Raw genomic sequence first — 265,772 nt, forward strand, 5'->3', positions numbered from 1 at the left:
CTTAGGTACCGTTAGTTCTTATGGTCCGTCCAGACCAGGAAAGGCTGCTCAGCTCCCTCCAACCAATGTCTCCATTCCTCCAGGGCGACCTTAACTGCGAGTAATTCACGATTGCCCACATCGTAATTTCCTTTGGCTGGAGACAACTTACGGGAGAGGAATGCGCAGACAACAAAACCACTATACTGAGCTGCGAGTTTTAATCAGTCTAATCACCTGTCTAATTTTTCAGATTTTGAGACATACTACTATATACAACAGAACGCATTTAGAGACTATCTGTCAAGATGTGGTTAAAAAAAAAAAAAAGGGGAACTGGACCCAATTGCAGATTAACAAAAGATTTATTCAACAAAAAGTCATAACAACATAATACATAATAATCCAGACAGGAAGCCAAGAGGAAACACAGAAAACAAACGGGCATCCAACACTGACAAACAACAGAGGGGAAGGAACACAGAGACTAAATACACCTGGTAAACAAACACAGGTGAGATAAATGAGACACAGGTGAGGACAATCAGGGTAATCAAGGAAGAAGGGAAACACGCAGAAGCAGGAATCAAGATAACACGCACACCATGAACTACAAAATAAAACAGGAAACACTAAACTTAAGACTGAACTAAGAACCATACAAGGGAAACGCCATGACAAAATAAAACAGGCAATACTTAAAACCAAACTAAGGAACATTAATATGCAACAAGCAATACTGGGGATGAATAAGAACTAAAACAACAACTCAAAACAAGGACTTAAGTGTGTTTGCTTCTAAAACCTTGCACAGATTTTCTGTAAACTTGGTTTGGAAGATTTGCAAAACCTACGTATCCCTCCAGGTTTGCCTGTTGAGCCATTATGCAGGAGTTCCCATCTTCCGCCAGCAGTCGTCACAAGTAGACCAAACAATCTGGTGATAAATGACTAAAGAACTGTGGTATATAAATGCAATGCAGGCTGATGACTTGGTGAGAGACAGGTGAGCTGCTGCAGCAATTAGGAGGTAGAGCAGGTGAGGAGAGCTGAGGATGGCCAAGCATTAAGGGAACAAGGGGGAGGGGGACACTGTAACACAAGGGAAAAAAAGGTTAAACTTGTGGACTTGATTATTGGAAAAGACAAGTGTTCATCAAGAGAAACAAATCATTATAAGTTGGGCTACATGAGTTTTGTATTTGAAAATCTCTGCAGCCATGGCCTCATTCAGTTCCAAGCAGAGACGCAGCAGCTTTTAATATACCCACAAAACTGTTTAAAGAGGATTCCGACTGCCTGTTAGACGATGTCTCTCTGTCTTTTGGAATCTTCCCCAGGGGTCCAAAAAGAAGCTTTTATTACACCACAACTGAAAAAGAATTCACTCGCTCTTGAACAAAACAAGGACTTAAGTGTTCGCTTCAATCCAGGGTAAAAAATTAAACGGCTAAACATATTTATCACCAACCAAAATAGTACACATCTGTTACAGTACATTTGATGGATTCGTGACACTGAAATGTGTCACAATTTGACTTTTTCGTAAATTTCACACTGGCTGTGTGGAGCACTTATCTGTTGAGTTTCTATTTCAGCAAACATATCGTCAGATCTAAACCCTCACAGTGACGTGGGAACAGTACGTCTCACGTTTGTGCCATGGAAATGGTGAAGATTTTTTTTTTTCTTATCATTAAACAATTGCTTTTATTTTTTTAACAAGTATATTGAACAACTTGACCAAACAGAAACATTTAACCCCTACCAACGCCAACCCCAGCAGCAGTAGAATTAGTTATCTATCATAGCCATTAGTAGGTCATTACAAGGAACATATATATATATATATATATATATATATATATATATATTGTGGCGAGCAGCGTGTAAGAATCACTCGAAGGCGAGCTTTGGTCTCAGCCAATGCACACTACCCTAAGCAGGTACTTTTATTTAGACAGAACATGAACAACAACAACAACAACAACACACTACACTGCCAACAGCAGGAGGTCATTCACATCAATACCCCAAACAGTCATGGTTCACACCAAAGTCCCAAACACCCATAATGCTTTGCAGCATCCAGCCCCTGCGATTGGCTGATCGCTACAATATATATATATATATATATGTATGTATATGTATGTATATATGTATATATAATATACAAACACATTTAATACATATTCACACAGCATTCATTGCTGGCAGAGTTGTATGGTAACATTTGCATTTAAATAGACATGATGGGTTTGTGATCTAACAGATGCAAGAAGACAATATTTCTGTTTCCTTGTCTAAGATGTTTATCTCATTAGGGTGGTTGCCTGAAAGGCAAACCCAGTGGATGTGGACTGTAGCTGTTTCCGTTCTACGTTCGTGAAGCTTTTTTACGGCCCTCATGGGCGCTGTCATCTTGGAATTTTGATGTCATTTGCAACCAGAGTCTGCGCAGTAGGGTCCGGCGGGAGGAGCCCTGGCAACACGCCCCGCCAACTTTGTGTATCGCTCTGATAGCTTACGCAGCCCAGCTTCGCCAAGAACTTAAGAATCTTTAATGAGAGAAATTCATCTACCGACCATAGAGGTGAGTACAAAACCACCATATATTTCAAGTCAAATATCTAAACGTAATTCATTCAGAAATTAAGAAAATCACACTTTTTATATTAATTATTGAATTTAAACGTTTTTTCGTTGCTACTATACTGCTACTGGATGCCTTGAATTTCCCTCGGGATCTATCGATCAACCTATCTATCTATCTGTCTATCTATCGATCTTCTTTAACTGTGTGGGTTATTAAACCTTTTTATTTATAGCAAAAAACTAACTAAAACTATTTTTAGCTAAGTTAGCAACATAAGCTGTGTACAGATCTAACATATGCTGGTGAAAATATGTTATATGATAGAAAGTAGTGGTGCACATAGTACTAAAGTTATATCTGCTGTCAGTAGTTACTTCAGTTCTATGTACATTTACACAAATTGAGTATATGTGAGAGTATATGTGTTTCTGTGCATTACTGTGGAGTTGGTAAATGAATCTGTTTCATGAAGGTTTCTGTTTGTATGGACCTTTTCTCTGGTTCTTTTCCTTGTCTAAGATGTTTATCTCATTGTTTTTCATTATCCTCATTTTAGACACAAGGAAGTAGAAAGATGGCTGATACAGATACCCCTGCCAGCTCACCTGATGGTCTCCCTTACTTTGTTCTCCTCTCGGTGAACACCTTTGGACTGTGGAAGGAAGAGAGCATGCAAACTCCTCACAGAGACTCCTGTCAGACAGGGATTCAAACCAGTAACCTCCTCACTTTTATAACTGAATCACCGTTCAGCCAATGTGTTATAAATCAAATAAAGTATTCATTGATTTAAACCTTTTCTCTCCTGTTTTAAGCTGTAAAAACATAGAATGTCTCATGTTCTTGTAGGGCAATGACAGAAGTCACAGCTGGGAAACAAATAGCTTTAAAAGTACTTCAACACTCGAGTGCTTAACATTTAATGCAGGTTAGTGTTAAAGACAGCATGCACATAAAGACAGTAGAGTGGTATGATACAGACACGACTGAGAAAGCAATTACCGTAAATTCCGGACTATTGAGCGCACCTGGATATAAGCCGCACCGGCTAAAAATAAGTAAAAAAAAATATTTGTACATATATAAGCCGCACTTGATTATAAGCCGCAGGTGTCCACGTTATAACAGAGCTACTTGCACAGAAAGACGTGACATAAAAACATTTGTTTAACTTTTAATTAAATGCGTACTGTTACGGTTCATGTGTTCATAATTCCGATTATGTGGAGAGTCAGTGAATGCACCAGCGAGAACGTGTTGAGCGGCTGTATGAGAGAACGCTGGGTGAGAGAGTTGGATTGTTGCGGCAAGTTCTGTGTGTTGTTCTCTGCTGTAAACGGCGTGGTCACGGCCGACAGTGACCAGGTTATTAAAAGCTGTTATTTGAACACTCGTCGTCCTTTAACGTCCGGACGGACGCTACAGTACTACCGGTAACATCCGCAAATACGAAGCCTAGTGGAAATCCTTTATCAAACAGTGTCTGTAACACGGCTGAAGAAAAAGATTACCGTAATACATTTCACAAGAAAAAGTCCATCCATTCACTGCCTCAGAATGACTTCATTACTCACTTCCTCAGTGTCTTTTTCGTTGTCGCTGTCAGTGTCAACTTTACGTGCAGCAGCTCTGTTAGCTTCTTTGACAGCCAGCTCGATCGCCTTTAACTTGAAAGCTGCATCATATGTATTTCTCCGTGTGTTTTCCATGATGAGGGTGCGTGCATGAAGCGCAAAATGACTGATATTAAGATCCGACGTGACGAGGACAAATGTTTTTGCGGCATAAGCTCATTGTCCCCCAAGAAAAATCCATAAATAAGCCGCACCGAAGTAGAAGCCGCAGTGCTCGAAGTGTGAGATAAAAGTAGCGGCTTATAGTCCGGAATTTACGGTACATTATTATATTTTATTCAATCACATGAAATGTAACACTAGTCTTGTAACTTTAACAAATACAGATTGTGCTTAAAAACATAGTGTGGTATTTTAAGCTACTTTCTTTCACTTGATTGTTCAGTTAGATGGAGGTAATATTTCAGGTTTTTGTGGGTTATACAGGTTTGAAAGAGGCAAATGAGTGCACAGTATTTTAAAGTTATGGAAGATTAATCTAAATATAACAAAAAGAAAATGTGGCTTATAAGAAAAACCTCGTATTAAACAGCCTCTCTTTTCTTCCATTCATCTTTTGAATGAATTGTCAAACATTGCTCAGGAGATGCGAGCTGCGTCCTCTGTGGCTCAGGCGCGACACTCGGCCCACTGTTTCACATCAGACCGCCGTCCAGTGTAAGATCAGATAAACACCCTGGTAAGAGAAGCAGTGGTCAGGTCCTCCAATCCTCTGAGGAGGAGAGAGAGAGAGAGAAAAAATCCTCAGTTTAATGTATGTTGGTGAAAACAGGGAAATACCTATTAAAAGACATAAAATCTTCATTAATGATTATAGATGCAAAATAAAAAACATTAATATATAATTTTGTGAGAAACGTGATCTTTATGCCTTCTTTTATTGAGCCTGTCTCTGTCTCCTCCTAACCACCATAACAAGCAGCCTGTTTTTGTAGTCTGTGTCACGTTTTGTCAAGTTATAACACAATTTATTAATAAGCGTCATTAAATGTACAACATGATCAACTTGTGATTGTTGGATTGGTAATGTGTGTGTGTAAACTCATGCTGAATATTTGGCAGGTTTAAGCAGCATGCTGTTCGGTTAATATTATATTACACCACCGCTGATTGTTTGTGTTCACGTTTCTGTCATTCTCTTAAATCAGACAGAAGTTATATTAGATCAGAGCTTACTTTAGTTTTATCCTGATATCTAGAGAAATATTCTCCCTCATTATACAGTATTATAAATATCAGGCTGCATGGTGACATGTTACTCTCTGTATAACACACTCTTTACACAGACTGTAAACATGTACACATCAGTAATTACACATAAGTAAGTATTTAGCTTTGTTTTTGTTCTTGATACTTTTTTAAAAACCTTCCCAGACCTATTATTTATTTACTGAAACATAACTTTACAGTCAATGAACGGCATCTATGAGCTGATTTTAATTACCATGTTTTCGTTTTAAATACAATTCCACAAAAAATCACAAAAATAATATAACATTATCAAGAAACACAACATGTGAGTTATTAGGTTTGCTCATATTAAAAAGTAAAATAAAAAGATAAATCATGCCTGATAAGTAAACTAGCTTAGACTGCTAATATGTTAGCTCGCTCATAGCACTTAAAGCTATGACACATAAATCACACTTTATTACTTACCGTAAAAACTGCAAAGCTCCCTTAGAGTCCACAGGTCCGTGACATTATTTTAATGCAGAAAAAACAGCTTTCACCAGCTCAAAAAAGACGAAAAAGCTGAACAGAAAAGCTCCATGGCGTCTCGGCTCCACTTCACGACGTAACTGCTTATTTACCAAAAGCTCTACGCAAGATCCGCGGCTGTCAATCATCGCCATGTATGACGTCAAATCCCGTTTTTTAACCTCAAATAACTTATTTAAAACAAACTTCACAGAAAAATGAGCACTTGAACACCATGTAGGGTGATAATATCTAATGATCACAGCAGAGTTTAGGTCTGGAAAAAAATTATGTGACAAGTATTTTAACTTAACAGTTTGACCCAAGTCCCGTCTGTTATCATTGAGGAGGCGGGGTTTATGACCTATACTGCAGCCAGTCAGTAGGGGGAGCTCTAAAAATAAAAGCTTCACTCCACAAGGGACCTTGTCCCGTCCATTATTTTTACAGTCTATGGGCAAACCACACTACTACTATTGTCGATATTATTATTATTCTTCGCCTTATTTTATCCTCACAACGGGCTCTGCAACTCCTCCCACAGCCTTTGCGCCACACACAAGAAAGGTATCAAAACGACCGGCTCGGCCCCAAAAAGTGTGCTATTACTTTGTGGAAACCTCGGGCACACGGTTTGGACACAAATCGAGTTTAAGGGACAAAAATTTGGCCAAAATGTGCCCCATTCAAAGTAGATGGCAAAATTTCAAATCCTAGAGTGTAACGGCCAAAAACTTGAGTTTTGGAAACATATTTGTGAATCACCATCCTGAAGTCACTGTTGCTCGCATATATAAACAAAATACATCAAAAGAAAGCTCGGAGGGTCCTCTCACTCATAATGCCAAAAATAAAAACATAAAATGTTTCAGTCACCCAGGGGAGGCATTTGTTTGACAGTCACGCACCACATACACACACATTGGGCTCTCACTCTAACTGATGTCCAGAATTTCACAGTTTTTACTCATGTTTTAAAATTGCCACTTTGGTCCCAGTCTGAATGCTCGATGACAATAAAATACATCGAAAAGTGCGCCTATTTGTGCTGTCGCTCACAGTCCAAACGGATTGGTGATACCATGTTTAGTTTTTAAGATATTTGAGGTTTTGCGAGCAGTGGTAAGCCCATTCAAATACATTGATGGAATGATCTGGCAGTTTGGCAGATAAAAGGCAAAACTGAATGTCAATCAATCAGTCAGCAGCAGCTGTTCAAAGTTACAGCGATGACATCATAATTTCAGTGTCAAGGACTTCTGACATACTTTCAAATTCTCCCAAATTGCTCTCCTGATCACAATTTTCATCCCACATAAATAAATTTACCCTCAAAACGGAGGAAAACATTTCTTCTCTCTCACGTTACCTTTAACATTACTAAAAGACCATCGGTTTTGACACTGTGAGCTTCAAAGCGGCAGGTGGTCCAAATAACTCTCCATCTGCTGTAATGTTAATCTACACAAGATCTTTAATGACCAACGCGCTTTGGACTAAGTATTTATATCGCTGTGGTTTCCACATTTCTTGGATCCCAGACATAAAAATCACATCAATACGTTTAGCTACATGTCCTTTTTCTTATAAAATAATTATTCAGCCACCAACTCTTAATTTTACCCCTTAAAATTAACACATTTATATCGCAGCTATTGGCTAGTTATTTGTCTCAGCAACCGACTATGTCACTTAGCAACAGTGTTCAGCCAATCACAGACGCCATTTGCCCTGACACAGGCTTTAAGGCATCTCTCTCAATACAGAAATTTATCACAAGGAGGAAAGGAGCAAAGGTAAAGGGTCAATTTTATAAATGTAGCATCACCCTTAGCATTGAAATGTTAGCCTACTATACAAAATGTATATTCTTTTATATTTATTGGTAAAAATATAAGGTAGCAATAAACAATAATATAGCATTACACATACTGTAATGATTACATTATCGAGAGAAAAAATTAAGAAGATGCACATTGAACTTGTAGTTTTGTGTCAATGATTTAATAATTATCAGGATTTTAACCCTTTAAATACTTGCCACTCTTGAGTTGAGCTTTCATAATCTTTATTCTTCTATATCAATTGCAATTTTTTTATTGATCATATCTCATATAACAGTGAGCATTTTATCGAGAAAAATTGATAAAACTAATTAGCTCTCATAAGCTAAATGCCAGTAGGCTACTTTTGAGATTGTGTGTGCGTGCATGTGTGGGTGTGTTTGCTGTTTCATGTGTCAGTGTGTGTGCGTGCATGTGCATGGGACCACAGTCGCAATTTCCGGCGTTGGGAGCAGCTCTTGCCGCTTCTCCTCTCCAAGCAGGCCGCAGGCCTGCCTGACCCGGATGTAATGATAATTCACCTTGGAGGGTACAGCTTCGGGCAAGGTCACAATCGGGTTAGCCTAATGCGTCGTATGAAGGCAAACATCAGGGAAATCCACTACCTTTTTCCCTACACCAAATTGATGTTTTCGGACATCCTCCCTCGCTGGAACTGGAGGGGCCAGACCACTCGAAGTGGATACGGCCTTGAAAGATGCCGGCGATGGCTAAATGGGGTTATGTCTGGCTTCATATTGTGTCACACACACATATAGCTAATCCTCCAACCTAAAGATGGCATGGTCATCTCTCTTTACTGTCCAAAACCCAGCTGACACTTTGTGAAATAGGGATTCAATCAATGATTTTTTTCCTATTGTTTCTAGTTCTCATTTGCTGAAGGCTTAAGTGTGACACGTTAATAGAATAGTCTGCTGCGTCTGACCTCTGACTCTTGCTCTGTGTTTTTTTAGGACACATTAAGGGAATGTCCTCCACATTCCACTGCCTGCCGTGGGTCTCCCCGTTATATTTCGTGAGCTTTGTCATCATGGCCCAGTTCGTGCTGGTTAACCTGGTGGTGGCATCCATTATGATGGCGCTTGAAGAAAGCAACCAGGTACTACACACCAAGGGAAACACAAACTTAAAGCCAACTTCTTTGACAAGAAGTGAGAACACTCTCAAACTCCTAACATATATCATGGCAGAGGAATTGTTTGTCCCTGTCTTATGAATAGGATATTGAGCTGAAACATCCAAGTCAGACCGCAATAGAGCCCTTGACCCCTTTTTTAAATATGAAATTTTAGAACGACATCAAAGTGTAACAGAATAATATTTTGGCATTTCAGAGAAAACTTACCAATTTCTTTCTCCCCCTGAAGGAGGAATCAAACCAGCAACCAGAGCTGGAGTCAAAGTTTACGGGGTATGAATGTATGGGCATGCCTGTTCAATTTTTGTCAATAAACACCACTCCAAAAACACAAAAAACCCTTCTGCTTGCATTTCACCTTTGATAAAAAATTGCAACCAATTGCACATTTTCTTCAGCTTCAGTTTTAACTTGTGTATATTTCTTGCCACCAGGAGGCCAGCACCAGCCAGGAGGCGAACTGCCTGGGGGCGGATGACGTGCCAGGGAAGCCAGGGTGGCTTCATTTACTCCTGGAGACTGGGGAAATGCCCCTCATTTCAGAGGAGAAATGGGGGGGATTTGTTGCCGAAAATGAAATCTGTCCCTTTCCCGGTGTATATTTTCCCGGTGCAGGAAGTAGTTCCAGTAGGGAAAGAAGGAGAGGAAGAGGGGAAGACGGAGGGAGAGGAGGAAGAAGAGGGGAAGCAGGGGCAGCTAGAGGAAGAAGAGATGGAGGGGGAAGAATGAGAAAAATAAGGTAATAATGTATATATGTTTTTTTATTGATCAATGTTTTTAATTTTTATGTTGAAAGTTGTTGTTCATTTGTTTTAAATAATTAAAAAAATGTGTTCATCAGTGTTTGTTTAATTTTCATGTTGTTCAAAATAAATTGTTTACTTGGACAAAGTGACTGATTGATTGACAGTATCAAATAGTATTTTTCCACTGCAAGACACTGACACTCACAGAGGCAGTGGTAATGTGCACATTGTAATAAATGTTTTTTTTTTTTTGTTTTTTTTAAATGGTATGAATGTATGGGCATGCCTGTTAAATTTTTGTCAATAAACACCACTCCAAAAACACAAAAAACCCTTCTGCTTGACTTTTTATTATAAGCCATGAATACATGATCTGTTATGGTAAGTTGTATCCAGTTTGTGTTTTAGAAAAGGCCTTTAAAAAAAAAATACACAAACAACTGTAGAAGTAGAGCCTGGGTTATGACATTCATCCGACCGACTACTGTCTTTGATTTAAAGGCAGAATGTGTGACATGTACTGTCGACAATGAGTAAGAAGTGTGAGTCAGCCAGCTGCGTTGTCAGAACTGTGTTTACATATGTTTACATGGCCTTGCATAAAAAGCTGTTTTAGTAATAAAGCCTAGCACCTTATAACCTAGCTCTCTCTGCTTATTTGTATTTCATGTAACTGTCTTTAGATCACAATCATTCTGTGTCAATTTATGTGCAAATGAAGCAGTTAGCCAAAGTGCACTAACGTTAGCCTGCTAACACATGAATGCAGACCCCAGGTAATTAAAGCTGAAACCAAGTACAATTTTGTCCACTGCTTGCGTTTAACGGTGCTGAATCATAGTTGCTTCCTAATTCATAAATCCTTTGTGCAAACTTGAGTGAAGAGGGGTTGAAGGTGGAGGAGAGCAGAAGGGAGGCCAAACTTTAATTTTTATTTTCCTAGTGCAGGCACAATTCAACTAGTTCATCAATTAAAAATAATACACACTGGCTGATTGATTTCTCTGAGGTTGCAGAATGTCCCTTTAAATCTCCACCACAATGCTGCACGAGGACCCTTGGATGAGCTTCACTCTAGAAATGATGTTTAGGATCCAGCTGTTAGCAGCTGCTGTGAGCTTCAAGATCCTGAACAGATGAGTCGCTAAAGGCTTCAGAGTTAAGTACTAATGGTGAAAATCTTATTTATGAGCATTTAAAAAGCACAAAACCAAACCAAAAGAGATTAATCTTAAAGAGCATATTGCAGGTTAAAGACAAAACTTAACTAATCATAGGAAAATACGTTAACAATACTGTTTTTAAATAAATTCAGAAATTAATAACCCACAGGGTCTCCTGGAGACGTTTTAGTAGGTTTTCGCACGTCTTTGCTTTTTACTTCCGCATTCGGCTGTGACGTAACATAAGGGAGTCCCGCTGAATCCCCGTCTGTTTAACATAGAAAATCATGGATCCGAGTGTCACTCCCGTCAATAAAGAGGATGAAAATATGTATTCCTTTACATATAATGGTCCGCTGGCTTATTATTCAGAACCTGTTAGATGTGATAGAGAGCAGAAACGGGCAGGATTAGAGGAATAACGGCCTCGGGAGAGAAGTCAAGTTGAGGAGCAGGCGTCCTGCTGAGTGACAGGTGTCAGCTCGCCATATTTGGACTAGTGCTGTGTTCACATCAGCATATGTAAAGTTTGTAATCACATTCAATCAATTAAAAAACAATGCAAGTAGAAGGTGCAAGTGCCGATCATTCACCTTTACATTGTATGGGAGTTGCTTGTAAAAACGGCAAATCTGTACAACGTATTACAGTGCCGCGCTGTGCGCGAGAGAGAGAGAGAGAGAGACATAGAACCCGATTACACGGCCTGTGCAAATGCAGCACTTTGTCTTTATTGTTTATTCCTGATGCAGCCCAGTGCTCACGTTGTTATAGAAAATGCTGTGTATGGTGCAGGATTCTCCTGACGTGAGTTCACAGCGCACGTCCACTGAACGTAATCCACACAAACATGCACAACAGCGCGCACACTCCACAGTTTAATACGTGCACATATATTAGGCTACTACAAAAAGTTTAAAGTTTTAATGGGATAGAGGACCGACAGACGTAAAGCTTGTGTTTCGGTTTGTTTCCAAACTGCGTGTTCCGTCTTTCCCCACTGCGCACACACACGCGCGCACACACACGCGCGCACACACACACACACACTCACGCTCTCTTGCAACAGAGTTGGATTTATAATAAATGGTATGACTACATATTAATACAGACTGTCCGGTGTCTACTACGTGCAAACTAGAGAATATAACAGAGGATTCCAGCAGATCAAATCATTAAACGCTTGTCTGCGTATATAATATTTTATGTTTAACACCCACAGTTTTAAATCATTAATAAGGAAACGCTTTTACGCCTGATGCCGAAATATTCAACGTGTCTGTTCGATCGTTTCTGAGGTTTTGGGAATAATTCACCAAAAAACACTATGAATAATCAAGCCACTTACACTATGCACCCGAATGTGCGCCAAGCAAATTACAAACTATTGCAGTGAAGAGTGTGTGCTGCAGGGAGGCATCTGTTCTCACTCACTACCACGTATCATTACACCTCTTTAATCATGTGATGTTTTAGCGTGTTTTTGTGCGTTAATTCTTTTGTGCTGCCTTCTAAATGTTTGTTTGAAAAGTGTTTCATGCTCTCGGTGCAAGACAAGTTCCCCCAGGGGCAATAAAGGCTTCATTCATTCATTCATACACGTACGCATAAAGCCGATCAAAGCAGAGTAACAGAATGCGACTCCCTTATGTTACGTCATATGACGCGTTGTTGAAAAAAAGCAGGTTCTAAACAGCTAGCTAAAAACAGCCACTTTCTCCTCTAAATTAGAGCACTTATGTGTTGAAGAACATACAGAAAATGTATGTACGTATTCTACAGCCCTTATCAGACAACATGACGTGTTAATATATATATTTTTTTTTTAAGATTTATTTTTGGCCTTTTTGCCTTTATTGATAGAGTCAGAGGACAGTGGATAGAGTCGGAAAGGGGGAGAGAGTGGGGAGAGACATGCAGGAAGGTGGCCACAGGTCGGACGCGAACCCGGGCCGCCCGCGCGAGGAGCAAAGCCTCGCAACGTGGTACGCGCGCGCACGCTGCCGCTGCGCTATCGGCGCCCCATGGCGTGTTAATTTAAACTTTTTTTAACCTGCAATATACTCTTTAAGCGTTCCATCTTGTGTTTTACTTTGATACTCATTTCAGGTCTGTTGACTGCATGCCCTTCCCCCAGTGTTTCCCACTCTGCTGATTACTTGATGTGTCTCACCTGTGTCTTGTTAACTCCACCCCCTGTTCAGTATATAGTGTAAGTACAGAAAATTGATGTACTTATTCTCCAGCCCTTATCAGACAACATTAAGTGTTAATTTACACTTTTTTTAAACCTGCAATATGCTCTTTAAATGAACAATTTAGTTATTTCAGTTCAAATTGTACAAATTCATACCAACAAAGATCAGAGTTTCAGGATGTAACGCAATAATAAAAAGTGTTCTTTCACACTAATCTCGAGGAACCACTTCATACTCAGTGATGTTGATGTTTTATTCAGTCGTATGAATCTTCAGCTCAGCAGGTCTAATGTCCTCCTACATCAATGTCCCGAAACCTCCAGCCATCCATACCACACACCAGACTCAACGCTACTCTCTGAAACATTCTTACTGCTGTCCCACACATGCACGCACACACAGACACTCACACACACACGGCAGCCACCCTCACAATTTCTGCAGGAATTGTCTAGTTATTATTATTATTATTATTACTATTACATTGATTGATTGACATGGGTCGACCCGTGCGGCGGGGGAGGGTGACAAAAAATGTAATTAATAAATAAACACTGCAAGATATCCACCCGGGTCAAAATGACCCGGAGGACAGCACGAGGGTCTAACAGGACCCATCTGGGTGCCCTGATGAATAATTATGTATGCCTACCTTATCAAGGTTATCCACTTCTCCTTTGCATCTGTTGTCATCTTGGATGATTGCTGGCTTTTTCTTGATATCGTTGCTGACATCAGGAGACCGGTGTGTTGTACTGAGGAGGAGCACGTTTTCCTCGTTGTGCGGCGTACGACACCAATGTGCAGTTCTTTGAGAATACATTTTGCCCAAACAAACATCTTCCTCTGAAAGGGACCAACTGTTCGTTGACGCATGTCGACATTCGGGCTGAAAAGCATTGGTAGCCGATATGTCCACATCTCCCAAACCCTCCTGAAAGCTGCCAGCTTGTCAGCCCTGCTCTGGGATCTGAAGAGTTTGTCGTCAAAGTGCAGTGCTCTGCTGATCTGGTTAAAACGCTTGACGGACATGGTTGCCCGTAAAATACTTCTTCCTAATTTCTCACTCCACAGGCTGACGGTGGACCCATTTATTGATTTGTAGACTCCGGCCAAAACAGGCAGCCACACATATGCCTGCACTTCCATTGTGTTGACATCTCTCTACTCTGGGATGGACTGTCGCCTATGAAAATTTGTCATTGCCTCAATGTGCTCTAAGCTTTCCTGTGTCAGCAGTTGACAAAAACTGGACACTGGGTCTTTGATTCTGGCAGCAGCAAAGTGTGTCAGTCCTGGGGCTATCCCACTGGCCACTAGGATGAGGTGAAGAGTCTCGTTGTTGGTAGGAGATCAAATCCTTCCATTTTTGGAAGTAAAGCCTGTTTATGCTTCCTCCTCGCTCTTATCTTTAGATGAGACCTCAGGTGAGCTGGAGTCCAAATCTTCAGTTTGAAGTTTTGACTCTGTGTTAGCCTCAGAGAAAGACAAGGAGTCAGACTACATTAGCTGATCAAGCACCTTCTATGTGGTGAAATGTCTTGCCGTCCTTGCCAAATGACTGCTGTCGCACGATAACACTTATAACCATGGTTGAAATGCATCTGCAATAAACATTTTAAAACTCATTTAATCGTTATGTAATGTAAATTTAACCTATTACATAACGATTAAAGGAGTTTCAAAATGACAAAAAGAAATTATTTTATTAATTGTTTATTAATTAATAATATTAATTGTTACTGTTTATATGAAAAGCCCATTTTCTTATTCCCAAGAGACTAATCACCACAGCTCAAATATTAAATGTCCTGTCTCACCCAGGACTTAACAGCAATTACTATCACAATGGCAACCTTTGATTACAGTTGGGAACGCACAGATGTTAGCCAATTAATGCAGCTTGACTTGCATCCAAACATGCACAGAAAGGGCATTTTTAGACTTTATCACAAAAAATAAGTGTAGCGTTAGAGACAGTGTGTTTGAGGGAGAGAGAAAAAGGGGATACTAATGAGGTATTTTTGTAAGTCAACTCAAGAGTTTGCATTGCCATGGGTTTTTATGAAAAAAAAAAGGTTTTTTGCTTCAGATTTTGGATCATTGCAGTAAATAAGTTCTGTGGCAAACACTTTTATTATGCTATTTGTTTCAGAAAGGTAATCTTCACAATGAACACCACTTTCATGATGTTTGAAGCGTCAACGTAATCCCTATAAGTAAAAGGCCAACTATATGCTACACGCATATATCACCAGAGTCCCATGGATTCAGCGTCACCCCCACTCAGGATGTCTCTGGCAAGCTAACTAGCAGTTCTGACTAGCTAGCAAAATTGAAGTTGGTTATTAACCTATCCTTTGCCTTCACCCAAATATGTCTATTCCCAAGTTCTTTATTCTTTTCTTATGTTGTCTTTATTTATTACATTTTTTTAATTGGACTCTTGACATCATTGTTAATGAGGGCCTGCCCTCAATGATTCCTCAAGAATAAATGTTTCCCTGTGTTCTCTGCTCCCTGGATTTACATCTTTCTTCACAAACTCTGGAATCTTGTCTTTCTTGCACTGAAAATGAACTTAGACAAAATCGGCTAACATGATAAGATGGCTTTTAGAAATTAGGCGATTTGGAAGAGATACGAGCAGGAGTGAGGGAAGGGAGTAAAGTTATATTCTTTGTTAGTTTCTTGATGTTACGATTCAGAATGGTTTGGACCCAGGCGCACGACTCAGAGACAAACTGGTTAACAATCAACACATTTATTACAAACAAGCTAGTGACAAACGGTGAAATAAAGTGCAACAGTAAATATGACTCTAAATGTATTCCCAATTCCAACACACGTGAAGATGAGCCCGATTAGGACGAACAAACGACGGGGAGACGGAGTTGCAGGTAGGGCTGGAGTTGGGAGCTGACGAGAGGAAAAACACGAGGGGGTAAAAATCACAGGAGACAAAAACAAACATCCAAAAATTCACTAGAGATTTGAGAGCTGACACAAGGAGTACAAACCCAAGGAGCATGAACAATAATCTGGCTGCGATTAAAGGGGAAGACCAGGTTTATATACAGCGCTGATTGGATTGAGAACACCTGTGGACACACCTGACTCCACTACTGATTACGGGGAAGGGAAACATAGGTGAAGCAGACAGGGAAAACAAACACACACACGTGGAAAAGCATAATAAACCCCAGAACATGACACTTGATCCGTTTACAATCAACTTTTGTTGAAGCAGAAACAGCCTCTCGCATATTTTTCAAAGAGGTGATATGACAGAATCCATGGATGAAAGGCCCATGACAGTTGTTGAAAAAAGGGTGGCTGTATTGATCACTAATTATTTTTGAAAGGCAAAACACGTTTTTTAATTGTTTGTATAATCTAAAAAAAAAAAAAAAGCAAGTTGAGAATATTTTTGTAACTGACTTGCCTAATAATTGTGCACATTTATATCCCTCTGATAGAGGAAAAAAAAATCACTTTGCTTCGTCAAACATTTAAATTTAAGGTCCAATTACATTTTGGAAAGACTGTAAGCATGAATCCTGAGGAATACAATCTAATATCTGTGCATACCTAAGCAGAAGATGGATTACATTGCTGTGTAGCGCAGGGACAAATACAGAGCATCATTTTCCTTGTATGACTGAACAACATGGTAAGGATGGTGATTGAGGATGTGTTTGACGTCAAGAGACTGAACAACGTAGACAGGCATTACACTGGAGGCGAAGTGATGTCTGCTGAAGCCTTTGATGTGCCACATCTGAACAACCAGGTTGTAAGGGATGTTGAGAAAATTAACTCTATCTAAGACAGTAGCAATAAAAGCAACTCCCAATGGGCATTGTGTTCATAAACTAAGTCCCCAAGCATCAGAGGAAGATATCACAACAGACACCACATTTGGGATGCTGTCTGACTTATAACTCTTGCTTTGAAATTGTTGATGGTTTGTTGTGGGAGTCAGAAAATCCATAATCAAAGCTTGAGCAGCAACTGTTCAATTGATCCAAAGTGATGAGTTTATATTCAATGAGGGAATTTAGGACCAGTTTTGTTCACATATTCCGCCACCCCCTCTAAAAGCTCATGCATAATGTCCGGTGCAACATTTTGCTCCACATGATAGGAACAGAGCCTATCCAGGACACTCTCCCTTTTCAAACCGGTGGCAAAAGGATTCTGGATGGCCAGGTCAATCTGATAGTTGTCCAGGTTTTGTAGTAATATTGGATCTTCCTCAGTTTGTCTTTGCAAGGCAACTTTATGTATACGGCACCATCTGCATACACTGTGAGCTGAGAAACTCTTATTGTATCCCAGAATAGCGAGGCACAAGTTGTCACCACAAACTTCAATTCTGTTAACTTCCATATTCTTTAGCTCTTCAACTATGGGTGTCAGAACTGCGTCAATTCCATAGGTCTTCACATAATCTGACTTGTAAACACTTGCCAAAAACACTGCATTCAAACTTGAAAGGAGATCCAGAGGAAGACATTTGAGAGTGAAGTAGATTAATCCACGTTCATGAATCCCTATCTTGGATCTCAGTGGAACTACTTAGGAAGTAGTTCTTTATGGTCGTCGACGTGTATTCTTTGTCGTACAAATGACATGCGAAGCTGTAGAGGGAAAAGATGTGAGAAATAGCATTTGTTGGATGTCTGTGTGTGTCAGAGGATGGGGTAAGGGGGTGTTAGGATTTACACCCAGAACCGTGATCCAAACTGGCAGCAAATAGCACTTCAGAACTGTGATCCAAATGGCGTTTCTGGGTGAAAATCCTAACAACCCTTAGCCCATCCTCTGACTCAAAGACGCGGGAGCGACACATCGGGCAAATGCATGATAGGGTCGCAACATACCTCTTCAGGTTCTCGACATTTGCCAGGTATTTGAACTTTTTGGTCGGGCTGCCGGACGCCGACATCCGCCCCATGAAATGGACGAATCTTGTGCACGTTGTGTGTGCCATCTTTGCATTGTCCTTCTTGGTAGGCCGGGCTGCCCGCCTGGCCTACCATGGCCTGAAGGTACTGAGGATTTTTCCTGCAGAGATTGTAGAGAGTCAAAAATACAATAATGTCACCTACTGTATCATAAATTCTTCTTCTGAGGTAACTTCAGTGTAACATACCCATCTTTGAGTTTTCGTTCAACGGAGTGACAGGGGCACGTCTTTTCTGCCTCGTTTTTAACTCTGTGTGCTTTCTTCAGATGCTGTGGAATGTTGGAAAATGATTTCAGGCACAGGGGGGGACACTGGAGAAAAATTTGCAATTAGGGAAAAACAGTTGGGGTTAGGGTAAGCAACCAGACACAGGATTGGATCCAAAATGGCGTTGGATCATACTTCAGAAGTGCTGCAGAAATTCTTTTGTAACCTTGGCCAGATCTATGCCTTACCACAATTCTGTCTCTGAGCTCCTTGGGCAGTTTCCTCGACCTATTCTCATTTGCTCTGACATGCACTGTGAGATGTAAGGTCTTATATACAGTAGACAGGTGTGTTCCTTTCCTAACCAAGTCCAATCAGTTTAATTACACACAGCTGGAAGATCAGAAGAAATGGACAGCATATGAGTTAAATATGAGTGTCACAGCAAAGGGTCTGAATACTTATGACCATGTGATATTTAATTTTTTATTTTTTAAATTAATTTGTCAAAATGAGTTGGCCAACTTACTAAATGTTACCATTGGGTTACAGTTATTTGCTATAACTCAACTATATTATTCTGGCTTCCTTGTAGGGTGTTTTCACCTTTCTCCCAATCAAATCCTATCTTAAAGAGTTAATTGGTCCTTTACCTGCTTTTGTAGTGTCTCGAGATAACGCCTGTTATGAATTGACGCTATATAAATAAAGATTCATTGATGATTGATTGATTGAAATATAAGCTACATTTTAAATAGATACCTAAAAAATAAATTGCAGAAAGGAAGGAAAACATTTGGGATTTTTCAAAGATTATTACTTTCCAGGTATCAGAGATCATTTTGACCAAAATGAGTAGTAAATATCGTGATGTGTCACAGTCAGCAGTATCCAAACTGGCTTTGTGCTGGGCTTTAACAAAACCCAAAGCTGTGTCTCACTTTGAGACTGTATGTGCATACACCCAGATTAAATGGGACAATAACACGGTGTTCTAAAACTGAGAAAGTGTGGTATTGATTTCAAACAGCAGGAGGCAGTATAGAGTCTCCAGCAGAATGCTCAAAGCCACACGAAGAAGACATTTTAGACGATTGTATTATACCCTGAGTATAGCCTCGCAGGAAACACTATCACTGGATATCTTACGCTGTAACATGTCTTTGCTTAGATTAACTCCCTCACAGTAACATAAATGGCCCTGTGTCTTACCTTTATATTAATTTAATTGCCTGGCTGTATTGATAAACTTTTCTCCACGGAGCGTTCCATTTGCCTGACAGCCAGAATTGAGGGCATAATCACCACGCCTATTTTTGACTCATGTTTTTGGTGCTGTCCGGTGTTGTCAGACGGACTGACGGAGGAGAAAACGTGGACAGATCATTTTACATTTCTTCCCCAATGTTTGATTTAACCTCCGTGACAGTTTGACAGACAATCGGCGCTCATCATAAAAAAAAAACAATCGTTTGAAAGATAAAGACATACAATGACGGAACAGTCCTCGCTATTACTACGTAAACAATTAGCAGGTGAGTTGGCTAACTGTTGCTACATGATCTTCTCTTATCGAATAATTAGTGTAGGCTACCCATAAACTAAGAGCAGCTCCAGATTGTTTGGCGTATTTGTTGTTTGGTTTATTTACGTGTTACGTACGTATACGGCTCGTGACGATACATTTGAAGTACACGTGCATACTTAGAAGAACACAGCTGTGAGGAAATGACTAAGTCTGGCTGCTGTTGCTCAATAACTACTCTAGACATTTCCAGATCACCACACACTTACAAGAGGATGTGATTGGTGATTTTGTAACTGGTTTAGGATTCAAACAGTCTGAAAGAGATTAGGGTCATCTCATGTCACTGTAAATAAAGTACATTTAAGTACAACAACTGTTTTCATGAACTTACTCCCCATTTCTACTTATCTTACTCTACATTTGACACATTTTGAACAGCTTTGTACGGGTGTTTTTCCAACTTAATTTCCAGAGCTTAACAAGAACCCAGTGGAGGGCTTCTCTGCCGGCCTTGTAGACGACGATGACATCTATCAGTGGGAGGTGGTCGTCATTGGACCCCAAGACACATTATTGTGAGTGTAACTATCCCTCCACTTAAAGCCAATCACCCTGTAGCTCACAATTTACGATGTATCTGTTACCCGTAAACCCTAAAGGTCATCTTAACCATGTTCTTTGTCATTTGTAGTGAAGGAGGTTTCTTCAAAGCTACTCTAACCTTCCCACGTGACTATCCTCTGAGGCCACCAAAGATGAAGTTTGTCACAGAATTATGGCATCCAAATGGTAAGCACCGTCTTCCCATGAAGTTTTAAATAATTGGTAAATTTGAATAATAGTGGTTTTGCATACACTGGAAATTCAACCTAACTTCATAGTTTAAATCTTAGCTTATTGCTTCATTTCGAACCCACCAAAAGCTATGTATTAAGCTATTAAAATTTTAGTAATATGTAGTGGAATTAAAACCAAGTAATAACACTTATTAACTAATACTCAGTCTTGATGTCTGTCTGCCCGTCCTCTTGTTTAAAATGTCTACGTTTGCAATTTTTATCTTAATTTTTTTTTTTTTTTTTCACCACTAAATTTAAACATGAAAGCTAACCCCCTCCTGACTGAATCACAGTTGTGTGAGGACACAGCCATTATACTCAGGTCTCCTTCCAGTCAGTGAAATATAGACATTCTGAGTTAGAAAGCATTAATTGGCTTGACTTTTTTTTCTTATTCATTACTGTAAATTCAGTTATTTTAGGCTGTGTTTGGTGCAAATGCTCATATCAGAATAATCATCACATTGCACTTAATTTTTGCAACCCTAGCTGGCTAACAACTATTAGTATTACTTAAATTCTTATTTTAAAAAAAAGAGTTACTGTATAGTACCCGGTCATCTGGTTTTGGGAAAAACATGACGTGTTCTGTGTTCTTTCTTTTTTTTGTGGCCTTTTGTCAGTGGCAAAAAATGGCGATGTCTGCATCTCCATCCTGCATGAACCTGGAGAGGACAAGTATGGCTATGAGAAGCCTGAGGAGCGCTGGCTGCCAATCCACACAGTGGAGACCATCATGATCAGTGTCATCTCCATGTTGGCAGACCCTAATGGAGACTCTCCTGCAAATGTGGATGCTGCTGTAAGTGTACACGGTATCATTTGGGAACATAAGGGTTTACCAGGGACTTACTGTGTATGTTCTGAACTCAATATTAATCAGAATATTTATACGAAAACAACATATAATTGAATCACAACTAGAGCTGAAACGATTCCTCGAATAATTCGATTACAAAAATTCAAGGAATTTTCGCTGCCTCGAGGCCTCGTTTAGTTGTTTTTTTTTGTTTTGGTTTTTTTGCGTCATCAAAACTATGCTGTGAGTATAAAACACGTTTAATGTAGCTGCAGCTACCTGTTCCTCTCTCTGCTGCACTCTGACTCTTACACACAGACACTTCAGCGCTAACACACTTTTACCTTTTAGTCAGCACACAGTTGATCCGTGATCCATACGACCCAGTCGGGAACACGTGATCCGGTCAAACGGTCGGCTTTTCTCCGTTCACTCTCTCCGTGTTTGCAGCTAACATAACGATAGCAACGTCCTCTCACAGTCTCTGTCATAGACAGAGTCTCTGTAGTCTCAGTCTGTGAGCGTGCTGAATGCATGCGCTGCAGGAGCTGACAGAGATACGCACACTTAAAATAATAAACAGGCTGATTATATTAAATGTCTAATGTTGTCAAAGCTAAATCAAGACAGAACTTGTTTGTGGAATAATAATTTAGCAAATATATAGTTAAAGTTTCTCAATTTCCTGATCTGACAAAATGATTGATTCTGTGATTGATTCAACATAACATGCTTTCTCAATTAAATGTAGTAACAGTAACAGATGTGTAGGCTACACAAAACACTGTTTGTTATTTTAGCCATTACAACATGTTTGGCCTGTATTTTTAATTTATCTGCCACCTTGACCAGTGAATCAGAAAGTTTATTTGGGACCCTGTTAGAAATATGGTGAGCATCAGCAGCTGTAGAGTAGAGGTGGTTGGTTGTAACTATGGTTGTAACAAGCAGGCGTTGCCATGGTAGCTTCAAAGAAGCAGTTTTGTAGGGACAACCTGAGACAAGTTAAACCTTAATAAAGCAAAAGTATGATTTATTCGATTACTCGATTAATCGATCAGGATATTCGATAGAATACTCGATTACTAAAATATTCGATAGCTGCAGCTCTAATCACAACTTATGTGTTATTCTGAGTATATATCTTGGCATTTAGAATTTAGATGTGTCCTGAAATTAATGTTGAATCTATCATAGTGTGGAATGAGTGCAGTGGGTTCCTGTGGAGGAAACATTTAAAGGTCACATATTCTGCTCCTGTTCAGCAAGTTAAATTAACTTTCAGAGCTCCCAAAAACATGTCTGTGAAGTTTCTTGTCATAAATCTACTCTGATCTTGTATGTTAGCGTGCCTTAAAAGCCCTCTGTTAGCCCTGATCAGAAAAGGCTGTTTCTGTGTCTGTAGCTTTAAATTTAAATAAGCTGTGTATGACCATGCCCCTCTCGGGAAGGGCTTGGGTGGCTCAGGCTTTTTCCTGCATCAGGCCCAGTTGTTTTAAGTGAGAAGGCAGACTCAGAGGGCAGAACAAACACCTAGCTGTGGGAGTGTAACCCATCTGGGGGAGGGGCTACTTCCTTTTGTGATGTCACAAAGGGAAAATCTCCAAACAACCTGTTTGAGCACATTTTCTGAAAAGTGGAGCAGGTCAAAGACAGAGAATGGACTTCTCACATAATTGGGCGGGTTTTGTAGAGACTAGAGAAACAAATCAGTGTTAGAGAAGCATGGTGAAGTGTATTTTGCATCATATGTGACCTTTAAAGTCAATTCATGAATTATTTTACAGATAATTCTTTCTTTACAGATGCCCACTTGTGACACCCCCCCCCCAAAAAAAACAAAAAAAAACAGAAGCTCCAATATTAAAAATCTACTTAATTTTGTGATAAATGTGTGGCTGCAGCAGATTGAAAGAAAACTTGAGAGGAGGAAAGGGTTGCACTATTCACATTGTTTATGTTTGTGTGTTTGTTTAACATCATGCAGAAAGAGTGGCGGGAAGATCCAACCGGAGTTTTTAAGAAAAAGGTTGCACGCTGTGTGCGGAGGAGTCAAGAGATGGCGTTTGATTAAGGAATCACAACACAGTAGGTTCAATCACCCTTACAGGATTCAGTATGTTATTTTTGTTTTGTTTTTTACACAGGGCAAGGCCACCTGTGGCAGGAGGGTCCCTCCAAATTTAAAGCAACAATGAGCAACTGTATAATAATGTCATAGTTTACACCTAAGTACTCACAATTACCTCTTAAAGCAACAGAAACTTACATTATATTTATTAAGATGTACCTCTTCTTAAGGTGATACGGATACTGAGCTACTGTTAGCTAGGATGCTAGCACTAACACAACTGATTGTATGTGTATCATGTTGGTTTACATTGAGACCACACACTGGGCCTTTAAGGGAGGACATTTATTTTGCATTTGTAAAGAAATGTCAAATTGACTTCTGGTAACGTTGTTGATCTCCTTTTGTAATACAGTGTAAGTACAGTGCTGTAGATTTACTGAAGGTTAACTAATGGTGGGAGAAAAAAAAACAAGACTGAAATGCTCCCTTTTTTTGTCTTAGATTGAAAATCTGCGCAGGGATATGACAACTGGCAACACGAGAGTGGTCTTGACGAACATGGGGCTCGACTTTATGGACATCAGCTGCCACCCAAATGGAAAAGACTAAACCTCTATTTCCCTTATTTGTATCTTGCAGTGTGATAATGGTTTTTGACAAGCCATTTCTATAATTGGATGGTATGGCAGTATTCATTCTGCCAAAGTTTCTGTTTTAATTTACAACACCCATCAGGTAATTTCCGGCCCAGGACGACGAATAATACACCTAATTATCTGCACACTCATCAGATTTAAGGAGCAAACTATTCCCTCTGATAAAAGATAAAAAACATATTCTTAGTTTGTTTTGTTTATTTATTAAGAGTGTGACTATTTAAAGATGCATGTCGTCTGCTTTGGAGGATTTCTTTTGTTTATTTTTTATTTTATTTTTTTCAACCTGCCACACTGAGCCAACCTTACAGTTATTAAATCAAGTATGCAATTTAGTTTGGAGTGTTTGCCACCACAAACAAACGCTCTGCTTTTGCTCTCCCTACACGCTGTTAGCATCCAGCAGAGAAAAGTGTTCCTTGTTTCCCTGAGAGGGGAAACTTCTCACACCAGCACTGCCTTAACTTAAATGACCAGCAAAGGAAACCAACCTTCAGAAAGATTGCAACAGACTGCTTATTTTACAACCTGAAAAAAAAAAAACAACTTTGGTTGTGTGCAAATCAAGTAATATTCCAATAAATGTGTTTTTACTGAACATGCCTCCTTTTATTTACCTCGTCACATGTCCTTGTTTGGTCTGTTGAACACATCTGTGCAGGGATACAGCTGTTCTCTAGATACTTTGGAGAGGTGGCGTATTGACTGTATAATCTATGCTAGCACTTCAAATAGATTTTTTTTTGCACTTTCCACTCTCTGTTGGAGAGGTAGAGGAGTTTGAGTCCGGAGTATATGAGAGGCACCATTCCAATCCAAACAAAGATTCACTGTTTAGCCTCTAACAGCTTCCTCCTACAACATATGGGCAATATGTATATTTAATGATAACTGTTAATGCTATTATCAAAATGAATTATACAGGAGAACAGAACAAATCCTGTACACTTCTCGTGCTAAACACCAATTTATTAAAAATGTGGCCAAACCTGTCAAACGTTCTATTTTTCTGAGAAATTGGTGATTCTGAGCGTGAGTAGTGTGCAGGAGTTTTTCTTTGAAGTGACTTTGTTTTCCCACTTCAGGAAATAGGATGTGCAAACATCTTCAAAATGATGCAGGAGAGCCCTTTATTTCCAAAGTCACGTTACATTAAATAAACCCGCCTAGTGGCCATTCTAACCTCGATGTTCAAATGCTTGATCTTTTAATCACAACTCTCAGAACACATGAAGTGTAATGACAAAAAAAATAAACTGTTTTTTCCAATCCCTTTGAGTGCTTTATTGAATTAAGCGCCAGCTCAATATTGTCAACAGTCAGACAGGAGAATACATATATTTAAATTGAAAGAGTATAAAATCATCTTGGCAACACAAAAGCGAAACCCCTCCCACCCCGACGAAGAGAAACCCCTCCATCCCTCCATGTTGCAGGTGTAGAATAGAAACTTTGGGTCCTGAGTTGATCACTGTCCTGGAGCTGACAGGCTTTTGTTCATGAACTGTTTCTTGACGAAGCACATCCACCACTGAAACAAACATCAGATGTTTAGAGAGCTGCCACAAGCTTCCAAACTCAGACTTGTTTGGTTAGAAACAAACAAAAAAAAATCCCATCACCACAAGACAACGGAGTAAACAAAGTGAATGCAGAAAAAAAGATCTAAACAGACTTGTGTGGAAACAGCTACACCTCGTTTTTTTCTCGGACGTTCTGATCTATGTTAAAAAGCTTTGAGTGCACACAAATGAGTAATTCAAGGTTAACCATAAGTATTTCAAAAAACGGGAATAGGACTGACCCGATTAAAAAGTTCATCACACCTGATCGAGACGACTTGATGTAAAAGTTTATTGGGAGGCGTTGGGGCTCACCTTGCTGGGTTTGTCTGTCTGGGGGTCGAACACGCGCTCACATAGTCTCAAACCGGTCTCCTGGCGGATCTGCTGCAGGTACGCCCTCATGGTGTCTGGAAAAGGTCAAAGCAGCAGTATTTTGAACGTGCTGCCATCATGAAATGCTGTTTGACTTGACATCTGATCTTTACACAGACTATTATACAATCTGTGTGGGGGAAAAAATGGACGGCAGAACTTGCTTTGACAGTTTTCATTTCACTTCTATATCTCCTGACTAACTTCATCAAAAACAGTCCACAAAGTACATTTTTTAAGGAACACTTGACCCCACGCATGCCCTGATCAGCATTTCATACTTCAGGGCGACTGAGCCCAACAAGTCATCATCGCTATTTTTAGCTTGATATCACTTCAGCCAAGAAAAAGGATGAAATATAAGAAGGGAACAAGGAAACTGGCCATAGTTCAGAACACAGACTAAAGAAAGGCTCACTACTAAAAATCGGAAAAACTTTTGGATAATATCCAGAGCGAGACTTTTGTGTTGTCGTCTCTTTTATTCGTGCTAAACCTCATTAGACTGAGGCTGCACTATAGCTGTTATTTCAGGTGGCTCAGCACGCGTCACATCGATTACATTCTCATTATATAAAATCGATGAGTGTACACCGACGTCCTCATCTGATCACTTTTTTCCAGAACCCATGGAAACAGTGAAGTTGGATTCCTGAATGGGATTAAAGAAATGTTGCACTTGTCAACAGAGTGAGTGCAGGTTTCTTACCATCCTCCTGTTTGTTCGCTGGTTTAATGTACATGGCGTTAAGAGGAAAGCCTGGTTCTCCAGGAATGGGAAAGTTAGAAATGCCAAGAGTGTACATCTCTTTTTCTCCCTGGTTCCGGGAGCTGCACTGTAAGGGGAGAAGACATACCAATTAGAAGCTTCTAGCAGCTGATTTGTTCTTTCTTAGGAACACTATTAACAATCCATCTGTAATGTGATGAATCCCTCTGAATCACTGGTAAGTCTTTTGATGGTCCTTACTCGATTATTGGCGCTACCTTGGCGTAAGGCCTACAAGTTGTTTCTGTAAATACCATTTGAATGATCATGCCAGTGTGTTCTCTGCAGCATACCTTCTGTAGCTTCTTTAGGCATTCAGAGATGTACAGCGTGACATAAATCAGCGTCCTGTCTGCCTCATTCTAGAAGGAACAAAAGCACACAGAGCCGTGTTGTCAGATTGAAACAAATGTTTTTTGGTTTTTTTTCTCACAAATACAAGACAGTCTTTAGAGGAAGTTCAATTCCAGCCTGTTTCATGGTTAAATTTCTGAGCGAGGGGAAGAGGAGAAAAACAAGCTGGGACATGTGGAAGGACAAAACTGAGCTGCTTCAAGGCACAGAGGGAGGGAGAGAAAGCACCGATAGGAACGAGCACACTGCAGAGATTGTACATCCCCCCCCCCCCTCTTTCTTTTTCTGTGCTTGAATTAAGGGTTTATGTAACCATAAAAAAACGACGGTTGATTTCTCACCTTGATTTCATAGTTCTTAAAGAAAACATTGGCCTTGAAGTAGTAGATAGCCTCATCAATGATGTCCGAGTCAATGCCTGAAATTAAGAATAGCAACTATAAACATAGCCCCCGACTTGTCTGACAAAAATTGTAAGTAGCATGGATGTTGCAGAGAGTCACTTCCTGTTTTCATGTTTAGAGGCAAGATCCTTTTATTCATTCGATAAACAAAGACGAACATTTACTGAAGTCTGATACCACAATGCAACACTGCATCCGATCTTCTGTTTGATAAACTATGACATGCACAGTGTGATGTTCTTTTAAATCTAAATGATAAGACACCGGGGGAAGTTGTAAACAGCGTTTCAACAAACAGACATGAATGAAGAAGTTAAAGCTTAGTGTGCACGATCAACACCATATATGGAAGTAAGACGTGCATCAAGAAATGACCAACGTGTCATAACAAGGTATGGACTCTGCACAAAGTGTCCAAAGAAAGGGATTAAAACACTTTTAAACCAATTCAACTGAACAGTTTGTGGTTTTGTTTGTGGTGAAACAGGCGTTTGCTTCTCCACACAGGCTTACCGTCTCCTCTGGCTGGCCCCTTGAACTGAGTTTTTAGGGGAAGCAATGCCATATTCCCCACTAGCCTGGTTTCAGGGACCATTAGGCTTGAGTGATAGGCCTTGGAAAGAGAGAAAACAAGTTGCTGTCATGTACATTTACTCAAGCTGAACTAGCCGTGCACAGTTCCGTCTGTTAGCATCAATGGCAGACCTGCTACCGTCCCCTCTGCTGCAACGCTTTTAGTATCTAAACACCCTAAATGTAAACACTGTACATTTTAAATGAACACCAACAATAGTGACAGAAACCTAAATTGTTGTTCAGCTGTATTGCTGAATTGTGAAAAAAAAATGCTACTAAAGCTAGCCAACGATGCTAGCGACTCATCATTAAAGCTCGCGTTACCTCGAAGGCCCTTGTGTCACTCAGAGGTTTTATGCAGGCTTTAACCTCTTAGATGTCTTAGCTTATGTTATTCAGTGTTTAAGTAGGACATACTCACCGGCATGTTGAGTGATAAATATCAGTCCTACTGCTCAGCCGGAGAAAAATATGAACACCGTGGGACTCAGCTTCCGCCTGTCCCACCCTTCAGTTTTACAGGAAGTGGCTACATGTTGTGTAACGTTGCTGCCACAGGAGGGCGCCAATACACAATTTTTCTTCACACAAGCTGAAAAAGTTGAATATTTTGGGTGTTTTATTTTAAAAATATAGCGTTAATAAATCTGTTCAACTTCAATGGTTGAAATTACATTTTTTGAGTCTGCAAAATGGTTAACATAAATAAAAACTTCTGAACACAATACAATACAGTCATGATCTTCAGGGTCTGTTTTTTTTTTTTTTGCTCCCCACACACAACCCACTCTTGTGTCCTTAAGAGTCATGTTGGTGTGTTTTTTCCTGTTTCTTGTTTTTGAAAGTCACTTTTTATGCAGAATTCCTGGGGTCGTTTTATTCTCAGCCGTCCCCGCTGTCTTGAAAAGCCTCATCATAGTTAAGGTTGCCCGGCTCTGCATCGACCTCCTGCAGAATAATAAAAGATATGTTACAACAAAACAATATTAACAACAAGCATGCAAACTTTGCATGCATATCTTGAGATATTTGACTGCGTTTCTGTTAATGTTCACTTTTCTTCACCTTTGGCTCCTTGAACTCCAGGTCCTCTCCATACTGTATGGAGAAGTCAATATGTTGCAGGACTATGTTAACACCCTCCTCATCTGAGCGATCAAAAGGCAAGAATCTCACCATACTGTAGTCATCAATCTGGATAAAGTGGAGAGAGAGAGAGAGGCTTATTAAATCTGTACTGAATATAAGCTAAACTAAACCCAATTTGAATTTTTACAGGCTTTACTTACAAGTTCACAGATGGCTTTAGTCAGCTTCTTGAACTTCGTGCTTCGAATGTTATCAGAGTTGTCGTCCATCATGGAGTACATGTCTGGGTCCAAGTACCTGGGGAAAGAGAAAGCAAAACCTCACTCATCAGGAAAAAATGTAACGGATTTTCAGGCTTTGCAGAACTGTAAAAATAAATAAAAATCTCTCTGATTTACCATTGAAGTGTTTTTATAAATAAAAAAATGGAAGTTCAGACTATGCAAGAAGAACTCTCCGTGTTTTGAAAGGTTACTATACATACTCAGACATCTGTCAGACAATACACAATACACAAACAATCTTACTTTTCTATTTCCTTCTTAGCTTTGGGACTAAGCAGGTCCATTTTTGTCATGATGTTTACTTGGGGAATCTCTAATGACACCATGGCACTCAGGGCAGCCATGACTCCTGAAATGAACTGCAGTCAAGAGAGGAATAAATATGTGATATATACATTACATTTAGTGCATTTCAAGCCAGACTTGAGGTGTTCTCAAAACCTAGTTGTATATTACCTTAAATGACTCCACCATGAACTGGGAGTCCACCAGAAAGACCCCACAGACTCGAAACTCCCACTGCTGGAGCTGCTCCACCAGCTGCCTCATCACGGGGAGGTGTGTGTAGAGCTCAATCTGACCTGAATAAATAAGGCCCGCGTCAAAACTGTGATACACTCTAAGCATGGCCTGAAATCTGGTTTACAATAATGCTGTTGTAAATAGAACTGACACGCTTATTCAAAAGAGAACAGGGGCCTAAAAAGATGTGACATTACATTTCTTACAGTGTTGAAAATGTGCGTGACCAGAATAGATGTTGTGCTATGTAATCATCATTCATTGCATTTGTATCAATGCATTTACCTGGACAGTCAAACAGTATGTAGTCATCCTCTACATGCCCCAGGCTTTCCTCCAGCCAGTCAAAGTTGTTGGCAAAGTACTCCATGCAGAAGACCAGGCCTCCGTTAGGGCCAAATCGGAGCGATGGATCCTCCATAACATCATCAACCTGGATCAGCTCACGGATATCTGACAGAAATAAATATAAGGGTTGCCTTATTAAACAAAGTAAAAGCTAAGATTAAATTATTAAATACAAGGGAATGATTCACAATACTCATTTCACTTGCACATCTCTTTCCATCATCAGCCCCTTTGGCTTAAAGGGGACATATTATGACAAATCCACCTTTAAAGTGTTTTTGGGTAACCTGAGTGTTCATCTACCCACAAAATCTGAAATAAATCCATCCAGTCCTTTGTTTGTGGTCTGCCTTAGTCTTACCAAACAGAGAAAAATACATGAAGGCTAACTGCATTTAAAGAGCGACGCATACCAAAATGGAGTGTTGGGAGAGAGCTGGTTTCTACAGGGTCACAAACGTCTTCTGCTGCTTGACTCATATATATTATATTATATTTGGACCAAAGCAGAGCACAGATGTTTCCTTTAGACAACAGTGGACTGTTTGAAGAGGTGAAAAAAGGATACAATATGTCCCCTTTGAGACAGACTTGCATAAAGAATCTGTTACTTTAATAACACAACGTACACACCCCTTGTGTTGCTCTGCTGTGTGTAATTGACACTGTTGTCATATAAACAGTGTCCAAATGTAGTCTGTTATTATCCTTCTTTCTATCATAATAAATCTGTTTCTCACTGCTTTGGTAATTACACTATCTTGAATTATGATTGGACCTAAAAACCATTTAAACCAATTTGTATGAATTTCATAGGTTGAGTATGTATGGAATTCTTGTCTTTCCTTGGCGTAACTTAACCTGCTTTATGAGTGCATCTCTAGTTCTGTATTATAGATAAACACTATTTAATCATTACCTGCCATGACCGGATAGTCAAAGTGCTCAGCTGCTGGGTCCAGGTTGACCACCTGAACAGACCGGTGTAGACTCTCTGAATGCTGGACCATGGTGGAGCAGTAGGTACTCTGAATGGGGGGAAAACGGCAACTCCAACAATAAACAAATTAGGCAGCCATAACTTGAACAGTGTCCATGTGGAAACACAAGCCAACCTCATACATGAGCATACAACACGTGTGCCTGAATGACTGATAGCTGACCTTCCCGCTGCCCGCCGGGCCCATCACGAGCTGTGCAAAGCGAGGCATGTTGCCCCCAACTCCAAAACGTGTTGTGTTGAATTCACACAGGCGGTTGTTAAAGGCTGATGATGCCAGCAAAGCTTTATTTACTGACGCTCAGTACTTCTTCGTGTACATACCGCCAAGAACTAAGTATCGGTACTGCCACCTAGTGATAGGAGTGCGAAATCAACCCAAACAGGTAGACTTGCAGCGTCTTAATTCGCCTATACAGAAGAAAGGAAGACGTTTTGTCATTGTTTCTCGTTCTTCATGTGTACTTTACTTAGCATTAATGTTTTAAATACCAGTTGAAATTTTAAAAATGTTTTCTTTTAAAAAGTATACTCCAGTACAGTAGGTGGCAGTATACATCACTAAAAGTGATGACCAACACAAGCCGCCATAATATACAAAATGGAGAAAAAATAAAAAAAGAAGAGGAAAGGGGCAACAAACCGAAACAGTAATAAACAGGGAATAACAAACCAAATTAAGCCGAAGAAAAAACACGAGATGAAAACGATGCTACGGGTCTTTAAAATCACGCCGAGTCTCGTGACAGTGAATGGAGTTGACAAGTGAAGCCTTTAGAAACAGGTGGAGCTGTGCAGGTGAGCTCATTCGTCTCTCTTTCTACAGTGTGAGGCAGAGTCTATGCAAAGGTACTTTGACTCGAATAGCTCGGTGTTTATTCCTCCTGTGTCACACTGTGACTCCTCCAAAGCTGAACGCACAATATCTAAATGTCTTTATGAATTAGCTAAAAGCGCTTATAGCCCAGCTGAAGTCGGATTTAGGAGAGCGGCTGTGTGTCGCCTGTAACTCTTATCTTATGTTGACTGGTTTCTTACAGAGGATCTTATCGACACAGTGACGGCTTACAGCGTTAGCACCTTTGGTTAGCAGCTTTAAGATTAAGTGTTAATTTTACAGCAAAGTCAACACATAGTTAGCAGTATGGTGCTAACGATAACAATGCTGCAGGATAGTTACTGCTTACTAAGATCCTAGCTTTATGTCAATAACTTATACATCTGCTTATGTTGTGAATAGAAATGCTGATTACTTTTTGATCTAGATTTATATTTAATAATTAAATTACATTTTTTTATTTTAGCTTCCATCATGATTTTTTACATCAATTAGATAAAGTAAATTGTGTACACTCTCAATGAGTCAGTGAATTAGCCCTTTGGACTTTTTTTAGATTTCTTATATCAAGTTAAATATCTTTACATAATAACTTGATTGTCAAAAGTTTGATCATATTTAAAAAAAGGTAGCACAATCCACAAAGAAATATTCATGTAACCTGCAGCAGTCACTTGGAGCTTTCTTGTGGTTTATACACAATGAAAATGAATTTTGACCATTATATTTCTTTCAACATGTATCTCATCCGTAATACTTGTTTGTCTTCGGCTCCTAATGACAGAGCAACGTCCTGTGAAATGCTCACTCTTCTCCCCGTCTGTCTTCTAGTGTTGTAAGGCTATGAGTGTGGGTGATGGAGGACGGTCAGTGTGGAGACTTCCTGGTCCAAGATGAGGACACCATCATCGAGGGTGTCAGCAACCAGGTCTTGTTTGTTGTTGTCCTCAGCATCACCTTCCTCGCAGGCCTCCTCACTCTGCTCTGCAGGTAAGCGGCAAATGTCAGGATTAAAACTCCCCCCGATTGCAAAGTGGTGGACACAAACTTCAGTGTATTTTCACGGACACATTCTTCAAGACACTGCATGAGAGGAGGAATTGTTTTCAGTAAAATGTGATTCACGCAGCTGTGGTATGACAAGCCCAGGAAATATGTTGTATCAAGCAACAACACTAGCGCTTTGCCATTCTCAAACAATGCAACCTAACCAAAGTCGCATAATATGATGCCTGTGTGTGAAGCCTACCTTTGCACCTTTGCGTTTCCTCTTTTCTTCTAGCCTATCATTCTAATAGCAGCTTTAAATGACACTGTGGACTTGTGAAACTGAATTTGCTGTTTTGTAGTTACGTTCCAAATAATTTGCAGATGCATGAGCAATGTGGAAAAATACTTATTTTTCTCCCCAGGTTGAATAGTTGTATGTGCTGAAACATTAAACTCTACAATGTTTTAATTGCAACCGTCTTCATTTGTCCTTGCAGGCAAGAGGAGCAGAACATTCATCCTGAGAATCAGGAGCACGTTCGAGCCGTCCGCCAACAGCTCCAGACAGAGCAGGTACGCTGGAAACTCCAGAAGCACCCATCCACTTTGTTTCAGTTCTCATCCCAAACATACATATCTACAGATATGGATACTGACTGTTATTTTTATGATCATAAATAAGAGTGTTATGGTTGTTGTCATTATTATGTGTGAGGCTACACAAAGCTGTAGAAAGATTATAGATTATATTTAATTCTGCTGGCTTCACATACAAACAGGAAGCAGAAACAACAACTGTACGGTTTTCATGAAATCTGTTGAATAATTAAAACTCTTTGAAGCCTTTCATCTATACTTGTACCTGGCTAAACGTTGGCTTAATTTTTTAAGGCCATATAAACATTTAGGTTAACAAGTAGTAGTAATCTAGGAAGTAAGATGCAGGAAGTGGCTTGAAATAGAGTTTCCTGAAATACTGTGAACTTAAAAAAAAAAAAAAAAAGGGTTCATTTTCTCAACCAGTCTTATTTAGATGATAGGGTAGGAAAGAAGGTAGCATGCTGTATTATTCTTCAGGACTGACGCCTAGTTTAAAAGTTTTGGGGCTTTTTTTTTGCCTATATTCAATAGGACAGTGGATAGAGAAGGAAACAGGAGAGAGAGAGAGAGAGAGAGAGAGGGGGGAATGACATGTGGGAAAGAAGCCACAGGCTGGACTCGAACCTGGGCCGCCCACTTTAAGGAACTACAGCCTCTTAAATGGAGCGTAACCTAACCACTAGGCCATCTACGCCCCAAAAGTTGATGCTTTTTTTTTTTTTTTTTTTAATCGGGAGATGCATTGAAAATCTCCTGTGGCGACTTCGTTTTAACGTCGTCCGTGTGTTTTGGTTATGTTTGCTCTGCAACAGGATGAAAACAGCCAGGCCGAGGACAGGCAGCAGTATTACACAGACATGTCCTGTCCAGTGTGTTTGCAGCAGGCGGTCCTGCCGGTGGAAACGAACTGTGGACACCTTTTCTGCGGTAAGACTGCGTCGAGATTTCCACACGAAGCGAAGCTCTAACTACTGTCGAACTTCAGAGAACACTTAGAGTTGCTGGAGGACGTTCTTATGTTGGAGTGATGGATGTTTGTGTTGCTGTCTTCTCCTGTATAGGCCCCTGCATCATAGCATACTGGAGGTATGGCACCTGGCTGGGTGCTATTCATTGCCCCATCTGCCGACAAATGGTGAGACACGTAGCTGTCAGAATTTCTTTTCTTTTGCATGCACCCGAGATACAAAAAAAAACAACACCAAAACAATACATGTTTATATATTTAGATTAGTTACTGTAAGGTCATGCCTAAATCACTATAGCACACAGGTGTCAAACTCCAGTCCTGGAGGGCCGGCTTCCTCAGACTTTTAGATGTCTCCCTGCTCTAACACACCTGCTTTAAATCAATGTGCTGTCATCAAGCTCTGCAGAAGAATGATAACGAGTCACTCATTGGATTCAGCTGCGTCCGAGCAGGGAGACATCTAACAGTCTGAGGAAGCCGGCCCTCCAGGACTGGAGTTTGACACCCCTGCGTATAGCAGGACAAATACCATTTGTGTAAATGACAGAATCATGAGTCCAACAGAGATGTCTGTTTTTCTTTGACAGAAAAACTGTATACTCCTTTCAGTCTTCAGGAAGACTGAAAGGAGCGATATGAATTAAATAGTACAAGGACCTTACTGTATGATCCCACATTTGAGAAACATGCTATGTTGAAGTGCTGGCAGTCTTTGACAACAACGCAGCCGCCAGCTCGTCCTCCTTCTTAGTTTCCATTCCAGTGCGGGATGGTCTTGTATTTGTTTATGACCAGAGAAGGTCGGCGGTTTAAAGGCCACACACGCACACACACACACACACACACACACACACACACACACACTATCGTCTGTGTATATCGTTTTGGACTCCCCTCGGTTTGCCAGGCCTAACAGAAAAAACCGACAGACGTTGCAGCGATGGAAGCTGACTAACACCGACTTATAAAGCCTCTGCGTTTTTCTAATAAGCTCCACCACCAGGAATGTGGCCAAACATTAAATATTAGACATGAAGTATGAAGATGGAACGGTTTTTAGAGCGATGCAGAGCTGCTACAGATTCTGTGCATCGACTCTCGGGAGGAGAGGGCTAATCAACATTACACTACACCAACACGACACATCAAGAGCTCCATAATGCTCCGTTAATGAGCGTCGATGTGTGGACGCATTTCTGTTCTGCATTTGTATTTGTTTATTTTTTTCCTCCCTTGCCTAGGTTACTCTGCTTTTCCCGCTGTTCCACGAGAACGCCAATCCTCAGAGGGTCCAGGATGGCGAGGCAGAACCTCTGCTGATTCTAAGAGACATTAACGACTACAACCGCAGGTTCTCCGGCCAACCAAGATCTGTGAGTCAAAACAGACACAAGCACATTTCGGCTGCACCATTTACACATTTATTGGACTTACTTTATCCAATGTTGTAACACATGCACATATATGTAACAGCAACAATTCTTGATATAGAAACCAGCGGGAGATGCTATTAGAAACATTTCTGCTATGCGTGTAAATATGTTAGCGCTGATTTTTATGTGCACTCCTGTGTGTCACCAGTTTATGGACCGGCTGCGAGATGTGCCCACCCTGCTTCGTCATGCCTTCAGGGAGATGTTCTCCGTGGGGGGTCTCTTCTGGATGTTCAGGATTCGAATCCTTCTCTGCCTGGTCGGAGCTCTCACCTACCTGGTCTCACCGCTGGACATTCTCCCAGAGGCACTTTTCGGTCTCCTGGGATTCATGGACGACTTCTTTGTCATCCTGCTTCTCTTTGTGTACATCTCCATCATGTACAGGGAGGTGGTTACGCAGAGACTGAACGGCTAGGTTGCTCGCTTATTAACAAGGCCTTGGCTTTTTTTTTTTTTTTTGTTCAGGAACCCAGCATGTGAGATGGATGTAGAAAAATAAGACTCGCAAAGAGAGGAAAAAATGCACTTAAGGACAGGCGCTCGACAACCCTGGTCTTCTCAGAGAGGCTTATCTTGAAACCAGAAACCAGGGGTGTTTCTTCATCACTGGAGAGTGACCTCTGCAATGACTCTATATAAGGAATTCAATCTTCCATCGATGGCTTAATAAATGTTCTGTCAAAGCAGGCAACAACACAGTAAACAAATGTGATGTTGTTTATATCTACTTTGAACTACTTTGTGTATCCAGGGAACTCTTTTTCATGACCTGAATGATTTAAATTTTTTTGCCGCCATTTCGATGGCACCGTTTCCTGAATTTGGACGGTGTGTGCATATCAACATGATAAAGACCACAGTAATGTAACGTAACGTGAACTTGAACTTACTGTATCGATGGCAGTGTCTTGATTACGTGCATTTTAAACTCGGCTGTGTTCTGCTGTTAATACCAGCTTTTGTGTTCAATTCAAGTGATCCTGCACCTGTGTCAGCGACACATTTAAAAAGATTCATAATGACCTGACAAACACAGATTATAATCTTTTGTAGCATTTTTAATTCCATTGAAATTCAAAAGTATTCTGAAACTGTAACACAGAGCATGCATGCAGGCAGGACAACGTGAATATATATCAATAAAAGACCAAAGCAAAGGTGTGAAAGATGAAGAAATGAAACCTGAGCCCTGTTTACACCGAGCCATTTGGTTTAATTTGGTGTTACACCCTCATCCTGCTTGTTTTGTCACAGCCATCCGTTCCCTTACACATCATTACATCACAACAGCGGGATGTATAGTGTAGGTGTTTGTGACCAAATAATTCAACCAAGAAGAAGAAGAAGAAGAACGCGACAGTAAACAAAGGTCAGTGTTTCCATGGAAGGTCTGCATCAGATAAAAAAGCCTTTTAAATGACTCACAAAATCTATAGGCTATTACAATGTAGTGCGTTTTGTCTTTGTCTTTTATCACCGCTGTCCCATGCAATTGGATTATTTCAACCAATCAACGGACTGCAGAGCATCTTATGCTAGCCTTCGGATAGGTTCACTTTGACACTCAACAGAATGGCACCAAAAAAGTAGAATGGGACAGATCAGAGATTTTGGTACCATTCTCTTCTTGTGACAGTTGAAACGCCAACAGAACGTGTACCGCTATGTATGGAATCAAACTGAACCAGACCGCTTGGTGGAAACGGGGCATAAGATGTGATACTAGTAAAAATCAAACACTGTCATTCCCCTTTTTCAATACCATGGCAACACATTTTAATTTACTATAAAGTAGCATAAGCTAATGCCTGAAGAACTGTCTACATTGTACAAATACATTTACAACGTTTTGGTGCCAAATCACTGCCAATGTATTTTTGCAATCTAAACTGTTCTTTCTCTTTCTGTGCCCCAGCAGCTTTTGATTAAATACATGACAAAAGAACTGTAGATTTTCTTGAACTGTCAGTGTTTTTTTTTTTTATTATTCTATTCAAATCTGTGATGATATCATTTTAAAACATGTATCCATAATATCATTTTTGATGACCTTGTGCTGCCAAGAGATTCAGACACGGCAGGGTCAGTTGGTGGGCTTGTCATATTTCTATCCTTCCGTTTTTTGAAAAACACCCAGTCGACCTCTTTTTGATCAGTCATTTATTTATTTATTTTTTTAGGCCTTTCGCCTTTATTGTAAAGGAAAATGAGGGGAGAAATGAAATTATGTAAAGAGAGAGTGGGGGGAGGACATGCAGCAAAGGGCCGAGGTCAGATTCGAACCCGCAGCTTGATGTAAAATGGTGTTGATGTGATCTCCTGTCGTGTTGCATGGTAGTAGTAGCAGTCCTTGTTTTCAACATGTTTTATGTGTGCCCCTTTACATTAGACACATGTCACAGCTTGTATCAAACAGTCCTTAAAAATCAAGATATTTGTTTTCAAGATTTACTTGGCACCCTAAAGTTACTAGAATCCCTGAGGTCACTGACCTTCACACTGAAGATGGCTGCACCAGATCACTAACTGATACTCTATCCAGACCACTCGTTTTCTCGGGGCTCTCTCTGCTGAGCAGGCGTCAGCCCTCATGTTCATGAACCATAAGGGGGGTTGAGGCTTTAGTGTCGGGTTAACAGTCAACTGTAAAATCCATTCTGTATATTTGACAGCTAATATGAACCATCAGTTCCCTCTTGGAATGTTGTATTTTAAGGCGTGGCCGAGCTGTGTCATACCTTTTCACTGTCTCTGAGTGTCTCCTCAGGTTAGTCTCCGGGGTGTTTGACGCAACCTCCACCCTTTTTGTTTCTGATTGCCCAACTGAAGCAAATGAGACAGCAGCATGTGTTGTAAATGTTTCAGCAGTTCAACAGCTGAGAACTGGTTAGGTGAGAGTCTCATGTAGGTGGGAGAATACTACAGCTGCTGGGAGAGATTTTAATGAACACCCACACCTGTCATGCACAATCTATTTTGTCTTCTATATTTTCAATGTTTTTTTCCATTAAAAAAAAGGCCCAAGTTTCAAAACAAACGGTATCTTAAATGGATTCCAAAACATCATGTCAGTCAGGATATTGTCACCATTTAATGAGTTTGGATGTGTCTGTGCTCTGGTGATGCAAGAAAATCTGTTCAAGCATGATACATGCCCCCATGCCAGTGTGGTTCAGCTCAGCCGGACCGTTTTCCATTCTTGGATTTGTCACTGTTCAATGAGGGGGATGCAGAGTGAGATTTTCTGGCACAATTTCAACTACCAAAGTGCATGAACAGTGAAAGGCTTAAAGACCTTAAAATGCTCCATCAACAATTGTAATAAGATCAAACGTGTTCATAGAACTGTTCAATGGGGGACAGATTATCTTTTACATACCTGAAAACAATAACTTGCCCTGACCATCGCTGTACAACAAGTATTCATTGAGTCCCACAATGGTTATTATTGTGTTATTCATGTCTTGGAAGGAAATCTGTGTTTTTAGATTAGAAATTAAAAAGACATTAGTTGTCCCTTCAAGGAAGAATTTGTGACATCAGTTGAGTCTAATCGTTTTGTTTGTATTGCTCCCCTTGCTTGAGAGAGCTTTGTGTCCAGATAACACTATCCAATAAGTGTTGTCATAATTTTATTTAATTTATGTAGCTAAATATAATAATTGGCAATGAGAGCAGACAGAACCAAATGATTAAAATGACACAGTGGCTACTTGTGTCACAATTGTATAAACAATGAAAATGTAAGGTGGGCAAAGCAATACATCACACAACCTGTGAGCAAACGCTGCTTGCAATTACATTTTTCATTTAGACCATGTGCTGCCTCTTAAGAACCCCCGCCTCATGGGGGAAAGTATCCCACTGTGACATGCATTAAGTGAACCCAAGTCAAAGGTTTTACAGGCAGGTTGTCCTGAAGTTTTATAGATTTTTTCAGAAGCTTATGTAAGCACAGCATCACAGGTTTAATGGTGATGGTGGTGGGGGCACACCCATTTTTTTGCATTTGGTCCCTGAAGCGGGTAAATCCAGCCCTGCACTCGTCAATGTTTTTTCCTTGAGTTTATACCTCTCTCAAAGTCTTGTTTTTGTTTGCAATTTTAAAAGTTGTGTTTGTTTTTTGTCACGAATATGATTCCATAGTGTGGCTGAGAAAAAGATCCCAAAACTCGTGTTTTGTGTCATTCTTGTCCCAGAGGACGAACACTCTCTTTAGGGAGTTTTCCTCTGTAATTGTGGGAGTCTTTTTTGAACGTGGACTGTAGACTCCGCCCACCCCAGCCCTCCTCAGACTGACGCCAGAGAGGCAAAGCAGCGAACCCGACACAGACTGAGAGGGACCTCGGGAGTACATGAAGCCGACTGACAACCTCAGGCTCTGTTCACCACATAAAGTCGGTCTGCGTTAGTTAACAATGAGTACATCAGAGTCACTGGATCGAATGGAACTCTGTGAAAGCCTCCTGACATGGGTAAGTGACCAAATGTGAAGTTTTTGTTGGCTTCTTCTCAACAGATAGACAGTAACAGTCCGGCGCCGGTGATGCTAGCTAGCATAAAGGCTAATGCTAGCTTTGGGAGCTAGCTCGGGTAACGGTAACGGACACGGGCTCACGTCGGTTACGTATGCAGGCCAGCTGTTTGCTACTTTAGCTGCTGATGTGTTGCTTACTAAACCCGTACAGTCATCAACACTGCCATGTCGTAAACAGTTGTTTGTCATGTAATATAAAGCCAGCTGAACTTTCTTAACGTGTGTGTGGTGTAATGATGGGATCAGAGATGTTGGCCTTGTTATGAGAGAGAGAGAGAGAGAGGATATAACGTTACAGCTCAGTGTCTGCTCTGTGTCATTGTTTTCCAGTCTATCATTATTTCCTATTTTCCTCCACGTTCCCATCTTTAAATAAAAGTGTCGCATAGATTTCCAGTCAAAGCCTAAAAGCAGATGTTTAAGTTATACAAAAAAATAATATACTGTAGCATCATATGCTAACGGCGGCTGTATGTTTACAATGTGTTAAGTGTCTTGACCTGAGATGATACACAGCAGGCTGAAGCTCAGTAGACGAGAACTGTCTTTGTTGTGATGTGATGCAGTTTGTTTCAGTCTGAAGAGCTGTGTATGTGTTTAAGAAAAAAAGGTTGATGGGATTTAAACATCTCGGCACTGTCCATGTTATATCTCAATGGACTGGTGTGTGTGTGTGTGTGTGTGTGTGGGGGGGGGGGGGGGGGGGGGGTGTGTGACAATGAATGGAAACTCTTTGTTTTCACTATAAACCAGTGTCACACACACACATGTCAAAGTGTGGAGTGGAAACCAGCTTGTGATGCTGGTTGTGGCAGAGCTTAGTGCAAACAAGCGTCTGTGCTTCTCCGTGGTCACGTGATCATTACAGTTCAAGTCATGGAATCCAATACATGTGCACTTTTGATTTTATGAAAATACTTTAGCCCATTCAAATGCAACCGTAATCACAAAGGCTTTCATCGAGAGTGAAAAGGTAAAGGCAGAGAAAAGTATAAATGTCACTCAGTAACAACAATAATAATAATAACACCTTCAGTACGCCGCGTGTTGTATCTGTCAGTGCATCATCTCTTCTCGTCATAGTTTGTCTTATCGGCAGCCTGTCGTCATGTTCCCTGTGAAGACGGAGCTTCAAACATTCCTCACATACTTGTCGACTGCACAGAGTGTGACCGCTTGTTACTGAAACACGTGAGACTTTCCTTCTTCTGAAATAGCCGTGACGATGTTAAGCAGTGCTTTTCCAATACGTCTCGAACTGGCGATCAATAAAGAACATCCATCCAAGTGATTATTCATGAAATAAACAGTATCAAGGGATGCAATCAAGCAAGCATACCTGTGAAACAGGAAATATCTGTGGTGCCAGTGTGTGTGTTTTTGTTTTTTTTTAGCAGATATCGCTCCAATTCCATTTATCTTTGTCACGTCTATCTGAGGTCAGCTACTGCGTTTGTCTTGCAGTTCTTTTCCTGTTGTGTAAGCCAGTTTGTCTAACAAGATGATGAGATACAAGTGATACAGTTCTATGTCATGACAGTGCGCTTACTGCACAGTCGCTATTGTTAGCCACATAGACATCTCTGTGCACACAAGAGTAAATTGCCATTCTATAAAACTGCCGCTTTCAGCTGCCGTTATAATTTTACCTTTAAATCCCTCCGCGTGGAATGATTGTTTTCTACAACAGGTTATACATTGAAGGCTGACAGAGAGCTGACGTCTACACTGGCACTTTAAGACTCCTTTCTAACATCCATGTGTATTGTGCACCTGTGCACTCACTGGAAGGAAAACACAGTTCGACTTCAACCTTTCCCAAATGTTTTCCCACAAACTCATAGGCGGGGATTTCCTTTCATTTATTTATTTATTTATTTTTTAACCTCGGTTTACCCCATCCATTAAGTTTACACCCATGTTTTCTCAGTGTGTTTGAGTCTGTATTGTATGCTTTGTATTCCTTACGTGTCCAAGCGTTCCTAAAATGACCCCGCTCTTCATATAGATGAGAAATTGCGAAAAAAAATCACTTTTTTTGTGAAACGTTTTTTCTATCCTAAGCTGCCATTGTTCAGACTTTTCTCACTGATATCAGATCAATACAGATGTGACTGGATCCCACTGTAAGATGGTCTCTCTTTAAGCTTCTTTTAAGTTAATCTACACTGGACTCAGTCGTCTGCCCTGTTAGCAGATAACTGAACACAGTTTGTCTTTACTCAAAGAAAACTGATTGCGTCCCAGCGAGGCGGTGACACATGAGCTATCAACAAATACTTGTGCTCTGTTATTTTATGGTCCTCTCTTCTCAGATCAAACCTCACAATGCAGCTCACAGCCTCACACAAACACTTGGCACTTACGCTGCCTGAGTTGATATTCATCTCACAGGATGTTCTGTGGTGGACAAAGAACAGCTGAAGAGTGGTCAAAAAAAGCCACACACACACACAAAAAAAAAAAAAAATTGTGACGCTGAGCTGTCGAGGAGGAATAATCCATCAAATCATAATTTTTGTGTCGCGGCAATTCACTAACAAGTGTTAACCTGGAGACACTTGACAAAAGACCAAACTCATTGTGAAGAAACATGGGATAAGAAATCAAGAACTGAAAACTGAAGGTCACAGAGCTCGAGGGACCACACACACACACACACACACACACACACACACGTAGGGACCAGCCATTAATGTATTTCTTTATACAGCATTGAAGACACAAACTGAAAATATTATAGCAATAGATGCACTCCTGTTGTTGTCCTCAATACTTGCTCAATGCTTCTACGGTTCAGCGATTTATATTAATCATACAAACTGGTTTAGGGGAGCCTGGTTTGACCCGGAGCTTTCTCTGAAGAGTTCTGACGTAATAACTGAAATCAACCACTTGTGGATTCCCCCCCCCCCCCCCCCCCCAATTGTTTTCTTCTACTTGTTCCAGCTGATGGAGCTTTTAACACAGGTCAGAAACAACAGCTCGGAGGCTTAGCACACGGACTAAACTTTGCACCGTTTCCAAATAAAAACATTATTTTTAGCTGGATGGAGTTGATCAGCTTACTTTATTGCCTATAAAAAAAAAAGTCTGCAAAAAGGAAAGTTATTCTTAGAAATGTAAACATGATTATCCTCAAAATATTCTTATGTTTTGGTGGAAGCCAACCTAGTTTGGTGCTGAGAAAATCTGCTGTCAGTAACAGGTCTGATGTTTGGACCTTTGACTCCAAATGATGCACACATTACCTGGAGCTGAAAAAAAAAGTCAGGCTTCACTCACTGGGGCCGGGCGCGTTCTCATTGTTCTTCGCAGCATAAAGAGGTTCGCCTGTTTTGACTCTGCTGGGGTTTTTGTTTTTTTCACGAGGCATCACATGGACACACTCTGTGTTAAAGGCATTGTCATACAGTGGCATGTGGTACTGCATGTGGAGCCTTTGTAGCAAATGGGAACACGTCGCTGTTTGGGAACAGTACAACATGCAGAGTGAAAGAATCGCTCCAGAGGCCGAGTTGAGATGATGGAAGTGACGAGGTTGTTCCAGGAGCCGTGAGAGTGAAGGTGACGGTCACTTCCTGTAGAGATGGCAGTGCACTGGCTGTCCTGTTTGGGAACATGTGTCAGAGCCTCTGCGGCTTGTTTTTTGCATTTGAGCGAGCGACGCCGTGTTTTATTAATCCTCTCGCCGTTTCCCCGCTAAAGGAAACGACGTCGGCCAAACGTTGCTGCGATGCACGGCCAATCACAATCAAGTTTCCTAACAGGTGTGATTGCCACCGTTTCTATAGTGACACACAACAACCAATTAATTTAAAGGTCCAGGATGTAGAATTGGATGCTAATGTTTACATTAAAATGGACTAAACCCGCGTGTATATATTTTTTCACTTGTGTACTTACGTAACCTCAAATGTTTGCCAGAGAAGTCTGTAATTGTATAGTTGTAGGCGGTCACCATGATAGACACGAAATGTGGATCGTTGTCAAGGAAACGCCGGATGTTACGTCAAAGATAGCGGCATAAGCTAGCGAAAGCTGCTGTTCTCTTGCCGTAAGCGCTGCTGTGACAAAAGACGTTGTTTAAATGATTCCTGGATACATCGTCGGTACACACACTGTCTTTGAGTTTGTCTTATCTCCCATAATACCCCGCAAACCCTCAACCTCCTCCTCTGTGTTTGTTTTTCTTGAGAGCCTCCGAACTGTACGTTCCAACACAGTGACACACTACAGGACTACACTTATTGTCTCCCGTTTCCTTCATTCCCTCCATGTGCACTTCTGCTCTTCCAACATTATAACTATTTAATAACTGTTGTTTTCAACCTGACAATGAAAGGATTTAACCTTATATTTGTCAACAACTCTTTCAACACTTATGTCCTTGCTTGTTTGTATGAAATCAAAGCCGTCTCTCTTCATTGGGTCCTAAAGGTTTCTTCACACAGGAAGTGGGTGCGTGATATGAAAGAGTAAAATCTGGACTGTGCTGCTGAATGTGAATTCTGCTCATCCGGTGGAAGCAGAGGGAATGCTGTGTGGCTGACTCAAGTAGGGAAAAGTCCTCTCTCCCTGCGAGTCACTGTTATGTAATCAGGCGTATTGTTGAGGTTCCTACATGTGCTGGCTGCGGGCCGGTGTTTAGCTTCAGCTGCATGACGTACACTCAAGAGACACCGAACTGACTAGACTGGAGGTTAGCTAGCAGCACGTAAAGGAGGGATTGTGGACGGTCATGCTAGAAGTGGACGCTAACGTTGCTAAATGGTTTTGAACTTGATCTGTTTCAGACAAACTCCAGGGAAGAGAGCAGAAGAGCGTCCTTCTAGAAAACCCTTCAAACACTGAAGTAACGCTTGTTTCATCATCCAGTGATGATGTGTTGATGTTATTTTGAGTGTGATGTCACGAGGAGGGTGTCCTTCACTGTGTGCAGTGTCCGATGTCTTCTTGTTTATGTCAGTAAGTGAAAGTGCAGACCTCTCTCTGAGCTGTCTGTGGCTGAATGCTGCTTCAAGAATCACAAGAGCACATTATTCTTTATTGAAAAAAAAAAAAAAAAAAATGACTGAACTGGTGCTCACTTTTAAAGCTCTGTGTGCTCAAACACCCGGGGTACATTGCCGATCTTTTCCACCCGTATGTCCCCAATCCAGCTCTTAGGTCTGGCCAACTTCAACTTCTTGCCGAATCAAAGTCAAATTTCAAAACCCGTGGTGATCTCACATTTCAAGTTCTCGCACCGAAGCTGTGGAATGCGCTTCCTCTAAACCTGAGATCGGTAGACTCCTGTGAAACTTTAATGAGGCCGTTAAAAACACTTTTATTCAGACAGGCTTTTGGTTGACCAGTAGCTGGTTTATTCTACTTTTTTTTCAAATCTATTTGACCTATTTTACGTTTGTTTTTGCTGTTTCTGTTTTAACTGTAAATCGCGTTTTATTGTTGTAAAGCACTTTGTGATCTTTATCTGTGAAAGGTGCTCGATAGATAAACGTTACTTACTTACTTACTTAACAATATTTGTCATATTTGGTCGTTCTTAGTTGCAGAAAGAGTCGTCACCGTGTATGGTTTTTAAACAAGCTGCGGTCCTTTCGAAGGCTACACTTGAAGATGCTTTTACTTTGAAGGGGGATTTTTGTTAGTAGCAGTACAAAGCTGCAAAATACGAGTGAAGAAATGAAAGCCTCTCAGCTCTTTTCATTTCAACACGGTTACCTCATGTTGATCCGGGCTTTACCCTTCATCAGGGATTGAAACTTGGCCCTAATTGTTTTACCATCGCAGAACTCTCGGCCCAACGCTCTCTGCAGCGAAGAGCGTGACAGCTGACTGTTTCGCCACGTAATGAAAAAAGTGTGAGCGGCATAAAGAATCTCAACCCTCGTCCTTTTCTTCCTGTCACAAATCCAACATTCCTCCTCTCAACTTCTTCCTCGGTTTCCCTTTTTTTTTTTTTTTTTTTTTTTTGCTCGTGGTCTGTTGGCGTGCAGACTGAAAGATATTCACGTGTGTCTGTACGTGTGTGTGTGCAACAGCAGACAGAGTAAAAGGCAGTCCAGAATAAAAAGAAGGATAGAGAAAAAAAAAAGTCTTTCCAAGTAAGAAATAATCTGAGCGAGGTGACGTAAGAGTCGAGGGAAACTGCGGGGACGACTTGTGAATCTGTTTTGAGAATCGTGCTGCAGCGTGAGCTTCATTAAAGAGCAGTGAAGATACTCCTAGATTAATTCAACCAAAATAAGTCTCCGCTGAGTTTTTTCCTGCTTCCCATTCACAAAGTGTTTAAGCTGATCATCACATGACGCTGAGTTTTAAAGCTCAGACACCTTGAGAAAGAGGCTCTTTTGTCTGTAACAGTGTTTTTTTTAATTTATGTTCTGATGACATTCCGTCTGTTTGTTGTCGTTCAGATCCAGACCTTCGGGGTGGAGGCTCCGTGCAAGACAGTGGAAGACCTGACGAGCGGTATCGTCATGGCCCAAGCTCTGCAGAAAATGTAAGCTCTCAGTGTTCATCATCAGCCCGCGTCTTTAAATGAAGCTAATCTAAAACCCGACTCTCTTGTGTGTCTGAACCTTCTAGAGACATCGTTTATTTTAGTGACGCCTGGATAAGTCGAATCAAGCCCGAGGTCGGTGACAACTGGAGGTTAAAGGTCAGTACCTTTTTTTTGTTTTTTTTGTTAAAGGTCTTTTTTTTTCATCTTTTATGAAACCACATCCTTGATTTCCAATAACACAGGAAACCTCTCCAAATTCAAATAAATGACATCTGTTTCTAGAAATTCTCATAAAAGTTTTCTCCTTTTTTTTTTGTTCATGTTGACACAGTCGACCCCACTCATCACTTGTCACATTAAAAAAAAAAAACTAAGATTCCTTTAAGTCCCGTCATCTCTCTCACTATCTGTACCTTCAGTAGAGCTTGTGTAAGTCTCTGTCGTTGTCTTTCTCGTTTCAGGTCAGCAATCTGAAGAAAATCTTAAAAGGAATGCTCGACTATAATCAGGAGGTAAGAAACATCTGCTGCTCTCGTCATAAGACTTGATCAGGATGCACAGCCCCGATTACATAAAGGAGGAAGATTTTTTTGCTCCAGAGAAAATGTGACCGTCTCCTCCACCCTTTAATCTGGTTAACTCAACACACGACACCACCGCTGATGATGTCGTTACATACAGTACAGTGAAATCTCTTTATTGCTTTTTTTCAATGAAGTTTCCACGCCTGTTGTTTGTGTCTAGATTCTGGGCCAGCACATCAACGACTTCACGCTCCCAGATGTGAACCTTATCGGAGAACACTCGGACCCGGCAGAACTCGGGAGGATGCTTCAGCTTCTGCTGGGCTGTGCTGTCAACTGTGAACAGAAACAAGGTGTGTGTGTGTGTGCGTGTGTGTGTGTGTGTGATGTGCAGGCTTGTATTTTTAAATGCTGTGTTTGCACATTGCATTCAAAACAAACTCAGAAGCTTGCGTTGACTCTTTCCTTATCTGCGCTCTGCAGAATACATCCAGACCATAATGATGATGGAGGAGTCGGTGCAGCACGTCGTCATGACAGCCATCCAAGAGGTGAACCATCACGTGTTTCAGACCTTTAATAATGAGTTGTAGGCGACGAATGATCGGCTATGACCACGGTTTGGTCACATAGTTTTATTTTTAGATAGATATCGGATGTATGATTGACGAAGTCCTGCTTCTGATTCTCACGTTTAACCTCTCCGAACTTCTCTCCGTGTTTCCATAGCTGATGAGTAAAGAGACTCCAGTGGCGGGAGGAAGTGACTCGTATGTGGATCTAGACCGACAGGTATGAAGACACAGGAGCCCGCAAATCATTTCTGTTTTCCGTTGGTACCTCAAATAAGGTCGCGACACTCATATTTTTGTCAGTCCTTTTTATAAGAAGTACTAAGCTAACGTGAAAATGAGCGACTCTTCGGTCGAGCTCCAGGAAAGTGGAATCAAATTCAGCGAAGTTTTTGCATCACTCGTTACTTTCTGTTCTCAGCTCAAGAAGACGGCAGAGGAGCTGAACGATGCTTTGGCCACCAAGGAAGAGATCGCCCAGAGGTGTCGGGAGCTGGACATGCAGGTTTGTTTTTGGCAGCTGTGAAGTCACACAAGTGTTCAGCAATATAGCGAAAAAGTTCAATAAAGCAGAGAACAATGGCATGCTCTGAATACATACTCCCTCTTCCACCCGATTTTGAAAGTTTCTTCTTTTCATTTCTCTTGTAGTTTGTTACTCTTTTTATGATCAAACTGATGACATCATCTATAGCTGTTTCTAAGAACACTTTAAAGCCAGCTCCATTTTTTTCTATCAAACAAGATTCTCAGTTATGTTTTTGTTAAATGTAAACAGTGATAGAAGCATTGTCTTAGGCCCCGTGTCCCCCTAGCGTTTTTAGTTTTTTTTCCCCCTGAGCTCAAAGGCGTCAAGCTTCACATCGCTACTCTGAAAAATGAGTCGCAGAAATACGGTGAGCGTCAGCAGCTGTAGAGCAGAGGCTGGTTGGCTGCAAACAAGCAGCAGGCGTTACCGTGGCAACTCCGGAGGCCAAACCACCCTAACAAGCAGGTTTGTAGCCCCGCTCGCCCAAACAAGAACCAAAAAGATGAAGCGGTGCGTTCATGGGGGAAAAAAAGGAAGGAATCTTTTTTTTTTTTTTTTGTCATAATTTGTCCCCAGTTTCATTTTGTAAAATAAATCGTAAAAGATTGTGAAAGAATCGTGAATAAAATAACTTGTGAAAGAATCGTATCGTGAATCGTATTTGCGAGTTGAGTGATTTCGTTACATTCCTAGGAGAGAACGATCTCAGCAGCAGGCGGCCAAACCAGAGAAAAAGCACAACGGCAAACGTCTTTTGAATATTTTTTTTTTTTTGCGGCCACTCACCTCTCTTTCACCTTTTCAGAAAGGCCCCTGTGACATCACCGGCACACTTTTCCAGGTATAAGATATTCCCTGGCAGTGTCGGTCATACAGCGGCTGTTTGTAAACATATTGTCGTCATAGAAACAGGACGGACGTGTAGCACAGACGGACTTCTCAGCACAGAAAGGCTTCATACGAGCGCAGCCAGCACGTTTCTACCCGGCGAAAAAACACTAAGTGGACACGATCCTGAAAGTTACCATGAACATGCGCTAATGACTGATTCAGCAGAAAAATGGAGCTGGGGTTTAAAGGGTTCCATGCTCTCTCCTGTTCTGTGTCCTTGCATTTCCTCACTCTTTCAATACTGTGTGCCTTGCTTTAAAGGCCCTCCATGTCCGAGAGGAGCGTGATAGGCTGAGGTTAGAGTATAATGAGCTAGAAGAGAGGGTAAATCCAAACTTTCTTTTCTTCCTGTCTCTCTTTTTTTTTTTAATCATGGTGTGTGGTGTGTCTAAACAGTCCTGGGATTTGTCTTTTCGGTCTGCTTGCACCAGCATCCCATTTTGGAATCCAGCCTGCCCCCACCCCCCCCCCCTTCCTAATTATGTGTGCATGTGTGTGTGTACACAGTTGTGCACAATTGTTTGTGCACATGTGTACACGTGGTCCTCTTGGGGGGGGGCACACCAGCCACAGCCGCAGTTTTTGTCGTGGGCGTGTCAGTTGTCACCCCTCCACTAAATCTCCTCTGCCCTTTTGTACCTCGCCGTGTTTCGTGCTCGACCAGAACGACAGCAGACAGTAAAGGGGGGAACTCTGTGGGGCTCAGGGACCAATCATTTTCATGGCACAGCTGTTAAACATCTGTTAAATATTCACACATAAATGTGTATTATTTATTATTCATGTAGGATGCTTTTTTTTTTTTTTTGTTTAATGGGAGGGGTCAGAATGTGAACATCTGTCACACCCCTGCATACAATGTTAGCCCGTACTCTGAGGGGGCCGAGTGTGTCTTCATGAAACTACATTCAGGTTTTATCTTTACAAAGCGGCTTAAATAGTGTAAACACAGTGACAACAATTCCCACGCCCCCGTTTTCCAGCCGTTTGAACGAGACACTTTTTACACAACGATGTGTCGAAACGGACAAAGCTGGTACCATTGTAAACATAAAAATACACAAACTAAAACACTTAAACATGTCAGTTTTTAAGAAATGGAAAGTTTCTGGAAATTTAGCAAAACAAAAAAAACATCTCTACCCCTTTGCAAACCTAATAGGAAATTTAAAAAAAATTATGTGATTATGCCATTTTCACATTGACACATTTTAGAGGGAAATAAAACAGCTAAATCACTGAAGCACAATTTATAACTTCTTAACAAGATATCAAAGTGATTTCTTTAAAGGGATACTTCACCCATTTACATGAAACTGTGTATCATTAGAAACATGGTAGCAGTGTTGAATGGTTGTGAGTCCAACCCTCATTTTGCCCTGAGACGAGAAAAATATGTTTTTCTTTGCCTGGAAGTTTGACGCTTTTTGCATCACATGAAGAAAACTTTCAAGCAAAGAAAAACTAATTTTTCTCGTCTCAGGGCAAAATGAGGGCTGGATTCACGACCATTCAACACTGCTACCATGTTTCTAATGATACACAGCTTCATGTAAATGGGTGAAGTATCCCTTTTATATATATATATATATTTTTATATATATATATATATATTTATTTTTTGCTCCAAGATTCATTCCTTTTAAACAAACAGCTTCCGCTTTGCTGCTCAATCCCACTGAGAAGGCCGACATCAAACCAGCCCTCTTTGCCATGTTGGAGTGTTTTTGGTTTCGCCTTGTCGAGGCGTGCGTTTGGTGTGTGCTTGTTTTATTGCCAGACTGGATGCAGTGATTGAAGAGAATAAACTGAATGTGTTTCACGTGTACTTTCTAAACTTGTGTCCCTTTTCTCTTCCTCTCTTTTCTCCCATCTTAACATCCTTTCCTCTCGTGCTATTCTCCCACTCTTTTTAAAATTCCTCCCATTCTCCCTTCTCACCTGATCCTACCACTGGACCATTTCTTCTTCTTTCTTTTTTTTTCTTTTTTTTCTGTTTCCTCTCTGCCTTCTGGCCCACAGGTCGCTGCACTTCAAGAGGAGAAAAGCAGTTTGCTGGCAGAAAACCAGGTCCTGATGGAGAGACTTAACCAGTCGGACTCTATAGAGGACATTAACAGCCCTGCTGGACGCAGACACCTCCAGCTGCAGACACAACTGGAGCAACTACAGGAGGAGACTTTCAGGTAGGAGGATGTTTCTCCACATCAAAAGAGAGAGAGAGAGAGAGGCAGACTGATGTGGACGTCAGAAATCTCTTTCAAACAAGAACTGCTTTTTCTTTGTAGGTTGGAGGCATCGAAAGACGACTACCGGATCCGCTGCGAGGAGCTGGATAAAGAACTCTTGGATGTCAAATCACAGAACGAAGAGCTCACGTCGCTGGCTGATGAGGCCCAGTCTCTCAAGGATGAAATGGATGTGCTCAGGTGAGACAGGGAAGCAGGAATTGGCCGTCAGCACACTGAGATTGCTTTTTTTTTTTTTTTTTTTTTTTTTTTACACTGATGAGTTTGTGGGACTTCATAAAAGTTTATATCCGGAGGGCTCAGAAAAACTTTAATGTTATTCTGAAGATTTTGGAGGTTTAAAAAGAAGTGCCTTTTTTTTTTTTTTTTAAAGATCATTCGAAGCTTCAACACTCAGATGATAAAACAGATGTATGACTTTTTAAAAACAGGATTAATGCTCAATGAGGAGCAGATAAAAAAATGTTTTGCACAAAAAGCCTGATTGGACGGGAAGCTGAGTTTTATTCTCGTATCCTGTTTCATCACACTTTTGTTGTCTCAGGTGGGTCGCTTGAGAAAAGCAAGCCTTTGTTAATAACCCCCTCTCCCCAACCTTCCTTTTCCTTTATAAATGTTACCTCGCCAAATGAAAGCGCCCGTTGTTTCCCTCTCAGGCATTCATCAGACAGAGTGTCAAAGCTGGAGGCCACAGTGGAACACTACAAGAAGAAACTGGAGGACATGGGCCTTCTCAGGAGACAGGTACTCAGTCACACACGCAGAGAAGACACAGGATGTGTGCTTTCCCATTCCCCCCCTGCGAAACATTGTGATGTCCAATCTGAACTGCAATCATGTCGCCTCAATCAATCGATTTGTTTCCATCTGTGTTTCCAGAACAAGCTGCTGGAAGAGAAAAACACTGTGTTCATGCAGACTAACGTGGGTTTGGAGGAAGAGCTCCGCAAGGCCAACGCCACCAAGGGCCAGCTGGAGACGTACAAGAGACAGGTATCAGCTCACATCGCCTTCCGTCCGTCTCCGTCTCCTCCGGCGTGCTACTCGCCTGCCGCCTCGTTATTTTTTTTAACCGCCGCCTCCTCTGTGCGCAGGTCGTCGAGCTTCAGAACCGACTGTCAGAGGAGTCGAAAAAGGCCGACAAGATGGAGTTTGAGTACAAGCGGGTCAAAGAGAAAGTGGACTCCTTGCAAAAAGAAAAAGATGTAGGTGCCACTCGTTGGTCTGCTCCAAGTACATCCAAACAATGGTTTCATTTCCCTCTCCACCAAGATGAATACACAAGTTGATACAGTCGTGAAATCACATGCATTGAAAAGCAAAAGAGTGTGTCTAGTTTGTGTTGCAGCTTCTTCTTTAATAAGTAAAAAGGAAATCAAGCCCTGAACATCAGACGCTGGCTCTTGCAATTTGCAATTTGAGGCTCCTGCAGACTGCACACCATTTCTCTCCGTCTGCTTCTTCTTCTTCTTCTTCTTCTTCTTCTTCTTCTTTTTTTAATGTCTCCACTCGTCGTTCTCTCCCTCTGTAGCGCATGAGAACGGAGAGAGACTCCCTAAAGGAGACGATTGAGGAGCTGCATTGTGTCCAAGCCCAGGAGGGACAGCTTACGTCAGGTAAAAGTCCAACCCAAGTCAAAGGTTTGCTAAGCATGTCGACCGAGCTTTTTTTTGTGTTTTTTTTTAAGTCAAATTTGGTCTCCTTCAACCTCGAACACACGTCGTCATCCTCTTCTAACGCAGGTGTCGGTTTGTTTCAGGTTTGTTCCCGTTGGCGAGCAACGACGGCTCTGATTCTTTGGCTGCTGAGATCACCACTCCAGAGATCAGGTTAGGACTTTTCAACGCTCGATTTGTTTTCCTGAGGAATGAAATGGAGCCCAGTGTTAGTGAGGTAAAATAAGGTCAACGTCACGCTTCACAAAGAGAGGTAAAAAAAAAAAAAAAAAAAAATCCCATCAAACAACTTCCTGTATCAAGTTCAGTCAGCACGATTATGAGCTTGTGTGTGGAAGAGGAAAGTCAGCCATATTTTTCAGAACGGCGTTTGATTTCAAAACGATACGATTGGCCCTCTTTCGCGCCGCAAACGCCGCCGTCAGGAGAGGACCCAGAATGGAAGAGAGTGTTTGTGTGTGTCAGACGGTTTTGTCCGCCTGCAGCTGTTTGTGATCTTGTCCTGGTGTGTTTGCGTGCGCGGTGTACGTGTCACGCTCCTGTTCAGCCTGTAAAGGCTGTCCCCTCTTCCTCTCACTGCAGCTGCGAGCGAGACGAGTTTGGCCTGTCTGAAAGCGAGTTATGCAATCGCTTGTGTGTGTGAGTTACATCAGCCTTACTGCTGTGTTCCGTGCCCGCTTCTCAAGAGAACCAAGAATTTACCTTGTAATCCTAATCCACTGAAAACGTCTAATAAGACAAAAATATGAACCGAGTTCACCCAGTGCAGGACGGCTATTTGTCACACTCGTGATGTCACTTCCTGTGAGCTTGTGAGATGATGCAATGTGAGATATGTAAAGAGAAGAAAACAGTTTGGGACGTATAAAAGTATGAACTGTTAGCGTCAGTTCAGCCTTCAACACCGAGTTTGCAAGATTGACCCTTTTTATAGCTGCATCTGGGATTGATTTGTCAGGTCTGTCTCCTGGCCATAAAACAGGAAGTCCAGCCTTGGCTGGAAATGTAATCTCTCTCTCCCCCCCCCCAAAAAAAACAACCAAACAAAAAAAAAAAAACCGAGCAGCAGAATCAGGCCTCTACTAGAATAAATCCACTCGTCTTATTTCTAAAAATAACTCGACGAGTTAAATAAGACGCGTATTTCAACGAGTCCTCCTCTGCCTTTCCCTCGCCGGCCCTTTTCCTGGTTAGCAGCTGAGAGTTCATCTGGCAACATTTAGCCAGTTCCTCCTTTGGAAAAGAGTCAGCAACCGCACCCTTTAAAAAAAACATGACACGTGAAATATCCAAGCTGATCTGTTCAGTACACTCATCAGTCTGAAAGAATCTCTAACAAACGTTTAAATTAAACTTAAATAGTCCTGCTACACATTCTTTTTTTTTTTTTTTTTTTTTTTTTTGGCTGTTGTTGCCTTTTATTGTAGAGATCATGAAGTCAATAGATTCAGAAATCAAGGAGAGAGAGAGAGTGTGTGTGTGCGGGATGACATGCGGGAAAGGAGCCACAGGTCGGATTCAAACCCGGAGCTCCCGCCCGGAGGAGCACAGCCTCAGTACATGGGGCGTGCAACAAACCGCTAGGCTACCGGCGGCCTCTCCTACACACACCTACACTCAAGTTGAACAAAGGGTTCTTTTTGGTCGTACAGTGCGATGAGTTCTTCGCTGCATGTTGACTGAGTAAACACAGATTAGAGCAACAATCCACAGAGAAATCAGAAAATAACACATCCTGCGTGTGTGGCTCTGTTTTTATTTTCAGCCTGAATATCAAATCGGAGCACGTTTCATTTGAGAAAAATATTTGTCAAGGTTTCCATTTACATCAATGAACACCAAAACATTTGCTGTCGCCCGCTGTGTGGTTACAGGGAGCATTTGATCCGCCTTCAACATGAGAACAAGATGCTGAAGCTGTCCCAGGAGGGATCAGACAACGAGAAGATCGCACTGCTGCAGAGTCTACTGGAGGACGCCAACAGGAGAAAAAATGAACTGGAGACGGAGAACAGGTCAGTGAAGAGCGCAGAGATGTGCAGCGTTGGCAGCCGTTCCACATATTCGGCGTGAGCTGCTTCCCCGTGTTCGCAAAAAAAAACGATCGATCTCCCACTTTTTTTCCCCACCCACAAAACGTTTCTTTGTCCGTTCTGGAATTTCACTCCACGACCTTCTGTTTGGAAGCCAGCCACCCTGAATGTTTGAGCTGCTGCTGTATCACTCTGTTTGCTCAATCTGGTTGTTCTGTATCTAGGTTAATAAATCAGCGCCTGATGGAGGAGCAGAGTCAGGTAGAGGAGCTACAGAAGAGTCTCCAAGAAGAAGGTTCTAAAGCAGACGATGTGAGTGACTCAATCTTGTTTCAGTGTTTAAAATCAAAGGCCATACTATTACCACACGCCCTCTACAGAGAAATGGACCACATAACTGGACCACATAAAATCTTGATCTGCCCTTTGGGGGGGAACAACTCCTTTGTCACCTGGTCAGTTCATACACACAACCAACAAATCAACAGTCCAATCACAGAACACAACGAGCATCAGCTCTAAAAGGACACATCTAGGATTTCAGTTCGGACTTTTGCATCCCGGCAGCGACACAAAGAGTCTTTCTTTTACCTCAGTATCTCAGTATTTTCTACATGAACACATAGGAAACAACACACACACGTTGGGTAAACGCACCGTTGTGTTTATACGAGAGTTTCGATAGAAAACTTTCGAATGCTCGGAACCGCTTTAGACGTCTAGTAGGGGAAAACTTCTGACAGAAAACACACACAGGACACGACCATCCCTGTGGCCTGTTTGTGATTCTAAACACGAGTAAAGTTCTCTTGATTTTCTTTTTTAAATTACGCTTCAACTCTCAGACTATAGTAAGTACTTCTTTTACAATTCCCTTTGGTAGAGTGTTTGTTTGGTTTCCTGTCCACCAACACGTGTGTAACATCTCAGAATGAAGTCACTCTGCACACAAAAAAGGGTCCTTAAAATAAAACAAGTTCAAGAATATAGAAATATATCAAACTGCCAATTCTGAAATAATCCTATAAGGACAACACTTTTTTTCCCCCAATCCTTACAATTTCACATGATGTGTCGTTCACGCTGTTCAAGCACAACCTTTTTAAAGAGGGTAACAATAAATGGTTGGACTCGGATCATTGAATTTGAACCTTGATTACACTGAGATGCTACACACATGTAAGGAGACTTTATCTCCCTCTTAGCTAGGATCCTTGAGTTCCTCTTCACCTGTTAGACAAACGGGGGCGTCTTCAGTCAACCCTTCCTTATTAGAGTGATCTCTCCCGTAGATTCACGACTTCCCCTCTGCCTCAACGATGTGAGATAAAGAAGCTTCCACGTTGTTTGGCTTGCACACATGAAAAGTAAAACAAGAGCGTTCTTTTTTTTTTTTTTTTTTTTTTGCCTGTAAACATTGTTTACGGTTACCTAACCTGACCAAAATGAAGTGCAACGTCACAACGATACCCTCTTCACAACCTGTTTGTTCTTCGCCACCCTCTGCTGGAGGAAAAAAGGAGACTATTCAGGACCTCTTGTGTGTCGTGGCCCATTCATCTCTAACTTCTGACAAATCAAAGAGTACTCTTTTCTTCTGTTTTTGTAATGTGAAAAGGCATTGCTCTAAAGTATTGTGCATACATATGACCAGTGAAGTGGAGCTGGAGAGTGTAAGGGCACACCTGATGTCTCTTATGTACACTAGTATCATGTTATTAAATCCACTCTTCATCCATTTCTTTTTTTTTTTTTTTTTTTTTTTTTTTTTTTTTAGTCTTCCATCCTGAAGAAGAAATATGAGGAGCACATGTAAGTCTACGTGATAAGAGTTACATAAAAAAAAAGGTCTTTATTCTGACAGTCCTGCAGCAGCATTTTAAACCCCTTTCCTCTGTTCACGTCATCAGGGAGAAACTTCGAGAGCTGAACAACGAGTTACTGAAAAAGAACTCCTTCATCGACGAGATGGAGCCCAAATACAACGCCAGCTGTGAGTTTGGACCCCGCTGAGTCGGAATGCTTGAAGTGCTATGAAAATTTTTTTGTTCTGGTTTTAAATGACTTCAGACTTCACTGTCTCAGAAGCACACAAATGATGTCAAAGATTTGTTTTGTCCTCCGTCAGCTCAACGCGTGGAGGAGCTGGAAGATGCACTAAAGAAGAAAGATGACGACATGAAGCAGATGGAGGAGAGATATAAGAAATACCTGGAAAAAGCCAAAAGTGTGAGTATTTCTTTCAGTCACCAACAACCATTGAACTCCCTGCAACACAGCGATGCGGTCCGTTGGTGTGTGAAATGATCGGATGTGTCCTCTTCAGGTCATTCGGACCCTGGATCCCAAGCAGAACCAGGGTTCAGGTCCGGAAGTTCAAGCCCTGAAGAACCAGCTCCAGGAGAAGGAGAGGATGCTTCACTCTTTGGAGGTAGAGGGACTAGATCTCTGCAGAAGACAGCCTGTTGAATTGTGTGAAATGAGAGTCTTCCATTGCTCACATGGCGTGGTTTTATGTTTCATCTTAACAGAAGGAGATGGACAAGACGAAGGGCCAGAGAGAATACGAGGAGAAACTGATCGTGTCAGCCTGGTACAACATGGTAAGAAGGATTAGAAGGATGGATTAATTGAGAATACATTTGTTTGTTTTCTAATGAAAACGATCTCAAGTTGAAGGCAAAGTTCCAAAATAATTGACTCACACAGTTAAAGAGGACATATTATAGCCCTTTTCCACCCTTTCAAACAGTCCCCTGTTGTCTAAATGAAACGTGCTGTGTTTTGGTCATAACATAACTCTCAGAACGCTCCATTTTGGTGTGCGTCTCTTTAAATCCAGTGACATCCCCCCTCAGTTTAACTGGTAGACACCACTTCTCTGTCGTGAGAATAAAAATGGCGGACCTGCGCAAAAGTCTTGCTTGAGGATGGAGGTGTAGGACAGGGGTGGAGATATCAGGGGAGGGGAGGGTATTTTCTTAGAATCCAACTTGTGATGTCACAAACTATGAACATTTGAAACTGAGCATTTTTCTCTGTATGGTAAGACTTATGCAGACCTCAAACAAAGGACTGGATGGATTTATTTCATTTTTTGTGGGTAGATAGACACTCAAATAAATGTTCCAAAACACTGTCAAAGTGGATTTTTCATAACATGTCCCCTTTAATAACACTTAATTTCTTGTAATTTCACTAGTCAAAGTGCTTTCACACTGCAGCTGACACCTACCCATTGACACTGATGGAAGCTGCCAGTCATCAAAAAGTAGTGACAAACACTGACACACGTCGACATTATAGGAAGAGTTTTGTCCAGTAGTTTTCATTCCCTCTCTGATTGACTGAACATTACTCCTTTTTAATGTGTTACACATTCTATTTCACATGTTTCTGTGTTAAGATTGAGACATTTTAGAAACAGCTCTATTTACCTTTTTTCTTTTCTTTTTTTTTCTTTTTTTTTTTTTTAAATGTTACATAATACAAGGTTAATTCTTCATTTCAGCCTTTTAACCACCAGAGGGCAGCACTCGTACATGCATGTATTTCTTTTAAGCTTAACAACGTGACGTTTTGTCCGCATTCCTCTTGTGTTGCAGCTCATTTTCTTTCTCAGGCACACAGTGCACTGATAGTGTCTGGGATTTTTGCTTTTCCATTTGGCCCTTGTGTATTTTGCGTCTTTATTCTTAATCCACCTTCTTCTTGATGTGTCTCCAGGGTATGTCTTTGCAGAAGAAGGCGGCTGAAGACAGACTTGCCAGCACAGGTTCTGGTCAGTCCTTCTTGGCCCGGCAGAGACAAGCCACCAGCACACGCCGCTCCTATCCAGGCCACGTCCAGCCAGCTACCGCCAGGTAGATGGAAGCAGGGCAGCAAATAAACAGACGAGCGACCTTACAGATCCACCTTGAACGTACATGCAGTAGACGTGCCTTTTTTGAGGCACACTGTTTCCATTTCATTTCTAACGGACGTTCTTATTTCCCTGCATTCTGCCTATTGATTTTCTGTTTTTCTTCTTGATCAGATCCATGAGGTAGAGATGCCAGACAAGGCTGCCCATATCTGACACCACTTTTTACCCCCTGACTTAAGATCCCCCCCCCCCCCCCCCCCCCCCCTCCTTGGGATGTCAGGCTCCTCCCCCTTTTGCACAACCCAGCATATTTAACAGGGTCTGACTTGTCGCCCTCTCTCTCTCTTTTTTTTTTTTTTTTTTTATATTACCCCTCAACCACTGGCCATCCTCAGTCTGTATTCTGTGGCAACCTTTTTTTCCCCCAGACAGGTCGTGTTGAATCTAAGACAGAGAAGAATCACAAGTATTTTGGTTCAAAGAATCGCTGTACGTGTCCATGCAGTATTTATGCACATCTCTACCTGTGATGACATTTGAGGTTCACCTTGTTTTTCGACTGTTTTAACTATAAAGATGTAGCTTCAAGCAGGTGACATCACTTTTCATTTCCACATGTCCATGTTGGACCTGTAATGTTCAACATGGACAACATGTTGTTGTTTTTTTGCCGTTTCTTGATGTTTTCATCTTTTAAAGTTGGATCAATATCCACCAAACAAATACAGGGAGGCAAAGGAAGAAGTCATCACATATTCTTGTTGCTAATTTGTCTCCATAGTGTTCATTTTGGGAGAAAAACAAACAGGGCACACTGATAGCGACAGTGGCATTTTTCCCTGATTAAAAAAAAAAAGTCAAAATAACTTGTTCAGCCACGTTTCATGTGGTGCAGTCTGCAGCCGGGAGAGATTGTAAAAGAGTATTTAGTTACGTTAGCGGCTAAAAATCCTAAAGAGCCAGTGTGGAGCAAAGTGAGAAATGGCATCCGTTCACTCGTTTTTAAATTTTACCAGCATCACCAGGTCGTCCCAGACAAGACCCCATGTGCCATACACTTCAATTTAAACGCAGGTACCAAGCTACTGAGGGAGAAAAGTCTAGAAAGCTGCTGAGGCTTAGACGTTCTGACTGTTGGGTTGAAAGGGATTCATCGTCCATCGCCACTAATGCCTGCAAGGTGTTGATTCATTGTAGCTCATTGCAGCAGACTTACTTTTTATGTCATTTTAATATCTGTATCTATCATCGTCAGAAGGCTTTAACCTGTGTTTCTAAAAGCGGTGCGCATTATTGTCCGTGTCTCTTCAGATTGGTTTAAAATAGGCATCTTGTTGCAGCTGTTCTATCCTTTCATCAGCTTGTTTTCTTTCTTCCCTTCTGTTGACATTGTCATCGTTTTCGAGGCACATTATGAATGGACTAACTTGAGGCTCCTTCCAAAAGCCTCATTAACCCTGATCATTTTGTTCACCTGTTTTGTTTTTTTTCTACACGGCGGAAACCTCTGACTTTTTCGTCCACACCGTCCACACTGACCATTATCTCTCTCTCTCTCTCTCTCTCCTCCCTCAACAGCAATGTCACTGCATGACTGGCTCACCACTGACCCCGGCCTGTCTTTTGACCCACGCTGGTCTAGGCTCAAGCACAGGATGCATGAACTACCTGCCTGCCTACTGTTTGCATGACTTTGCATTGTCTTGAGCCTGCAAAATAACCAGCAGGAGCATGAGCACTAACAACACTCTGCAGAGTCATGCGTTGTAACCTTCAGACAAAGCCTGAGGAGGCACGTGTGTGGGGAAAAAAAAAACAAACCCTCATCCCCTCTTAAATTAAACTCCCATTTCACCTTCTCCAGCCCCCACACTCCTCCTCATTGTCTCCTGCTCTTCGTTATCCTGCCTGCTGCTCTTCTCTCGCCCCTCCCTCGCTCCTCACAGACGTACCTGCTTGTGCTTTCTGACGGCGTCAAGTCTGTTACCATTCAAAGGTCTGTTACAACCATCGAAGACAGCAGCAACCTAAAGTCTGTCAGTCCTGCAGTTGGACAGATGGAAATACCTCAATGATATATATTTTCACATATCTGTTTTTATTGACATGGTTTGAGGAGGGTTGGCATTAGTGCGAGTGAAATGTTTGAGAGGTGCAAAAAAAACAGTCGGCCTCATTTTGAAAGATGTAGGTTTTTAAATCTTCTTGGTTCTGCTCGGCCTCTCCTCAACATGTGACATGATGACATGTTAGACGTGGATTTACCTCAAGTTTTAGCAAGTTCAATAACGTTTAGGCTAAAGGAAGAGCTGATGGGGCATTAAGGAGATGCCCTGCTGGCTCTTAGACCGTCTGCAGTACAAGCATAAGATGTGCAAAAAAAAACAAAAAAAACAACAGTGTTTTTAAATGAATAAAAAGGTTCCAAATATGCTTTTATACAGGGTAAAAGCTCCCGTTAAGCCCACTCACGTGCTTTCTTTAGAATGGATTTAATGTCAGTGTAGCATTGTTTGCTTGTTATGTTATGGTGGCTAAACTGTAGTCATTCTTTAGTCTTACTGCAGGCTTTAATGAGACATAAGCCAGAAACTTATACAAAACACTTTTTTTTATAATCATAGCTTGGAGAAAGAAAACTGTAAACTGCACATTAGCTCGAGCAAGCTAATGTGCAGTAGATTGTTTATTTGAAAAGAAAGGGCTAACTGTTTTAAACATGGGGAAAGAGAGAAAAATCTCATTAGATTCTAATAATAAATATAAACATAATACGTAGAAAACTTCTTGTTCAAAGTTGTTTACATTTCTATTTAAATGTAATTCCAGGGCGTTACTTAAAGATATAAAGACATTCTCTAATTGTAGTGCCTTTATATGGGGGGGGACAAACCAAGCATGAATGACACGTTTTTTTGGGGGATTTTTTAAACCAGCTTTTTTGAGTTATCTGAAAACAGGCATAAAAAAACAGTCTAAGGTGAACTTTGAAACTACACGACATACAGCTTCATTAAAAGTGTAATGTGTGCACAGAGTGGGCTTCATAGAGGCTTTTCCCCTCTATTTTTTTTAACCCATTTTACTCCCTAATTGTTATATTGTGTAACCTTATTATAATTCATGCTGTGCATTTTTATCTGAATGGCTTATTTATTCTGTTGCCGCCTGTACAGCAGTGTTCCATTTTTGTTGATGCTACTAGTATTATTATAACATCGCTTGTACTGTTACAGTGGATGTGTAGTTACCCGAGTACATCTCTATACTGTTCAATACTTTGTCTTATGCAACAGAGAGCGCGAGAGAGAAGAGGTTCATGTCCATCTCACATAAAGACACACACTTTGTGTTTTTTTACCGGTGTCCGTTCAGATGAGGGAACATTTACCTCTGAACTCTTCAACGAAACCTTCTAGCAAGTTACCATGCTAAGAAACATTTAAAACTATTCAATTAAGGAAGAAGGAAAAAAAAGCACATTTAACACTTTAAACTGATTTGTGATCGCTTTGACCCAAATGTTGCGATTGTTTGCTGACAGAAATAAAGACCGGGGCCACGTTGGAAAGATATGCAAGTGTTATGGTATAACAAAGAAGCTGGCAGACGTGTTTAATGACACTGAATTGGATTTCACGAAAGTGAGCATCGAAAATGTTCCATAAGTGAGACGGTAAAACAGTAGTTTGAAACTGTGCAATATAATGCTATGTAAATTCAGTTGCGGATTTGGGAGGTGACACAGGTCCACTTGTCATTAAGATCAGCAATGTGAACTGTTCAGAAATAGTGCACAAATCTCTTCAACCGTCCATCATCCCTTAGTCATTGCTTTGGTAGGAAATGTGTATATAATGGAACACATCCACATTTTGGTTGAGCTGTTTAAATCTTTATCAGGGATGTTGTTGAAACGTAGTTTTTCTTATTTAATAAGTATCTCTCCAAACAAAGGAATATTTTGTTGCCCTAAGATGACGTGAGCTTCACAGTTTGTTGTATAGTGCTGTGAAAGCTCCAACCACAAATCTTTTCCGAATTAATTTTTATAATTGAGAACAAAATACTTGATGAGTATTTGTCACAGTTTGGGTGTTTTACTAACATACCTCGGCTTGAGAGTAATACCCAGTGTTCCTGTTACTTGGCTGCTAATTGCACTGTGGGCCAGTTAAAGCGTATTAAAAGAGATCAATCAAACAAGCTGTCGACAGGTCAGAATCCATCACTTCATGTGTGGTGTTGTCTGTTTTATTTCTATTTTGTACTCATAGGCAAACCTTTCTCTACATATTTGAAGTAGCAAATAACCTTCCATTTGCCAAGTTTTATATCGCTTGTATACAAACACACTATGTACATACTTTATGTGACAGTGGTAGAGGAGGTGTGTGGCCATTAAGAATGAGAGAATAAAACTCATGTCTAGATAGATGGATTTCATATATAGTGTCTGTCCAATGAGAACCAATTGATGAAAATGTGCTTCCTACACTGTAAAACTTGGAAATGACATTGTAAATAAAGCTTGTATAAAAGAGCATGCCTATTTATTTTGTCTATTAAAATTGCTTGATCCAAAGTCAACTGGACTGTTTGAAGATCTTGATGGCGTTGGATTTGGTCGAGATGTCTGATCTTCAACAAGTCCAGTTGCATTTGGAATAGTCTTAAAATTACATGGATGATTAAGAACTTACACAACATTTTTTGTTTGTTTCTTTGTCACAAATAGGTTGACCTTAACCAAATGTTTCAGTCCTTACACAGAAGAAAAAACATTGCTATAATGTTCAAACGACTGAAAACGGCTGGCCGAGAAAAAAGAGGGACGCCAAAGTGGGTGAAAACCCACAAATAACAACTATAATGAACCAAACTGGCTTATTCAGCCGTAACAAACCCCTAAAAGTTGTCCCCGTCTCCCTTAGATCATTTACATCAATCTGGAGCCAGTCCACATGGAAGAATACAACTAATAAACCTAGGAGTCATTGGCACCTCTTATCCAGCAGGGGGGAGTGTGCAACACCAAACCCCTGAACAATGTACTGTATGGTGAACGAAAACTACTGTTTTGTCAGCAGTCACATCACCCAGACATACTACCTGCGTGTATGTGTGTGAGGACCTCAGAGAAGACGGGGAGGAAAAAAACGTCTTGTCTGTTTGTCCCCTGACAAACTATATGAATTGAATCTATAATGAAAAGTCAAAGGAGCACAAAAGCCTTTAATTTGATCCAAAGCCATCAGTGCTAATGACTTCTTTACAGTGTTTATGTATAACATTTCTATATAAAGTGTCCTTAGGAAGTGAGAATTTTGGTGTGTGTACATATATATATATATATATATACGTATATATATATATATATATATATATATATATATATAAATAAATGTGTGTGTGTTTCCATTCACTTCCTCCCTTTACCGACTGCACCTCCTGAGTGGACACTTCCTGGTTTCTCCCTTTCCCCTCACCCTTGATTGGTTAAGGTTTGCTCTGTGTCATTGATTAGTTAGATTGAATCCACCTGTGCACTAGTCACTTAAAACAGCACCCCTCACACTCCATTTGGATCTACACATGGGGTGGTAACGCGGCATGGATGTTCAAACAGCTCGTGTTATTTCTGTTACCCTTGTTGCTTCCAAATCAGATAAAATAAACCATTTTCTTAAGAACCCTTCAAAACAGCCAGACAAATCTGCTCCACATCATCCTGTTTTGAATGAGAGCCCCCTAGCAGCTGATTTGATATAGTGTGTGTTTAAATGTGAATATTGCAATTCACTACTACTGGCTGGTCTAAAACATTGCAAACCCCTGCAGATGATCCCAAACGCAGCTGCGCGGCTGATTTTTCAGTGACCCGAGAGAGCACATGTCACTGCGTTGTTTATCTTCCTACACTAGCTCCCAGTTACTCCTTGCTTAAAATGTGAAACCCTGCTGCTTCATCAGTTAAAAAAAGAAAAAGAGAGACTTCTCCTGACCTAAACTTTCTCATCCAGGTCTCAATTTCATCCTGCTCACTAAACTCTGCCAGTAAAAGGTGTTTAATCCAACCTTCACAAAACATCCCTAAATTTCTAACTAGATTTGACTCCTCTGTCGCCGCCCAGTGGTGGAATGTATTTCCAAACATATTGATCCACAGAGTCCCTTTGTACCTTTAAGAGAAAGCTAAAGACCCAGCTCATACATGAACACCTACACGTTTAATGATGATAATGATGGTTTTGTTTGATAATGAAGATCTTAGGATGATTTTGATACTGATTAGAGCTCTCAAGAACAGCTGGGCGAGTGTTGTACTTACTCTCTGATGTACGTCACTTTTGATAAATGCGTCTGCTTAAGGAACTTAAGGAAATTGTAGAATATTACAATACCTGCATCACAATTTTGGCAGTAACTTTATGTGTGTCTAGTTCCAGTCTGCTCCACTGAGTCATCTGGATTAAGACTCCAAAGCAATAGAGAACACCAATTAGGTCAGGGAAAGTCAATGAGTAAATAACATAACACGACAGTGAGTCATAAACTTGTGAACATAGACAACCAGAAACACTGACACAATTCTACTAGTGTGGTCCAGACAAAGTTCACAAACTCCTATACTACTATTTGGAAATGTATTAGGGTTAATAACCTTTAAAAACGTCTGTAGGCAATATAAATAATATTTTATCATTGTGCAAAATCTGAAAACATAATCCTAGATCAACTATCGAAACAATCTTTTATGTAGCATTTATGTATTCTTACATAAATACACCATGAAAAAGAAATTGGCAACAGTGGCAAGAAAAAAAACTTCCTATTAACTGGCAGAAGCCTCAAGCAGAACCAGACTCATCAGTGAAAAGCCATCAACCAGATAAGTACGAATATCCAAACATGAAGTCTGTCACATATCCATCGTCGATCATCACTCTCAACTCCTCCTTGTGTCTGTCTCCAGCTCCTTTGTTAAGCTGATCGTGAGAATTTCAAGTATTAAACCAACCACATTCTGCCACAAACTCAATCAACCAATCACCCCGTTGTTGTCAAACTTGAAATCTGTGCTTCTCTCTTCTATTTGTCAGTTTTTGTTATTTCAGTATCATCATTGCTACTCAACTTATTCCCCTTCAATCCATCTTATCTTTGTGCTGGATGAGTTCTGCAGACGTCCAGCCTAACATATATTATTATTTTCAATATCTGTCAAACAATTAAGTGTTTAATTGTAATGAAGTCCCCGCTAGCTCGACATGTGTATCAATTGAGACGTACTGTTAAAAATGTGAAGGTTTAGAATGTTTGAGAACTTCCTATCTCATTTTCTTACATATAAAACTGAATATGTGACAAAAATAATGTTGAATAAAACAACAAGAAATACAGACATTTTGGTGACTTTGGCAGCAAAACAAAAATGTTACCCAACCGGAAAACACTGTCAGGATAAGTATATTGTTTTTAATCTACAAAGAAAATGTTGTCATTGATCCCAGATCCCCCCCCCACCCCCCTTTGGGTTTCTCAGTATTGAAGTAATTACAGGATCATTCCAACAGGCAGAAAAATCATAGCTAACAAGTTCTGTCATTTCGCCTAATGAAAGAGCCCGTTATTATTCCTTCATAAGTTAGCGTGTGGCTGACAATACGGACTTTATGACACTTTCAATTTCCATTTCAATCCGGCTGGTGGGGGGGCAATGGCAGCGGCCTGATAACACAAGGCTCTCATTGATGCACACACGCACACACACAGATCAGGTGGTGTTTCAGTGCTTTGGTGAGGAACCTGACGGATACCTGACCTGAGATGTTAACATGCACACACGCACACCAAACACATTGGGCCAACACACAGGAAACCTCTCGTGATCATTTTTGGCGTTACTTCAATGAGACCCAGGTGAGAAGTGCACGGAGGAAACCCAAACCACGTGCTCAGCTTGTTGACACAGTCAGAGAGCGAATCAAGACGAACGAGTGGCTCCTTGGATTGTTTTGACCCTCGTATAATCACAGAGGACTGATGGGAGCAGTGTACAAGAAGCTGTGGTTTATAAAAGGCAGAACGTGAAGACGACGCCAAAGCAGGGGATGTGATTTTTTTTTTGGGGTACATAAATCACTTTCAATTCACATTAATATTTATTTATGCCTGACAGTACTTGGCTTACTCTCAGGCTTGTTACGCTGTTAAAAAAAAACAACGTATTTAAGGGATGGGTTAGAGAGATCGCTAGAGGAACACATCTGATTTCTATCTGACATAAAAACTGACTTTTTGGGCCAGATTCTGAGGAGGACTGCTTCAGGAAATGACTTTTGATTCAACACAATCAAAGACTTTGGAATGAAGTTCAACAATTTCTTGATCCATGATTTAACATTTAACCGCTCAGCCTTGTAGCCCATCTTAATATCACTATAAGCAAAGATAATAATAACTTTAAAAAGCTCATTCTGGTTGAATGTTACGGTTGTAAAGGTGTGTGAAGGAACTGAGTGACATCTACAAATTCAGTTCACTTGATCATAATTGCTGGACACTGATTTGATTGTAAATTAAATGGTAAGTGGACTTGAGCTTGTATTCTGCTTTTCAAAGTTCTTTTACTCCTAAAGCGCAACTCACACCTAATCACACACTGATGGCAGTAGTAGCTATAGTGAGACCATCAGAAGTAACTCATTCACATTCAAAAGCCACCGATGAAGCAGCGGGAGCAGTTTGGGGTTAAGTGTCTTGCCCAAGGACACATTAGAAATTCGCTGCAGGAGCTGCGTATTGAACCCTCGACTTTCCTTTGGAGAGACGATAACTTCACCAACTGAGCCAGTTGTGCATAATATGTTCATGCAAAACAATGAAATGCAATACCAGGTTTTCGACAGTATTACTATCTTGAGAGCCAAATTGGGAGTGCATTATTACCACTCGGAATTGTATTTACTCGGAATTTGTAGTTTATGTTGCTATTTTATTCGATTTTTGACTCTTTTTGATTCTGCTCTGCTGCTGTAACGCCCGAATTTCCCCATTGGGGATCAATAAAGTTATATCCTATCCTATTTGTTGTGATAAACTAGAAAATGATGATCTACAGGTGGAAGTAATATGCAACAAAAAAATGCTCTCAGTAAAAGAATATTACTTGCAGGTCAATAAATGGGTGTGATAATGTCCCACATTAGCAAATTCAATCCTACTGTCTCTTTAGGCATTCTGTTTTTTTCTGCTACTTTTAATCAGGATGCTAGACCATGACGTGAGCATGATGTATACGTACATAATGCATGGAAAACATGTATACAATATGAATGAGTAAACCTTATAAACACTATTTATGGATATTTTTGATCTCTGTTTTTTTAGCCCCACATTACCAGGGGGGTTCATCTGTATTTAACAAGCTTCTGAGAGCATGTGGCCATTTAATTTACCATATGTACAAGTCATCAGGTTCAGGTGCAGCGGATACTGTGCGTATTTAAACTCACTCTCTCCCTTTAAAACTCACACAGAAACACACTCAGACACACACACACACACACACACACACACACACACACACACACACACACACACACACACACACACACACACACACACACAAAGAGGCCGAAAGGAGAGCAGGAAAACTGCCTGGACCAGAGGGATGAACGTCTGAGTGATCTCCACGCTGTTTGAGCCAGAGTGAGTCACATCGGGCGCCGTGACCACTAAATCAAAGAGCTGTTTGAACAGCTGCATTCCTTCACACCCCTTCATCCTCTCTCTCTTGCTGTGCAGTAATACTAATACTTCTTTTGCTGCAAGTTAACCCCCTCCCCCTCCCTAATAGTGTTCTGGTTTGATGAAGATGTAGCGTGATGGAAAAAGAGTGAAGAAGTGAGGTAAGCCATCGTCTGACTGTGGACAGGTGTCTGTTAGAGGATGGGCACGATGATGAGACAGAGAAACTCTGTGAGGCTTCATAGCAGCCACTGTGGCTTGATTTATGGACCCATGACAGCCTGAGTGAGTCATTATGGAGCTTTCATTACTTTTCACACATACAGCTGCCCTCCTGCACGGTCAAGTACTCAGGGCCCATTAGTTTTAGTGGCAGGCACAGTAATTGAATTTGTACGGACAAAGCCAGTACTGAAACATTTCTTTGAATTTATCTTCTTTGAGGTTTTGCTGACTTTATTTACAAAAAGACAGGAAGCATCATGGCTGCTTACTGAATAACAATAAGGTTAATCTACCGTGTATCTTTGAAGTGCGTCTTAGCAAAGGGACAGGACTTCAGAAACTCAAACCTAAACAAGAGCATTTCACACGTATCTCAGGACACCTACTTGAAGCCACGTTCACCTGACAACTTTTTATAACACTTTTAATTAAGATCACAATACTCTAAATTAACTCTTTGCTTATAAACATGCTAATTAGTACCACACTGGCTGCTTATAAGTACCTCATGAGTTTACCCTGATTGCTTTCCTAATGACTGCTTATTGATAGGAAGTAAGGAAGCTGTTGTATAATTTATTAGCTTAATCTGCTCACTTGGTATGACCCTTATAAAGTAGACGTAAACAAAGCTAAGATCATATTTCATGTTCAACAACTTCCTGAGAAGTGTATTGAGGTCAAACTCTTAGTTAATGCCCCATTACCTATAAATTAGGATCGTATAGATTAGGTACGAATAAGCATTTGAAAATGGATAATAAACAACCAGTATGCTTATAATTAGCATGCTAATAAACCTGAATTTCCCTCGGGATCAATAAAGTATCTATCTATCTATCTATCTATCTATCTATCTATCTATCTATCTATCTATCTATCTATCTATCTATCTATCTATCTATCTATCTATCTATCTATCTATCTATCTATCTATCTATCTATCTATCTATCTATCTATCTATCTAATAAGCACCTAGTTAATTTAAAGTTATTACAATCTTATTTCTAATATGAAAGCCACAAACAAGCCTGCATTGCTTGTGATAGGTTAAAAAGAATATTTGTTTGCAAATTTGTTCGTATAACTAATGACGAGCTGCTCGACAAGTGTCTTATCTGTCTTGTCTCACCTTATTTGTATGGGCTAAGTTCATTCTAAAACCCTGACATCTTGCCCTGATGAAGATTAAGTGGTCGTCATGGAAAACATGTTGGCGATGAAGGCTGTTGCGTTTCCTTTGGCTGATATGTTTCATAGGATTCATGGCAGAAATGAAGCATGACAGTGTCTCCATTAAAAAGTCATCTTTCAGCTCATCTTTTACTGCATATAGGTAGGAAGAATGTCAAAAAGAAAGATGAGCTTTTAATGAGTGAAGATGTTTTCTTGGCTGATACAGCTGGAATCAAAAAGCAGGTAAAATAAAAGAGAGCCAGGACTACTTCTAGGGGTATATCTGTATGTAATAACCCATATGTCACCATTATTAAACATCTGGTTTCAGTTGTTCAAAAGGTTTTAACTGGATAAGAATCCAGATTTAGGAAATCCACTGTTTTTCTTTACAGGACCCAATCATACATCTTATTTTTATCCCAACTTTTTTAAGAGACATTAAATAGGATCAGTCTCATCCAGGCACTGATTTTTTAAGGCTTACCAAATCAGGATAACAAGGGCTCCATATCGGACTTCATGCCACAATCTTTGTCAACAGGGGGCGCTCAATCCACCACTAACTGAAATATCCTGACAGATGCTTTCGCTTCAATATTTGGCGTATTAAATAACTTGTATTATAAGCAGCTTTTTGGTGCCTTTTGGTGTGGACAAAACAAAAATAACTTACTAACACTTGCTTTTGATAAATCGATTGTTTGGAGATTAGATTTTATCCACTTTAATAATACGTTTTTTTTTTCTCTGAACAACCAGACATTGAGATCCTGGGCCCAAAATATAAGTGGCTATGATCCCATTAATCATTGCTTAGTTACAATTATAAATTCAGCCGTGTGTGCAGTTGTTTCTAAAACGACGCCCTTATGATCTAGACCAGAGGTTCCCAAACTTTTTCAAAGAGCATCAAAATAAGAGTGTCAGAGACTGTGGGGACCCCCAATTATATCTCAAGCTGGTTATGTAACATAATAGACACAAACTAATGGGCCTGTCCAAACACTGGAAACACAACAGAATAACACAAACGAATACAGCCTTAAAACCATACAATTATTTTATACAGAAATGTACTGTTAGAAAGGCGAGAAGCAGACTGGGACTCTTTTCATGTATAGACTTTGATCAATTAATCTTTATCTGTTTAATGCCAATTCATTCATAAAGCCTGTAAAAGCCCTTACTCTTTGTCATATTATCTACAAAGACGACAACATTAGTCCACATTAGCTCTAAGCAACATTTAGCAAAGTCACCGTGGCAAGGAAAAAACGTGTTTTAAGAGGCAGAAACCTTGGATAAAACCAGACTCATGTTGAACAACAATCATCTAATGAAATGTGCATTGAATGAAAAATGGAAAAGAGCACCAAGTGAACAGACCAAAGACACACAGGTGTGTGTATCTTTATGTGGAAACAGCAGTATACACATTCAGTTCTGCTCTCATGGGCAAAGTTACATTTCAACTATTCCCTACATTTGTTTTCTCTATAAATTTCACTTAATGATATGGTTGTAATTAGAATCCAGTGACTAATGATATAATATCGGTATAATAGCTTCTTTTTTTTTTCTCTCCAGGATTTCACCATGCATAATGTGCTAGATGGATAACAACAAGTAATAGTGTTTGATAACTGTAATTGAGGGATAGATACAAAAATGATATATTGGACAACATATCAGAAACCAGATTTTTCTCCCTAATATCAACATTGGTATTGCCCCCAAACTCCCATGTCAGTTGGGTCCTTGTTTATTTTAAATTGAACTACTTTTTGAACATTTTAAATGTGAATATATCATTTAAAATAATTTTAAACTGTTGTTATTAATTTTTTGGAAGGCATCACACAACCCCCCCTCTTGGGGGACTTTGGGAATCACTGATCTTTACAATGCTGACTCAGAACAGTTGATAAGTGCATGATTGAGGCAGCTTTTTGACCCTTGTGTTACTAAACTGTTCATTGGCCTTAAACACACTCACTTAATAAAAGCAAAGATATTGTGGTTTTAAGTATTTTAAGATAAATAACAGAGAAAGTCAGACAAGCTTGGAAACACAAGGTAACAGCCAGGGATCAAATACAAGGATAGTAGAGGGAGAAAGAAATGTGTGTGTCCTCTGGCAGTGACAGATAACTGACACCTCCGTTTAAGCTCATCACCATGAAAACTAATGGTCTGAATACACATGCTCACTGCACATCAGAGAGACAAAAAGAGACGGAGCCAGTTTCCTCAGAAATGGGCTGGAAGTCAAGGGAGGAGTTGGAATGATAATAATAGGAAATATAATTATTATTTTTTTCTTACCTAACACTGGCTCTGAGCAATACACAACTCCCCATCATCTTTTGACCTAAGGCAGAGAAAATCCTTTGGAAAAATGAAACAGGACACATTTAAAAATGAACTCAAATTGTAACAGGAAATGTTGAACACTTTGAGGTCATATTGTCGTTTGTGAAGAACTGCCAGCATCAAATTAATGGCAATTATTTAAGGTTGTTTTGTCCAGCACAATTTTAATCTCAATGAGTTTTTCCTTACTGGGTAAACAAAGGTTAAATAAAAAATAATAATAAAATGTATATTGCGCATAATTGAGTGAGTGAGTAGGTGTATAATATACTTATTCTGTTTGTCAATTTAATTTTGCACTTTGACAAAAATATCTATAAAAGTGTTTGTATGACATTTAAACTAAGAGTTAACATTAAACCACTGTGTTTGTCATTCTTTGGTTAAGTATAATATTGGACTTAAATACGAACAAATTCTTAAATAAATTGCTGATAAATTATGAATCATGATCTGGAATTCACTTGGATAGAGATGAATACAATTTGAAAATATGCTTCCTAATAAAAAGAGACAAAACAGGAGAGTGGTGGTCGGGGTTGGTAATAAAAGTCCTTTGGATCAAGTATCCGTCTGCCCACAGAGCTGCCGGGACACCCCGGATTCCAGTAAATGCTTTTTACCATGAACACCATTTTTGCTTTGATGCCGTGACTAAGAGCTCAGTCACACAACCACTTCCATCGGCACTAAACCAGGCAGTCGTGCCTTTCCTGCTCAGTGTGTCAATTGATGTAAAAATCACGTTTGTTTTTCCAAATCAGAAACGATTCATGTTTACAAGAAGCAGATAATTGAACGTGTTGTGAATATCAAAAACAGCATTCATGTGGTTTGTATCCCCGCTCAAGCTAAGAGGTCAGCATGCGTAAAAGTCAGGGAAGTTGAGTAATCTGAAGGTTTTGTTTTCTTATGTTGGGAATCACATGTTGGGATTGCTTTAAACAGCCAATGAAAAAAAAACCCACTTACATCACAACTGTATTCAGGTTGGATTACGATTGAACATAAAGGAAATCTATGTGGCTTATTTTATTCTTCTTTCTAAAACCAGAGAAGACAAAACATCTTGCTTGTTCTTTGTTGATTTTCTGGAGTGATGCTGCTAGAATAACAGTTGGAAAAGTAGTTTATAACCACAACAATGTCTCCGTCTCCTCGCTCCAAAAACAGGATATTTGAGGTTACTGTTTACTGCAATTACACAGTCTTGATTTGTCCACAACACGGCAGTTTAAAACAATAAAAACATAAAGGTCACTGCTTCGATTGTGAGACTTTAACAAAACTTCTCTCAGCAAAGAACGACTTGATAAAAAACCTTTATCATGAGACATACAACGCTGACTTTGTGTTAGATTGGCCTCAGAGCCTTTTGTTTGCATTGTCAATAAGCTTTTTGAAAAGCATGTACAAAACATTACAAAGTCCAGCAGAGAGTCCTTTTTAATCAGTTGACTTAATTATCAATGAAGCAGTCAATGTGTCTAGTCAGGAATGTGACTTAAAGCAACAGCTTCAATCTGCTAAACGCCTTCCTCTGTGTCTGCCTCTACAACCTGGATTAACATGTGTACAAAGATGGGGCAACGTAATCAATGCAGCCATACTGATGTTAGTCTCAGTTCATATTTTCTTTTGGTTTTCAAGTTCCGGAAGAATTTCTGTGTTCACCAACATGAATGATTTTTTTGTAAAAATACAGCATGGCATGTCAATAGTCTTGCTATGCTAGGTTATGCTATGCTGAGTCTTACATTTATTGACTGTTTAAATGGATTGGACAGAATCAGTTGTACTGTGTGTGGACTGTCCTGTAAACTAATGGATGACATTGCGATTGAGGACTTTTTTTTTTTTTTCGGGCATGAAGTGAAAAATGTTGAGGGCAATGGGATAAATAAGTGTTGGTGTGGCAACAGCTTGTCAGTCACAACGCAGGCATACCCTTTAGTAGGCTACACCCTGTTTATAATATACGTACCGTAAATTACTTTAAAAAAAATCTTGCTTTATTAAAGAAGAGCTGAAAATAGCTATCATGATCATAAACTCATCAGGACACTGTTTACTGAATTGAAGAATCATGGGATGGAAATAAGTTGTTTTTTTTAACATTAAATTATTTACAATACACGTTTTTTTCTAACCAACTGAGTTGCCCCCTGTTGTTCATTAAGCAGGTTTAATCTATTTCAGCACTGGCTTTACTTTCAGACTCAGGCTACATCAACATCTACAGTCTAAGCTTATATGAAGCTATCATGTAAGTTCAGTCAGGAAGACTATACTGTATAATTGCCTCACTGATTGGGTCCTTTAATTTTATCCCTTTTTGCACATTCACTCACGTTTCCGTTGTCACTCTCAAGCTGTCATTTCTGGGGCTGTCGTTGGATAATCGATACTCATCTAACGAATTGCATGGGCTTCCCCTCTCATTTTCAACCTTTCATCGTTCTGCTCCTCTTTTAAATATGATTCTCTCTCCGCCTAAATTTCTTCATCCTGATGTTTTGTGAGCTCCACCACTGCCAATCGTTGCAGAATCGTCATCCATCAATTCTTTTCCCCATCTGGTCTCATCAATTCATCAGCTTCAGTGTCCGGACTCCATGAGGGGGGGATTTACTCTGTTGCTTCTCAGAACTGACAATCTACAGACACATCAACCACCCCATAGAGAACAAGTGCCAAGTGCCATTTCTGTCAAGTCACATTTCCATGTAGTTCATTGTAATAAATAATTTTCTTATTTGACTCGTCTCTCCTGATTGAAATGAGAACACCAGTGCATTCTGAGGCTGTAGACAGCACACAGTTCGCTCTGTTTGTGTAAAAATATGATAATATGACTCAATATGGGGGACTACACAAGTCCAGCAAAACCACTAACTAGGAACTTTGTCCACACGCACAAATGGAATTTGTGTGCAACTTTTGACAATCTCCTGATTTCATAATGCAGTTTTCTTTCATCTGCCTCATATTTTTCAAAAATTTGAAGACATGCTAGTATGCAGGCAGTCAATCTCCGAATACAGTAAGGCAACACACACTCGCACACACACACACACACACACATACAGACACACACACACACACACACATACAGACACACAGGCACTAAATGCTGCAGATCCCACTGCCAGGTCTTTAAAATCTGAGTTTAATGTGCTGTGAAGGAAGTGGACCATGGTTGATATGACTGACCATCTGTAAATGGACTGAGTCACATGAATTGAAACTGTTCCTGGAAGACTTACACAGCTTCTCCTCTCTCTCTCTCTCTTTCCCTTCCATCATCTCTTCTTCTTCTTCTTTAGTCTTCATTTTTCATTCTTTTCTTCTCTAATCATGTCTAAAATGAGTGGACACATCTGGCCAGCAGATTCTTTTTTTTTTTTTTTTTTTTTTTTTACTGAAAGTTATGTCTTCTCTGGTATTTATTCTGGATTATAAAAACACCAGAAAATGTGTAAACGCAGTGTGCACACATACAAATCCTGTAGAGTATCACAAGCAATCTGGAAGCACTTGCAAACCTACATACAAACAAAGGTCCTTTTGTTTATAGGAATTCGTGTTTTTCCAACTTTACTTTCGGATTATACAATCGGAAACAGAGATTATGTTTGTACTTACTTAAAAGATCTGGATTTTCTGTTGAACAAATAAATATTAGTCATTATATTCTCATTTGAGGAGTCCATAATAAACACAATACCTGCTAGGATCAAACAGATCCACCCTCCCCAGTCTATATAAAATGAAACATATGTTCTCATTTCCATATTGTGAAATCCGTTTGAAGACTTTGTCTAAAGACGGAGAATCAGAGCTTTTACCCGGGAACCCTCAGAAGAGCGCAGCGCTGTTTGATCCTCACAAACAGAGCCACTTTAAAGTGGAAATGTACAGATGTGCCATAGTATCAGTATTGACAGGAGGTCACTGAAGTCCAGGACCGGCTTCAAACAGATTCCCTTTCATAAAATGAAAGAGCAGCATAAAAATGTTGCATGATTTGTCTCGTTTAAAGCCTTGTTTCACGACAGCGTGAAGGCGATTGAGGTAAAGTAAAAGTAAATCATCAATCTTTTTGCACAGTTTAATGTACAACTATGGACCTTTATTTCTGAACCAAATCATTCATTTGGATTTATCAACTCGACAAAAGCTACATCAAAGACAGAATGAATATTTTAGAGGCCTAAAGCGATATCTTGTGAGAGGGAATGATGTTTACCTGAATTTCAGTAAGGCTGTGAATTACTCATAGGCAAGGAACAATCCAAAGTTTTCAGTGTAACACTTCTGCTTCGAGTGTTTGATACTTTTATACAAAGCATATAAATATACAAGTTTCAAGGCACAATGGATTTTGCTAGCCTCTTCATTCAAGTGGCTCCTTCAACAAAAGTAGTTACAGAACATGACTGGACCTGGGCTCACGCTTTTAAACATAGACAATCCTGCAATCTTGTAACTCTGTGTATTGACATAAGACTGTTGAAGGTTGTATTGATTGATCAATAAAGACAGTGTAAGAGGTACGTATAGTTTAAACTCCCAGTGATGTTGTAATCTGTATAAGCTCTCACTGAAGTGTCTCATTAAAAATGCTTTGCTGTTGAATAAAAGTTGTTATCAGACCTTAATGTCCTCGTGAACACGTCATATTTGCGTACAATATGGGTTGAACTCATTAAAACATTTTGCTCTGCCATGTGACTCGTTAATGTTGCAGTTAGTAGAGTCCTTGCCCAGACTTATGACCCCGAAACTTCCTCCCGATTACCCCATTCAGTTTTCCTTAACAGCAAAAATATGTGGTTTTGAAACCCAGCAGCAACAAACAGGTCTTACCTCCAACATATGTGATGCTACACAGAGCTGAAAAGGATGACGTATGTCAGATGAGTATTTATGTAAAAGATCCTCTGTGGGCTAAGTGGGGAGATAATGGAAATAAAAAACAGGTGTGTGTGTGTGTGTGTGTGTGTGTGTGTGTGTGTCTCTGTGCACACACTTCCCCGACCTTTTCAAACATTAAAGTGGAAGCTGCTGCAGGTGTCCTTTTTACATTTCTACAGATGCACAACATAAACAGTGATCAGCATACAAACACGTGCACATCTAAGTCCCCCTTCATCCAATCCCATCAGGCCATATTTTTTATACCTCTTCTATTGTGAGCTGTCAACAGCTTGAATCAATTAGAGAGAGAGAGAGAGAGAGAGAGAGAGAGAGAGAGAGAGAGAGAGAGAGAGAGAGAGAGAGAGAGAAATGCCATTTTAAACAGGTTGCATATGAATGATTGACATTTTCTTTAAATCTTATACAACAATATGCCAAATGCAGGCTATATATGTCTAGGGTTTTTGCTGCTCTCTCACACATTACTCTACATATAAACAGAGAATATGTCGGTCCAGGTGGAATTTCTTTTTCCGCTCTCAGAATAAAAATAGTGTGAACAGAGAAGACACTTATGGAAACATGTTTCTAACGCCACTAGAAAAAAAAGAGAAGAGAGGCAGAACAGCCTGATCCCATCATGTCTTCAGATCAATGAATGTTGGAGCAACATCAAGCAGTCTTCGCAAAGTCTGTATCTGTTACTGTTTGTCTCTCTCAGATGCCTCTTGTCTTGTGTTTTTCCTTTCTTGTCTGTGTTTTGGCTTCCATCCTTACCCCCATCCGGTATAAGAAAAAACGTTGAATGGCAGGATTTAGGCCTTGTGTGAAGTTGTTTAAGCCTGGACTGGTTACAGCAGAGTTGGAAAAAAAAAGTCAAAACTGAGACGAGACATTTAAAGCTGGTAATAATAACTTTCTCCACTAGGAGGAGTTTTGGCAGAGTCACATCATTGGTCCAAAATAACACACAGATGGACAGCGCTATAGGATTGGTCCATAAGTTTATTGGGCCTACTAACTGTCGCTATGCATTTCCAAGTGTTATGGCACGTTTTATATTGACTTGCGCAAAGTATACATTACTAACCTTTATTTACCTTTTACCTCTATTTCTAATTGGCTATTTGTCGCAGTCAATGTGTTTCTGCAGCTATGACGTCTTTAGCGTAGCCTACACTTGTTGTTCCCTTCATTTATTTGACTGCAAATATCAGCAATCTACAGAAAAGCCACCCCAAGTCATTCCTGGTGACGACAACCCATTTTGTATTTACTCAGACGTCTGACAACGCCAACATGTGTCCGCTGCCCCCGTGTGAACCAGCACTTTGACGGCAGGATTCACAGTATAGAATAGGAACGCATAGATTGGTCTACAGCGTGATTTCTATCCATTCATTCAATATCTTACCTCAGATTCTTCTTTTTTTTTTTTTTTGACAAGGGAATGAGTTAAAGATTTGCTTAAAATTATTTATGATATTGGTCTTTGGGGTTTTAAAGTTTCAAATGATCTACTTTTATACGTTTGTGTAGCTGTTTTGTACTCGTAAATGTAGTGTCTTGCAAAAGTGTCTCGTTATTGGCATAGACTTTGTCACAAAATGTAAAACTTTACGGAAAAAAAGACAGTGTAGTGATGCTACGAGACCACTTTCATTGTGTGAATGCCATTTATGGATAGGCATATTGTCTATTTGTCTTTACTTGAAATGGATCTAACATTTATGTCCTCTGCAAGGGCACTGCAGACTTGAGTGGTTTGTCCTGTGTTTCGTTGCCAGTGTGCTTTGTGGTAAATTGAGTTGTAATTAGTTAAAAAAAAAATAATAATAATAATAATTTAAAAAAAAAAAAAAAAAAAAAAAAAAAAAATATATATATATATATATATATATATATATATATATATATATATATATATATATATATATATATATATATACATAGGCCCATAGAATGTGATGCAAGCAGAATCATAGCTTAGGCTACTAAACAGTTAGAAATTTGTTTTCTTTATGTGTTAGAGGTTGCTGTAAAAATACCGTATGCTTAATCCTCAAAAGCTCATTGTTTATTTTGTTATAATAAACGGCCTGTGGCACTAAAAGCAAACAGCGACCTTATCTAATGAGAGTTTTATGTTGCAGGTCTATGGTATCCATGTCTGTGCTCGGATATTACTCAGAGCAAATTGGTGTTATTGCGGGTTTTCTTGTGCTAATGCAGCCAGTTTGTGAGCCATTATCTGACCAAGGCGTAATCTACTCACGGGATCTCTCCTGGCACCTAGATTACCAATAAAGCGGCCTAAGAGGTCTGTAGGCTACACACCTTGTTTATTGACATTGCTGATGTGAATGGAGACATTACATGTTGCAGGCGGGGGGATGTTTAGTCAGATTACTGCTGTGTGTGTGTGTGTGTGTGTGTGTGTGTCTGTGTGTGATTGTAGGTGGGGGAGAGAGGGGGAGGTGGGGTCGGCCCGGGAGGGTGGGGTATGCAGACGACCCAGGGGGTAGGTAGTTGCCGGACGGAGATGCTCGCACACACGCCGGAGAGAGAGAGTTGCTGAAGCGCACTCGGCAGGCAGGCTGAGCGGTGTATGCACAGAGAGAGAGAGAGCCTTTCGTTGCGGGGCTGTGAACAGCACATTTTCGGTGCAATTTACCCATTCTCACACATTAATATTCAGCAACCAAACGACAAGTAGTCTCATCAAGAATTTTGACTTCAGGTGCGTTTGCGCTGCGCGGATTCTTTTTTTTTTGGCCACAAACCCCTTAAACTTTTGTAGAAACTCACGCAAACTTTTTTTTGGGGGGAGGCAATGCAAGTGGAGGAAATGTGAGGAAAGCGGGGTGATGTGACCCTGTGTAAACTCTAATGACCACCCCTCTCTCTCCCAAACACACGTGAAACAGCAGCAGTGCGTCCATGTCCAGGCTCGAGCCAGCATGACTCTGTCCGGCGGTTCGTCGGATACTTGTCAGCTCGTTTCACGCGACCGCATGTATCCGGAGCTGTGGATGTAACTGAACTTCACTCATGCTTTCACGGTAATAGGAGCTACAACACGTTGGAAACAAAGCAAAAAGCCACCACGCACGCATTTGGAGAGAGGGAGCTACGATGCGGGGCACTTTAGGCGCTTTCATTCACTCTTGTGTGTTCCTCCTGGTCCGAGCAGACCAGTGGAGGTTAAAGGACTCCGGCAACTGCGAGCTTAACATGAAAGTAAGTCAAGAGAAAGTCAAAATAATGAAGTCCGTACTCTGCTTTACTTGTAGCAATAGCTAATTCTTAACCTGACTGTTTATTTTGTACCAAATGTCAACAGATACCTCAACAATGCCTTATTTTTTCCTCTTTCATGCTTCTTTACAAACTTTTCTCCATCATGCCTTTTTTGGCATTTAATAGTCTGAACTTTCTTAAAATAGTTTTGGAATAGTTATTATGAAGGCAACAGTTAACTCTAAAATCTATTAAATGTAAAATAAAATAAAAAAAAGTCAATTAAAAGTTGATATGATATTGAAGTTTTGAAGGATATTTTGTCTTTTACTAATAAAGTACAAACATTAACAAATTCAAAGTACTTAAACACCTTTTTTTGAGCATTGTATTTGTGTAACAGGTAGGTTGATATTGATGTTCATACAGTTGTCCTTTTGCAACAAAACACCCCCCCATAATTTCACGTTATACTCACTGCATTTTATAACTTAGAAGGAGTAATATTAAGAATAGCTTGATTTATAAAGCACCTTTAAAAAACACAGGTTTACAAAGGGCTTTGACATACAAGGTAACAATCAAACAAACCCAATAGAACCAAAACAGCAACCCCTATTTGTTGACAACCGTTCAGTGACTCATTAAACGTTTCAGATATGTTCTTTACACTCGGACAAAGAACTGTTGGCCTGATCCACAAGACACAGGATGCAAAAACATTCAGCACGCTGTCTGACAATCACTGACATGTGTATTGTTGGTTTGGCACTTGGGTTCTAAGTGGCCTGTTAATAAGTCATTATCAGTCTGTTAGGAAGTCGGTCTAATAAAACAGCCGCTCGTAGACAATGTGGTGGATTTGCTGCTTGGTGCCAGACATGCTCAGTGTTTATAATGAAATAGTTAAGAACGGCATTATGTTAATTTCATATGAAAAACCCCAGCTTTTTTTGTCTGGCTGTATTTTGATTATGTCTTCTCTGGTATGTGTTTTTCATCTGACTGGCTGATACTTTTTTCTGAAATGTTACATCAGAACTTTTAACATTGTTATAATCATCAATATTTACTTTACACTGATGCTGCAATGTGAGGAGTTTTACATCAACAAAAGTCTTCTGAAATTTGATCTTATAAGTGTTAATTACAAAAACAACCATTTAAAAAGCTGTTTTCTACTTTTAAAAAAACAGATCAATATATACTTTAAATATTCTAATGTTAATCTTCTTTTATCTTCTCTTCAGCAAACAGACCTTAACTCCTTCCTATGGACTATCAAACGGGACCCTCCCTCCTATTTCTACGGTACCATCCATGTTCCCTACACGCGTGTTTGGGACTTCATCCCTGAAAACTCCAAGCAGGCCTTCCAGGAGAGCAACATCGTCTACTTTGAACTGGACCTGACAGACCCTTACACTATCTCAGCCCTGACCAGCTGCCAGCTGCTTCCTCAGGGCGAGAACCTGCAGGACGTCTTGCCCAGGGATATCTATCGGAGACTGAAAAGACACCTGGAGTATGTCAAGCTTATGATGCCCTCGTGGATGACCCCGGATCAGAGAGGAAAAGGACTCTACGCGGACTACCTCTTCAATGCCATCGCTGGAAACTGGGAAAGGAAACGGCCCGTGTGGGTGATGCTGATGGTGAATTCGCTAACGGAGGCTGATATAAAGACACGAGGGGTGCCGGTGCTCGACTTGTACCTGGCCCAGGAAGCGGAAAGGATGAGGAAGAGGACGGGGGCTGTCGAGAAGGTGGAGGAACAGTGTCATCCGCTCAACGGGCTCAACTTCTCCCAAGTAAGTTTGAAAGTGTACTGAATGAACTTGGTGAAGGTTAGTCGGATAGCAGCCAACTTTTAAATGGTGTGAGCAGAGATTTTTGCGATCTTTGAGAAGCCCCTTTTAAAGGTGAACAAAATATTGTGTATCATGGCTGTGCTGGGAATAAAATGAAGAGCTGGCATGTCGCAACGTTTTCTCCTATTTCTCTTTTATTTTTTTTAAAGATTTATTTGGGGGCTTTTGTCTTTATTTGGACAGAACAGTGGATTGAAAATGATACGTGTTCTGTCGAAAGCGTGCATCCACTTTTTGGCTTATAACTGAGGGATCGCACGTGATGTAGCTGGTGTTGTTATCCCTCAACAGAGGCCTTTAGTTTTATCGTATTTCCTCTATTCCCAGGGCTTTTCCAAGTCGAGGAAGGTGTGCTGTTAATAATCAGCTGTGCAAACATTCAGCCGTGCTCCACCGTGCTCTTTGTTATTAAAGAAAAATGGATCCTAATGACTCAAATCTGAAATCGCCAGAAAAAAAAAGGGACCTTGTTCCTCAAACCTGCACACTTAAGTCCCCCTGTCTGCCTACCCGTCTGTCCGTCTGTGCCCTTCAGTGACCTTTTAGCATTACAAACATCTCTCAAAGGCAGCAGTCACTATGAAATCATGTTGCCTATTATTGAGGAATTTTCTGCTAATGCTGGTCAGGAGCTAAGGGGATTACACTTGACCATTTACCTTAACACCCAGAAGCTCAAAGTGTTGTTATTTTAAAGCAGGCCTACCCGGCCCCTCAGACTTTAGGTCTCAGAAGGCACCCAGCAGCACTTTTATTAGCATTCTCTTAAGCCATAGAAGAAGAAAGGGGGAAGTTTAAAAGGAACCGTTTTACCATTACAACATTGACATGTTGATATACAGAGAGTGTGATTAAGAGCTGAGAGATACACAAATGGCAGAGGTGAGGTGATTGACTTCAGCTTTTCACTCATGAAGTTATTGTTTCTCACATCCTCGTTCATCTTATCGTTGGCAGATCAAACCTAAAAAATGTAATGTGTGGTTTTAAATAAGACAAGGCTGTTGTCACCATGCCACAAAAGCGTTTTAAATATTGGACTTACACCTCTGATTCTTAAATTCTTAACAACCAGAAAGAACAACACTGCGCCTGACCACACCTCCTTTTAAAACCGACATGCAGACAGCGTGGAGACAAGTACGACTACTAATGTACGTGCATTGCATGAATGAACACTGCATTTTCTTTTTTTTTTGCAAATAAAGTTTGTTATGTGACGTCTGCCAGAGTTAGGATTACACCCGCTGATGTTCGTTTTGTCGCTGCGGATTATGAACACTGAGCCAGCAGAAGGTTTGTAGTGGTGATATTTCTAGTTTTATCTTCTAAATGTTGCCGTTGGTATCAACAGTAAAGCATAAGAAACTCAAAGTATAGGAAACAAGGAACCAATTTTGGTTGTTGTTCAACAGTTTGAAAATTTTTTTTATATAAGGTACCTCTAAGTTTATTCACATAGCCACCAAAGGCATTGGATGGCCACTTAATCTACTGTAGAAGTACAAATCACACCATACCATATCAATTTCGAAACATCATACAATTGTTTTTGGCAGAAATCGGCTTATTGAATGACTGTGCTGTTTATATATGGCTACTTCTTGTTTTGAAAGACAGTGGGTGGCTGAAGCTGCATTTGTCAACAGGGCTATAAAGAAAGAAAACCTCCCATCATCACAGCTTTCATTGAATTAGGTCCACAAAACCTCCATAAAACTCAACAATGGCTCCTAGTGTCCTAGAAACCACCCCTACCCTGACACTGCACACAGCTTGGCACTCTGTAATTTCCACACTCAGTTTCATTCTAATCAACAGCAGCTCGATGGACGCCTTCACCCTGCTGGCTTGTGGCAGCCCGTTTGATATTTCTGTAAACATTTCCTTCACAGTTTAGCAGCGTAGTTGAAAAGGGCAATTCCATTTAAAGCCTTTTAGCTCAACTCAACTGTAAGACGTCGAGATAGAGCGTGATGAGTGAGATAAACTCTTGGTGAAACAATACCGCCGCCTCAGCCTGCCATTGATGACTGAGAGTTCTGTTTAATCAGGCTACAGTTAGACAACCATATTTATTTATAGTCCTTAATAGTCTTTGTAATGTTTTTACTGGCTATTTACATCTGGCATAAAACTAGACATGTAGGAAAGGGAAATAGAAATAGAAGCTAAAACATTGCTTTTATTGAAGTTATACACATTTCCCAATGCCTTTTATTGAAGGAGTAATATTGTACCTGCCTGCTTGTTTTGAATTGTCGAGGCACATTTTCACCAGATTTCTGACCAAAGTAGATGTAGACACAAACACCGAGATGCTTTGTTACACAGAAATTAAAAGGCAAAGTTGATCAGCATGAAGGGTAAAACAAAGCCATTGCGATGCAAGTCAAACGTCTTAATTCGTACGTTTGAGCCAACTTCACTTTGACTTCTTTTGGAGGCCGCGTGCAATCTGTAGTGATCAAACCATCTCCATCTTTATTTTGTGTTTCGAGAAAACTCGCGCAACTGAATCAACTGCAGCGCTGACCTTTGCAGTGGTTGTTCTGCTTGATTTTTGTTTTTCTCCTGTCTGAGTTTCAGTATATGACTGATGATAGGGCTGTTTTCTCCTTAATTTTAAGAACTGATATGTTTTTTCCCCCCACACTTTGATAATTGATACTAACAAAAACAACCCATGAGCCCTCTTGAGACTTCTCAATATAAATGTCGCTAAGTTCTGAGCCAGATGGAAGAACAGCAACGTGTGTGTGCATGTCTGAGTGTGTGGTGTATGCGGAGCTTCCGCTTGCTTTTGCAATGCTATAACGCAATGAGAGATCTCAGACCCGGAAACAAAATTACACCAATACAGAATCAATATGAAAGATGTACGATGCACAACGATGTAATGGCAGGTAAGACTGGGTGATAAATCAATTAAATCAATCCTATTAAATAAAACCAGGTTTTTCAAAAATGTAAATCAATATTATGTCTTAAACCTTCTCTGCCCCTTCCCTAGAACTCCTGATGTGTACCTCCTTCCCTCTCATTTACTCATTTCCTCTACTTAGTGGCCCCAGGTATGTCCAACCAAGCCATAAGTATTCTCCTGATGTTGCTCTGTCTCATCTGTACTTTTGCAGTACCCTAAAACTCCAAAGTGCACTTTTAAAGAAAAGTTTACAGCCTGCACTTAACCCGTAAAGAGAAATTGAGGATACTTATTTATAGTTTAATAAAACATCAGTTTCCCACAGCTGTGATTAAATGCTTAATATTTGTTAAATAACTCAACTTAAAATAAGACGGCTCTTTCAAATGTCTTCTTACAAACGATGGTCCCATATTTGAGTTTGCCTGCCACTTTAAATGAAGCCCATTGAGCTCATTATTTTCAAAGCACAATGAATAATTCTTTCTTTACTCAGATCTCTAATCTGTCTAAGCATGACTGCTCTTATTCTAGCGCAGTGCCCCTCATCTTTTGAAGAGCGAGCTCAGCCTTGCCCATTACACTAAGTGAGCTTGTTGAGGACAACAATGGCCGCATGAAGGCCGGCTTTCACTGTCACTGTTGTTGGAAACCCGCGGGACATTCCACACCTCAGTGGAGCAGACCTGCTTATGAAAGTGTTGTTTCTTTCCTGCCATCACTGGGAGTAATGGTGCGTGGAGATGTGATGAATGCAAGTCTCAGTGAACGTCTATGAGAACGGGGACAGAATGTTTGAAGCCCATTTTTTGGTTCATTCATGGCAAGGAGGGAGTGGGACAAGGAGAGCGGAGATGCAGACTGAGATCAGTAGAGGAGCCATTAAGGAAGGAAGGCGTGACTCCGACTCCATTAAAGGTATCATGACGTTACCTCTGTTTGACAACCTTGTGCCTTCAGATGTGGTGTTTTCGTTTTCACTTGAACTGACGGGGTTACAGGGCTCAGGATCTGCTGCGTTCCACTCGGCAAGGTCAGATGAAATCCAAACAAAAGACACTTTTATAACCTGAAAGAAATACAGACGCTTTCTATTCCATCAGGGCAGTTTGCTTCTGGTTTTTTTTTGTTTTTTTTAATTTTCATATATTCCCTCTCCCATCTATCTTTTCCCTGGAGAAACACAAGATATGGACAGCTATTACCTACCAGAACCAGACAAAAATGCTTTGGAACATAGCATGATCCAGACTCAATTTGAGAAAAATGCTCCTTTTATTTGGGCTGTAACAAGTATATCACTCCCACATGCAACTTTTACACCTCATATTTCCTTAATAATACATCAATTCACATCTTTATACCTTACAACATGTTTAAATGGGTGAAACAGATCCTTTTTGTTAAGATCCTTTTCTCAAGGTTGTCTTAAAATAAAGCAAACATACAGTTTGTCCTTGAACCAGAAGAAGGGAAAATGTCTTGCATTATGAAACAGTTCTGAGAGGGCATATGACAACAGATGGCTCACTCCGCACCAAATTTTAGTGGCAGGGATAGATGCTGTCACAAAGTGTGAGCATCTCAAAGCTCCCACACCCACAATGTTGTCCCGATGGTTATAACCACTAAGTGTGTTTGATTTGTTGATATTATGAGAAGTGAAGGTCCACATCCTGGACAGTACAATGACCGTCCTTATTTTTCAGCTTGGCATGGGCAGCGTCATGGAAAAGCTGTCTCTGAGTTTGCCCTCAGAGGAAAATCTGTTTGAGACCGGGCAGTAATGAGATTAGTCGGCAAAACGAGAATATTGATGATAATAGCCGTATGAGAGGGAGGGAGTCCTCGGCAAACCTATCTTTTGATGCTGGTTTTGATTCTTGGTGTCCTGATTTGGCTCATTTTTGCTCATGTCTGATTCTTCAGTGAATATATAAAAAAGTTGCAAAATGTTCCGACTCTTGCTCCCGTATGAAACATGGACTGTTCTTCGGCTTGGGCTTCCCATGCTCACCGCATCCAGCTGGGTAGCACCCCACTTCCCCACCTCAAGACAACCAAAAATCTTTAATATTTTTATAAAAATGTTTTTTAACTGTGCAAAAACTAGATATAATCTTCCCATTAGACGGATTTAAAAAGGGTATTAGCTATGATCAAACTAAAACCCTTCATTGAGTCTCCAAAGACAATGTCAGATTTATAAAAACACATCATAATAACAGACTCCTTATCTAATTCTAAGAGTAACAGCACATACATGCTTTCTCCAAAATCCCCTCGGAAGGGTGAAGTAGTTCCAGCCACAGCTTCTACCCGGGGTATGTATGTGTTTGTGTGTCTAAGGAAAAAAAGAGAGCACATGCTGGCATGATGACAGTGGAACACACTAATACAAAGGCAGCAAATCTGATTAAATCTCATTTGTCAGACTGAAAAAAAGCCCATATACTCTCCGGTCTTAAATCACTGATCCTCCGAGCCGACTGGCTTGAAGTTCTGAAATGTATACAAATAGCTCGATACAGCCAGACTAATGACGGCAGTAATGCATCTTAACCTGCCCCTTAATTTATTAAGCTCATCAAGGTATTCCAAGAGAGACTTTCAAACTCTGCCAGATGATGTCTTTGATTAAAGAATGTTTTATCTTTATTTAGAGAAATGATGAAACCTGAACCAATGGTGACATTATTCCAAGTAAATGTCCTCATATGAGATATTAACAGGAAACACGTAATTTAATATTTCAAACAGAACACATGCACGCAGATTAAAGAGAGATATGTTGCATTTGCAGTCCTTCTGTTTGATACATCAATCTGATATGTTGCTCACATTTGGCAACCAAGTGCCGCATTTATTCTCTAATCTTGGAGAAATGTTTTTTTCTGTACTGACTGTGCACGATGATTAATAATCTTAACATACTATGGGCGGTTTCACATTAGGACCCTGTTCCAAGTACGCTTGACCTTAAAGTCCGGTTCATTTGATCAGTGTGAACACAAACGTGATTTATTGAGACTCAGCTAGAAGAGGCTGTCTTAAACGTGTTTCATGTGTACAATCACGCGAGAGCTGTGAATGCAACTTTGCTCAATCAGGGAAGTGCACTGTTATATGTTCTGTATATGTTATTTAAAACTGCTCCTATCGCTTCAAAAACCTGTTTCATCCTCTGAGCTGCACGCTAGATGTGGGAGAGGGTCGTTGGCGTCTCAGGAATAACAAAACATCCACAGCAGTTAGCAGGATGGACTCTGTCCACAAGTGGTTGCTGTGGTTTCCTTCTTATTCTTTCTGCTTCTTGACGGACTCGAAAGCCAACTACATGCTTACTGCCACCTGCTGTATCAGACTGTACATATGCAAGCGTACTCGGCACGGACCAATGTTGCTAATGTGAACGCACACCGGTGGGTGGAGCAAGCGTGCAAAACAACTTTCCCGAAAAAATTCCTTTAAAGAGTGTTAGTATTTTTTTTCCCCTAAAAAGTTTCTTATTTGCAACAAAACTTTGATGAAACAAGTTCAACATAAACCTCTGTATTTATCTGGTTTGTATTTGTCTGCGTTATTGCTTGAATCTATTTATTAGTGGTTTTGTCTGTGCATGTATAAAGGTCTCCATGAGCTTTTCTGTGCAGCCTTTCAAAAAACATGTTTGTGTATAAATGAGCGCGTGTGTATGTATGTTTGTGTTTCTGTGTTTATACAGTTCTATACTCGAATATCCAACGTGTCCTCACGTCTCCCCTAAAGTCCCTGGGTTCATGTGGCGCTGAGGTGCTTGATTTCCTCTTTGCTGTTGACCAAACAGTTCCATATTAGATGTCGGATGTTTCCTCAGACATTATCTGCCCATCTGTCGGGATACGTGACACCATAGACAAAGATTCTGAGCTTCTCTTGTTTACAAACCCCAACTTGTTCTGCCTCCAAAACCACCAACGTCTTCAAACAATGCATGAAGAAAACAAGCTCCTAAAAAAGAAGCCCCAGCAGTAATCACTGACCTCAATTGCTGTATAGTAAATGCTGTGTTGGTAGTGGTTATAATTAGGGATTTATCGCCCAATATTAAAAGTTAATTGTGATTGATTGCATTTCTAATCACGTGTTTTAAATTCTGTTATTTTTGCCTTTCAAACCAGTTTTGGATGTGCTTATTCGCAGGAGGTGTGGTGTTGTTCTTTTCCATCACTATGACTACAGGGAGACGCTGCGGTGGCTCACCTGCAGTGCATCTAAAAGGACAAAATAGCATTAGCCCTGGCCCTGCATTAAATTGGTTCTTCCTTGCATCCCAATTAATGCTTTAACGCTGACAGGCCTACTTGTAGGATTTTGATCCGATATTTGAGCGCTTTGTTTTTTTAAATTATAAGTTATTCTTTGTTTATGTAACATCTTTATATCTTTTTTACTTTTTGAAATGGTTGAATAGTTGCGCTCAAAACTTGTCCTTTAAGAATTTTAGTCTGACCTTTGAGCAAATTCCTCTCCGCTGCTGCGATATCAAGGTAGATCGAGTGGATGAATTTGATTTTCCATTCGCGTGAAAGTCCATCCATTTGTCAGCGTTTTGTTTTTCCTAGTGCCTTTGACTGAAAGCGGATCGCATGCAGCTGGATGGTGCCAACTTTATGCCAAGAAAGAGCTTAGATCCTTGAAAGTCTACAGTTATACACTCCAGAGGAGACCCTGACTTCTGGTGATTGCCGCAGGCTTCTCCTGGTTGTGTAACTCACAGCTTCTGCAGCTCAAAAAAAAGGATTTAATAGCTTGTCTCTGTGACTTAACACCAGGTCATGAAAACTCCTGCAGCCTATGGAGAAATGAGACGTGGTCACTACTCTGCACGCCTGTGCTCACGTTTGACACCACAAATAATGTGTTGGCCCTTTAACTTGATACTCATTGCCTTTATTTACCCATACTTTGGATCCACAGGACTCATTTATTTATTCAGTTAAATGTCCCATGTATTATGATAGATGGATTTTGATAAGGCGACATACTTGTAGTAATGATTCAAATAAAAAGGCATCTCAGGGGCGTTATCACACTGAAGTTGAACTTCAGAATTCACAATACACTAACTCGATCCACACCAAAGATTAATGGCTAATAACTTCAATCAAACAAGTAAAAATAACGCTGAATGTAATTATAGTTGAAACAACATACATCTCTGCCACGTTTTTGTTTGAGCAGGCATTTTTCCATTCGCTGTTCCAGCTTGTGATTGTGAAAACCTGGAGAGTGCAAACAGCCCGTATAGAGAAACTTGGCAACACCATTTGTGATTCTGCCGCCTCGCTGTGTGCCTCCAACTTCATTTAAGTAAGAAAAGCTCAGCATCTACAAATGTACTTAACACTCATTAACAGTGGCCTTCCCATATTTAAAGCTAAAGTTTTGCGTAAGAGCAATTAGAGTCATTACGATGCTAATTGGAATTTGTTTGGCGCCCATCATTCCGTCTGTTGTTGTGTAAATTAGGATTTTTGCAATGAGACTCCTGGGTCATTGTCACTATACTATGACTAATCAAATTAGCATGTGACTGATAGAAATTAAGGAATGCTGTGTGCTCTTTTAGTGGTAAGAAGTATCCAAATATATATAAGAAAAAACACTTTAGAGAATAATGAAGACTAAGGGGTGTTTGCAAAAATGAAAGTCGATCAGTTTGAACGACCTTTTTGTTTGAGGTTTGAAGAAGAGTCTTGATACATCTTCACCCGAAGATTTCATTTTTCCTTTCATCAGACACACTCAAAAAACACCACATGCTGTATTAGGCTTCCATCGTTTTGACATGCCTCGGCTCAAAAGGCTCCGAGAGGAGTCTGATGTGAGAATGTATATTATGTCTTTGTGTGGAGGTGGTGGTCTACCATCACTTGATAACTAACTTGCTTAAGATGGTACACTATATATATTTTCTTCACTAAAAGTGATTGGTAGTTTGTTTGACAAAGGTCAGTTTGGGCACATATTGTTGCCCCTCATGCACTTTTATTTCTAAGTTAAAATAGTAAATGGAGTTCTACTTATATAGTCCAAGTTGCACTTACCTATTCTGCTTAGCTTCAAGATCGGGCGTGTTTAGGATGGTATAGCCGTAAGCATGTAATGGTTTTGATGGGAAAGTATAATTTTTATTCATATGGTAGGGTTAGGGTTAGGCAACATTTCTACACAGTGTTACAGGCAAAAAGGAATACTTCAGACTTTTATTTTCCTGATGTTTGTGTATTGATGTTTACTTTGGATTAAAGAAATATTAATGTGTTGCTTGAGGTGTACTGATTAAAGGTTGAGCAAGCCCTCTTACGCCGCCAAAATGCGAAGGCTACAACTGTGTTAAACCTCGCAGTTATGCAACATCACAATAACCAATCACAATAACCAAGCTTCTCTGTCATTATGTCTTTGTACATTTATTTAGATTCCACAAATGTCCCAGTCTTTGAATTCACATTGTGTTAGATCAGGTCACTTTTCTCACCATTGGGCCAACATTTATTTTGAAGGCGAGGCGTCTCAGGAGCGTTATCACGCTTTTTGTAGTCTGTATAGGTAATATAGGTATATAATGTTAATGTCATGGAGAGTAAATGATGGGGCCAAATTGTTTGGTAGCTGAACCTGTAGTAACAGGGGCAAATTAATTGTGTTTGTATGTAAAGCTTGTTTGTTTCAATGTTACACCTAATTTACTGCAATGCCACACTCCAATCCAACAATGAAAAAACCAAGATTGCTCAGTTATAGGATTTAATGTGTACAGTAAATTCAGAGGCAAATGGTTGTTTTTAGGACAATATATAAGAAACCTATGAGCACTGGTTTAAATATGTATTTCAATAACGATTTGATTTAAAATGAAAGCTTGTGCAATCAGAGTCTTTCAGTTTACCACTAATAAACAGCTAAACTCAAGTTAAATGCACATACATTAAGGATATTTTACTATTGTTAGATTAAGTTCTCAATTGACCTGTCACAGTTTGAGAAAAACTCTTAAAAAAAAATTAGCATACCACTGGTATTCATGTACTTTCTCTGTGCTGGCCAGAGCTGTGAATGTTCTGGAATAAATCAAACATCTCCACCCGGTAGTAGAAGTGAGCCAAACCTGGCTGGTTTTCAGCCAAGCAATATGAGGCTAAAGCTGTCCACACGTTCCAACACAGAGGATTAATAGTTCCTGCATTCTCAGTGAGTGTCACTGGGAAACTTGTAAAAAGATTTATTTGCAACTAAGACAAGTTATTTGGGATTCCTGCATATATTTTATATTTAACTGCAAACACACTCAAACGTTTTACCAAAAACATAACCTTCTGTTAGTTTCCAGTCTGCATGTACGTACTTCCCTAATTGCCATCATAATGTTTTGTAACAAATGCATTGTCAAAAAGATGTGGTTTCCACTGATGGTGATGAAATATAACTACACCTATTTAGATCTGTGTAACAGTTGAAAGGACCATTGATTTTTAGCGTAACGCCTCATAAATCCACTTGTGTCTTTCTGGCTCCTGTTCACATTTTTCGTGGCTTCTGTGGAATCTCACAGGTGAATACGACACTTGAGGGTTTTGTGCGACTGAGTTCTCCACAGGTGTTTGTCCAGACTTGGACTCAGACAGGCAAATATCTTGGCGCTGCTTGATATTTTCGCACATACTGGCAGTAAAAGGACTCACTTTAAACATCAACAGGAATTTCTTTTAGGTCGGGGAATTTTTGAACCAACAAAGTTGTTTACTTCATGTTATTGCTTGGCGATGTGCTACTTTTATGTTTATAATGGCTGAAGCAGAAGTCCCATTGTCGACTGCCTTGGTATCACCGCAAGCCAAAGGGAGGTCTGATTTCATTTGTACCAAAAGTGAATGGCAGAGTATGAAATAAACATACAGAGCTGTGAAGTTCATCGTGATTATTATTATTATTATTATTATTATTATAAGGTTAATGACTTAACTGTGTTCATACTGAATGTGGATGGCTTCGGATCCTATCCATTGCACGTGGACCAGCTTGGAGTCACCAGGTTTTTGGTATTTCTAACGTGTTTAGCTGATAAATATTCAGCGACTGAGGTGACTCAGAACCATTCCCAAGGTTTTTAAAGTATTTTTATTTATCTTAAAATCGTGACCAAGAACAGAAATGATTCCTTCCAAGAGTTTGTATTTGTGGCTACCCTGCAGATCAGCTGTATTTTGATATGTCATGGTCTATTTGCAGCTTTTATCCAACATGTAAAACACAGTGTGCTGCCAACTCTAACATTGTGTAGTTCATAGATAAAATCCTTTTAGTGGAACAAATCTTGATTAATAGTAGTTGCTTCTTGCATGACTGACAGATATCGGTATGAACACTACAAATGTGATGGTCTGATGCTCAGACTTGTTTTGCATCTGTTAAATAAGTGGAGAGATGTTTTATAAACATCCATGTCTGTCCATCTCTCTGGCACAGTTTGTCCGGTTTGTGTGTTTGTATCTATGAAGTTTGTATATTTGAAGATTTCGATGAAGCGTGTAGCAAAGAAGCAAAACATGTCTCCATGTGTAGCATTACCGTAAAGTAAAGGTGCTTTGATCAGGATTTTCAATAACTAAAGCGATGACCACATCTGTGATGCATTCTTTCTGTCTCTCAAATTTAGGCAAAGACACAAGAGCAGGCAGACACTGAGACAGACAAAAGAGAAAACACAGACGCTACAGACTGCACAAACGACGTGCGTTTTGCTCTCCACTTGGTGTTCCGCAAGGCCTTAGTGCACTCTGAATTGATAAACTGAGACACCAGTATTATGTGGTTGCACTCAGAACAAAGGCGTAATGATGGTGACGCTGTTACTGAACGACAGTCTGTAAGCAGCGTTGTTGTCCATCTCCTTGTCTGTATCTCTCATTCACTCACTCTTACTCCAGCAGCTAGACTCGCCACTTTTAAAAGATATAATATATGTTTTTTCCGCTAAATGTCCACTCAGCTGGGATGATGATATCATGTGGAAGAGATATTCCTAGTTACCAGAGGATGTAACCAAATAATTGAAGCAACATGTTTTATCTTGTGCCACCTGAGAGGCAAACTTTTTCTCCATCGTGAAATATCTCATATTTGGCAAATTTCTTTTCATGACAGTAATGACGTGGCCAAATCGCACATCAGTAAAGATCATGACTGGCCTTAATTTAAAATCCAGAGTCATCCCAGTCTGAGACAAGACAGAGTAAAAATGCTCTTACACCCTAGACGAGACCAAGACCTTCAAAAAAATGAGTGATTTCAGGATCAACTGTCAGGGCCCGAACTCTATGTTCAAGTGCCATTTAGCAAAAGTTAGTGTCCTCAAAAATTAAACTTAGATGGTGAACATTTCATTAACTTTTTTCACAATTAAATGATTTATCATTTAATTCATGCAGCCCTTCTGTTATAAATTGTTGAAAGTGTATAAGAAACCTTCGAAGACTGCAGCTGAATCCCCAACATTTGTGGTCCAATTCAGATGCAAACCACTCTCTGTCCTGTTTCTCTTCCCACAGAACTTCTTCTGCTGCTCTAAAGTTAGTGGGGATCTATCTTTAGTATATCTTGAGTTGTTTGTGTAGCTTTGTCAGTTGTTATTTTGGTCATAATCTCCTTATTCCAAACGAAAATGTGCGTATGATCATAGTGAATGAGAAGAGACACTTTTCTGAAAACGTAACTCCCAACACATTTAAGATGCTCGGATGTTTGGCATATTTTGTTGGTGTTTATAACGCTGAGGTTTTGAGGTCTTGCTCTTGGCGGGCATCTGCAAAACAAGAAGTAAACCACTTCTCTCTTCCCTCTGTCTCACTTTCCCTCATTCTTTCATCTGTTCACCTTTTTCTTTGATCCATCGTTTTTTTCCTGCCCTTCAGACCGTTGTTCTCACTTCCTCACGTTGTTTATATCATCCAATCCCTTTGTCTCCTTATTGGTCAATCTTTCACCACAAGAAACAAACAAAGCTTGCTCAGATAAATCAGATGCAAGGTTTGATTTTTGATTTTTTTTTCTCCGTGACACAGACTCATTCTGTATGCAAAGTGTTTTTGAGGGCTTGGACTGGTAATGGTGTTCAAGGTTGAGGTTAAGCATAATGTTCTTTGGGTCAAGGATTTGTTTTGAACCAAGGAATTAATGCAAAGTGAACAAAACTATTCACATGCATATTAATATGAACATTGGCTATGTGTGGTAGAGTGTGTGTGTGATTATGTAGCCTTTCCAGCCAGCAGTGCTTTTGTTCTGACTCTGAGCCAGTGGTTTCAGGAAAAGGCAGATATGCTCGTAAATAGCGCCGTGTGGGTTTTTTGATTCCTACTGTCCCTCTTTATCTGACTGTTGCAGAGTCAAAGTTAGAGATTTAATTCCGGCACTGCTGTCTGCTGTTCTCATTGTCCAGTTTTAAAAACATGTTGTCTGGACAAAATTACACCCATCATCCCATGCAGGAGGACATTTGCTGTCTTTAACTCCACTGAGCAGACTTCTGTAAAGGAAGGACATATATCAATTCACATCAGGGCTTTGGGACTTCTTCTTCCTCAACCGCAGATTGAGCTGGGAAAAAAGGGAATAAACGTAAAACACATTGTTGATTCTTATAATTCAAGACCATCCAAAATGTTATTACTTGGGAAAACAAGCATCCTCAATGACAGCTTTACTTAGAGATACCCCCCGCCCCCCAAAAAATTAAAATAAAATAAATAAATAAAATAAATAAATAAAAGGAAAAAAAGGCTCACTGATTGAAATAATAAAAGGATTTAAAGGATTTATTATGTAGAACAAAACATTATTGCTTCTAAAAATACTCTTTTCATGCTTTATTTAAGATAAGATAAGATATGACAACATAAGATATTTATTGATCCCCAGTGGGGAAATTTGGGTGTTGCAGCAGCAGCAGTAATACAGAAAAAAAGTTGCCTGAACAAAAAGTCCAGTAGCTCGCTGTCTCAGTACAAACGATTAAACAGATTAGTCAACATGAGCTCCTTATTAACATTTATCTAAAGATATGAATATGACTAGAAAAGCTACAGGATGATGAGGTCATGGTAGGAAATCCTGTAAATGGTAAATAGACTTGCTCATGGACACTTTGACATGTAGGTAGGAGCGTCCAACCCTTCTGTTGACAGACAGCTGACGACCGTTGAGCCAGAGGAGGTGGAGGGGTTAAACTGTGTAACCTCAGAAGCTGGTGTGTATTTGTGCTTTGCCCACAACCAGAACCTTAAACCGAATCTCTTTTTTGTGCCTGTAAGTGTGCGTGCTCTAAAGTTATGTGAAATGAACATGACTAATGTCAGAGCGATGCAGAACACTCTCAAAATGAATCTAACAGTAGTTGTGAATTTATTTTTGCACAACTGTTCGACATCTTGATTTTATTTATCCGTGTTTGCAAAACACCCATTGTGAAAACTGGGACAGTCAGTGTGTATCCATAATAAGTGCTCGCAGCTGTATTGGTTTGAATATTGACATGAAACAGCTCTGTCGTGTTATTCTTGACTCCCGCTGTCCTGAAGAGTAACATTGTTCCTTCACTCAACAGACAAGTGGTAGAGATTGATGGCTGTTTTTCCTTGTGGCTCGCTGTGTTTTCAGGGCCCTGGTGTTGTCTCGTAGCAGACTGATGGACTGAGTGGCTGCCTGCTTCGCTCTTTCGGGTTATCTACGTGTGTGTGTCTTTGTCACAATATGTTAATTAGATGTTGTTATAAAGCTTACAGTAGCTTAGTTACTTTTTGACGTCCTCCTTTATAAATTGTAATCAATATTTATACTGACAAAACTTTGAACATTGAATAAGGTGTTAATTACGATCGTATTCTCTGGCTTCTGTAAACAATAATACTTGGTCAAACTATAACTTCTTTCCAATCAGTCTTTTTACAATTTTTGGTTTCTCTGGGATGTCCATTTAGCAAGGATTTAACACGTCAAAAACACGTTAAAGTATTTTAAACCAACAGATTCTTGTCATTTCATGTTGACGATTTATAGATGATCAGACTCGCCATTAGAGGCTGAAGGCCAGCGGTGAGATTACACCACATATATACATATATCTGACCCATGTGGCTCCTTTACCGCATGTCATTCCACTTTTTCTCTACCCCATGTCCCACAAAGTGTAGGACTGTCCTTTCTCAATAAGGACAAAACTGTCTGCTGATGGCTGATTGGCTTACCAATTACTAATTATTGATTTTATTATTTCAACCATTTTAACAGAGAGACAAACGTTAAAGACGCTAAAACCCATATTGCTTTAATCTTGATCTCCTTGTACAACAGGAACGTAACTATGATATGACATCATGTTAAAATCTAAATTTGATTTCTGTATACATCCTTCCCCTTCATACAAATAACTGAATGGTTTTAAAACAACCACATTCCACGTGTTTTTGTTTTTTTGTTCTTGTTCAAAGAAAACAACAATGAACCAACTTACTGTAAACATGATGGTGAAACAGAATACGCTTAGATTTTAGCACAACACATGGATACTTTAAACACACAATGAAGTGAAAAAAATAATAATGTGTGATAAAGTATTACAAGAAATAATTGTATTGCATTTGGATTTTAATTTCCTGTTTGGTTAACTCTTAAATCTGTTTTTAATGTAACATGCAAACAATTCAATGGTTTAAATTTCATGTTGAGTCTATTTTATTTTTTCGATTTAACCCTAATACATCCTGTCCAGAGTAAAGTCATAATAATCAAAAACATAAAAAAAACAAAACTTTTCTGCATTGACCTCGACTGTCTGGCTCTGTTAAAATGGTCATAATGATAATATAATTTTTTTTGATGCACCTTCCATATGTAACAAATCACAAAGTGCTACAGAATGAAGAAGACATGTCATTTCATCACTCAGTGATCAAACAGATTGAGAAACAAAGCAATAGGTTCAATTCAATTCTCAAATCAATTATGGTGGAAAAAACGTTTCCTCTCAGAAAAATAGGGCTGGAACATTATTACTCAAAAACACAAGCGCAGAGATTTTTTTAATTTTTTTTTTACCTGCGTGGCTTGGCAGAGAAACCCTCATCTTGTTAACTTATCCCTCTTTTTTCTCGTCTACATAGGAAATCTACTTTCTATTTTTCCTTTCATTTGTCGCATATTGGAAAATTAATAAAGCTTCAAAGGTCCGCTGTGAGCGCTGCAGAGGCTGCGGTAATCCATGATGATAAAGCGTTTAAACACACACTCGCATGCACACATGCTCATGTATACATGTACATTCAAACACACGGAGAACAGAACTAATCTTGTACAGGTGTATGCACGTGCTCATGAATGCACACACAAACACACGCGCACACACATGCATAGATACACGCAGAGACGCAGGGAGGCGGTCATGAGTGACCTGAGGAATGCCAGGGTCAATTCTTTAAAGACCTGGCTGATAGAGGGGATGTATAGGATCAAAGCAGAAAGGGAGAAAGGGAGAGAGAGATGGATGGAAGGATCAGAGGGAGGGAGGGTAATGTACAGGATCAAAGGGGAGAGGAAGGGATGACTGAAATGATGGGGGGGAAGAATGGAGGAGTGAGATTTAAGGGGGAGGCAAGTGAAAGAAATGGGTTTGTGGGAGTTGGACGGAAAAAAAGGGTAGATGGGAGGAAAAAAAGAGAGAGAGAGACACACTATAAAAACAATATAGATAATTCAAACTGACAGGTGGGTGTGTGTGCGCATGCTGTGTATGTGTCTGTCTGAATGGCAGGTTTTCTGACAGAAAAAAATGTTTTCCACTTCCCAAGCTCACTTGCTGAGAGGTGAAAGATGTATACTGTAAATGTAAAGGTGTGTGTGTAGGTGTAGGTGTGTGTGCGTGTGCGTGTGCATGTGTGTGAATACCTCCTGAGTTACCCTTTGTTTCACAAGTTTGAATTATAAAGAAATAGATCAAATCTATCTTCAGACCACTAATTTGTCTTACTTTGTCCATACTGACCTGTCCCACTGTGGGAGGAGAGAGGGAGACATCCATTATTATACTTTAGATTAACAAACTAATGCACCTTTAATAGACCTTATTTATTAAAACATGCGACAACACCAGTTAAAAGGACGGGGCCTTTAAATGGGTCGGGCTTTGATTTGAAGTTTAGGGTTTCAAGAAGATAATAAAACACATTGAGAGACACAAAGGGCACACAACACATTTTTTATTTACTAAAGTGTGTCCAAAACAGAGATTCATGCAAACTATCAATAAGCAAACATTGAATCCCAGGATGGATAGAATATTTTTTAACTTTTAGCGCCACTGTATCGAAGGAAGAATATTTGTGTAAATTGATTCAGTGTAAATGTTGTGTGCCAAACAACAGCCTTGTTCAACAATACATCTTGATGTTACTCTTCTGTCCCGCCGTTAAAACTGTGACGCCTTATTATAAGTGGTGATGATGAATGAATCTGCTTTCACCTCTTGCCTTTTGTCCAGACATTGTCTTGCCCTTTTGGCCTCATCATTGTATAGGATCAAATTCTAATTCAAATCTCCCTTTACGGAATCAATAAGTACATCTTCCCACGTTTTTTAATTACAACTCCCAATACATTTTTTTTATAAGAAATGAATAAATCCCAGAGAGACTGTGAGATAAAGTATAGATTTATTAAATCATCATCACTCACAAATGACACGAGTAGTCTGTGACTCATCGTAATTTATGCCCCTGGATACAGGGAGTGCTTTAATGTAATCCTGGAAACATCAATGTACACACTGATCTGATCGCAATGCATCTTGGGTATGTTCACGCCTTTAGCTAATATTTAACATAATATGAACGTAAATATCAGGGGCATCAGGAACACTGCACAGTCAAACCCGTCTGTGCTTCCGGGCTCCTGCTGGGTCTTGTTTTAAGGCTGACTGCTCTTACTTACATTTCTCTGATAACATCGGTCATAAGTGATGCAGAATCGCTTTTCTGTCTGTTTTAGTCGGCCTTCATTTCCGGCTGTGCTTTCCTCCTCTGAGATTTCACTGAAAACACGAGCCATTTGTCTTTCTATAGCGCTCCCTTCTCCCCATTGGTTCAATGTTTCTTTCACCTCTGATGTGTGGTAGATAATGTAGATGTGAGTGTGTGTGGTGTGTGTGTGTGTGTGTGTGTTTCAGAGAAGGATGGCGTTGTTTAAACTCTGATAACATCAGGGACTCTGAAGGAAACAGAAGAGCTGTTGGAAGTCTACATTCGTACTTGGGAGTTGGCCAGAGCTAAGTGAATTGGCTGCAAGTGCTGTGTGTGTGTGTGTGTGTGTGTGTGTGTGTGTGTGTGTGTGTGTGTGTGTGTGTGTGTGTGTGTGTGTGTGTGTGTGTGTGTGTGTGTAGGTGTGTGTGTGTAGGTGTGTGTGAGCGTATTTTATAGCACACCGTTTGTGTAACTGCATAATTTTGAAATCTTGTTTCAAACCAGACTTGGATTGCTCTACTTACACAAAGCAGGGACACAAGAAGAAAAAAAAACAACAACAGGGAAAAGGCAGTGGCAGCATGCAGGCGCACACATGCTTGTCTTTAGTATCTTATTGAAACAGATTTGGAAATGAAATTACTGAAACACTCTCTGACTCCAGTACCAGCACTTACAGTCAGGATAACATCACTGAGTCAAAGGCTTAACCACACAAATTTTATCTTGGTGTTTCGAAGCTGCTGACATTGCAGCAGATTCATATGGTGACAGGACCTCACACGCAGTTCACGTTCATCATACATGTGTATACGGACAAAGACGAGCTGACATGTTGTTGATGAGATTAAATTCCTCCCGTTATCTGGACATGTTTGGGGCGAATAAAGGCGGCAGTGTTGTGGTTTTTAAAAAACGGAAGTGCCGTGTTTTTGGACTTTGATAACTTGTCAGGCTTTAGTGTCCTGCTGTTAAAAGCCACCTCTGCTCAGTGCGGCTGCCAGTGTTAGAATCAAAAAACAAATCAAAATGTTTTTCTGGCAGTGTTTAGAGTTTTATTTCGTCCATGTTTATTTATTTATTTATTTTATTTGGAACATGCCTTGCATCATGTAATTTGACTTTAAAGGCCTGGACTGCCTTGGCCAAAAAATTGCACTTGAACACACCGTAAAAGACTGGAGTCGACCGCCCAACGCCATATACAGATACGTGAGAGGAAATAACTCTCCATGTCAGCAGTCGGCGGTAGTTCGTTGTTGCGATACGAGAAGACCATTTTCACACCACTTGTCGGTTCCCACTTATATTATAAGTAGCCTGCTAATCCAAAGTAATGTCTGATTTAAAGTTGAACATCACACTGGTGTTGTCAACCCTTGGTTTTTTTAGTGGAAAAATAAAATAAAAGGCAGAGACGACAAATAAGGAAAAACCGCACTAAGTGGGTGAAAGCATACTGCAGGCTCGTGCTTTCCCAAACCTGTGTCGAGAGCTGAAGAACAGCCAATCAGAATCATTCCTCTCACCAACCGTAGAAAAGGGCAGACATTTGCAACTCCACTGATTCTGATTATATAACATCTGCATCGATGCACAAACTGTTGATTGGTCAATCATGTGATCAACTTCATGAGATTTTTCACAATGATTTAAAGGGACAGTACAAAGACTCATTTTATGCTTCTGTAGTTGCATTCATAAAACGATCGCAACCATCCCTCTTGTTCATTTTTTATTCTGAACAGTTTAAGGATTTTTACAACAGCTGGAAAGTCATCGAACATTTTATAATTGTCATCATCGTAACCTCTATTTGAAGCCGTTATACCGAGCGTTCTGACCACTTTTCATGCAAATCCTAATCCAAGCCAACATGTCAGAGCCAGAACAGCGAGAGTTTTTTTCATCTGAGCTGCCGAACACTTCAAATCTCCACATGTGGGAAATCTGCCTGTGATGATGTTTGCTCTGGATGCACACACCCACCCCACTTCATCCCAACAAGAGGGGACATTTCCATGACAAAGGACAATTATTGACTTTCATTGGCTCCGCTTGCTTTGATGTCAGCGAGGGGTGTGTCTGTGTGACTGTGTGTTTGTGCTGGAGGGGCGGGATGGAGGGCAGCCGTGGAGTAGAAGAAGAAACAGGGGGGAACCTGATGAAAGGAGCTGAGTGGGAAAATGCACCCACTGACCCAGAGTGCACTCGCAGAAGTGGAGGATCATAGCGGCGAGAAATAAATCATTCATTAAGAGTTTCTTTCTTACACTCCGGTCTGTTTTCTGTATCCTTGCTCACTTTCTTCCCTGTGTTTTCTTCCTGTCCATTCCTTCCCTTTCTCAAATCTACCACTTTTTCTCTTGCTATGACTGATCCTCCCCCTCTCTCTTTTCTCCCCTCTCTCCCTCCCTCCCTTCACAGCCATAATTTAAGGGGCTGAAAGGCACGGCAGAGCAGAGAAAGAGGAGAAGAGAGAGCTGAAGAAAAGGGGAGACCCTGCAGATGAGGGCCTTCCTTCACGGACGTGGCACAGATGTGAGGGTGTTTTTTGTGAAATGAGTCAGGGTGGAGCGGCGATAGGCTAATTTGCGCGGCATAAAGACGGGCCTCTTTTCATATGCAGAGCGCCACTTTGATGCGCGGCCGATGAAAGCTGGAAGGGAGCGCGGAGGAGAGGAGAAGAGAGAGGCTGACGGAGAGCTTCTTTGTCCCCTGACAAGAAGGCATCTGCTCCATGCTGCCCTCCTCTCCTTCTCTCCTCTGCTATCCTGAGGCTCCCACAATGGGCCGACCGGGAGGGAAAAGTGTCATCAGAGCACCTTAGAAAACAGGACATGTAGAAAAACAGGGTGCATGCTTATTAACAACGAATTAGTTTAACAAAGATTGGGAAATAAACATTTTTCCACAGCTGACAGAACACATCTATTCTGTCACTTATTGTTCCCTTTCAGAAACAAACCATACAAAGTCTCCTTTATTGGAATCAACATGAATGGCTGACAGGGTGAAAGGTGTGTTTTTTTGTTTGTCAGTGTGTGTATGGTTGATAGATCAGAGAGAGTCCATGTGCTGAGGTGAGTGGCGGTTCCTGTGTGCCTCCTGCTGTGAGTAGACCGTAGGACCTCCAGTGTGTTTATCTGTATTTGTGTGCATGTATGCATATGTGTGTCCCCACGGCTCTGATCACAGGCGGAAGGCTCACCAGGGCCCTGTCACTAAACACTGACTGATTTCATGCTTGCACAATAGTTGAACCTCAGCAACAGAGCAAGGAGAGTTTAGCCAGGAAAAACCCAACCTGCCCCTTTTGCTTTAATCCTGTCATTAATCTAATTTCAGTGGGTTTTAGATCATTTCCTTTTAGATTATATCGCTCAATAAGTTATGTTAAAAAGAAAAAAAAGATTCAAAAAAGATTATATAATTTTTTTTAGGAAATGCTGACAGTGTGGCTTTAAGGAGTTTGCCATAGTGTTGGCTTATCCTCATGTCCAGACTGGACCAACCCAGAAGCTATAGGATGAATTTCTTGACACAGTGGATTGTCAGTTGTGTCCCAGTTTAACAAAGTAGCACCTAAAATGCTCTGCTTTGCACTTGGCTGGAATGAAGCGTTGGCTTGAAGAGCTTCACGTCTGCCACAGCTCCTCATGGAGAGGGTGAGGGGAGTTATAAGACGGCTATGATTTTGTCTTTCATCCTCCTCTCAGCCACTGTCTCCAAAGTGTCCCGATTTTGACCAATTACAGAGCATGCCTTCCTCACCAGCTTGTTTTTGCCACTTTGTCCCCCTGGATGATGACTGTGGCAGTGAGCCTCCTCAAAGCAGGGGACCTGCTCCGGTAGCGTCACGAGCAGGCTAACCGTTTCATTTATCCTGTCAATTATCTTCTATATTAAATGACAACAAAAAAACTGGTAAAGACGCATGATCCTCAGAGGTTGATATCTTATCGACGATGAAGACGCAAGGTTTTTAATTAAGCACAACAGTTGGTCAAGGTCTTTACAGCACACGTCACTCTGTTGTACATCTCCCGACACTGACCCCCAGTTAATGCTCACATCAAATTTAAAACCCTGCTGCTGGCTTACAAAGTAAAAAAAAAAAAAAAACTCCATACGATCTCCAGATTACCTTTACACCTTTAAGAAAAAGCTGAAGACCCAGCTCTTTTATAAACACATTTTTATGTTGGTGGAAACATCCAAGAACAGCTGTCTATGTACTTGTTGATGACATTACTATATTAAAAGTGCTCTGCATCTACAACAGCACTGGTGTGTCTGTGTCCTCCTGGTCTCCTGGCCATTGCTTGTATTGTATTAACTCTTTGACGTGTGTCGCTTTGGTTAAAAGCATCTTCTTAATGAACTGTTGAATTTTCCTCTGAAATATCTCAACGTCTGCTAGATTTGTTTGAACAACATAAGTTAGATACTCACGGTCATCAGAGGATGTATCCTTCTGATGACCAAATTCCAAATAAATAAAAAACACATTTTCCACCACTAAAAATGTTAAACAGAGGGTAGCTGAAAGTTATCTTGTGCTTCATTTAAATTAATTCCAATACAACCTCTGAAATTAGGTAAACTTTCAATGTCAAACTTCTCAATCCATTTATTAAAGTCTAAACAAAATGCAATAAATTTCATTGAAATCCATCATTAAACTATTTTTCCTCACGCGTCACTGACTTTTCCCTTTGCTTAATCAGTAAAATGATGAGGCTGCCAGAAAGTCTCGTCCTGATGAGAATAATTAAATGTCATTGTCTCATTCTAGGTGATCTTTGCCCTGAACCAGACGTTACTACAGCAGGAGTCTTTGCGGGCAGGAAGCCTACAAGTTCCATACACCACTGAGGACCTCATCCGACACTACAACTGTGGAGATCTGAACTCCATCATCTTTAATCACGACACCTCCCAGGTCAGTTTAATCTTATCATATGGTATCTAGCTTATGGAACAGAGGTCTTTAACAACATTCACTGTATAATTAATTAGGTAAGAGTTATCTTGACCCCTTGACCCTTGGGAGTGTCCCAGTGACATGACCCTTCGACCTATTACCTTCAGCCCTAAACCTCTGACCTTTTACTCCTGACAATTCTTCTATACCCTCTTCTGGAGAGGACTTCTCTTCTACAATTACCAACTAAGTGCTTGGGTTCTTTCTTATTCTGACTCTGTGCGTCTTCATCTTTCCATCAACCTTAGCTTATGTTTCCCCTTCTTGGAGTTCCCTCCGCACATAAGCTTTCGCTGTCACCTTTACTTTCAAAATGTTGGTTTTTGGAAGAGATGGAAAAACTTCTGTGAATTTTGTTCGGAAAGCGTCTTCTGAAATTTAAAAGAGACCACTGGAAGACAAACACAAAATAAATATTGTCTCCTTTTCTTTTTCACTTTGACGGTATGACTTAACCATCACCCCTCCTTACAGGTCCCTAACTTCAACAATGTGACGCTGCCACCCAGTGAGCAGGTGACTGCCCAGGAAATCGACAGCTACTTCCGACAGGAACTCATCTACAAGAGGAATGAGAGGATGGGGAAGAGGGTGAAAGCGCTGCTGGAGGATCATCCTGACAAGAGCTTCTTCTTCGCCTTTGGAGCAGGTCGGTGTCTCCAGATGTTTTTTTGAATCTACTCAAAAGGTGCTACTGTTCTGGCTCAAGGCTGATCAAAACGTTGGCATAGTCCACACGTGGCGGGTATTTTTTGGAAACAGAGGTTTTTCTGTGCGTTTTGGCCACACAAACAGGAGAGCTTTTGAGCTTGTGATGTCACACTGTGTGGCGGTTTCTTCTCCATTAGATGTCATCTTTGTAACTTTGTGGTCTTCTTTATTTGTCTCAGGCCATGCATTTGCTCAGGAAGGTTTCATTGATCATGGCAACAACACAATTTTAATTTCTCACTTTGTTTGGAGAGCACACCTGCAGAGGGAAGAGAGAAGAGATAGACAGCATCTTAGCCCCAGCAGCTTAACTAAATCATGTAGCAGAGGAGAAAAAACAAAACATTTTTTCTAAACTGTCTATTCCTCCTTCAAATATTTGTTGATTCTATGTGTGGGGAGCGGGTGTTAATAAGCAGCCCTTCAACTTAGGGGGTCGGCTGAGTTAACTAGACTCGACTGAGCCACTGATCTACAGCTTTATCAGCTAAGAGGCCAAATAAAACAGAGCTGGGGTTGGTCTTTCTAAAGCAGAGGCTCAATAAATCTTTTTTTTTTTTATCAGCTCAAGCCTAACCAGAAACAGACATTTGGCACTCCTTGATCCTTTCCCATAGTTTAAACATATCAGTTCAATAATTTGAACTCCTCAATAACTATGCTGCATCCTCATAAGAGGCACCCACCTGATAAGATGTTTGCCTTTAAATGGGGGATGATAAAAAGAGCAGATAACAGTAGCGAGGATTTTAAAGGTGTGTGTGTTGATGTTTCTTAGCTGGATGGTATGTGTCTAGTGGAGACCATCTTTGTTCAGTTGGAGTCATATTGGTTTTTTCCATCCCGTGGTTGTTTGATCAAAGCATTGTTCTCACCTAAACGAAGGTGAAACGCTTACTTTGTAACTCTTCACTCAGGTTATCTGGAAAGTGAGGGCTTTCGCACTTGCAGAAAACTCCTGAAATACTCCTGATATTTCGTGAAGGAGCTGTATATGTGAACACAAACAGCTGAGTTTTTTCACATGGAGTTTCTCCTGCCAGTCCCCTCATAGTTCTTCAGCATTAAATCCGAGTGATGTGAGAATGCAACAGGATATTCTCCGGAGAAGTCACTTTGAGCCAATGGGAGGGGGACAGACGTTTATATACTGTTACTGTTGCACGGGGCACAGAATGTACTCTGTGCATGTACTTAAATGGCTGCATTAATTTTATATAAAAACAAAAAAAACGTCCTCACACTGCCTTTAAATTACAATCCACAGTGAAACTTGCCAATCAGCTTGTTGTTTCTGCTCATCAGCTCATTGATTTGCCTGTGTTAACTCATTTATACTATTTACAGATACCATACTGTACATTTAGAGCTTATTGACCCAAAAAAAAAAATACATTTATTTTCACACTTTAAGTGCACAATAACTTTAGTGGACGAGTTAAAATAAGAAAATAAAGTGGAAGCACTAGCCCAGTTACCAAAAAGAAAACATACAGAGAAAAAGTTGACATAAATCACATCATTACATAAAAAAAGGTCAATTAAAATCTACTTCAGCTATTTACACAGAACTTTTTTGTAAGCTTTCAAAACAAAAAAAAGCACAGAATGGACTTTTAAGTTAAGTGAATTTATGACCACGGAAACCATAAAAGCCCCCTTAAAGTTTATGATATTTTTATAGTGAGGGGTTCATACCCTTTGGAAAGAATCTGTGCGCCCAAAATTTGATTTAGTTCATTACAGGATATGTATGGAGCAGAGAGGCTCAAATTCTACTGACAACAATTCACAGTCAGATTTTCCTTGTGATGACATCGTTAGAAATGTCCACGTCCAACGGGTCTCTGGTTATTCAGACGCAGGAGGCAGCGAAAATCGAAGCAGAAAAAGAGAGGCCTTCACAGTTTGTTGGTCTCCTAGCTGGCAGGAAACAGCTGAGTTAAAGCAGAGACGGCACACAGGCACACACACACACACACACACACACACACGCACAGACACACACACACACACACACACACACACACACACACACACACACACACACACACACACACACACACACACACACACACTGGACCTCTAACAAGGAGTACATTTCACGGTGTATCCCAGAGGAGGTGCCTTTACAAGGGCTTGGTCATGAAAGGTGTGCGCCTCAATGTGTGTATGAGTGTGTGCATGTGTGTGTGTGTGTGTGTGTGAGAGAGAGAGCGAGAGCGAGAGAAAGCTGGTGAGTGAAAGTGATATGGGCAATCAGCCCAGAAGCTCTAGTTGTAGACATATAGAGGGCAGGTTGGGTCGTAGAGTACAAGAAACGGGATGGGGCACATTAAGGTGCCTTCACATGTTCCCAGGCCAGAACACACACACACACACACACACACACACACACACACACACACACACACACACACACACACACACACTCAATATATATGTTCTCACATATACACACATTTAACCACATTCTTTCCAGCCCCCAAGCAATAGCTAAGACAGACCTGGGTAAAATGTGTCCTTAATTATCCCTGGAGGGGTCAGGACACACACACACACACACACACACACACACACACACACACACACACACACTCTCTCAATCTCTTTCTCTCTCTCTCTACAATGGGGTCCATTATATCAGGCGTACTCAACTTCAGTGTTACAATCGGACTTTAAAACGTTCTTATCAGTTTCCACAGTCATCACGTAAATGTTATCAAACACGCTGTTGTGTTAAACAAACAAAAAAAATTATAGTTTTTGCTGAACTATCAGTGGGACCAGAAGCGCTGAAAGCAAACCGACCCCTTTGTTATGATGGTATGTCTTGTGAAAATGTTCTCATTCTTTTGGTTATGGCCTGTTTGAAAGAGTGTTTCTTTGCCACTGTTACAGAGGGCTTGTTGATAGTGGACCAGTGCTGGCTCATTTTGAATACAGAACAAGCTAAGCTAAGCTATACTCTTTATTATATTATTATAGTATAATGAGTTGATTTAGGGCTATATAAACCAAAATGGAATGATTAATTGATTGGTTCATCCGATTCGACTCAATATGTGATCCAGAGGAATAAGCCTTGTAATCACATGTTGAGCATATTTCCCATCCCCAGTAATGATCCTGTTACCCTGCAGGGGTTAGCCCACAGATTCCTGACTGACCTATTTGGAAAATTGTTGAGGGTTTTTCATTTTTACCTCTAAGAAGCCTAATTGCCACAACACGTTAACAAAACTGTTTATACATGACAATATGTTGGTTGCAGATTGTGCTCAGTCATGTGACGATATCGCAGGAGTTTTCGCATAAAACTGTTCAGATATTGTGTTTATTTAGCGTTGGAGGGAAGCTTCATTCATGTTTCTTTGTCAGGGTAGAAATCTATTTGTATCAAAAGGAAAATACTGTTAACTTGTACAATTCATTTAGCAGACGCTTTTGCCCACAGCGATGACCCTCCAGGAGTAGTACAACACAGGCAGGGATCTAGAGAGCAGGAAACAACGTCATTGCAAACAAACCACTTTTAGTCCAATTGAAAACAGTGGACGAGAAAAGTCGAGCTCGGGCCTTGTTGTGACGGTCGGATCAGACGCCTTTCATTGGCAGAACGTAGAGAGCGGGAGGGAATGTAGACCTGGATGAGAGAGTTTAGGGAAGGAGGAGCCCTTGTTTTGTGGCTGTTTTGTAACGGAGCAGCAGAGTTTTTGATGCGAGCAGTAACTGGGAGCCAGTGGATTGAGATAAACAGCGGACTGACCTGCTCTTTAGGTTGAGGACCAGTCGCGTATCTGCATTTTGGATCATCTGCGGAGTTTCGATGTGTGTTTGGAAGACCTTCCACTAAGGAATTGCAACGGTCAATGTGTAACATCACAAGAGCCTTACCAGGAGCTGTGGAGCATGCTGTGACAGTCTGATGTTGTACAGGACAAACTGACATGACAGGGCCATCGAAACATCAGCCTTAAGTCTTAGATGGTCATCAGACATGATACCTTTGTTCTGGGTGGGCTTTGTGGGCATGAGGTTGCTTGCACAAAGGTGGATATTGATCTGTAGTTACCAGACTAAATAAAACAAACAACTACAACAAACCTGAATCATCCTTTTTTAAGATGTTTTTCTTTTTGTTACGGATGCAGTAAAACGAAAGTCTTCGAGGCGATATACAGTCTCCATCTTCAGTCGCATAACTTAAAACTAACCCAACAAGCACAAAAATGATGACGCTGACTCCACACTTTCGCAATAATATGGTGTTGTGATAAAAAAGTGGAAGAGAAGTGCAGGAAAGTGGATAACTGGCTGCTTTTCTTTTGTTATCTGTGTCTTCGGGGAGGAAATATTTGGTGAGTTCTTTGTGGTTTTGGAAATTGTTTATGCAGAAAGCATTAATGGTTGACAGTCACAGGCTGCCAAACCAGAGCGAAAGTTTTTCTAACCATAAATGATTTCTCATGTGTTTACGGCACGCTCACATACACACACTAACATTACAAGCACTCAATTTTGTCTTTGCTTTCAGTAAGTGTCTGCACTTATCTTGGCCATAATTTGGTTAAGCGTTGTATCTTGATTCTTTTCATGGTATTTTTATTAATCCAAGAAGTTACAGACATAAAAAAGAACAAATCCAGTTGCCTTTAGGTAAGTACATGTCACTTTTCCACAACAATAATATTTGAGAATACTTACAGACATCTATCTGGGGTTTCAAGAAATATGGTACAGGCCGTCCAACACGTCAGATTTTCAGTAGCTCATCGAGAGGTTCACAGACTGTTTCCCAAAAACATCTAAAATCAATAAAAGCACCTTGAAAGCCTTCCCACTTCAATTCAATCAAATGTATTAAACGCACTGATTTCCCCTCCATGATGAAATAATAAGATAGATGGATCAGCTGCTAAAAAAACAGGTGATGCTCCTGTGAAGTCTGTCGACGTCTTAATCTAACCTAACACACAACCATGTAGCAGCAACCTCATGAGACACGCTGGGACATCTACGCTGAACTGTAGCTGTGCTAAAGTGAGGAGATCAGTACTATTAGTCTTGTCTATTTATCCAGATTAACGACGTAAAACGGAGATGGCCATGCCAAAAAGAAAAGGAGGAGAAGAAAACTTGCTATTTCCACAGGCAGTGGGGAAGAGGAGTGTTTGTGCCTTAACTGTGGGACAAGTGTTTCTTTCGCTTGTCAAAAAAACCCCACTAATGTCCATGGTGACTTTGAAACGTGACACAGAATGTAGATTAACATGGTTAGTGATGTTTGTAGCTCTCAACCGCTTTCATTTGTTTTCACACTAGCTCTCAGATACAAGAAGGTTGAAGACACCTGCACTTGAAGGTGCTTTGTTTATGGACTATTTGGGAGATTTTTCAACGGCTGTGCTGTAATTGAGTCAAGACTCACCAGAAAGTTTTTGAGAATGATTTTTTTAATTTTTTAATTTTTTTTACATCTGAGTTCTTAATGCAAAAACTTTTTTTCCTCTTAGAAATCTGTTGATGGTAGTGTTTGAATAAGCAAACGTCAAACAAACTGGTCAGCCGAGGAAGACTCTCTTTTTTCCAACCCAGTCTCACAGTTTGCAAATAACGCATCATTGTAATGTTGTGCAATGCATACGCCAAATTGCAATTTTGCGTGCATATGACACGCCTTGCAACACATATTGACTGGTTAAGGTTAGGAAATGGGATTGGGAGAGATTAGAATAGTTGTCTATGGGTGAATAAAAGGAGACCGCACACTTGCTCCCATTTTTTGTGCATTTATTACGAGCACATCCCGTGAGTGAGTGACGTTTCGAGCACAGCTCTTCTTCAGACTGTTAGTTGTCTATGGGTAACCCCTTGACTCCTCCTGACAAACGTTAGGGATTGGCGTATCATATGCACGCAAAATTGCACTTTGGAGTATGCATTGCACGACATTACAATGTCGTGTTATTTGTTCGCAAAACTGTGAGACTGGGCTGCTTTTTTTCGATGTACACTTTCTCTCTTTCTCGATCCTCTCCTGCACCAAGACCTCAGTTTGGTTTTGTGCTGTCTAATATCTGGCTTCATTTTTGCTTCTTTACACGGGGCAGAGAGGACTCAGACATGAACCAAGAGCAAGATAAAGACAAGGCGATGATAAGAGCAAAGTGGAGCGCACACCCACGATGACCACCCAGTGGTTTGTTTGATTTTAGAATCAGACGCACAATCAGCTTTATTGGCCAAGTGTGTGTACTTAACAAGGATTTGAGCTCCAGTTTACAAGGCTCTCCATGTTCACAGTTATAAAATAAGGCAAAGTGCAGTGATGAGGAATGTAAAGGATAATGGAATAAATACAAAAAACGCTATTTAGCTGTTTTGCTTACATACATGAGTAAGATCTCTAAATATACAAAATGTACTGGAGAAATACAAAACATGTACAGGTGCACAGTTTTTAAGACGTTTTATAGCACATATTGAGAACAGGGTGCATTAGCCATACACATGATCAGTCTTTTAGAGAGTCTACAGGATACAAATAACTTCATATATAAAGTTCTTCCTGTAGTTTTCTTCCTTGCTTTCAGCTTTTTTTTTTTTTTTTTTTTTACCTAAATGTTCTTTCTGCCTGGATTTATTATTTTTGGTTGCACATTTTAAATACCATACAACACACTATGCTTGAAAGTCAGCAAGCCTGCAGCATTGTGGAAGACTAACTTTGACAACAACTTCATATAACATGCTTAAGTCGGGGGCAGGTAGTCCAGTGGTTAGAACGGAGACTGTGGTCCCCCAAGCAAGTGACCCAGGTTTGAATCCGACATGTGGCTCTTTTATTACATGCCACATCCCACTCTCTCTTCTCTCACTCTCTGATGTATGATTCTATCCACAGTCCTATCGCTAAATAAAGGCTTAAAAAATGGTCAAGTTGCATTCATGAGGGTAGAAATATGAACATTTGTTTTCAGGCATAACTAAACTGCTGCCCTCTCTGAACCCGCTCTGAGTTAAGGGCACTGTCATGCCTCGCTATACTTAACCGTTCTGTAAGTAAATACCTCCTCAAAATTTGTCTTTTCCCCCCCATCTGCTTGTCTGAAATACCACGGCCATCACTCAGCGTAAATGATGATGTATGAAAGCACCATACGTTAAGACAGGCATATGGAAGCGGTTATTGCTGCACTCCAAAGGTACAGTAACCTAATCCATGTATACAACCTGAGCCCGTGTTCCCTTTATAATCTCTGCCATACACTGGCACTCCTGACATTAATGAAATGATGTGTTTACACATCGCTCAAGGCTGAGGGCTCCGTTTCTGCAGGCTCTCACTAAATGTTGTCCCCCCTCCCCCGACTGAACTTGAACACATTCATGTTTCAGTCTCAGCCCCCCTAAGCTGCTCAGCACATCATGGCTCCCTTCAAACTGCACTCCACAACCACAAATTTAAATATTTGCGGTGGTGTAATTGCCAGTGTGGTTGACAGGCTCTAACGGTTACTGTACTTTGAAATGTTAGACTCTTTTCACAGACAATTTAGGTTTGCCTTTTGGATCTTTTGCTTATTTAGGTTGGTAGCGCCACGTCGAAGTGAATACCCCTGGGTTAGTAAGGCTGTTTTCGATGGATGGTTTGGCCGGTGCACTGCGGCTCATGACAGAGGTTGACATGAACTCATAACTCACACAGAGCACCTTGACTTGTCAGTATGTGGCCAGCTCTCGGTATTGGAGTGGGGAATTAGTCACTTAATACACTGTACTTATCCAGACCAATGCAGCGTCGAAGAATCAGTGTGTCACTTTGTGCTGACAGAGGCACATTTTTAATAGTAAAGAAGAAGATGACCTCATGACTGTTAAAGGAGGTACATTTCACCTTTGGCAACTGATCTGCTCAAATAAGAACATGAGACAGAAGTTCAAACTAACACACCACACACTGTCTTTTATACTATTCATCTAAAGCCATATTCAGACTGCCATTTTAAGTTGCAATATTTACCCTCCAGAAGGCAGAAAAGGAGCACATACTGTGTTTGTGCATGTCTGATTGTGTTTATGTGAAGCTCTTGTTGTGTTATGCTTCCACAACACCAAATCATAATCATGAATGTACAGAGACATGGTAACTGAGCTTAGTTACGCTACTTTTGCAATAAGCAATCTGAAAAGGGGGTTAATTCATCTTAAGCAATTCTCACAGCAAGCAATGATCTAAAGCCCTATATGTCATCAGTAAAAAATAATAAAATGAACATACTTAAATTCATACTTTTTGTGACTGTGTTAAGACTGTGGTCACAACTGTATTTTTTTGCCCAATTCAAAATGATAACTCACAGATCAAAGCTGTGTTTCATCAAAAAAAAAAAAAAAAAGACATTTCAGGATATTCCAACAGATACTGCAACTTTTCAAAAGAAACCAAAGATGCCATGTGAGACTGTGGAGAAATAAAATGATATGAATACTTAAATGTGTTCCCCATTAAAACATTTAAGGGTTCAAATAATGTGGAAATAATAAAGTTTCAATCACAAATTCAATCCAATCCAATATACACTCAACAAAAATATAAACGCAACACTTTTGTTTTTGCTCCCATTTGTCATGAGATGGACTCAAAGATCTAAAATTCATTCCAGATACACAATATTACCATTTCTCTCAAACATTGTTCACAAATCTGTCTAAATGTGTGATAGTGAGCACTTTTGCTTTGCTGAGATAATCCATCCCACCTCACAGGTGTGCCACATCAAGATGCTCATCAGACACCATGATTAGTGCACAGGTGTACCTTATACTGCCCACAATAAAAGGCCACTCTGAAATGTGCAGTTTTGTCTCACAGCAAAATGCCACAGATGGCGCAAGCATTGAGGGAGCGTGCAATTGGCATGCTGACAGCAGGAATGTCAACCAGATCTGTTGCTCGGGCATTGAATGTTCATTTCTCCACCATAAGCCGTCTCCAAAGGCGTTTCAGAGAATATGGCAGTACATCCAACCGGCCTCACAACCGCAGACCACGTGTAACCACACCAGCCCAGGACCTCCACATCCAGCAGGTTCACCTCCAAGATCGTCTGAGACCAGCTACTCAGACAGCTGCTGAAACAATTGGTTTGCATAACCAAAGAATTTCTGCACAAACTGTCAGAAACCGTCTCAGGGAAGCTCAACTGCATGCTCGTCGTCCTCATCGGGGTCTTAACCTGACTCCAGATCGTCGCCGTAACAGACTTGAGTGGGCAAATGCTCACATTCGATGGCGTCTGGCACGTTGGAGAGGTGTTCTCTTCACGGATGAATCTCGGTTTACATTGTTCAGGGCAGATGGCAGACAGCGTGTGTGGCGTCGTGTGGGTGAGCGCTTTGCTGATGTCAATGTTGTGGATCGAGTGGCCCATGGTGGTGGTGGGGTTATGGTATGGGCAGGCATCTGTTATGGACGAAGAACACAGGTGCATTTTATTGATGGCATTTTGAATGCACAGAGATACCGTGATGAGATCCTGAGGCCCATTGTTGTGCCATACATCCATGAACATCACCTCATGTTTCAGCAAGATAATGCACGGCCCCATGTTGCAAGGATCTGTACACAATTCTTGGAAGCTGAAAATGTCCCAGTTCTTGCATGGCCAGCATACTCACCGGACATGTCACCCATTGAGCATGTTTGGGATGTGCTTGACCGGCGTATACGACAGCGCGTACCAGTTCCCACTAATATCCAGCAACTTCGCACAGCCATTGAAGAGGAGTGGACCAACATTCCACAGGCCACAATTGACAATCTGATAAACTCTATGCGAAGAAGATGTGTTGCACTGCATGAGGCAAATGGTGGTCACACCAGATACTGACTGGTTCTGAGTCCCCAGACCCTCAATAAAGCAAAAACTGCACATTTCAGGGTGGCCTTTTATTGTGGACAGTCTAAGGTACACCTATGCACTAATCATGGTGTCTGATGAGCATCTTGATGTGGCACACCTGTGAGGTGGGATGGATTATCTCAGCAAAGCAAAAGTGCTCACTATCACACATTTAGACAGATTTGTGAACAATGTTTGAGAGAAATGGTAATATTGTGTATCTGGAATGAATTTTAGATCTTTGAGTCCATCTCATGACAAATGGGAGCAAAAACAAAAGTGTTGCGTTTATATTTTTGTTGAGTGTACATATATGAAAGCCTTATATCTCCTAGGCACTGAATACAAATACTTGTATATTCATTAGCCACCACAGCTGTTTAGTTATTTACTTACTCATTCGATATTAACTATGAATGTATTTTGATACATGTAAACCTATTTTGCAAACGCTGCTGTACAGGATTGTTATCTAACTAAGTCCCCAGACCAATCTTTACACACACCTGACCCAAATCCCTTCACTCATTTTTTTTCTTCTTCTTCACACTGAACACCGCATCATAACGGCTGCCATGTTTTTTGGGGACTGTTTTTCCCCCCCAGATGGTGTGAAAGTCAAAACCGTGTTGCTTTTTCACAGCACCTCACACTCATAAACAGCCAGTTTACAACTGTTTGGGGCAGCCGCTGACATGAGTACACACATGTCATACAGCACCATTAAAAATCCAGGCAAGACCTACCACACACTTGGTATCGCGGGCAGGCCGGAGCGAAACGTCTGCCAAATATGGATTAAGTCCCAGGGTTAGAATTTGAATGACACCTTTATACTGCAACTTTTTTTTTTTTTTAAATGTCTACAATTTGTAAGAAATATCCTTCAGGAGGAATATATGGGAGTAAAGAATGCTTTTCTTTTGACTGTTACTTGGCTTACACCACACATTTCTGATCAAATGTCTTAAATATTAAAATGTTACTCAATACCAAAGAAACCAAAGTAAATAAGGACTCGGCATGTCACTCTTGCTCTCTGGAGTCTAAACTTAAATTAAACCCAGGGTTTGGCAGGTTTATTTAAAAGCTTTTTATACAACAGTTTGGTCCAACCAAATAATTAGGAGCCATTCCATGAGAGACGTTAGAGAGTAGAAAAACACTGGGGCTTCAAGTTTAAAACCTTTAATAAACATCCAGCAGAAGGTCTACAATTCAGTTTGTTCCTCTTATGCTCTTATGTAATATCTAAATAAATAAATATCTGCTATCATTTTTATGACACAGCAACCTCTAGAGGCTATAGGAATGAACACTCAAGTTTTTTAGATGCACAACTTAAAGCAACAAGACGTTATTGTAAGGCTGCAAGATCGTAAAGTGAGCTCAGCGTGGAAGGACAGATGAAGACTGCTGATTTGGTTCACAATGAAAACTACAATTCATATTTTCTTCCCCGCCGTTCTAAATAAATATCAAACCCTCTGATGTTGAAATGATTTAAGTTTATTTTGTGAATGTTTTGAAAGGCACTGACAAATCATTTCTTAAGTTAAGAATTGTATGAAAAGAGGATGCTAATGTGAAAGACAATTTTTTTTTTTTCTAAAACAACTTTGCATTTGTGTGTTTTTCTCCCCCCCCCCGATTTGTGTGACTTAGTATTAGTCCTTGAAATGTAAATTCAATCCTAGTTAGCGGTGTTAAAGAAAGATAGTAAATCCTGAAGACAGTATGGCTCGTTCTCTCTCCTTGGATGTTATACTTTAACACTCCCTCTCTGCTGTCGTCTTCCTCCTGAGAAGTTTATCGTGAGCTTGCTCATTCGTTTCCTAAAAACAACCTCGATGAACATGAAAAACATTTGACATTTCAGCAGAACGATTTGAACATGTCAGGAGCATCTGCGATGCATCATGTACTCCATCTCTGTCTCCTCTTAAATGGGAGGATAAACCTGTCAGCCCCTCTCAATAACTAACCATTTGTTACGCCGCTGAGTGTATAGCACCTCAACATATACATTTTGTTGCACTCATCGGGTCAAAGGGCTCAGTCTCTGTACTTGAAAGAGATATTTCATACAGTCCACACTTCTTTCTCAGTCATAGCAGTGCACGCCTGTCACAACAGCTTGTTGTGATTTATTGAAAGTGTTGAACTCCTCACCCCTGACCCCATTCAAACCCAGCAGTATTTCCCTCTGCACCTGGAACGAGCTCTGAACATGCCTGCCCAGAGGCAAAAACGTTAATATGGAGCAGAAATACCTCACTCTTCCATGAAAGGGAAAGGGGAAGTAAAATTACATACAGTATGTAGTGCAGCTATTGATGATAGTGAGCGGGAATTGTTATGAAGAAACTGTCCCTTTTCATTTTGGGGCGAAAGAAACCCATAAAGGGGAGCAAGACACTGCCCAGAGGGGATGAAGATATAAAGAGACAGAAGGGAAACAGGACTTGGGTGATTTATGGCTTCCACTCTCTCTCTCTCTCTCTCTCTCTCTCTCTCTCTCTCTCTGTGGAGGTTTGTAATACTTGCTCGTTTGGCTGGAGTTGGGCCAGTATGAGCTTGTGTTGCTTGTAAACCTTCATACGAGTTATTGGAGGAGTCTACAACAGAGCACCAGTTTGATTTCTTTTTCTCAAATTGACTTTATTTTATTAAAATAGAACATTTACATTTTACATCTCAGTAAACACAAGTCTAATTTGTCATTTCTTAAATATCACATTTCCTGGCTTAATTCTCCATGTATTTTTTTTTTTAAAGCTATGTGTTAAATTATTTTCATGTTTTTCCTACAAACATAAGGGGGAACATTTTTTATGACATTCTTGTGAATGGCTTTAAACAAGTTTATATCTGTAAAAATACCAACATTAATCTTACAGGCACAATTACAATACAATACATTGTTTAATGTTGTGTGATTTCTTCACATCTAAAATCTACTAAGCATGTGAAATATGACAGCATTGTGAAGGTTTTTGTTGCTAGTTTTTACAGTTCCTGATTTAGCAGTTACTAAAGCCTTCAGGGCCTACTTTTTGTTCAAGGTTTTATGTAGAAAAGAACTATTCAATTTTTTTATTTTTTTATTTTGCAGGATGAGGAAAATCTGCATACTCATGTCACTGTTAGGTTCTACAAACTGACCCCAAACTGCAGAAAACATGTACTTAAACATTTACATAAAGGCAAAATTAAGTTTGCTTTTCAAACATCCTACAAAAATCCAGAATGGAGTAATGAAACTTAGTTATTACTTAGTGAATTATTATATGGAGATAAATCCTTCAACATGTTCCTGACTCAAAGTGTACCTCATCTGCTCTGTCGCATCAGCAATAAAACACTGCAAAATCACACATGTCAAAATGTGTTCATAATCAACTATATTTTGGGTAATTTTGTCCACTCTAAATTGAGCTCTCTGCTGGATAATCCCGATTTGCTTCAAATCAAAGTTATCCTGATCTTTCTCCAAAGTGATACATTACATCAACTAAAGTTTAGTTGATGTTTAGTTTTCTATCTTCTGTTGTACATCTCCAGAGATCATGAAAACAGAATAGTCTGTTTTTTTCTTTCTTTCAGATTTAAAGTTGGTGCAGATGTCCAACTTGGCCATGTTTTTGCTTTTACGTTGAGATATTATGCAAAAAGGCCGAAGACTCTCTGATCTACTAAGTCCAACTTTTTATCTCTTTGTATATACTAGTTAGTAAGGGATATATATATACCATTGGGTAGGAACATGTGTTTGATAATTGAATTAGATAGACAAAGTGGGTAACAAACTCCTGCTTCACATGGACATAGAATGAAATAGGACAGACCAAAAAAAAACAGTGCTTGTGTGGATGTGGAGGCTTCCTGGGGGTCTGCTCTTGGTTAAAACCTATAGGCCTTAATCACAGATGATATGCAGGCCTCATTTGACATCTACAAGATCTCCTGCAGATTACTCAAACTATATGGTCAAAAAATTGCTCCCTGAGCCAGATGTTTCAAATAGAAGCTCCGTGAGAGAGAGAGAGGAAAAAAAATCTGAGAAACTACAAAGTGGAATTTTGATTTAAAAAATGCAAGCAGGCATCCGATTCCCCTCGGTGTCCTTTTCTGGACAGAGAAAGGCTGGGCCGAGAGTCACAGCAGGACGCGAGGAGGAGAGTGTTTATAGAGGAAGCCGTATGCAAACTGCAGGAATATGTTTGGCAGGTCAGAACAAGCAAAGCACACATTGGTAACCCAGCCCCCCTCAAAGAACACCGATATAGCGTAAGAACTTATCCAGGTTGACTGAGTCAGATGATTGTGATTAAACCACCAGTGCACGGCATCTGAAATTGAATCTCCAGTGTGGCATTTGAAAGAAACCAAACTGGAAGCTCACACTTTTTTTCCTTTTTTCTAACTATTTGAACCTATTGGTTAATTTTTAAGAAAATGTTTTTCATGATGAAAATCAAGTCCAAGCTAACAAAATCCCAATCCTTTAGCTCTGATATATGGCCCCTGAAGGATATATATTTGACAAAGGTTCATAGACAATGGCCTATGCTTATGTATATAATGTCCTTAATGTGGACATTTGAAAATGTATATTGTCAGCATGAATTGGACATTCAAACACAAGCACATCGGAAGGTGGGGGTGATTTATTGTAAAATATTCAATGGTAAAAACATGAGATAGATTTCGTCAGCCGAGGACAACAGCAATAGAACAAACATGGCTGACAAAGTTTTCACGTTTAACATTCTGTTTGCATGCTCCGTTTAGATACACTAATAATAGGCTAGAACCTTTACCTGAAACTGTCAGGCATCAACTCTTCAGCCTCTGCAAATCAGTATTCCTTTTCCACTCCATCCAAATATAACTGCTGTATCAAAATATAACTCTGCTGATATGAGATATCTTATACAATACTGTATGTATTACAGCTACACAGACCTAATGGAAGAATGAGAAACAGATTAAAAACAGTATATCCACAAAATTACAAAGATGATTCAATTCATGAAAATTCGTATAAAGACACTTGCTCGCAGTGCTCAGATTTACTCTTACCAGAGTTTGCATACTTTGATTACTCTTTTATTTGACTACAAGGAATAAGCTGGTGCGTGTGTGTGAGAGTGTGTTTAAGTGCCATCATTATTTGGCAGACAGTAGACAATTTAGAAGTGCACAGAGAGCGAGTGTAGAGACTATTGCAGCCTGACAGATGTAATCCAAAACACGGCTCCGATGTGCCGTGTGGCACCACAGAGTTTGAGTGAGGGTTTATTTAAAAAACAGCCTCACACCACAGGCCTCTTATGTGCTCTGTTTCTCATTTATTCTCAACAATCTTTTCAAACACGCTCAGCGCGATCTCAAGAAATCCTGGGCACACAATTTAGCCAATTTTAATCTCATGATAAACACGACGCAGCGTAAGTCATGTAGAAGAAAGGGACAAGAGAAAGTAATTGAAGAGCTATCCTGTTTGATAATCCATCTTTTTAATCTGGTCAAGTGGACTTCAAACTGCTGCAATTTTCTAACTTTAGGAGAAAAAAAACCCCAGCTGTCTTTGTGAGCTAAACAAACCACCCTTTCCATCATCCCTGTCACTTTCCCACAAATTCAATCTGTAATAAATGTTACTTAGCTGCTCTTGAACAGATCATCTATCTTTAACATGTGTCTGGTGCAGTTACGTTAGTCCTAGGAGTCTTCTGATGTGTCTTTTAAGACAGAATAAATCTTGATATGTGAAAATTGCAGACAAGGCATTTCCTGTTGTACAGAGAGAACTGCTGTCTGTTTAAATGCACCTTTGCTCACATTTATTAAAATATAAGCGAATCTCTGTTTCCCTGTTTCAGCTTTGTCTGAAGAGATTCAAAAATAATAGATGGGAGACCTGTAAGCCAAACAGAGATATCACCTAAAGCAGCCCTGACTGCTCTCCTGTCTTGCACAGCAGACTTTACATGGGCACCGTGTCAAGATACTTGTACATGGTCTCAATGGAGACGTGATTTAGAAGTGAACTGAAGACCCTACAGGATGCTCTTATCCTCAGCTATCATAGTCTAGCATCTGACGACTTAACATTCTTGTGTTGTTTTCCATGCCAGTCCTTTTTTTTGTCTTTTCCTGTTTTTTTTTCCTCCTCCGAGTTAAATTCAGCAGTGTTCTCGGCTTTTGAGTCTCTGCTTCTGTCTGTGTTGAATCGTTTTATCGCTCCACCTCTACGTCCCATATCAGATTGGAAAATAGTGATTGCTATCAATTTGAAAATCACGAAATTAACTGCCGAATTCACCCTGTTCTGAAACGTTTCACTATGGGCAGAGAGAAACCAACATGTTTTTATGTTTTGAGGTATTAGCATTCTCTGGGCTTGCTGTCAGAAAAGGCTTGTTTCATGGATCAGAGGTGTGTTTGCACCTTCAGGGGCTGTTTTGTGCTTTTCAAATTCACACAGCCATAGTACAGCTGTCTTTTGTCACAGCTGTCTCACATCACTGGTATCCTACGCACAAAACATAACCTGGAGAATTTCAGAAGAAAAGCTGTCTGATTCTTACGATAAGTTCACACAAATAGCTTCACGACTGATCGAGCAGGAATGCCAATAATATATGCATTAGCATGTCAAAACCACACCTTGTCTTATTTTAAGTCACTACATGGATTTCATGAATAACGGTCAATTGGGATCAAATGGATGTTTAGTATCAGGAAGGTAGATACACATTATTGTTTGTTCAAGTCTTTAAGAGGACACGTATAATACAAATAATGTGGCGGCTGTAGCTCAGTCCATGGGGACTTGGGTTGGGAACTAGAGAGTTGCCAGTCCAAGTCCCGATGCGGACCGTGACACCAAAGTTGGTCTGCTGTCAGTGCACTTCCTGAGCACTGCCGAGGTGCCCTTGAGCAAGACAAAGATCCCCCTACCGCCCTGGTGCTCTCCCTGCATTACAGTGTGTAGCAGTCCTACTCTAGACATCTCCCCACCAATGCATGTCCACAGGTCTTGAGTGTAAACCAGAATTTCCCCTCAGGGATTGCATCAAACTGTGTTGTACACAAAGCATCAATTAAACGTTCAGTATGTTGAATAAAGAGGCCATCAGAAATAACTAATCCCATTCATATACAATTATGCTCCAGATAAAGATGGACACATCAGACATGCAGCTGCAGAACCTGGGGATTAAACCCCGGCCTTCCAGTTAAGAGACGGACTCGACCAACTAAGCCCCTTCATTTACCCGATTTGCCTACAATCACAAGGGATTTGACTCTGATACACTATGCTTCCTATGTACAAACAACAAATGTTAAAAAATCAAACAAACATAAAACTTATCCACCACACCATATTCCTGAAATAAATCATAAATACAGCATGCTCAACTTGATGTAATGGAAATGATGTCTATCTAACCACAAATAACTGAAGGAGGATGAAGTCAAGACGAAAAAACGTTACTACAGGGCTACCACTTGTAATTATTGTCAGCTAGCTTGACAACATTAATCGTATTTTTTGCCATCTGAAGAGTTTTGCCAACAATGTCCTGTTCTTTTCAAACAAACTGCTTTTGACTGATGAAAGATGAGATTTTAATTCACTACAGGGAGGACTTCAGTCGATCAAAGGCGTAACACAGGATGATTTAAACAGACAGAAGAAGAAGTGCTATGTTAGCTGAGCCTGTATTTCCAGACACTTGATACGTGCGTTAAAATAGAGCTGGCATTGTTTTGCGAAAAACACCAGGATGACTGGGATGTCTATCCCCATGGATAACCAATAATTGTCCTGTTATTTGCCTTTGACATGTATGTCACTTTTATTGATGGCTGCTTCTTCTTGACTTGAGGGTTTCTTGTCTTTTAGCAGCTCTGTGATTTTCCAATAAGTTTTTTGGCTGGCTAGATTCAATGTCCTAGAAATGTCAAAACTTAGAATTCCGTCTATCGCGACACATTGAATTGAATATCTCAACTTTTTCTTTCTCTTTCCATTAATTTATACAGATTAACACATCAATCAGTCATATATAAGTCATGTATAACGCACATTCTCAACAAGATTAATGTTTCGTAAACCACTGTAGGGTTCACTAGAACAGAAAACCCCCTAAATTGGCTTAATGCAAAGTATATTCTAGCCAAAAGCTTGGAACTTTATGTCATTGGCAATAAATGTTATTTTCAGGAACTTAAACACTTCATTCTGTCGTCTGAAAAAGCAGCAGACACCTCATTGTCATCCTCCTAAACAAAAGGCTTCATTCAGTTCTTAGCAGCAGGGATTATGGGGCTGCACAGGCTTCAGCTGACTCACAGGGAACATGTGGACATAAACAGCTAGCTACAAGGCTATATGGGGCGGAATGGCCCGAGTGCTGCCTGTAGCGTTTGTTTATCCAACATGCTGTAATGTTATGAGAACTGCTGCTCGAGCCCTGGTTACAAGTTGTAATGTAAATATTAATGTGTATGGAAAAGGATCACTATTTAAGGCTTACCATATGTTGTAATAATTTGAGCCACTGATTGTGGAGACTAGATGTCTTTTTAAGGATGAATAATGCCGTGGTATTTATGTGATGTTTGCCTAACTGCCTACAGGTGTGCAGAGAGGTCTCATATTAGTTCAATGCAGGTTTGTTTTTATAAAGATACATGCTTTAATTAAAAAATAAGAAATACAACTGATTTCAGGCAGTACTGTGACACTACAGTAATCTATAATGACTACATTTAAAATGATTTGTCAATTAATCAATTTTATTTGAATTTTTCCAAATCAACTCCAAAGTTATCTCACAACACTAAACATAACAGAGCAGATCTTGGCTGCTTTCTTTGTAGTAATATTTAATGGAGACACGGTTTTATCCACATAGAGCGAGCACTTGGGTCATTTATAGACAAAACAACAGTGACAGCTTCATTTGACGCACAGGGAGATATCGAGGAGGGCTCTCTCTGGTCAAATGGTAAAACTAGAGTTGTCCGCTGCATGTATGTGTTGATGTAAGTGTGCTCGCTCTTCTATTCTATTCTAGCTCTTTAGCCCTTTTCACACATGCACTCCTGATATTTCCTGGAACATTTTAGAACAGCCTACTCCTGACACATTTACAATATGAACGAAAAAATGGGCTACTCTACAAAGAGCACAAAGACTGAACTTATCCCACAGCTGTAATGTTAGTCATCATCAACCCCGCCACCTGCTTGTGGTAAATTTTCCTGAACATTAACAACTCTACTTTCCTTTTGACTCTCCTCAAGTTCTTGCAGAATATGTAATAGTGGAGTGTTAGATAAAAGTCAACATAAAGCCAGGTTGAAAACAATTGGGGCCTTTGTGATGGCATGTGAATCTCAAAACCAAAATTTAGGGGAATTTTCATGGATTTTGGGCATGTGTGAAAAGATATGCCAGCGATTGAATGGTGAGATGTCCTCGACTTTTGACCAATGACAGCTTGGATCAGGTAAATCCTCCTGCAGCCACCCCCGACAAGATAAGCAGTTAGATAATGGATGAATTCATGGAAAATATGGAGCTTGCTATCTTTTGTCTTCAACCAAGACGGCATCATTTAAATTCTCCAAACTATCTTTGAATTACTTTCTTGTCTAACAGTTTTGTTCAATTGATAAATGCACTGACTATACTGTTTGGGCTGCATCAAACTATTTTCTAGAAAACAGGGTTGGACATCAGTGAAACCTGAAAGACTTTGGAGATCATTTTAAAAATGGTCACTTCACCGAGTCCATTAAAGTAAAAAATGTGAAGAAAAAAAACTATGTTAGTTTCTTTAACCATGTCATGACTTAATGTGTGACCCTCTAACTCCAGTGTATGAACGTCGCAGCATGAAGTGCGTTAGCTGTGAATGAGAGCTTTCAGGTTTGTCCCTGCTTTTTATCTCTACCATCTCCCCTCTCTCAGAGCTCCTGGAAAGACATACAGTCGACATATTGTTCACTGATGTATGTATTTTTGGCCCATTTCAAAGATTTAAAATGTATGAAATTGCCCTACATAAATAATCTGTGGAAATATATGTCAGATGTCACAGATGTCACTCCAGAAGTGTGTGTCTTAAACTGTGGGTGGAGCCCGAACGTGGGCCGCAGGCCTGTTTCTAATAGGAGCCTAAATGAATGTGACCATAACTGTTTCGTATGTCATATACGTAAAGAAAAACTGAGGTGACACATATTGGGCCTAACTATTAGAAAGAGTTTGTTGAAGCAATTTTCCTCTTAGAACAGTTTAGAAGCAAACATGTTGAGAAGATGTTGAAAGAAATGTTTTCATTTCGATTTGCCGTGAGACAACCAACAAGCAGAAAAACTGATCCTGAATATGTGAGTCAACGTGTTTAACAAAGCCATGCGGTGGAAACATCTGGGGAGCCAGTGTGGCAGAACCGAGAGTTAATACAGTGCAGAAGAATGCAATAAAAGTCCACAGCATCAGCATTTTTACAATGATCATGTGTGTTATGTTTTGAAGAAAATATGGATGTATGGGAGTTGGGAAGTAAATATGGAAGTAGTTTGTACGCAGTGAGCCATTGACTGAGTCTCAAAGTATCAGAAATATCCTCTCTGACCAAGATGTAAAAACCAAAGTGTGCAGCAGAAGTCTTTAGGATACACATTTTCTATCCTTCTCATTGAGAGAAAGAACCGACAGGTCTTAAAAAAACACTCTGGAAACCAGCATTTATTTGTATTTTTAGTACATAAACATTTGAAACAAGTTCAGTGACTCAACATAAATTCAAATGTCTTATAAAACCAAGACTGCTGCTGAGATTGTTCACAGTCTTCTGCAAAGAAAATGATTCCACCTCTTTCATGATGTTATGAACTCAGGTTAATTAAAGTACATATGTGCGATATGTTGTATTATTTTGTCAACATATAGTTACATTTTTTTGTTTCTCATCCATGAATATTCACATTTTTAGTTTTAATATTTTTCAGCTTGTGGTTCTCGAAATACACATTCACATATATTGTAATAATGATAAGATAAAGATAAAGATTTTGTTGTTACAACGGCTAAAACAAAGCAGGTGTTAAAGTTTATTTGTGTCGCACTTTTCTTGACAAGGTTACAAAGTGCAGGAGATAGAAGAACGAGGAGTAGGAAAAAGAAAAAATGAAGAATTCATAAAAGCCTTCACACAAAATAACATTCAACGAGTGAAAGTTTAAAAGAGGCTAAAGAGGCTTGTCTAATTGTAATATGCAAAGAGATCCTCAGTTCTGATGGAAAGTTCCAGTTACCGTTACAAGCTGGGACTTAGCTGGGTATATTTAGGTATAATTTGTTTGCAAGTCAGACAGTTTTAAGGCTTTTGTGTCAATAATATCTTTCAAATGATACGATCAAAGACGATGTGCGTAAGTTGGCAAGAACAGGACTGATTTGCTGATATTTGTTTTTGCTTGTTAGAAATTCTTGCAGCGGCGTTCTGAACCATTAGGAATCTGGGCAGCAAGCTCTGACAGACGCCTGTTAAAAGTGCGTTACATTAAACTAAGAAAAAAAATAATAATCCAACTTTGTCTCATAGGATCAAGCTGAAAGCAGCCAAAACTGTAAGACTGACAGGAAAATGTTGGATTGCCAGATATTCTTTTTCAACTGCATTAAAGATGATTGGAGAAAAGCTACATTTAGTTTAATTGCAGCAACATTTGTATTACAAATGTAGTGCTCTGGTATCAACATGTTTGAGGGCAGTGTGAACTGTTTTGCTTTCAAACATATTCTGTTTGATTGAAATTGTAAAGAAACCAGGAAGGGGGGGGGGGGGTCTACCTTTGCTCAACATTGTCTGTCAGACATTTTGCTTCTTTTTTTTTTTTTTTTTTTTAATGAAAGAAACCAGAGAATGATTTATTGCCTGATACCAACCATTAGCAGAATGAGAGAGTAACAAAGAGGGGCAGTTGTCACAAATCACCTGGAATATTTCAGCCTTGTAGTTAACGTCGGTTGCCAAAGGCTACATCATACATGAGGCCTAACTTTCGGAAAAACACAGACCTTTTAAAACATCATTTTCTTTTCCTAAGTTCTGCCTCTTTCCGAGCAATCAATCATTTTTAATCAAAGATGTCTGAATTTCATTTCTGTTTGTAATTCCATGACTGTGGTGGACCGGCCGCCTGCAGGATTGGACTCCGCCGTCCCCACGCACAAAAAAAAAAGAAGGAAAAAAAAAAACCATGAAGCATATTCTTGTTGAGGTGCTGGTGAGAAAAATGGTCAAACCCTTGAAGCAAGCAATATGCTATTAATTCTGCTTTCATCCTTTTTTCAAACATAGCATTTTAATAAACTATGTCTACGTAGTAGAAAAGACCCTCTGAGAAAAGTTTGCGGAAACATACAGTTGTTCCAGACTCGTGTCTGACTTTTTGAGTCCCGGCTGTAAAATGGAAAGTCACAGTGAAGAATTCATGGTAAAGAAAACCATTTTGTGTTTCTATTTGTGTTCTTCTTTCTACAAATGGAGTTGTTAAGGAAAATGATCAAACAGAGCATTACAGGAGCACAGAAACAAACGTAACCATGGTTTTACGTTATTCCACTCCTTTTATGTTTATTTTTGCATATGTTCGTTTTTCTTAAGCACAGACTTTTTATGAACTCTTTGAACACACACTTGGTCCCCAAAAAACACCATGAAGCCTTTGGGGACATGTTAGAATTGATGGTTTACCTCCTACTACAATTTGCATGTGTATGCACAGTGTGTGTGTGTGTGTGTGTGCTTGTGTGTGTGTGCTTGTGTGCGTGTGTCCCTTTGAAGTTTTGAAGTCTGCCCACCCTTCTGCAGCTCCTCATTGTGCCGGACAGCTCCATTTGTCCCACCTTAATCCCCCTGACATAAACTCACATAAATCACACTGAGTTGTTTCTAAACGTGGGCAGGCTGGAATACTGGACCTCTGTCTGCCTGTTGCACGCTGATTTCAGCTTGAAGAGCTGCTGGGTGTTCATTGAACTGACCACCTGTATTGATAATGATCTCAGTTAAAAGTGAAGATAAATGCAGGTTTCCCTTGCACGGAAACAGCTCATTGTTCTCACACAGGAGCTCTGGAATGACTGAGAGAAATGCATAAATTGAGTGGATGCTTTTTTTTTAGCACCAGAAAAAGTAAAGGGTAACAGACATCCACAGTTTGACCGTTTCTTGAAACATAATCAATCGAGGTTCTTTAGGTGCATTTTCTTCTGCATGGTGGCTAAGCAGACGCATTTATTTACCAAGAGAACTCCTTTTCAAAGTGTTGGTTTTTATTTCCTGTCACAAGACCAGATCAAATGTTGACATTGCACACTTCAGTAGGAGCCTCTCAGTCTTTTTCCATGACCACATAAGAACCTGGGACGGAGTTTTAGCTCTAGAGATGGGGCAGCATCATGGCACTCATGGTGCATTTAGGCCGAGCCCGCTCTATTGGATGGCTCAGGGCCAGATTAAAGTGCCGGGGCTCATTGTTGACACAGCTCTTTGGTGCCACGGCTGAGCAGGCCCAAACAATGAGCCCCTGCTCCCCCTTGTCAAAGTGAGGGGGAGAATGGAGACCTCTTGACATGGCAACCTGATTCTCAATGCCCCTCACTTTACGTGGTGGAGAGGGTCAGAGAGAGAGAGAGAGAGCGAGAGAAAAGATGGGGAGTGGAGGGCAGGTTAGAGATAAGGAAGGAGGAGAATGGAGGAATGACAATGTAAAGAAAAGTGAGGCAGACATGAGGGAGGATGGAGGGCAATCAAGGAAAGACAAAGATCAGCGAAGGATGGCCATGCACCAAATCTAAGAGGGAGAGGAAAAGGACTGGGATGATGAATAAAAAAGGCGAGCAGCAGGTGAGAAAGAAGAACAATTAGAAAGAAGTATAAAAGACCAGAAGATCATTTAAATGAGGAGAATTGGAACATGTACCTACTCTAATATTTGACACTGATGTAGTTTTAAATCGATCATTACCCACTTCATGCAGCTTAACATGAACACGTAAAATGATTTGTCTTCGGTTCCTATCCCTTTAAGAATCAATGAGCATCATTTTTCCCCCTTTTTTTCTTTTGCAGGTCACTTTCTTGGCAACAATACAGTCATTGATGTGCTCCGTCGCGAGGGATACGAGGTGGAGCACACCCCTGCTGGGGTACCAATAAACAGGTAGGTTTATTGCTGAAATGCCCTTTAACACACACACACACACACACACACACACACACACACACACACACACATTGTCACGTCATCCATTACCTTTTTTCTGTCCATGAGTCGAACTGCTTAAATCATTTCAATAGATTAAAGTGCAGGTTATTGATCGCTTTTCGTCTCAGAAAAGGAAAAAAAGCTTTCGTTACACAAATGACGGGAAAGAGTTAATTACTCAGAAACAGATTCAAGCATTTATTCATTCAAGAACCTAACTTTATGTGATCTAACATTAACCCTTAAAGACTTCTTTATCTGAAGCGTACTAGATGAGTTAATAGTAAATAGCGGTGACGATGTCAGAGGTAAGTTTCATGGACTGATGTGTTCAGTGTAAGAGACTTTTTCATATTTACGTGATCATATTAATCTGACACATAGCAGAAGAAAAAAGACAAGTACCGAGGTTGCGGGTAGAGATCTGGGCAAAAAAAAGTATAACATTTCCTCGTACTTTTTCACGACTCTGCCTGCAAACATGAGTCTATAAACTCAAAGGCCCATATTTTATCACTTAAATGGAGTGTAAGGTTTCCATCTCGGCCACATTGTACCGGGCGACTGCCGCCTCATGGCTCTGACAGGAGTATATATTTCTCTCAACCTTTTCATCGACTGGATTTGAAGTAGGAAACCATTTTCCAAGTAAGCATAACTCCATAGTCGGCCTGTGTTCGTTTACAGACCTAAAACAGATGTCGGAGTTCTGCTTGGGCCCTGAAGAGCAATGTGTCGTCTGCAAATAATCCAAACCGGACACAGAGTGACTCTCCTCAGTCCATCCAAATGTCTATAAACAGAAGTGGTAGTTTATTGGCTTTTTTATTGAAGTATGTCATGGTTTTATCTAAGAACCAGCATGATTAACTTCTTATTTGTGAACTGGCATGAGCAGTTTGCATGTAGGTCTCCATTCAGTGTTTAAGTTGGTGATTTAAATGAAATTAACAGAGTCAGATGACAGTGATTATTTTAGGGGACAAAGGGATCTTGGATGGCTTTAAACGTTCACTTTTCTGAGCAGAACTATATACTTTCATAACTTACTGTGGGTTTAACTACAGATTTAAATTACTTGGGATTTTTATGAGGTCAAACTCCATTGTGTTTAGAAAACTTTATTTATCCCCAGCAGGAAAAACTCATTTGCCAGCTGATCAGTTCATACACACACCAAACAACATGAACGGTACAATTACAGCCATGACCAAAAATGTTCATTAATATGTGACTGCTTCTGCTGCTGCTGATAAAAAGGACTTTCCAAGTTGTTCAGTGGATCACAGAGGCGTCACTTGTCGCACACTGACAGAGCATTGGAGTCCTTCATAAAACACTGTTCAAATGATTCTCCTTCAGAGATCAGAACTGTTTTCTTTTCTCAAAGGGAACCTTAAGTGAGTCGAGTCTAGGTTAATGCCAATCACAGAGCCGGCCTTTTTAATCAGCTTCTTGATCCTTTTTGTATTATTCCCGGCGTTAATTAATAATTATAGAGACATTTTATTGCATGAACCTCTATAAATTATATATGGGTCAGCAAATCGGCCATTCCAAGACTGCTTTTAAAATCCTCTATTTAGGATTTCAATGAGGATTAATACAAGTAATTCAGAATAAGTTTTTAATCTAAATGATAATGTTTACTGTGACTTCTTATAAAGACTTAAGCCGTTCTGAATCAAATCAAAGCCTTCTACTTATCTCGATATTTGTTGACAAGCATTCCCAGAAAAACAAGAAAAGTCTAACGGATGAGCATTTATATGTGAAACTAAGCATGCAAATCAGAGAGCCGTGTGACAGAGGAAGACTGCAGGGATCTCTCATATGTGGATTTATTTTAAAGGAGAACACACAGTGATATCTCCTAAATCATTTGGGCTTTCTACAAAAAAAAAATGTTCCCTGCCGTTTCCACCTTGTAGATTGAACAGTGGATAAACCTGACAAACCCCCTCAGTGGCCACCACTGAAGTGATATTGAAAAGGCCAAGTCAAGCAGAGCTTATACCTCCTGCTGTGAAGCATGTAGTGCAGTCTACCATGGCACACTGTGCGGGTCACTATCTCACTGCAGATCTGTGTTCTTTCTGTGTGTGAGTGAATCTGCTTTCACACACACAAACTCTGTGTTTGATGCAGGATAATAAGCCTCTGATGAACCTGCATTCTAACCAAATCACATAAGAATGTTGTAAGGGATTAATTTACCATGCACACTCTCTGCCAACCTGTACGAGGATATCAGACCATGAGAGGGTCGGTCCTAAAGGGTATTATTGTGTTTTTGTCAGAATGCATGGAGATTGTAAGAGTTTTGCATTCTAACCTCATAGAAGATGGCCAGCAGCTCATCAGTGCTTTAAAAAGTGTTGGTTTTACTTGCAGACAAATCCTTCCTGTTTTCAGTGTGCTTGTCCAGAAACTCTTGGAAAGGTTCTTTGCCAGCCTTCATAGCAGCATCCTGTTCTTACATAGCAGGAATTCCTCCTCTCTTCTTACATCTTCCCCTCGCATTTCCTTTCTATTTCATTGCGTCTATACTTTCCAATTTTGGCACTTACCCCCCCCCCCCCCCTTTAAAAAAATCTGTCATTTGAATTTAAAGACTGCCAAAGAAGTCTCGTGAAACTTCATAGCTTACCCCCTAGAGAGAATCCCACTATATAAGCCTGATTCACAGAATTTCCAATAATTTTGATAATTTCAAAATAAGAGTAGCAGAAAAATGGTAAACATATGTTTAAGGATATAATGCCACATTATAAATTTCTGCACCATAAACCTTCGATTGTACAACAAACTAAAAAACTATAAATCTAAACTTTACTCGGAAATGACCAATGTTCGCTTTGAGTGATAGCTTCTTTTTCAACAAAAGGACATCAACCAAGTTTTCTTTTTGTGTTAACACATCATTCAAATACAGAAAAAAAATCATCTTTTGTTCATGTGACGTGCAACCTCCAGGCGATCACGGCCAGCAGACTCTGAAGACCACCATGCTGAGTCTCCTCTCCTCGAGCCGTTCCTCCACGAGCTCCCCCACAAAGAGGAAGATGAGGGGCGTCCCCTGGAGGACGATCTGTTACCACACATGCTCCTGCCAGCTGACAGCCTGGAGCTGCTGGAGAAAGCGGAGAGGAAGATGCTGAAGAAAAAGAGGAGGAACAAGCAGAAGAAGCAGCGGCACCGGCATTTTAACGACCTCTGGGTTCGAATAGAAGAGAGGTAAGAAAAACAGGGATGGGGGGGGGGGGGGGGGGGGGGACATGGCAGTCGGGTTTTGTTTCATCTGTCATGACTTGTCTGTGGGAACAAAGATGGGGGGAAATGTAGAAAAGGTGAGACAAAAAGGTCTAAGACAAGAACAAAAGGAAATCTCCTCATGGTTTGAGCTCAGAGCAGAAAGACGGAGAGGATGTGAGGGGGGAATCAGAAAATGTGTAATGCAGCCTATCCACTTGTCTATAGAATAAAACTGACACTTCCTGCTGTGGTGCCGCAGGCTTAAACAACTAATGTTTCAAATCGCCTCACTTTTCGTGCAGTCTGCAGAAACTTTTATGCGCATGAAGCGTATACACACACACACACACTGACTGTATGAGTCCAGACTAGTTTCTAACTGGTATGAGTATCTTGGATGTGCGGAAAGCAGCCTGGGAGTTTCTACTAAGTATCCGGTTTTGGTCTCACAGTAGCTCCAGGCAGGGACTAACCAGACAACAAAACAAGCTCAACTTTCAGACTAAAACGAGACCCCAGCACAAGGTGTGGTCTGGTGAAGCTTCTCTTCGATTGTTATCAAGAGAAAAAGTTTTAATGGGTATTATTGTGCATATGTGCGGACAAGAAAAATTTTCATTTGGCTCCTCCATCCATCAGTTTTCTACGACTTCCGATCCTGTTAAGACCATCTCAGCTAATACTGACAGTTCACCTGACTTATACGTCTTTGGACTGTAGGAAAGACAAAGACACAGTCACAAGGAGAACGTGCAACTACTGGAGAACAAACGAGGAAGTCAGCATGCCAAATCCTGACTGATTCTATGACTTTCAACTCTATCTGACGCAAAATGCACTTTTCGTAAACTCAAAAGTTCGGCAGATTTTCTCAGATTGCAGTCTTATAGAAATGTACACATTTCAGCTGCATATTTCATGATTGGTAGTGCAGGCAACAAAGTATCCCTATGATCATTAAATGAGGATAATGGAATGCATGCCATCAGAAAAAATGTGAAACAAACACATCCAGTCTTTTTTTTTGTGGTCTTACAACACACAGAGAAACACTGATGAGATTATTTGTATGCATGACAATGCTATGTGTAGTTTTACACAAACAAGATATCAACAAAAGATTAGAAGGTATCTAAATGACGAACAGAAAACTTAACGCTGCATTGCATTGAGATTGTAGCAGCTGCACACAGTCTGTATGGTTGTTCACCAGTTGCAGGTAATGAACATCACCACCTTCTCCCACTCGCACGAGTGAAATTCTCCTGATTAGATCGTGCTGCGTTCTCTCATAAACTCAATCTGACTGGAAGGAGGAAAACTCCGAACAAAGTTTTTAGAAAGGCCCACTGCATTTACTATATTTGAAAGCAAGGGTTGTAGTTAAATGATGGGTAATGGTTTTTAATTGGGACGATAATCTTTATATATCTGACGATTTCATCTGATTTAGATTCTCGGGATCACGATTCAGAATCTATGTCTGATTAAAAACGAGTCTGCATTCATCTATTCAGTCTATTTTTGAGCATACTTCAGGATCTACTCCGGTCATCTGTGAGACAGGAAGAATTTCTTGTTGTTCCATTTGGCAAATTACTGAGTTAAAGAGCTAGCTTTAGCACTTAGCAGGTAGTGACTGATCAATTAAAAAAAATGAATCTATTCTCAATCCCAGAAGGTAAGATTCAGGATTTTTATTAAAATTGTTTGCTGCATTGCAGGACTCTGCTCTAAAGCATGTGGAGATTTTTTCTCATGTGAACAAGTTTTTTTTGGTTAATGTACAGTATGTTGGTTCAAATTAATGACGGAAACAAAAATTCCTACCATGTATCGTCTGTTCTTCACATGAACAGAGGTCGTTTGTGAACATTTGTGTACATTATGTCTGCAGACATGTTTTCTTTCTTCCTGAGAGACTCTGTCTTTGAATGGAAAGGAAGCTGAGTGTTTGTGTGCACATGTTACAAAGTGTGCGCCGTGCACGCCTTTGTATATTTTAACTTCTGTAAAGGTGGCCGAGTGGGGAAGGCAGACTGCAGCACCACAGTTCTCTGTTGTGTACGAAGGATGACCGCAGAGCAACATGTCACACATAATATCATCACGCCTCTCCTGCCCCACAAAACATAAACAAACAAGTATCATACATTCATAGAAACATTTCTTCAGACATCCAAAACTCTACTTCAACAAGCAGTATACTTTGAGACAGAATCGATCCCTTACAGCATCGAAAAGATGATGTTTTTTTTGCCATCTTATTTGGACTGGAAGTTAAAAAAAAAAAGTAGTTCCATTTTCACTTAAGCTCATTTATTAACGACTGAACAGGTTGGCATGTTTGGTGTTCTTTAGACCGATGTAGAACTTAAAAAGGAGTGTGGCTTGTTGCAGTGTTTTAAAAGTAAGCCGCCCTAAAATCAGTAGTACGGATTCTGACTTCACAAACAAGTCGGTGTATTTGTTTAGCCTGGTCCTCGCCCGATGGCCTGAATTCCACAAGCACTAAAGGCCCAGCATCAAACAGGAGAGCAGAAGTGATTTAATTGCCAGACTTGTTTAAAGATTGGACTGATAAGGAGAGAAGTAATGCAGGCTGAATTCATAGCATTTATAAAACGAAGGAAAAGAAAGTTTGAAGTTCTGCTGATGAATCAGTGCTGCAGCAGAGGATGTGACTCTCTTGAAGTTTTCCCATCTGTATTTTACACCCTTAATATTTCCTCTGTGTCCTTTGTGCACCCTGCTGGAAAACAAAGTGTCTGATATGGGGCTCTGAACGAGTGTTCATGTTCTTGTGACGACACCAAAGTTTTCCTTTCACACCCAAAGATCAGCACAGAAACTTTCAGTAGATGTGCAAAGACAAATCAGAAGCCTGATTGTAAGAAATAAAAACAAATACATGGAACGTTATAAGGAAATAATAAAGTCTTCTCTGGATGGCAGTACCTCAGGTTTTCAAGAAAATGTTTTAGTTAAGCTTATCAAAGCATTACGCACAGCTTGCATTGACCTGTCTTGACTCTTTCCAAGTTTACAAAATAAAAGTTCTGCAAAAAAAAAAAAGTTTACAACCAATATTTGCAATTCGTACAATGTGTGAGAAACATTTGGTTCTCATAGACTTTCTTATCCCCTGTGGACAACGCTTTATCTTTCATCTCGTTTTTGATCTTATCCTTTACATATTCCACTTAAGCAGGATCTCCTCTCACACATAACCTGCAGCCGCTTGCAAAGGCATGACAAATACCTACAAGAAAAAATGTCAATCATGCTGCTGATGCTCTTGTCTACTTTTTTTTTCAAGGTCATAAAGAGACATCGTTATCAATTAGCTGAATCCAAAACTAAATCTCTCTTGTGAAATAACAAATATTGTTCATTCTTTGAGGTAACATTGAGTCTTTTGGGGCCCTCATTCTTCTTCTCCTCTCTCTTCTTTCTGCGCAGCACATTGGTCCAGTCCCCACCTCCTCCGCTGGTCCGCATCATCAACGGCTACATCACAGTGCGACCTCCTGACAGAGTCCAAAACCACCACAACCACCATCACGCTTCTTCAGCATCCACCACCTCTTCACCCTCAGCAACACTCGCCTTTCTCGCCACTGTGTTCATAATGCAGACGTGGACTGTTTTCCTCGAGTAGAGCGTGTGACGGGACACTTTTGTGTATGAACTGTCGTGTACGGTGGCTTCAGCTCATGTTCTTTGAGTTCTGATCCTGCAATCGTCAATACCTAAAAGAGGCCTCAAATAATGGTCCCTCTCAAGGCATGGAGAAAAGGCTGTGAAATCAACTCAAGCTGTAGCGTAACGGTCCACTCGGTGGATGTTAGGTTATTATGAAGATTGTGTTGCTGAAACGGAATGGAAAATCATGTCAATAGAGCACATCTTTTAAGAATGGAGGACTTGATGATGAAAGCCCTCATGGTTTCAGGGTTTTTTTGCGCTAAAAAAAACAAACAAACTGCAGGCGAGCATGCACAGATAGCAGGCAGGAAAAGTGACGGCTCACAAACGGAAGTATTAAGAGACATCTCACTTGCATTACTCAACCTGACAGTTCCCTAATGGACTCAAGTATTACAATAGACTCTCATCGTTCAACAGGAGGTAACCCTGACATTTAAAGAACTCACTGAAGTGAATTTCTCTTCAAGCATCAGGGGTACATTGTGAAAGTTATTGCTTAATATCAAATACCTTCAATAAGTACAGCTGGAACCATTTGTCTTTTATACGTGTGTGTAGGTGTGTTTGTGTGTGTGTGCGTGTGTGTGTGTTGGTGTGTGAGAAGGAGAGAAACAAATTCTATCAGCTCTTAAACCCCCCGGGGCTTTGCAAACAGAGGATTTAGTATTGCATAAAGACCTACAGTGGGGTAAATTGTACATAATGTTTCTAAATATTATAGATGTATTTTAGAATTATAAAAAAAAAAAGGAAATTATCACAAGTGTTGTTGTTGTTTATATAAATATATAAATAGATATGCAGTATATTTTTAAAAAAAATCAGGAACTAACCACCATAGCTCACGTGTCATGTCTCTCACTGAAATGAAAGGGACATGCTGATGTATTGATCTTCATGTATCAGTGTTATCACTCTGCTTTGCTGTATGCCATGTGAGAACTTGTGTAGTGTTATTATTTTTTTTTCCCCCACCTAGACATTTTTCTTTTGTTTAATTTATTAAACTACAATAGTTTGTGCTGTAGGCCATATCAAACATTCCCCATGTTCTTGTTATATTTCCTTTCAGTTCACATTATGACGTCCAAATGTGTTTTTGTCAAATGTTTTCAAGTTTGATTTCCGAGCATATAATTGTTAAAATAATAATAAAAGTAATAATAATACATTAAGTTCAAGAGGCTGTCTCTACAGATAGACAACATACAGCATAGGGCGTTAGGTCTTTTACATTTCACTTATGGTATACAATGACTGTTATAGTATTACAAAGAAACAATAAAATATTTATCTAGATATAAATCTGATTGTAATGAGCTTGTTTGGCTGTAAAGTAAATCTTTTGTACCTTCTCTTCATTCTTAATTCGTGTTTGATAAATGTCCATTGGTATCTGTTGCTGTTCACTCAAGCTCAATGTTTTGAGCTACCTTAAGAATAAAAAATGCAATGAGGGTTGCCAATGTAACTTTGCTAAATATTGCTTAGTGTTCATGATGGGTTATTGCTGGTGCTTTGCAGATAACAATGAGCAAGGTCTTTTACCTGCTCTTCTGTAATACGGGGGTGGCTGTGGATCAGTGGTATTGCTCGTCGTCTCTCAACCTGAAGGTGTGGGAGGTTCAATCCCCAGCTCCTGGAGCGACACGTCCCATGTGTCCTTAGGCCCGAAATATGCTCAACGTTAGTACCAAACGGACACGTACGCGTTCTGATTGTCACTCGCGTTGTCTTTGCTTATACTCGCAAAGTCCTAACGTAACATACGTTTCTTACCGGAGGCCTCCTGTAGGGGGCAGGCAGCCAAATAGAGCTCGGTTTGTCTACCGTTTGTGTGGTCCGGAAACGGATATTATAAAGATGGTTATAATCACGAACCATATCCATCAAACACTCCTCAAACATAGTGTCCTGTCAACCGCCAAACGTCCGGGGAAACCATAGAAACCAGCGACTGTATATATTAAGCCCACGAGCGCCTCTAGCGGGACTGACGATACTGCAACTTGCGGATGTGTAGTTGTACCTCGCGCATTTTGGTGCGACCACCATCGCCAGGTACGCAAGTGCGTATTCTGCGTTGTCGGCTGCGTATCTAACGTTGAGCATATTTCGCGCCTTAGGCAGGCCACTTAACCCCAACTTGCTTCCCCTGCTTCATCAACATAATATGAACAAGTATAAATGGGATAAGTTACTTCTGATGGATGGATATGTTAGTTTTGAGTTGTGAGAAGACGAGAAAAGCTGCTAAATATAATAAAGCATTTAAATGCTGGAGGCGATCGTTTTTTTTTAGGGGTGGTTGGAAAGAAACAGAGCTTATAAGGAGAGTTAATGTGTTTCATTCAGTAATCAGGTGAATATAAAACTTCTACATGTTTGTGTTGCCAATTGTGGGATGTGTGCAAAAATAAGCCACTACAGGCCGGTTCAACATCTAAACCTTTGTTTGTTAAAAACGAGGGGAGCACATTGCTTGATGGCATGGGTGGATCCAGGGCCTGTCATGGCTCCCTTCTGATTGCTGCTCATTCCATCCACCTGCTCAGACCTGCACACCTACTCTCCATCAGCTCATCAACTCAGCAGTATATAAACCTCCATCCATCTCCATCCACTCATCGCCAGATTGTTGTTTCAGCTACGATGGTAGACGACGTCTCATCTTACTTTTTGAGTAAATTATGAAGAGTTTCTTTTTTTTTATTTGCTTCGGGATCATGACTCCCCCACCTTCCTTCCTGCTCACACATCTACCTCAACCTGCTCTCCGGATTTCCAGCCACTCATCAGCAACACTCACACCCCTCCTCTGCTCTGGTCAGCCATCTTCCCCTTCACTCAATAAACGTCAATACCAACCAAACCCTCTGTTTTAGTGTTTTGCATCTAAGTTCAAAATGCACTGGTCATAACATGGCCATGGTCTCCCCTAAAATCTGATTAGCCACTCCAAAATTCTTAACCCTAATTGGCTGTTGGCCTGGCTAGGGGCAGGTCATATGTGTAAAGATTCACTGTTTCTCTGGGGCTGCTTGTTGTTTTCCTTGCATGAATTGAACACATTTAAATTCCTTTTTAAAGTCTATGATTTTTTTTCATTCATGATTGTAACACATTTAAGATACTTCAGTGTAATTAGTTAGCATAGTTATTACTAGTGTGGATAGTCAGGGTAAATAGTGCTTAACCCTGTTGAAGTCAGTGCCCCAGTTTGGTCACCTGTGTTAAGAAAGTTGTGCTTGATGGGAACCAGAAACACAAGCATATTTAAGTTATATCAATGTTTATCAGAATGAAAATGTCTTTGGTTTTCATTTCAGTATAGAAATATCCAAGATATACCGGATGCAAAACTGAGCCATCTCATAATGTATGCAGCAGAGCAAGCTCTTACTTTTATGTAAATACTATGACCATATTGTCCCTTGTGTGGACTTGTGACATTGGTATTATTTTTTGTTGTATGAGCCATGACAAGCAGGTACTTATTGGTTATCCTGAAGCTGAAACGTTTTTTATCTTTATGAAACTTGCATCATTGGTGGGATACTGTTGGAAACAAGACGGCACGGGTTATAAACACTGATATAAGCAGTATCCATCGACGAGCAGGATTTGGAAGTGTTTGGAACTTTAAAGTTGAGACCTCATACATCAGGTGTATCTCTTCATCCTACATGTTTATATCAAAGCAGGCTAAATGTATGTAGGCCATCACCAAAATATGTTCGCGGGCACTTTGAGATCTATAACTATTTGTAAATACATGTCAGTATTCTGCTCGACAAAAGTATTAAACTGTTCGGGATGCCCTGATTGCACACACACACACACACAAACACACACACATTCTACCCTCCTGTCCTGACCCTGGGTTCATAACATGTTTATGTTGGGCTAATGTGCTGTGATAAGAATGCTATTAGAAGCTGTTTGATGTGTGCATGTGGTCGGCCACAGACCAAGTCTGCTGTGCTGCTCTATGTCGACCTGCAGGAAACAAACAGGAAACCAGAACTAACGGACTCTTTAGATGTCCAGGAAATGAGAGTTAATTGATTTGTTTTATCAACAGGAAAAGAAAGCTAATAGACTTTATGGTTTGGACTTTGATTAAGGAGTTCTAGAAGATATTTGGTAGGTCTTAGGACAGCTGATACACACGAGCAGAGCTGAGACAGGAAACCCATGATTAAGTGGTTTAAATGAGGTGTGAAGTACGAGGTATGAGTCGAGATGTGAGTCACTATTCTCCGTCTGTTTTAGTCGGTTTTCTGTAAAATTCACCCTGCCGAACAACACTGTTGATAAACTGTAGAGGTCAGTAGTTGCTAAATCAACAGCTGAGCTTCACAGAAGATTTTGACCCAACAGAAACATACACATCAACATATTTATCAATCAATCAACCAACCAATCAATGTGCATTAACTTCAAACAAAAAAAAGATCTAAATTGCACTCTGTGTAACTATGTTAGTCAGTTGCAGTCATTCCATAAAAAAAACAAAAAAAACTGCAGGTCATTGGTCCTCTGATTGCCTAACATTGAGTGTTTTTTATCTGACTGATGATACAGCATGTTTATTATCACAGGAACTGAATAAAGAATGGCATATATTTACTTAACTCTGTTCAAAAACGACTGACAAGACAAAATAGTTGATAAGCATGAAATCCAGATCAGGAGCTGGAATGAAGAAGCTTTGATTTACTCAGGTCAGTAAATTATTACTTTGAATACAAAAGTCTTGTGGATGTCTTTTTACCTTGTGGTATGCAGTATATTGCAGTACATTACAGAAAACAATTGCAATAAATGATTCACCACAATAACAGGATAATCTTTTGTTTTTAGAGGTTTAAATCACAAGTTTAAATCATGTCTGCTCCATTACACAACGTGGAACTACTCTTACGATCTTACGATTTTAACTTATTGTATCTTTTATTCACATCAGACACTCACATATGAAATTATCATGCTCCTGACAGACCACTACCTCGTAAAACACAATCAAACAGGAAAATAGGTCTTATAAAAACACACCACACAGGGCTGGAGGTTGGGTTGCCAGATCGAGCAAAGTAAACCTTTAGGAATTGAAAGCAGATGTCCATGCAGACGTCTGTTTCCTGTCGAGCACAAAACTTGTGAAAAATAAAGACACAACATTGAAAATATGAAGTAGTTTTGCTTTTAATAACTCTGGAAAAAATTGAGTTGGTGCCTGAGGAGAGAGCTAAAGTCGTCATTAAATATGTCAGCCTACTTGGAGATAAAATGGGAAAATCCCACCTTATAATTCTTAACTGAGTTAAATAAATGACATAAGAGGAGGATTTTTAGAATGACTGATTTAGTTTTCCTGCGTTTCCACTCAAAAAAAGAGAAGCCACAGTGAATACATTTTCCCATTCAAAGCACAAAAGCATTTCTATAAAAGATTTTTTTTTTTTTTACTTGTTCCTGACTTTGACTTCTCTTATTGAAAGCACATTCTTTTTACTTTTTTAAAATTTCTCCAATTTCAACCAAATCAATTGAATCTTCCCACCAGCTCAGTGCTCTTATATATGCAGCCAGTTCCACTTTAAGACACAAGGTCAAATCATTTCCCCATTGTTCATAAAAGCTCATCATCTGTTTGTTTATCTGACATTGTACTGACCAATCTTTCACAGTCTTGGAAAAATAAGCTCATGTGTGCAGAGTAAGTCTCACTAAGGCTGTTATTACTACATGAGTCTAATCATCAGGGCAGTATGTTAAGATGCATGGTATTAAGTGCTGTGATGACGGACTCCTCTGTGTATTTATCTAGTAAATCTCTATGGTATTATGTGGTGGGTTATCAGCTAGAGCTGGGGTTACGAATAATATGGTGTCAGTGCACGACGGATGTTTTACTAATGAGAACTCAAAGAATAAACAACAGGACTTGTCTGTGATTAAACGAAAAAATATAAAAAAAAATAAAAAACACTCTTTTCCGAGATTGTGCAGCATTTCAACACAAAATCATCACAAGCATATTTCTCCTTCAATTAAATGTTGGTTTTGATTTAAGAATGGAAATGTAGCCCTAAAACAAAAACAACAAAATTACTCAGACTCATCCCTTCTCAGTTGACGTTGAATACTGGAACTGACAAAAAGATATCATGGTATGATAGACACATACGAAATAGATTACAATCAGATATTAAAATTGAAATTAAAAATAAAGTATATGTAGAGTGATAAAATACCTTACCAAAAACATTAAGGGTCAAGTCATTTATAAATCATCATTATTGTGATATATATATATATATATATATATATATATATATATATAGAGAGAGAGAGAGAGAGAGAGAGAGAGAGAGAGAGAGAGATGTTTGTTGGCTTGGTTAGTGGTCCTCTCAGTGTCCACCCCAAGTACCGAGTTACGGCCCACACATTGGGGACGCACTGTTCTAGAAATATGTTTCATTGTCTATGTACATTATGTGTTTGTTTTAAAGGTACATTATGGAAGTAAGTAAAACCTTTTTTTTTTTAATTCTTGTAAAACAACAACAAAAGATGATGTCTAGGCTCGCAGGTTACCATGGCAGCCGCCTACAAGATTATGGATTCTCTGGCTCTGATAACTTTTGGATATATTTGTCAAAACAACCAATCAGCATTGGTTTTGTACGTAACTTGTCAACCCGGCTGCATTCCATCTGAATATTCATGTTACATACGACCACTTTAAGTTTTAGCGTCTTATTGTGCATGTTGGCTTGTCACACTGTCGGGGCTTATTGGGACACTTGAATGGAACCCAAAACCCCTTTTCTCATTCAAAACGTTTGCTAGTAAAGGATTTAGTGGAAATGTTTGATTCAATACCAACAGTTGCAACACTTATTCAGCTTTCTAAGACACAATTTTGATTGTCAGTATAAACTCAAATGTACTTTTTCCTTCAGCAAAGTCAAAGAGTAACATGTCTTTCCCCTACGCTCACAGAAATAAAGAAAACAGTTGTGTAATCCTTGTACCCGTCAAATTTTCATCTCAGTAGAATTTCAAGAGCCAAACATTGTTCATGTCTCCCCAAACCTCCCACGGTTGATCTGCCTGTGATTGTCAGCTTATAAACAAATGAAACCATTTCAGTGTTGGCACTACACCACAGGGTGTCACTCAGTCACAGCCTAGTTCAATGCATCCCATTCACAGAGAGGACTTTTTTTGGGGGGTGTGTTATTGATAGAAGGAAGCCCACACTGGGAGCTAGAACCCTGGAGTCATAACACACACACACACACACACACACACACACACACACACCTACACACACACACACACACACACACACACACACACACACGCACACTACACGTTAATTCATGAGACACAAGCCCTCACAATCATGTCATTCCACTAATGCACACATGTAACAGGATAACACTTACACATAAAACAAAAACACAGCGGACATGTTAATGCAATCCCACTGGACATATGGAAGTTCTAAGTGGATTCTGTTGATATCAATTTTCACCCTCAATATGCTCTCCAACTTAAAGATCCCCCCCTTAGCAGATCTCAGATTTATACTCAGGAATGGGTGCTCAGGTTCAACAATGTCACTGGGAGGGAGACAGCTACAGCTTAAAGGTCAGGATGTCTAAGGGAAATTAAGTTAGCTACTTTCCTCTCACCACATACCTGTACTTACCACTCCCTCCACTTACGCGCATATGATGAGTGCACCTCATTGACTGAACACTTGGACATAAAGCAGTATGATTAGAACTAACTATGACGACAAAACCATGTTTAAGAAACACTTGTATCGGCTGTGAGATTCATTTTATGTTTTGACCCCGTCTGTTAACATGGGGGAGGCGCCCCGCCTTTATGACCTAAAACGTGGTGAGCAATGGAAGCTCTTAATATTTTGGCTGCACTTTCCAGGAGCGGTTGTAGCGTCCATCTTTTTTATACATTTAATGATCATCACACATAAATGGGTGAAAATTAAAAACATCTTGATTCCAAACTAACTCCATAAAAACAGCAAGGTAAGAAATTGTATTTATATTAGATTATCTTAATCTATTTTATAAACCATTTTCCAAACATTGAGGTGGGACAAATGCTCATATATGTATACTGTATATGTGATTAGAAGGGACTTTCCAGAATAAGCATATCAGACATTTCCTGTAAAGAGAGAAATGCCCAAAGACTTACTAAGGGCTCAATCACACAACTGTGTGTGTGTGCTCAGTCGGTGGATGTGTGTAGATAATCTGCTATGTTTGTTAGAGACATATTTTACATTTTGTATTACTATGTGATATGTTTAATTGTAACCGAGGGACTGCAGATGTAAACCCGCTCTGAGCTCACTCTGGTGCAATACGACAAATGGCAACATTCATGTTTAATATTGTACATGGTCCCTTAACAAATAAAGTTAAAGTTAAAAAATATGGGAGGTGATAAGCAGACATTAATTTATTGTATTGTATATATATATATATATATATATATATATATATATATATATATATATATATATATATATATATATATATATATATATATATATATATATATATGTACAAACACAAATGCCTTCCTTCTGGGCTGAGTGAAAAGGTTCTAGAATTTATAAAGCCTCAGTGCTGGTGGGAAAGAAAAAAAAAGAAAAAGTTCCTTTTTTTTCATATCAACCATAGATATTATTACAAAATCTGCAAGGTCAAAGCAAACCTTAAAATCCTCTAGATAAAATCATGTGTCATACAAGAAAAGGACTGTTTTTCATCTCTACTGAAGGTCGTACTATGCATTGAAGTGAAACCACTCTGCACTAAAATGTGTGCAATGCTGCCCTCTGCCTGTCAGTAAAAGTGCTGCAATTGAAGGACTGCGGTCACTTCACCCTACATGTTGGGTGGCGTATGTTAAGTGGAGTAATTACCTCTTTATTCATCAGATTTTATAATTTCTGCACCACAGCTAGAGTTCATACAGATTAAATTATAACAAGTGGTTTTGATTTGATTTTAAATACTTTTTTAATCCCTGAGGGAAATTCTGGTTTACAATATATTATTGAGAGACATGCTTTCCTAACTCATAGGAATCACACACGTGCACAAACAGGACCTGTGTATTGTACATGTATTAGTGGAGAGAGTGCCAAAGTGTGCCTCAGCAGTGCTCTGGAGGTGTACTGGCTCTTCTCCACCTACCAGAAGAACTCCCACATTTTGATTTTAAAAGATGGTATTCAATGAAATGCTATATTATCAGATAAGTATAGTTGTGCAGTACAGAATCAGCCACTTTTCTTCCTTCCTATATTACAGTAATATTATATAAGGGCAATTACAACCATGTTATTTATTAAAAGTTATAACAATAAAGTCCAACAAAACTATGATTGAGCTGAAGCAGTAACACGATAAAAATTCATTCGCTCACTTCGGAAAAATGCAGTTCAGAACTCTAGGGATTGTGTTTTTTTTCGTATTTTGGAAAAACAACCAGAGGGTAAGTCTAAAAAGTGGTGTTGAGAAAAAGAACAGAAAGAGCCAGCAGACTGTGCTGCTGATCTCTGCTTCAATCTTAATTTGTTTGGAGTTGAAAGTCAGTTGGAAGCACCAGCTAAACAACGTCTTACAAAGAGATCTGAGTCTCCTGTCAGCAAATTATTTAAATGTTGTTTTAATACGGCAGAGGCGGCTTTACCCTAATTTTCCACTCTATGGAAAACTGCTACAAATAAACCATGCTTATGTACACATACATATTTATGAATACCTAGTCTCTCACTACATGATCAGTGTTTGAGCCCCATAGTTTATTATAAACACAGAAAAACCCAACATATAGCTTGCATTATTCATTTTGTTATGCATAATTCTTTATGGCCAAACACTGCAGTTACAATTGACCGTTATATACTTATTATATATTATTCCTCTCATTTCTTCCTAAAACCCTGAAAGCCACTGAGGGAGTAGACCAGCTCTCATGTTGAACATTTTCCTCAAAATTCTCTGCAGTCAATAAAACTAACACTGCAGAGTTACTTCTTCCCAAGTACAATTCAATTATGGTTTAAAAGGTTTTGTACATGTTTTTCAAATGTCATCATGTCCAATACCAGGGCCCTGAAACCAGAGCTCCTGAGTAGAGTCGAGCTATATGATCTATGATTTTTCTAACATTTGTGCTTTTCATGCTGGGAAAAGTCTTAAATCTGTGGGGAGAAAGGTCACACATGCTTTCAACATACCGACTAAATCATAATGGAGATCATTTGGAAAGCATTACTGGTTTCCCTTGGGTCTATCCAAATTCGTAAAAAGGTTATAAAAGCTGAATCGACTTTCTATTGAGGCTGTCGCCCCGAGGATCCCAGAGACATTAAATGCTAATTAAGATGTATAGTATGACCTTAGAGGGATGCACCTGAGACACAAAGGTTTGAAGATACATGTTAGACACAATTCTGTACATGATCCAGAATCGCAAACGCATATTGATCCTTAGCTCTACAGCACTAAAAACATTTTGGATGATATCCACATGTATTGACCATAATATGTTGGGGCAGGTAATGTTATTCCAGCCTTAAATCTTGCATAATGTTGAATATCTTCATCTTCTACAGAGCAAATTCAAATGAGCTACAGACCTGTTTCTGATGTGTTTTAAGTGAGGACATTTTCACTCATATTTTGCCATCTGTTTCTGAGGATTTCTTGGAAAGTAATGCATCTGTATTCTTACTAATTTGGAAAGTCATTAAGGTGACACAGTTGATATAAATATTGTCGAGCTCATCTTAAATACAAGATTTTTTCTCCTCTCTTTTCTAGATTTCCTTTTCTACATCTGTAGTCCGTTTCATCAAAAGAACCAGTAATTTTTTTTTTTCTTCGTCTTTAAAGTTATAATCAAGACCATTTTTACAAGGAGAGATACATTCCAGTGCTCAGCACAGTCCTTCAGAGGGTGAAAATTGGGGACGTATTTAAAGGATATAAATATTACCTTGGAGATTGTGAAAACAGAGGCCTTCAGCTCTTTGTGTTCCTCAAGCGGACTCATTAAAACTCAGAAGAGAAAAAGGATAATGTTTTCACAGAGACCAAACCATGCTAACTCTGTGCCCTCGCTTCCATCCCTTTCTGTTCTGAGCAGTGGCTTCTAATAGACAGAGTGGAGTTGATGAAGAGGAGAAAATCAGCCCAAAAGCTGCAGCACAAAGATGCCCCTAGTTTCCTTGGAATAATACGATTGAGTCAGACGAAGACATTACTTTTTATTTAGGGAGAGAAAAATAATTAAACTGACTTAACTCAGCCTGGGAGTATTCTTTATTGCACAGCCACACTTAAATTAAAATAATATGCTGGAGTTTTCTGGAATTCAGATTTCCATTCGTCCTCCTGCCGATTTGCAATGATTTGTGCAGACATTTCAATCCATGATTTTTTTTCAGTGTGAAGTGAGACCTGCATGTTGTGTTTCTCTATGTGTGGTTACCTCCACAGGTGCATCCAATCACTAATTAAGACCTGATGATGTAACAATCAGCAGGTGAAGCAGCTGCTGCACAAGTGTGTGTGTATGTGTGATTTCAAACATTCTGTGGCTTCATACTTACAAAGTATGTCTTAAAAATGATCACACAGATGATCATTTCATATAGTTCATGATTACATTATGTCTGACTAGATTCTATGATTGACTTTTTTCCCCTTCTTTTTTTTTGATTAGCCAATCACAGTTTATGGAAGAAAAAAAAAAAGGGGTCAACCACGCCTCCTCACTAAGATCCAAGTTTCTGGTTCATCCTTGCTCAGTGTTGCTTTGAGAATGTTCCTAAATCGCTCCTCGTTGACTTAGTTAGGAGCTCTCTGAGAGGACTCTCAGAATGTTGGTCTGGATCTGCTGTGTGTCCTAGCAGTCTCAGAGCAAAACTGCACCAGCCCGAACTCCATGACACCACCAACCCAGGCTAACGAGGATCACCTCACCATCAAACCACAGCCATCACCTCACAGCCAGATCAACACAAGCCTCCACGACACAGGCAGAGCCCCATTCAACCCAGAGGACCCCTACCCCTGCTGATCCCAGCAGTTCAGTCACCTCTACTGTCCCCTGCGCCTACTGGACATAAATACTTTGAAGCACCGAGAGCCACATCCCATACTGGTGCTACGAGGTAAATACACACAATGTTACTCCTGCTCTGCTTGAACTTGCTTTTAAAACTGGAGGTTTGGGTATTCATCATCACAAGAACTGTGATGAACAGATTTTCTGATTTTAAAATGTCAATCTGTCCCCAGTGTGACTTCCATCTTTCTGTCACATTTCCCTTTTTATTTCCAACCTTAAGCTGCACTCTGACGCCCCACAAACACACCTGCCCCCACCTCTCCGCTTCGATGCTACATAGATGTTTGTAAATGAGTATCTATTAAAATGCCATTACAAGAAATGGGGAGTGATGTCCCCGGCAGGACTCTATTGGAGAGTAAATGTAAGCTCCCACACACAGAACACCTCATTAACCCAGTGGATATTTACAGCCGTGCAGCACGGAGCCATGAAGAGGGATCGAGGCTGTACTCGTCTTAATCATGCCGCATCTGATAAGACCCTGACTCCCATTCATACCTGCACTTTTAATGAGACTGCACCTAATGACCCTCATTGATCCATGCATGGGGGCTGCTTTTAGAAGGACATGGACTTAAAATCATATTTGTATTGTCTGAGTTAAAGGACTAAGCAGAATAATCATAGAATTAATGGTTCAAGGTTTCGGGACAGTGGATACAATAAACGACTATGAGAATGACAAATATCTCAATCCATTTCCTCCTTCACTTAAGGGGTATGTAGAGTTTTAAATTCCTCACTTCTTATGTGTCCTCTGCCCCATTTGTTCATCTGGAAGATACTATTTAGTATGAAATATGCATTACATGTAAAACAAGTGCAAATCATACAAAGGCTGGCCAAAATGTAAAAAAAAAATAAAAATCAGAGAACACAGCCGGAATTACCAGCAGGAGAGTTCAATAAAGATGCAACACAGAAAATCCACTACCCAGAGGCACAGGAGTAATATTGGAGCAGGAGACGTGTAATCCCTGAGCTAATCATTTCAGCTGTCCTGTTATTTTATACAATTATAAAATATCTGGACTTTTTATTTTCTTTAAATAAACAGCCTGGAGTGGGTGATTACAATGAAAAGATATTCCAGCAATCACTTATTGGATGTATTCCCTCAACCCTTGCCCCCCCCCCCCCCCCCCCCCACCCTGTTTCAATGGGGACTTCAAAATGAAGCCCTTCATGTCAACATATTCCTATGACCTATATATACGTGTGTGTGTCCCTAAAGAGCCTTAACATATACACAGTAATCAGAATACCTTCATTTTAATTGTAACCTTAGCATTTACCAAATTAAGAGCGCTATTGTTTTTTTGAGCAAACAACAACATCACAAGATGTAGATTACAATCAATAGATAATGCTAATAGATAATAGTGATAAATCAGTATTGCACATGATGGTTGTGCAAGAAAAGATAGCTGCCTATTTGAGTGATAAGGAGGTTCTGTGTTTTAAAGCCTAGATGTGGCCTTGGGGAAAGAACCTGTCTCTGAATCTTGAGGTGCATGTTGTATTTGTGGCATGCTGTAGCACCTGCCAGAGAGCAGCAGTTCAAAAAGGTGATGAGTGGGGTGTGAAGGTTCTCTGATGATGTTGTTGGCTCTGCTGAGGTAGCAAGAGGTGGAGATGTCCTCCAGGGAGGCCAGTGGTCAGCCAGGGATTTTTCTCAGCTTTTTTTCCCTTTTTTTTTTTTACATCTCTGTGCAGTGTTTCCTTGTCTGCAGCTGAGCAGCCTGCATACCACATTGACATGCTATACGTGAGTATGCTCTCAATGATTACTTGGTAGAAGGCAAACTGCAGTTTCCTCTCGACGTGGTTGCTCTTAAGCAGCCTCGGGTAGTGGAGTCTCTGAGAGTCCTCGGGTATGAAGACTCCAAGGAATTTAAAAGACTGCAGGCTTTCAACAGATAACCCTTTAATACAAAGTGGGGCTGGGTTTGTGTCATGTTTCCTCCTAAAGTCCAATATGCGTTCAGTGAACACCATGAATAAAGTCTGTGTACTCTGACTCTTGTGCCCCAGAAATGATAAATCGCTTGCTTGCATACAAATGACCATAACTCAGGTGACAGATAATATCTTATTTTGAAGGATTTCGACCAAATACCAGCTGCCAATAACTTAATTGAAACACTTTCTCCAGCGTCAGGTTTAAGCTTTTATATGAATAAACGTGTGCTACTTTCCCATAACACTGGGCAAACATACAGTCTGTTGGACGTTCCTGTAAAATGCTTCATTCTTCAAAACAAAGTCGGCAAAATCGATGCTCTTTAAGTTTCGATTGTCCGAGTAGAGCAGCAGTGTACAGATCGACAAAGTACGCGTTTCAGCACAAAGCCTTTTATTAGCAAAGTCTGCTGTCGTGCAACTGAAGCTTTATTATTGTTTGAGTGTGCTCCTTTTTCTGCTAGATGAACATTCTTATAATATATTTAGGTAGAACAATAAAAAAATGAAGACGAGGGCTGCAGTTTGAACTTTAAAGCCATTATTTATTGAGGTGGAAAAAGACTCCGCCTGTGGCTCCTTTAGAGATTTGACTTTCAAGTGGAAGACTTTTTATTTTTTTTATTATAGCAAAAGCAGAAGTTAACTCTCGGTTGACGTATGCTGCGCTTGTCTTAAATGTTAAAAAAAATAAAACCCTGTGATGATGAGCACTATCAAATAGTGTCTTTTACTGCCTTCAAATACACATTTAAAATGAAGTGGATCTAATAATCTATACGTTACCGAGAATGGTACATTTTAATATCATACTTAATTTATGATATAATTGTTGTCATTTATCAAACCTGAAGCCTTTGTCAACTTTCTTTTTTTTTTTTGACTGTTTCTCTGCTAGATTGTTGTTCAGCAACTTTATTCTTAGTGGAAAGTATTGACATCTTTTTTTTTATGCCCTGTTGATTCTATGTTATTGCGAGAAACGTAACTCTTATGTCATGTATATTTTAATTTGTTGTTTGACATACAAATCTCATAATAATGTCGCAAGTCCAAGTTATTGATATGTATTCGGTTAAATGATCCAATAATCCACGATTCCGTGAATTGGTCCTCTTTGTACTGAAACGTCAAAGATCACTTTGCATCCAAAATCTTTCCAGCTGAAGTTTAGTCAATAAGCACTTTAATACTGTGACATGATTCAAATGAAATACCCGTGCAACAGCTTTGTGTGAATGTCTGAGTTGTTAACTAGTGCATTCTGTCATAATGAATATGGAGGTAAATGTTGCATGGAATTAATAACTTTGCATGGTCACTTTACTGTACATGGAAATTTCTGCCTTCAGTGTGTGTGAATGGGTAACTAGTAAGTCAAGTTTATTTATTTAGCACCTTCGAAGAACAGACATCACAAAGGGCTCCAGAAAAAAGGATTGAGTACAGACATCAAGCTAAGGAAAGTCTCAACAGATGGGTTTTTAACAGATTTTTTTTTTTAAAGTTCTTTCCTCTCAGCACAGTTCACGGGTCTCACTTCCGGGGGAAGATAGTTTCAAAATGTAAGTGCCATTAAAACCTCCCTGTCTCCTCCTCATCAATTTCACGTCATTTGTTGTCAGTCTTGTGTACAGGTGTGATCTGCAGTGTAAAACGTGCTTTGAGAAGACTAGAAAAAGCTCTATAAGCTCAAGTCAGTTTACCAAAGAACAACAAATGTCCACTCCTTTATCAATCGTATATGGTGATCTTATCGAGATTTAAAATCCAAAACAGGCGGCAAATGTACTTGAAGAAAAGGTTTTCCTAAAGTATCAGGGGAATTTGGACAGGGTGCATTCACTTAAACTCTCGTCACATTTCGGACACGTCAAACAAATGATCATAAAGCATGCTACATTTCACAGAGTATTATGATTTAATGGGATACATTAAACAAAGCGTTTTGTCTGAAGTTAATGTTTCATGAGCTTAGCCTATTGCAGTCATTCAGACGCACGCAATGCTGTTCATTAAACTGCCCGTCAGTCCCGTTAACTGCATGTTTTGTGACTTAGATCACGGCATAGGAAGCGCAACACGGCGCAGAAAACTTTCCGTCTCCAAAGGATCCCCAACAATATAGACTTTCTCCAGACGTTTCACTTCTTTCCTCTCGGCTGAATCCATCACCTCTTTAAGAGACGGATGGCTCTGACTACCAGCCCTTCTGAAGTCCCAAACCATCCTTTCTGTCTCTCGACTGTGAGTGTGAAGACTCTCAAACTTCCCCCGTCTCCTCACCTCAGGTTCTTCCTGAGCAAGTGGGCATAACATTATTGAATATAAAGCACCTGAGACCCATTCCTCAACCTGCCAGGATCAATTTCAAGCCAGAGGCTGTGAAAAGTGGCAAGCCTGAAAATGAAACCGTAACATGGCTCCATATCCTCAAAAAACACCTGGAAATACAGAACCTCCTCCTGAAAGTGTCATATAAAGGCATAGGATTCTATGACAGTGCTATGAGAACAACCAAATGCATTTGTCACTGAATAGACAAGAGTATAAGAAGATAAAGTTCAAGGTACAATTATCTATTACCGCTGGCAACTTTTTATACATTTATTATTTGACCAAACCAAAGCACAACACAAAAAGAAACAAGTCTGATGTTAGTGTTAAAATAATCTAGACCAGCTCTATACTATGACCAACTCTGACAGGAGGGTTAGGAGGGTCCAACTAACACTTTAAGGGCATACATTTGTGTCAGCAGAAACTGAATTTGAATTGGGTATATTTGTCTTTAAAAACGTATTAGATCTGGCACACTGTCTAACTTTCAGACAAACATTTATTGGCAACGTTTCAGTACTAGATTTTCATCAGTTTGTTAAAATCTGCTGTACATCTTGGAACTGGTTGTATTAATTCTTACTTCACAATTTTGTTTTCGAAATAAACTATCAATCAGTCAATCAATCAAAAAATGAATAAATAACAACTTCAATTCACATTGTCCTTTTTATAAATGTAAAATCAAGTAGTGTTCACTCTTCATGGTTGATTATTTCCACAGCCTCTGTGTAAACAAACACCTCGGCAGAATGTTATTTAGCACTGTTGGGATGTTTGTGTGTGTGTGTTGCATTCATGCAGCTATTTGTCATTCTGGACTTCATCAGCTTACAGAATGACAAAGGTACTGTGTCCGGTTACCTTTTGTGATTTATAAAAGCTTTAATTTCAGTGGCACTCAATGGTTAATTCACATGTGTTATCCTCACTAAAAGCCTCTCTTAAAAAAATAAAATAAGTGCATGGGCTTTCATCGAACCCATCCACCAAGGTTTTAATACTTCTGCTCATAATTTGCCTGCTCGGTAAATAGCTCATGATTGCATCTCCCAGTGTTGTGTGTCGCGCATTCATTCGGGACAAAGGACGTTTTTCTCCCTCTGCGATTTTCAACTATGTTTTCAAAAGGACAGGAAAAGCACACACTCCAAGAATAGTTTTGTTGTCTGTCTCGGTTTTGCCATGAACAGATCTCATCAGGTTTTTTTCATGGAAATCCAAATATCACTGCGAGGGGAAATTGTCATCTAAATGCAGCATGGCAATTTTAAAATAAAATCCCTGCAGACAGAAAGCTGCCAAAAGCAACCGAGAGGATGATCTCAAATAGTGAAATACAGAAATGTGACCTATCCTGGATGGGTTTGTGTGCCAAGGCTGCTGAAAACTATGAAAACTAGTTATTTTCTAAGAAGACGAACCAAAAATGTTGACAGAAATCATCTAAAAGTTTGGGTTGTTTTGCTATGTAAAAGAACAATGCTTTTATAGTTCTTGTTGTTTTAAGGAGGAGACATGGTTAATGTTTGATGAATTAATAGTTAAATATAGTGTATATGCAAAAAAAAAAAAAAGGCAGCTCATGTACACGATGGGTGAAGGATTTAAGCCCTGTCGCTCACCTTGACACGTCGTCTGTTTCTGAAGAACATGCTTTGAACGTGAACGTGATCATTTCAAGAGGACAGTGAATATAACCTCGGAGGTTGTTCCGACCGGAAAATCTCATTAAAAAAAAAAAAGAAGGCACATCTGTATCAGCCACTGAATATTCAGCTCATGTTGAACAGCTTATAACCTCAAAGAAGAGGCGAGGATAATCCAATCAATCAAAAGGAATCATTTTTAATAGCTTAATCGTTTTCTTCATATCCATGAAGGCTTAAGCATGTCATTCTTAAGCGCTGATATTACTTTCTTTTTTTTTTTTTTTTTTTTTAGTGGGGGTGTTAAGGGAAATGATTTAGACTCGTTCTACAGATAAAAAAATGTCCTGGTATTTAAAAGTGAGGCTCAGACTGACACGGCAGAGCTGGCGCAGATGAACCTCATCGACTTCTTGAAGCAGCGCTGGATAGAGAGAGGGGGGGGGGGGGAAGACAGCGACTCAACAGGAGAGATGCAGAGGTGCAGGTCAGAGCTGATACAGTCAGTGACCCTGAAAAGGGATTGGCTGCCTCTGTCCAGGATAAATAATAACCTAGAAGGAAAATACAGAAACCTGCAGTGATCTGTAACAGAGAAGAGAAGGCCTTCTGTCACATATTCAAACACTAGATGGCAGTTTGACACAGACAGGTTTCGTTTTTCTGGAAGCTCAGAATAAAGGCTTAGAGCTGTTTAGTAACAATCACCGTAATTGCTGTTGTTTGGTGATGCTGATTGAAGCCGTGTTTACCTCCCTCCAGATTCTTATCAAGTTTCGATTGTCCTAAACCTCACTTGATTGGCAGAATCCTGTCTGGAATATTAAACTTGGTTCAGTACGAGTTTATGTGAGCAGTATGAGCACGGCAGAAGTCTGGTTCCAATATGAAAAGGTTATCACAACGTCTGAAGATGTCACATCAAAAAGAAATCAGTCAGAAATGCTTTATGAAAAGTCCCTTTCTATGTCTTCATTGCTTTTCTTAGAAATGAGAGGAAACGTCTGAAGTTTAATTTAGCAGGTCCAATGCTTTCACAATCACGTTGTGTGTCTTTGTACTGCAGGAGGCCGATTCTGCATGCAAACGCAGCCTGATCAAATGCGATTGGACAATATAACTCTCCTGTTAACATAATTCAGAACAAGAATAGAACCAGCAGCATCATCCTGTCATCTCATCAGCCCCTATGAAAAGCAACCATTTTGCTCACACACCTGGGAAAATGCAAATATGATGGATCATCGCATTACAGATGCAGTTCATTGACAACAAATAACAAATCTTTGCCTCTCTTTTCTGCCGAGCAAATAAGAAGCCATATTACTTCTTTGGATGGTTGCTGACATAAGAAGCTTTTGGTGTCATTTTGGATAGAATTGTCTGCACAGTATGGGATCACCTGGTGTATGTGTATCTGCAAAGTGTATCTGCAAAGATGCCCAAATCTGGCACAGACCACAGCAGAATAGATTCGGTGTGAAACAGACCCAATGATTCTCTTGTTAGTGTTTATGTTTCCACTCACCGTTCGTCCTCTACTCTGCTCATTGGATACATCCTGCACCATAGAAGCTGAACCTGATGAAAGAGTTGTCAATGAAAGTGATTTTTATAGCATCAAATCTTTAATTAAAAATAATCTGCACAAAAAAAAATTATCTTCACTTTGGCACAAATCTTCATGATAAAGTAAAATATATTATTTGATATTACAGTTTAACCATTGTCTCATCTGTTAATATGGAGGAGGTGGGCTTTATCACATAAACTGCAGTCAATCTGTAGCGGCAGATCCAAATGTGTTGGCTTCACTTTTGGGAAGATGATGAACAAGTTTTCTTGTTCTTCTATGTTTTTTTCTTCTTTGCTGCTATTTACCCAGCTGCTTCCTGCGCTCCCTGCTTTCTTTATTGACTCAGTTTTTATTCAATCCAGCTCACATAGAAGACATAAAGAAGTCTATTCTTATAGATCCCCAGAAACAAACCACTGCCTCCATACTGGAGTAATATTGACATTTCTCGTTAGTTAGTGATTTAGGTCATGCTTTATGCATGCACAATATAAACAAAGTTATGAAGATCAATCAGCCGAAGACCAAGCTACTATTTTGAGACAAAATTGAAATTCGTCAAATAACCACAAACCAAATGTCACAGTAAGCCCAGAGGCCCCGAAGCATTTGCCAACATTGTCTGATTGGTAATCCAGCCTTGGCAGAGCCATCCTCAGGGATTCTTTCACAGGACACAATGTGGTTCACAAACACATTTGGTACAAAGGGGGGCAAGCCTGTGATTTATTCTAACCTGCAGACAAAATGAGAACGTGTCGGATTAATCACATGCTTTTTGGATGCAACTAACGCTGAATGCAATATATATCCGATGGTCCCTGATTCGCTCCGAACCTCTGGCACAATTATCCAACAGGCCCTTCAGAGTAAAGGTAACAAGCTACAGAAGGAGGTGTTTGGGCTGAGCTGAAAATTAAAACACCTTCGGAGCAGAATAGCTACCCTTATTACAGCCTTATTGAAAAGTCTAATGGAAACTGTAATAGCACATCAGGAAGGAAACCCTGTAGGGACAGTGTTGCCGGAACAACAAAGAATTGATTTGCCTTTGTTTAGCCGCACTCGCGTGGATATATTTCATTAAAAGGGAAATTGCTAACAAATTAGAACATTATGCGTTTTAGGTCTTTCAGAGAAATGACAAGCGTGCTTTGAACATTTTCTCAAGTCACAAGTCCAGTCATTTTTCCCAATTCAAAATCAGCACAGATGTTATACTTAATGGATATCTGCCTTAACCTTTTATCGCAGAATTTTACAGAATATGATTGCCCGTATCTTTTATAGTCTTCAGTGGACAGTACTTGTCACAGTGTATCTCAATTTTGGAATTGGCTAGCCATCTTTTGTTCGTGGCATCAGTTCCCCTTTTTCTTTTGGTCTAATGCTCTTTTGTAACCTCACACACTTCTTACCTCATCTTGTCCTTGGTCTTTATTCTGTGTCTTTCTGACATTAAGATGCAATTTCTTGAAAGAAAACGGAGTCTCAGAAGGTTGTTTATTTTCTGTCCACATTTTTGATTCTCTTAAAGAATCAGTTTGTATTCAAATTCTGATGCCTTGGGCTGAATCTCAACACTACTCGAGTGGGATAAGACTGATATTTGATGCAGCATGGAGCCTGTTTCTGATACCTACCATGCTGTCTTCTCTCCATCAGGCCTCAGAGTGATTATATCCTACTAATGTGTTCATTTTGTTGCTTGAAAATCTAATTTCTGGTGCTATTATCATACTTGTTTTTCTCTGATTGTCTCAGATGTTCATCTCTGCTTTCTCATCTTGCCTTAATTTTGCTCTCAGCTGTTTCCTGCTGCTGTGCTTAGTGAACGCATTAGATTAATTTTCATTTCATTTTTTTTATTCCCTTCATATACCACAACAAATACAAGCAGAGAGAGGCAAAAAGTCAAAGGAGGAAACACTTGTGATATGTGAATGTGAAGAATATGGAGGTAGTTAGAATCAAAGATGAAACATTTCTTCTGACTTCAGACCTATGGGTGGCAGTGTTGATGCTTACAAATCTTTGAGGAGATGTACTTTGGTGAACCCTTACCACACGCGTCTCCTCTGATTAAATGAAAAGGATAACAGTGCAGCCCAAGGCAGAATGAGGGCCTTAAGCTGAATTAGTTTTGTAGGTTTGGAAACCTTTTCATTTCATGCTGGTGAATTTACACTAGACAAATTGATTTGTCAGGGGAATATACAATGAGATATACAGGGGAAAAAAAGTGCTGTTTGGTTTCAGGACTAAAGGAAATATTGAATACAGGTTATGCTGATTAACTCACACTGCAACGATTTTAGTTTAATGCAATTTGATTGACTGCACATTTCACCTGCAGTAAATAATATTATCGGTATATTTTCAAGTCTGCTAAAAGAGTCTTACAATTGGACAATATCTCCTTCCATTTTTCATGCTGTGCCGTGGACTGACCATCTGCACTGACGAAAGTTTCCCCCCTGGGCCAATCACCCTGCGAGCCTGCAGGGAGTCTAGCAAGGCTGATAAGAAAAGATTACATTTTGGAGGAAAAAAAAACAAAAAAACCTTCTGCACTATTCAGTCCTGCTGCAGAATGTCTGATCGGCTCCATCATGGTGTGCATTAGGAGCTAAAACATCTCCTCATGAGCCTGCTGTTCTCTTTCTGCCGGCTTCACTGTGTCATGATGAACTGATTTATGTTTTGTAAAAAGCATGACACAGTCAGACACACAAATGTAGTTAATGCATTTGGTACTATTTGGAAATACCTAAATGACACAACATGCGTGAGGAAATAACAGCGTACACACAGGAAACATCAGGATTTTACTTGCATTTTTTAACTTTAAGATAGTCCAGTGCAATTAATTATCTTATGTATTGTCTATCAGATTCAGAGGTTGGAACATTTTATTTTGATATACACCTAATTGTGCTTTCATATCTGCCATTAATCTTTTAATTTTCCCCATTCTGACTAATTCATATGGGTCCCACTTGACTGTCTCTCCTTTTCATCTCCAAATAAAGAAAATTCATCACTAATGACCAATATACACATTTTAATTGCTCATTTAAAAGTAAGAACAGCCCCATGCCCGAGACCTCACATACTGATTCCCAACTGAAAGAGTTCCATAGTTTGCTCCTTAAATGTGTCAATATTAAAACCCCATTGAAACCACTTGTAATAAAAAAGGCTCGAAACATCTCTCACCTCTTCCTCTTGAGCTCCTTCCCTCCAGTCAGAGATTCAGATTGCCAAAAGCAAAATCACACAGAATAAAAATATACTTTATCATTCTGGCTATCATACTACTGTATTCTAATAGTTACCCAGTAACTCATTTTCCTGTTAACTACTGAAGACTGATGCTGTTTTTTTAATAGGTTGAACATTCTGCTCTCCCTCGTTATAGTTTTAAGCTCAGGCATTTTATTTCATTTTTTTTGTATTCTCTGTGCCTGTTGTTCTTGTGTTTAACGGGTTGGCTCTGAAGCAAATTCCCCTCTGGGACAATGATGTGAAAAATGGTGTTTTAGTGTTTAATGAAAAGCCAGGGGACCACCATAGTTACAACTCTTTAATAAAGTATTTCTATTCTAAATATCTTGCAATGATAGAAAACTGCAAAATATTGAATTGGAGTCGTTTCATTGTTCAGGTCATAAACAAAATGGATGCCTCATGTAACCCTAAAGAAAATAGATGCTGACATATTTCTGTCTGCACCACACAGGCAGTCTGACACCTCTGCTGTTGGCCTTTATAACGGTATGCTGCTAATCCCATCAGAATTTATAGTGTATGTCAAAGGTTGTTATAAGTCATCCCAGAAGGAGAAGTACTGGGACAAAGACTATCGAGCAATGGGAAAAAACAAAAGCAAAACATACAACCAAAAGTATTGTCAGTATTTTACTAATCCTGGTTTTACCCACTGTGTGTTTGAACACAAACGATCTGAGGTAAAATCATCTTTGCATAAATAAAAAAACATGCAAAGATATTTACAAAAAGAAAGCAAAGAAGCCATCACCATGTTCTTATCCTTTTATGACAGACATAAATGATATCAAAGGTTATTTGAAGGAACAAGAACTAAGGAAAAAGAAGGTATATGGTTTTAAGGCCTGCAGCTATTTTACAGTTGAGGAGCAAATTAGATTTAAAAAAGCTTTATGTCCTTCTTCCAAGAATAAAAAAAAATTGCAAATTCTTACGCTGAAGATTACCTGCTTTTCATCAACGTTTCAATGCCTGACTTTGGCATAGAAATAACAACACACTTCACTTGGCGTTTATTGGTGCTCCCATTTATTATGTAATTTTTTTTGGGATGTTTTAAGCTTTGTTCATGCTTTATGTATTGAACAGTTGCATATAAAGACGACGTTTATACATCAGTCCAAAAGGAAATGAGACTTCAAAGCAAGCTGGCTCAGACTCCAGCCTTTCAATACCACATCTAAAATCCAAGTACTCAACTCAGACATTTAAATGAGCTGGCATGAAGGCAAACCCACACACACTTTTACACGCACTATTGTTCCTTCTGCATGGGAAGCATTTCACACGCGCAGGCACACACCCACTTCAAAAAAAGAGCTGATTCACAACAGCTAACGAATGGTTATACAGTAGTCATGCTAATTAGCTGACTGTCTTGATTTCATTCTTCTAATGAACATTCAAAATGATGTTCTTCAGCTCTGTCCAGCAGAGCTGTTTATGTAACCAATATGCCCGCTTTAATGAGCTATGAATAGCCACTGTGCTTTGGTGTTTACTTCACTACTTATTTCACCTCTCAGGCTGAATGGCGTGAAATTCAGTTATTATGAAACTAAAGTCTGTGGAGGATTGTCTGGAAGAGAAGATGCCACACAATGTGCAACAAACGGCAACCGTATACACTGTAAAACATCAGGACTTGACAATTGCACCGCACAATCGGCAAGAGGATTCATTTTCGAAAGTGAGAGTGTTGAGGAAATGTTCTCAATGCAAATGTGATACAACCGTCAGAACTGAACAGGTTTAATTGATCTGCAGACAGACACTGTTCCACTAGTTGTGTCCGGGGAGTCTTTCAAGCTAAATGACATGAAACATTATTATTACAGAAGCTGAGTGTGTGCAGACAGCTGCATCAGATAGCTAACAAATTAAACACATAACTCAGGTTGGATTATGTTAATTGTAACTGATAAAAGATCATTACTAACAGGCAGCTTGAATGATTGTCTTCTCTTGTAAAGGTTTGCATACGTTTATAATATATATCTATGCCTTTTATTATTTAAGTGTATTTTTTATCCCCCTTATTTAATTAATGTAAACTGGCTCATAGCTGTTCTTTTTTCTTTTTTGCTATTGATGTCTATATTCCCTGTTTTACTGTTTTTTGGAGCTGTTGTAACACCCAAATTTCCCCCATTGGGGATCAAAAAAGATTATCCTTATCCTTATTTACTTGTTTATCTCTTAATGGGTATTCCATCAAAAAGGGGTTACAGTTCAGTCTGTTTGTGAATCACTATCTCAACCACCATGGCAATAGAACTTGTTCTGGGCCATTTTCAGTGTTTTGGATCCACAGTGGGTGTACTAATGCAATACTGTGCTGATGCATGATTCCTCCATTCTCCTGCTGACCTTCACTCACTTTGCTCCAGGACTAACCCGGCCCCTTGTGCATCACGTTGCAATATAAAACATGCAGTGCCTGAGCCCACCACTTCCATCCACGCCAGGGCTAAAGAAGTGTAAAGTGCTTGAGCACGGAACAAATCATGCAAACTAGTCAATCAGGACTATAAGATCCCATATTTGGGGTTCATGAATATTTATGCCCACTGAAGTTCGTTCACAATCGCTAATGTTCAAAATAAGAGCCTGTTGTCATGTACTGCCGCTCCATGCAAGCTCTCTCATTTGCCTGTATTTCTAACGCTCGGTATCCCGCACGAAGAGAAAAAAACAAAACAAAAAAGATGATGAGATATTTCTTTTTTCTCAAGTCATTTCTTAAATATTGTCTTTACATCTTAATGGGTTTCAGAATGTGTAACTTTAGCTCGTCTCACGATAGTAGGTCAAAGTCAACAGGATAATTAACAGGATTTGTTCATTGAAGGAAGGGTTGGTAATTTGCGAAAACTGGCATGACTTTGAAAATAGCCTTCCCTCTGTGCTCCGTCTTCACCCACCCCTTCCCCTATGTGCTCCCTGAAGAGTAACGCCCCTCACTTAAATGCGATAGTGCCATTCAGCCCATGCTTGTGCATGCATGGGATAGAGAGCAAGCAGGTAGACCGGTTTAAGCATGATTGGTTCATAAAACGCGTCCCCAGTGCTGACATTGGTCGAAGTTTTTACAGGCTTACAACTACTGCAGACGGGGCTTTTTATTTTTATTTTTCAAAGGCACATGAATTATTAATTACTGTCAGGGCTTAAAAGACTATTTCAACCAAATTCTCTAAAAGTGTATCTGGAGAAAGTTACCTCGTTATCTCTGTGACTGATACATAATGTGGTCTTAATTTGAGTTGGAAATACAGAGAGAGGACTAGGAATATACTCAATAGCCACAATAAGTTAGGGATATTTTTATTTACATGAGTGCTTTTCTTATTTGCAAGGTGACTCGACACTCATACACATTGACTAGGACTCTAGACCACTGCTGCATTGTCCAGGTCACATGGTCTTGTGCCCACTGCAAATGGTCCCAGCTGTGTCTTGGTGTCAGTGGAGTCACCTGTACCGGTCGTCTTGCATCAAGCCAAAGCGGTGGAGTCGGCTGCGAATGGTTTTTCTGGAAACCCGAGTACCTTCTCATAAACACGCCTACAGCTGGGTGGCAATACGCAGGTCCTTAGCTACTGGTCATCACTGCAGTCCATCCCTCCTCGGGCTCTATTCCTGGATCTGTCACCAACACTGCTAGTAGTTCTGTGTCTTGCTGCGAGTCTGCTGATGGCACTTTGAGACGCACCAAGTTCACGAGCAACATCTGACTGCCCGCTACTGACCTGAAAGTGTGTTGTGGTGAGGTGGTGCTGCTCGTCCGATAAGTTATGTTGTGTGTTCATGGCTGCTTGAATGTTGACTTGGGAATGACTTAACAATACCAGCTTTTTATACTCCAGGAATATTGAAATTGATGCCACATTGAAAAGGGTTGTCTTTTTGTATTTTTTGGTTTTTACCATAATATATAAGGCACACTCGCCCTAATACAATTGCCTCCCTATCCCAAATATAACTGAAGTGAAAGAAACACCTTATGGATGAAACCCACTGGGGGCCTCACAATATCCCTACTTACCGCTATAACTTATTGTGAGTAGTGTATCACAAGTGCACGTTTGTTTGTGTATACCACTATAAGACAATAACATCATGAAATGTTGCTATCTTTCAGAGAAATACTTACAATACAACAAAACCAATAAAACGAGTGACTTATTTAAGAATGCTATGGCAAAGAAGGTGAACTGGCCCCACTTGTCTTTTTAAGAGCTCCACATGTCTTTAAATTTTTTATTATCCAATTTACAGCCCCGTAATGCAGCTTTCAGTGGGGGTTACCACTAAAGGAGTACAGCAGAAATAATATGCAGAGAAATCTTTGCAGGAAATTATGTGCAGCCTTGAAAAGTGAAAATTTAAAAAAAAAAGGGGGATAAATAAAGAGGGCCTTGTGATAAAGATTAAATTTCCTTATAGCCTGTCTGAATGCGTTTTCAAAAATACTGCATAACTGTGATGATGGAGACTTCATGGAAAAAAAAGTCATTTCTTGTCAAAACCTTTGTAAACCTTCTGAAGTGTCTGTGATCAAGACCTCCTCTGTGCTCACTGATATTGACTGACACTATACAATAGCGTACAGAAATTCCTAATCACACAGCACATACTGAAGCACTTTGGGTGGTCTCAAATCAATTTGCATACTTGACAGACTTGTCTGTAAGAAAGCTCAACAGGCTTTTGTGTTTTCTTTGATATTCTTCGTTGGATCTCTGCTTGGTGCAAACTTCTAACCTTCGATAGCACTGCAGGAAACTGTAGACAATAAGCAATGACAACAGCGATCCAATCTACACTGCTGATATTCTAGGGGAGCACAATCACAGAGGCTGAACTCTTTCATGAAAGTATCATTCTCTGTCTGTCTTTCTCTCTCCCACACACAGACAATGTTGGTGGCCTGCTTTTCCATGCGTCAATATACAATATTTTTTGTTGGCACCATCCAGGTCAGTGGAAGGTATGGACAGGCTGAGGATTCCATTAAAATTGAATTTCTGAATCAAAAGGAGGGTTGATGAAGTTTGAGGGAGCAAGATGAATAATGTGACATATGTAAGGGAGCTCTTCAACTTCCCCATGCAGGCAGGCTTTTATTTCCACAATACATCTATAACTCATAATTGCCATCAAGCAATTTCTTATGAGGAATGTGTATTTAAGATTCATATAGTTGATTTATACAACTTTGCAATGATTCTTACAGTAGACAAAATGATTTATCCAAGACAGCTGATAAAAAGGAAGCATGGAGTGTAAATCCCAAATATCGGACGAAAGTATAAGAACAGAATTTTATAGTGGGACAGAATAATAGACTGTAAATATTAATGAATGAAGCCTGACTGACGTCTGCCATCTGTAATGGCAGGCTGTTTCAGAGGCTAATCAGCAGCAGCTGCCATGATGGAATTTGCCTCTTGTACATAATGTTGTAATACAGCATGCTTACAGCTTTATGTTATTATGACGAAAGCTCAGTTTACAAGCAGGCAGACTCGAGAAGTTTTGCAAATAGGGAAGCGCAGTCGAGAGTGCATTTGAACATCAGAGAACTACACAGAGAACATGAGTCTTGTTTCTCCATATATCAAGTCTGTCAACATTGTGTACCCAAGTGTTGATGCTTGTGCAAGAAGTTTACCGTGCTGAAGCACACCTCTTCTATCTGTGCCATTCAAGCTGCCTGTACTACCATTAGCTTAGATCTAAAGCTAATGCAGGTTATAAGCCTCTTGACAAACTTTTCCATCGCACCCACCTGTCAATTATGTCAGGTACACGCCTATGAATAATAGGCCTATGAATGAATAAGATGTTACAACACGTTTTATGTAACATCTATAAACATTTTAATTTATGCTGTAAAACTGTATTTTGCCAGTCAGATGTATGTGACTTCCAGTGTTCCTGGAACTAGCGCCTTGCTGAAACTCCACTGCTGGATTTTGCACTTTCGCTTTGGCATTTATTTTTTTTCAAGACCGAATGTTGCCGCTTGGACAGAATATATTGGTAAAATTTGATGCACAAAAGCTTTCGGTCTTCAAGCTTGGTACACATTCACCTATTGGATGCTGAGAATATTTGGTTGTGATTAATTAATACCAATTATTATGTTAGTTCAGCCTTACGTATTTTGACTTTTTTGCAACACAGTGTATAAATCCAGTGATACTGGAGTCGAAGCTCATTGTTGTCTGGACTATACTTTACATATTGTACAGAAAAAGACAATTATAAAGCACTGCTAAGATACAACATCTTAGAAAACGTGTCACAGAATAGAAGTTATTTAAATTTGCTGGTCAATTTGCTCAATTATATCTTTAGTATCAAACAGGGAGTTTTACACCCATTGTGTTTCTTTTCCAATTCTCAAGTATTTTGCCAAAGCTTAAACCAAAGGTTAGATTGACTCACTCACATTTGATTGTGAATGAACTTCATGCCATCATGTTTCATCAATTACAGTGGAACCCTAGATGTGATCTGGCACAAGGCTTACAGTTATATACAAAATCACAACAAAATGAAGCTCCACATAACAATGCCGTTAAATTTAGCACTGCTACTTTCTTGGCTCGAGGGATGGGGAGACTGGTGTCTCAGTTTGCTGGACTACCACTTTTAAATAGACTTAAACCTTTAAAAAAATGTTGAGTGGACCTATATAAAATGATCAACATACATTCAGAGTGTGCAAGGGATGCACCCTGCAATGATTGTGATACTGAGGGAACATTTAGGATTCCTAGAGATGAGAACATTTTTAAGAATCCATTGAAAAATCTAATTTGACTTCCAGGTACATTGGCATAACATGTAGGGTAGACATTCATGGGACACATGGTAAAACATAGACTGTCGTAACTCTTTTCCTTTTCTTACATTTGACTAGATTATCGTTGAATCTTTAAACATGGTCATGTTGCCTTTAGGATTAATTGTAAAGGAATTATTTTCTTGATTCCCTTAGTTCTTCTACTCATTCCCAAGGCAACCTTCAATTGTTTCAGAAACAGCACTCCAAATACTAGAAATATTTGAACAAGCTTATGCCCCAACTAATAACTTTCAAGAGAGCAAATTTGCACTTTTCAGTTGAAAATAATAAATAACTCAGCAGAGTAGAACAAAACACAGACTAGACAGACTGCATCAGTCCTCACAGATGGCTGTCTGATAGAGCTATATTTATGGACGAAAGGCTGTCATTTTATTTTCTTGTTTACCATTGTAAGGTGAACTGACATGAACACAAACATAATCTTCTGTATTTGCAGATATGATCTGTTGCCATTCTCTCAATCTTTTTGTCATAGATAAAGTTTAAAATCAAGATAATATCTCGGTCACACATTCTATAATTAAATTTCCATATTAAGCCTTTGGTAGTTACATTCCTTGTCCTAAAGTTTAATATTTACGAGAGTAAAAATCCATCCACTCACTCAGCCAGCTAGCTAGCAAGCTATCCATCCATCCATCCATCCATCCATCCAGGTTTCCTCAGAGAAAAGTGTCATGACTCTCGGTGCTGAGCATGGATTTACTCAATATCTCCAGTACCAATCTACCCCATGCACAAGCTCTCATTCCTTTCCTGCCAGAGAGATGACAATGTTCCTGGAAGAAAGCTGCTTTGTGCTAAAAGCCAAGGTAGCCACCATCACCTATATCAACCATGTTTCCATGTCCTGGACTCCCTACAGCATACTGTAGGTTTTTCATAAGCCAGCTGGCTTTCCACCATGGAAGCAGCTTTCCATGGTGGTCCTGTGAATGGCTCTGACCCACATACTGCCCAAGTTTAGGTGGCTACTATTACGATCATTATTTAAATCATACAAACATATACTGTAAATATCTATGCACAACAGTATTTGAAGGGTTGGCAGTTTCAGTTTTTACAACACAACAGTTCCTCATCTTTTGCTATGAAGAAGAGCAGTTGAAGAAGATGTGCTTATTCAGATGCAATGATGCTAAAATCTCCAAATCAAGCCAGAAATCTAGGTGTGGTTGGACTTACTGTCGAACTATATTTTAATAGCCATAAAGTCAGTTATACAAATATAGCATCTCTGTCTAAACATGAGACATATTCAATTCTTCATGCTTCACTGCTACTTGGAAAACTGCTGCTGGAGTCGTGACCAACACTACGAAAGTAGAACATACTGTCATCCTGTGAGTCAAATGATAGATTTTAAAATCTTATGAAGTTTATGAAGTACAAAATGGTTTCGGGCCAAAATACATAACAGACCTGCTCGTCCCATGTTATGCATCCAGATTTCAGGTCCTCTGAGACAGGATTACTCATTGTTCCCAGAAACAGAAACAAGTAGGGTGAGGCAGCATTTAGCTTCTATGCTGCTCATCTGTGTAAAATACTCAAAGAGAACCTGATACTTTCTCAATGTTTAACAAACATCCATTCACTTTATATATACTTAGACTTAATTATTTTAGTTCAATTAAGTAATCATATTTTATTATCATTTTCAATGCACTCTTTTTTACTATCTTGTTCAATATTATGACTACTATCAATATTTATGCGTATGCTTCCCTAATGCCTTCTTTGTTTCTTTTGGAATGTAATCTATTTTTTATTTTAAAGTGTCAAGTTGGATTAACAATTTGTAACTCTCCAAATATTTCTAATGTTGTATTTTTAATACTGGTCAGCACTTTGAATTTCTCTAAATGGGACGCATTTAATTAATTAAAGCCATAAGTGTGTCTTAAAAAGCACTTTTTCTTAATGGGGCAGAAGCCGAAAGGCGAGGGAGAAGAAAAGACCCAAAGACTGAAGTAAATACAAAAATGTCCATAAGACGTTATCTAAGAGAAAGCTGGTTTATACTTAGTCTGTTCCTTTATCACTCCCACTATTTTGCTTCCTCTAGTGTAACTTTCTTTAGTTTTTTGTCTCTTATGTCTTTGTTTTTGAAAACTATTTGCTCAACGCATTTGGCTTTCGTCCTTATCCATTGAAGTCCTGCTTTTTCTAAGATTTGTTCTGACTGCAGAGTCGTGTGAACACAAGTCGTGTGTTCTTTTCTTTGTTTTTCTTCTCTTCTCTTCTCTCCCTGGTCTTACTCTTACCGACATATGAGAAAGTGAGAATGTAATTATTTTGTTCTTTGCACACTTTGTACTTAGACTTTTACAGACAGAGGATTATATTAATAACACTGCTGCATTCAACACTAATGACTCTAAGAGGCAGCATAATATATAAAGATGTTATTTAACTTGAAGCATTTAGAACCCCCTGCACAATGCACATGCACATGGTAACTTCAAGAATGAAAAAAAAAAAAAAAACTTTGGCAGGTGACCCAGAATAAGTTTGAGTGCTTGTTTGCCTGAAAGTTGTGATTACTACAACCGTGTTTGTGTCTCCCAACAGTCACTATCTCCTGGGGTCACTAATGCTCCGTGGAGCTGCTCAATATGTTCCCTTCCACAGAAAACAAGTGTTTACAACCTCGTCTCACCTCTATTCCTTTCTCTTTTTTTTCTCTCTCCAGTTTTTCTTTACTCCTTTCTGTCACTCTGTCAGTCGTCTCAGCAGTAATGGAGTGGTTGTCATGCCTGATTCACCGAGCGTGACAGGTGTGTGGTGAGTGTTTAGTATCGCCCATCGTTGTCCCTGTCAGCTCTGTCTTCTCTACACTCGCAGTGCATCATATCTAGGCAGGCAAATTCCTACCAACAGACGTAGATGTGTTTCTGATTGGCGGCCCGTACCCACAACTACTCAGCAATACACACTGACACCTAAGAAGTAAATGATGAAGGATTTAGATAAATATGCTGAACTATCAAATGACTTTCCACTTTGCCAACCATCAACTAGAAGATTGAAAAGGACTCTCTCTCCTTGGGTCTTATTCCAATCATCATTCTCTCAGACATCCAAAGGCTTTGACTAAAGTTGACAATATTAATAAAACAGTCATGACAGCCCCTGACATGACAACCAGCTTGTGATAAAACTAAGAAGCAAAAACAAGAATCCTTTCTTAAATATAACTGTGGCTTTCTCCTACAACTCTGTGTAACGAGTTTCACTACTTTATTTCTCTCGAATCCTTATACAATTTTTTTTTGTTTTCATTAAGCCTGTCAATGTGGGATTTTATACTGCCAAATTTCCTTAAATATGCAATGCTCCATCTGTGAAGGCCTATTCAAGGTTAACACCCTACAAATAATGACAAAAACAAAATCATATATCATTGCAAGACAAGCATGAGAAGTGCAAAGACACACTTTGGATACCTAAGCATCATCGTCTCGTTTTTTTTTTTTTTTTTTCTGCAAAAACGGTTAAGTGTAAATATAAGCATCATTGCATGCCGGATACACAACACTTTTCTGTTTCTTGTTAATTTTTTTTTACCAGGAATGTCTGTTGAGGTTTGAAATCTCACTTCCAATGAATTCATGTCCAAGGCAGCAACATTAGAAGTTTAATGCAAATGACAAACAACAGTCTACAACAAGAAAACAAATACATCTTTCAGTAACCTGTGTTAAGCAATAAGAACTGTGCATACACTCGCCAAATTTACGTAGTCCTGGTTTAAAACCTTTCAAGCTAATAACGTGCTAGTTTAAGTTGGCCTTGTAGCCTGGACCATGATGAGGGAGGAAAAAGATTCAAAGCATTTTGCAGAGACAGATAGTTTGTGGAATGACATTCTATGTGACCGAGGCTGAGAGCAACTTAAAGTTCTCAGAATCAGTTGAATCGAGGAAGTTTTTAACTAATGTAACGCCCTCATATACTAGGGTGGAAAACTACACAGGCCTACTGGGCCCAGGCCTTGGGGCCCAAGGGCTGAAGGGGGCCCTAAGCCAGAAGTTCTATTTGAATCCGCTGATACTTTTAATGTTGCATAGCTGAAGGACTCAGTTTTCAAGTCAATGTCAGAGACCCAAATACTAAAGGAATAGCCTGAGTATAAGCCTATTCATCATTCGTCTATGAATGGACATACCTGCTATTTGCTAGTCTGGAAGTCAGCAGTGTAACAACTTGTAGTGTGCTATAATATCAGCTGTAATTGTGTGCAGAAAATTGTCCAAGTGTATTTTCCGGTAACTTGATGTCTTTGAAGTATCCCATTTCCAAGAAATGCAGTAGAATCTATAACAAAACTCGTGGATTTCTGGAGTTCCCATTTTGTGTCAAACTGTGCAACATATTAAAGACCTACTTCACTGCTAATTAATAATCCCAATTCAATCTTATCACTGAAAGAACGAGTTTCACACCATAAAGCACATATTTGCGCACTAGTCAGAAACTTTACATAAAAATCAAATATTCAAAGATGACCTTGTTGTACATCAGCTCCTGTCTTCCTGCGTCATAAAAAGCTTGTTCACGTTTTGTACTTCAAAAGTTTTTTTTTTTTCTATTGAAGTTGTGTATTCCTGTTCTACCTGTTCATTTAAAACTTAGAAGGTTACTGCTTCACAAAACTACAAATCAATTTAGTGTTTTTGCTGTGTAGATGCAGAAGCGTGGCCAAGCTGAAATGTTTTCAATAATGCCTCTTTATCTGGTCGCCTCCTGAAAGATAAATGTTTCATAATGGCTTCCAATCCTTTGGAAACTGTTTTCTACATCTTGCCATTGTCATTGTGCTCTACTCTCAGCGTCATTTATTTAATGGTGGTGCTTGATTCCATTCAGCTTCAATTCGGACTCTCTTACAAAACTACTTCAGCTTTGATGCATTTACCTCCCAAAGTTGTTTTATTTCTTCCGCAGTATTAAAGTCTCTTTCACTCAGAGCATGCTATAGTTGCTGTCCTGAGTTCCCTCATGTTGATATTTTTCCTTAATTAAAGGGATACTTCACCTGTTGAAACATCAATCTATATTGATATTGGTTAATATATGTGGTAGAAATGTGAAATCATTTTTGAAGTTGGTGCCTCCTTGACCAAAAAAGGCAGACGGTGTCTTTGTGGCTCATGTGGATGAAAGACAACAACTCCCTGAAAACCCGCACCACAGGTCACTCCTGCTCAATATGGTGCATTCACAGAGTGTTAGACACATTGGGATAAAAGCATTTTTAAGTTTTAAAATGCACATGAAACCCCTGCTCAAGTCAGAACAACAAAAAGAAAAGCTCAGAAAAGAATTATGTATGTGCCGACTTGATGGCATCGTCCACAAATGTGGGACTAAATGGGTGTATCCCTTTAAGTTTTAACAGTAGAGTCTTTCAACTTGTAAGATTAAAAGACAACAGGACAAGAAATGACTACATGCAATTGTGATGAAACTGAGATCCTTTTATGACTATCTTAAAGAGGATATTTGATGGCGGTTGAAGACTCTGACTGCAATTGGAGAATCAAAAACATTGACAAAAACCCTTTGAAAAACAAATCTCAGTGGGGAACTTTAGTATAAAGATAACCTTGTTGTGACCAACGTGTTGGGTAGCAGAATGATGACTTGCAATTTTTAAACTAAGTTGCTGCCATTAGAAGGAACAAAAAGGATCTGTGAATTTATTGAGGTTATTTACTTCAAGTGTACATTGAAAGTGTATCCTGCTTCATGTTGTGATGACCTGGCTCAGGGGTGCTAACAAAAGGGGAGGAGACAGAACATGCATACATCACAAGCTTGGGGTTTGCATAAAAGGTGGGTTAGCACAGCCTTCATGCCTGATATGGGGCTATAATTTTAGTTCAAAAGGAAAGGCAAGAGAAGAAAACTAATTAAGAAAGAGTAAGGTTGCTCTTTTGTAGTGTGTCTTGAGATAACATTTCTTATGAATTAGAGATAGGCTATACAAATAAAGATGGCTTGATTGAATATTGGGTTTTAACCGAAAATAACAACTTAGATATGTCCCTAAATGTCCAAGTGCTGCAGATGTATTCAGTGGCATTGAGAATACAGTGAAGCTTTTTATTAGAGTTTACTGCTCTTAATCCTCATCCAACAAGCCTGATGTTTAGCCATTATAATTACTAGTGGTAGGAGAAGGGAAAGGCATGCAGGAAAGGAGCCCAAGGTCAGATTTGTACCTGCTTGGAGGACTATAGCTTCGGTACATGAAGTACGCACACTAAACCATATGGCTACTGGCACTCTTTACTACAGTATTTGACTATCAAATCAATCAAACAGTTTCAATAATATCTCCAAAACAAAACATGTGATTGTAAAGATGAAGAATTTTGTCAATTTAAATATCAAACTCATGATTCAAAAACGGTCAGAAACCCATGTATGTCTCGGTAGAGTTTGGAAGGCTCAAGCACTGAGCTATATAAAGTTGTCAGAGGTGTGGGAGTTCTAATCAAATAGGATCTCCTGTTAGATGAAGCACTGAGTCTTGCCTCTCCACTTAATCTAAAATGACAGCACTGCGTTTGATCAATTCGTCACACTCATCCTCACAGTACACACATGCAAACACCAGGGTTATTGCAGATAATATTAAAACTTGTGTTTAATTACGAAAGCTTTATCTGTCAAGAGCACCTGCAAAACACCTTGTTGTTTTTTCTTACTCGTATTGCCATTGCAACAGGAAGCTTTTCTTTAAATATCAACACCATTTTTGGACTACTTTCATCTCTCCAGGTCATCAAGGGGATCAACTGTTATTGAGAATGTTCCTCAGTCCTACTTAGAATTTACCCAGGGTCCACTGCTTCTCACTTTGAGGGTAAACAACAAACTGCAAGCGGAGAGGCAAAGTTCAGTAGCCTGCTCGACTGTGAAATAGACTTCAAACAACTCGTAATTACCGCATAATGAGCTCAATGTGTTCCATACACGACCCAACAATCATAATAAATTAATTAAAGTTTTAATGACTAAATCTCCATGGGGTATTTGTATGCTGAAAGGGATGGAGAAGTTTTGATACTGCTTAAGTCCCAACCTAAAACTTTTTTTAAGAGTTAGTCTGTACCCTAAGTTATTAGCATTTTTTTAAATTAATTCAATTGTGGGCTCCTAAAATTTATTTATATATGGTAACCATGTACAGTACCACTCTGTCCCTCATGTAAACATAAATGTTTTGTTTGACTTTGCAAATGGTCCCAGAGAGAGAGAGAGAGAGAGAGAGAGAGAGAGAGAGAGAGAGAGAGAGAGAGAGAGAGAGAGAGAGAGAGAGAGAGAGAGAGAGAGAGAGAGAGAGATATAAATATAGATATATAAAAAAGACACATCAGATCAATTTTTGTAAGGCAATACTGTCATATAAGGTACTGTGACTTTTCCAGATGGTGATGTTTGAAGGACATTTGTAATATTGTCTGACTGTGATGCTTTTTTGTGGCTTTTGATTCAGCGGTTTTAATTAAGGATGTTCAACCAACCATGTGCTGCGTTATTTATACTCTGACTAGGTATTACATAGTCTTATTTACAAACAATGTACATGAGTTATTAACTGAAATTGGAGATTGATGAAATTTAAATTGCTGTCGAGATCAGTTCAGATGAGTTCAGTCTTCATTACAGCACATTGCGTTCACAACCTCTTGCTCTCTATATGTTCAGTTTTAACCAGTACACTCCTGACACCAAAGAATCTGATTGTGGAGCTTAATTCCTTCTGAACATTAGCAGACACTTGAATAATCATAGGTCTGTTTTACATTTCTATGGAGTTCCCAATCAGTAACCCCTCAGGCTGTCACGCCCATCTCATTCAATCGTAACCATTCGATTGTATTAGGACAGTGAGCCTGCCAAGGTTGTGTAATAGTATATTTTTTTTCAGGTCATCTCCCTACCTCTGCATCCCTGGTAAACTTTTGATTTACAGATGCTGTTTCCATGAGGTGCAATGTGCAGCCAGGAGACCTTGGCAATAAAAAGGAAGGGAGTGAAATGTTTTTTTTGTTTGTTTTTTGTAAAGTGGTAATGACCTGTGAAGCCAGATATGGCTTCCTTTGATGGTGAAGGCTCCCATAAGTTTCAAAAAATGAAACCGTGCTCGTTCAAATAACATCTAGAAACGGAGCAGAAATGTATTTTTTGTTGGGAGAATAAAAAACCAAGCATACCCTTAGGCTCATTGGCTTTTAGATACAGTATTTACAAAGAAAGTAATTGCACAATACCAGAAATTAAACAAGAACAGGGGCCCTCATGGTGCTCTATCTTGTTCCATCTTGCTCTCTAGCTGTCCAAAAACATTTTTTGTCTGGGGCTTCTAAACCCACAACAGTGTCTTCCTACAGTTTAGCACTATACTAAGATGGTCCCTCTTTTGGTTTCAAATCATCTCCTTACATAATATTCCTGTAGCTGTTTAATGGGTTAGGGTTTTAAGCTCTGACTCCCTGTTAAGTGTCTTTTTGTCAGCATTCACCCCAACCATTTTACAACTGAAGATCTCTGCTGGAACATCTTTAAGACTAATCAACCAGAGAGAAAAAACACTACTTAGAAGGACAGGACTTGAGCCATTGACCAGTGGTCATTGAATAACCTGATTTTCTTTGTAAGCAATGGAAACCCTACATGGTGTTAGAAGGTAAGTAGTATGTTCTAATGTGCATGCTTAAAAGGCTAGGTACTATTATAGGGTGGTAACCAGTGTAGTAGCTGTACACTCTCAAATCCAGAACCTCTTCTGGTGATGTTTAACATTATTGTACTTACTTTTCACTCTCTATTCAACAAACAAACAAGCCAGGCTCAGTATGGACCGACACACATTACAACCATGTGAATTGTTTTAACATTGGAGTCCGAAACATACAGGACGCCACACAGATATATGCTTTTAAAACCTGAGCTGTAGTAAATGTAAATATCCAACCCGGCTCCTCTAAATACTTCTCCTCCTTTCCGAGTCTTAAATGCACTTAGTGTGCAGCAGAGGTAGAGAAAGGGAGAGAAGAGGGCAACACGTTATCAACACCTTTATTTAGCTGATAAAGGTGCTTCTGCTCACCTGCAGGTAACAGGCACAGAGGAGTGGGGACAGTTAATCAAACATGTTCCTTCATCAAATGTTAATCTGTGAAAAAAAGTTTTTAACCAAACAGTTAATCCTGTTAATAAGACGTAAATCCACTGACCATTTGTAATGTCAGTTGAATTCTTCAGGGTCTTGATGATTTGTACATGTAAGGTAATAATGAACCAAAAAGCATTGTTAGCATTAAATGGTCAGATTGACATATCCGTACATATTGAGGATTAGTGGATATTTAAGATCTTAGTCAAGCTTGTTGTCGTTGACCAATTAATGAGACAAAATATGGACATCGGGAAGAATAAAAGATACTCAAATAGAGGATGTAAGACTTTTTGATCCAGTAGATGTCGCCCTTGTGCACCAGCAGTAAACCGAAAAAAACAACTGTTTAGCGACAACTCCGCTATTCATAAGCTTCCAACCCCTCTACAGTCGCGCTCACATGAAGGAGATATGAATTATAATGAACGAATCAGCAGAATAATTAAGCACCATTTAAGTGCAAGTGGTGGAAAATATTGTCCTTGTTTTAAACTGTATTTCCTTGTGTCCTGCACAGTCATTTGGACTCACGCTTCTCACTCATTGTACACAGTCATGACATTTACAGAGGATATAATTGATTTTTGCTGTTTTTATGTGTGTAAAATGTTGCACATTCTACCTTTAAGAACTCCCTGAGGGGCAACAACCTTTCTACCAAGAGATGGACGGAGTGACCTTTGTCACATTGCTGGCAGCGTGAAAAGTCCTTCTCTTAATAGAGAGATAGATTGGGTGGATGTTTCTGCAGGAGCATTGAAAAGCCAACCTTGTCAAAATTGTCAGAGAAGAGTTGCTTTATTTCCTGAGCCACTGTAGCCAAGTCACGTGTTTAGTTTAATTATGTAAACTGCTTAATTATGAAGCTGTAACTGACCAATGCTTTTAAGAGATCTAATGAAGTATTGTGCCATACACGGGATGAAATGCGTTTACACAATCGACATTTGAGTCAGACTTGATATTGTACAGAACTTTGACCAAAAAAAGTTCTTATATTTCTAAATTAAGTTATCATTATGTCAAGACGCTAAAAAGTTGCTCTGGTTGCAGTGTCATAGAAAACTTTTCACCCATTGTGCCTCACTATTTGCAGTGGCTAATGAGGCCCCTGATGTACAAGACTTAAGAGAGGGAGAGAAACAATGCCTTTTATTCTTTATTATAGGAACATGCATGCAATAATTAGTACAATGTCAGTCAGTTGTTCCATTTCAACTCTGTGTTCTACTCCCTGAGAGAACAGCCTTCATTAGAGCATCGTCAAGAAAGTGAAGAAGGTACACGGCTCACTGATGGAATGGGGGATATTTTTTTTTCAAAAATGTAAGACCAATGTCAAAATTCTGCATCCTGTTCAGATTGATGTATTTTTATATTTTCACATGTTTCTATGAGCAAAAAGGGGTTTAAAATAATTGTGGCCTTAATTTGTTAAATCAGTGTGGATTAAGTAAAGGTGTGATACAGAAGTTAGAAAATAATGAACTTTAAAAAATAACTTCTTAAGAGGTCATTGGTTTATTAAAGGATTTGACAGTAAACTTAGCAAATAGTAAATTGAAACATGATGGAAAATACTAAACTAATCTATGATGTTAAAGTTACAGGCGTACAAAAACATACTGATTTTGAAATAAAACCTTTACATTCTGTTCTGAGCTCAGTATTCAGAAGATAATAGAACAAATGGAGCCAAATGTGAAACTGTCCTAACACTGCTGTGCTGAGGAATTAACAATATGGAAGCTACAACTGTGATGATTTGTTTCTGTGCTTGAACTTAAAAGGCCCTGTGTGTGTCTGTTGAAGATGAAGTGAGTTTAATACCAAATATCCATGAGAGAAAGTTATTTCTTTACAGTAGGAAATCAATTGCTTATTCTGCAGGCAAAGTTAAATACTTCACTGGGAGGTGTTGTAAGTCTTTTAGTTTATACTCTGAGGTGATTAATTAAAGCAGCTCAGCTGCTGGGGGCTGATAAGTGAGTTGTTAACCTGTCAACAAAGTGTTTGATATACAGTATGCAGAGACGTTTATTTGTGAAATCATTTTCCAAGCTCTGAATTGAAGTTCAGGATCAACACTAAATTTGTTTTTAGAAAAACCTGCTTTTTTAATTCTTTGAGGCACAGGGGGTATTCTAAAACATTTTTCAGTCTCCGTCATTTTCCTCGGCAGTGGTTTATTTAAGAATATTCTAATCATCATCAAAATGAAAGGCCACTGCTAAAATAATGTCATGCCAACATAAGATTGAAGTATTGTCACCCTTGTGCCAATAAGCCCCATCACATAGTTGGTTGGCACCTGTGAAAATATTGTCAAAAAAATCAAAGCACTAAAAAACACATTCAATTCCAAAAAGAAATTAAATTTTACAGAATTCTTGTCCAATTCTTAAAACAAAAAACAACCCCAAAAATGTACATTAGTATTCTGTCACACTGGACTAGAAAACAGATAAACTAATGCATGACTCCAAAACAGAGTAGTTAGTTTGTTTAACCACAAAAAAGGTTGGTAATCGTAAGGTAAATCGTAAGGTATCAAAATCATAAGGCAAATTTTACGCCATTTTCTTTCAAACTATAAAACTGAAATGTTACACTCATCAAACAAGTTTGCAAATTTCCGATGTTTAAACATCGGAGTACAAATAAACAAAGTGAACATTTTATTGTTACGTTTTTGTTTCTATGACCTTCAAAAGCTGTGTGCCAAACCACCTACCAACCCTAGTCTCCCATAAAGTTGATCATTTTCTCATCACCCTTATTCGACTGCATTCCTTGAGGTATCGTTTGGGGGAATCATGGGGGCCATTGCTGCTGCTGTGAGCCATATGGGCCCTTTATACTCACCATGAGAACAGTTCACACTCTTGGCAGGGATTCATATTCAAGCTAAACGATGAATTCCAAAAGGGATACTGCTCATTTAAATTGTAGTGGCATTTGGTCTTTCTGCAAATGATGATGGAGTACTTCAGAACTGATTACAGTATGACCTTGGTAGTTGTTTGGATTACGTGTCCACCTTAAAATACTGAGTGCAGATTTTACATGATATCTTTAAGCTGAGTGTTACACTTTGCAACCTTTAATCCATACATTAAAAAACGTACAATTCATTAAGCAAAAATAAAAGTCACAAAAGAAAACTCATATCCTTTCTTCTGCAATCCATCTTATGTGTCAGCTTTCAACAGAATGAGATTTTTAATTTGAGCAGTGAAGAAAGGAAAAGAAGCAGATTGAGTTTACTCTGCAGGCCATGTTGCTTTGTGGCAGTGGGAAAAAAAAGGTTATTGTCAAAGGCGTTTTTTTTCTCTGCTCGGCGTGCCAATATGTGTCTCTGTGGAGGTCCTCTGTCAGTCTGGGCACAGATGGCAGAAAGAAATCAAATTAGTCAGAGGGTTTAGCCTATTGATACCATCATGCCATTTACCATCATCACAACACCAGCAGTGCTTATCACAATCATAGAGTTCCCATAACTCCTTGTCATTCTTGAAGTGAAGTTGCATGGAAAAAGTTACCAGGATAGAAAGTTCCATCCTCCAACATTAAAGGATAACAATGCCTTAGGCTATAGGTTCCCCCAGAACCCAAGTACAAATTGTATGGGTGACTAGGGCTAAATAGTAGAGACGGCCATCTCCCAACCACAAGGCTGGGGGTTTGATGTTTCCTTGGGCAAGATACTTAACCCCAGGTTGCTACTGATGCGGCATCAGTGGCATGTGAAAGTGGATGAATGGCTTAGTTAATACGCATGGACATTTTACACAGCGTCCTCTGCCATCAGAGGTTTGAATGGCTTCGAATGCACAGGTGTAACTTGGCTGTCAGAGCCTTCATCACACTCAACAGGGAGCCATGACACTTACTTATTACTAAAACCTCGAAGGGTTCTACCTAAAGAAGAAAAACAAGACCTCTACGATGTGTCGTCATGTGTTTCACTATCAAAATAATATGTTTTTAAATGGCTGTAACTGTGTTTTCATAATATCATCAGAGGATTTAAGAACGATGAAAAGACAATTTCAACAGAAGTAATTTACAAGATAAAATTTTGTGCTGTTAATTGACACCCTTTAGCCAATGAGAATCGAGTATTCACCTACACTGTGTCATCAACTGTCACCTTAAGGGTCCAATATGTGACCATGCCTGCAGAGTAAAGAAACTGTTATTCAAGTTCCAGGGATGCTTATTAAAGCTGACTTTGTGATATCCTGTAAAGTTTAAAGGGAGCTTTGCCTTGCAGAAGTGAAAGCTAGCCACTGCTTTCTTTTCAATTAGATTGCACCACAGCCAACTGCCCACTTGTTTGTTTGTGTTTGCAATAGCCTTAGGTGCCATGTGTGATGCCAGCTACAGTAAACAGAGCATTAATGGAGAAGGATCTGTTAATGAGCAGGCTACTTATCTGCCCGTCTTTCAGTCATCAGTGTTTTGTCCTTTTCTGCACAAAGCAGAGGGATGTTTATGTTCAATGCTCTGATCTTTCTCGGCTGTTAAAAGATTGTGCCCTTTCTGTCTGCATGAGTTAAAAACGTCACACAGAGTGATATAAAGGACTAAAACTGGTTTGTGTGTGTGTGTGTGAGAGAGAGAGCATGCACACAAACATTTTGCCCATCTGTCATTTTTCCTGGGGCTGGATCTATCATTGTTTACGTCCCAGGACAGATGCAAGCTCTAATGCAATATCTCATCCTCACTCCCAGAAACAACAGAAGGTGTCTAAGAAAAAAAGCTTTTCTATGTTCATTTACCTCTGTGCTGTTGTCAACAAAAACATCAATAGAGCAGCATATTGCACAGGCAACATAAACGCATCTTTTAATGATTGATGTAATTATGGGTGGGTTAAAAGCACAACGAATCATTTGGTGATGTGTACCCATAAATGTGATGGAATAAAGTCTAACTTCAGTCTCTGTTGACAAAAAGGTTGTGCGTCTGACAAGACAAACTCTGTCTTCCAATGGCCTTTAAACCTCCCACTAATGTGTACCTGTCCCTCGTTGTTATTTTGACTCTGCAGTGTTTTAATCCTTTTACGAAGTGTTCAACGGTTTTAACTGCAGTTGCTGTTACAATTAGAATAATGAGAAACCAAAAGCACGAGACAGAACTGAGAGTAAACGAAATAACAATTTATTAGAAAACACGAGTGACAATAGATACAAGTAATAAGTGACACTAAGGTGAAGCCTAAATCTAATGTGACAATAATAAATGTGAACAAGTAATTAACGTGACTCTAAATGTGCAACAATAAACTAAGTGACTCTAGATGTACAAAAACACGCGTGCAAGCCAGATGGGGACGAAAACAGACGACGAGGAACACGGGGTGCTGACGGCAGGACTGGGAACAAACTGGGAAGGAGAGAGAACACGACGGGTCAAAAAAACGACAGGGAATTCACAGGACATATATCACAGAGTATTGAATCAAACGAGAAGTACGGAGAGCTACAAACCACTGGAGATGAACAATAATCTGGCGCTGACTTCCTGGCAGAAGCCAGCTTAAATAACCAGCTGATGAGATGGACCACACCTGTGGACCATACCTGAAACACTAATTGAATGATTACTGAAACACAGGGGGAGTGACAGACAGGGAAACAAACAGACACACGTGGGGAGAGACAAACAGACCAAAACATGACAGTTGCCTCATTAACTGCTGCAAACTTGAAAGGGCTGAGTCTAACAAGTGCATTCTCTATAAGGCAGGGAGAACTGTTGCTATTTAATTCTTCATTTTGTATTCTTGGTAGAGCCAGGCATCACAGCAAAGTCCAGAAAAAAGAAAAGGGCTAAGGTAGCAGACTCATCAAGAAACTCAGTTGAAATGTCATTTTAAGTCATGTGTTGGAAGGGGCCTTTCTACTTTTTGGCTCTGTTACAACTATAATGACAGGCGTGCTGCTCCCAGGGGTGTAACACCCACATTTTCACTGAAACTTAATTTCATGACCAACACTTTTTTACCGAAGGAGTAAATGACCAAAAACTATTGGTTAAGTGTGATTTATAGAGTGGCAATTCAGTCAAACATAGCCGTTCGACCGACCCACCTGGCCAGAAAAGAGTTTGGGCTTTTTATGCCTTTTATTAGAGGCATAAAAATCAGAGAGAGAGAGAGAGACTGCACAGTGACGTATGAGAAAAGAGCCACAGGTCGAATTTGAAATTGGGCTGCCCACTTGGAGGACTATTGCCTCTGTATATAGGGTGCACAGACACAAACGCCTGCCAGAGAAAGAGCTAACAGTGGAAGCCCCAGAATGTACGATATTATCATGTCACCAATTACATATGTCACTATTTTTGGAAGAAAGTCCCCACACATTCACTGCATATGATCATGCCAATAGGACAGACGATTGCACGTGTGAAAGGAAAGCATGCAGTGTTCAAGCATCACAACAGGCTCAGGTGTCTCAGAATAAACGTTTTAAGACGCGTCTCATTGTCAGGTGGGGGTTGTTTCTGTGGTAAATGTTCAATGATGACATCTGTTTTAAATGTGCTAAACAAATAAACTTTGATTAGACTTACTGTGGATTATATTAGAATTTTTTCGGCCATGGTCAGACAAGACAACACCATAACGCACAACGCTGACAAAGTTTTCATGTTAAAAGTATTGCTTATTTACTTTGTTTTCCCATTTGGCTAGACTTTCAATAGGCTAGAAAGATGACAGCATAATCTGTAAATAGACATTCCTTTAACCTCAGAGAACATAATGTAGCAGTTTCACGATCCTAAAAGAAGAATTACCCTAAAATGGTTGATCCGCTAAAATTACCAAGATGAATCACTTCATGAAAGTGTGTACTAACACTCATCCTCACATGGAGAAAAGACACATATTGACTAAAGGAATCAAAGCTGCAGACTTTGACAGTGATCAGACAATTTGACAAGTAACTTGCTCAACCATCTGCAAATTAACCACCACACAGAATATGACAAGCTTCAGGCGTGACTCATGTCAAGTCTACCATGGCCGAGCAAAAAACCCAACAATATACACCCAGCAAACTTTGGCAGAGTCATTCAGCAAGAGGGGCAACAGATGGCAAGACATACAACAAATGCTATCACCAGTGAGATTGCTAAGGATAGGGTGCCAATTCAAGTGGCTGAGTCTTTCAAACAACCTTTTGCTACTTTAGACCTAAGATACACCCTGACAATCCGAATTTGAAATGCAATCGTAATAGTTTGCTCTTTGTGCAATGTTTTACAAAATAAATCCTTGAAGAGACTTTGAAATGCTTTACTAATACCTGCACTGTTGGATGAAAAATATCTTCAATTATCATTATCAGTAAAATGATGTTGATGTGCATAACATTGAAGAGAGAAAATGTTAACCATGGTAAGAGGTTACACTCCTTCAGTGTTGTCTTACTTTCTACTGTATATACTGTATAATTGGCAGGGAAATACATGGCAAATACACAATCTTGCTTCGTTTTTCTGCTCTCTGGTGAGATGCTCTGGAAGGGAAGGAATAATTTTAGATGTGGTATGTAGGCGTTAATAAGCTGACCCTTGAAATAGAGCTTAGGGTGGTTGAGTAGTGTGGCAAAAGGAGGTTAAAAGGAGGGACGGCACAGAGAAACCTTATAACACAGAGTGAAAACATTCAGGTCAGATTCTCTAACACCAGCTAAAAAAGCTGAAGTGTGTCTTATGACTTCTACCAAGACAGCGTTGGAAGTATTTTCACACAACAAGGTAACCATGTATGCTACACTTACTGTATTTTTAAACTAAGTAAGCAACACTCACATATAAAGTCTTAAATCCCTGATACTTGCCATAACTTCCCTCTGGACATGTTCCATCTGTATTTTTACAAGCCCAAAAGTTTCCTTTAGCTGTCGTCCTTTAATGCTGAAAATCCCCTGGTCCTTTGAGGGTGAGGACACACTGGTCATATCATATCATGCTCTACTCAGGCATGATTGCCATTCCTCCACTGGCCAGCACAGCCTGCGGTCACACTGCATCAGGACGAACCGTGCCTGAGCACAATTACCTCTTGGACATACCGTTGTAATACAGCACATGCATGCTTTATGTTATTATGAAGCATGCTCAGTTTTCAAGACAGGCGTAGTTAAGAACTTTTTTTTTGTAATTGACACACAGTCCAGTCCTCGTCCGCACATTGGAAAACAACACGGAGAACATGACAGACGACAGCTACTTTCTGGCTTATATGTCGTCATATTCAGGATCCCCATAATGAAGGTGGTCAGTGAGATGTACCCGCATGCTTGTGGTAGTGCATGAAGTGTACCGTGCCCAAGCACACCTCTCCGAAGTGTGCCAAAGACAAGGAAGTGTACTGTGCCTGATTGCTAGTGTGACAGCGCCCTATGTTTAATTTACAACAGAGCAGCAAACACCATTAGAAGAGCAGTACATGTCTGACTTTTTTTAACAGTGTCAAGATGGTACACACTGTGATTTTCAGGTTGGCTCTGTGGTTAGATGATGTTTTCCCCTCTCAAACTGTTTGACCATCTTGTTCTTTATCAGTTTTTGAATTTCCACGTTATCCTACTAGCTAGCGGTGGTACTATATTTATAGACATACAGGTCAGACTAAAAAGGGTTGATGACTTTAATGGAATGATGAATAAGCCTGTCTAATAGCCTCAGAGAACAATTATGATTACTATGGGATGAATAGTCCATTTTCACAATTGCAGACTAGAACATAGAGGGACACAAGGATACAAAATAACACAGGAAACAAACACCAGGGAAGAATGAGAACTAAAACAGATGAAATCATGACAACCTTTAGTTATTTTGTTTTTTTAACCTCCATTTTTTCAACTTGTGATACAGTTTAAGTTTAGTTTTCTTTCCGTATTGTAATTAAAGTCACCTATATTGACGATCTCCCTTCCATTGCTTTACACATTTTACCTGTACTTGATTCAATTTTATTATGCGTTTAAAAAAAAGTTCATACATTTTTTGATGACTTATTTCAAGGCTAAAATGCCAGAAAACGTGTCTCTCCTAGCAGGTAGCATTTTTAAACAAAAAAGGACTCTTTAAATCTATCCACATATTGCACAAGGCTTGGATCATCTTGTAACTTCAGTCTCAATTGAGTGAACTGTTGAAACACTGATCAGAGAGGATTCAAATAGATGCTATTCCTGTGGTATCTGGAGATTGTGATTGTTCTTTCTTAGTAAAAATAGGCTTCAATTTAAAAAGGAAAGCAATCATTTGTACTAGAAAAATGAGCATTTGCTGAAAATAAATCAAGGTGTGAGTTGATCATATACTCCACAGTAAATGTGTTCATGTTCACCCTAAGTTCCCCCCAATGTTGTTTAGTATCAAAATGTTATTACTTAAGATTAAATTGCTTGATTGATATGCATGTTCTGTTCGCAAGCATGTCCATGTAGCTTTTAAAAGATCCACTGTTATGCTTTGTCCTAGCTTACTTTCAATATCCTTCATATGATGGAAACCTCAAATCTGAGACGTGGGACTTGTCCATTAACGGATTAATCCCCGAGCCAAGAGTGAAATAAATGGCTTTCAAATAAGCCATTGCTCTGTCATTTCAATGTGCTGTCCTAAAAAATGAAATGTTTCATCCCTTTCTTTTCTTACTTTGGCACAATTTCATTACATTCAAGTTGGAATGTGTCTGAATTCTCGTCACGACAAATAGTTTGAAAAATATGGCATGCCAGGATACATCTCAAAGTTGTCGTTTCTTAAAGGATGTTTTATGCTCAATCATGCTCAAGTTTGTCTGTGGAAGAAGCCTATGGCACTGGTTCAGTAAACACTGGAAGCTAACCTTTAGCACAAAGGAGTGATGAAACCGTACTTTTAGTATTTTGGAAAAATAATGTCCTACTTCCTTTCAAAGAACCCTGAAGGGGGAAATGTGTGAATCCTCTGTCAGACTAAATTGGATGCATCATGTTCAAACCTCTTAGGGTTAAAATATAATCCCTCACACATTTTTTTTCTCACCTTGATATGTTATTTGTTTATTACTTGGTTATCAAGGTCTATTTTTGTGCCTTCATTACAGAGAGACAGGACAGTGGATAGTCACAGGGAGCGAGTGGGACATGACCTGTCAGCTTTGAAGCTAGACCGCCTGCTTTAAGGACGGTATAGCATCTGTACATAGGGAGTGCATACTAACCACTTCACCAATAGTGCCCAACCAACATCATTTATAATACTGTGCAGTTCTATAACAAACCTGAGGTCAAATGAACTTCATTAGAAGTAAAAATACATTTACATTTGAAGACAAGCACTCTTTATGTGCCTGCTCATATTCATTTAGTTATAATAATCACTGTCACACATATTGATCAAGCTTATACAATAAAGGTGCATGTTTAACCAATCATAGCAAGTTAACACTATGGAAGGAAGAATATTGTATTCCTGCAATTTTTGCATTTACACTTCAGTAACAATCAGAGAGACAAAATCAGAGTTGTGTTGTGTATGTTGGGCTCTGAGTTATATTCGTCTACTGATTGAAGCAAATGAATCAAAGAAAATGAAAACTGCTCAGCCTCTATCAGTGAATTAATTGGTTTACAGATCTATCTCTTGATAGTACGGGTTCTCTGAAAGTGCAATAACTAGGAAAATACTTTGTTATAAATCTGAAAGACGAGTACTTTAGAACATTCACAAAACGTCCTCGAGAGAGCTGAAAGCCTATTAACAGCTTACTATTAACCAAGTTTGTATGACTGGTTGCTTTAGTTTTTGGGGTCACTATAAGTATCACAAAAGGTTTATCAGTAACCCATACTGCCATAGTGGATTCTACCTGACCTAAAAAAGCCTTGGCATTTTTTCTGATAAGGTCCACGATCAGAAACTAGAATAAATATTGGAGAGGCTTTAAAAAATTGGAGAGGTTATAGCGCAGAAAGGTTTCAAGGCCTTTGCAAAGAGCTGAAACTTCAATGTTCGTGACATGGCAACCTGCATGCACATCAGCTCTTGGGAGGGAAAAAGCTCGATCCAGTTTTAAAAGCTACTTGTCAGTGTTAAATAGTGCTTCTTTTTGTACAGAAGGCCTTTCCAGAATTAAATGTACTGAACTTGAATTTTAATTTAATTTAATAAAAATCTTTAAAAAAGTGTATCTTTTTTAAAATATTTGTACTTCTGAAACATCACTCTTGCTTATGATTTTCAATCTGTTTTGTTATACAGCAAGCATAGTAAATTATAAAAAAAGTTAACAAGAACCTGTCAGTTAATTTAAACTTTGCTCAGCAGTTCATTTTCTCTCTGTAAAGTTGTACTGGCACTTTCAGTGCTTGGACGTGTGTTGAAAAGTGTGAGAGCTTGTACTTCCACTCAGCCATTCTGGCTCAGCTTTAATAGTAAGGTTTGAGGTGATGGAAACCAAAATTAAGCACTTGCCAACCCTGGCCGAAAACAGTCTCAACAGACTTGGACCTGGCTGTGTTTTTTCACCCTTGACAAGCTTTGGGAATAATTTAAGGCTTAAATTGTCAGCGATGAGAATGGATCTGTTTGTGGATTATTTGATGGTCTGATATTGACTGGAATAAAAGTTTTAAAAATTCCCTGTCAGAGCACTAAGGCAGACTGGGTCTTTTGCTTTACAGAATCTAACTCGTCTATTGTGAATAACGTTGATATTCTTACTACAAGTGTTGTTGGAGCGTTTTGACCTCTTCCAAGCCTTTCACTCTCATCCTTTTCCTTGAATAATATTCTCCCAAAATACTGGAAATATTAAAGAGTAAGACTTGTTAAAGGCGCATCACTAATCTGAGCCAAATCATCATTTATGCTTCTGGTATGTACAGTTTTATTTTGTAACCTGAACATGAAAAAACAGGAACATAATCTATAGTCATGCAAACAGCTTCATGAGGCTGTATTAAGGCAAATCAGTCTTTGAATTAATTGATGGCATGCCATAATCTCCACAATGACAAAGCTATTTACTAAATATAAAGCTCATAGGATCTTTTTGTATTTGTTGATTCTGGCGTCCCTTGTCGATAACAAGGTGACTCTTATTTCTTGCTGGTTATATACTTCCGTCATGCAAAATAAACTGGTGAATATTTTTGAGTCAATTGTTAAGACATTTAATTCATAACCACAAAAGTCAACAGCTTGCTGAAGAAAAGACAGGACATCAAGAATGTAATTGAGCAGCATCATTTAAAAACCATGTTGAGCAAATCAAATAGATTCACAGGATAAGTGAGATTTGACCTGCTGATGTGTCGAGATGTGAAGTAATTCAACTCAAACATCACCATGAGTAATTCTGTAGGGAGCACTGTATGTATTGCTGTACAGGATTGAGTTCCCATCTGCCAGGCAACATAAGAACTGCAGAGTTTCTTACCACCAGGAGATCACACATATATAGTCATGTCAAATTAAATCACACTGTTCATTTCTGACTTAAATCAGGTTCCCCTAACTCACACCCAACTGGACCACAGAATTGAATGGACACTTAATTAATGATAAGTAAAGTGTATTTGAATCTGCTGCAGCCCCACTATTACTGACTTTGACTAACTCTGGCTTCTGACCTATGCGTCTTTGGATACAGTTGTAACTAAGATGGTTCCTGAAGTAATTAATTTGATTCTTTAATAGTATTTTTTATTAATGGGATAAGTGACTATAATAAACCATGGCATATTGACATACAATATTTGGCATGCACATCACATGTTAACAATTGAAGTGTTAAACAATCCTTTTTTTTTTTTAAAATTATCAACAAACTGTATCCTAGTTTTACCACATTTCTGATCATGAAGCTTTTTTTTTTTAGAAAATGCTGAGGCTTTTTGGATCAGGAAGAACCAATTTGCTTGCCCGCTTCAAATCACTGCAACACCTGTTGGTTTGCAATTTCCGTGGCAAACCAAGGGGCATCCAAAATGGCCGTGTGGGGGGATGAAAAACAAAAGCAAATCATTCTGTACCAGAATTCAACTGAGGAGGAGGGCAGACTTGCTGCTGCATTGTTGTCAGAGAAGAAAGCACTTCAACATAGAATGTTTCCCTAATGTCTGAAGATATCAGAAGGTTTAATTCAGTAGATATCAGGATTCCAACAAATGTTCCTTTAAACCGAAGCCCAACTCACATAACACAACATTGACATTTTAGTCGCTATAAAGTATTTATTTGTATTTGATTTATTTTGACCATTTTTTTTTTTTTTTTGGCAATGTTTCTGCTGCCAGAGGCAACCAGCAGGAGTTGTGTATTTTCTCGGCCAAAGCACCAGTGTGAAACCGTACTTCCATTGTCTGCAGGGTTTAACCAAATACACAGGACTCAGATGGTTGACAAATTAAAAGACTAAACAAATCAAGTAAGGTGTTTGGATACCAATAACTGCAAAAACAAAATCACTTACTGTACATATATTCCTCATTTGATGTTCTGACTCCAATAGTGAGCAGTAGTGTCTAAATTATTGGAACACAAATTTCATTCCACACTAAGTCTGATTTTCTTCTGTGCACAAGTTATTTCACACAATGAATCAAATGAGTGGACGCTGAGTATGGTATGGACATATATGTTTCTTCAATCATTTATCCAGGTTTTTCCTCACCACTCTTTGGAAAGCATATTAAATAGATGAAAAAACAAGACATTTATTATGCAAAAAAAAAGAAGAAAAGTAAACTGTCAGAACATCAGACCTGGGTGACAATAAAGCAACTGCAGACAGGTCTGTTGAGCCCAAATCTACATTTTTAGCGTAACAGAGCTGGATCTCTTTTCACCTACCTATATTACCTATATTATTTTTCTGGTAAAGTTCTGTGTATACTGTATATATCTTTTTCAACTGAAAATGCACAACCAGAAGCTGAGTAAATTATTAAACGGTGATGAATCAGAGAAGTTCCAATCAACCTGCAATAGTGTATCCCTAACCTTCATGGTTTCACTGTTATGATGCAGAACAGCTATGGATGCTGGATTACATTTCCACACTGGAAGAAGAAAAAGGCTCTCTATAGTAGGGAAAGGTTGCTGGGCATCATCTCTGAAAGATGCATTGTTTCTCTGTATCCATGGATGATTGGGATTTGCTTTTAGCACAACAAGCATTTAGGTACACTACAAGAAAAAGATGGAGAAAAAAAGCAGTATGTCCTTGCTTGGTGGACTAACAGGTACTGTACACTCACTGGTGTTTACGTAACTCAGTCACACAATGAGTGCTGATGCTTTAACATCACTTGTGTATAGGCTACAAAATGAAATGTGCTTTGGGCTTAATGTTTTGACAAGCAAGCTTATTGATTGAAGGCCTAGCTATGTCAAACATGTTAAGTAACACAACCCTGTTGCTGTATTTGGTCATATTATCTGCTCCTCCTTTTTCTACATACTTTTCTTCCCACAGTGCATCCACAATAACATTCTTTGCTACTGTTTCTATGTGCTCAACTTGTGGAGAAAATGTTCCACTTATTGAATTATTCACAGTGCACTTAAATGCACAGCGAGTCTTGTTTTTACTCTGTATCCAAAGACAAGAGAGACTGTGGGCCAAATGTAATAAAGAGTTCATCTGTCACCTACCAGATCTGACCTACTCCAAAGTCAGAAAACTGTCTCTAGCTGCCACTGCAGCTGCTTCTCCTACTTGTCCCCTGAACATACCATGGTTGATGTCTGGATGAGAAAAATGGGGCAATGTTTGCTGTTTGAACTCAGTATGGAGAATATGAACAATTCGCATTAATGCACTAAAAATGAATCTGCAATTAATTAAATATCTCCTCACTTTGCCTCTGAAATTTAGCTTTACATGTTTTCATTTGGGGACTTTGCAGATTTGTTAAGACAAATATTTTGTGTCTTGGTCACTAAACCCCAACAAAATGGAATGTAAGCTAGAGGATTCAAAAAGGTTGAATGAAATGTTTTAAAGGGACGCAAAGGAAGAGAGTCAGGAGGCGCTGGGGAAGGGTTTGAAGAGGCGAATATACCCACAGTAGTAGCAGGTAGCAGGAAGTGGAGGAGAAACAACAAAGACGATCTTTTCTTGGTAGCTACAGGAGAGAGCAAAAGAAAAAGAAAATGTATATGAAGAGAGAGGCCAGGATCCAGCTGAGTGTTTTAGAAGAAAAGACAGAGGGGAAGCAGAGTCAGAATAAATATTCTCTGTATCACTCTGTCTTAATGCTCCATCTTTTCTCTGGGAAGTGGCATGAAGAAAGAGAGGGAGTCTGTTGCATGTGATTGGGGGATGACCAAGGGAAGATTGTATCATTATTGGATGAGCTAGCGTGCCTACAGCATCATTTTTTACAGACATTGCTAAGTATCATTTGGATTTCTATGTATTCATGTTTAAAACATAGGCTGTACAAAACATGGATGTAGTCTCACTGACTTCAGCCCCTCCAGTTTGCTTTTGGGTTGTACCATCATGGCCAGAATGCAAGTTGACTTGAGCATCCTAAATAACAACAAGAGATATCAGGGGATATTGTGAAAGAAGTACAAACCTGGCTGCAGCAACAATGGAAGGGTCATTTACTAATTTATAATGAGGGGTCAAAGGAGTGGGAGAGAGGCATTGGCCACATACCTGAATTAAGAATTAAAAAGGGTTTTCAAATTCCAGGCCACATGTCTGCAAAGACGATGGCAGTACTATGGAAACTTTGCTTGGTTGAGAATAAAAAAAGGTCACTAAGTCATATGCAGTGATTCAGCAGCCGATTTATCAACAATTGAAGTCTGAGTCCAGACCTTACTTAACGTCACAAATACATCATACACTGTCTCCTTGAGGATAGTATCATATCATATAACCAGACTGACTCTTTGGCAGTTTGGTCTGAGGAGTAGATTGTAGTCATTTTCATTGTTGAAAGTACTGACATAAGTATACTAAAGGTTGAATACAAAGTATGATACATATATCTTTATGTTAAGCATCAGCCTGATCATGTTACAGATCATGACACCATCCAGAGCTGATTATCACACTGCTAGACCATTAAAATGGATACAACCTCACTCACTCAACCCGACAATCATGGGCGCCCTCATCCTGCTCTCTGCCAGGCAGAGCCACACACACCTCCACCTGTGGCTTAATTACAGTGGGTACTGAAGTAGAGGACCATGATGTGGGGACTGAAGGCTCTTCGCACAATTCTTTTGAATTTACGCAAAATTACATATACGAAGAATTGGTTTTACGTCCTCTAGTGAGATCTTTTCTCACAGCCCAACACTGAGCAGCTCGATGGCAATGTGTCAGAGAACACCAGAATAGGCAATCCTGCCATAAGCACACCATTCTCTTCACATGTAAGAACAGGTTCACACCGAGCACATGTGACCGGCGTAAAAGAGTCTTGAGATGTGTGGGTGAACAATGCACCGCCTGTGACGCCATCAAGCATGACATGTTTGGTATAGGTTAGTGATGGTCTGGGGAGACATATTTTTGGAGGGTCACACAAATCTCCATGTCTTTGCCATTGGTACTGTGACTGATGTTTGATAATGTGATGAAATCCTCAGTTGTTGTCAGATCTTAAGTTGGAGCAGTGGGCTCTGGGTTCTTCCTGATGCAGGACAATGCCTGGCTTCATGTGGCATGAATGTGAAAGCGGTTCCTGGATAGCGAAGGCGTTCATGCAATTGACTAGCCCACTAATTCCCCTCACCTTAATCCAATTGAGCACCGACAGGGCGTTAAGTGTTGTGCATCTAACGTTGACAAGTACCGCCACAGACAGTCGACGAGCTCACTGATGCCCCGATCCAGGTCTGAGAGGAGTTCAACCCTCAGTGGGTGGATGAGTTTGATTTTTCCTTTTACGTTATGTCATTTTGTTCACAACTTCTTCAAACAGCTACATCATTAAGTTCATCAAGATCTGATGTTCTGTATTATTTAAGTCTTCCCTTGATTTTTTTTGAGCTGTGTAGGATTTGCTTTACTGTTTATTTTTGGTTCTCTGCGTGATCCAGCATGAGTTTTCCTACACCTGCATCAATGGGCCTCTGAAGACACTCGCACTGTTTTTGCTCTCTTCTTGCATGGGTCTTCAATCGAAATATGACAAGAAAGTAAAAAGTAACGTAAAAAAGCTAATTTATGCTGTCAGTCATGAATATTTCAAAACTGAAAAAAAATTTATCATTTATTTCTGTCACAAAGTTTGTAATTTAGCACTACCAGCTGGCCTATCTATAGCATATCTATGTTAATACCAAGCATGAATAAGCAAATCACTAATCCTATATCCAATCTAACCAATCTGTATGCCTATAACATTCATCAATTTAAAATATTTTTTATCACTTGAGATCTGTTTCTTTTTTTAAAGCAACTTCAGATTGAATTAATGCCAAATAAGAGTTTTTTAATTAGTTGAGACCCACTGTAATAAGATGAAAGATTTTCGATAAAAGCCCCATGTGCCATGGAGACTTAGTCTGAGTAAGCAGTTTATTTTGATACAAATGGCAACACAAACTCACTCTTTTTTTTCTTCACAAATATTCTCTTCTTATCAAAAGTACAAACATGCACACAATTATTCATGTATTCAGGCTTTCATATCTCTCACCCACATGAACAGACAGCTGCACACACACACCACCACCCTCGCAATTATGTGCTCTATCATGTGTTACAACCCGGCTCTCCAGGGCAGAGGGAAGGAAACATAAAACCAGATGGATTTGGGAAGATGAAGTTATTCAAGTGGGGAACCTTAGATTTACAAATAAGAAAAAAGGAGGCCAACTACCAAGGAAAAAAGGACCTGAGGGTGCTGCATATCTCAAATAGATAAATACAACTAAAGGAAGGATTCCTAACTCAGAGGTTTAATGAGGTTTAGCTGACTGTAAATAAAAGGAAATTGGTTTATTGAGCCCGGTCACATTAAAACAAAATATAATCTTCATGGGGATTTAACAGGTATAAAATATAATTATCCATAAAAACCAAACAATCCCAGCCTGACTCATATTTTGGTTGGGAATAGCTTGTTTGACAAGATTGCATTAACTCGCCTGGATTTGGGTCCTGCCTAATAAGGCTCTACAGGACAGCAGCCAAGAAGAGAGATGAGATTTATGTCAGCATAAGAAAAAAAAAAGTCCAAAGCATAGGATCCTGTGCTCAACTTTAAAAGAAAGCTTAACGTTGGTAAGATTTTGCCAAACAAGGCAGGCACATGCTAAACACACAAAAAGTTTTTTAAAAATTAGGGTTTCTGAAATGTGTTGGTGCATCATTGTTGACAAGGCAAAGAGATTTTAGATTGAAAAGTGCAGCTGGAAATCATTAGAAAAACAGCAGAATGTTGGACCAAAGAAAAAGGCTACATAGACACTAACCGGAACCCTATAGCCAGCGAAAAAAATATCTTTTGAGCTGCAGTAGGTTTTATTTGTATATTTTAAACTAACACTTTTAATCAGGAGAAAATTTACCATTCTTTATATTTTTATTTTTTGTACAGTCGTAGTCTGACTGACATTTATTGCCAGGTGTGATGTCCTGCCCTATGTCTGAAGGTATTTTGTTGGTTTGGCTTCCTGGCTTGGCAGAATGAAGGTGGAGTAAGGAAGACCATTAGTTAACTGGGTACACCTGAGTCCATTAGGACTTGCTTTATTTTAATGCTGTCCATGCTAACGTCTCGCTCTCCTCTCTTCCTCCCATGACTCCACCAGCTGGTTTCCTTTTCTTGAACTGCACAACACTACACTCATCCATACATTGCATTCATGACTGGTTTACATTTTTACGTTTAATCATAAATTACATTTCTTTATGCCTTGTGATACCCTTCTTTTCTTACTTTAAGATAGTTTGTGGTGCAGCAGTCTCATAGTAACAGAATAGCTGTATCTGAAAGTCCCAATATCCTATGCGTGACCTTTTCTTCAAAGCGCACATTGGACCAATACATGGATACACTCCCACTTCTTTCATTATATTTATTGCTCACAGGAAGATGAACATACTAAAATAAGAAAGAAAAGCCCTCAAATTTTTAAATAGAATGAAATTCAAAGATTAAACGCCCCGAGAAGGAGATTTGGAATGCATCCAAATGTGTTTTTTTTTTTTTTTTTGCTGGGGCTGGTAGCTCTCATTACCTCCTATTAGCCCCAGTCTACATTAAACAAACTCCTCATTATTTCAGGCCACTGCCTTAATTAAGTTGTAGCTTGCAAGATGTATTGCCAAATGCTAATATAGCTCTAGAATTAAGTTTCATGCAAACAGTCTCTGTTTGAAGATATTTTAATATCATGAATGGGAGTTTTCTAATGAGCTCTCGTACAGCATACAGGCTTCTTGTTCTTTAAGTTAAAACTGCATAAAGGGCTCTGCCGTTTAGTTTTTGATGGATACAATAATTTTTTTGTGTTACAAGAACACAAACATTGGAAAACAGTGTGAGTAACAGCAGGTCATGTATTTTTTTTGTGCTAATTTTTACTGTGGGTGGATTTGTCACCTCCAACAAAAAGTGTGAGCAAAAGTGTTTTGAGGCTGTCCTTCCAGCACGCTAACTGTACCTCATTCGACCCATCTGTCATTCTTACTATCTGTGTGGGTTGGCGTAGATATGTTTGTTTCTGTATCAGATGTAAAGGAAAAATTAACAGCCCTGTGTGTGTGTGTACCTTTCTGGATGCAAACCCACGTGTGCAGCCTTTGCTTTTAAGGGTAAAGCCAAATGTGTTTGACTGAGAATTAATGAGGTGTGTTTATCTGTCTGCACTCCGCATACTACGACCTCTGGATTCCCTAATCACGTTGTGGCTGTGTTCCCTCCTGTTATCCAGCTGTGGAGTACTGAGTGAGAAGGTTTTGGTGTAACTCATAGCACCTGGAAATGATCACAACTTCCTTGTCTTCAGTTTTAGTATTTTACAAGGGACAGGGCCTAATGTTATCAGGAAGCACAAACGGTTGTTGACATAAAGCGGCCTTATCTAAAACCAGCTGTAAGGGACCAAGAATTTGAGGCTAATTAAAAAATAATGAGCTTAGTAGACTGTCCATGGTCCAGCCAAATTAACCAATGCTGATATAAACTTGAATTACGAGTTAATATTTTAATTACTTAAACTTTAACTACTTTTCAGCTTTTTAGCTGCTGACAAGTGATGCAAGAGGAAACCTCAGTAGATATTGGTATTTTATTGAGCCCATATGCACGGTTCCAGAACCCCAAAAACTTGCACACTTTCAGTAACCCATAGCACTCTTGATCCCATACAGTATAGTTGCACTGTTTAGCTTATCAGCTGTTAATATAGCTGATGTCATCTGGAGAAGCTAAGGTAGCACATACCGTGGATATGTATATATTTATAGATCTAGACACTGGAGTCACACATGTCTATCTGGTTTTGTTACTTCCCTTTTCCCCCTAAGCTGAATCGAACAAGCTTCTTCACAGTTTCACTTTGTGCAGCAGGCACAGGACAGGTGCTACTAATGACATTAATAATGGGTCACAGTATACTGAGCCGAGGCAGTTAAATGAACTGCAGCTCTAATTTACACGTTCACAACCTACTTCAATAAGTTACGACTATTTAGACACACTTACACTATAATCTATGAAAGGTTACTTTTCTCTGTTTGAAGACAAGAGATAAGACATCATGAAGTGCTGTGTAATTACAGAGCATTTACAGCATATGGACTGAAAAGGCAAGAACAATGTGCAATCTGCTGGGGATACCTAAGAGACGAGCGTAAACATTTCCATACTCCAGGAAAAAGAAGCCAAGGTGGTTTTTAAATATAAGCATCAGCAGAGGTTCAGTTTGATAAGACCCTGTAAGTGACTGTTATTTACTTTGCACTTTACAAAAATTAACCTGGACCCACAGTCTGGTCCTGTTCTTGTTGACATTTATACAGCTCTCAAATCATTCCTCTTATCTTCCATCTTGTATCTGAAAATGTAATACACAAAGAGCTTTTTCTTGACAGTGACAGTTATTCTCTACAGTTGTCCACCACCATAAGACTTAAAGATCAAATGTTTAGATAAAGAAAATGTCAAAACTTACTTCATATATTTCCTTACTAATACTGGCTTTTATAGTAAATGAACTGCTGTACATTTTCACGAGTTATTTAGCATGTATTTATAGGTCAAATTGTATGATTTTTGAGTAGATTCATCAAAAGTAATAATCAGATTTGATCTAAACTGACTACATTTGCAGGACATTTTTGCAGAGGCAGTATGACTCATTTCATGAACGCAACTCTGCAGGGATTTGACACCATTATAAAACAGAATTCTGTATTAAATTAACTGCTTTTTTCCCGCCTGCCTCCGAGTATTATCAGCTAAGATCTAAAGATCTAATTCTGGATCAGAGACAGAACAGAAAAAAATGCATCTTTTTTATGTGTCTGGGGCTGTCTGATCAGAAAGAGTTGATCAGAGAGGGAAAAGAAATTAGTCATAGCGATTATCAGTTTGATTATTACATGGCCCTGTTGAGACACTGCTTTACAGACTAGTTTACTGACTATCGTTTGACTCTAACTCTACGGTGTGGACTGGCAACAACTTTGCACTTTATGTAATGGACTTGTTTACTGTCACAGGCCTGACAGAAAACATAGTCATTGATAAGTGTGTGTGTGTGTGTGTGTCTTTGGGGTGTGGCTTGTGCAATCAAGCACCTGGCTGCTGCTCATCAATTTGTCTGCTTCAGTATAAAAACTCTGGCTTCTGCTCCACTCACAGCCAGATTATTCCATCCACTGAGTGGTAATGTTTATCTGTTGCTCTGTAAAATCTAATCACAGTTTACAGCACATTTTATCCTATGTTCACATTCGACTCCACCTGCAATAAATGAAACTCTGAAGATATTTCAGCACTAGTTTGTGAACCATCTGCCCTGAAAAAGAATCTCTTTCAAACCTTGGATCTGTGTCTACCTTTGAGTTTCTATCGATACTGCACAATAAGCTTTTGACAGTTTTCACTGTTTTTTTCTAAATACATGGGTTTGTGTTATAACATCAGTAAAAAGTCATAACAGAAGGAAAGCTTGCAATCATGTTCTAATCAACTTCTAGTGTAAAATCAATCAGGACGACTATATTTACACTCATAGTTGTAGATCTTGGCTGCATCTCATGTCTCTGAAATCATCTATCCTTGATCCTTAGTCAGACTTACAGGGATTCTGTTCCCACCTGCATGGCAGGTAAAAGTGGTAGAGGGATTTGACAATAATTCCATATCTGGGGTACACTTCCTCTCTCGGACCCCCACAGTGTTGCAGTACCTTTGGTTGACTTAGAAACACAGGATACAATAGATTGCACGTTTGACAGCAGGACTGTAGTAGAGGAAGTTTGCGGCAGTTAACCAAGAGATTTATAATCTACTGCAAATTCCACCTTTCCTACCTCTTTTCTGAACATGAGTCATCTTAACAAAGCTTCTCTGGCATCGTCGGATGTTGAAGCCATTAGTGAGGACCTCTAGACTGAGATGGACTCTCCCAGATGTGTCATGTCCATCCACAGCATGAAACGAGCAAAAGTCTGCAAGTCGTGCTGTCACACAATAGAGTGCAAAAAAAGTCTTTCCAGTTTGTGTGCATCTCATTGATGAATCTCTATTATGTCATCCAATCACTCAACTATATACCTACGTGGATGGCTACAGAAAGGGGTGAGGCCTTGGCAGCAACTTGGACTTGGATTTCCCTCATACATGAAGCCATCAGGGGTCGGCCCTTTATTTTGCTGCCAGCCATTATGGACTTGTGTGGGGGAAAGCCACAAGCCTGAGGGTAATGTGGCCTCAACCAATGCTGTCTCATCTATTGCTGCTCAACTTGATGCCAGGACTTTGAGGAGGAGGAGAATGCGTGGTCTGGCACAAGTTGATCCACCACACAGGCAGGTGATTGGCCATCCACCTCTGCCTGTCCCTCATCTCGGAAAAGAACAAGAGCTTCAAAGGCAGTTCTGCTGGCAGAGACTATAAATGGACACTTATTTGGTCTGGTTCATTTACTGATTGGGGTTTCAGGTTGAGACTGCATTATCTGTCCACCTTTTACGAGTACAACACCCACCAATCCTACCATCATGAACCAGAATGACTTTCTACTTTCAAAAAGTCGCAGGATACTGCGTGTCTATGGATACTGTATGTCTCAAACCAATTGCAACAAGAGAATACTCTGGAAAGACTTATTTAATCTCTCACAATGGGCCAATTAAACAGGTGCCTTCCACCTGAGCCATATTCTCTCTGTTATTCCACTGTTGACAATTCTATCAAGCTTATTAAGCCATAAGTATGCAGGGCACTTGGCTCTCCCGAGCTGACAGCAAAGACTCCTTTGCAGTTAAGTTTTTTTCTTGTTTAGATTGAAAAGCTAAACTTTATTTCTCCCTGTGCTTTATGTTCTGGTATAAAAGCAGTCTGGTCATTTTTCATCAAGTTGCAGAGACTCTTTGCTGCATTCTCTAAAAACTGAGTCAGAGTACCTTCATTCTCTACTTTCTCCATTATTTTCTTGAAATTGACCCTTTGCATGTCTAAACTGGCTTCTCTTCATCCAAACAGAAACACCCGTTTCATTATCGAGGTGTTCCCTCGATAAGCCGGTCAGGATTCTGCCTGTGGTTCCTGGCAGGTCACTCTAAAGAATTAACATAAAAGGGATGACAGCCTCACTTTCAGTGGGGAGACTGAATGCAAACCACTGCATTTTGTGATGCAAGTCATCTTTCTTGATACTGAATTTGTGTCATGTCATTACGGTACATAAAGGTCCGTGCTCTCTGTTGAATGTCTCCTATTCCTCTGACTCATTGATCGGAGTAAACTTTGCTATGATGATCTGGTCTTTTCATTCAACTACATAAAGTATTTCACAAACGCGCCCTCTGTAGTTGAACTCATTCCTTTCCAAAGTTTAATTCCTAATCTTCTCTGCTTTGGAATTCATCCATTTGCAGTAGCATGCTATGTGTGGGGGAATTCTTGGATTTGCAAACCAGTCACAGCATAGTGTGACCAACACAAAGTTGTATGTATTATAAATAAAGGTTACTCTTCCTGCCCATAAATCATGCAGGCCATGAGATGCTTAACAAGGTTGTCAAGCAAAATCTCATTATCACAGTCCATCAGGTACCACGTTCATGCCAATGTCAAGACTCATTCTTTAATTTGGTATGATTCCCAGGTATTTATAGGCCTTTGCAAAGATGCCAGCCCTACATCAGAAGAAGTTCTCCTTCAACAGTCCTCAGGCTTTATTTAGTCTTTAGCCCTCCATTAATATCAGCCATGCTCCAATTGTCATTTGGATTCAGCCAGGTTTTATATGAGAAGGATCTAGCTGCCTCCATGTGCTTGGTAAATGTTAGCTTTGTTTGGTATGTATACCATAATGGTAACACGTTATATAAAGGTACAGGTTAGGTTAGTTGTTTAATAAGGCCATGCAGAATAAGGCATTAATAAGTACCTAATAATGACTTAAGAGCAATATGTTACTAATGTGCATGCTAATAAGCAAATAATTAATGATGAATAGGTGTACCTTAATATAAAGTGTTACCATGTTGGTCAATGGCAGAGATGAACAACTCTCTCATTGCAATTAAAAGAGTTACAGAAAAATTAAATGTCTTGCATCTAACAAGTAATGTTTTTGCCCATACATTGGGTAATGTCTAATTTTATCTTGAATAACCAAATTGTCAAACATAACAATTTAACACACATCTTATAAGAGCTGAATGAAAGAGCTGAATTTCCTCTTAAGTTACTCGATACAGAGCTCCAGTATGGCTTTTATGTGATCATTGTTATATCTGCACTCCTGCAAGCTTTGCTGTAGGGTTACCAGATTATGCGTGAGAGGGTATCTGTTGTCACATGATAGATTAATGACATCAAAAAGTTAGTCACAGAAATGTGTTAAATCTGTTAGAATATTTATTTAGCAGAGAGAGAGACTGGCATGACAAATTGCCTGCACATAAAACTGAATGATAGTTTTTGCCAATGTCACTGTATGTGTAATCATTCAGGAAGGCTGGCTTCAGATGCACATAGTACAATCAATCGCACCAATAGGGAACCATTAGGGAACCAAGCAATCTCATAACATTTTCTCTTCATCACAGTTTGCTGAACATCATTGTATGGGAAACTGATGTATCCTGAAGAAGGTGATTTGATAGCTACTCACATGGCTGGCCTTATTCTACCAATAGTTTATTGTGAGATACAAGACCTATCCCAGATATCCCACTGAAAGGTCCTGGTGAGCACAATCCCCAGCATGAAGAGCACCAGCACAGGCATGGCATTGGAGTGCTGGGGTTCCCTCTTTAGGGGTTCCAGATTTTGGAATAACTCCATCAGCAGATGCCTTGGACGAAAGCAACTTAGTGGCAACTCAACACTCCCGATTAAAAGATCCCTACCGCCCTGAGAAACCCGCTTCTGTCTAAGAGGGGCATGGAGGTCCTTTAACAGAGACAGATGTGCCATTGGTGAGACTAGTTGACTATCAAAGCTCTTCTTTAAATATGTGACTGTGTAAGCATCTAACCAATCACATTGCAGACCTTTATTTATAGTCATTTTGTCACATACCCTGGCCAAGGTGTGATTCATGTTCTAAAACGTATCCAAGCCTCTCCTTTTAACCAAATCATACCTGTAAGAAGACCATTTGGCAACTTGCGTAATTGTTATCAATGGTAACTTGTCACTCCAGGTATCTCAAAGTGTGTTTTCTCTTGCAAATGAACATTTTCAGGACTATAGGCTTGTTCACTGAGTCATGGGTCAATTATACAATAAGCGTCTGTGACCTTGAATGTATCTTATCGAAACAGACGTGTAACAGTATGAATGTCTGGATAGTTCCATCATTGTGAAGTGCAGCTGTTTCACTTTAATGCTTAAAGGCCATTCCGTAGCAACGGGGCAATTAAAAAGAAATCCTAATGATAAGTCTACTGTTAAAATGGTTCCTTTCAACATTATACTGACACTGCACAAATGCTGCATTGTTAAGCATATTCAAATCATTTCCCCCCTAGGCAACTGGCACTGCACAAATTGTTTCAGATAGAGACTGGGAAAATATGATTCCTGAACTCCTGCTGCTGTGTTCTCATCGTACTCCCTGTTCCACTGAGAGGTAGGCTATGTAAAAAGGGGAGGGAGTTGTTTTACTGTCCCTCATCAACTGGCCTACTTGATGGGGATACAAAAAAGATGGAGAAAAAAAAGAGGGATGAAATCACACTGAGAAAGATGCAAACTCCTAAGACATTTCCTCTCTTTGCTGTATCACTTTGAACAGATTCATGCATACACACATGTAGAAGAATAGCTTATATAAAATAGTTTTACACATGCATATTTTAGAAACGTACTATATATTAGACCCATATGAATTAGATATCTAGCTAAACCCCATGCCCTTGCAAATCCTATGGAACTCTGCACTGAAATTGGAATATTACAATGCCTCTAAAATTCAACATCAACTTTCCTCTCAACTTCATTGTCCTCATGGAAACGTTTCTTTTTCAGCCGGGTGTAAATAAGAAACACAACCATATAGGCACATAGACTCAGACATCAGAATTCGCTTGTACATGGCTAAATTAGACAACAGTGCAGTGATGAATATTACAAGAGATTTGAAATGAACATGAAAATAAATTATGCAACTAGCTAACAGATGGGTTCAATTACATGAGATAGGGAGTTGTTAGTATTTAAAATAAGGCACTGTGCATAGGTTGCTTCATATGAGGCGTCACACTGGGGAAGCTGTGGCTAAGTTGGTAGAATCGGATATCTTTCAACCAGAAGGTTGGTAATCCGATCCCTAGCTCCTGCAGCTACATGTCCGATGTGTCCTTGGGCAAGACACTTAATCAAGAGTTCCCAGTGTATGCATGTGTATGAATGGGATCTGTGACTTCTGATGGACACTTTAAATAGCAACCTCATCAGTGTTTGAATGGGTTTGTGTAACATGCAGACGCGCTGCTAGTCAACAGGCAAGGCAGGCAACTACTTGGGGCCCCAGACCAGTGGCAGGCCCCTGAGAACTCACAAACTGTAATGAAAGCAGTGGCCCAAAATGTGCACGTTATGCAACTGCACTAGCAAATCTCCCTAAGAGGGCTCCAGCTGACAACCCTCACTCTAAGTGTTTGTTTTAATACTGTGAAAACACAGAGCAACGTCTCAAACTTGTCAGTAATGATCCATTTTACAAGGTGTAAAGAAAGGCCCCTTGAGTTTGGCAAGAAGTAGTCAATATCTTGCTTTACATCTCTTCTGTTCTGCTGGATTCAAAACCCTTTAAAAACGCAATGACTAAAACCCAATTAGAAATTGATGAAGAAGGTACGAGGGTCAAATTGAAGAAAAGTACAAAGTGTGTGGATTCGCGATTATGAAGGAGTGTACGTGGTACAAATATAAAGAGTCAAACAGAATCAGGGCATCTTTTTCTTCACACAATAGCAACAAATGCTTGTGAGTTATAAAAAGGCAGGTGAAAGCCTTTCAGCAGTAGTTGCTCCAACTTCATTAAAAAAATTTGATCAATGACCAGAAAAACAGAAACAGCTGTGTGATGAAATCCCATGCAATAGTATGCAATAAAGTGCAGTACTCGCTGTTGTGAAACTACAAGTATGTCTTGACTAATACTGTAACGTGAGTGTTGAATTGGACAGCAACATTTTGAGTCCTGTCGATATCATTGAAATATGCTCTTTTTCACTCAAAAGCCTCAGAATCACATATGGAGTTGAAAGCTAGCAAATTGTAATGCATTGATTAGAAATAATAAAAGCAAAAAAAAAAAAAAAAGTTCAACAAGCGTTTTTATCGCAAACTAAACAAGGTTTTTAAAATGTTAGCAGATGCTGTTCATTAGACAAAGCCAACAATGCAACATTTGTATGCTTTGGTGAGTGCTTTAAGGTCCTCAAAGGATCTCTCTGTCCTCTGTGCTGAATTGCTCCAATTCTTTCTGCCACCCTCCCCTCTGTTCCCCTTGAGTTCATAGCAGTATTGAGAGAACGAAAGCTGCTGAAGAAAGTCTTAAGATTGGGCTGGGATTCAGGGATCCTGATCTCACATGGGGTTTGCTGTTCTTGTCAATACCCTCCCAACCAGCAAAGTATTGAAACCAACCTCTGACTTTTTAACAGCCAAAGAGCAGCAGAACTGGTAAGGTGAGAACATCTCCTACAAGTTTGGTAGCAGAAAGAGAGGGAGGGCAATGTACAGGTTTTATCAAAGAATTGTGCTTATGCAAACGTTCATTGTTCAACGCAGCATGGGCGTGTAGGTGTCAGGATTAATGTGTCTCGATTCTTGAAAGTACCAATGTATGGTAGCAAGCTCTCCTTGCACCCTAAAATGCAGGTCTCTTGTTAGAAACAAACTCTTTCTGTTGGAAAAACTGTTTTGATCGTAAGGGAAATTCAAAGATCAAGGCTGTTTTTGTGTTCTTGTCTAAATCTCAGTGAAAATCCAACTTCTTGGATTTACTCAATAAAAAAAAAAAAATAAGGAAAGCAATATAAAATAGATTTTTTTTTCACGAGGCAACAATAGTGCTATTTAAATCAGGCCACATTAGCCAATGCAAGGACACAGCGCTCCCCTTTCTTTTTTTCAAAGAAAACCTCAGCTGCACTCTGTGACGTATACAGATGGATGAAAACTCAATGGTAGGCCTTACTGATGCAAAACAGCCATGGCCACTTTCTTTAAGAAAGGGAAAATGTTTAACTATTGTTGTCAATGCTTCAGTTAGAAGGTCAATGGTACAGTCCAGACCAAAAGGCCAAGAAGTAGTCCTCCCCGTGTCAATATCCTCCGCAAGGGCATGATACTCAGGAGGTAAACTGGAGTTTCCAGATAGTTCCTTGTAAGCAACCAAGGTAGATTGACAGTTTATTATGGAAAGAGACTGCAGGAAGAATGCAAAAAAAAAAAAAAAAAACATAAGACATGACCAGGAGAGGAGAAAAGCTGAAACTCAGGAGAAGGGGTATTGTGAGGTTTCAGGAGACATTTAAGAGGCTAATATAATCTTGAATGCTCTTGCAAATTTTCTAGTAAAAGAACAACATCTCAATTTTAGAACTTAAGAACACTAATTTCAAAAAGCTTCCACGATTGTTTTTTCCACTAGAGTCACATAAAGCCAACATGAGAGGAATTTTAACCACAATATCCCCCATAGGATAAGCATTGTCATCCCACAATCCATTAACAAAGCAGTTGATAGCCATGATTATGATGCACAGAGGCTAGCATCCTTGACTTTCTTCACGCTACATTAAAAGTTTGTTGCAATCATTGTGAGGAATTCAAGATGTGCATTGGTGAGCAAGTTTCTCTATTTCTCTTGATAGTGTTCATTGATGAAAATGTTGACTTGTGTACTTGCTCATCAAGAAAGACGACGTAACAAATTACTTCAATGTGGGAATTTGATTTCAGGTAACAAACTCCAGAAGCAACCAACACCTGCCATGGCCTGTTCAACTTTTAGGAAGTTGTGTGTCTGCACTCACATACTTCACTCTCAGGAAAAGCCCGATTACAGGGGCAGAGCTCTAAAAGCTTGGAGTGAGAGAGGATACATTCTCATGGAAGGGGTTTCCAATAAAATAAAATAAATAAATCTCCTTTTTGTCTGTTCATGTCGCTTAATCTGGATTCAAAGACACTCTTCAGCTCTTCCAAAACTTCAACCAATCCTCTGTGGCTGAAGAGCTGCTGCAAGGATTTGTCATTTGTGGTTGTTGCTCTGAGTTTTGGGCTGTGAATGATTTCTCTGTTAGATATCCACAGAAAAGTGATTTTGTTCTTGAATGCTCTGACTGCCTTCAGCAGTGTGCTTGGAAGCTTATCTCTCCCATGAAGCTGCAAGTTGAAAGTGTTCAGGTAACAGGTGAAGTCAGTAAGAAGGGCCAGCTGTATGATTCAGTATGGGTCCAGCAACTCTTGTTTAAAAGCAAGGGCAGGCTGCTCGGGGTGTTTTTTTGTTTGGCGTAGCGAACCTCCTAAAAACACACAGCCCCACATGGGTGTCATCTATGCTTTTATCCACTGCAATGGGGAGTTCCTGAACTTGGGTCACTGACTGTGGCCCCAGTTGTTAGAGGAGCGTCCAGGTAAAGGAGTAGGGCATTATGAGTAGGCAAAGGATAAAACAAAAAATGGAAAAGATTTAATGCTGATGTCACAGTAACGAGAAACTTATTTAGATGTACATAAATTTAAAGCTGAATGCATGTAATGCTAATTCATCGACATAAACTCAAAATATGTGACTTGTTTTATGTATCTCGTCAGACTAAAGAACAAAGGGAAAACATGGTGACGTAATGGTAAATACAATAATGGCTTATCTGCATGTTTGAAGTTAGTTTTCCATGTGTCCAGGAGGCAGATGACACCCTATTACCCGCTCCGTGGTGCAGACAATACATTGGACATCAGCCTGCAAGTGGTAAAATGAGAAACAAGCAACCTTCTGGTCCCTCTAATCATATTGCATGGATGTAAACACGTTTCAATACCAAATCCATCTCTCCATGACAACATTTGCTGCACAGGGGGGCAAAATGTCTTCAAAAAGGGTTCTTGTTCTTGTGTCTGAAGAACATGTGTTGTTTGGCTTTTGCATTTGAACAGATGGTTATGCCTCCTTTAAAGTTGCTAGAAATTGTCACAGGATGCCACAGCATTCCAAAACACCTCTCCAGAAGTCAAACTCTTCAACTTTTTGCTCGGTCAGCTCCAAGCTATTGGCAGCACAACATTAGTTTACATGGTCCTCCTCTTGTGGGCATGGAGTGTTTGTTATTGGAGGCCAACCAATGTGGTGTCTGGTTGTGAAAAGTTTGACAGCGAGTCAGTTGGTACACTCACTGGCAAACACAGTGGTTTGGTCAAGCACACGACAGTGTTTAAAGTCAAGTGGTAAAACAGGGAGAAAGCAGGCACAGAACATAGCACTCTATCTGTCATGGCATCAGCTACCCCCTGCAGAATGAAAGGCAATATTCAACTGGGACCGCTTTTTTGTTAAGCCCTTCAGTATCCATTGAGTAAGAGGCTTTTTAGAAAGAAAGGGGAAAAAAAGAGCTGCAACACATAAGGCTGGCTTAAACATTTTTAAGCCAGAAGGATCTGGCCACTACCAGCATTGCGTGTTTGCTGCCCATTTTGTTCCTGTTGAAGCACTGCAAGATAAGTTTTCTCTTGCAAAGACTTAGCATAGGGTCTTACTTGACCCTATGCTGTAGAACTTGTACTGTTAGGAGAGGACATATTACTTTGCCAAGACTTTTTCTGTCTATCAGTACACATTTACTTTAGTTTTAAGGTGGATATCACTTATTAAAGTTTAGTAAAGAATTTGTTTATGTTGGATGTTGGTTTGAATTTTATTTCATTTGATATAAGACAGGGAAACACTAAAAGTGACAACACATATTAGACAAGTAGTTGCAGTAGCGTTGGTTGTCATTCAAATGAAAAGGTGGTGGTTGCTCCTGCTGTACCTGTGTCAGTGTCCTTGGGAAAGACACTGATCCATTGTTTCAGGTGGAGAATAGTTGGCATATTTGCAGAGCTTTGAGATCTTTCTGCCCAAGTAAACTTATTTTCACCCGTATTTTCCTCTTGCGCTTCACAGCGTCCCCCCTTTTCATCATTCCTCATCTCTTATTTCTGTGGCAGCCACTTCAAGGCTCACAGCAACGCATGCGACAGGGATGTCGACACATGAACATGACATGAAGCAAACGTGTTCCGAACACAATCCTAGAATCTGCTGCGGCATGCTGTAAATATCACATTGCATTTGTAGAAACACAATTTCATACAATGTTACCAGTGTGTCAACTTTGATTGAAATAAATCTCAATCTATTCATATTTTTACCCTTAGGTAAAAAAACATTCTCTCATCTGGCTACACTGTTCACGTTGGATGCATCTCACTGCTCTTCTTCAGCTCTGTGTTGGTAAATGGGTGTTAACCATCCCAGCTTGGAGACTCCAGCATTAATCTGTTGCAATTCCGCAGGCAAGATTATGAATTAGTAAGGGAGCTCAAAAGGAAAACAACAACATAATTAGGGAACTTCATCAGCATATTGTGCACTGTAATAAAGAATTTGTTTCTCCCTGTTTCCCTCTGAGACACGTAATCTGTGCACTCATTTTGGTCGAGGAGTATGAAGGAGCGTCTTGTACAGGATCACAGAGGCTGCAAACATTTGAAGAGCTTGAATTTAGGAATTGAACAAGAGTATTATTTTTGTCTGAGACGGCAATCTCTACAGCACATTATCCAGTTCAACTGTTCAAAGTTCAGCTTCAGTTCAGTGCATTTTTTGTGTCTTGTGCCAAAAACCTGTGCTTGTGATTTTCAATTCAAATAGGTATAAAGAAGCAAAGAAATACCTGCACAATAAACAGCCTCCATTTCAAGGAGTTATTAACGAGTGGTGTTTTCGAGTGCTCTCCCTTAGTCTAGTCTGAGGAAGAGCAACAGTTGCTCCTTCGTTTGTGTATCTGTTTTGTTTCTTTATACCTATTAGTTTATTGGATCCAGCACCATTTTTATTTCTTAAATGGTGGAAAATTCTCAACCTTATACCATTGACCCCTCTCATTATGCTATACAAAATCAATTTCCATCTATTGTAAGACATAAACTCTGAAGCATTCTCGACAAATATAAATCTTACAAAACAAATATCAAGGCTATTAAGTTATGTAAGCAGTGGCAAAATTATGTCTGCTCTATCACTTATTAAACTAAATGAAAAAGTAGAAATAAAACAGGATCATGACTATGAGCAGGAAAATAACTCCAGTCCAGAATTTACAACAGGAGAACAAAACTAAAGGCACAACAGAGCCTCAGACACACACACACACACACACACACACACACACACACACACACACACACACACACACACACACACACACACACACACACACACACACACACACACACACACACACACACTGCAATCTCTACAACCTCAGGCCGCAGATACAGATCTGTCACCTTCAGGACTAAGAGAGATCTGTATCAAGCGTTGTGCCCAACTCTAATGGAATGGAACACAACTCTTTGAACCTCTCATGAAACCTATTTATGATCTATTTATCATGCTTTTAATACAGTCACTTGTATGTCTGTTTTTGTGCTGATCCGTGCATGCACTGATTCTCTTTTACACAAGTAAAGTTTATAAAGAATAAATAAGGTTATTTTAAGGTAAAGAAATTATTGCAATACACAATTATTGAGTACTGTCTGATTTTCTGATAGACTAAAAAAGTCAAAACTACTTAAGCAATTGTGTAATATTTCATTGATGTTTGTTACTATAGCCACAAAGGAGTGATGAACAAAATTTGCTTCCAGAAAAGCAAGTTGTGTTTTCGTATGTATTTTCTATACATTTCTTCGGGTGAATGAGGTTTGATGCGGCTTTACAGCAGACATGTTAGTGTTTAGGCCTTCTTAAACTAAAAGGGTCAACAATTGTTCTTTATGCTTATTTTTTTTATTTATGCTTATTTAAATGCCAAGAATAATTTATACCAAAAAATCCTAATAAAACATATTTTACTTGCTTTGTTGGTCAAAAAGACTGTAGAAATTATTATTATGCTATCCCGAACCCTGAAGTTGGATTGGGGGCTGCACGGTGGAGTTGTTACTTCATAGCTAGAAGGTTCTAGGTTGAATTCCCCTTGAGAAGGTTAATTGGTGACTAAATAATTGCCCATAAATGTGAATGTCTGTCTCTACAGTATATGTCAGCCCTGTGATTGACTGGTGACCAACACAGAGGGTACCTGGCTCGCGTGAAATGACAGCTGGGATTGGCTCCAGTTCCCCACAACCCTGAATGGAAAAATCAGTATAGTTAATGGATTATTGATATTGGATTGGATGGTGCTGCAGATTGCAGCCTTGGTTCTGTGCTCGCTGAAACCTCAAGTGCTTTTGTTTCCTTTGACTTACTTTTTTCCTTGTTTGAAGTAAGTTTGTAATTGTGTCCGTGTATTGGGAATAATTCAAAATGGGAGACAAATTCCTTGTAAATGCAAATAAATCTTGCCGGTTGTTACATTCATACAAAAGGCCTCAAAATAAAATTAGCAGCTAATAGCAAAAAACTCAGAAATTTGAATTGGCTTCAACTCTGTTTGTACTCTGTCAGGATTAGCAGGATTTGTCCAAAGGGAAGTACATCTCACCAGCAAGGACCAAGAGGAAACAAGACTGTTTATTGTGAGTTTTGCAATAATTGTAGTGTAACTACTAAAGAACAAATAGTGTCCTAAATAGGACTTTATGATGAATCGACACATTTCTTTGAATTAAAAAAGAGGGGAGAGGAGGATAGAGGCTCTGTGCCCCATGGTGCAAGCCACCAAGAAAACGGCCTCGATCACCAACCAGTAATGAAACATTTCCTCTTCTACCTCTGACTGACCCCTCATCAACCCCATGAAGGGAACATAAATCCATACTGCACTATGATAATCTCTGATGCTGAACTTATTAATTTTGCATTCCTCCTGAGGAACACATCACTTCCCCTCTCAGGCGTTGTGTGTCTCTCTCAGTGCCTATGCTCACTCTGGATGATGGATGGGTGATGTAGACCCTTTGACCCGGTGGCAGCTTGGACTTATCCATCCCCATCTAAGAGATCTGTGTCGCCCCCAGAGCAGCCCGGCGACAGCCATCATTCATGACTGGCGCAGTCGGAGGGGATACTAAGGTCTGGTCTTCAGTGTTCAGACACGCTCTGCAATCACTCACGTCCACCCTTAATGCACTGGGAGTCCCTGTTGTGATTGATTGTTATCATCTCCTCTACTCCTTCTTTTTGTTTCGCTCCCTATTATATTGTGGAACTCTTAGCTCTATGCTTTCTCTTTAGCCAGGATAACTCTTTGCTTTATCGGGTTATTTTTTTAAACTTTCACTTTTCAGGTTTGACATTAAATGTCTCGACCTGTTCCAAACTGAAGGTGGTTTCTCTGCTATAACAACACACCCGCTATGCATAACCGTCTCTTACACAGCTAACTAATAAGAAATACACAACCTATTGATTATTGATTGATTTATTTTCTTCTATTAACCATGGCCACCATGTCTAAAGTCGCATTTGTCCATGAGAGATTTTGCAAGATTTCCATTTCTGAGAGTTTGAGACTCCAGTTGTTCAAAAATGATCTGTTAGTGTGTGGTGTGCTGTTTTAGTCATATTATTTATGTCCACACACTACGGGAACAAAACAGTTTAATCTATCATTGTTTGTTATCATGTGTGTTGTCTCTCACAAATTAAACTAATTAATTTCTGATATTTAAAAAAAAACAAAAAACGTTTTTATTGAGATCCAGACTTAAGTCACATTGTGTCTGCTCCAGATAAATACCACTCAACATGTACTAATGACACAAACTAATTGCTGTAACATCCCAGACTAATGGATGTCATCATGTATATCAAACATTGCTGAAATATTGTTCTGAAAGATTTGGAGTGCGACGTTTCAAGAACGTTTCAAGTGTTTTGTTTGTCAAGTTGTCATTCTTCAGTTGTATCTCCATAAAATACAGAGACAGAGAGAGAACAAGAAACAACCCATGGGAAGGGAGTCACTGAAAAGATCCAAACCCGTGCCACCCGCCAAGTGGACGACAGTAACCCCAACCCCGATTTCACAGTTTTTATTACAAAACATTAATTTTCTTTTTTGCAAGACCAATTCATTGTCATAGTCTATATATTGAAGCACTTGTAACACTGGAAAATAGAGTTTAAAAGAGGAAGAAATTCAAAAACTTGGCCACCAGGGGACAACCACTGGGCATGAACAGATGTTGGACACAGCAAAATGAGTTTTACAGGACATATTTCCAAGTAAAAGAACTCATAATGAAAAAGCCAAGAGGGCTAGTAGCCCATCATAGATATTCTTATGACTTATTCAAGCTAAAACCATCTTTTTGCCTGAAGGCCTGGTTGAATAGATGTACAACCCAACCTTTCCGTTGCTCCTCGACATTTTGGGAGTCGCTGCTCTGCTTCTGATATGAGAACCAAACAGCCGCTTAAACCGATTATCACGTTTTGAATTTTTCAAGCTGCATTGATCAGATTGGTCATGGATCAGTGGGCAGATGGGTTTCAGCAGAAATAGATATTGCATTGCATTTGGCTTCCCAGCCTTATTACAAACCATTAAAAGACATTTTGAACTCGTTCTTCTTAATGTCACTCTCTTCCTCCAGAGAGGAGTCTTGCTTTGCTAAATGGAGCTCCAATCACAGGCCTGATGCGTCCTTAATGAATGTAAATTGAGAGTAAACAAATGAGAAAGCATTGGTGGAAAAGACCTTTGAACTTGATCAGCCTTATGACTTGTGTAAGCTGCTGGAAATTTCCAAATGTTTGGCATATTGTTGGAATGAATTTAATTATAAAGGCTGGACCAAGTGTTTGACAATTAGATTAGAGCCATTCAACCTTGTTTTAGTGAAGTTTTTTTTTTTTTTTTTTTTTTGCACCCCCTTTTTTAATTCACTCAATGGCAAGGACATCCTTGAATATAGTACCAAAACAGGATTTTTAAAATGTATAGATTTGAATGTATGTATGTATGTATGTATAGAATTGTATAGAATGTATAGAATTTCTTTTTAAACATGTAGCCTCCATCAAAGACGACAAGTTGAACTTGCTGTGTACTTGTGGAAACATTGAGGTCAACACAGAAACAACCTTGAGCTAAACACTCAAGACCTTGGAGACATTTATGATTTAATATCATCCTTAAGTATTATATGTATCAATACTTCTGTACAATTAATTATTAAAGATGGATTGTATGTCACTAGTATTCTCTTTTAATGCAAGGACCTTCAGTACATCAAGAATAAGAACTGACTCCACAGTGAACACATTCTCAGAATGATGTTACTCATAAATAATTTGAGCCCATTAAAAAATAATAATAATAATTAAAAGAAAAGTATTGGTGAAGACGTTTGCTTTCTTATCTCCAGGGTTGTTCTGGTGCTGTAAAGGTTGAGCCTTATGAGAGTGCTTACAATTACACACATTGATACAGGAAGTTTTATTAAGAGGGTTTTAAAGCTCAGTGCTGGAGGTTGAATGATCTGTGGGAGACGTGCCATGAGCTAGTAGAGTCCAGTGGATGCACTTCAAGAAATTAAAAAAAAAAAAAAAGCGTATTGGATTGAGCAATTACAGAAATGATTCCTGGCAAGCAAGGGAGGGAGGCACAGTAAGATGCCTTTTGAATCTTAAGAGCCTTTACACTGGAAACACCTCTTTGAAGGAGCAATAATTTATAGAGGGATGGCTTCTCCACGTTCTTGACAATTAGCTAAAAGCAAGAAAGTCTGCAGAAAGCTTTCAATGTTGATCCTGGTTGTTTTGTTTCAATTTTTATGCATACTATTAAGTATTTATGTGGCAATTATTTTTGTTCCAGAACAATAAATTTAAAAAAAAATAGCTGAAATTTAGAATGCCTCTTTTTTTCCCCTGTCTTCCATATGTCAGCAGACTTTCGACTTTCATGCTTTGGAAGACTTTTCTTGCACAATTATCTTTGAATTGCAGTTGATGCCACATGGCCTTATGTTGTTATTTCAATAACAAACTTGCCTTAATGTAACAGCAACACCACCATTAACATCAGTTTAACAACATCATCTAATCTAATTCATATTATATTAAAATATATTTGCTGTACATAGTTCAGGTGAGGCCTAAAGTATAGCTGAAGCCCCTCTAGTAGGCAGAACGTTAGCTGGTAAGTTGTTCAAGGAGCTCTCAAATCCAAATATGTTGTTAAAAGATCTCAGGGGAAGCATTGTGTTTTGGGACCAATGTCATATGATATCATTGTTTTGGACCTGTATGCCTTTCTTGGGTAGGACAGCTTAAAAGAGTCGGAGAATGACATGCGGCAAAGGGCCGAGGTCGGATTCAAAACTCAAGGACGCTGCCACAAAGACTATTGCACATGTACTGTATATGTGGCACATAACAGCTAAGCGAAGCTTGGCTCCTCACCAATTCGCCAATGTCATATTTAAAAAAAAAGAAAGGTTCAACACCCATTCTACTATAATAAGTATTGTATTGGTTGTTGTGACATGCTCGCTTCCGGTTGGATGGGTTAGTAAGTGCACAACATTTCCAAAGCCACTTGAGAACATTAGACATGTCACAGTTATCAGTTATCCATAAAGGTTATTCAAGTATTATGAGTGTTTTCTTCTACCTCTGTCTGCCTGAAACTGAAACCCACTTCATCTTTAAATCTTCAGAGAGAGGACATTTTCAGTGACATTTATATGACCACACAAGGACTGCTTGAGGACTTGGATTCGGTTCCAAAGTCAATCTGTGAGTGTGAGTCGAGGACCGAAGTACAAGAACGACTGTGCGTTGTATTAACACGGTATAATTGAAATATGTCAGTTCATTATAATCCAGTCTATTCATGATGTAGCCACTTCCAGGGACAGGATGTTAAAACGTGTACTGTGAGTGCTGCTCTCATTTCGATGACCTCACAGCTAATAAAACCCATGACGACTGACATTCCCATCAGCTACCTCATTACCATTACACCTTCAACGAGGACATGTTACATTGTGTAACTCTCCGCCTATAAAAATCCTTCGGATGAATGCCTTTTTTCGCCTTTGTTTGACGCAGCAGAGGAAGGAGGAGAGATATATTGGAAATCAGGGAACTGTAAATCTGAAAATGTTGCCTGGGGGAAAACACAGCGAAAAAAATGACTTCTCCGAAGCTTCATGTTGGCATACAAGCTGAATTAATTCATGTGTATTCCACACTTATGGACTTGAGCTTGTATAGCGCTTTTCTCCTTTTCTGACGATTTGTCACACCTACACGTTCACACTGATGGCAGAGGCTGCTATGTAAAGTGTCCATCAGTAATAGCTGCTCTCATCCATACACCTAAACAAAGCACAGAAGCATATTGGGTTTAAGTGTCTTGCCCGAGGACATATGAGACATGAGACAACCGAATCTACCACTGACAGCCGCCCTCTGACTCATCATTGTGAATATCACTTTAGTCTTTATTATTTTAATCGTTGGGCAACATTCATATCATGTAATATTGAATCAATGTGGAAATGAAATGCCTGTCTTCCTGACGGTATTTGATTGAAGCAATAAAGATAGCTTTTGTTTTGATGCTAGAATTGCATTTCACAAACTCCACATGCTCATTTGACAGCCATCTTTGTCGCCAATGATGTGTGATTTGTATCCATGAAATTATAAACCAGAGAGCATTCTCTTTCCATTCAAATAAGCCAGACTGTTTATTTATTTGTAAGATATGATCTGAACCCACCAGTATTTTGTTATAGAAATGATTCAAGTTGCCTCACAAACTTAGTGAGAATGCACCTTAGAGTTTATGTTTGGAATAAGAAAACAGCCTCTTGCTACCTGTTGGTTCTTGTCCTGGTTGAGTGCTAAGAGCTCTTGTTTCGAGGTCATGTAGTGTTACCGTCATGTGTCGAACTCCTTATTTTTCACATTGCACAAAGCCTCAGTGTTACATCAGTAAAGTCTCTTTGACTCTTGAGTTTACGCTGAAGAGTGGCGATTGACTATGAGACAGAGCTCAGTTAAAGCAAAAATCAGAACCAGCTTTATTGGCCAGGTATGTTTAACACACAAGGAATTTACTTTGGTAGACTGCGCTCTCTGTACAATGTTAATGTTAAATATTAAGGCAAGTTTATTTATCTAGCACATTTCAACAACAAGTCAATTGAAAGTGCTTCACACAAGACCTAAAAAAAACATCATGGCAGAGAAGAAAAGAAAAATTAAAATAGAACATTTTGAAAACACGGAAAGTATTAAATTTAAAATGTGTTCAAGTAAAATAATTCAAATAAAATCCATTTAAGGAAACGTATAAAAAGAATTAAAAGTTACACAGCAGAGTGAACGATTAAAATCTTTATTAAAATCTTTTAGTTTAAAGGCAGCTGTAAACAGGTGAGTCTTTAAGCTGGATTTAATCGAGCTGAGATATTTAGTGGACCTGCAGTTTTCTGGGAGTTTGTTCCAGATATACGGAGCATAGAAGCTGAAGGCTGCTTCTCTGTGTTAGATTCTGACTCTGGGGACGGAGAGCATATCTGTACCAGACGACCTGAGCGGTCTGGACGGTTTATAGTTATTGAGGAGGTCACTCAAGTATTTTTGGCCCTAAACCATTGAGCGCTTAATAAACCAGCAGCAGGATCTTAAAATCTATTCTCTGACAGACTGGCAGCCAGTGTAAAGACCTCAGAACTGAACTAATGTGATCCATTTTCTTGGTTTTGGTGAGGAGCAGCGTTCTGGATCAGCTGCAGTTGTCTGACTGATTTTTTAGGCAGAGCTGTAAAGACACTGTTACAGTAATCAAGACAACTGAAGATAAAAGCATGGACAAGTCAGTTAACAATTAAGTAAACAATAAAAACAAGTAAATAAAGACTAATATGTAAAAGACTAAAGACGACAATAGTGAAGTGGTGAATAGTGCAAAAGAATGATGTGAAGTGAACATGAGGTAATTGTCATTATAGTATTTAATTAATAGTGTGCGTAAATGATCATTTATATTAAATAATATAAGTACATTCAGAGCGACAGTTAAGTTCCCGTGTTATTACATAGTGACAGGTCTGACACTCTGTGACTGTTTAGCATTCATCAGAGTGACAGCCTGGGGGAAGAAACTGTTCTTATGACCGGTTGTTTTGGCGTACAGTGATCTGTAACACCTGCCGGAGGGCAGGAGCTTGAACAGTTTATGTCCAGGGTGTGAGGGGTCTGCTGTGATGCTACCTGAACGTTTCCTGACCCTGGACCTGTATAAGTGGATCAGGGGAAGGTCGACACCAATGATCTTATTTTCAGTCCTGATTGTCTGTTGCAGTCTGTCTGTCCAGTTTGGTTGCAGATCCAAACCAGACAGTGATGGAGGTGCACAAAACGGACTGAATGGTGGAGGTGTAAAACATGATCAGAAGCTCCTGGGGCAGGTTGAACTTCCTGAGCTGACACAAGAAGTACATCCTCTGCTGCGCCTTCTTTCTGATTGTGCCTATGTGGGAGGTCCACTGCAGGTCCCATGACATTGTGGATCACAGTGTAGACAGTGTGCTGTTTAGAATGGTGAGGGGGGGGGGACTTCTCCTGAAGTCCACTGTCATCTCCACAGTCTTGAGCGGGCTCGGCTCCAGATGGTTCTGACTGCACCAGAGAGCCAGCTGTTCCACCTCCCGTCTGTCTCTCGTGACCGTCCTGGATGAGACCGATAACGGTGGTGTTGTCTGTGAAAATCAAGAGTTTTACAGAAGGCTCCCCTGAGGTGCAGTCATTGGTGTAGAGGGAGAAGGGCCGTGGGGAGAGAACACACCCCTGGGGGGCGCCAGTGCTGATTGTCCCCAGTCTCACCTGCTTTCCTCCTGTCAGTCAAGAAGTTGGTAATCCGCTGACAGATGGAGGGTGAGCTGGGTGAGTTTTTGGTGAAGGATGATGGTGTTAAACGCTGAGCTGAAGTCCACAAACAGGATCCTAGTATAGGTCCCTGGGGAGTCGAGTTGATGCAGGATGTAGTTCAGTCTCATGTTGACTGCATTCTCCTCGTTGACACGCCTGTGATGTCCTTCAGGTGGCTCAACTCCAGTCTCCCAAAGGACTTCATGACCCCAGACGTCAGGGCAACAGGTCTATAGTCACTGAGTCCTGTGATGGCAGGTTTCTTTGGGACAGGGATGATGGTGGAGCTTTGGAAACAGGAGGGCACTTCACACAGTTCCAGGGATGAGTTGAGGTTCTGTGTGAAGATGGGGACCAGCTGCTCAGCACAGACTCTCAGGCAGGAGGGAGACACACCGTCTGGTCCTGGAGCCTGCTGCTCTGAAGTAGTTGATTATGTATTTTGACGAGATTCAGCAATCGTCCTGGTTTAAATTGACAAGTTGTCTTGATGTGATATATTTGTTAACACTTTAAATAGGATCATTCTGATTAAAATAATGTATCAAAAACGTTTGCAAGATAATCAAAACTGCTGACGTGACCTGACCAAATGGTGAAGTTAAAAAGCATTTGTATTTTATGGCTTTCTTGGAAGCACTCTTTCCTGCAAAAAAAGTATTGGGAAATATAATATACAGTAGGAGTAGTTTAAAAGATAGAACACTTTGGGGAGAATTATAATTGAGCTTCTAGAAACCCGAGTCCTCTCTTCACTTTTGTGCTTTAGAAGGTTTTCTATTTCTTTCTTATTTCATTCTACGGAAGTGTCTGACTTTATTTGTTGAGAACAATATTGCACAAAGTCAGACTGCTGTCTGTGACATTCTCTAGAATACAAGTATCTCAGTCTATAACCTCTTCTCCTCGGCGTTTATGCTGCAGTTATTTGAACTGGATTTGAAGCTTGGCTAATAATAATAATAAATAAGTGACAGCTTCCACTGACGACAGAGCAAAAAAAATAAAATATAGTACCACCAAAGTTTTTGGTTTATATGGAAAATACCTTAATATTAAACTGCTTTGTCCTAAGTCATTGCGGTTAGCATAATAATAAAAAATATATATTTACTTTATCACAAACGGACGTGTCATGTGGAGAATAATACAATCTTCACGATTGCCCTGCAGGAAATGGTACAAACTGGTTTATCCCTAGTTTAAACGCTAATATATGCGACTTTAAAGTTCCTCATCATGCCTTGTGTGATGCCAATTGACAGTTTAAGGATCAACATACCCCCCCTCCCCCCACAGGTTTCACAAGCCCCATAAAATCCATTAAATCAGCTAGAGAATCCATGTCTGTTATGTATCCCAGAAGTGTCTGCAGTTTGTCTTACTTTTGTCAAAACCAATATTAACTTGTTATGTGTTATTCTCTATTTTATGTTTTATAGCTTAGTTGGTCAAAATAAGATATGCAACTGGTTATAGAAGAAACACAGAAACATTCACAGCAGTATCCTCAATCAAACAGACAAATCCATGCATGGAGAAGTCATAACTTTTTCCATCTATTTGCTGAAATAGTTGAGGCCCACAAAGCATCCATCAAAGTTACAAACTGTTCCTATCCATTTCAGCAGTGGGGCGACCTTTTTGGTCTTTGTTCTCAGTCCCTGTTGGGGCCTTTCAATTGGTCCACTCAAAATTGAGAACTATACTGCCTACACAGAGTCCATGGGGAATGATTTTGTGTTGTGGATTCTGGCTAAGATAATAATGACACAGAAGAACTCAAGTTGAATTTTTTCCAATTTTGCTAACATTTTCTTCAGACAGGAGATGCAGAACTGGCTGAAACTAGACAGGTTTCAGTGGCAGCAACGTAGGAATGGTTTATTAGTCTTATCAGTTTGAAAGAAAAGTTGTCTAACGTGGCACACAAGCTAATCAATTGTAATTCTTGAGACATTGCTGAGATTGAAGCAACAGTTATTTATGTCCATTCAAAATGAAATATGGAGCTCAGTTTGAGTTACATTGAGAATATTGGTTATCCTCTCATACATTTATTCAATTTCTTCATTCAACTTATCCACTCCTTCTTCACTACTTCCACCATCTCCCTGATATAGTGATTATCCGATTTTGGGAGTTCAATCTTTTCGTAATAATCCAGACTCTGCCCCAACCTCTCTCAACCAATCATCCTGATTTGGTCAAATCCAGCCCAGTCACTTCCCGTCCAGCTCAGCAGAGCTCAGATACAGCTTCAGAAACTCACTACTCATCACATCCTGCATACTTCTATCACCAACACCAATGGAGTCTTGACTTCACAGGGTGGCATCCTATTCTGCTGTCGGCCTCATTACCGCTCTAAGTACATGAATATGTCATAATGAAGTCTAATCACCTAAAGACTTTGCACATTTATTTCCTAAAGTGTTAAATAAATTACTGTTCTTTGTTGAGTCTCACCTGATTAAAATGATGTTTAGACAAATGCAAATACATTTTAGTTATTAAACATTGAACTGTCATAGATGCTTTGATAACAGTCAATTACGAATGTATTGTCATATATTTTAAGTGTTTGAATGCCGACCTTTCACTTGTTCACTGACAACTTATTGCCTGTCTGGATTTATTCCTCACTAAAACATCCTCCCTGAGCAGGACTCATAAATTCAGACTGCCGTTTGACCTGTGGTCTCGTCAATATCTCCATGACGTGTGTATGTTTACCTTTTCTTTGGTAATCTGGGGAGATCTGGGAGGGGCGTTAATTTTCTCAGTTATTGATGGGCACTTCACATTGCTCAGACTATTGGACTTCAATAACATTCACAGTCGGCAAGACAATAGAACTTAACTTTTACGGGGGGAAGCACTACACTATAGCCCTCATTTGGACTGCCAAGTCATACTTCATTTAGCACTTTCATATATTCTGCAATCGTCTGATAAATGTAGTGTTTACAATGTGTACTGCTGTCCAAATTCAAAACATTGAAGTGCTGTCTCCATAACCCCTCCCCTCTAGAGTCCTTCCTTCCGTATCCTTTTTTAAATTCTTGCCGTGGAGCTTATTAGAAAATGCAGAGATTTTTTAAGTTGGATAGTATCAGTTATTGTACATCTGAACCACTTTGCTCGCCTGTTTCCATCTGCAACACCTGTTGGTTTACCATGATAACTGGTCTCATAGCTAGCTAACAGGGATGTCCAAAACAGCCTTGTGGAGGTGCTTTAAACCCGCTTACCTTCTCTGGCCAAAAAACGTAAAGACAATTCTGCACGATACTTAGAAAGAGGACATACTAGCTGCATAGGCTATGATCTGTCCATCTCACATGACAACCACCCAACCCCCCTTCTTTCTCTCAATACTATACTGGCCTCTTAAATTGACCTCTTTCCACCCATCAAAATTGTTTAGGCAAGTCAATGTTGCTGAAATACAAATGTATTGGTCAAATTTAGCCAATATTTAACAGATATTAAAGTTGTATTTCTTGTGACATATGTGTCAATTTTGCTTTTACTCAAATCAAAATTAAGAAATGAACATAAATCAGGTTCACTTAGTCTGACATTTGGGTTGAAAGTAGACACAATATTGGTAGGAACAGTAGTTGTAGCTTTGATATCAAAACAGCCAATTTATTATTTTGGGGACTATTTTGGGGTTCGCTCTCCATCTGGAAACAACATACGGTATAGAGTACAACAGACTTACACGATGTGCTGTCTATTTCTGTGTTGGAATTAGTCCAGATGTAGATGTTTGCCAAGCTTGTAGATAATGCTTTTATTTGGTTCTGGTGCTTTGGAATAATGTTCAATCATAAACTCCCATCTGCTGACTTTACTCTTGACAAGGCCCTCAATAGTTCTTAACAGCCTCTCTGACTGTGATATACTACTTAGATAAGAGTGCATCCCAGTCATTAACAATGTCAGAGTTCTGTAGCTGGAATCAATAATCCATCATGTATTTGCGTTACCGCCTTTTTCGCAGCTCATTGCAAAAAGACTTCAATTAGAAACAGATCCAAGGGCAAACTGTAAGATAGATGCATGAAGAACAGAAGAAAAGTATAGGTTATCAGAGTGGTTAGCCTAAATGATTAGACATACGGGGAACAGAACAACTAATTTGAAGTACATTACAAGCTCCCTTTGTCCCCCTGCTACAGGCTACAGGGGTCTTTTCAAAATTAGTAACATCGGCCAACCAATTTCTTTCATAATATGTAAAAAAAGATTTTTACTGACTATTTCACAAGTTAAACTCTTTGTAGTGTCAACAAAGAATGCTATTTTGTCAATATATTCTGTTTCTTAACAAAGACAGTACATCCAATTAAAACACTTATAGCATAGTTATCACAGTTGACTGATTTAGAAAAATCCTTTCATCCCCCTGTGTTTCTCTCATTAGCCTGCTCCTCCATTATTTCATAACTTTACTGGAACAACATAAGAATTAACTCCTTAGCCAGGCTGGATCTGATCAATTCCTAGGTCAAGCAAGGGCCGAAGGTAAATGAGTATCTTCTTTGAGTCAATACAATGTAACCGACTGAAAGGACTCAAGCCAATAGTCTTGTAGAACACAAGTGTAACTAACAACATAATCAATGGCTTCTCTCCATTTGAATTTCCCCATTCAGGGTTACAGCTCCGACTCCTCTTACCAGTCTACTATTAAATCAGCTCAAGTACCTGTTTACAAGTGCCATCCATCATGGTTCAAATATGATGAAAATTGTATTTTTAAGTATTGCTTTGCAACAACACAAATTGCTCACTAAACAGGTGAGCAAAGGTTGCACAGGTCTGTGTTGAGTACAGGAGAAGTTGCTGGAAAAATCCCATGTGATTACCTCAGGATTAAATAAGTGTTAGTCCTCCCAATCTTCATGGAGAATTAAAAATGAGTGTCTTATTAGACTTCTATATCTAGTGCATTTAACTGTTAAGTAAGTAAGTAAGTGATGTTTATTTATATAGCACCTTTCACAGCACAAGGTCACAAAGTGCTTTTACAAATATTAATCAGTAGAAAATAATAACAAATCAACAACAAGGCATTGAAATATGACAGATTGAAAGTGCAATCAAATCAATGATTTAAAAGCACAAAAGCAAGTCTAAAAAGATGTGTCTTCGGCTCCTTTTTAAAAGCAGCTGAGCGTAACTGAGATGGAAGCGAGTTCCAAAGGGTTGGTGCCACGACTTCAAAAGCCCGGTCACCCTTAGTTTTTAAACGAGCCATCGGGACCACTAGGAAGCTCTGATCTACAGATCTGACCTGAGAGATCTACAGGGGATGTAGGGTTGAAGCAGATCAGTAATATAATCAGGGGCCTGTCCATGCAGGGCTTTGTAAACTAAAAGAAGGATTTTGAATTGAATTCGGTATTTGATTGGAAACCAATGTAAAGAGTGTAAAATTGGAGTGATGTGAGTCGATCTGCTGGACCGAGTTAGCAACCTTGCTGCAACATTTTGAACTAACTGTAAATGATGAAGTGAGGATTTATTTAAGCAGGTAAAAAGGGAATTGCAATAGTCAAGCCGGGATGAAATAAAGGCATGAATAAGAATTTCCAGCTCTGCTCGACACATAAATAAACCAATGTAAACACATGTAAATCACAGAATACGAGAGAAAAAGCTGTGAGGAAGTGAAAGAAGGTAATTATGCACCAAACATTTCCTTATAAGTATTCCATTGTCCATAAACTGTAACCAATACCCACAGTCAGTGCTTTTCTCTCTCATGCATTTCCTTTACAACTTCCCTTTTATTGGTGGTTCCCTGTATAACTACTTCTAGTTTGTTAGATGAACTAGTTGCAGACAGTTTTGTCCTGAGTGACTTGTATATTCCCCAATATAGTGCCAAAACTATCAACAATTCCAAAAACCTACGACTTATGTGGAGTTATTATCGCTGATAAAAATGATTGCATTCCATGATAATTTCAAAATACATGAGTGTTGTATGCCATTCATTTGTTTGACAAGCAGTGACCACAATGGTTTTATTGTATGGACATACGCACATTCAATTAGTAGTGTTAGCGCTAGCCTCCTGACTAACGTTAGCTCCTTCTGCCTGGCTCCCTTGAGCCTTTGGAGACAACAGAAATAAGTTTGTCACAAGTTTTTGTTGGGGTCAAATGCCCCAACCATCTCCGTCTTATTTTGTTCTTGTCTGGCATCGCAACTTTGTACATGGTCTGCAATGCGTTTCAGCTGCTCATTTATTACTACTTCATGCATTCATCCTTTACTTCTAGCTTTATCCATTACTGATTTAAAGTTCTCGGCTCTTTTGACTTCTAGTTTTAGCTCCTAGATGTGATAAGTTGACCACAAGGTCTGAATAATTATTCTGACGTTGAGCTCATTGAGCTGTCCATCTTGCAGCTATAAAGCAAAAGAACATCTGGGTGAGTTTCCCAGCTGGAGATCAGATTGAGGGTTTTGAGGAAGGGCTATCCATGGCTCACCAACAAAACAAACTATCATGCATGAAAGGAAATTAACATCATCAGTTACATCTTTCTCTTATTAGTATTACAAGTTGCCAAACCTGCTGTGGTAAAGGCCCACAAGAACAGTCTTCCATTAATTACCATCATTACATTCACATGCTGGGACCTCACCTGCTCTTGTTAAGGATGTAATACACAGATGAAGCTTCAAGCAGGAGTCGATCAGCATTTTCTTTGGAGCTAATGAAGTTTAGTGTACTGTGAAATCTTTTCATATGTTCTCATTTCTTTTCTTCAAAACACCTGCACTGCCTTTTTCTTTTGAGATTATTTTTTATTTGAGCAATCATCAAAGACTAGTATTCATTGAAGCACAGTTCTATACAGCATGTATGCAATATATTCAAACTTCATGTAATATATTCAGAGAACATCTGATACCATATTGGGTGCTCTGACAACAAATGAATTAAAATGGTAATTAGTCTTAAGTCATTTACTTTTTGCATACAATTTTGTGTAGGCGTCTTTACATCAAGGTCACAAGACAAGAAAATACACACTCAGGTTTATTTAAAAAGACATGCAGTATTATGGCTATAGTAGCCTAATGCCTGTGGAACACAAATGACTTTGAGTAAAGGAAATAGTTGGATTTTCTTTCAAACTTCTGTGTTTCATGAATTATTAAATGTACAGCAGTAGTCACTCAGCAGTCAGGAATAAAAAATCATAGCTCAGAGGAGAGTCGTGTCAAAAACTGAATTGGAGTTCTGCTCCTAATGAAATGCCTGCTCAGAAAGGGAATGAAGGATTTGGAGGTGGAAGTGGCTGAACCAAATTGCATGTGTGCTGCAGTGTGAGGGGGGAGGTTGGTGCATTGGATGTGCTTTTCCTTCGCCTCCCACACCGTGTTCCCCCTGCATAGGTGGAACATGTATTACATTCACAAACAGTAGTCTGCAGGGCAAAAGCGCTGCAATAATACCTGTGTGTATGACAGATAAAGAATTCATTGACAATATAGAGGTATGAGAGGACATATTTCAAACCTCATACTCCAATAACTGCTTTAACATACACTATGCATACATGGAAAGCTCTTCTTATGCTTATTAAGCATTCTTAAACAGATGTTACTGTTATGACCACATCATGGCAGTTACTAGTCTTCACAATTTAACAACAGGGGGGTCTCTGATAGACAATTATGCAATATGGGGTTATTTGGCTTGGCAAAGCTTGGAAACAGCTGTATAAGCTACTTTCATATTAATGTAGTTTATGATGTATTTATTTTAGATGCAAACAAATACATAGTGGTTGAAGTGGTAATTAGTTTGGTTGGATCGAATACAAAATTATTATTTTATTTTTAAGTAAACTTTGAAAGTATAAAGCCAATTCTGATGGTGACCTATAATAGATATGCACCTCATGTACAGAGGCATGTTGTCCTCAAAGTGAACGGCCCAGGCTTGAGTCCAACCTATGGTTCCATTCACACGTTACTCCTCACTCTCTCTCTGCCTCCCCTTTTACTTTCTCTAACCACCGTCCTATAATGAAAAAAGATAAAAAAAATGTGTTCACACATGCTATTATATTTCTGCAATCCCTACTTTTTGCAGCACAATTTGACCATTTTGGGTCCAACTGAAAAGAGAAGACCTGGTTTCGCTCCAAAACCCAAGGTTATGGAACAGTCAGCAATATATATCACTCAAAAAAGTCAAGCAGAAATATATCAATAACAAGTCAATTACCTTGAATGTAATAGGAAACTTTCATTTCCAATCATACAGTAGCTTAAATCTTTCTCCACATATTGTTTTTTTTTTTTTTCTTTTTGCCAGGAGGCTTGTTCTGTTTCTGTTCACTGGACCAAAGCAGCAGTGAAACACCATATATACTCCAGAAAACGAACAACTTTTTCATGTGATTCTTAAAGTTCCTGCAAAACTTTAATCATCCAAACTTTTTCTTAGGAGAAGTCAGGGAATTCACGAGAAGTCAGTCTCAGGCGTCGACAAATTCTTCATTTTCAGGGGAGCATTTAGAAAGCATTTATGCAGCAACGAAACTCAAGAAAACAGACAAGCAAAATATGTAATTATATGAACTATATGCTCTGAACTCACTCGATTCTCTTATCTACATTCGTGTCTAAACCGGGAATTTATCAAACATCAATTTTGATTTAAATACATAAAACTGAAAATTGCAACTGAAACAAATGTTCTCAAGCTGTATAGAAATGAATGTGCTGGCTTTCCCTCACTTCACCCTCGTATAATTTGCTTAGCTTGGACAGCGCTGTCCGTCTACGGTGACAGGAAACATCTGGTGTCATTCGTCCTCCAGCTGCAGTCTCATTCACGTCCAGCTGATGGTGGATGTTTGTGCCTGCAGCCTGACAGTGAGTCCTTCCTCATTTTGTGCTCAGAGTTATGTTTGTCGATTAGAAAAGCGTTTCTTTTTTGGCAAAAGATTTGGATGTAATGCCTCTCAGACCTCCAAGGTGGTTATATTACACTTTAATCTCCTACTGCTGAATATGTTCTTTCTGTTTTGTTAGCTTGAATAGTTTTCAATGAATCACCTGAATCCCATGAATTTTCCATTTAATTCATTCAGCAGGGTCACAATGATTCATTACATAAAACCAGGGCCTGCAGAACATATTTGTATTTTGATTATTTCACCAAAAGTCTTTGATGTGCAACACTGTGGAGCAGCTCTTGGGTGATTGCCCTGAAACTTCATCACCCAGTCTGTCATGATCTCAGTCAGCCAACAGGCCTGATGTGTGTATGAAGCCAACAACTGTATCCATGTCATTATGAAACGCGGCAGTCTGAATAAACATTAATGCTCAAATTCAACAATATGGTTGAAGAAGAAGCAGTGAGGCAATCTTTCTGACACATAGGTTGATATCAATATACTGTAAGTCATTCCGCCTTTCTTTCTTTAAATGTTTTGAAACTCAAAATCTGTAACAATGTTTCAAAAAAGGTTAAGCTGTAATGATCATATATTTTTGAAATAAGATTTTATTGAATCCCCTACAGTAGCTCCTTTAACCATTGACTACCATTTTTCCACAGCTAACATATCACTTGTTTTCGTTTAACTGCTTTTATTTCTCTGACCTCCTTTTTCTCCTTTACGAAAAATCTAGCTTTTTTTTCCCTTTCACTTTCATTTGATTGATTACAGCTAAGTAACCCTGGCACAGGCCTAAAGACAGCACTTGGTTGGCATGAGAAACTTGAAGGAAGTGGCTTTTTAAGTTCACTTTTCACAGTGAAGCTTCTCTTTTTGCGTGGTTGTCAGTGTTGCTGTGCACGGTCAGTGACGGTGACAATCACAGGTCTGATCTCCACGGTGTGATTATTTCGGGGTCACTGCTGATTATTAGTGCTTTAACACACTATTGAGGCTTGACGTCACACATTTTATGACTCTTTTATGAATTGTCATTTCAAAGTCACCGTGAAGATACAGAGCCAGATTTGAAGGCATCCCTGCCAACTCACATTAAAGCTGACTCTATTAATGCATAAGACCTGACCCAGTCTGGCTGAGAGTGCTGACTGGATAATGAACACAGAGTAAAGGTGAGCCTGATCTGGTATCAGTTCTATAGATTATCCGCTGAAGTGTAGCCAGCAGAGAAGCTGATCTCATATCAGCCACAAAAGCTATTTTACTTGCAGAGCTAACAAGCACAGGGCACCAGAGACCACTGACTCGTAATCCGTTTCTCTTCCACCACTGGGGGACACGTTCCTGTGCACTTTTAATAACCTTTAAACTGCTATTTGATTGGAGGTCATGGTCCTATGGGCAGGTACTCTCTAATGGGCCCATTTTCTCTCTTCCTCATGGTGACATTTCAGCTCCTCACACGTCTGTCACTCTACACTCCTGCTGACTGCCGCTGTCTCTCACAGCAACAGGGACACAGCTCCCACCGAGAAAAGCATTCAGAGCTTCTGATTTCAATTTCACTGTTAAGTGCTTTGGATTTCATTCTCTCTGATAATATGAAATATTACCATTGCACAACATTTATTGTGTTTTGCTCGGAACAGCTTTTTGCCATTGAGGAAATGGGTTTGTGGACTAGATTTTTTTTTTTTTTTTTTTAACAATTGGGTCAAGGATAAAGGCAGTAAACCAAGTAGAAAAAAAGCCTCTAACAATTCTTATTTTGTATTGAAAGAAAAAAGGATGTCTTCCAAAAACAAAAACAAAAAGCAAACAAATAAACAGACCTCTAACTAGGACTGTTTTCATCCATTTTAGCACCCTTTGGGGATTTTAGGGAATTGGGTTTGGAATTGACTGCTCTATGACCTCACTAATTAGTTCCACACAAACTTGAAGCCACAGGTGATCCATTTTACAAGTCTCTATGGTAACAGTAAATCATAAAATGCTACTTTAATCCCAATCATGCTAATGTAAGTTTAAACACTGGGATTGTTTTTTTCTGCCCCAGTTCTCGATTTCTTAACTCCTTTCATGCCACTTTGCTATAAAATAATTAAGTAAAGACCTAATTCATTGATCTGGTATATTTAGACTACCCAACTATAATGTGCTCATTGGATTAAACCCTTCCTTTTTCATTTAAAATTCAGTGCTATGTATAGACACTATTTTTAATTCATTCAGTGGATGGCTACATTGTTGCATGGCTGAAAAGTTACAACACAATATCCTTTTGTCACCCTTATAAACACAGAATATATGGTGCTGTGGTTTTTCAGCTGGACCTAAACATCATTTCTTGTCTTTTTTGGCTTCAACATTTTTGAAGGCAGAGCGTGAAGAGTGCTTGTTGGAACAAGGGAGAAGTGGAACAGTGGTGAATGGAGCTCAGCACGGAGGAAAATCAATTTGGCTGTTTCTCATCTATCATTGCAAACATGGCTTCTTCCTATCAATGTTCACAGCCTAAGACAGCAGCCCCCCCCCCCCCCCAGATTGTGGTGACCTCAGCAATCTATATCACCCATGAGAAGAGCCAGTCCTTCCTACACGATCAGCTGAATAAATAATGTCTGGGCCTATGAGTCATGTCATGAAACAGAAAACATCACAAATACGATCACTGTCATTAGTTAAAAAAAAAGGTTTGTCTGTCAGCTTATCTACCTAAATCTGTGTAAAAAACAAAACAATTTCTATCAGTGTCTTATTGTCCGTTGATCATTACAGTAAACAGAATTATGTGATATTTTTTTAAAACAAAAGTCTTAGTGATAAAATAAGTTCAATTGTCGATGACATTCTAAGAAAAATCAAAATCATAAAGTTCCAGGCACTGAAAGCCACCCATCTAGCGAAGCATGTGTTCGAGACGATCATTTGTCAGTGGCTTTTTGCCATCTCTTGTTGTCCAATTGTGTACCTGGCAGGCAGCTACAGGACTTAGCGGTGCCAAGAGGAGGCATTTAGCCAGACTCGTCCTTGACTGAGAGCAATAATGCAGCACATATGGCAATAGAAAGGATGAGCACCATTGAAGCTGGAGAAGCTGTCTTTCTTTGGTTTGGATGTATCACTGAGCGCGGATCAAACCAAAATTCCTGTGTTTGTAAAAAAAGAAAAAAAGAAAAGAAAGAACAACAACAAAAAAAAACAATCAGAGAGGAGACCAGAGCCGATTCACTGGCCTGAAGCAATCCACCAAGAAATTCAAAGGAGACATGAAAGAAGCCACTCTACACTCTACTTCTATTGGAAAGTACTTTATAACATCACAACCCCAAGTCTCATGCTGTCTTCTCTGTTTCTCATTTTTCAGTTTGGTGCCATCGCTTAAACTTTCATTTAGACTTATTTTTATGGACAAATACACAGACGCTGCACTTCTGACCAATTATCTTCCTGCTCTGGCTCTAAATGGAGGAGTATTTATGGCCTATCCAATTAGTGTGCCGGAACAGAGTTAAAAGCAATTGCAGAAAAAAGGTTCAAATATAAGCTGTAATGAGAAGTTGCTGGCAGAGAAATACTGTTCTGGACCTTGTAAGCATTTCTGTGATTAATACTTGGTGCTTACTTTCCTGAAAGGTTGAACTTCTTATACTAGTAATCAAAGTTAACTCTTTTTTTTTTTGTTTTTATGCAGATGATGTGTAGGTTAACTAGTATCAAATATCACAAAATCAGTTCAACAACTACAAATCAACTAATCCTGTGCTTATTCTGAGTTAGGATTTGTGTCGCAGAAACATCCCTTCAGTCTGCAGAAGACATGCTGCTCTTATCAAAAACACAGTCAGCAGCTACATCCCAAGCTGTGATCTTTTCAACAGATCCAGCGGATAGATAATAACTTTTTTTTTGTGCTGAGATGATACAAAAGTGGTTTGAGATCACTTAGGATTAGCTCTGTGTCGATGAGACTCTGTGACAGGTTTTAATTCCCTCAGATCAAGCAGTTGCAATATTTCTCAGGTGATTTTTTTTCCTGCTGATTTCTACTTTTAGTTTTTTAAGATTCCCCCAGACACACACACACACACACACACACACACACACACACACACACACACACACACACACACACACACACACTCACACTCACACGTCTTTTACATGGTCTTTTGTAAAGCATCCAAATGATAATTGATTAGAGTGATTGGTATCTTAGTGTAGAAATACATGCAAAAGTGAAACTCCCTTTCAGAGAGAATACAAAGTAACTAATATTGAATCGTGTTATAATTAAACACTTTTTAAATTATAATTTATAAAAATTTAATAACCACTCCTTATGCTGCTAATATCAATATCATGCTGTGCCTGATCGAGGGTCCTCTTATTTTTTACTATAAATCTAAATGCAGGAGTTCATCATTAAGATAACTGGACATCCACTTAGTTAAGTAAAGAGTATACCTTTACATGTTAGTGATACAGGAGCTATTTTCTGTTATTCTGAAAGATTTTTGGCACCTTTTATGGACGTGCGCCCCTGTGTGCTGATATACCAGATGATTTGACTACCTGGAATCTCAGCAATGAGAAGTGTTTGGTTTGTTTGTAGTTTACCATTATTAACCAAAGAAATGGCGTCGAACAAACTAGCAGAACGTATGGAAGAAGTTTAAATGTTGTTGAACTTGATATTTTTTATCAGAAGCTGCGCGATTTTAATGTTAACAGTTTGTTTTTTGTTTTTTTTATGAATTTCTTTTTTTCTTGTTTGAATGAATCCGTTCTTACATCCTCCTTTTATCTGATTCTAGAGGTCGCTTCATTAAAAAAAAAAAAAAAAAGAAGCAGGTCGCCAAGTATTGTCAAAATGTGCAGAAAGATTGCAGGCACTACTCTTATAGCCTTCATGCTTTAACCCAGCACTCATAAAAAGGCTTAAAAATGCTGGATTGTTGATCCCATCTGGCTCCCAACTCTTTCATCCTGACTGCTACTCGTCTTTGAAATAGACCAATGTGACATTGGACTCTTTTGTAGTGGTGACAGAGAGGAGGACTCGAACTGGTATCCATTATGGATAATCCTGATCCCCCTCTAACTTGTCTATTTTCACATGTCTATTCTCACTATTACACTTAAATAGAAGTATCATTTATGTTTCTCTATATCAATACTGCTTGTAAATGCCACAGTTTATTTCTCACATTTTGAGTACTTGGAATGCTTAAGTTAAATCCTGGTGCATTTAAATTTTGATGTCCTGCTGTCTGTCTGTCTGTCTGTCTGTCTGTCTGTCTGTCTGTCTGTCTGTCTGTCTGTCTGTCTGTCTGTCTGTCTGTCTGTCTGTCATATTTCTTTTTTAATATTGCTCTTTTTAATCAATGTGTGTAACCTGATGTCTCACATTTTATTTCACTAATTTGAATAGATAGTGTGATGGTGTTTGTGTCTGTAAAACAAACTACCTCTTGTAGTTGAAGGAGATATCCTCACTGACTTTTTACAGTAATAGAAAATCATTTGAGTCGTTCAGTCATAACGGAGGAAGTTGAGGAAAAAACTTGAACTGCTGGTTCCCCTTTTTATGAAAGTCCTCTTATAGCGGAGAAATAAAACATTATGACTTAGCGAACAGGACTGCTGGGGACCAGATTTTCCCCCTCACGTAGTTCCTTTGGGATCAGAGAAGATCTGTCGCACTAAAATGTGACAATAAAAGTGTCTGCCTCAGTCATATTTCTGTATGAACAGCGTTAAGGACCCCGGTGCGTCTCCTTTTCACACACTCTTGTCTGTCATCTCCACTTTCCTCTGCTCCTTTTATTTTCATTTTATGTCCTCTCTGCCTCTCAAATTCAGTGGATCGCACAGCAGATACCCTCTCAGCAGCCCTCTTATCGGGGCTCTTTCAGTGGTGTGGTTGGAAATAGAAAGGAGTGCTTGGCAGGTTGCCGCGCTGTTGTCACCTTTGGGTTACTGATAAAAAAAAATAAAATAAAAACTCCTCGCAGCAGTCCATACAGCCATCAAAATGAAAGACCACTTTATTTTTTCAGACTGATTTTAAGGAAAACTGTTTGTATTCTGAGTTCAGTCAACGTTTGAGCAAAGACCAAGACTCCTACGAGTAAAACGTTTGATGTATCGACTGAAAGAGACACCTCTTAATCTATTTGTATAACCATTCATTAAACGGTACGCCTTCAACATTTTGAAACCAGCTATTGAAATTGTGCTGCTGACACAGTATAACAACTTATACAACACAAAAAAGATGATTACACTTTGCTTTTTAAAAATCATCCATTGATTTCTTTTTCTGTTATTTGTCTTTCTGTCCTTTCTAGCTCTGTCTCCTGCCCACTAAGTTTTTGAGCTCCATCCTTTCATTATCTTAACCACTTTTTCTATATGCAGGGTCTCGGGGGTGATTTCATTGGACGTTTCCAGCAGCTATTGGGCGAGAGGCAGGGTACACCCAGTCCATCGCAGGGCCCATTTATTCATTTTATTTCAAATTCAAATGTTATCCAAACATCTTACCCTGAGAACAGAAACATACTGCTTCTGTGCTGGCTGAAAGTCTGTCATGCATCCATTACTGTTCAGATCACCCATCCCCCTCTCTCTGAAAAATGTACGCAAGATCGTGCGACTTCCATAATCGAGCTGATTGAGCTGCTGAATTTCGAACGCTGTCTTTTAAAAACAGCACTTAACCTTTAGATTATCAACAGCTCCTTTTAGTCCTTGTGTAAAATATAATTCAATTTATAAAAAGATGTGACATGCATATTTTTATTACATTTTTCATAAAAGAAATGTATTTCCCTCAGGAGAGAGAAGTTACGAGAAATGAAAGTACTTACATATTTATTGCATTTAAGCTCATTATGCAGCTAAATTTGATCATTATCCTCCTGACTTATTTGAATCACGATGTTGTGGTAGGATCCTTCTGTCTGTCAGTGTTTGAAAAACAAACAAAGCCTGCCTGAGTGACTGTTTAGAAATGGCACCTTTTTGGACGGAGGATCAGTGGGGGGAATAATATTGGCATTAAAGAGAGAGCTGCACGTTTGACTGAATGTTTGAATCTTGCAGTGTGAGATTTTTGCCAACGCTCACTGTGGTTTTCCTTCATGCTGACTCATGCCTATATTCAGGCATACTATTTCATACAGTATGAATGTGTTTTTCTTATTTTTGTAGAATAAAAAAAGGTTGGCACAACTTCAGAAGCTTTAAACTGTGAAGGAGACGCAGAGACCGCTTCTAAAGGAGCCTCAGATACAATATGTCCTCTGCTCGTTTTACCTTTCTGTTTTGTTTTATTACTACTAAATTGAGTTCATAAAGTAATTATTTTCCAAATAACAGTTTTACCAATGCCATATTTATATTCATGACAGCAGAGTCTGTCCACACACAGAAATTGAAATGGAAGCAAAATCCCTTGTACTTTAATGAATAAAACATCTCTTTCCATGGACTACATTTTTGTTACTATTTCATCTTGATGGGCAGAATTATGAGAGAGGGTTTTAGATCCAGCAAAGCTCATGCAGTAGCACTGACAAGTTAGATTGCTGCTTGTTTATCATTCGTGGCCGTAACTCCATCGTCGACATGCCATAAAAACTGACAGGACGGGGGATAAAGGATTGAGTTCAGGCCAGCAATCAGCGTCCTGCCAAAGTCCTGATCACCGTATCTGTTCCTCTTGGGGGTCAATTCAAAGCTTCTCCCTTCAGATAGTGTTTTTATTTTTGGGTGAGATTCAGACCTCCACTGTCTCATCTGTGGAGACTTGCCCTTGGGTGCATGCCGACAATGTTCCCAGGCGTCTTGGCTGAGTAATAAGCTCATTGGAGATTAAAGAACACTTCTATCTGGTTGCCAATTGTCTACTGCTCACAGGTGAGATTTGTTTGTCTCAATCTGTCTAACAAAGATGAATACATTTTATTTCAAATTTTTGAGTTAAAAAATAAATAAATTATGACTTCAAAATTAATTAAAACGTCACTGTAACTCTTTAAAAAGAAAGGTAATATTTTTTTTTTTATATACTTTATTAATCCCACGGGGGAAATTCGGTTTTCACTCTGCATTAATGGAGAGGTCTCAGAGTGAGGGGGCTGCCCACAGAGAGCGCCTCAGAGCAGTTTTTGGAGTTCGGTGCCTTGCTCAGGGGCACCTCGGCAGTGCTCAGGAAGTGGACTGGCACCTCTCCAGCTACCAGACCAGTTTCCGGACTTGGTCCGTGCTGGGACTTGAACCGGCGACCCTCCGGTTCCCAACCCAAGTCCCTACAGACTGAGCTATTGCCGCCCTAATTTAAACTTATATTTAACCTATATTATATATAACCTATATTTAAACCTGCAGCAGTGAAAGAATCAGTGAGAGAACTTTTCAGATTTGAACAGCGTTCACAAGCTCTACCCTGTAGGCTCTTTGAATGTCTTAGTGATTACTGTCAAATGTTATTATTATCAATAAATGATCATTTCCCTCTTTTCTGCATGGAGTAAAAAAAAAACTGTTTTATGTTGAACCTTTAAAAGTTTCCTCGCTATTTTCTGTGCAGCAAACTCTCTTCAAAAGTGTTTGAAGGAATGAACTCCTGCAGTAGTTGATGTCTGAGGTCATTTTTGCTTGATGTTTTTTTTTTTTCTGCTGTCTTAGCCTGAACTTCCACCAAAGAGATGAATGTATCTCAATGGAAATACTCCTCATTTAAAAAAGTTTGAAATAAAGATATGTATGTCTTTAATGCACCGTAACTCTGCTGGGAGTCTATTGTAGTAAGATGTTGCCAATGAAATATTAAACCTCCACATGTGTCCAAACTCTTAGAATTAAATCAATTCAAAACAAACATAATAAAAAAACAGTCGAGACATGGACACTCTCTCCTCCCTCAAATTAATTTATCGATGGAATCTGTGCGTATTTTGTCAGACAGTTTTGTCCGATTTTCCTTTCACCATTTTTTTTACTCAAGGCACTAAAAATTGTTTGACCTTGACTTTTTGTGTGTGTGTGTGTGTTTTTCAGACCTTTTTTTCCCTTCTTCTTCATGTTGTCAGTTCACAAACTTCACCATCTGACAGGGGCCATGAGCCTGAACAGTCTGCGCAGTCTTTCTGGATGAGAGAAGAGTGAATTTTAAATGAACTTGCTTTGATTTACAACGAAGAGCTGAGCCAGTCCCGGAGCAGTGAAATGTGATGTAGCGAAAATACCTTTATGTTTGTACATACCATACTTTTGACAAACAGTCTTAATTTCACAGCCATTTTGATTTTATTTTAGCCATTCCTTTCTTCACACCGGCCTTTTTACTTCGGTTTACTTTGCATAACATACGTCTCTTTTTCTAGTAGCTGGGTTGTGTCGTGACAAGCCTAATAGTTCCAACAGAAAGTGGAAACCTCTTAAATCACAAGAGTAAAAGTTGCTATGATTAAATGTTTGAATAATAAAAGGGAGAGTGATGGAGGAAACAGAATGTAAGGTACACATTGATGGTGGCCCTGAGTCCTTAACAAAGTGCATATTAGGAAAACAGAAACCACAGAGAAGACATGAAATACAAGCAAAAATGAAAAGTTCTTTGCTAATTTACAACCAAGCACTTCTAAAACAAGTACTAATTTGAAAGTGAAATACAAAAATGTACAATCACATCGAACATGTTTGATGAGTATACCTGTACGTTTATTTTAGTTTATTCTGTGCTACATATAGTTTAAAACTTGCTTTAGGAACTTAGACCACACCTCAAACATCTTCATTTTATTTGCATTTCAATAAGCCTTAATAACTCCTTTTCCTCTGACACTGATTTAACATGAGGTGGGACAAGTACCCAAAAAAACACGCTTACCTCTTTACTTTGATCATAACCAAATCCTTAATGCAGACTCCCCCATACCCATCCCTACCCTCCTACCATCTCCTTCATTCAACAACCCTTAATCTTTTGATGACCCAACCTCACGCTTTATTTTGATCTCGTCCACGTGTACTACAATAAAATGAAGCTCTAGCATATGTTCAGTCAGGAATACATTGACCTTTCTCTCATTCATCCCTGTCACTGTCGCTTTTTTGGGGGGGCCGTCATTTGATAATCAGCTGTCTCGTCAGCGGTACTCATCGAACCCAACATCGACCCCCGTCACCGCCCATCTTTGCAGAATCATCATCCATCAAGTCCTCACCCATCGGGTCTCATCAGAGCTCCACCACCGCCAGTGTCTGGACTCCATTGGGTCTGTCAACGCTCAGAATTGTCATTCTCCAAACTCATCGGCCACCCCATAGACATTAAGCGCCAAAGTATTTCGATCAAGTCACATTTCCATTTCATACAATTATTATAGTAAATGCTTTTCTTAATCAATAGCATATTGATTGGAATTATACTCTAAATCAGTGATCATCAACTTGCGGCCCGCAGTGCCACATCCGGCCCCACGAAAGCCTCACATTCATGAATCACAATATGAATGATATCAGGCAAGCAATATAGTTTATTTTTCATTTTCAATTATTTACGTTGATTGTGCTGCTTAACAATCAAGACTTTCTTTCTGCCCCTGCATGTAAACTCGGATGGATTTTAAGTACATTTCTTTACACTCAGGTCTTACATGACCTTTGTGGTACCTGCCGTGTGTTCTTGGTATCGTCTCTAGAGTCATTCATCTGACACTATTGGTGTGGATGCCAACATATTCTTCTCGCCTAAGTATTATGAGCTGCAGAAATGTTAGACAATTACAACTGATTCAGAACACATTCTCCAAATTTGAGTTTCAGCAGCAGTTCTGAAAGATTCATATTTTGCCAATCTCCCCCAAAAAATCTGATGAGAATGTGAAAAACCATTTTATCAATGTATAACTGTCACACTGTCGCCCAGAGTTATTGGTCTCTTGCTTGCATGTGGAAACGTGTATACATCTTTTTTTTTTTTTACAACATCCTGTTAAGGAGGATCACATGAGCTTTTTATTTCAAAGGCCAGGCTGAAAAAGACTTAAATTTATTCTTCTACCTGGTTCTGTTCCTGGTCTTATGAGAAAGAACTGCAGGTTACTGTATGTTAATATATCTAAATGCCTCTTTTGCCCTGCAGCTTTTAGTAACACAGTTTGTACTGTAGAGGAGACAGCTTTTTGAAATTGAATGAGCAGTATTGATTTAGTTCTTTTAACCCGGAGTACAAACTCTAACACCATTTATCATTTTGTGTTAATGAATCGCCTTTAGCAATAAGCTGGCTTTGCTGGTCTGTTTGCGTCAAATACAACTTTACTGTCAGACATTGTTGGCAATCATGACTCTATCCAGCTCTTCTTTGTGTTTTTCCATTTTCAGAAATGTTTTTCGTAGGCAGTGTGTTGTATAAGCCTTCTTTCAAGATATACCCAAGGTCTATGACCCATACGTATCTGCTTTCTGATTCAACATGCTGTGTTGAAGACATTTCTAAAGGGGTGAATTTCACTGCTTTTCATCTGAACACACACTGTTGACTCTCAAGTTGCCAAACAACGTAGCAAACACTGGTAGCTAAATGGAAATTATAAAAGAAAGTGTTACATTGTCAAGACATATTGCCACTGGACTATAGTTGATGGGTAAACTGGCATTCGAACATTACTGTTTACTATACTTAATGTCAAAGAAGCAAGCTTGAGAGGACATGACTCACTAGTGCAGCCATAACGGTCTTAAAGTAAAGCCAAGTAAGTTTTAATGCAAATGGTTCAGACTCCCCGTTGGAGATGAAACTTGTTGTTTTGCTTTACCTCAGCATCTTATGTGTAAATGAATTGCTGCGACGTCTCATTGGAAATGTCACTCGCGCTAAAAAAAATAAATATTACATCGACCTCGCTGACTCCATGTTGCTGTGCTACTTTCTTCATACTCGTCATGAGAGCTGTGAAGGATGTTATATTCACAACATGTTTTTAAATATCAATAGACATTATTAACAAGTGCCTTAGTCAACATCCTCTCAGAGCATGTGTAAACAGACCTTTTCTTTCTTTAATAAAGTTGCTTGAAATTACCATTTTTATTGCTTTTTGAGTTGCTAAAAAGTTCTCAGAGGCACAGAGGATAAATATTTTCAGATGCATTCAATCCCTGACATTTCGTACGAATATTACAGGGTTGTCTTACAGGTTTTTCTGTCTTATTGCATGTCTGAGTGTATGTTTATTTAGTTGCAGTAGACTTCGCTCGGTGTACTTTTGAAATCAACATATCCGTCCTACTCTGCGTCTGCCTCTTCATACTCCTCTTTCATCTTCATCACCTCCTCCTCCCTCTTCTCGTGGAGCTGTCCCTGACGATTTCTACAGCCCTTCCTCTTGTGCGACTTCTGGAGTCTTTGCTGCTGTCAAAACGAGTAAATTATGTGACATTTTTTGAGATCTTGTTTACATGAGAGACCAAGGATGCTTACTAACAGACCCAATGCACAGAATTCATCAAAACATCAGTGATAACTCCACAGGTCTCCATAATGATGTGGTCACACAGAGCACACAACATGTCTATCTTCTACATACTCCATAAGATGACTAACTACGATAATTTAAAAAGTCAAAAAGCACTAACTTTGGAATCAAGGATTTTTCAACCTGTGCTTATTGTCAGTCATGAAGTCGTAAGGTCACAGAAGTTAGTCACTGTTTTGTTTTGTTTTTTCCCCCTGGCATCATAACGTCCTTGGCTGCTGCCTCGCTGTGCAATGTTGATGTAACTTTAAATCTGTTCCGTCAATCTTCCTCCTTCCTCACACCATTAACATTTTTATTTGACACGCTCATAGCCGAGTGCGTCTGTCATGATGATGCAACATTGCAGAAACTTGTTCGGCATGTTTAAAGCATGACGGCTGAAATATTAATTCATCAGGCAGCATCTGACTTTAATCATTTGGGTAATGGCGTTTTCCCAAATGTGCTCTCGATTGATATTACCAGTTTGATGGAACGGCTTCAAGCATGAAAATATCGTATAAATTCTGTCGTGTTTTGGGGGGGGGGGGGGGGGTTTCAGCAGGGGGGTAATTTAAAGACCAGCTAGCTCAAACCTCACGTCTTTGATTATTAAACATAATTCTTTTCCATGTTTGGGACAATAGCTTTGGGGAAAGCAACCTCTGTCCTTCTTTTTATCACTTTGGACGTGGACTGAAATATCACAGGATTTACAAAAGGAATAGCCATGAATTTTGGATGGGCTAAACGTTAATACTTTTGGAGATCCCTGAAGATTTGATTCAAAGCTTTACAGTAAATGTGATAACAATAGAGAGCGAGTAGATAGATAGATAGATAGATAGATAGATAGATAGATAGATAGATAGATAGATAGATAGATAGATAGATAGATACTTTAGATAGATAGATAGATAGATAGATACTTTAGATAGATAGATAGATAGATAGATAGATAGATAGATAGATAGATACTTTATTGATCCCGAGAGAAATTCAAGGCATCCAGTAGCAGTATACAGACAGGAAGGACACAAGACATTGGTTACAATACACACCTGCTGTCCCCCTCCCCTCTGTTTACAATAATCCCCCAAACAAGATTTAGGAGCCCCTATGTGACTAAGAGTAAACATAATTACAGGTTAAACCTGTGCAGTTAGCATTAGCATTAGACTTAAACTTGTATGGCCTAACGTACATAACCTGTGAAGGAGAGAAAACACATGTGCTGATTAAAAGAGACCTGTAAACAGTTAAAGAGCCTTAGAAACAAAGTGCTGACCTTCTAGAAACTAGTTACATGTGCATGTACAGCCTGGAGTCGGAGTCTTTTGCATGCCTGCAAAAGTAATGGAATTCCCTTAAACGTGTACTTTTCAGTAAAGGCAGTCATGCAAAATGTAACCCTGTGACTTTGTCAATCTAATTAGCCTTCAGTTTTTGTGCTCAGTAGTGTTTAATTCGTGATGTTTAGATGTTTAGTTGAGTGGTGCAGTAGAAAAGGCTAGGTTTGGAGGTCAGGGTCAGGGGATTAGAGATTCATAAATAACAGTCGTTTTTAAAATTACTCTAAATGCTAAATCAGTGGCTATTACACCGACAAACCTAATTATATTAGGTTATATATTAAATATTATACAGAGCCTAATCATGTATACATTAATCTTGAGTTTATGAAGGAAATTTGAAAGTAGATACATGTGGGGTGCAAAAGTTGAACACACAACAGGCACTGGCAGATGTAATAAAAGTGATGTGAGACATACGCTGTAAAGGGAAGCATGTTTGTACAACTTCAAGGAAAGAGTAGATTTAACAAGATACCTTAGGAGCAACACTTGATAATTGAGAAAGTATTATTTCCCAAAGCTTGCGAGAGGTTGTGATCTGTATTTTCTGAGGGTGGAATAAATCAGATTCCATTGATTTATTTTCAGTCAGGAATGTGAACCGACACATGAGAACTTGAAACCTGCAAACTAATTAGACAGTTTTTGGGAACTGTCAAGAAAAAGGCTTGCCCTTATGTTCTGTATTTGGATGTTGATGCTGCTTTACTAGAAAAGTATATAAAGCTTTACAGGCAAAGGCAGCCTTGAGAAAGCTGCTGACAAAGTTGAACAGGAACAATTATGAATTTTACTACGTAGTAGATGTTTTGAAAGTTTTGAAATTAAAAAAAAATGTTTTTCTCTGTACTTAAAAAAATGGGTGGAGAGAAAAAGCTCACAAATATAACCTTCTAAAGCCATTTTGGTCAACGCTTTGGTTCTAACCAGTTCAGCACAAATGACTGATGATTTCACATTTGCTGTTGATCTGTGCTATTTGTCCTATGAAGGGCTTCTTGTCAAGGTTAACAAATCACACAAATATGAAAAAACGTTGATCGTTGTAATAAATCTTTAAAAAAAAATCGCATTTTACTATCCTTTGCATTGAAACATTTTATTAAAATAATTAGCAATTTTAGACAATGTGCCACAAATGCCAAGATCATGTTAAGACCCTGACACAGCAAGGAGACCGTTGGTCATCGGCCATAGTTTTAGCATGTTCAGGAAAGCCCCTTAAGCAGGCCGCTGCTTTCACCCATTTAATGCGGTTTCTCCTAATTCGTTGTCTCCGCCTCTTCTTTCCTATTTCCATAAAAAAAACACGGGCTATATATATATTTTACAAGTGACAGTGGTGAATGGTCTTCTCGTATCATAACAAAGGACTTCAGCCGCCTGCTCCAAGGAGTTATTTTCTTTCACATACAGAGCATGTTGGCCATCTACTTTCGTCTTTGCGGTGTGTTCTAGTGCAACTTTTTTGGCCAAGACAGACGCCGATGTGAGGTCGTGAGACCTTTTGCTACTCTAGCGATAACCACCTTTGGGTGTCTCATCTATTTTATCAGAATCCAGGCTGGACACATTTTAAATCTCCTTTTTTTTTGTAATTTTGACTTTCTGTTATTCAATTCTAATCTTTACAAAACTTCCTGTGCTTGGTTTCCATCACTCTCTCAAGATTTTTAGTGGTTGTATATTTCATGTTGTTTTCTGAATATGTGTCTTTTTGTATGATTGTATTGTTTATGTACTTGCCATGTAATTTTGTATGTCTGTATTATTATCCACTATATGTTTAAAATCTTGCTACACTTAACTTACACCGTGGTGTGGAGTGAATTTTTTTCTTCCGATTGTTCTGTATTTTCAGTGCATGTTAAAAAAAATTGACAAAGATTACTTTGAGTTTGACTTATTTCTGCAGGTGTTTCGTTTGTTTCTCCTGCAGTGCGTTTCAGCCATTGCATTTGTTTTGGCACGTTTGAATTAGCTTTTTAATTTGCAGTGTTTCTGAATTCGTTACTATGAGTTCATGAAAAAAAAAACATGTATTCTTCATAAGGGACTATTACTATGTCTGTTTCATTTTATTAATTTATTCAGGAAAAAAAGTCATTTTATTTTGAAGCAATTAAATGCACACACTTGTTGGTCGAAGGCATCCTGCACATAGTTCTCGAATGCTGCTTTGCATCACTTTTTGACCTTTGCAAACCATTCTATCTGTGAGTCACCTTCATTCAAATAGCAGTTAACAACTTCAGGAAACACTTCAGGGTCTAAAAAGCATCAGTAAAATAAAAAGCGAGCAATCATGTCGTCTTCTGTAGCGTTACTTATTTGGGTGTCTGGGAGGACTTGACATCACTATTGGCAGAATGTTTTGTCTTTTTAATGGACACCGCTTTTTCATCAGCCTTCCCTTTTTCTTTGCCTTGCCGTCAGTAGTGCCAAATTGTGACTTTTATGGTATAGCAGAGGCAAATCGTGCACATTTCTAAAATAACTATTCAGTCTTTCACAGCTCTTATAAGTGATCGCACAACTATAAAAACTATGGAGAGATGAGTGGAGAATTGTTGGTTCAGCAGGCTATCTCAGTAAAGTGAATCAATGAAAGGTTTACACACAGCAGCAGAGACATTTAGTGTTCTTGCAAAGTTATGACCCAGCTTTATAAAAACATAGCATCAAGAACAGAGCACGAATGCAGTCTTGCTGGTCCAAAAAATTGTCTTTCATAGCTGCTGATCAGAGGTCTTTATTAGAGCTCTTATATTTATGTCCTTGTTAAGAGATTTATGACCTCTAGCTGCAGAGTGCAGCTGGTAGATATCCAGTCTATCTCTTTCCACTAAGTTGCCCAATTCAACTTTATACCTCTGAATTTTAAGGACTTCGGATTTCTCTTTTACACTATTTGTACAATTGTAACAGCTTCAACTTAAGATGAACAGCTTTTTGGGTGTCCTAAATCTAATTGTATTTATAATAAAAACTGGTCCTACTTCAAGCAGACTGTAGACTCTTACATATTGAGCTTGTCTTCTGGTTTTGCATTATCCTGTTTCTCCTGTTTCAGTTGGATGGTTGGTGGGAAACATCCTGATTTTGCTAACCAAGTACAACTTTCAGGAGCAAACCCAATTTCTTTTGTTCAATTGTTCCGTTACATGACCATGTAATTCATTATTATTATATTATTGGACACAAATAGACAGATGTTTAGTCACACTCACACTTAAAAGCGATCTCGAGTGACCACATAACCTGTACCAATCATGTCTTTGGACTGTGTAAGGAACATGCAAACTCCAAAGCCCCAGCCTGGATTCAAACCAAGAACCTTAGTGAGGCAACAATGCTAACTAACTAACTTTACCCAGTAGTTCAGAGAAGTTTGAAAAAAATGAACCTCTTTTGTCTTTGAAAACACATTCGATTGCAAAGAATTGTGTTGTTATTTTTGCTGAAGGACAACCATGTGCCTTATCCAAACCACATGACAAACAGCATAACATAACATTGATGTAATAAACTTCAGCTGGTTTGGCAATGACTTTTTTTTTTTTTTTTTTTTTTTACATTTGGAGCACAGACTGGGCCCTTTGAGAATCCATTGCCAAACATTACACTCTAATGTGAAAGTGAAGTGGTTCCTCTGACTCTCTGTATCGTTCAACCTCGGATTTTCTTCTTGCAGCTTGAGCTTTTACTGCCACTCAGTCTCCCTCCCTCTCTGCCTCTCTTTCTGTTTGCATTCTCCCCAGTGAGGGTGCAGATCCCAGAGGCTGACTCCTGGAGACGAGCAGCTCTTGTGCAGTAATAGCCTATTACGAGTCATTTATCACAAACAGTGTCACTGGTTCCCAGCAAGTCCTGTCACTCAGTCTCTAACAATGAAGCCACATAATGAACAGAAAAATGGCCAAATCAACAGCGAGACACTCGAATACAGACTTACAGAGAATTGTTTTGAGGCACACAGACTGAGCTCTTCTGCTGAACTGATCATTTTTTATGTTAATGGGATTATATATCTATTTTGAATTAGTTGGAATAAGCCATCAAAAATACATCAGCTTGTATGAGAAAAGCAAAATAACTCATTATCATTTGCTAAATGTAGTAAGAATGGGTCCTCAGACAGCTCTGAGGGGATGGAGGTTGACGCTGAGTTCAGCTCAGAAAGGATTCAACACACATTGGCTTCAAGTGGAAAATGAGAGCGAATATAAATCAGGGCCCCCTCACATTTAAATTCTCATTAATTATTCAGTTGTTTTCCCCTGTGCAAATGGAAAAAAAAGTAACATAATTGAAGCTTACACAGATTTGTTTAATTTAAAATTGAAGCCCCCATCTCGCCCCTCTTAACTCCTGTTGCTCTTTCTCTCACTGTCGTTTCACTCACTCGTCGTCCCTCATATTTATTTCCTCATGTTTATTCTCTTTGTTTCCTCTCTCTCTCTCTCTCTCTCTCTCTCTCTCTCTCTCTCTCTCTGTGATTCCCCCCACCTCTTCATCCTCCTCTACTCCTCCTCTCCTCCCCATGCATGCACGTTAGATGTAATTGAAGTCTCTTCAGCACTCACTTGGCTTCAATGTTAATAAATAATTCAAATGTTTTTTTTTTAATGGGTGACATCCTTCTCTGGTTTCAATTACATCTCCGCTGACTCTTTTCTTAGAGGTGTGAAAGGGAAAAAAAACAAACAGAAGAAAGTAGTTAAAATGTTTACATTTGAACAAATCAAGCACGAAAGACTTGTGAATATATTAAGCAGAGCCTCTGGGCGACACTTTTTCAGCTCCTTCACAATTCAGCGCTGATAATTGCTGTCACGCAGAGCGCGATCACATAACAAATAGCAGAAAACGTCATTACCCATTTGAAATAAACATGACAACAAAACACGACCACCCAGCTCAAATGAAGATCTAAAACCCTGTTATAAAACATTATATAAAGAGAAGCAGCATTGAAGACAAAACTCACATGCATCACAGCATCTGATTTAATTTCCGTCTCAGGTCTGCCTTTGTCCCCCTCTCTTCCTTTATTCTCACAATGTCTGTTAATTAAATATCCACCGATCTGTCATCAGGCACTTATATCATCAAGGGCTCATTTTATTAAACTTCCCTGCATACTCTCTGCTCATGTGCATTTTCTCTACAAATTGGAAGCAGTTAAATATTATTCAGTTCGGTCAAATAAAGGCCTTCTGGTGTTCAGCAGGATGATAACCTCCTTTTAGAGTCAAATGAACTGTGCAGGGATAGTGAGGACTGCTTTCAAGATATGTCTTGTACATGACACCCTTCATCACCTGTACAACGCAAAGTAAATATGCCAGAATTAGCATAATAAATAAATATCATCTGAATTCATAGGGCAAGCACTCACTAAACCTGAAACATATCAGAAGATAAAGCAAATGAATGTACAATTCTGGTCAGTTTTTAACTTTCCAAGGTCTGCTCTATCTGTAGAGCAGAAAGGTGCCAGATAAGCTACAGATGATGCAGCTCTGGTGCCCAATCCTGAAAGATTTCAGTTGTATCAAGTCTGGCAAATATATCAACTGGGTGGGAGTATCTCAGTCTGTAAGGACTACAGTCGGGAACCAGAGGGTCACCAGTTCAGGTCCAGGTATGGACCAAATGTAGGAATTTGTTGTCAACCGAGGAGGCATCAGTTCATTTTAGAAATACTGCTGATGTGCTTTTGAGCAAGGCACCGGATCTGTACACAAACCTAGGCTAATGTCCTTTTACCCTCACCTTTCTTTGTTGTTGTTTTTTTTTTATTTTCTAAACTTTATATTTGGGCATTATATGCCTTTATTGCGTGTGATCCGACGCTGATTGGCAGCGGAATAGGACATGCGGAAAAGGAGCCACACATTAGATTTAAATCAGTCTGTCTGTTTCTAAGGACTACAGACTCTCATAAGCGCCAATGCCCTAACCAACCAGCCACCAGCACTCCTACCCTCACCTTTCTGTGAGTCAGAGCGTTAACATTTTCCATTAAAAACTAATCAATCAAATCAATTTCTTTAACGGTCTATATTTCTGACTACTTAAAACACAAAACTAATACATAATCAATTATTAACAAAGTGATGTTAAACTTTCTTGAGACCAAGCACAGTTACCGGATGGCAGTTGCACTGTTAAGAGGAATAGAAATAGAGAGGAGGATTCTTCTCAGTGTAGGTGGGGAACTTTTTGAACATTACTTAAAGGCACTGCTCTGGGTGAATGTGAATCCTCACATCAGCTGTTTTCAGATTTCCCTACCTTATGTAGACTTATAGGGTGAAAGAATAAAGCATGCTTGCTCCATCATACACTCAGATACTTGTTGCAGTCAATGCCCATTTGGCCCCAGCACTCGATATATTGATTGTACGGACATTATTTTTAGAACGGAAGAGACATGTTCACAACAATATGCATTGCTGTGTGCCGTGGTGCCTTTTATGATACACAAAATTAAATGATCTAATCCTACACATACTGACTGGGTCAAAGCTCATGTTGGTCATAAAGAAAGTTCATGTTAAATATATCCAAAGGATTCAACAACAACAACAAAATAGGTTGCAGGAAATAAAATGTGCTTCATTTTCTTTCGCAGCCCGCATGTCCTGTTTTAAGATTTGTCGGCCAGAACTGAACACTATTTTCTGTTGACAGTTGTGAAGGAGCTTCAAAAGGACTCCTGCCACAACATTTATTTACCTGAATACAACATGTATTATTTTAATGATTAATAAGCCTGAGTGACATCTCTCTGTAGAAACTTTTTTTGCCATGTGATTATAATCAAGCACAATGTGTAAAATTGGCTCAACATAAACGACAAAGAAGATTTCAAGGAAGGTAATTTATTTTGAAATAAATGTAAAATGATCATCATAATGTACGTTAGACAAATCAGTCATGGCTGCAATGTGTGGATGACTGAGGGGTTGCGAAGTTCAAGCAAAACCAAACGAGCTGGTGGATGGTTGGGAGGGAGAGAGGAAAGGGATATGTTAGAGTGGAAGCCGTGAAATAAGATCAGGCCTGATTATATCCGCCGTACACTCTGTCCTGATGTCCTTCCTGACTCTGCCCATTAGCTACTCAGCGAGGATGTTAAACCAACAACAAACAGGCAGGAGAGCATGGCGTCACAATGGGCAAAAAGGACACATTTAAAGAATGCTTTTGAGAGTAACAAACCAGATCTTGAGTCCTTTTTTATATTTTAAACAATAGGTGAAATTGTTAGACAGACAAATGATCACGCATGCACTTAAAGCAATAAGTCATACTATGTTAAAAGGAGTTATGGGAGGACTCATGTCGCCTACTATAGGATTGGTAAATGTCTTTTGCTCTCATTAAGTGTTGAATGTTGTTGTCTATACCTGTGATGTCTTAGGACATGACATACATATCATTCAATTCATTCCATGTAGATATCTTCACTGTATATGTTTATAAGCTCTATTTTCATGCCACAACAACCATTATTCCCTTGGCAAGCAGTCGTTCTATCGTCGCTGAGGATCTGTCTATGTGGCATGTGATAGTCGATTTGTCACAGAGCCCTTCCCTTTGTGCCTTTAACAGAATTGAAAAAGCCAGGGTTGACGGCAAATTGATTGCTACCTTAGCGAGGCCGGTTTACTGGATGCTGTTTTGTGAAGGCAGATATTACAAAGATAAGACAAGTCACAGAGAGGCAGCCCAAAAAGGGTTCAGAAGAAGACTGAGTGTTAATAAGTGCAGCCTTTGGACAAATAAAGCCAATCCCAATGCTGCCAGTGTGAAGAATGGTGGCATTTGGGCCAAAAGATGCAAATAATAGGAGCTGATGCTTGTGATTTTGTGAGCCCATGGATGGTTAAATGTATCTTACTGGGATGCCAAATACTTTTTACTGTGCTGTATACTTTCAATCAAATGATGTGTCTTACTCTTTTCATTATCCTTTACAGATTTACTGTAAAGAACATTTTGAACAAATGCAATGTGAGGCCACATTTGCAGCTGTGGTTAACTCAAACTTCCAGATATTACATACAATAGCGACTGATTGAGCATGCTTTGACAAAAAAAAAAAAAAAATCATTTACACCTCTCTGTCTTTCTCCATCTTGGATTTTCCTCTTTATCTCGTTGTCTTTTTAGAGGTCTCGGTACGGCTGTGAGTGCAACCTCTAATCTCTTCATCTCCTCTTCTTCACTGGTGGAACAATGTGTCCTGACAGTCGACAAGACTCCGTCCTCCCCGGGGCATAAACAGCTGTGACTGGTAACCTGATTAAGAGGTCCAAGATACCATCGTATGTGGTGACTAAAAGGGAGAAAGCGTATAAAAGAGGTTGGAACAACACAAAGAATAGATAACAACCAGCATGATGAATGAGCAGCTTTACTGCCATTTGGTTTCAACAATAGATACACAATTGTAGGCATCGACAACCATGGCTCTTAAACCTATAGACAGAAAAACATGTACGATCAACATTTATTTAAATATTCCTCATATGATTGCAAATGCTTGAATTTCTAAATTATTTTAACTTCAGTAATGGACCTTTTCAATCGGACATGACCTGAAAATGGCACAGCATGTCTTCTGTGAAGTTACAGTTTGATATACCAAATCACTATCCCTGTCTGAGTCATCCTCATCAAAGTCACACGTTGCTGCACTGTACCAAATGTAGAGGTCATAAATTGTCTTTAAATGCACTCTTTGTCCCATTCTTTTGTTCTGATTTTGCCAGCTCAATGGATCCATCAGAGCCCAAGCAAGTCCCTCTCTTTGTTTTTCAACCTCTTTCTGTTCCACACTTTATATATTGTGTTAATAGTAAAATCTTTTAGGCTACAGAGACCTTGAGAAAATAGCATTAGCTTTTAGACCAGTCAGAATGGAAGATAAATCCTCTTCATTGTTGAGTTGTGATGCCTGGTTTCTGTAATATTTACAATTGCCACGAACACATTGATTATTTTACATGAAAAATCAATTGTTTTCAAATGTTCTTTCCCATTGTTGCCCTTTTCCCAGGGGTTTAAAACAATACAACTTCTTTATAATAAAATCAAAGTATAAAAATTTAAATTTCAAAATATATATGTTGGGGGTTCAACAACTCGCCGACGTGTCCTTGGGCAAGACACTTACCTCTGACACAGTGTTTGAATAGGTGTGACATAATGTAAAAGGACTTGGAGTAGTGAGAAGATTTTCTTTAACCCCCATTTACAGCAATATTACACAAGCAACCTTGTTGCTATTAGACAAATTTCTAGAAGATAAAAACAGACTACAATCAACACAGCTTTATTTGTGAAATGCTGGAAGAACTGACAGAAAAAGAGAAATCAATGAATGTGCAAATAAAGGCTATTGAATTACTGTCCAGTCTACAATAGGTTTGACTATCATGTCTCTTGTTGATTTGTTGCAATATTTATTCTTGTGTGGAGTCTGACAGTTGAGAGCATCATTCATCTGCAGCCTTATTATAAGCAATGGAAAGCTTAATTATTATCTCATGGCTTACAGGTAATATAACTTGGAGGCTTCTGTTTTTTTCAGTCTGTCATCTGGTATGCTCCCAATCAAGCACTAAAACACTTAGTTTAATGTATTTCACATTTGTTGACAGTCTCTCTTCCCCCTCACCTCCTACTATCATCTCTTATAGCTTCTCGATCGACAGCGTAATTGGTCAGTGTAAGTTTCTTTCAAACACAAATAAAGCTTTTGAGATTAATCAAATACCCTGTTGTATGTTTAACATTTATTTAAGGCGCTATATGTAACTTTCAAAAATAGTGTTTTTTTGTTGTAGTGAAACCGTTTTACCGTGCAGTATTTTTGAAAGTTACATACTGTATAGCACCTTTAATCTAGCTGGATATAAAAGAAAATTGGCCTGCAAACATACTTTTCTCTCTGTTTCTTTTCTCTTACTTTGATAAATGAACACAACAATGGGTCCTTTTGCACTTATGCTGACGATGCTCCATTCTACCTTTATAGCCCACCGATTGCCTTGAAAAGAAGCATGCACAAACAAACCATTGTCAGATCTTTGTACTGTGTTTCAAAAAACAAAGAAAATACATTATGTTGATTGTATTTTAGATCAATTATTTGGCTTCCTCTGGTATGTCTGAACTTTATAAGTCACTGCACTATATTCAAAATATTTCGAAAATACATAGGTCCAAAGCCAATGTCCCACTGATGGAAAAGTCTACTGAAATTAACTTTACTCCTCTAATACACCCAAGCCACATCTTGGTTTGCATTTTACTTTCATTTACAAGGGTTGGGGCTCAAAATCCATTTGCACATTTAACAATATTGTCTTTATTTAACTAATATCTTTAAATAATGATGTTATTATATCTTGGAACTGGTTTATATCTGATGCCATTTTTTAGTTTCTTTTTCAGAAGACCTAGGGGACACATGATTAGAGCTAACCTGTTTGTTAATGCTACCAAATGCTAAGCTTTGTTTTCACAATTAAAAACTACCTTGGGAATAAACTGTTGCTTCATGTCCCCTTTCAAAAAATGTACCAGTCCAACCGTGCCAGACTTTTGCTGGCACAGAATACCACCATGTATTTTGCGTTCCAAGATTGGTTCTCTGAAGTGATGAATCATAATTTTAACACTTTTAATAGCTGGTCAGTGGTAGGCCTGCCATTATAATGTCAGCCAAAGGTAATTCATAAATTAGCCTAAGCTAATTATTTCCTTGTGTATGCCGTTGATCTCCCTGGCCGTTTTTGTCCAAGCCTATGTTTTTGGCCATTGTTTGGCTTCAGCTTTGTTTTCTATGTGACAGTTCAGCCTCTCCTTCTCCATGTCCAGGTCTTCTTGGAAGCCAAAAGTACCCTGTGATGGGCAGAATGAAGCTATGATAACTATTCTCTGTTGTATTGGAAATCTGGAGATAGTAAAAACCTACGGTGGGGTACAAGGCTTCTGTTTCCCTGGAAGACACAATGTGCTTGGTAAATGGTAGACGTTTTTACAGTTGCAGTGAAGGGATTGTGTCGACAATGAAGGACATTCAAGGCACAATTGCAGACTTCTGTACTGAGCCCTCAGCACAAACCATGGGTGAGCACGTTGTGGCTTTGAAAAACAACAGACTTGTTGTCAGACTTCACAAGATAGGATATTATGAGGAGTATGAACAACAGTGCAGTTACAACCCACCAATCTCTGAACCATTGGCTATTATCTGAGGACATATTTGTGTCTGGGAACAATAGCCAGCTTCCCTGGCTTCTGAGGGTCGTGAGCAGTTAGTGATTAAAAGACATCCTGAAAAGACTTCCTTTTTCATGTACAGAGTTAGTTTTAATAAAAACATGTGACAGGCAGATTGTAATTCCCTCTTGCATGAAGATATCTGTTTAGAGATGTGTATTCATGCTAAATCTTTTTAGATCCTTATAAGGTTCTTGAGCAATCTCCTTTGCAATAGGTTTTTATATTATACACACTGTTTCTGTTGAGGTGTAGCCCACATTTTATGTCCAAGACTTTAATATTTTACTGTTTACTGATAAGCTGTTTATCAAACTGATTTTCATCTTTTGTGGCATAACCTGTAAACAGATAAATCTGAGGCAGGTCATTTTCTTTTGCAAGCTTGTATCACTGTCGGGAGATTTATTTTTTACTGAAGTTTGCAGAATATTGTTTTTTAATATCATGATTTGTTTTGCAAAACAGCTTTTGAAGAATCATTCTGACTTTGTAAGTGTGATCCTAGATTTAGTTTGAATGGAAACTGCAAAACCTCCCAGGAGTTTGAAGAAATAATTCAATACATTGTTGTCTGAAACATTTTTTTTTTGTGATAAACAGAATGTGTCAAAAGGGTCAGGAAAAAAAACAGAACAGGAGAGGTTAAATGACCAATTGAGATGCAACAAGTCACAATTTTGCTAAACTAGCTGTTGTGGAAAAGACAGGATGACAAATGAACAGCATCTAAAGTACAAAAAGGGAGCTTCAGCAGTGTCTTTGATTTTAATGTATTGTTTTCTAGTGGATATATCACCTTGAACTAACTCTGGCTACAACAGGGTAAAGGATTGTGTAACTTCAGTGAGGTATATCTTACATAAAGTGAACCAACTCTTGCTTTAAAGCAATATTCATTATCTCCCCTTCTTAGAAAATGTAATTTTGTTGATAAGCAAAAGGAAAAGATCAGACAAGCCAAAGAACCATGTCGACTGACAAAGTCTGAACCTTGTCAGTCGATATGGTTACCGGATTTTGCGCAAATACCTGGCAAGCATGTACCAGCTGTGGCTCAGTTGGTAAAGTCGTCGTCTCTTACCTGAAGGTCAAGGGTTTGATCTCCAGCTCCTGGAGCACCATGTCTGATGTGTCCTTGGGCAAGACACTTAACCCCAAAATCCTCCCGCTGCTTCGTTTGTGGCGTATGAATGTGAATTAATGGGATTAGTTACTTCTCATGGTCTCACTACAAAGCAATCACTGCCATCAGTGTGTGAATGGCTAGGTGTGACGTGCAGTCAAAAATTGCTTTGAGTAGTCAGAAGACTAGAACCAGACAGATGAGCAATATAAAAGCTCAGTCTGTTAACCATTCATCATTTACAGTCTGCTTTTTGCAAAGGCTAAGTGTAATCAACTCTTACCATGATGTCTCTAATTGTCTAGAGAGGGAGAGGGTTATTTATTACATATGAGTTAAGATAGGCTTATAAGCCTTGTACACACAAACACATTTCTTATAATGTTAGACAGCTATCTTGAAGAAAGATGAAAGAGACAACTTTTGAGCACAAGATGGTTTGATTAATTGATGCAAGCCTTAAACATAACTTGGATTGGCTGACTATCTGCACCAAATTTCATATCTTTTATTAGAGTTTAGTTGAGATAAGAATTCATGGAAGCTGATGTGATTCTCATCTAACAGCATTCATTTAGTTTTATCTAACAGCATTCATTTAGTGTTAAGTTAATAGAAGCTAAAAACAAAACAGATCTCTACATGTGGCCAAAAGGCTGACAAGCCCAACAAATGGCTTTGTGTTGTTTTGGAAATTAAGGAAGCAAGGCTAAAGAAAACAATGACTAACATTCAAATTCACATTCATGAAACATGACTGTTTATGCTGTGCTAAACTACACTTTGCATGCAGCCCTAAATGTTCACACCAAGGGAGAGTTTGTGGTCCGTCATTTTAATGGGGCTCATGCTGTCTCTCTTTGAATCCAAAAACTGAAACAATTTGTGCGACTCATATTGACTTTCAACAGTGACCATTTGGGCCTTTTTAAATCCTCCCAATAGAAAGTAAACCCTGTTTGAATGTTGATGCTGTTGCACTTTTCAAGTGAATACCACACATCCCCTGTGGAAGGGAGGGATATCAATACTCACCCACTACTGACTCGCCTCCCATTGACAGATGAGGGCTTGAGTGCTCTTTTGGAAGCTTTTCCCATATTATTTTACAAATTCCTGTCAGAAGAGAAAAGAATATGACAGAAAACAAGCTGAATTTGCCCGCAAAGAAATTAACAAAACAGGTCATTATTTAGGATGTGCTGATGACAAAGAGTAAAGGCATGTTATCTTCACTTGAAATGATGCGGTTTCTGAAAATGCGATGACTCAACCTATTAATAAAAGCATGACACCCAAATTGTACTCCTGCTGTATCAACAGTGTTTGACAGGAGCTATTTTTTGCACTGCTGCTGGTCCTGTTTTTTTTTTGTAAATCTCAGCACGAAAGATTTAGCCAGCCATATGTCCCAGTATTTTATTTTCCAAAGCACTTCATTTTTCAACAAACATCCTTTACTGTATGTGACAACATGCATACAAACATCCTGTAGCATATGAAACAGCTTGTGACAATACAACAAAGCTCTTGCAGTTTAAGCATCACCGAACAGTACGTTCAGCATAACAAAACCAACATGAGTTGGAAAAAAGTGCTGGCAAAGATTTCTTCTGCTCTATTAACTATTTACTAGCAGTGTCTGATCTTATTTGACTCTCAACTTCCTATCTTTGAAAGACCTGGGAACAATGCTTGCTTCATTTTGGATTCCACGTCAACTTAGAAAAGATGAACTAATAGCATTTGTTTTCATCAACCTTCCTTACGAATTGGACTAAGTTTCAACTAATGACATCATAGTTAACATACTTCTTTAATGCTAAATTAAATATAACAGGTTAAACGTCTATAAGAACTTTAGCTATGCCCAGTTGCTTTCCATAAACTTTGTGGAATTAAGCACCTGTTATACAACATACACTGTATATGTGAGTCTTTTTTTGTATTCATTAAACTACAGCACTCATCTCGTCTGCAAATGTTATCATAGTTTTTGTATTGACATTGAAAACACTGCGGCACTGCATCAAAATTCTTTGTATTAATATACATGAAACAGAAAATAAAATATGGATGGTGTGGTACCAGTTTGTTTCATGTTGTAAAATATTATTTTCTGTTGTTTATTCAGAATTTTCCTAGTTTGTTTAAGGTGTGCTTACTGTGATTCTACGGTGTAAACGCATAACTTTGAGCCCTTCTTCTTATAGTTACATGGGGGACATACGGTTTGACATAGGTTCACTTGTTTTATTTTTATTTTAGAAGGATGATGTTTAGTAAGGTATGTGAGCATTTCGTCAAGTAAACAATCACAAGTTGTGACCACCAGAATTACTAGTCAGTTGAACGCATAAATATTTTGTATGTTGGCCCTCAATGCAAAAATAAATATCTCCAAACTGTAACCCAGCTGCCCACCAGTAGTCATTGACTGGTCGTAGCTCTGACTAGTGGGCCTTCTTCTTTGGCTCGATTATCTAGCTGTAAACAAGCACAGTGAATGGATAGCATCTTGTTGTAGCAGCATGTCTTGCAGTATTTTGTAAATGGAGTCACAAATGTATGTAAGTTGGTCGGGTTAAACTGGCATAGCCATCAGAGCAATGTGTAGCACATTTAGCTTAGGAAAGTGGACGTTAACCTTCAAGGAGGACCACATGCTGGTGGTGATAGCACTGCTATTGTCAGCCACACTAGGGAAACCAAGTTACATTGATTTCCTGTGGAAAATTTTACATATATCATTGACCTTTTTGACTGTTTTCTTACCTTTAGACTTGTCGGTTAAACTTTAAATCTGTAGTTTACAAAAAACCCTTAAATACTGAAAAATGTTTTTACTTCATTGACTTCAAATCTCTTTAAACTGTAGTTGATGGCATCAAATATTCATGGCCTCTCAGTTGAATTATTCATCAACAGGCAACGGATGTTAACGTTTCAGTTTTTAATAAAGCCAAATAAAAGGAACAGAACATACATGGTGTCACCTACAAGCCTTAACTTTGTTTTCATTCCAAAGTGAACTGTTTGCTGCTCACACAAGCAGCACTCTGACTCTCTGATCCACCTTAAAAGAAGACGTTCTACTTTAACACCTTTTAATATCAAATAACACGTTTACTTGGTTTTCTTGCTTCCTGGGGATGTGAGCTCAGCAGGTACTCCTCTCCAGCTGTGCCTCCCTCATTTCTTATGCCCTCCCAGTCTTTCCACATTTTCCAATTACAATGATGGGGGCAGCTGTTTTCATTTTTGCCATCAAGTATAGATTGGCAGGCGTTAGAGGATTTAGAGGTCATGCAAAGGGGGGCTAAGGAGGATTGGAGGAGCAGAGTTAGCAGAGCTGGTTTCTATGAGGCTGCAAGTCACATGAATATTTAGAAATGTGTCTTTGAGCGACCATTTGTGAAAGGTACGGGTGGGTTCATCTGTATCTTAATGAAGGGGCTTTTCCTGTGAAACAGAGCGAGGCAGAGGCTTTTGAGAAATTCTGTGGAAATGGAGCACCTGGCTGTTTCAGATGAGCTGCCAGTTCAGCAGACGCAATGATATGGAAAAAGAGGCAGGTCGGATTTTTCAAAGAGCGATACCTTCAATGATTGAATGACAGGAGGATTAGAAAATGATGAACTCATCATGTACCTCCTTTCGAACTCCTATCTCATGGCTTCCGTTAAGTCAATGAAATGACTGGATTCTTTTCATAACATGTCTTTGAGACAGCAGATACTCCCAGGAACCACCCACCCCTAACTTGAAAACAGTCCCTGGGTATATTTCCACATTTGCAAAAACAGATTTCATATTTATGTATATAGTCCCCATTTCATTCTGTAAACATGAAGGGAGCTTATACTTTATTTACACAGTTTAATGGATTCGTCTAGAGTTCACCACTCAGTGAGGTTTATCGCAATAACTCTGCAAGACATCACATCCTTGTGAAACACATGAGATCCTTTTCTGTTGACACTGTATACTTTTAAGGAAGTCAATCCCAAACTTAAGATTGCTTCAGCCCAAATTCAAATCAAGGAATACTCTTGGGCCCCCTGACGTCTTGAGTACATATCTGATTAACATTTTGAGCCTCTATATTCCATTGGAAACTGGGCCAACAGCAATTATAGTAAGTGCAAGTAAATAATCCCAAGAATTAAGCGCAAAGAGATAACAAAACTAAGTAATTTAAAGATTTAAAAATCAATGCTCCCCAAGTCATAAACACACATTAGTAACTTATGATTATATATCTCCCAATAAAGTGTGTGGAATTTTTTTTTTTTTTTTTTCCAGTAGAGTCTGTCGGACCATGTTTTTGTACCATCTCCGGCTTCCATTCATAAATGGAACGATTATGAGAAGGGATATTTGCAAATTTGCACAACTGTTCTTTCAGCTGTTTCAAGACCTGTTCTGACACTGACAAGCATCAATAATCACTTTGTACTTACATGAAAGACAGAACAAGAAAAAAAACTAACAAACAACACATCATCACAGCTTATTACTTTCCCTCTCGGCAAACAACAGAGAAGCCGGGCCACATGTCCCTGGGCTTTCATTTCCTTGTTTTTTTTTTTTTTTTTTTTTGTTTTTTTTATAGAACGGAGGAGTGCACACAAAATCGATAACTGCTGTTTGTCAGTTGTTGTTCATTCTTCACTCGATTTTTCAATGGAAAACAAAGTCTGTGTTCTGTTTAGTATTCGTGACGGTGAGATAACTAGAGCTCGTAATTGCAATACATCAGGTCACACCACATCACATTATTTTTAATACCACAACCAATTTTACATTCATGCAAAGCTCATGATGCCACGTAATACCGAGGTGATGATTTTCAGTTTCAAAACCGACACGCATCTGCGGTTTACAGGAGCTCATCAGAGAAAAGTCTCTGGACGAGGAGAGGGGGCTATTTGACAAGCAGTTCTTAAGACTAGTTTTGACAGAGTTCATCACAGCTGACATAGTGCCCCTCCATCAGCAGGGTGCCTTGTTTGGTTTTGGAAACTATACTGTTCTCTGGATAGACCTTTTCATCAGCTGACAGCCATCATTTTTCTTACACTGCCTTGAGCCAGCTTTCTGCTCATTCATAGAAACTAGTAAATTGCTGTATGCAGCCAAGCACAAGGACCCAAGGATGATCAATAGTAACAGCTGCTCGCAATGGAATATCCCTAATACAATGGCCTACTGGATTTATTTATGATTGGAGAGTACCTTGACTTAATTGTTGCTTAATTGTTTTTAAGTCCTTACATGTTTCAAGTGTGTACACATATTTGCCAAATCCATTAACTGAGCATTGAACTGCAAATGCTTCAGCAAGAAAGCATAATTTTGAGCTTCAAAATGCCTCCAAACACGGCTGAATACAACTATAGCAGCCTTCTTCCTTTTTGCTAGTATTGGCCAAGCGGCAACCTTCAGTCTTAAAAATATAAAGCCACTGCAGAAGTGCAAAATCCTGAAGTTGGTCAAGTGTTCGGCTCCAGGAGCCCCAGAAGTCACACACCACAACCCAAAAAGCAGTTTATTTCCTCATAAATTAACATGCTTACAGCCTGATACCAACAAAAAAACTATATTGGTCACTGAATGTACGGGGGTGAGAAAAAAAACAAAAAAACAATCCATATTATCCATGGTTTGGTGTATAGTGGACATGATTGACAGCTGGGCACAAGTAACAGTTTGTTCAGAGGCTTAAAACACGCCTCAGCATCTGCTTTCAGCATGGCTGCTGCTGGTAATACCTTTGAGATGGCGCCATGGACAGTCGCCCTGGCGTGTTGGTGTGAAGGCTGAAACAGTTTCTTTATGTGTTACATTAACGCTCACTGGACCATAAATTTATTTTCTCCCCTGCACCTATTGTACACTTTGGGCCTGATTTACTAAAGGTTTGCAAGTATTAAAATGTGTGCAAACTTGACACCACCAGCGAAAAATGTGCTATCTGATTTATTAACAGCGTGCAGTGAGGATTGCGTCTTTCATATGAGCAAAATAACACGTATTGTCCAAATAGTACGTTTGCCTTAATGAATATGCAAAACGAGGCGTTTCTGCCTCAGCGTGCAGAATACTGGGAGAAGAAAATGCAAAGAAGTTAAGTTAGTTAGTTGGTTGTGACGGTGTCTGAATTTAACACCTTTGAGAAGAACGTGCTAATCCAAGAGCCCCAGTGTTACGCACTGCAGGCTGCAGTTAGGAGGAGACATAAAATACGTGTTAACATGTTTAAATGACAGAAAAATAAATTCTACTGCCGATGAGCCCTTCGGATAATGCTGTGTATATTTTCAATTATTAACTTATCTCTTGATAGCAACTTCATTTATTTACACATTGTGCCAAGCCAATCAGTTGAGGTTCTAACTGAGCGTCAGAAGGGGTAGACAGTGATTTGAATGACCTTGAAAGTGGCACTGTTTTTCATGCCAGAAGGGATGGGTCCAGTCTTTTTGAAGCTTTTGATTTACTGGGATTTTACACTCACAACCACTTTTTTATATTGATAATTGTGTGCTATGGCCAAAGACAGAGAGAAAAAGACAGGGCTGCTTCATACAGGAGAAGACCCTAGCTGTCAGTAAAAGGAGGCGACGATGAGAATCGGCTCACATTTAAGGCACAGTGCTAGATTTAAAAAAAAAAAAAGGTGCCTGGCCTGATGAACCTTAGTTACCGCTGCTACTTGATGAAGTCTAAACGTGGCATAAGCACAATTACTGCATAGAGTAATTCCTGCCAGCGTTAACCATTCAGGATGGTAGTAGTTGTGTAAAAATGTGGATGGATTGTCGTGGAACTGTTTGGGTCCTTTGAAGTAATCGTTTATTGCTGTATCCTGTTGTCAACACTTTCCATATGGAATAGAGAAAGGTGTAGGTGTGTTGCTAAAAATGGATTTATGAACTTTGAACAGAAATGGTGTCTTTTTTCAAACTGAAAAACGTCTAAAGGCTACATCTGCATATATAAACAAAATATGAGAAACTGATCAAACCAACTGTCAAATTGGTGGTCCGTGTAGAGGATGTGAGTCCATGCTGCGTTAAAAAAAAAAAAGCATCCTTGCTTGTATTGGGAAAGGAAAGATTAAAAAGTTTGAAACCTCTGAGAGGCTTTTGCCATGGAAACAGAAAAACACTCAGCATGCAAACATATGCTGCAAGTGAGCACTGACACAAACATGCTTATGAGCCACACAAGGAAATTTGTTCCCGCTGTGATCGGTGGTTAGTCACACTGAGTGACCCAGTTCTCTAATCATGAGAACAATGAATCACATCTTAGCAAGGTCGAAAAACAGCACATTAAAAACCCTTTTCATTTGTAAGACATATATCCTGTCCCTTAAAAGAAGGCATTAGAAGCCAAAACTTTTTTTTATGAAATTTGTTTTCAAGAAAGCCCCAGAGAGAAATTTACGTCAGATTCATGAAGTGTTCTTCAACAGCAGAATTATTCCTAAAATGATGAGTGCCTTATCCTTGTACACTGAAATTCTAAGCATGTCTTGTCTATCATAGAGCATGTTCTAACTATCATAGATGCTGAGGCTCATTTTATGCCCATATAAGTGACTGAGACTGCAGGGTCCTGTGCACACACAGAATTGAAATCGACAAACACTTGTACACTGAATTCCCAGTTGTAAATACTTAAGTGGTTCTAAAGTGGACACAGTGCTACTTGTAAAAAAAAAAAAAAACAGACTAGATGATTTAATTACATAATATTTAGTCATGTTAGTAGTGGACACAAAATACATGCTCCAAACAGATTCATGGGATTATATTACTAGTTCAAATAGCACTGTCCTCAGAAATGATGACCGTCACTCAGATGGAGTAAAACTAGTTTAATCTGGGGAAAATTAACCAAATAGACACTGAATATTTCTCTCTTTCTTAGTCAAAATACATATAATATGACAGAAACCCACTTTAATACTAAAAGCTGATTTCTGAAAGGTAGGACAGATTTGCTAGTTAAAGACCAGTGTGAAGGTACGCTTTTAATGTTGTGAATATTTTTTTTACTCAGAGCTTCCATCCACCCATTTTCTACCGCTTATCCGACACTACTCAGAGCTTCTTATTGACAATTTAACATTTTGCAGTTAAGATCGAAAGTTGCATTATTTAAAAAAATAGTTGGGCACGTATAGTAACGTTATCATTACAGATGGTGAAGGTTTAAAGAAGACATTGCTTCTGAAGAAAGGCTGGTGATTGATTGATTGAAATTTATTGTCAGATGTGGTTTTAATTTTTTCTTGCAACCCAGCGGCTCCATTTGCAACATAAAGATTATGACAAGATGACAAGATACAAAGATTTAACACAACGTTCAAACACCAAATAAACATTCAGAGGCCTTCAACTTGCTTTGATCTGGGATTCAGCTCCGCATTTAATTTTAGAATTGACTGGCGATCAAAAGAGTGTTTCAGTCTAACCTTCCTAAAACATGGAATCCTGTATCCCTGGTTTAATGGTAATAGTTCATATTCTGTGTTCAGAGCGTAGTCGGGATGAGAGGCGATACAGTTAGCCAGCCTTAACTTGCTTTAATCGCAGGCCGATTCACTGAGTCTTTGCATTGGTTGGTCTACAACCGTTGAGCAGATGTTTAACTGTTGAGGGCAGAGTTGTGGCTTGAGTTGTTATAATATAGGACACTTAGAATCACAGAGGTAAAGAACAATACTAGAATCTGTCGACTTGCCCCAAAAGATATCAGTCTTTGGAGGAAATGAATTCTTTGTTTGAGGCCTTATGAGTAATAAATGACGATGACCATAAATGACCATGACGTCGTCCGAGTCCAGCATTTCACCACTTTGGTTTTCTGAAGACAGAAGTGACCCTATCAGAAAGAGAGGGTGCTCATAGAGAGAGTGAAGGGTTGGCAAATGTCAAGTCATCAAAGTAAAAACATTCAACAACCTGCGGGGCTAAGTCAATAGCTGGCTGGTTTTCAAGTTTACCTTCATGTTTCTCACAAAGTGGGATTGTACCTACAGTGGTGGCTGACTGAAGCTGTCCATTAATAAGACTAAAGAAGGTCAGAGAGTTAGTGGAACATGAGACACTGGCTTTTTCCTTGACTGAATCTCTGGTAAGGTAACCGACACATACTGTTTATCTTAAAATAACTCATCTTGTCAACACTGTTCTCCACCAATATATCTCTGTAGAAAAGACAACAATCCTGACATATACTGTACACTGACAGAGATGCATGGAAACATATTGTAAACACTGAACAGGCTAAAAAAAAGCCTCATTAAATTATCAATAAAACCATCTGTTTCACAGTGATTGGTTGAGAGGTGAAGTTCAGTAACTGAACTGGCTTATTTGAGTTCTACTGGAGCTGACAGATTTGTGTGTTTTGGATACCCAATCAATGAGAAACAGCTCTATGCACTTTTCATGGTGTGCTCCATTCACTGTACTGCAGAAGATATTCAGCACCATGGACAGAGACACGGTGCCAGTTCAGTGCCGTATTAAGAGGTGAAAGTTGCCCAGATGTTTCGCTCAATGTAAGTTTCCCATTATATATTACTGGAAGAAGCTTGTTATCGAAGCAGGTGCTTTTAATAACATTATATATTGGAGCACTGTGAAACTTCCTGCTATGGAGACCAGTCATGCGGACTTGAGATATATGTAATACAGTATATACAACTGAGGCCTCACTTGAAAAGTGTCTTTTAACTCAAAGCAGTATTACGATGGCTCATGGATTTCCCAGAGCTATATGATTATTACAGTTCATCAGATCAGTACAAGCATATTTCTGTTTTACAATGTAAGTGTCATTTGTAAGAAAACCACATAAAGAATTAAAATAGCTATACCACACTGTTCTGTAAGACAAGTTGGCCACTGATTGGACGGAGAAAAGACAAACACACACATGCACACAATTAGCCGACTAAGAAGCAGCGAGGAAACAAGAAGAAACAAAGAGCGGATCATGGGAAAAAAATGACAGGAAACAAAGATATAAAGCAAGAAAAAAATAGTGAGGCAAGGTTCAGATAGCACAACATCAGAGAGACAATGGAATTATAGAATTGAAATTTTCCTTGTTGCCTTTTTAAAAGACCAAGTACATGCTATCACCTCGTTGACACACTGAGTCACGTCGTGTTTGAATGTGTGCATCTTCTGGTTGAAGGATTCACACCATCTTTAACTGTATGTGTGTGAGAGAAAAATGTATGTAGGCCATAGTTTATGTATGTACTCTAAATTTCTCCTTTCCATGCGTTGTTTGAGTCTTTAATAATTCAGAAGACATTATAATGAATGTGTGTCTGTGTATGGTACATATGTCTTGAGGGAGTGCAGATGACACATAAAATGTGTGTTTATTCCCAAAAATGTTAAAGGCTTTTCTTCAAGTTAATAATGCACTGGGTTTAACATGTGCATCAAAATAAAATGAACATTGTTTTAATAAGATGTATTGTCTGTAATTGTACTTTTTTACATGTGAGTGTTATATCATTTAATTTAAGCAAAGGATAAAGAGGGGTGAGTTTATCAGATAAGTCAAGAAAGAACAGATGCTCTCTTTCCAAACACAATATTTCATTTCATTTCATGTGTTGCCCCTTTTCGACTATTTTAGGTGAATGCTATTTAACAAGAAAGGTATGAAGCTGTGATTGAAATTATATAATGTAGGGCAGGATTGATATTCATGAAACTTAATGACACCATCTAAACAAATTAGAGGTCTGCTCTCCATCTGTGGTAATTAGAAGTTTACCTCCATAATCATACATTATTGGCAGTAGAAGGAACAAATGGACTCATAAATCAGTTCTTGTGGGCGGGGGGGAGGGGGGCTGCTGCCATGTCAACCTGTGCAATGCCAAAAACTAAAAAATACAAAACTCAAGGTACCGCAAACACAGCACAGAGACATGCCTGCTACCCCAAAAAGGGACGGCACTGGATTTTTAATCAAGACTGGTTAAGACCACCACCAACTATTTTTTTTTCTCCAAATAATTACTGTAAATAGATGAAAATAGCCTTTTTCTAAAATAATATATCATTCCAATTCATGATGTGTTTTATCCCCCGGTCACAGCCTCAACCTTTTTGATGTTGCGGTCTAAGTGAGTGATACGCCCCTTGCACACTGGAGGATGATTTTTCCGGGATATTTATGGTCTTGGTCTTGTCTGTGTTTCACCCTGCATTGGTCTTGGTCTTGACTCAGTTTTAAACCCAAAATGTCTTGATCTCGTAGCACTCTGGTCTCTGGGTATGTCTTAATCTTGGTTGGTATAGTTTTCACTACAACACTAGTAACAAGTACACTCAGTATTTATACCTCATACCATCTCTAACAACCAGACAAATTACCACTACTGTATGTCCAGGAGTTTGTTGGGAGCTAGAGTGAATGGCATGAAACCAGCAGTAACACACCATTAGTTGCATTGGCATTACTTTCTGAAAACTGTCTGAAGGACTTTTTAGAGCTCATAATAACGAAACGTGCGGCCTCAGTCCTG

General features: G+C 39.4%; 6 protein-coding genes across 10 annotated transcripts; 4 read left to right on the forward strand and 2 right to left on the reverse strand.

Annotated features, from left to right (window-relative positions):
- The first annotated feature begins 19,298 nt into the window (after positions 1 to 19,298).
- On the forward strand, positions 19,299 to 24,675 carry LOC306837302 (ubiquitin-conjugating enzyme E2 G1-like). Its single transcript, XM_079364926.1, has 6 exons — positions 19,299 to 19,716; positions 20,182 to 20,284; positions 20,401 to 20,498; positions 21,172 to 21,350; positions 23,335 to 23,435; positions 23,923 to 24,675. The coding sequence occupies exons 1-5, from the start codon at positions 19,674 to 19,676 to the stop codon at positions 23,419 to 23,421; spliced, it is 510 nt and encodes a 169-aa protein (XP_079221052.1). The 5' UTR covers positions 19,299 to 19,673; the 3' UTR covers positions 23,422 to 23,435; positions 23,923 to 24,675.
- A 508-nt stretch (positions 24,676 to 25,183) lies between these two features.
- On the reverse strand, positions 25,184 to 28,664 carry arpc3 (actin related protein 2/3 complex, subunit 3). Of its 2 annotated transcripts, none has more exons than XM_079364917.1 (7): positions 28,539 to 28,664; positions 28,055 to 28,154; positions 27,479 to 27,555; positions 27,077 to 27,145; positions 26,724 to 26,850; positions 25,955 to 26,049; positions 25,184 to 25,608 (listed from the first exon to the last, which is right to left on the reverse strand). In XM_079364917.1, exons 1-7 carry the CDS (start codon positions 28,542 to 28,544, stop codon positions 25,546 to 25,548), a joined length of 537 nt encoding a protein of 178 aa, XP_079221043.1. In that variant the 5' UTR covers positions 28,545 to 28,664; the 3' UTR covers positions 25,184 to 25,545. The 2 variants fall into 2 exon arrangements, with proteins under 2 accessions (XP_079221043.1, XP_079221044.1); XM_079364918.1 differs by lacking the exon at positions 28,539 to 28,664 and adding an exon at positions 28,442 to 28,499.
- A 54-nt stretch (positions 28,665 to 28,718) lies between these two features.
- On the reverse strand, positions 28,719 to 31,656 carry gpn3 (GPN-loop GTPase 3). Its single transcript, XM_079364913.1, has 8 exons — positions 31,524 to 31,656; positions 31,280 to 31,388; positions 30,298 to 30,465; positions 29,947 to 30,071; positions 29,734 to 29,849; positions 29,407 to 29,503; positions 29,183 to 29,311; positions 28,719 to 29,065 (listed from the first exon to the last, which is right to left on the reverse strand). The coding sequence occupies exons 1-8, from the start codon at positions 31,569 to 31,571 to the stop codon at positions 29,000 to 29,002; spliced, it is 858 nt and encodes a 285-aa protein (XP_079221039.1). The 5' UTR covers positions 31,572 to 31,656; the 3' UTR covers positions 28,719 to 28,999.
- Positions 31,657 to 38,144, forward strand: rnf170 (ring finger protein 170). 3 transcript variants are annotated; one of them, XM_079364915.1, is made up of 7 exons: positions 31,657 to 31,746; positions 33,030 to 33,188; positions 33,686 to 33,761; positions 34,601 to 34,715; positions 34,850 to 34,923; positions 36,000 to 36,131; positions 36,340 to 38,144. In XM_079364915.1, the coding sequence occupies exons 2-7, from the start codon at positions 33,055 to 33,057 to the stop codon at positions 36,607 to 36,609; spliced, it is 801 nt and encodes a 266-aa protein (XP_079221041.1). In that variant the 5' UTR covers positions 31,657 to 31,746; positions 33,030 to 33,054; the 3' UTR covers positions 36,610 to 38,144. The 3 variants fall into 3 exon arrangements, with proteins under 3 accessions (XP_079221041.1, XP_079221040.1, XP_079221042.1); XM_079364914.1 differs by lacking the exon at positions 31,657 to 31,746 and adding an exon at positions 31,931 to 32,158; XM_079364916.1 differs by lacking the exon at positions 31,657 to 31,746 and adding an exon at positions 32,226 to 32,445.
- A 2,231-nt stretch (positions 38,145 to 40,375) lies between these two features.
- On the forward strand, positions 40,376 to 61,732 carry hook3 (hook microtubule-tethering protein 3; the record flags this gene model as incomplete). Of its 2 annotated transcripts, XM_079364537.1 has the most annotated exons (24): positions 40,376 to 40,669; positions 47,154 to 47,239; positions 47,326 to 47,398; positions 47,704 to 47,754; positions 47,987 to 48,119; positions 48,250 to 48,317; positions 48,496 to 48,558; positions 48,760 to 48,843; positions 51,781 to 51,944; positions 52,047 to 52,187; positions 52,664 to 52,751; positions 52,887 to 53,000; positions 53,102 to 53,212; positions 53,539 to 53,623; positions 53,767 to 53,836; positions 55,558 to 55,698; positions 55,941 to 56,028; positions 57,494 to 57,528; positions 57,627 to 57,709; positions 57,845 to 57,945; positions 58,043 to 58,147; positions 58,248 to 58,319; positions 59,443 to 59,579; positions 61,160 to 61,732. In XM_079364537.1, the coding sequence occupies exons 1-24, from the start codon at positions 40,613 to 40,615 to the stop codon at positions 61,173 to 61,175; spliced, it is 2,166 nt and encodes a 721-aa protein (XP_079220663.1). In that variant the 5' UTR covers positions 40,376 to 40,612. The 2 variants fall into 2 exon arrangements, with proteins under 2 accessions (XP_079220663.1, XP_079220664.1); XM_079364538.1 differs by lacking the exon at positions 61,160 to 61,732 and having other exon boundaries at positions 59,443 to 59,583.
- An 18,820-nt stretch (positions 61,733 to 80,552) lies between these two features.
- On the forward strand, positions 80,553 to 138,275 carry trabd2a (TraB domain containing 2A). Its single transcript, XM_079365162.1, has 7 exons — positions 80,553 to 81,272; positions 82,523 to 83,083; positions 105,921 to 106,067; positions 106,584 to 106,758; positions 130,900 to 130,990; positions 134,012 to 134,272; positions 137,753 to 138,275. Exons 1-7 carry the CDS (start codon positions 81,168 to 81,170, stop codon positions 137,949 to 137,951), a joined length of 1,539 nt encoding a protein of 512 aa, XP_079221288.1. The 5' UTR covers positions 80,553 to 81,167; the 3' UTR covers positions 137,952 to 138,275.
- The last annotated feature ends 127,497 nt before the right edge of the window (positions 138,276 to 265,772 follow it).

This window comes from Symphodus melops, assembly GCF_947650265.1.
Source record: "Symphodus melops genome assembly, chromosome: 16".
NCBI lineage: Eukaryota > Metazoa > Chordata > Actinopteri > Labriformes > Labridae > Symphodus > Symphodus melops.

Bases quoted from the DNA above. Each gene is read 5' to 3' on its own strand.
- rnf170 (XM_079364915.1), top strand. From the start codon at position 33,055: ATGGAGGACGGTCAGTGTGGAGACTTCCTGGTCCAAGATGAGGACACC. The intron at 33,762-34,600 runs GTACGCTGGAAA...GCTCTGCAACAG, and splicing joins AACAGCTCCAGACAGAGCAG to GATGAAAACAGCCAGGCCGA. The intron at 34,716-34,849 runs GTAAGACTGCGT...TCTCCTGTATAG, and splicing joins CTGTGGACACCTTTTCTGCG to GCCCCTGCATCATAGCATAC.
- gpn3 (XM_079364913.1), bottom strand. From the start codon at position 31,571: ATGCCTCGCTTTGCACAGCTCGTGATGGGCCCGGCGGGCAGCGGGAAG. The intron at 31,389-31,523 runs GTCAGCTATCAG...CCCCCCATTCAG, and splicing joins GCCCGGCGGGCAGCGGGAAG to AGTACCTACTGCTCCACCAT. The intron at 29,504-29,733 runs GTAAGATTGTTT...CTCTTTCCCCAG, and splicing joins GCTAAGAAGGAAATAGAAAA to GTACTTGGACCCAGACATGT.
- trabd2a (XM_079365162.1), top strand. From the start codon at position 81,168: ATGCGGGGCACTTTAGGCGCTTTCATTCACTCTTGTGTGTTCCTCCTG. The intron at 81,273-82,522 runs GTAAGTCAAGAG...TCTTCTCTTCAG, and splicing joins ACTGCGAGCTTAACATGAAA to CAAACAGACCTTAACTCCTT. The intron at 83,084-105,920 runs GTAAGTTTGAAA...GTCTCATTCTAG, and splicing joins ACGGGCTCAACTTCTCCCAA to GTGATCTTTGCCCTGAACCA.
- arpc3 (XM_079364917.1), bottom strand. The intron at 27,146-27,478 runs GTGAGAAATCAA...TGTTCCTTCTAG, and splicing joins TTAAGAACTATGAAATCAAG to AATGAGGCAGACAGGACGCT. The intron at 26,050-26,723 runs GTAAGAAACCTG...GACCTTTTCCAG, and splicing joins AGCGAACAAACAGGAGGATG to ACACCATGAGGGCGTACCTG.
- LOC306837302 (XM_079364926.1), top strand. From the start codon at position 19,674: ATGACGGAACAGTCCTCGCTATTACTACGTAAACAATTAGCAG. The intron at 19,717-20,181 runs GTGAGTTGGCTA...CTTAATTTCCAG, and splicing joins ACTACGTAAACAATTAGCAG to AGCTTAACAAGAACCCAGTG. The intron at 20,285-20,400 runs GTGAGTGTAACT...TGTCATTTGTAG, and splicing joins GGACCCCAAGACACATTATT to TGAAGGAGGTTTCTTCAAAG.